Source organism: Leptosomus discolor, chromosome 16 (assembly GCF_034619465.1).
Source record: "Leptosomus discolor isolate bLepDis1 chromosome 16, bLepDis1.hap2, whole genome shotgun sequence".
Taxonomy (NCBI): Eukaryota; Metazoa; Chordata; class Aves; order Leptosomiformes; family Leptosomidae; genus Leptosomus; species Leptosomus discolor.
Window position 1 is genome coordinate 2,426,159 of NC_141406.1, and position 288,358 is coordinate 2,714,516.

General features: G+C 42.3%; 1 protein-coding gene across 1 annotated transcript; it reads left to right on the top strand.

Moving 5' to 3' along the window:
- The first annotated feature begins 12,723 nt into the window (after window positions 1-12,723).
- Window positions 12,724-210,633, top strand: MED13L (mediator complex subunit 13L). Its single transcript, XM_086474057.1, has 31 exons — window positions 12,724-12,795; window positions 32,526-32,763; window positions 106,127-106,211; window positions 109,517-109,600; window positions 155,411-155,556; window positions 156,934-157,131; window positions 157,517-157,708; window positions 162,596-162,758; window positions 163,597-163,701; window positions 166,724-167,452; window positions 168,698-168,920; window positions 169,091-169,196; window positions 169,618-169,742; window positions 171,205-171,304; window positions 174,845-175,065; window positions 178,225-178,430; window positions 180,815-181,761; window positions 182,431-182,610; window positions 184,276-184,499; window positions 185,115-185,307; window positions 187,226-187,670; window positions 190,935-191,154; window positions 193,974-194,162; window positions 196,960-197,183; window positions 197,624-197,766; window positions 199,529-199,687; window positions 200,658-200,834; window positions 203,077-203,231; window positions 206,438-206,599; window positions 208,716-208,828; window positions 210,033-210,633. Exons 1-31 carry the CDS (start codon window positions 12,724-12,726, stop codon window positions 210,163-210,165), a joined length of 6,657 nt encoding a protein of 2,218 aa, XP_086330183.1. The 3' UTR covers window positions 210,166-210,633.
- The last annotated feature ends 77,725 nt before the right edge of the window (window positions 210,634-288,358 follow it).

Genomic DNA, 288,358 nt, shown 5'->3' on the forward strand with positions numbered 1-288,358 from the left:
CCTTTCCATCCCCAAAGGGGGCATAAATACTTCATTTACGAGATTGTTTGCGCATGACTAATCTATTTCTACTTGCTAATTGTAATGACTAATGCGTGTTACAAGGCAAATATTAGCTTGTAATAATACCTGAACAAGTAGATTTATAAGTGTTAAGGAAAAATACAAATAATTAGCCGAAGCTGACTGGTATTATCTTCTAATTAACTGTAAAGACACTTTCTCTTCGGAAGAAAAAGTATGAAGATTTCTCAGGAAGCTGTAGAAATAACTAGGCCAAGCTACTGTTCTCTTGGAAAAAAAGCAGTAGTCAGGTAATACTTAATTTTCATGGGAGCTGAATTCAGTCATACTTCCCTCACTGACGTCAGTGCAAGAAAAGCACTTTTGGCCTGTTCCTACCTGCTGAGACCATATGTCCACTGGGAAGGATTTGGCAGACATCTCCAAGTAGAAGTAATTACAAGAGACAGGAGCAGTCCAGATAGCAAAGGTCAGGAGTTTTTTCTGCACTGCCCAACGAACTGACCACGGCTCACGGAAACCGATGTGGGGGAATGCTGTTGGCCGAGTGCTGGGTTTGGTGCGTACGATACTTCCAACTTGGGCTGCTGTGCTTTAAGTAGAACGTGAAAACTCTGCAGTGATGTTGCAGGTACTTCATGACAAGTGGGTTCTCTAGGTGAGGTGCAACATCAGAATAATTCTGGAACATATCTCCGATTTTTCGCAGTTGATAGACACACGTAATACCGAAGTGATTTGCCAACTGTGAGGTGTGAACTTTGTGCACAGGTTAAAGCGTCGCAGCTCATGCTACATGTGAAAACTGGATTTAAAGGAACTCTGTTGACTTTGGTACCTCCCGGAGGCCTGCTTGAGTGCTCACAGGCCGGCGCCTCCAGTGGATTGTACCCTTGTTCCCTCAGAGGCAGACTTTGAGTATTGATTCCCACCCTGTGCCAGAACGTCCTTGATAGAAAGATAGCTGGTGAATCCCGGGCTGGAGCCAGAGTACACACCAGCGTACAGGCAGGGTGTGTGATGAGAGAATTTGACCTCAAGTGTTAGCTTGTGACTGAAGCGAGTGTGACACTGTAGACACAGTCTCTGAAAACTGATGGAAGTTGGCTCCTGGTTCCAAAGATGCAAATCAGATTTTGGCTCATAAATGGTGTCATTACTTCAAAACCAGTATTCTAGAGTAACTTTTTATGATAATAATGTAATCCTTCGCTTAAAATCTGTGAGTGATACATAAAGTATTTGACCTGTATTACAGACAGCCATCCAGGAGCCAAATGGCTTGCCTGAAACCACCAAGTGAACTGAGGATAATGCTAGAAATCTTATCCAGCTCTCATGCTCCCAAGTCCTTTCTTCGGTTTTGCTATCTTCCAAGTTTTTAATATTCTGATAAGTGATCATAATATTGCACACAGAGAAATAGGATGGGGAGGCTCCCCTTTTGGCCGGCGTCACAGGTAATACACGAGTGGCGTGCCTCACTCTTCAGTTGCAAATAATTACAACGCCAGACTGCAGACTGGGGATGTGCTCAGCCTGCAACTCGGTGGTCTGCATCCTCTCGAATCTTGGTAAAGGTTTCGTGGATTTGCAGTGGTAAACACCAACAAAATAATGATTTACGTGCATTCGTACAGTCCATCCTACTGGCTTAATGTTAAGAGACCAAGTGAGAGATTCAGCAGAATTGTTACACCCAAGTTTGTCGTTTTACTCGAACTATGCAGCTATGAATTTAGTTTAGATTTTACACAAAATTATTTCTTCCAAATACAAATTTGGAACACCAACTGTGTTTTGTCAAATACTGTATTATCTTGGAGTTCTGGAATAGAATTTAGACACTGCAGTGTGCTGCAACTTGTAGCTTTGTCAATCTTAAAAAAAAATCTCTGTTAGCAGCACTCACTGTGCTTCTAACTAAAAGAAAAAAATCCCACATTTCAGAATAAGTTTGTATCCACAAAGCCCCAACAAATGTGAAATGATCAGCAAGTACAAACACTGCTTGTTTCCCAATATGAATAGAAGGGTTTGTTTAAATCAGCAGGGTTGATCTTTGCCCAAGTTAGGTCCATGTGCCAGAAAGCTGAAGGTCGTCCCTGATCAGACTAGAACAGGATCAGCCGTGGCTTCCGCAAATACAGTCGCTGATAGGAACGGCTGCCTCTCGGAGGGAGTGGGCAGCGGAAGGTAAGCCGTGAGAAGGCAAGGACAGCGGCCTGGCTGGCACCAGAAAACACGCTCCTCTTCTCACCAGGTCGTTGTTACTCTTTCCGTCTGGCTTTGCAAATCCATTCGAATTTTTAATTGATCTTCTGCATAAAATCTCAGTCGAAAGATTTTCAGGAAAAAGTATCTGCTGGGTTGATACGTAGGTGTTATGTTGTAGGTCTTGAATGAGGCCAAGAGGCTTCAGTCTCCACATAGGAAAACAACGAATATCACTTTGTAATTCCTTTCTTCATATGTCAAACGAAGACAACCGTTTCAGCTTCTTCCTGAAACGAGTGTCAGAAAAATCCAAAAAAGCAGTATTCGCTGGGCTGCAGAGAAACAGAAGGATGAACAGATATCTGTTAAGCTTCCCTAGCAGTCTGAAAGATAGGTTGCCTTTAAACAACCATTTCAAGCCATGGCTAGTTTGTCAAGTCATCAAGAAAACAGTTGATTAAATTAAAAGTAGTTGAAATGTTTTATTATGTATGAGTATAATTTCTTATAAGGTGAATATTTTAATTTTTGGTAGGAGGAGTGGTAGTAAAATAGGATTTGCTCTGTAATTCCTTTTTAAATTAGGGCTTGTGAAACCTTAAAATCCCAGCCAAATGAGTTGTTTCATTTAATAGGGCTTGGAAACAGGGATGTCAACACAGGGCATCTATGGAAGTCTTATGTCTCTAATTCTTTTATTCCTTCTCATAATTTCAGCAAAAGCTTTCAGCACGACATTTATCTGCAGTTGATGGATCACTGAATGCTTACAAGTGAAGAAAATGAACATCAAAGATATCCAGTAAATTATTTTAATGGTTGGATCTTTCACAGAGCAAACTTCACATTCCATGTATTTTGTTTCCTATAAAAATACAGTTTATGTATGTTTTAAAGGCAGAATTTAGCTATAGTTTCCTGTTTGCTCTGATTTACATTCCTTATAACTGAGCTGTAAGTGAACTTGACAGCTTTGTGGCCAAAGGGAAGTCCTGATACTAAGGTTCCAGAACAAAAGTGCCTTAATGAGGTCAGAGTGGTAACAGAATGTAAAACACAACGTTTCTTATTCAATCTCATTATTACTGATGAGCCTCCAGTGGGTCCTCACTAGTTGTTCAGACTCCCAGTTTGGAGTGGGGTGAGAGGAAGCGAAGGCAGAAGCGGGAAGAGGCGTAAACTGTGAATAATACAGAAATTATTATAAATATCTAAATGTGTGTGCCTGCTCAGAGTGAAAATGCACGTTTGTCAGTACACTGTGACTGACTAGCTTGTTTAGTTTGTAGAGGAGATATTGTCAGGGGTATGAGTCTGCACCTTAATCTCTCTTTAAATGGTGAAGTCCGTGACAATAGCACCTGCTTCAAACTGGTTTCTGTTCATCTCTCAAATGCTCACTGGCTGCTTGGTTTGTTTGGGGTACAGCAGGAGCAGCTGCATGCCCCTTTTCAGATCCAAAACTTGGTCAGTGTTTTGTTCTGCTATCAGTTTGCGACGTAACTTTTTAGCCTCAGAAATCTAGAAGTACAACACGTAGGAGTGCGACAATAAGATGCGCTGTTAATGATAAGAAAAATAAATGTAGAGAAATGAGGAGAGGAAAAACTGGCAATTCAAATTTAATAGTGTGGATAAGGACTTGAGTGTGAATGATGGTGTACGTACGATGAAATATGAAAAATTATCCCATACCTACAAAGAATCTGCGCAGTGGTTGCTAAAGGCCTGATGTTCTCGACTGTCGTCTAGAAAGAGTTCATCATCACTTTTCGGATTGTGGTAACTGTTCCCATATATCCGTATAGAAGTGCTCTAGCCAAACCTTTGCACACGTGGATACTCCATTCCTCTGTCTTCTGAAGGATCCTCGTTTTCTTTATTCCAGCAGCGTGTGAAAGTGTCTGGCCAGAGTGCAACCAAAACAGCCAAACAGTTATAAGGCTGTGTTAAAGTCAGCTCTCACGGGGCTTTTATTCACTTATAACTGCAGGATTAATCCCCACGTGTAATTCCATGTCATCAGTATAAAAGCAAAATAACCTGTAACTGAGAGTTACCAGCTCCTTTTTCTAGATCACAGTGATAACGGAACATTTTAAATTCGCATCTGTTTTCTTTTTTTTTTTTTAAACTTTCTTCATAGAGCTTCACTTTGCAGAATGATTGTGGAATCCATGAGATGAACTTAAAACTACAGCTTGGAAATTGCACAGTTTGCAACAGTAACTCTAGAGAAGGCAGAATGAGTATTTGAAGGGGGGAGAGTTGGAAGATAACTGTATAAAACAAAGAGAGAGCGAGCTACATTAGTCCAGGCTCTAGTGCGGTCGGTGATCACAGACCAGGAGCCGTAGTGCTTATTCATCTTTTTTCTAACAGAACTTGAGCAGGACTTAAAAAAAGGCAAAGATTTCTTAGGACTTGACTTATCTTTTCCTGCCATAGGAAAGCAAAGTGATTTTTAGAATTACAAAAAAAAAAAGGTCTGGAGTGACATACTTCCTTTGCCATTTGCCCGTACTTTTCCTGCTTGTTGTCTAGAAGGGCCGTGCTGTCCCTGGCAGCTCTCTTTTCTGTTTTAATTTTAATCTGCAAAGTAAACCTTGTATGCTTGGCAGGAGAAGTCCCTATATATTTCAGGGCAATATTTTGCAAGTCTTGTTTTTACAGCCATAAACACCTTCTAATGCCGAAGGGGAAGAGGACTTTAATCCAGATAAAATAAGATTCTTAAACGCTGAAAACGTACTCAGATTTATGGGCCAATTTTAATATTTGAGCTCCCATGCCGAAAGCTGCGCGTTCCCCATGTGCAGCAGGGGGTGTTGCCTGACTGGCTGCTTCCGAGGTCATAGCACATCAAGCTACATCACCCATCCAGTTACCCTGTAATCTATTCCAATAAATAAACTTGGAGTTTTGTTCTCAGAATGTGTTCGCCAAATGTTATTTCCATATTTACTTTGCCTTTTAGCCTTAAATCTTTTCTTTTTTTTTTTTCCTCTTGTAGTATTTTTATCCTGTATCTTATTTAACACCTTTTAATAAGCTGAATTCTTACCAAGCGAGCACAACAACATCTGAAAGATGAAATCTATCTCTTTGATGGTATGAAACCATGACCCAACAGGCCCATCCTCTGCCTGGAGGGCTAGTAGGAGCTTCATGTTAGATTATTAAATCCTTTAGAAACTCAGGTATGTTTATTCATAATGCAAGGTATCTAGCCAACATCACAATTCTTTCCTCTTTTGAGTGCAAAAATAATTTACAATTAAAAAGTATTTGCCATTTTGCTCTGCCTAAATCAGGCTCCCCTTTTATTCCTGAATAGTTTCAGCTGTCATTTGCTTCTTTCTGTTTTTCCAAATAGCTCATTTGCTTTGGTTCTACAGAATATTTAAATGAGATTTTACAGTCGTGTCTCACAGAAAGCAACAGGGCATGCTGGTGCGAAAAACTATTCCTTACCTCCAACTAAAAATAAACACGTCCTTTTGTCTTCCTTTGGTGGTTGCCTTTGCAAAATCTTGCTGGCCAGTTCACTCTATACTGAAACTTGCACCGTACGTTCTCGAAGGCCTCTGTGACACCCAGAGCACTCTCATTCTTTTTAAAAAAGAACAAGTGAAAACTTGCTACCACAGCAATAGCGTTTTGACTGTCAAATGGGCCATCATGTATGGGACTGCCTAAAGCTTTGGTTTTTAATCTTATCTAGTACTACTTTCAACAACTTTTCTTTTTAGCATTACATTTTCTTGAAAGTAACGGTTTGCATTTTGCTATTTGCTTCATCCTTACCTGTTATACCTGAAACGTCAGCTAAATATCACCGTGATGTAGGGAAGAAACCAGTCTGCTTCTCTGCTCCTCAACTGTTTTTATCCTTCCATCCAAAGGCACATTTCTAAAGACCTTCCCTGTCTTTTCTTGAATCGGTTGCTGACAATTTAAACCTCACACGGCCAAATTTAGCCATCCTTTTTTCCTGACTCCCTCGCACTTCCATCATGATACTAGTACGTCTCCTTATAGCGAGTCAGGCACCTTGGACGCCTTCCTTTCTCTCACTGTTCATGCCCCTGCTCGTACACTCTTCACCGCTCTCACTCAACTCCTGCTGCTACTTCATCCGTCACAGTGAGAGATGACCTTTTCTCTTTCTAGACAGTAAAAGACCTTGTCTAGGCTCCTCTTGCCTGACACCGCTTCCTTTCCTGCCTCTCCTCTATCTTTTCCCATCTAGGGAACAAGGATCTACTGAGATAACTTGGTTTTGATAAAAATAGAGGAGCGCTTTCTTTTAAGTCCATGTACGGCTTTACATCTGCTTGACCAGAGGAAGCTTAACTGTCTCATTCTTGTCGTTATGACTCACTTACTAACTTGGAACTTTTTCTCTTTTCGCTTTCCTAATGACATGATCTTCAGTTAATCTTAAGTCCTCTACAACAGTTTGCAGATTTCTTTCAACATTATCTTGTGGGTGGAAAAACTTCCCAAAATCAGCTTTCCAGGTCATTGATCTTTCCTCCGACTGCTCCTTAATGGGTACCGTTAGTATAGTATTCATATGAGCAAATAAAACAATTTTCTATGAGTTTCCGTGTGTGTGGCTCTCAAGAGGTGTGTTGAAACACTGACCTCTGCCATATGTGTGCTTTCTGAACCCCTGCACAATCCTGACCCCGAAACAGTTGTGCCCTGTGAGAAGCTTATTCATGTCGGTCCCAGTGACATCAACAGATTTAGTCAGCTGAAGCCATTTATTTGTGAAAGGCATTTGCAAAATCCCCGCAGTACAACTACTGTGGGGTCTAGCATCACATCTGGCAGTAGCCTACATTTGGTCTTTTCTTCATCCTGGAAAAGGAAAAGAAACTCAGTGAAGTCCCAGCAGACTGTCCCTGCCGCTCGTGATTGTCTGATGAACTGGGAGCGCTGTAAAAATCTCAGCCTCAGTTGAGAAGGTTTGGAGTCATATGGGCTGTGTCTGACTTGCTTTTGTGCACTGTGATATAGCCCGTGTTACCCGTTTCAGTTAAAAATGTACTCCCTATAGCTATTTCTATAGTTGGGGATGGTTGTAAACGGGCAAGGTGGCTCTGTCTTGCAGTATTTATTGGTAATGATGGTGAGCAAGGATGACTAATTCAGAGACTAGCAGGACTTAAACTATGGGCCTCATGAATAACGAATAAATCTTTTACTTAGGTATTTGTTTTCCTCTTAGAAGTACCCATCCCTTCAGAAAATCAACATCTTGTTTTTAAACTCAGGTAATTTTTTTATCTTTACTAGGAATAAACTTACTAATGTAGCCATTTCTGTATCTTAATAAAATTAAAATGTTAGTTTACAGGCAATCTGTGGATTATCAGTGTTTGAAAAAACCACCAGCTATTTAGTGTGGATTTAATGTGTAAAAATTTTTTCTTGGTTTTTTATGTTAAAATTAGATGCCGTTGATTTCTTTATGCCGGTGAACTAGTTTGGTTGTTTGGGGTTTTTTTTTCCCCTCTTAAGTCTTCAATTTGTGGAAGTAAGGGTTTTTGGTTTAAAAGCAAAATCATTATGAGTTCTTATTTATAAACACTTGGAAAAAAAAGGTAATTACTGGATGAATTAAAAAATGCTTAAGAAATTAATGCAACCTCATAAAAAGGAGACAATGAGACCACTGGAAACAGACCTGAAACGAGGCCGTTCATCCGCACTGTATTACAAGAAGGTGCAATAGCAAACTACATAAATCATGGACAAAGAACTTCTAAAATTTTTTGAGTTTTAGTATTTGTCAATGAAATTACTACCTTGAGTAGAATATATTTAAGAGCAAGTCGGGGGGGGGGGACACACGACACCACCAAAATTATTTTCTTTGTTGCTTTTTGATTTGTACAATGGTTAAAGACCATTTGCTTGTATTATGTTCAAAACTTGGCTCTCATATCATTCTCCCCCACCCTCTCCTTTCCATTACTGGGTATTGTAGGCAACTGGAGAGGAAAATTGAGAAAAGAGTGTAAATGACACGGGATTAAATTAGACAGAAGGCAGTCATTGCTTACACTGCAAGAGCTGGAGTTTGTGCTTGTGAGTGACCATAATGTCTAACGCAAACACATGGAAAAATATGTTTTGCCTAGAAATGAGTTGTCTTTGACATAAAATGCCAAACTCTGCTTCTTTTTGACACTGAGGAAACTTGGCTGAACTCCAGTTCTGCTACTGGTATAAGAAGAGCCAAAGTCTCCATAGCCAGGGGTGGGAGAGCCGTGCCTGAAGGGAGCGCTCAAGGCAGTCGCATCCCGCAGTCTCTTCGTAACTCGGGGGTACTTGGGAGCACAGCAAAGTGGCCGTGCTTTAAGACAAAATAAACCCAAGCAAGTGCCTGACGTTCTAGCTTTGCTGTGGCCTCCTGACATCTTTGTTTCTTCCTCCATGTTTAGTTTGAAGCATAAGCAACACCTGCTGGTGAAAACAAAGTCTACGAAACTGCTGAGCCATCCTCCTGGAAGAACAGGTTCAATCGTCACTGTGAGCTGTGGGGAAGTTGTTCTGGAATAAAATGAGCTTGCCTGTTGCTATTTGGACAGATTTTGTAAGGGCGGGTAGCTGGCTCCTTCCCAGAGTGCCTATCAGCTCTGTATGGTGAAGGCTAAGGGTGGCCCAGCTGATCTCCAGGAGCTTGGAAGCTCCTTTCTGCCTCCGAGTTTTGGAATTGCAGCTTGCGAGTTAATACATTGGCAGGATTAATGAAGAGCTGGAGAAAAGTGGTTGTTTTGTTAAAGTAGGAAACCAAATGTTACTGTTCATGTTCATTGATCAATTTTTAAAAAGAAGTAAAAGAAAACAGGGAATAAAACTTTAATACCCTGAGTTGGGAAACACGTTCCACCACATACCATCTAGGATAATTATGCATGAGCAAGTGTCAGTTGTATATGATATCTGTAAGTGGAACAATTCTGTTTTAATAAACACTAGTGTTGGAAGACAGCAAGGGAACTTTCCTAGTTTGGTACAGTGAAGTGAATGATTAGACTGTAATGATTTCTCTTCTCTGTGATCACTGAACATAATATAAAGTCAAGTAACTGGCAAACAACTTAAAGGGCTGCTCCCTTCTCTCGGTTCAGAAACAAAATGAACTTTGCAATGTAGGGACGTGGTCAAAATGTTTGACCGGTAGCCTTTCGCAAATGCGAGCAGCGACCCTTCAGCTTCAGAACATTGACCCGGCACAGGTAATTTAATTATACGAAAAGACTTTTAATTTAAAGAGTAGTTAACGTTCATAGGAATCCTGAAAAATGGCCACAGCAGCGCAGTGTGATTATATTAACATTTCTCCACATGAAAATGGCTCTGAGTCATGTGTTAGACGCCACAGTTTCATGAGAAAATCAAGCACAATAAGTCATCTCTGCTTGGAAGATCCAGAAGAGAAATGCTGACAACTGGAAATACCATTTGGAGGGTAAGCAGCATATGGGAGAAACACAAATTCTGCACAGTATTGTTTGCTTTCTCTGGGATAAGTGATAATGTGATTCTCAATTTCAAAATATTTCTATAATAAGAAAAACAGTTTTTCATGCTAAGGGATGTTCTTTTAGTCCAGAAGTAGAATGGACACTTCATGAAAGGGTTGGTTGTACCCTAGTGATAGGATGGGTGGCTGGTGCTGCCGTGTACTTGCAAAGAACTGTACTGCTTTAATGCGGAAGGACGTGGCGTTTGGTTGGTTTATACATATTGCTTGACGTACTTGCAGGTGTCAGATTGTGCTCTCTGCTGTAAGACTCGTTGCCAAAAGGAAGGGGAGTAATACAGTCCGAAGTACAGCTCTGATTCTGGATCGCCGGGCTGTAGCAAGCGATGTCCAGACTATGGCAGTCTGGCTGCTTTGTCAGCTCTGCTCCTTACCGGTTTGGGGCCTTTACAGCATCTTTGTGCCGCTTTTGCTTCTCCTAGATGAGCTGAGGGAGGGCAAAAGCCTCTCCCTGGGGGGAGTCTAGGCTTTGTTTGGCCGACTAATGGGTGTAAAAAAATAAATACACTGCAATTGTAACTGACTGTGGATCTTTAATTTTTGTTTGAAAACACTTTTCCTCTCGCTAATATAGGCCCAGTCCTTGCAGGAGAGAGTTCCTGCTCGGTGTGACAGGGAAGGGAACAGGGCACGGTGAGTTGGATTTGTTGGATGAAGAACACTGGTCTTGGTGGAAATTTTCTTTTGGCCTAAATTCTATCCATTGCTCTGTGTACGTAATCGGGCTAAATGGCTGTGATGCTGGTTTGTTATATGAGGTAAGTCCAAACAAACTCCATTCAGGCGTTAGAACAGAATAGATGCTAATCTTAATTTATTACAAAGCAAAGTAAATTGCAGAAAAGATGCCTAAATAAGATCAAAATCACGATAAGGAAAGCTGCCACTGAGCCCAGAGTGAGAACTTTTCCCACTGAATCAGATCGTTGAAAACATGCTGCGTTTCGGTATTGAAGCTTAAGCTTGCCAGTTGGCTCGATAATCTTCATCTTTTCAGCAGCAGTGTTTGCTGTCTGTCACCTGCGGAACCCTCCTGTCAGTGAGAGCTCAGGCAGGTGAGCTTGAACCTGCCCAGCAGATCAGGCTGCCGCTGGTTAGAACCAAGGGGCCATTGCAAAAAGTGAAAAAGACATTTGTTACGAATTGCAGATTTTAAACCAAGTACTTAATATTTGTTGTTTGTGTCTGTCCTTTCATCTTCTCCAGACCATGACCGTTACAGGAATGAATTTCATTCCTCTGTTCAACTCGGGTATTTTCGAGTTCCTGTTACAAAAAGCACCTACACGCGGTGCCTCGGGCGCCGTTTCTGCCGGGGCGGACGCGGGGCTGCGCCGGCCGTTACCGGAGCCCTGTTTCACCTGCGCTGCAGAACTTGGGGGTGACCCTGGCGTTTACGGAGGAGCTCTTGGGGGTGCCCTGGTGTAACCACCGGAACGGCGAGGTTTTGCAGCCGGCGGTGAGCCGCCGTGACAACTGGCAGGTGCCGCGGCGGAACCCGCCGGGTGGCGACTGGCGGTGGCGAACCGCAGCGCGGAGGTGAAGTGCAACAGGTGGGAGCGGGGTCGGGCACGGCCGACGGCTCCGCCGCCGCCGCTCCGCCCCGCACAACTTCTTTTAAGTAACGCTTTCTGGCGGCGAGTGCCCCTCGGCGAGGCGGGGACAGCAGGGGAGCGCCCGCGGCAGAGCCCCCGCGCCGCCGCTCCGGCAGTGCCGGCAGCGGGAAAGTTTGTCCCGTCCCAAGAGGCGGAGGCGGGCGGGACCCGCTCCCCGGCGGCAGCGCCGGCCCCGCCGCGGCCTCCCCCGGCCCCGGCGCCGCAGCAGCGCCCGCCCGCGCCCCGCTCCCGCGCGCCCCCAGCGGCCCGGCGGGCGCCGCCGCGGCGGAGGGAGGGGCCGGGGGGAGCCCCAGCGCCGGGCCCCCGCCCTCCGGCGCGCGTCACGTGGGGCGGCGGCGGCCAATGGCGAGGCGAGCTGCGGCTGGCGGCCGCCATTGCTGTCAGAGTGGAGAGAGGCAGAGGCGAGTGTGTGAGGAGGAGCGGGTGAGCGGGGCCGCTGGGCGGGCAGCGCCAGGCGGAGGGGGGCGAGGACGGGCAGGGACAGCGCTCCCTCTCTGGGCCGGGGCTGCCGCCCGCCGCCCGCAGCACCGGGAGCCCCGCACGGAGCGTAAACAAGGCGGCGGCGGCAGCGGCAGCGGCAACAGCAACAGCAGGAGGAGGAAAACACCATCCACCCACAGCCAGCGGCGGCAGCAGCGAGGGGCGGCCGGGCGGGGAGGGGAGGGGACACGGCCTCCGCCGGCACGCGAGACAGCGCCCCCCGCCCGCCGCCGCCGCCACTGCCCGGGGCCGGGACCCTCCACCGCCCCGCCCGGCCCGTGTCCCGCAGGGGCCGCCGCCGGGCCGCGGGAGGAGACCCTCCCCTCTCCTTCCCCTCCGCCCTTCGCCGCAACGTGCGCCCTGGCCGGGGGGGGGCCAGACCTGGACGCGGAAGGAGGGCCCCGGGCGCCCCCCCCCCTTCTTCTCTTCGCCCCGGCGGTGCTGAGGCGGCCTGGAGGACCGGAGGAGGCTTCCCCCGCCGCTACGTGCTGAGGGGCTTGGACCGAGACGCCCCCTGCGCACCGCCAGAGAGGGCCCCCGCCGGACCGGGCCGCGCGGCTTGAGGATTACCCGGCCGGGGGCCGGTAGAGACGATCGCGCCCGCCCGGCGGCCGGGCCGCCCCCCCCCGCCCGCGGCGCGCCCCCTGCCGGCCGCGCTCCCCCGCTCCGCGCCGGCCGCCCGCGGCGAGGGGCCGGACCGCGGCTGCCGCCCCGGGCCGCGGAGGCGCGGGCCGCCCGGCGGAGTGCCTGCAGCTCCTGCCCCCGCGCCGGGCCCGTCCCCTCAGACATGCCCCGCTCTGGCGGCCGGGCTCGCCGAGGATCATGACTGCAGCGGCGAACTGGGTGGCGAACGGGGCCAGCCTGGAGGACTGTCACTCGAACCTCTTCTCGCTGGTGAGTGCCCGGGGGGCTGGGGAACGGCGGCCGCGGCTTCACCGGGCGCTCCGCCGCCCGGCAACTTTGCCGGCTGGGTGCAGCTGCCAGGGGCTTTATAGTCAGGGCCCGCGGGGCTGCTCCTCCGCTGGCCCCTCCCCCGGCCCGGCTCCCCGCGTTTATTTTGCTCTTTAACGTGGTTTGCTGCCGGCGTGTGCCTCGCTCGCAGCCGCGCTGCTCCGGCTGGGAGAGGCTGGAGGCGAGGGATGGGGTGTCCCCTGCTCGCACGACCATGTTCTGTGGTAAACCCTCTTCTTTCTCCCCGCCTCCCTTGGCACTGCGTGCCCTGTGTGCTTTGTGCCTACCCAACTGGGGGGCTCTCCTCTCCTCTCACAATGACAAACGCCATTTCAGCAGCAGCAGTCATGGAGTGTGACTGCCTGTCGGACCTGCGCTCTGGGCTCTTGCGACTGCATGTCAGCTGCTGGTACAGCGTGGTCTGCTCTCGGCAGGGATCGTGCTTGGGGGCGAGAGGTTTGTTCTCTGGAGAAAAACAGTGGCCGAAGATGTAGCGTTGCTGGACAGCCTGTTTGCACAGAGGCTGTCCATCCATCCTGCTGGTAATGGGCAACTTCCCGCTCGTATCGCATGGTTTAATGTCGCAGAAATTGCGGTATCGGTTTTGGCTCGCTGCAGATTGGTGATTTAAACTTAAAACAGGAAAACGGTGTGTTTCTGGGTAAGGGCAAAGGCATTTAGAAATACCTTGCTTGATTTTACCTGACACATAGAGAAACGTTATCCCTTCTGGCTGGGCAACAGCTGGGTGAGCGAGAGGGCTGTTTGATCATCAAGAGCCTTGTAGCGCTGCCAGGGATAATGTCGGAGGGAAGGAGGGACTTTTTTAGTGCACGTTATGGTGTAGGTAAAACAAAACTTGTGATGCAAGTTTGGGGACAGGGTGTATGGCAGGTTTGTGGTAGATACCCCCTCTCCGTGTCAGAGCTCTGCCAGAGTTGGAGGCGGGTGCATATGTTGTTCTTTTTCTAACGGAAAGGGAGAGATTGTTTTTAACTCCCTTATAGGAATGAAGGGGAAAAAAAGAAAATTGATTAAAAATGCAAACGATCGAGCTCTTTGTTTTATGTCTTTTACCCTTTATTGCTGTGTGTTCATTATTTTGCCTTTTTTTTTTTTTTTTTTAATGTCTGTATGCTTGGTTTTTGTTTTGCTCGTACCTTTTAAGAATACGGAAAAAGAGCCATGGTCACTGGGTCTGTTGGGAAACTGGCCCAGAGATTCTTCATGAGAATAAATGCGATTCTCCCTCTGGCTTTTCACTGACTGTGACGTTCTGTAAGTTTGTGTCGATGTATCTGATAGCGTTTTCTGACGGTTATAAACGCGTGGCAGTACCGTATGTATCGAGATGCAGGAGTCGTTACGGTGACTTTGACCGCGCTGCGCTGGCCCAGTAAGAAGAATAAAGCCGTGAGTGTGAGGGGGACGGTGGTACCTGAGCGTAAGAGCGGGGCAGCGAGGGGGCTGTTCTTTACAGAGCGAGTGGTGAAGCCCTCGTTTGTTCAAGGACATGGTTTTGGAGGTGTGACTTTTCATGTAGTTGCAGTCTGCAAATCTGTCACTGGTAAAAATAATCGTTGGTGTGCAATTAACATAAATTAGAAAGTGAAGCTATTTCATAGTTATTGTGGTTAGGTTTTGGGGTTTTTCCCCCCTTACTAGACTAGGGAAATGTTAAATTTTAAATGGGTGTGTAATGTTGTTGAAATAAGTTCAGCAAAATTCTTTTGCAAGTCAGTTTAATAATAATAATAATAATAATAATAATAATGAGTTTAATGTGCAACCCTTCAATCTCCCATGTAATTTTGTGGGAGGTATCCATAGCTGTAATGTGGTGCTGTGTATGAAACTGTAAGGTTTTATTTGTTTTTTTTTCTGGCTCTGCTTGAAAAAATAATGCAATAAAGTAGTAGTATTTTGTTTTTAGTATAGCATATATGCAAACTATTAGGGTGAATTATTTTATATTATGTTAGTATTTGTTAGGATTTACATATCAGTGAAAGATGCTGAGAAAGGAAACACTGACTGGAAATATGTGGCCAACACCGTTGACCCTTTAACCTCAAATTGTCATATTCATTTCAAAATTTATGACGTGTTAAAGCTACAGTAGTCTGGATTACTAATCAGAGAAACTTTTGCTAATCATTTACTTCTTCAGTGTAACAGAACAAAATCATGCACAAACTAAATCAACTGTTGATGGGAATTTATTCATTCTTTAGGAGCGAGGTGGATTACGAATCTTTTTAAGTTTTAAACTGATTCTGCTATTAGAAGTTGACGATAGAATTTTTTTATCGCAGACTTTGTTTTGGGTGTGAGTCACGAAGAATTGTTCTTGACTGGAGAATTACAGTTCTGCAGTAGTTATAACCTGCTGTGATTCTGTTAGTTTATGTTTAAATAACATTTCTTCCCACAAACATTTGTTCTGTCCAAGAAGGAATGCAATCTCCCTGCCCCAGAAGCCAGAGCTCTGTGGTGAGTCTCTCTGGTTGCTGTAGTGGATTCGGGTTGGTTTAACAGTTCAAGATTTCTAGCTTATTTTTTTCTGTTGACTGTAGACAGTCTTTAGAGAGAGGTTAGGTACAGCTCTTTCTTCTGAATCTTTTTACCGAAGACATTTTTTAAAAGGTTTCTAGTAACTGATTCTCTTTTAGCAGCGATGTCCAGAAAGTGTAGAGGTCCTTTGTGTTCTTGGCTTAAAATATTTCATGTGAGGGGGAGGCACAGCCTTAAGTTAAGGTGTTAAAGTTCTCTTTGACTATCCAGATGCTGAGTGTGACCTCAGGCTTGCCTAGCTGGGTTTCATGAAGCGTCCCTCTGGACTTAGTGACGCAAAGGGCTGCTGTCTGTGTTGCGTACTGCTCTGTAGTGGAGCAGGAATCCTGAGCCGTCCTAGAAACTGGGTTAATGTCTGCACGCTCTGTCAGGCAAAAAGCCCCACAGACAAACTACACAAAGAAATCCAGAATTTTGCTCAAAATGTAAAGCGTTTCTTGTTAAGGTGATGTAAGGGCCAGTTTGCATATGTGTTGTCCGAATACACGGCAGATAGAGATTTGTTTATACTGGTGTACACAGCAGGTGAACAGGCTTGCTCACTAACGTTACACTTTCTGTCTGAAATGGCTACGTTTCTAGCACAGAAGAAGTTAATTTATCCTAACTCTGGTTTTGCCGTAGTCAGAATGTCTGCTGCTGCTTCTGAAAAAGAATGTCTGTTTATCAAAACAGCATTTACTAAGCAATTGTTAAGGGCCAGTTTATTTAAATACTAATTAAGAGTTGTCTAATAACTATTTAGAGACAAAATGTTCTGAGGTAATATGCTTTGTATTAAAACTTCAGACCCAGCTGGCAAAGAGTCATCCTATGAATAATCCTTAGTCATAAAAGTAGTCTTACTGAAATGAATTTGACTTTTCCTGTGAGTAAGGGTTAATCATATGGTGGTGAAGGCTTTCATGAAGTACAAAGATGTTTCCTCAACTGTCTGGCTTAGCTGCCGTGGTGGATCCAAAGGCACAAGTCAGTCTCTGAAAGTTGGGATGAAGTTACATAACGTTTCATATGCTGGAGCTGGAAAGAGAGTGCAGCAAAGGGTGTCAGGAATGACCTAAAGTTTGGAGTGGCTTTCATGGGGTGAAAGATTAGATACTGTAGGAGTCTTCAGCCTGGAAAAGAAATGATTGTGTTCTTGGAAAGTGAGACCTATTTATAGAGGCCTTTATAGAAGCCGGTATGGAAGATGTCGTGAGTAGTTGTTTAAGTGTGTCTTACAGAAATCTGCTGCCAGAAAGGTCGGGTGGGTAGGAATTGTCTCTGTTCTGGTTACTGTTCGGAGGCAAGTTCACAAACGGCAGCGGTCATTGCTGCTGTTACTCTTTTCAGTTCGCAAACAGGAACAGAAGTTGCTGCCTTCGATCACTGAGTTTTGTTGCCGTTTTCAGAACGAAACTGAGTCAAGGAAATGTGAGATGGCATTTGAATTACTTTCTTAAAGGTTTTTCATGGCATCAGAAAGCGAAGAGTGCGGAGGTTGCTGGTGAGGCACTCTTCGGTGTTGCATAATTGTCAGTAAAGGACTTCATAGTAAATGGTTGATGGCCCAACCAAATCCTTTAGTAGTAAATTAACCAGTAGTCGTTCTTGCTTACTGTATTATCATAAATGCAGTGCTCCAAGCAGTAGGCTGTTATTTCGGCATGCAGGATGTTACATCACTACCTAGTAGGTATCTCGCTTGCTTGAAGTTATACGTAGGTGTGGATTCACACGTGTATATATATAAGTGATGCAATTAACATCTCAAGTTTTCCAGAAGTATTTGATTCTTTAGTTATCTTTATCCCGAATTTTATTAGGTAACAAGATAGAAATAGGAAAATGATGTTGGAAAGCTTGCTCACTTCCTGCTAGTAAAAGATCGTTTCAGGTTTTAAATCACTTTGGTGATAGGCTTTTATTGTGTCCTGTCAGAGTATTCGACAGTTTAATGGTTATCTACTAGGGTGTGAGTTTGGAGAAAATAGACCCAGATTTGTGAAGAGATTGGGATGGCGCAACATTCCGTTCGCTTGCCCGGCTTTGGGAGTGGAATTAATGAATCTGCATTGGGTAACTAACCTTTTCTGAAAGAAAATTGGGTGCACAGGAGTGACATTTGCAGTTCAGGACAAAGCGTGCCGAAGAATCCCAAGCTAGCCATGAAGAAATATTTAAGTGAGGTTTGCTTGAAAACCTGATGATCTTCTGGGGCTGTGAATCCTTTTCCAATTACTGTGTTCTGGTTTTGATGACAAAACGAGTCCTTTGGTGAGATGGCTATTGCAAACATCAATGTGATTAAGAAAATACTCAGATATTAGGCTGATGTATTAAAAAAAGTGATCCTAGGAGCTACATCTTAAGGATCGTAGTTTTCACTTGCTGTAATGCTATTGGAAAATACATATTTCTGGATTTTTCAGCGCAAGTAGTGCTGGATTTGACATCGTAACCCCAGTTCTTAAAACCCCTCAGATTTATTTGATCTTGAATTTTTTTCACCTTCTGCTTCTGAGAGCACTTCCTCATGTGAAAGAGAGTAAAGAAGGAACTCTTTAATCCTATATGTAGACCTTTCTTCTATTATTTTCCTTCTTGACAATGTAGTTCTTTTGAAAAAAATGTAAAGAACCTGAAATTTTTGAGCTTCAGTGGAAAAACACCGTGGTGCTCATGAGATATGTCTGCTGAATGTTAACTTGATTAATTTTGGATTTTTTAGTAGGTTTTGTTTTCATTGTTTCATCTCTTTAAGTTTTCAAAAAATGTTATGCCTTGGTAAGGGGGGGGGGGGGTGTGTGTGTGCGGATGCACTGCTCTTTAAACACCGAAACCCCCTCAGTGTTACCGGAATGTTATACTTTGCAATTAGGGGAACATCTATGCTTGTTTGAGGCATGTAACCTGTTGTCTCTGCTTTTCCATGATCACCTTAGGATCACCTTATACTCACACACCCCTCCCAGTCTTCACTTTAACGTCCTTCATTGCGGCGGCATCCTTTTATTGGGGTTTGACTGAAACCTCCCTGCTCACATCGAGAATGCTGCTACACGTTTTCTCTCGCCTCCTGTGACTGGGACCGAGTTGCACCTTCCTGCATTCTTTCGTTGTCTTCCCCTGCTGTTACATCTCCTCCGAGTTGCCCTGGTTTCACTTCCAAAGCTGTGAGCCCTGTTCCTTTTCTGCATTTCACTTTTCATTCAATACTGACTGTCTCCTGTCTCCAGTGTACACCAGGATCATCAAATTATAAACTAGTCTCTTTTGGGTTTTTTCCTAGTCATTCCTTTGCCTTTGTGGGAGGTTACCAGTGGATGTCCCCAGGCTTACTGCACTGCTGTCCTACAAACCCTTTAACTAGACTTGTTTGTGGGAACCTACAGACAATCTGATAACACTGAATAGGTCGTTGGTCTTTTGAGACCTTTGTTGCCTTTAAAGCTCTAAGTATAGTGTTATGTTCTTTCGAGTCTGTGTGTATTCATTTACTCTTCTGTGGGCGAGTAGTGCACTTTTTTGTGTAGAGTCTAGGGGGATTTGCAACTTGTTGGTGCCATTGTAACACAAAGAATAAGAAGAAAGTACTGTTCTGGCTAGAAGTGTGCTTGGTTTGGTACTACCTTGCCAGTTTTAAATGTGCACAAGTGTTTTCAACAGATCCCAAGTCAAATCCAGAAGATTTGTTTATATGTATTTACACGGGGACATCCTTCTTCCTCAGAGCAAACTTGTGTACTGCTTTCATTTTAGGCTTTAAGTATGGCTTTAAAAATAACTCCTCTTTCCCCGAGTTCCCCAACATCAACATCTTTCAAACAGAAACCAGTTAATAAAAATATCGTGCTCTGACAGACCTCAAAACGTTACTAAAACACTGTGTTAGATTCCCTCTGCACCCAGTTGCGAAGGATGTACCGCAGGGATGACAGGCCCGTGGTGCTGAGCATGACAGCTTGCGTCGCTCCTGCTGTGGCTTCGGGTGGCTGTGCTGCGGCATGGTGGTGGCGCCTGGACATCAGCCACTCTGGTACCATGGAGTGAGTTTTCCTTTTCGGATCGAGAGGGTTGTAGGCGTCGTCTTACGAAGTAAAGTGCTGGCTTCTGGTGTGTCACAGATGTAAGAGGTTTAAGCAGTCTTTCCTTTTGGCTTGTGCTGGGAGTTCTGATTAATTTTGATAAATCCTGACTCTCCCTTCCTATCTCAGTCTGTTTAAAAAAAATGTTGTTTCTCATTGAGTCGTGTGTGGCTTCGTTCACTTCCCTGAGCAGAGCTGCAGTCGTGCATGTGGGAATGTGGCTGGAGCTTTTAGTGGCATTCTCTCTTTTGTTTCTTTGAGATGGGAAATTTTATTGTGTGTTGCTGTTGTATAATGTGCCCCTAGGCAGTATTTGCATTTATGTGACGAACACAGATGAGCTCAAACGTACACAAAGATCAGCTTATGAAAATGGAGACAAACCAACGGTGGTCTTAAATTAATTTTTAGTGTAAGCTATAACACACTTATTTCTGTGTCACTTCTCATTAGGCACTTGCCTCTGCTTTCTGTAGTCAGCCAGTGTTACGGTGTAGCGTACTATTCTTGTTTATGAAAAGAAAATAATATTAATTACAGAGTAAAAGGTTTGGGTTTTCCCCTCTCTCATTTTTCCTCCCCTCCCCCTTCACTCTTGTTCCATGCCTCAGTGACCCCAAAAGGATTCATAAGCTCACATTTAGGCCTGGGTTGGGGAACTGACCTAATCTTTTCCCCATTCTTGCTCCCTAGCTGGCTCTGTGTACCCCGTATTCCTCTCTCTCCCTGCCAAGTTCTGGCAGCGTCACGGATTGAAGTGAGATCAAAGTGGCTGTGTGACCACAATCCACGTCTTAGAGAAGGAAATTTAAAGCTTCTTCAGTAAAACTTTACGTAATTCATCTTTTAGCTTTGAAAGAGCTAAAAGTGTCTTGTCAGTACCTTGTTGCCTATTCTTATAGCTCCACATTTGCCCATAAAATACATTATTTTGTGGGAACAGAGGATTAAAAACAAAACTTAGAGCGAAAACTCTACTGTACCTACTGACCAGGCAGTGGCAACCAGCAGCTTCTTGGTAATGATGCATTCAAAGCTAGCAGCTATGAGAGAAAGGTTTCAAAATATCTTGGTTTGTTTCAGTGTAAAACCATGGCTTTTTTTCATATTGGAGTCTCTGGTTTACTAGGAAGTTTTCAAATCTAGCTAGTGTATCTGTAATCTTTTAGTGTCAGGGTTTTATGAATCTCAGTTCAGGTATGTCCACAGTATTACTGAATTTGTAGGCAGTTATAAAATCCATTCCAGGAACATCTTGTATTGACTGTGACAAGTATTTTTATTAAAAAAAAAAAAAAAAAAATTCTTTGCTGACAGAATAGGTTAATTGGTTACATTACTTTTTTCTGCATTTTTAGCCCCATGTTACTGGTCATTTAATTTTGCATGTGAAGTTTAATAAAATTTTGAGTGGAGTTCTCTGTGAATTTCCTTCTGGCAGGAGATGCTGGAGTCCTGTCTTTGCAGGAACGACAGTAAGAAAGCTGACAAGATGAATCTACATGACCAGTCATGCAGTGGATTTATTTACTTCTTTCTATATTAAGGAAGTTTCATAGGGAGGAATTCTTGAGGTGGTGGTTTTTTAAAAGGGCTAAGGGATTTTGGCAGACTGCCTAACAACGTGAGCTTGATTTGACATCGCTGGTCAAGGCGATGTTGATGCTAAGAACCAGGGCTGTCTGACTGTATTTCTGCACCGTTACTGCCTTCGTAGCCTGGAGCCAGCAAGCTGGGCCGGGGCCCGTTTGGGCAGGCAGCGTCGTTTGCTCTGCAGGTCAGTGATGGGCAGATGTGTGAAACGAGTATGTGAGCTGCTGTTGGTATTCACTGAGCAGTTCTGCGTAGATGTGGTGTACAAAAATGTTCTGGTACTGAGCTCCTAAAACCTTTTTTTTTTTTTTTTTTTAAATAGAAAAGGAACTGCATTCTTTAACTCAGTATGCCAAAGTTTACTCTACTCAGCTTGTTACTTCCTCCAGCCCGCCCCCTTCTTTTTTTTTTTCCTGCCCATATGTCAGATTACTTGGTTTGGGAAACATCTGATAGTCCATTGTATGACTCTGATGTTTGACATTTCCTTCCTCCTTCAGTTAAAAAAAAAAAAAAAAAAAATTACAGTTGAGGGAAGAGAGAAGATTCCTTCATTTACTTGCAGATTTGCTTGTAATTTGGCTTTCGCTGGTGACTTTTGTCATCTTTTTTCATGTGTTGGGCTATTTTTCTGCAAGAGGGGATTTTTTTGATTTGGAAAATGAGCAGTTACTTAGTTCTGATTCTGTTTTTTTTGAAGGGGACTTGCAAACCTGATCATTGTTAGAATGAGGGAGGGATTCTTTTGCTAGCAAGTGGCATATTTGTTTGCTTTCTTTTGTGTGCTAGCTGAAGTGTGCAGTGATAGTTTTCATTTTACTAGCTGTTCTCAACCATCTAGTCAGAAGTTAAAATGTAATTGATTCTGTTTTGTAAAGAAACTGGCTGAAGTGCTATGGAACTCAGAGATGCCTTTTAGGGTGCTCCATAAAATAAGTGTCCATAACGTGACCTGCAGGGTGGTTCACTACCTAAACCTCGGATTTGTTAAAATGAAAAGAATGTATTCAGTTCCTTCTGTCTGTTTGTCTTGAAGCTGCTATTTTACGTCCAGGCATTATACAGCCTACGCTGGTATATGTTCAGTTCTGACATGGGTAAACTTTGTTCCACTTCTTCCCCTCTTCCCCATAAAAACACCCCAAACAAATCAAAAGCCACCAAAGCTTTTGTCTGTCTTGGCTTTATTGGGTAGGCACATTCTCCAAGTACATGGATGGGTAGATCTTGGCTGAAGTGGCTCTGAAACCTTGATTCCTACCTATTCAGTGCCTGTTTGTTGTTCACATTGGCTTTTCCATTTGCCTTGTTCGTGCATGGGGTGAGGCTCCAGCAGGGCAACTTCTTGTTTCATGTGTCTGTATTGGTGCAAAAGCCTGTGGGTGCAAGTGCATGCCTGAGTGAGTTTGTCACGTGCTGACCTGAGATGTTGCTGCCGTCTTTCAGTTTCCTTGTATCTCTGTACCTTGAGTATTTCTGACTTGAAAGCATCTTCTCAAGTAATGGCTGAATCTCAGTCCTTTGGCTTCCAGCCATGCTTATCCCGTTGTCCTCCTGCATCTCTGTCTGCTGAACTTAGTTACAGCCTTCACAGTGGAAGAGAGCTGATGAGCCGGGTGCCAGTTTGGAACCGTGTGCTGAGATGGACTGAATCGGTTAAGGGGCTGGAGATGTGCTAATTGAAGCATTCACTGACGGTGAAGGGTATTGATGTAACTCCAAGGTCTTCTCTCAGAAATTCCTTCTTTTGTTCTTTCCTTGTTGTTGATTTATAATTAATTTTTTTAAGAGTTTCTGGACTTGGTCCTGAATGACTGATACTGTTTGATTGATGGACATTTGGTGCTGACTGCAGGAAGGTAGGTCCGAGAGCTGTTTGGAGGGTGATCACTGATGCTGCTCCTCGTGTGCTGATAAAGGTTGGTAAAGCCAGGATGGTGCCTGGCTAAACAACACGGCATGGGAACAGCTTCAGGGAATCAGCACTAGTCTGGCCAAGTGTCCTGTCTGAGTGGTGGCCAGTGGTGGTTTGGCCTGCTGGATTGAATGAGGCCTTGTGTTGGTGCTCACCAGTTTAACAGCTGCGATGTTGTCAGTGGCAGCAACCTGCGTTACATGGCTTTTTGTGTCTGGGAAGTCACCTAGAGGCTTGCTGTAGCCACTCATAGCAACGCTGCAGGTTTTCCTGGGAGAAGAACAGGGGACCCAAAAAATCTGCTGCAAAACTGTGCTCCCCCCTTTAAACATTAGCAGTTACCTGGAGGGAGATAGAAGAGTAGTCAAGGACATAGTAAAGCTTCCCTTGAGTAATCTCCCAGGCTCTAGGTATGTTTGGTTGAGACATTTTTTTGAACCAGGTAGATAGTTAATAGACTATTTTTTTAAGCTAGTACCTATTTTTTTTCCTCCAGACAGAAAAGGTTCAGCCATCTCATTTTCATTTGAGCCTGCATTCTGCTAATTTAATTTGATACCTGGAAGACTCAACCAGCAGCAGTTCTCTAGAGACCCTCATAGTTTCCCTCTTTTAGACCAGTCTTAATCCTTGAATGTTTTTTGTTGTATGGATTATATACTTTTTGACCATTCCTGCAATTTTTCTATTTTCTCTACTTTCTGAAGAGGTGAAGAACAAGAACTGCAGTTAGTGATGAAGGTGCAGAGCTACACATGAGTTGTGGTGGCTTAACAATTTCTGTGTCACCTTCTGTCTCTTTCGTAAGAGTTTGTTACGCTTGGTTTTGTTGTGCCAACCTGGTTTTGCAGTGGACTCTAGGAAGGTACTGTTCTTTCAGTGTGTCAGCACGTGCTCATTTTCCTTCCTGCTGCTGTGCTTTATTTTAGTCTTTTACTTTCGTATTTGATCTTGAGATTCTGTGGCCGTTGGGATACATGTCGGCAATTTGGGCTATTTTATCAGATTACTCTTTCTTTTATACTTGCCACTCAAAATGTCATTGTTGGTACCTTTTGCATCTGCCAGCACTGCTGAAATTCAAGCATTAATATTGGAGTCCTTTTATATTTTCCGCTGGGAAAGAGGGTACTTGGTTGCCACCTCAGATTCCTTTTGAGACTAGTCTGACTTTTGTCTCTCTGAAACAATCTATTAATCTTCCTGGCTGCCTCCTCTCCCACTTAGGCAGAATCTCACTGACATCTAGGAGAGAGGGGGGAAAAAAATGCCTCATTTCTGTCAGTACTGTTTACTTTTCAGGCGCAACAGCTCATGCTATTAGTTTGTGCCTGTTCATAATGGTATATGTGGACTCTACTATTTTAGAAGTGCTTGGCTCTCAGGTTCTCGATACTGTGATATAGTGTCTCAGATGACCCCAGGTACAGAAGTCCGTCAGGAAGATATCTGATAATAGGATTTGGGTTACAGCTAAATCCTTCGCTGAGACTTGGCAAAGATAAAAGATGACATACAAATGCCCTGACACTGTTGCTTGTCACAAACAGCTCTGAAGTAGTAGCATTTAGGTAATCTGTTCCAGGGGGTATGAAGGGAGAGGGCAGCATGGTATGGAGTGAGGAGGTTTACCCAGCAGAAAGCCGTTTCGGGCACACGTGCTGCTTGCAGTACTGCGCTCAGGTGCTTGCTGGTTTTAAGAGCAAACGAACAACAACAACAACAAAAATAATTTTATTTCATCCTTCACTTTTAAAAGGTTGTTAGAGGCTGTCCTTTATACTTTTTTTTTTTTCCCCAGCCACTCAACTGTGTGCTTGTACAGGGAAAGCATTAAAGTCAAACACGTTACTCTGCTGTTGATCAGTTGCATATAAAGAAGAATGATGCTCAACTCAGCTGATGGTTCAGCTCTTTGAAGCACTAAGCATGGCATGGGTTTTCTGTTGGCCATGTGAGGCCCATTTCTGAATTAGTTTGGGGTTTTTTTTAAGTGTTGGTTTTTTCCATTCGTGAATTCAGAGTATGAAAAAGTGTGAAGAACTTTGTTTATGCAGTTGTTGCAATGCTTGTCTGCCAGTAGCTTGGCCGAACAGAAACGGCGTGTTGAAGCTGAGCCACGTCTCCTTCGGCGCACGATGAGGACGAGGCCTCTCTTCGCTGCCATATGGTTCCTCCCTTTTTAAGGGGCAGAAGGGATGAGCCCTTAGGGAAGGGACACAAAGCATTCCCTGCTTTTTTTAAAATTAATAGGATAAAGAGGGAAATGTTAATACGTCGTTTAGTAAATGATCAGATTTCGGGAGACTGCACAGGGCTGAGATGGTTTGTTTTGGTTTTTAAATCAGGAGACCCAGGAGTAAAAGATAAGAGCGTGGCTGTGCACCGGTGCTTGCTGCCGTTTCAGTCGTGCTGTAGAAAGGTGTGCTGTCCAAACAGGAATCTTCCTCAGGGTGTAGAAATAATACACAGCTATGAAGAAAACGATTTTTTTTTTTTTAGTTAAGCGATCTCCTCTGTTCCTTGATGTGTTTCTTGCCTCTGTTCTTTCAATTCACTTGACAGAGACTTCAGCAGATGTTACTAAATATTTTCTTTCAGTGGGAGTAGGGGACAAGTGTTCTTGTCAGCGTCTGAGTTTGCCTCCCCCACAGCACGCGTTGTTACAGAGTATTTTTCGTCCTTCTGTCTTCGTCCTTTTGTCCTTCCTTCCCGGCGAGGTGTGTCAAGATGACATAAATTTTATCTGGTATTTAAATGGCTGGAGCGGAGTGTGAAATGATATTTTGTTGCTGTGTGGGGATGAGGTAGTGAAATGAGACACTGTAACCAAAACAGATGGTGCTAATCTTGAATCTGTCTGCAAGATCTTATAGCATTTAATTAAAATGGTGCTGTAATTCCCATGACACCTTTAACTACAGTTTAAATTCTTGGACTATGAACTAAGGGCTTTCTTATGCAGATTTTACTCATGTGAGTAGCCCTTAGTATGAGCCTCTAGTGGCTTCAGAATAGCTACTTCCTTGAATGAAGCTCTCAAGATGAGAGTCTAATAAAACTGGCAAATATATATATATATGGCATTTATGCATTTTATGTTCCAATTTGAAGCATAAGTTGTAGACTAAAGAGACTTAGCAACTACAGTAATCTACACAGAAGCAAACAAAAACCTAGATTAGAGAAGTTGTTTAGAGTGTGCCTAAGTTCAGAGGCTGGTAAAGACAGCATTTTGAGGTACCCTGGACAACTTAACATCTTCTCCTTGGTTGGAAGGGTGTATGATGAAAGCTTTTTCATTTTTATATTCCCCTTGGTTAACTGAAATTTGTTTGTAGAAATACCTGACTTAAGTGATGAGGTGTGGTTTGGTTTTGGTTTTTACCTTATTTGCTGCTTTTCTTAAGACAGTTAGAGAAACTTAGGTTTGAAGCGCTGTGCAGACCTGGGTTTGTCTGAGTAGCATCTTTTGCACAGGCAGTTGGGAAGTATTTTTATATTTGGTCTTTGATTTGGTTTGGTTTCAGGTAGGAGAACTGAGAAGGAGATAAAATTGCCTGAACCGTGCCATGTTGAAAATCTCTGAGAAAGTCAGGGTTGGAGCTGAAGGCCTGTGGGATGGGTATTTAGTTCTTTTGCTCGTAAGACCCTTCAAGCCTTTTCTGTAGATCTTTGCATCCTTTTCAAGTATATCCTTCCTGTTTTGGAAGTACTGGGATACTGGTTTTCTACCCTCTGGGGCATGAATCTGCCTTAGTTTTTCTCAGCTTTCTGTACTGTGTGAAGCATAAAAAATAACATGTGATTATATCATTTTAGCCATTGTTTTTAATGTAGAAAAGTACAATAATACAGTACAATAATGCTCTGCTTTACATTTGGTGTGGCCAAATACAAGAATTTCTTGAACTTTTGGTGCTCTGCCTTTTTCTGGTTTTGCTGTGTCTGTACTCGTGTATGATCTCTCCAAGGGAGCTTTGTGTATTGAAATGGATGGAATTACTCAAGTCTTCTGGAGGAGTTAATTTAGAATTGGTCTGTCCATTTCCCATACAACACGTAGAGTCCAAAAAGCATTTGGTAGAGATGGGGCGGGGGGCGGGAAGAGGAGGTGGAAGATGTGTTTTGTTTGTTCCATCTGTGAGGACTGCAGAAGAGGAAAGTAGTCACAGTGGCTACACAGCACTAATTATATCTTCAGGGTTGCTGGTAGCACGCCAGAATCAAGTTGTGCGGTGTGAAATGTTACTGGGGAATTGTGATTTTTAGCAGCCTAAACTCTGCCAATCTGAACGGAGCGCTCTGAGATCAGCAGAAGACCCTTCCTGCCTGTCTATTACTCTGATTTAAGCCTGAGGGGGGAAAAAGAATCGGAGGTTGGGTTTTGCCTCTACTGGGGATTTACAGTTCTGGATGCTGTCCTGGAGTTAAAATGGCTACAGCCCTCAGCTGTTGCAGACAGAGGCGAAAGCGTCTGTATTTAGGGCAGCAGAGTAATGGTGTAAGAGAAAGTGCTAATTTGCTTTCTCTGTCTCTTCTGCTTGCTCATGTGTATAGGGGATAGCAGAGGTTTGAATACTTGTAGTTAATTTTTTTCTGAAGCCGTTTCCCTCCGCAGAGCGTGAGGGTTAAGTCACTTAGGAGGAAGGAAACCTGTGTCTGCTCTCCTTTTCAGAGGGCTGCATGTGGCTTTCTGTGGCCGTATTTCTGAATGAAAGCGTTGGCGTGACTGTCTTCATTAATGCCTATTTCTTGAGTATGTTTTTGGTGTGTTTGGATGCCTGCATGGAATTTTGAGTTTGAACACACTCTTCTACCCAATAGCTACGTTTGGATAAGTCAGAAACAGTGTTTTTGTGTCTTGGGAATTTTACTGTAAAAAGTTGAATGTTAGTAAAGATTTGGGGTATTACTGTTAGACATAGGGATCTGATTTCTCTGTTTCCTTACAGGCCTGGCCCAGTGCATTTAGAACAGGTGTCTTACACTTTATTCTGTGTCCAACTGCAGTTAACTGGGTTTGGAAAAAAGTAACTTTAAAAAAGCCCCTCTTATCTGGGAAGTTGAGCCCTTCACAGCACAGTCCTCCAAAACATATGCTCCTTTATAAATCAAAGCAAAAAGTCTCTTGCATAATGCATGATTTACTAACAATGTTGGTTAGTAGTAAGTATTTGTAAGTTCCTTTTTTGTCAGGCTTTTTAGTGTTAAGAACATTGTAGCAACCATAATAAGCTAAGACTGCACATATGGGAAAAGAGGCAAGAAACACAATAGATTACATCACCTGGCAAGACTTTTGCTTTGTTCTGCATTCATTTCTAACCAGTTGTGAGTAAAACAGCATGTTCACAGTTTTGTCCTCAGGTTGGCGATGCTGGTTTCTGTCTCAGCGAGTCCTTCAGGCTGCTTTAATACCAGCAGCCTTGCTAAAAGGAGCAGCTCTGCCCTCCATGACCTGCTTTGCTGTCCTCTCTCGTACTGGTACTAACATCTCTGTGGCCATTTAATAAACCCAGGTAGGGGGACTGATCAGAGTAGAGGAAAAAAACCATTTAATATAATACTTCCAATTTCTAGTTGGTTCACCTCAGTATGAGTCTGTGCAAACGGCAGCACTACCATAAAGGGGAGCGGTGGTAAAGTCAGGAGCAGATGACTGGTGGAGGGAAGGCAGGCCAGTCCGGGACTGCTTTTGGCACCAGTGCTTGCTTGGGTTGGTTTAAGGTGTACACGAACAACGGTCTTTGTGTGCAGCTTCATGCTCTGGTTTATCTGATTGGAGCTGTCCCTGAAAGGGGAGATCCCACTCCACTGCTGCTCGCAGCGCTGCGTTCTCACTCCTGCTCTTCTGTCTGCTCTAGCGATGATGTGGCTGCAGGGTAAGCTGTCAGTGTGCTGATCGGATAAATATTTTTCTTTCTTTTTGTTTCTGATTTTCAAATTGGTGAACTGATTCAATTCACCCGATGACTGCACGATCACTGGGTCTGCTGTCAGGCTGGGAGATGGAAGTGCGTGGCTGGGGATGAGGAAGAGGCTGCCATTTTGGTAGCAGCCTGTGTTTGCTGTGGATTAAGCATAAATGAAACCACATTTAGTTCTTTAATACAGTCACCAGAACCACAGGCCATTGGCTCTTTTGTCTGTAAAAACCCTCCTACAGTTTGTGAACTTTTAAAGCTAGTGGTGTGTGTTTTGGTTAAATAAATTAGTTTTAAAAAAAAAAAACTTCATGTGGATGCAGATATTTTCCCTGCAGTGTGTTAAATACTTTGCACAAAACATCTGTAGAGTCAGAGGATATATGCAGAGTGTTCCTGGTGCAATCTTCTCATGTGTACTACTTCTGGATTCAGAGCTTCTTTGGAATTCAGTTTTAATTAACCTGAGGATGCAATCTGAGGCGTTAGTATTGATGCTTACCTATTACAGATTTCAACAGAAACAGACATATCCAAATAAATGCACTGAACTGCATTTCTGCAACTTTGACCAGGAAGCTATGCAAGATGTCAGTTTATGCTGCTGCTACGTCCCAGATCCCCAGTACTTGTCCCTTCCCTTTCTTGGGAGGCACGTTCTGTGCGGTGGTCGCCAGTGATCCTGGTTCGCTCTGGTAGTTAGTCATTCCTCACAGTCTGTAGAATTAGACACTCCAGGAGTTTGTTACTACAGAATTCAGTTGGGTGCAGCTCTGCTGGTTTCTGTATGCTTTTCTTGACCATATTTCATCTGTAATATGGTGGAATGTTATGGGTTGATACCTCTGAGCTACCAGAAAGCTGTAGGAGCTTGTCAGGTGTTTCAGTTATTGCTGTGTTGATCAAGTGAGCGGTGCTGTTGAGTAACCTTTTTTGTTCAGTTGGGGTTTTTTTGGGGTTTTGTTTTTGTATCCTCCTACTCCGTGTTTTTTGTGACTTACCATATGTTCCTGGTGGATGATGACATGCAAACATTTAACATTTGTCTCCTAGGTTGCCTATGCTGGCACTAATCTTCGATGTTTGTGATTCGTAGTCATATTCACTATAGTATTTCAGAAACCCTGCACGTTCCTTTTCCAAGCCATAGATAGAGATCCATGTAGAACAGATGTAGATGTTTTGGAGAAGCATGTGTAAGTACTTTATCTTGGAGTATTATGTAATGTGTCAGGCATTCCTGTGCTACCCAGCACCCTGCTGTGAAAAGATAATTTTTGTCCTTCCCTTTTGCTTCTTCTGCTTGTGCTCCCGTGCCTGCCTTTGTGCCAGGAACATGCCAGGATGTGCTGTGTATCTCAGTCGGGCTTGCTGTCTTTCCCTATCTGCTTTTCCATCGTTTCCCAGCACTTTGGGGATGATCAGCATTTCTGTCTGGGTGCAAAAGCAGTAGTGTTGGCTGTAGAAGTTCTTCAGCAGGGATAATCCAGTGCTGTCTGCGATTTCACCACCGCTGGTATCCTGCTGACGTGATGTGGGATGGTAGTGTCGCTTCTGCAGTGTGGAGCTGAAGATGACTGGTGGGCATGCAACAAATAAAAACAATTTCACTGCTGTTCAGTGCTTTGTCAGACTTTTTTTTTTTCCCCTTCCCAGAAGAGGTTAGCTACTGTATTCTTGTGTGTCCGGTGAGGCCACTTCAGAGGAAAATTAAACAGGCAGTCGGGATAATCAGTGTTGGGGGAAATAGTCCTTGAGGTGTAGTCACAGGAACTTCAGTCATGGGCCAGAACCTTGCTGCGCTAGGCAGTATAGAGGCAGAATAAGGTGAAACTGTTTTAGAGGATTTATTTATATGATGAAAGAAATACAAGTGGGTTTGGCTTGTGGTTGGTATGATGAATGTCACCTTTAGCTCCTCAGTAGTTACTCAACTAGCTCTTACCCAGCCTACTTGCAGTTATTGTGGTGAAGGACAGTACATTTTAGAGTTTAAACTTTTGAATGAACTAAGCTAGTGGACTTGAAAAGGGAGAGATGTAGTATGGGTTTTGGAGGAGCAGGAGGCCAGCAGTTGAATGTCCTTGTGCAGATGATGAAAATGGGAGGAATATGTGATTTGCAAGTATTTTGTTTTGTTTAGGAGTAAAAATTCACCCTTTTCCTTGATATTTTCTATATGTACTATCCAGAGACAGAAGGGAATGTTTACTGTTTAGATACAGCTTAATTTATTACTGGAGGGGGGCCTTCCTACAGCTGGTGTTTCCACTGCTGTGTCTTTCCCTGCCAATGATGTTTCTTGTCAAAGGTGTAGATGCAGTATTTTGAGGTTTTGCAGCTTGTTGCCATAGACCGGCTGGCTGTTCCTGTAGGGCCACTTCAGAGCTGAGCACACCAGCTATGCCTGAGCAGCAAAATGAAGGTGTGAGTCCTGTAAGTGAAGCAGAGGTAACAACAGCCGTGAGAACGGGTTAACGTGGGTTAGAAACTAGAATACAGGCCCACTGTGATCACAGAGTGTATACGTACCGCTTTTGTTTGGTAACGATACCCAGGCTAGCTGGGCTAAAAGTCATGCCAGCATTGCCCCTTGTCTCCTGGGCAGGCTCCCTGAGCCAGTGGAGGGTGGAGAGAAAGGATGCAGCGACAATCATAGGGACAAACTGGGAGGGGAGAGGGAGAGCGTGATGGGCAGGGTCATAGAAGTAGATAAAAACGTAGTAATCTGGGCACTTCAGAGATGGGAGGAATTGAATGTGGCAGCTGTGAGTATCTGCTATTGAAAGTGAAAAGAGAAAAAAAAATAGAACCATTGCTCTGCTGACCTGGTTCTGGCTGCCAGTGAGTACTTTGTGGGCCTCTTCCCTGGCAGTTGTTTATTCACACTGCTGTGCAGTGGACACTTACACTCCTTCAGATTTTTACCCTGTGTGGAGGGAAAATCCTTTCCACAAGTCTGGGTAGCCATTTTCCTGTTCTTTTTGTTCTTAAGAGATTTTGGTCTGGTTCAGAGATAGTAAATGGCAACTTGCCTTATTCTGCTTTTGTTCATTTGAGCAATATAAAAATAAAAAGCATATGTGGGAAACCTGGGACATCAGAATATGTATTTCACCGTTTTCAGTAAGTCATGTGTTTTCTTACGTCCTGTACTATTTTGTTTGTGACTTTCAAGTGGTCAAGTTTTGGGCTGACACTGAACTCGCTCGACCACCAAGCAGCAGGTAGGGAATGGGCCTTATTCCCTCTCCCTGGTTGTTAGGTTTTTTCCTTCTAATTTGTAAGATTGCAGTAAGATAACAACAAGGTTAAAAATGAATGAATCTGCTGGAAATGAGTCAGGTTGTGGTAAAAAGCGTAAATGCAGGGGGAAGCCAGGTTTATTCAGTACGGGTTTTAAAGTTGTTTTCCTTTTTCCTTGAGGGGGACAAGAGGAAAATATGGGAATAGGAGGAGTTTTTAACTTTGGCTGCTGAGAGCTAAATTCTAGGAATTAAGCAATGAAAATGAAACAAACCTGTACTATGAATGTAACTAAATTTTGAAATAGTGATTTAATGTGGTTTTTTTGTTTTTTTTTTTTTCTTCCCCTAGGCTGAACTCACAGGCATCAAATGGCGTAGGTACAATTTTGAAGGTCATGGGGACTGTGGCCCTATCATTTCAGCCCCAGCACAGGATGATCCAATTCTGCTCAGCTTCATCCGCTGCTTACAGGCCAATTTGCTTTGTGTGTGGCGGCGCGACGTCAAACCGGATTGTAAGGAGCTGTGGATATTCTGGTGGGGAGATGAACCAAATCTTGTAGATGTGATACATCGCGAACTGCACAGTAAGTTGTTCTCTGTTTCTTGATTTCCGGTGAAAAAAGAACTCTGTCATTAAAAGTTAAAAGCTTTAACTTGCTACCATACGCGATTTTGTCACAATTTATGTATTAAGACCTAAAGGAAAAAAAAAAAAAGCTTGTAAACTTGACTTTGCTGCTGCAAGCTGTCTGCAGATAAAATGCAAAATAAAACTTGAAAGAACTTAGGAGCCTACATCCAGCATCATGAGATTTTTGTGAAATCTCAGATGGGCTGTAATTTTAGAGTAAATGCTGGTTCAAAGGATGATAATAATAAAGAAAATAAACTCTGGCATGAGGTAGTAGTTGATGGAATGAAACACCTGTACTAGAGAGTCAGATAAACTCCATGGCACCGCAGGTAAATCTGCAAGGTCAGAACTTGCCACGTTGGTCATGCTGCAGAATTTGAGCGTCAGTGCAACAAGTGAATGTAATAAAAGGAAGGAAGGGGAAGGTAGGACGAAGGTGACAATGATAAGTTTATGTGATTGTAAGTTTTATGCAACTCGATTATCCTCAGTGTCTCCAGAATGCGTAGCCTTAAAATTATAAAACAAAACTGACTTTATCTGTTGTGATCCTTTTTGGCTATGACTATCCATGATTTATTAATTCCTTTTCAATGATGTATTGTTGCTATGAGTAGACCTAGTTTGCCTGCAAACTTGAACTTTTAAAAGGTATTTGATTAGACTGCAAGAATACTTGTCTCTTGTTTTACCTCTCATGTCTTGGATGAAAACAGTGAAAGTTCACTAATCCTGGAATAATAATAGTAATTAAAAAAACCCAAAACAACAACAAACGAAAGCAATAATAAGGATGAATTGCTTGGTTTTTGCAATAAATTTTCATCCTGGTAGTCTGTAGACCTTCTGGTTACTTAGCGATTGCCAGTTTGATGCCAGTTCAAATATACAGAATATTGTATCTGTCAAGTGTGCTTTAGTTGTCCTTTATTTCCCACCTCTAGCCCACACTGTTTCAGTCCTGGGTTAAGCTACGTTCGTTTCCTTATTTGTTTCCCTGTTCTAACCAGCTGTTTTCAGACTGCACAAACGTCATACTTTCATGAATACCAGATTGTTTATTTGGCAATATAGCCTGTGAAATCACAGATAGGAAACATGGTGTCTCTCCGGGCGTGTTACGTGCAGGTAGCTGTGTGACCATGTATAATTAAAGAGGTGGCTCCGAAGTGCTGCACCAAGCCACTCCACTGACGTTAATTTTTTATGAGGCACCTGTTTTGAATGAAGGCATGGGTAATATTTCTACTTACCCAGCAAAGCTTTAATAATATATGCTTTTCTTTTTGGGAAATATGGTTTATTTGATATTTCAAATGTAGTGTATGGGACTTAAGTGTCTTTTTATTTGAGGAGAGTTGCAGGTGATGGCTTCTGTTTCTGTTGTAAATCGATGTAGCTTGTTTATATCTAACATCTTGATTACAACAATATAATCCTACTTCCTGTGATAATGATACAGTGAAGCGTTTAAATGTATGAATAGCTGAACCTGCTCAAATGAAAGTATGGGACAGAGTATAGCAAATAGAGAATAGCATCACTTTTGACACGTTATTTTTGCCTGGTCCAAAATTTTATGAAGCATCGGGGCTGGAGCCTTCAGCAGAATAATTTTTAAGCGGAATTAAATCTGAAAATTGTCTGCGAGAGCGCTGGTTTAAGTGTGCACAGCAGCAGTGTCGCACTGACGATGAACAGTCTGAACATAGTGTGTTTCCCGCCGCGGCAGCCAGCTGTACTGAAAAGGGGCGTTTGCCCCGGTGCAATAGCACGATCCCTGCGTGACCCGTGTTTGCAGTGCTCTCTCACGCTGAAGGTTGTACAAAGGGCCGTGAAGGGGGGCGTAGTTGAGTTTGGAGATGGAGAAAGAGAGACTGTGCGTAACTCATTTAGGGGAATGAGGTATGTGGTGATTGAAAGAGGAAGAAATGCTCTCTTGATCACTGTCAGGACCCTACAAGAACTTGGGAAGTAATCTCCTTTTCTGCTCCCTTCGCTGCCGGTTTTGGAATTCTTTGTAATGTGTGTCAATCATATAATGGTAGGTTTACTGGTTCTGTATTAAAAGCACATTGAAATGCTTGTAGTGACTTATCAGACGGTAGTTTAAAGTGAGGTAATTGTAAAAGTATTATAATTTTTACTGCTGATAGAGCTGTCTTGCTCTCCTCAGTAGTGTTTTAGAGTCCAAACATCAGTATTAACAAAATATTGAACATCAGCTTCTGCCAGAATGAGGCATTTATGTAGATGGATTCCTTGAAATATGACAAAGGACGCTGTGTTCATGCAGCAGCCAGGTGGAAGAAACAAGGTTATTTGCTTTTTATTGATAAGCAGACCACAGTACTGAAATATTTGATAGTTGAAATTAGTTTCCTTGAGTTGACAAGCTCTTGAAAACATAAAGGACTTTGCAGGTGGGCATACAAACAGAAAATCAGTTACTGCAGCATAGTAATTTACTTGCCTGTCAGCTGAGCCGTGTAGCATGCTGTTTGTTTTGGTGTAAGCTAGTCACGAAATAAGCTGCATTGGCTTAAAATCTTGTTCACAGGGGTTGGATTGTCACTGTGAGCAGTAACTTCTAGTTCACTGACCAGAGCTTTGTTTTTGTGTTTGTACTCATATGCTTAGGAGCACAAGTCCCAGAAATCTGACACTGCAAATCCAAGTGGAAGGCTAGAGTCGATCTGAAACATGCTCAGCTTTACAAATGCTGTCATTTGAGATGTGTGAACTTCAGGAAATAATGGCTGCTAATAACATAATGAATTCTTGCCAAGTACGAAGCTGCTTATAGTGTTTTGGATTTCTCTTCTGCTGCCTAGGACTTGTGCTTTAAAAGCAAAATTTTCATTAGGGTAATAAAAATTTAGTGGCAACTTAAATTTAAGTCTTTAACTTTCATTCATTCAAGTCTAGACTAGAGTTATTGATTTTCCTGACTAACGGAGTCACTTAAATAATGTTGTATGGCATTTAGTACTTTGGTGAAATAAATGAGAAGTCCAAACTGGGACTTTCCTTTCAGAAACAATCTTTTAACGTTTTGCATATGAACTGTGTGGGTTGCTTTATCTTTCTAACGCTCGAGATTGTTGTTTCCAAAGTCATCTGTCTGCCTTTAATAAAAGAGTTTCAAATAGTTGTAGGGAAAACAACTTAGTAGTTCTGAACAGGAGGTACTAGGAACACTTGTTTATGTAGTAGCTTTCCAAAAACTGTGTAGATAATTAAATGCTGTCATGGGAGATTAAGTAAAAACAATTATTTGCAGAACAGCTATAGCTCAGTTGAGAAGTTAGATTAGCTAGGCAGCTGTGAATTCCGTAGGTGTGTCTCTTGCATAAACTCCTGCATTTCTTTTTTCCTGCCAGCCTCAGCTGTTGTGTTCTGGCTTTTATTTTGACTGGATTTGAAATTTGAAGAAAGATGGAAGATCTTTATTCTGTCTCAAGTGAAAAAAGCTAATTGGTGTGGGGTCACTGCGTGGGAGAGAAAAAAAAGAGTGACGTTCCCAAGTTTGAAAAAGTTTGGAGTGTTTTAGTTTGTGCAAGTTGTGTTTTCTTAAGGATAAATGATACTGCTGCCTGAAGAGGTTTGACAAGTATTACAGCTGCTGCACCTTTTCCCAATAAAATACTTTTTTGTAACTTCTACAGAAGCAGTGGAATGGAGAGGAGGTAGTATCTTGCTGTTGGCAGATTTTTTTGTCAGGGAAGTTGTAGATTTGCAAGTTGCAGTGATCTCATTTGCATTTGGTGACCAAATACCATCTGGAGCACCATAGAGAGTTTATACTTGACTCTTGGGGCTTTTTTTTCTTTTCTCCCAACTCCCCCCCGCCTTGTACCCGGTGCATTCCACATAGATGATAAGCAGGTGATATCTGTTCCTTAGTTGCCGCCTTTGCTTTTGCAAAGAATACGTACATCTGACGTTTCAAAGAACCTTTATATCTGACAGTTTTGCCTATAAACTTGTAATCTGCATATTGCATTTATGGATATATTCAGCTTTGTCTGCTGCATCTGTGGTACAGAATACCTGGATTATCAGGAATAATGCAGGGGTTATGACGTGCACTGCTACTGAAAATATAGTTTTGGTGACCCTGGAGGTGGACTCTGGAAGGCTGTCAGAATGTTGGACAGTATCTTGAAAACGAATGTGATTCTGGGCATTTGATAGAAGGATGCAGCTTTGTTTAAGTAATTATCAGCTTAATAGCCTGTGTGCCTGAAAGCACTGATTCAGGTAGGTATTTGGGGTTGCCATCATAGGTGTTCCTCTGTGAAGCTGGGAAGACAAGACAAACAAATATGAGGAACTTGGGGCGTCAGGGAGAACCCCCCGACACCCATCTGTACCCTCCAGCCGTTATCGCTGGCATCAGCATTGCACGGCACAGAAGTGGAAACCCTGTATTGTGACAGGGGCTTCGTGTGGTTTCAAAATAGAAGCTTAACAGGACAAAGCTCCTTGAGAGAAAATGCATAATACACTGAGCATTTTGCTGCTCTTGGGACCATCATCCTTGAAGTGTTGGTAAAGTCACGGTTAACCCTTCACTTGCTCTCACTTAAAATTCACTTAAAGACATTTTCCCCTCAAACAGATCAGATTGGCAGTTCTTTCTGTGCAGCTTTTTTGCTGCAGGAGGAAGGGCGTGTGAAGGGAAGGTGCTATATGTAACATTACTATTTTTCTGTGGGCTGAGTTCTTTTGAGCCAAACCCTTTGGTTTTTATGTATTGTCTGGTATGTTGTACTTGATCCATGAGTTGCTGGAGGTGCTTCCCCCCCAAAAAAAGGGTACTGATAACCTTTGTACTGTATTGGATGTAGAACAGTAGGATTTTGATGCAAACTCTTTTGAAGAATAGATTATCTTGAATTAACTAGGTAAATCTTTCCGGAAAGGTTACTGTTCATGATATTCACAGCTAGGTAAGTTTTAAAATGTGGTTAAAACTTGGTCTGTGACAGGAAAAACACGGAGCTTCAGTTCATTCCTGTTTGTGAATTCTTGGCATATCGGGGGTGATGCAGATGTAATCCCCATGGGCTGATAAATGTTGAGGGGAAAAAAAAAGTGAGCTGTAGGAAGAACTTTTGGTAAGGCAGCCGCGTTAGCCCGTGTGGTTGTGGCCCAGACTTAATTTCTGCGGTTGTTTCTCAACCTGCGAGTTGCTGATGGGCAGATTCTCACCTGCAGGAGGACAGCACATGCCAGCCATGTGGTCCAGGATGTTGCCTGAGAAGAATTAACTTGCCAGAGCTCACTGGAGCGATTTTTATTATAGCTAGGTAGGGTTCTTGATGCTCACTTATTAACTTCCAGATTTTGAAGTTTATTTTAGCAGTTAAGTCTTCTAAATTAAGTAAATGTTTAACCTGTAAGTGTTAAGTAGATGGTGTTTTTCAGTATTTATTAGAGATTTAAAGAAAAATAATGGGGAACTTGAAGTGGGGGGGGGGATATTTTTTTTTTTTGGTCCTGCTAGTGTAAAAAGAGGATCAAGGAGTGAAAAGTCTCCTTTACTTTCCATTTCAATGTAAAATAGGCTATTTTAAGTTCTTCCAAGGTACTGTGTTTGATTTACTGTAGTCGTAAGGAATTGGGAAGTCTTTTGGGAGATAGGAAATATGTTCTTAGCCGCTCTGCAGCAAGATACGTTAATTATTGAATGAGAAGATGTTCCTGTCTGTTGAAACATTTTAAGTGTGTGAAGCAATGCGTAAAATCAAGAATAAGCATCCCTTCCTGTGCAATGGGTGTACAAATCAGTAGTATTGCTTTTAATGACAGTGCTCTTAAATCTTGTGCTCTATTATAAGATTATGAAATTGGGAAAGAAAGGAGTGTTTTGCTGCTGAAATGGCATTGTGACGGGCTTTGGTACTTCTTGAATTACCAGAAGGTTATCTCCTTGTTTCCTGCTTTGATAGGCTTAGTTGAAGGGTGTACAGGCGTGGAACGAGTGTTACAACCGTTTGGTTTATGTACTCTAGATAACTCCATAAACCCCCAAACTGTTGTCGTGCTCAGTATTACTTAGAACGAGACCGTTTAATATACAGAAAAGCAGTTTACGAACAAGGAATAAAAGGAATCTTACAGGAGCTGAAATGGAACTATTTTTGAAGGCTTTCAATTTAAAAAGAAGCTATGAATATCAAGCAGCTGAGTACCACTTATTAATAATTTGAAGTGAAATCTGAAAATGGTTAATTGCCGGTTCTTGAGTTAAGAGTGGAATTAGCAAGTAGGTTTGTATGACAGAAGACTTTATTGGAATACTAAGTTACTGAAAAGTCTGTTTCTGGGATGATTACTTTCAATAAGATAAGTCATTTGCATTTTCTTAATTGCCTAGCATAGATTATTTCCAAAGACATGAAAACAAAGTTAAACTTTTACATTCTTTTGGAAAGAAGATAGGATTCAAAGGTGAATTCATACTTTCTCAGCTTGCAGAATTGTTCTGTGACCCTTATATTTGACACTGTTAATTGGTGTCTGGTGATTGCCAGTTGAAGTTTAGCTTAGACAAAATAAACTTTTTCTTTTAAGGAGGCATATTAAATGAGGTTATTATGCCATCATTTGGGATTAAGGAATTGCTTCATGGGAAAATGCCAACTCCTTTTATACACATGAAGTTGACAAGACCCTTATTGTGTCTGGGCAAGATGTCTTAATTTTATTTTGTTTTCTTTTTATAATAAATATACTTCCCACCACCCCAACTTCTTCCCCCTGTTTACTTCAAAATTGGTTTATGGTTACAAACAACAAGGGTATGAGTTGTGGGCGTTTTTTCGTGGATTTTTTTATTGTTATTTTTTTAAATCTAATCTGAGTCTCCCATTTGGAAGTCAGATTGCGTTTACCTTTTCCTTTATTCTTCTTTCCTTTGGTGTTTTTTTTCTGTCAACATTAACAGTGGATTTCCGTGTTCAGAGTAGTATCAAATGAATAGATATGACATTCATGAATTCGTTATCACATCTAGTCAATGCTGTACCATTCTAGCACACTGCATTTTTTCCCCTTTTGCAATATCTAAGTCTAAAAGGTAACAAAAAAATACAAAATTCACCTAAGAGTCATATGTGAGATAGCCTAATGCTTTCTAGTTTCTTTTTTTTTTCCTCTCAAGAATTAATATTTTAAAACTTTTCATATTTGGTAAATTGGAGGCTTTACTGATAATTCCAACAAATTACCTTCTGAAAATAGTTTGAAGGAAAGACACTGATGGAAGGTAAAGCCACAAAGTTATCTACTGAATGCTGTGCTTTTTCCTTTTAATCTTCCCACACTCAAAATATAAGTTTAGTTCACTGAAATAGTTGAAACGTGAGTAATTAATCTTTAAGTTTTATGGCCACACAATAGTTATTGTTTTTCTGTTGTGAATTTGTGGAAAAATGAATTGGCATTCATTGTGAAACGTTAATAGCTGCGCTCTGTGGTGATGGTTTAACCATTCTTTTGCAGAACTATTTCCGTAAGACTGGACTTGATAGCAGCCGTCTACACCTGACGGTGGAATAGGCTTGGTGCTGTGGAAGTGGTAGTGCACAGAAAGTGCTGGAAATCTGAAATGAGGTTATTGCTCAGAATCCTGTTCAAACAAAAGCTAGAGTGGGGTATTACTAATGAATGAGAGAGAACTGTTGTATAAAATGTGCTTGGAATTAACTGGAGTGTTGAGATGAAACCGAAGTCCAACTTTTGAATGTAAATAAAATTGATGTGTTACCACAGGCAACTCGGTGAACCACGTAATTAGGTTTTTTCCATGAAAAATGAGACATTATACTGCAGCTGCAGCAAAGCAGTATGTAAAGGATTTATATTCTAGTTATATGAAAATTAAACAATCATTAAAAGATTGTATTTTTGAAAGTGCTGCTTGAGGGGGGGGAAATGAAAAAATCCAATCAGTAGAATTTATTTTTCAGCAATGTGTTGGGCAATATCATCCACAGTAGTTGACGTTTTTTGCTTCAGGGAATCTTTTTTTTTCCAGTGAAATGAACTCACTTAACTGTGTGAAGTAAATCTAAGTTAGCTTGCAGTGAAATCTGCATTAATAGAGCTCATTACTGATGTTTGTATTTTCATGTACTGAGTAATTCTAAGAACACAGGGCAAGCTCTACTGGTAAATTTGATGTTTAAAAATAGATGAAATGCCACCTTCAAAAATAATAACAAAAATTTTGCATACAATTGCATTTTGTTAATGCCATATTTAGAATAATTAATGAACTTCTAGTGCCAAACACGTGCTACTGGATTGCAAGTAGAAAACACAGAAACATGACTCATCTGAAGTTAACCCGTAGTTTCTCTTTAGAGAGGTATGTTTTCCATTACGTAAAAGTTACTTTCTTTATTTTAATGTTCCTGTTAAAGGTTATAAATCTTGATACAGAGTTCTTCTACCCCAGTTCTGAGAGTAGTTTCATTTTAAGTGGACTGAATGATACATGTGCACTTGCTTATCCAAGGATTTGACAGTAATCTGTATTACAAGTGCCTTGGATACCTAGAAACGTGTACATGTGGCGATTTTAAAATTTGATATATGATTTGGTGTGTCAGTGATCAGCCATGAAATCTGAGCAGCGGTGTGGTACACTGAGAATGAAGGTTTGGAAACATGACGTCTGTTTCCTAATGTTTATTTGAAACTACAGGGAATGCTGAAGTTGTAATATGTCGTTTCCAAACCAGCATGCCATAAATATGCAAACAAAAGAATAGTCTTGCATAGAATTAAGAGGAGGAGCAAGTGCAAAACAACTGAGCTGTATAGTACATAGAATAGCTTAAGAATGAGGTTGAATTCTTAGCTTTGCTCTTTGCCCAGGGGAATTGTGGGTTTCGTTAGGAAAAGGGTGGAGTTTTGCTGTTAGTTAAGCGTTAGTTCCGTGTTTAAAGAAACCCAAACAACTGTGTGTTGCAGTCACTCATACAGTGACAACTAGAACTTGAACTTCCACTGAAACAGTGTTAAATTGATTTTTTCGGTACTTAAATGTTACGCAGTTTGAAGGAAAAGTATATGCTAGAGGAAAGGCACACTGCTGAAATGCCTTTGCGTTCTTGTTGATCTAAACCACACTAAATTTTTTCGCTCTCCGCTGAGCAGTGTCAGCAGAACTTGTAACGGAGCTGCCTGCGCTGGGTTTGTCAGGTGTCACAAAGTGGACCCTCGTGTTCCCTTTAGTCACAGGAGCGCGCTGCGGTTGCCTTTGTCTTCTCTGAGTTCAGGCGCAGGCTGGGGTGAGACAAGTCCCTGTTGCAGTTTCTGTTGTGGCTGATGACAAGGTTTGGAGCATCACAGCCCTCGGCTCGCTGCCGTGGCTTCTGCCTCTTACCCTCCACAATGTTGACTTGGAACGAGACCACTGCTACTTCGGTGATCTAGCACAGTTCAACTCAGGTGTTCCCCTTCGTGGCCCGTTGCCATGGTTTGAGGTACCTGCCTCTGCATGAAGAAGCTGTGGACTGAAAATAGCCATTCTTGCTAAAAGACCTTTACAGTCCTCATTTCTGTTTTCCTCTGGTACAGTATTTGCCAGTCCTTTCACAAAATCTTGGGGCATTTTTTTGCTTTGGAATAGACAGTCAGCCAAAAAGGTCAAACTGAAATGTGACAAATTTGTATAATAAGTTGATGGGTGGATAGTAACAAATAACCAGACAAAGTTTGCACCTCAAATTTCTGGAGAAATTTAAGTGTGAAGTTCCTGTATTAAGGAGTGTATCTTGATAAACTTGGTCTCGGGAGTAAGAATGGGAGGAGGCAGGTATGGCAGTTTCTAAGCAGAACTCCAAGAAATAAATGCCTCTTTTTCAAGAAAACGTTTCTTTTTTATACTTCAACTTGTTCCATGACATTCTAACTGCCCTGTCTTTTCTGAAACAAAAGTAATAACTTTTTTACAGCCAAGGGAAACTTGAAATTATAGGTGATGAAAGTATAATTGTACAGTGTTGGTTTTTTTCTACTTGAATGGCTTTAAGAATTTCATACGTATTCTTTAACACTCTCTAAAGGGATGGGAAGTATGAAATTTATTACTGTGTCTACAGGGGGAACAGGAGGGCTTATAGTCTTATGTGTTTATGGTTCTGGAGAGCTGATTAACCAATTGGGGCACGGAAGTTAAATCTCTTGGCCCCTTCTGATTTCAATAAAATTTATTCTGTGCAATGTTTTGCAACGTAAGTCAACAAAACTCATTGGATTCTGTTCTCCAAGGCAAATGAGGGGCAAGCCTGTGGGTTTTGCCTCCCCTATCACTTTTTTTGTCTCTCCTGAATGAACAGGATGCCATGTCTGATAGCGTGGGAATAAGCAGTGTGGTTATAAATCAGGTATGGCTTCTCTATTTGATAGATGTCCTCTGCTCTGGTTAAGCAGTGGCTATGATGTGGGACTGTGCTGGATTGGGATAGAATGATAAAAGGCTTAACTGAAAAATCCTGCTCTTTCCATCGATACGCCTGAATGTGCCTGGGAATTCTGCCACTTTAAAAGGCTGCTTATCAAAAGGAATATGTGTTTCTGATGGAAGTTTTATAGGTTTGCTTTAACGTGCAGTTGGCTTATTGAGAAATACCATTTTATTTTTATTTTGTGGTAGCGTTATATTTTTAATAACTTAAGGATTCTGTTGTGATCTTTAGCAGCCCTCAATTGGTAGTCCAATTCTGATTTCCTCTTAAAAACAAAGTAAGGTTTCCATTGATGCAACGTAATAAGAGCAATTATGAAAACAAGATTTTTTTCTATTGTTCCAAAAGGAATAAGTGCAGCTCATTCAACCCCTGGAAAGTAAAGGTGGCTCTTCTCTCCTTATTTGCTTCAGTAATAAGTGGAAAGAATATATATGCTGCAACTTTTTAACTGCTCATGTGGGCAGCTATCTCCCTTTCATGGTGAAAATCACTTCAGAACAAATTAAAAAATGGAAGAGAGTGATACACTTCTGCCTCCTAGGAGAAGGAAGTGTAGTTCAATTTTAAGGCTGACAAGCCACGTAAACCTTAGTGCCTTTTCACCTCCGTGCTGGGTATTGCGCTGAACAGCACCGTAAGCTTCGTGTGGGGAACTGTATCTCTGTGTAGATTGCAGTATATTGAAGCATTACGCTGTACATGCAGGAACTCTGTCTTTGGGGGTGAATCGTTACAATTCAGCAGTGTGAAAAAGGATTGAAGTCAGTGAAATGCTGGGCTGTTTAATAGGACACACTAAAAACGTGGTGTCCTGAAGTGATGTCAGTGTTGATGTGTCGCCTCTTCCTGCGGGCTTGTTGGTGCTTACAGCTTTAGTGAGGTGCTCTGATCCTCTGCTGAGACTCTGCACAAACTCAGAGCCAGTGTTTATATCCAGAAGAGTTTTACAGCCCAAACAGAGGAGTTCCCACTCCTCTGTTCCCTTTCCCACTTTGTTCAGGAGCTAATAAGCAGATGAGGTAAAGCTGAGAGTAATAAACAGCAGTGTATTTCAGAGATCTCTCTAGGGAGACTTGGTACCTGGAGAAGCTCTCTGTTGAAATGTGTGGCTTCTAGACAGATATCCACCGTCCCAAATGGATGTGGAGTTACTGCGCGGTCCTCTTCCCTCCCCCACGCCTTTTTCCTAAACTAAACCAGATTGTAGAAAGCATTATTTTTTCATTATTATTTCTTTTGCTGTAAATCACCGTTAAGGCGTGGAAAGTGGGAAGAAAAATGTTTTGCCTGCAAGAATTACTGCTTGGTTTCAAAAGAAACGTACTATGGTACTCAAATTCCTACAGCCTTCCTGTTTGGTGTATGGGTTCCTGCCTGGCCTTGGCCTGAGAGCTCCTCACTAAGCCCCCGAAATGGGTCCGCTTGGTGAGCAGACGTGAGCACTCTGCCTTCTCTACTTGCAGGTTCCATCCTAGACTGCTGTCTAAACTTTGTGCCGCAGAGAGATGCTCAGCTTTTAGTGTGGCTAATCCTGTGTTTTGGCCACTGCTCAAACTGAAGTGCTCAGGTTACTGTGTGTTAACAATCTAACCAAAAGATGATAATGCTTATGGATAATATATATAGCAAACCCGCCATTACTATCTTTGAAGAAGTAACTTTTGAATTGAATGGGATTCTTCGTGAGTTCAGTTTTCAGTTCTTTGTGTGGTTTTACAATTATTTTACATTTTTATTTATTTATTCTCCGTTAGTAAACTTAGCAGCAAACCTGTGTTATATATCCTCTAAGAAAGATGTTTGTTTGCTTTTTCTTTCCCTCCTCAGTAGCTGGGTACAGTTTACATTGTGTCTGTCAACACAGACACTGTCAACACAGCGCACTGAATAGGAGTCAAAAATAAGTTTCTGAACTCAAATCTGGCCAAGATGCAAAATCTGTAGGGAGGCCTGTGGTTGGTAGATTAAAAGGAAAAAACCCAAACCCAAATTACCACTTTCTCTCTTTGTAGGCCTCCTGCATCTGTTCCCCTGTCCTCCCCAAGTACTGGAAGAAGCAACTGACTTTTTAGTATTTTTCATCTGAATTTAATTGCTTAGTTTATTGACATGTAATCACTTCACTGAAAAAGTAGAGACCTTGGATTACTCATACATTGGGAAATCTATGGTAGCTATTCATTATTAATGATAACCATTTTATAGAGCTGAATGGTATATACAAGAAACATGATGCTGATCTAGCTGAAATAAGAGGGATGTGGAAGGAGCTGCACACTGATAAGGCTGCATGATTCATTATTATGTTAGCTCAGGATCTTTCATTGCTCAAACTGCTGAGCTCTGTAGTTTTGTACTGTCATTTGTCTTTGTTTTAATGGGATTAAGTAATTATGTGTGCATTTTCTTTCAACTAACTAGCCTGATAAAAGCATGCAAAACTGAATGGCCTATAAATTGTCAGCTTTTCTGTTCTAGAAAAAGTGCTTTGATTGCACTGCAGTTTTTAAATCTTGGTGCATATATTTAGATGACCTACTGAGGTGAGTAAGACTATAGAAGTGGTTTATGTAACTAATGGGTCTTCCCTCGGGAATGTGGCTGGGGGAAAGCAGATCTCAGCCTACAGGACGGAAATTTTAAGAGAGCCATCCAGAGCATTTTGAAGCAGGAATAGCAGACCTGTAACCTAAGGCAGTGTCATAAGTGACTCTTCAGCTGTTCTCTGAAACAGTGGAGTAACTCTTCGTTGGAATGAATTATATTTGATATTGACATTGATACATTGGCTGTATCAGTAGTCGTTACTAATACAAATTGTGCTGCTGCTTCGCAAAATCTCCATCTCTGTCCTGCTGCTGTTAAGACTTTCACTACTTTTTTATTAGCTTGATAGCTGTCTGGTTTTTCAGGTATTAACTGCTAGTCGTGTATCATGTGTCTGAAAAGGGGAGCATTTGTGCTTAATGAGATCATCAGGTGTTTGGTATGTGGTATCACCAACCTGCTTAATTCTTTTTGTAACTTTATACTTTCTGAATGGCATGTTTATACATTCAATTTTATCTTCTCTATTAATTCAAATTAAGCCTTGTTTTGGGAGTTTATGTAATCACTTTAATGAAGTGGTTGTTTGCTTCTTGTTTATTTTAAATATTGGTCTGGGGAAGTAAAGGTTTCAATGTCTTCAGAATTACAACTAGTAGTAACTATGCAATAGTCCTCTCAATTCATTTTTAAGTGATCTGCATATAAGAAGGTTTTTTGTGCTATTAGGCTGTCTTGTAATTTCATGCTAGAACAAACTTCTGTTAATCGGCGTTAGTGTTAGTCTGTACGTGGCAGAGCTATAGTTTTTCTTTCCTCTTCTGGCTTGTTGTCAGGAGATAATTTTTTTTTCTTTTCTGGAGTTTTACATATTACACTTGGCAGTACAGTTTCTGAATTTGTGGAATTGGGACTACTTAATCCCAGGTAGCCATTTAAATTAACCTGTTATAATGAATAGTGAATGAAAGTATCCTAAAAATTACAGTGGGGTGGTTTTTTTTATCTGTACAATTTGTCAAAAGGGTTTCAGTGATTTCTATGTCAGCATTGCACATGTTAAGCAGCCTCGGTTTAAGGACGGTGACTACGACCCGTGATAGAAGTGGACAACTTTCCCAACATGTCTTTTGAGATCTGTGGAGGATAATAAACCAGTTCAGGCCACCTGGTTTGCCTGTCTTGCAAATGGAATGGTTTGTATCCTGGGTTCCTAATGTAGTGGATAAGTTCTGCTTGAATATTGAATCTCTGGCACCCTTGTGCTAGCTCTCACCTGGTTTGTAAACAGTTTGTGGCAGTGGTTTGTGAGCTCCTCAGGAGGTTGCTGTGAGACTAGACGACACGAGTGGCTACGCTTGCTTTGGGGTTTTTAGCTGCTGAGCTGAGTGTAACCAGAACTCGAAGGCACCATAGCCGAGGCAAGGTGCCTGCTTTTGGATTTAGCATTACCCCCTGGCCACCCAATCTTGAGTTTCCTCAACACTTGAACTTGTGAAGTTACCCAGGACGTGAGGTGAAGAGGAGGGAGTTCTGGTCCGTGATTGCTTTGGTGTGCGTGCTGAACAAGTGGGCAATGCAAATGGTGAATGAAAGTCAAGGCTTGCTTGGTTATCTTTCTGTGTTCTGGTAGCAGGGGCAAACTGGGAAAAGGAGAGGTGTTGTGGAGTTGTTTAAAAATAGCAGATATCCAGTAGCTTTTTTGTTGTTGTTGCTCACAGTACTCCCAGCTAAGTCTTCGTGCTAATCCTCATGCGATTAAGAATGTTGAATGATGACACAAAGACCTATACAAAGTAATGCTTAAGGAAGATGCACACATCTGGGATAGGATTATAAATAAGAAAAAAGGAAAAGAAAAAAAAAATACAAACCTGAAATCCCATGAACCCTAACTTTTAAAAGCCTTTGAATGTATAGAGCTTGAAGAAAATTGAAGGAGTTAAGATATTTTGAATGAATAGATTAGAAAAGAAGATAGAGGGCATTCCAAGTACAAAGGCTCAAGTTTTACTTGCTGTGGTTGTTGTCAGTATGTAGCAAAGCACTCAGTAAGCACTGTCTCCGTCTGTCGCTGTAACGTGTTGAGCATTTGAAGTTGTAAATCCCTATCATATGTCAGGAATACAGAATTTTGCAACCAAATAAAAACGTACAGAAACTTTGGATTCACAAAACTTTATGCCATGTACCGTAACTTTGGTTATGGCTTCTGTTCGCTGTTGCAGCTGGTCAGTGTATAAAGGGAAGTTTTCAGAAAGGTATGTACTGTGAAGATGTAGCTATGTTTATGTAGTGATAGTTTATTTAATGGAAGTTTTGCAAAGAATTTGACTGCCCGGTGCAGAGTCCAAGTTCAGGGGGTGAGACACAGAAGTGCTAGGGCACAGTCACCTTAAGCAGAAATGACATTATCGGATTTTTGTGAAAGTAGATTTTTTTCGGAGATGGTATCTATATTAGTAAGTAATTCAGTGAAATAAAAGTGGTTCAGTAGATCAGAGCAGTTGGGTTGAAGATCCTGTAGTCCACACTGTATGAAATTTGGGGGTTTGTTTCAGCTGGACCAGAAGACCTCACCGTGCGTGGCTTTGAGTTTAAACAATGAACCTTCGGTTCAGTCCCTTTTGTCTCCTTTTGGGGTTGGGGTGTATTTCGGCATGTATGTGGAACAGAGATTCTGGCTTCCCTGCTGCCAAAAGAAATCTGTTTTGCATATACCAGAACTGATATCTGATAAGGTAATAGGTGATCAGAGTTGCCAGTATTTATACTTCTTAAATACTGCTGTGATACGTTGGTTTGTTACTTGTCTACCATGGGTGTATTGCATGGATCGCGTTGGTTCCTGGTGACTGTTTCCCTCAAGAGATACCGTTTGTCATGACAACATGTATTTGTGTTGCATACGTTGGTTTGAGCGTTCAAGAGATTTGCTGCATCTTGGACTTTGTGTGCAAGGGAAGAAAGTCTGTTCAACATGGGTACGATAAACCTGATGAGCCCAGGGTGTGTTGGACTGATGGTGTGGCTGTTACTCCACTGGCCTGCTGCAGGGCTGGCTTACGGTGGTCACTTACATAGATGGCCAGATGTCTGGAAATGGCACACAAATGTTGAAAGTCCTCGTATTTCAGGCTTCTAGGTATGGAGGGAGAATGCAGCCGCTGAAGGTGTGCGCCTTGTTACGTGGCTGATCGTTTCCTTCGTGGTGCCATGCGTGCCGCTCTGCTCCTCTTGCGCTTGTGAGTGGGGAGAGCCTGGCTGGCCCCTTAGTTAAACGGCAAGATCAACTACCCTTCTCTTGTAAAGTTACTAAATATTTTAACATTTCATCAATATTTATTAAATATTAAAAAAATTGCATCACTACTGAATTAATTTGTAAAGGGACTTTTGGATTGAAGTAGCATTGTGAAAAGACAAGAGGCCTTTACTACTGACTCCTGGATTTCTCTTGGATTTAGTCCTGTAAGTAATGTGGTAATGGTTGGTTTCGTGTTGTTTGTGCTCTAAAATGTCAGATTATATGATTTACATAGTTTATTTTGCTATTATTTTATTTACAGTGGTCTTCCCTTCTATTTTTGTTAGGCAAATTAATTTCTCGTTAAATATTTGTGAGGAGAATTTCGAAATACTGTGATTAGTTCCTTTATTTTGAAAGAAATAGTTAACAAATAGCAAAATGCTTTTGGAGTGCTGAATTTCTGGCAAGTACCGGCGGTACAGAGTGTACTGAACTGTAAATGTTGCAGAGTTAGCACAAACTGTCTGATATAAAAAGCACGTTTTTGTTATAAACACTGGCTGGTTAACAGAGTTTTTGGTCTTACAGAACAGCTTTAAACAGTGACTGTTGCTTCTGAGTAATATTAAATATTTGTCTTTTGGTTAATGTTGCCTTAGGAAAAATCACTATAGATAACAACTAAACCAATCCTTTTATTATGCAATATAAGCGCATCTGAACTTTTGTTTTTATCTAGAGTGTTTCAGTTTAATTTGTATGGTTTTGGGAGGTTATTCTTCACTTGAAAAAGTTTTGTTTTGTTTTTTCTTCAAAAAAAGTATTTGTACAGATGTCTTCTGATCTCAGAACTGGCTCTGTTCTTTCTAAGCTCTGTCTTGTTTTCTTTCTGGCTTTGTACTGATGCTTCAGTGTGTCTGTTATTGTAGTGTTTGAAGTGACAGGAGTCGCGACAGTAATGGAAAATACCAACTTAAGTAAACACTTTCAGGAAGTATAAAGCGATGTGAATGTGTGAACCTTTCCGAGCTTAAACTCTGTAGAAATGTTCTCTAGAGTTCTACCCTGTGAATGATGGGCTTGTAGATTTTCTTTTTAAATTTTTTTTTTCTCTGTGGCTCTTTTTAATGTTAAATGCTGTGAACATATGGCATGCCAAGTGTTTGTAGACACTGTGCTTTGTGAATGATCTGGGGTGTATTAACTTCTAACCTGGACCAACCTTTATTATACAGTGTGATTTGTATATTCTGAATTCTAGGCTTTATGTCACCATTCCTTACTTGATCCTGAGGTGTATATCTGTCTTTTTTCCAGCTGCCTCTGTGAACTCAGCTGGGGGAGGTGATGCATCTTTTGTTTTGTTTTGTTTCTTCCTTTTTTTTTTTTTTTTTTTTTTTTTGTGGTTGTAGTACACACTAAGAACGAAGAGGATGGAAAAGCTACTGTTTTGGAGATAAGCTGCATTTTGGTAATCACAATAGCCAGTTTAGTCAGGGTTGATCATTTCTGAGCTCTGTATGCAGAGTTGTAATTGTGTTGGAAGAGGAGGGGAAAAATGTTAATTTAACATATCACTTGAAAATAAAAATACTCATTGTTTAATTTGGTTTGTCACTTTATGTGCATCCTTGTTATTTAACCAACACTTTTTTGTAGGGCTGTAGATGGCCCAATTTAATCTTACTTGGGTTTTTGCTAGACCTAGTGTAATGGCTATCTTCTGGGATCTTTGGGAGAAAGAAAACAAAACCAAAAACTTCTTACCGTGCTGTATAAAGTGTTTATACACCTTTGATTTATAGTCATCGTTATTAGAAGCTAGATGTCTTGGACATTCTTCACAGGCCTGCTAGATGCTTGCCTAGACCTTAAAGTCTCAGTACCTTTTAAAACTGGCTTTTTATACAGCAACCAATCTTCTGAGTCCAATACAATACTAAAGGTTTGGCTTGAAAGTCATAAAGGTGTGCATTGAATGGCATTTTAAATCCCTGGAATGTTACATGTTCAAAACTCCCACCTGAGACTTGTTGATTCAACAATTAAAACAGGGCTCTGATGAGGAGCAAAACTGCTTACTCTCCTTTATCTGATGACTATTTTCCCCTTTTATTCTAGCAGCTATGTTTTTAATATTTTAGGAAGATAAATTATCATGGAATTATACGGTAGTTGAGGTTGGAAGGGGCCTCTGGGTGTCTAGGCCAAGCCTCCTGCTCAAAGCAGGGTCAGGTGGCTCAGAATGATGCGCAGTCAGGTTTTGAATATCTCTGAGGGTAGAAACTGCCCAACCTGCATGGGGAGCCTGTGTTCAGTCAACCTTATAGTAAAAAAGTCTTTTCTTTGATTTCCATTTGTGCCCATTACCTCTTGCCCCGACACTGGGTCATACTGGGAAGTCTGGCTTCATCTTCTTTACTCCTCCTTTCAGATACTTAAATGCAATGAAAGATGCCTCCCAGCCTTCTCAGGGCTGAGCAGTCCCAGCTCTCTCAGCCTCTCCTTGTATGACAGGTACTCCCATTGCTTAGTCATCACTGTGACCCTTTGCTGGACTTGTTCCAGTTTGTCCGTGTGTGTTTTGTACTGGGGAGTCCAGAACTGGACCCAGTACTCCCTGTGTCATCTCGCTAGTACTGAATAAAGGGGAATTATGAAGGAATCAACTGTAGTTCCTAAATAGGAGAGACATTTATGTCACAGGTAGATGGCTCAATTTAATCTTACTTGGGTTTTTGCTAGACCTAGTGTAATGGATCATCCATCCAACAGAGAACATCCACCATACACTTGTATCGCAAGTCTAAAAGTGCTCCTCGCACAGTATGTCATACTTACACCTTATAAATCAAGAGACTACAACCTGCAAAAACTGCAGTGTCACAAAAATCAGGCAAAGAAATGAAGAAGGGCACCAATGTCTTAGATTTTGATGATTGCTGAGAGTTTCCTAGGTGGAATGAGCTCACGGTCCTAGGAGGGGAGAGTTCAAGCGTTGTAGGAGGCCAAAGTAAAACCCAATTTTTCATTTTTAGGTACTATTTGCGTTTTGTAAACTTACTTTCTTAACTTGATTTCATCTTCCTTGTAGTAATCTTAACTTTTCTGTATTAACCAGAATCCCCTGTTGATTTGGGCACGCTGGAGTTAATAAGAAAGTGCATCATTGCTATCAGATTTTGAACTGATGGCCACATGATTGTAGCAGTCACTTTGTTTTCATACATGGTAGTTGTTTCTTCTAGTCTTGAAGAGGCTGATGAGAGGTGGGGGAGGCTGATGTTCTTGCTGCTGTTGGCATGCCGACTCTTTAGGTTTTATCCTTGCTGTCCATCTTCAATGAAATTTAGGTCTGTTGTGTAAGTTGTTAGGAATATAGCATGTTTTTACCTCATCGCCCCCCCCCCCCCTTTTTTTTTTTTGCCGTGTTTATCTAGGCTTGGAAGTTCTTGGGGGACAGTAGGTGCCTCTAGCCCTTTTTTGGTCTTCAAAGATGAGCCTGGTGCCAGTCGAAGCTGTGTAGGGAGCGAGTGATTGGACAGGCCCTCTTCAGTCAGCAGGAGAGAAGGAGCTTCTTGTGTTCACGCCATTGCTGAGCATGAAAGGAACTAGCAAGTAATCCGGTGTCCCGTTCCTGGTATCACCCATCTCCCAGCGGCTGCTCAGAAGAAACATTTTGGTGGGTAAAAGGTGGAGGGGAGGCAGATGTGGCTTTAGCTCGTAAATGAGCAACCTGTTTATCCCCTTTTTAACAAACAAGGAAAATCTAATTAATTCATGCTTAACAAACCAGCCAAAGCAAACCTTAATCCAGTCTGTTTCTTTTTAACAAATTAAGTGTGCATGTCATTATTTAAATATCTAATGAGATTCTGGAAAATTTGATTAAACCTACTAAGAAAACATTGTGAAATGCAGCAGAGATTAAGTACGGATTATACTGCAATTGAGCGTAAATAATTATTCTTATCAATTTGATGGTGTCTATAGCAGTGCTCACTAGTGGTGTTTGTGATTTTTGTGGTTTTCTTTTTTTTCTTCTTTGTTTGCTCGTTTTCATGGGTGTTTTTTTTTTTTCCTCTTCTGGAAGTGCCAGTCTCCTGCTGTCTGTTCTGGGAATTCTGTTGTGGTGGATGCTGTGCAGCCAGACGCTTTTAGAGTAAGGAAAGAAGGAACTTGTTTCTTGCTGATAATATGTCCAGACATCAAGGGAAGAAAGTATCAAAAGGAAACTTTTTTGAGGTGAACAAATTTTGATTGGAAACACAAGATTTGGAAATATAAGGCCACTTTGAAAGGAAGTTGGAAACTTGACAACCTTCCTGTAAAATATGGCCTTTTTCTCTTTGCATGCTGAATTTTGTGAGCCCGTGAATCTTGCTTGGTTTTCTTTGCACGCTTATCGTGCGTAGGTTCATATGCTTACCAAACAACTGAACTTGCTTTGTCCCTGGGTAAATGATTAGCAATGGGAGAATGTTAAACACGAAACACTTTGGAATGTTAATTGTAAATCTAATGACTTCCTTTTAAAACAAACCTGAAGCAAAATTCTAGTAACAGTTATTAGGAGGAAAGAAGTGTGGGAGTATGAACTAGATGAAGCTTGCAGTAGTTTAAAGGGGACTTTCCACTGGCATTTCTAACACATTTTGGGGATACTTCGCAGCTTATAATGCAACTGCTGCATGGGATCAGGTTTTGAAGCCACTGCGTTTCTCCTCAGAAACAGTTTTAATTTCAAGGCTTGAACTTTGCCCTAGTAGGTATTTTTATCCAATTGAAGGAAATTCAATTTTGGATTACTGAGTCTTAGAGAATGTGTTGGCAGCTCTAGCTCTTGTGTGTAGGTGGTTATGTAGGTGTTTCAGAACTTAGTTACTTCTTACGACAACTGGTTTAAAAAAACCAAAATACAAAAAGTCCACAAAACCAACAGCTCCCTCCCTGCCCCCCCAGGTCACACCTGGCTTTGTTTTCAGCTCCTGTCTTTTTTACTTTCAATATCTTCAAATTGAAGGCCGTCGTAATATAATTTCAACACTAACTGTGATTCTGTGTGTGTCTGTAAGAAATGACTCCCGAAAGACCTAAGGGAAACTATAAAGTTAATAACGGAGGTGAAAAATAAAAATTTCAAGCAACGTGTTCTGTGAAGAAGCAAAAATTTCCGTGTTTTTACTAGAAATTCTCTTGGTTTTCTGCTAATAATTGAGTGTTATTTGCTGTTTTCTAAAATGGTTTCATGCAAGTAGGGACTTTGCAACATAGATGTGCTGTTCTGCCAAAAGGTAAACAATTGAATATTTATATGCCTGTCATTGCATCTGCACAATTGGGAAGTGAGGATTTTTCTTCCTGTTTCAAGTAGGACATAAAATTTACAGTACTGGAAAAATTGCTGGATCTTTGCGCGGGTGACACAGCGCGGTGTGGGGCGCTGCAGTGGTCTTGAGCAGCTGCTGAGTTCTTACTTGAATATCTGGAGTTCTCTGTGTGCCGGTGAAGGCGTTTGGTAAGAAGTACTGATGGTAACGGGGAGGAATAAAGAGTTTCTTAATTCAGTTAGAAATTACTCCCTTTCAGCCCCTTTCAGTATTTGATATATAAAAAGAATGCGGTGGAAGATCTCTTCACTCATTCTGCCACTGCAAACCACAAGAAAAGAAGTTGTTTAAACTAGATGACACATTTAGTAGTTGCCTTGCCAAAAAAACTTCTTCCTTTCAAACTGTAAATAGTTTTTTCATTCTGAAATAATGATCTTTTTATCTGCATTGCATTTTTCTCTACAGCTAGTCCCTTATTTGTAGATTTGTATTTTTGTGAGGGATTTCCAGATTTAGGAACTGCATTTGATGACTCATAGAATTTTTTTTTTCCCCCCCTTGCTTTATGCCAGGTATGAGCAGCTGTGTACTTGATAATTAGCTTACTCTCTGCCTTTGCTTAAACACTGCATTCTTTTCAGTGTGTTCTGGCTAGGGGGGAAAAATGCTGAATTTTTCTGCTGGTTGCTTTTTGTGTTCAGCCTACAAAAGCCAGTTTTACTAGGCTGTTGAAGCAGCCAGAATATTTAAATAGAGTATCTAAGTAAAAGGAGGACCATAGAACTGCTGTAAATAATCCTTTTTTCCCCTCCATGTTCGCTTTCTCTGAACATCGTAATTCTGGGTAGTGCTGTAAAAGTACAGAGGCAACAAAAAGCAGATGGTTACTATAGTTTCAGTGAATGAAGGCACGGTTTTACTTGGCTGAAGGTATTTTCTAATTTCTGTCATCTTGCCTGACATTCATGAAAGGCTTTTGTAAGTGTATTGAAGTACTGACTATTTTTATACATCATTTGATCTTTTTTACCTATAAAAGCAGAAGTGCTATCTCTGATGTCTCTAAGTACATCCTTATGCTAACGGTTTTATGGCCACTACGGTTTACTCATAACTGCCTTGAGTTATTTTGAACAGCAGAACTAGTTTCCTTATGCTGTGTCAGTCACGGTCCTCTTAAAGTAAATACCTCCCCCACTGGATAAAAGACAGCTGTAACTTCAGGCAGAATTTTATCCACCTGAACTTCAGAAAACAAAGCAGCAGCCATAGCTTCCGCAGACCCCGCTGAGGTTGCGGTACGGGCAATAGCAGTAATTAGAGCTGCGGAGGGAGCGATTAGATGACGTTTTTATGAATCTGCCCTATCTGTGTGTGTGTCTGCAGTCATCTGATGGATGGGGGAGATGGAGAGATGTTGGCCACGGCCCTGTGTTAGGAGGGCATAGGCACTTCAAAACATGTTTGCTGCTGTTTTAGTAAACAGGCGTCTGCCCTATGGAAAGCCTTTTTATTGTAAAGCTGATGTTCCAGTGGTTACGTCTGAATTTTCTGTGTAAATTGCGTAAACCAAAGCTGCCCCCTTGTCCCTGTGCGGATTCCTCCGTTGTGAGATCGTAATGTCTTTAGTGTAAAACTTGCTCTCTGTTCCCCAGATACCTTGCCAGGTCTGTGGCAGCGGATTCAGTGGCTAAACATTAGCTGTCATCCCAGACAAAATTCCTGTCCCTTAATGAGTTCAGCAGCAAAAATTATTCAGGAATAGCCTGATGGCAACACCCCCCCCCCACCAAAATGAGAACTTTTACAAACTTCTGCCAAACAGAAATTGCAATATATGGAACACTTTTTTTTCTTGATATTTAGCACTGGAGATTGACATAGGTGGTTAAACTTTTTTTCAGAGGAGAATTTAAGAGTTAACAGAAGCATCCCAGGTGGGTCGGTGCATATTGTTGTTGTCAGATGCATGTGGCCATGCTTTGTTCTAATTTCTGTTGTTGTTGGGCAGAGTTTGACAGAAATTACCTATTTTAGTGTGTGCACACATGTACATTTACTAGTGTGGGGGAAGACTCTTAAAAATTGTAGCTTCCATTGTGGGGATGAAGCTTTCATGGAACTTTAAGATTTATGAAACGTGCGTGACTTTCTGAAAACGAAGTACAAGACAAGTTTTGTGGTTTAGGTTTGTTGAATTTTTCTTCCGTAAGTTGGACTTTGTAGATGTCATGCGGCTTCCGCACAGCCGCTGCCTTTTTCTAAACCTCTTGTCAGGAGTTTGGCATCAAGGGGTAAACAAAGAAGACATTTTACAAGGTTTCTGACTTCTCTGAAGATGTGGGTGGTAGTAGCTGATACGATGGTGGTGGTGGTTTGGGTTTTTTTTTAATTTGTTTTGGGTTTTTTTGTTGGGTGTTTTTTTTTTTCTTTTCCAAGACATCTTTTCGTTGCCCAGTAGCTACCCTCTTACTACAGAATTTGACAGAGCTTTTTGACCCCTGGCCTGCTAGCCCACAGCGTGTTCTGTGAGGTGAAATGTAGTGTAGCATTTTATACTCTGTATAGCTTTGTAGTAGCTGGTAGGCTCTCATGAAAGAGGACTTTTGTGCAGAAGCTGTACTCAGAATAAAAATATTTTTCAACTTTAAAAAAGCTTTCATTATAAATTCAGGTGTTTTAATTAGAAACGGTGTTTACTGTGGGATCGGTGAAATTTTTCCTGTCTGGAATTGCTGAGATTTTTAGCTCATGGCTTAAATACTTGTATTTGGAGAACCAGAAGCACTCTGGCTGATCTTTCTTAATTACTTTGGGTAACTGAAAAGTGTGTGCATGTATATACGCAAATATATATACAAAAAGTAGCGTTTGAATGGAATACTAAGCATCTCTTGTGCTTCAAATTCAATTAGCAACTCAACATCTTCTTAAAGACACACAGGACTGTTTACATTTAATGAGTATTTAATTTTATTAAGCTGCACACATGGGGGGAGGGGGCGAGGTGTGGGCATGGGGAATCCGGAACAGACGTGGAGTTTGCTAACTGCAGCCTATTCATATTCTGCTCTAAAGTGGTGATCTTAGTATTCCTTTGTATTGTGCATCGTGACTTCGGCATTTGTGAGGTGTTCGTTTTGGCAGCGTTATGGTTTTTATCATTATTTCAGTGTTTGAATTGGCGTGTAGAACTGACGAGTAAACAATCCCAACTATTTTAAACTGCGGTTAACATTTGTTTTTTAAGACTGGATGAAGTTCAGCTTAAACTTCCTTTGTGCCAGCATTGGAATAGCAAGTAAGAAAATAATAATACCATTTTTTTAAAAAGTGCATGTGAAGAATCTGCAAATGAATTTTTTTGATTTATTGATACCACTTTGAGCTCTGATGGGTTTTTATGCTTAATTCACCCTTCCTTTTAAGGAATAGATTTTTCCTTGATAGGTGCTACTGTGACCTAGTAGTGGTTTTGCTTTAGAGAATTGTCGGTTTTGTTGTTTCTCAGGCACTATGTAAGATGGCCGCATAATTTAGTGTTAATCCACCTTGATTTTTTTATTTTCTTACTCTATAAGGAAAGACTAAGCAACTAGAATAGCAATAAACGTAGGAAAGGTTGCTACTCTATTGGAAAATACAATAGGAGCAGAGAATTGCAGCAAGACAGGCCGAGGCGGTGGCCTCATCGACAGGGTCATAGTGTCACAGACCCGATGAAGAAGAACAGACGGTCCATGAGGAGGAACCCAGCCAACAGTCTAGACCACCAGACAAGTCCATGGGGATGAAGCAGGTCCGATGTCAAGCCAGAAAGCTGCATCGGTGGCTCAGGATCAGAGTCGGAGAGGTAGAATACCAGGCCGTGGGAGGCACAGACCTACCTGTAGCTTAAGCTTAGGCTCCCACCCTTAGGCTCTGCCTAAGCTACGAGCAGCAGAAGGGAGACAAGCCCCTGCTAGAGGCTTCTTAGAGCTCTTGGTGTCATGCTTGGATGGCTGACCATTGAAGTTGGCCTGAGCCCAATTATTTGAGCCCCCCAAGAGTGGGGGGGGTTGTTCAGGGATCTGGCAGAATTAGGTAGGATCAAAGATTGGTTTAGTACCCTGCAACCAGGGATGACCTAGGAGATGTCTAGGGAAGGGTTGCAAGAGGAGAGCAAGAGAACAGCAAAGTGTCCTCCAGTTCATCTCCAAAGATCCAGCAACCTCTAACTTAATAACATGTCTTAGACAGAGGCTTTCCTTTCCAGTCCTCACCTGTTCTGCACCCCCCTGCCCCCCAAATTTGTCAGAAACCCCTTCTTGAAACCCCATTAACTGCTGACATTAGCAGTATCCTGTTGTGAGGTGTTCCCCATTCGAACCCACCCATGTAACCAACTTCTCTTCGAGTGCACTGCCTCTAGGTTTTGCTGGGGTCCCCCTGCTCCATGGTGGTCTAAGTCACAGATAATTCTGTAGGGCAGAGAAGGTTCTGCCCCTAAGCTGCTTGTTGCTTTGTCCTAGCAAGAATATTTTATAGTGATCTGTTGAACTGGGCTGGGTTAAAATGGGAGAAGAGGAACCAAAAAAACTGGTTGAGGACCATTTTTGGGGAAGAGATGCTGAATTTTATCTTCTTGCTCAATGTATGGTTTGAGTGATGCAACTTGTAAGTTGTGGACTTGAAGTTTGTAAAGGCAGAACATAAAGAAGGCAAAATTGAGGAAGGCCTAGAGAGGTGACTTGATTCCATACAAGGCAGGAACTACCACTTCTAACTGAAAATTAAATAAACTAATAGGAAATCATGCTTTGAAATCTTTTTTAAGCTGGGTTTTCGCTTTTGTTTGTGGTTTGTTGTTTTTTTTCCTTGTTTGTTATTTTTTTTTTTTCTTCTCTCCTGCTAAATAAAGCTGAACCATGGACAGAGAGGCTGTTTACACCCAAATCCACCACCCTCTAACCAGGAGAACACACCATATTTTAGGTTTTTTTAATAGAGGTAGCTCCATCACCTAATGTTTCTTTACTTAGATTCCTTTTTCTTATGTTTTGGCTATCAGTAAAGATTGCAGTTATTTACTAGATCAATAATTCTCCCTTTGATTTGTATCTTGGCTAAAATTTAAGTTAAAGATGTGAAACAAAGTTTGTAATCCTACAAATAATTTTATTGTAAATATGTTAAGGACCTACCAAATAGATCAAGCTAATCTAAGCCTATTTTGCCTTGATACTTTACCAGTGGCATTTTTTAAATTTACCTGTTTCTGGCAGTCATGGCTTAGCACTACCAATCTACAAGTGGCTTTTGTTTTGTATCTAATAATTTATTTGGTGAGTAAGTATATATGAACACATGGATTGTTTACTGTCCTGTTGTGATGTGGTAGATAAATTGAAAGAAAGCGGGCATCTCGTCTGAGACACTGAAGGCATTATTGGAGAGATGGAAAGAGAGCCGTGAAAGTGGCAGCTATGAAAGCCAAGGGAGAACAACTTTTTTGATACAGAGGATCAAGTGTTCAAGTCAAAGGCTGGAGTGGAAAGAAGATGTGGGGAGAACAAATGACTTTTCTGAATTAGGGAACGGAGAAGACCCTGGTGCATTGTAGGTAAAAACTTACGCAGATTTTTGTTGTGGTCTTGAATTTTCCACCCACCCCTTCCCCTGCCTCTCAAAATTTGGTTTTGATAAATGCCTTTTACAGCTTTGGCTGGAAGCCAGATGGACACTTCCAAGAGAAACTAGGGCCAGGACAGGAAAATCTCAACAAGGATTACTATTTCTAGTTAGAAGGTTGGTTAGACTTAAACACCAAGAAGGCTTTACGCAATCTGTTGTGAGGAAAATGAATGATTCAACAGTGTTTCCATTTAAGAAAGTTATTAACTATTCCTGGCCTTGTCCCTTCATCTTCAAGGACCAGCTGTTCAAATCAGAACAGGCAAAACTTCAGCAGCTTATCTAAACCAGGTGGCATAAAAGTAACTTCAATCTGTAGAAGAAAGTAAGTTTTGTCTCTAGGCGAACAGATTGCTGACTTTATCTGTGACTGCGCGTTCCTGTAGACACTGATATCGGGCAGGTTCACGCATTACGATAGCTATCAAATAAAGTTGGAACAGAGTCAAGAAGCCTGTTAATAACACAAAATAACAACGTAATGCTTTATCCCAGATGAAATTTCATGATACAGCTTTTGAATAATAGACCTCAGTTCTGCTGTAGCAACAGCCCTTTCTTTTAAAGGGGACATAAGTCGTTGATATCCAGAATTTGTTCTGTTACTTTAGAGATGTTCTGACTTTATTCCTGGCAGACTGGGTAGGGTGGAGCAGGGAAGGCGAATGTGACTGTGGCTGTGTAATGCTGTGTGTGAACCACATAAAACCTTGCCAGGCTGGCTTAGATCTGTACATCCCAAATGGAAATGCATCAAATTTGTTTAGTCTGCTTGAGCAACTAGCATTCCTGGGGTCAAATAAAAATTCTCCACGAAGCAGATCTAGCAGTTCAACTACTAACAGGCCATCTTTCTTTTGATTTCTACTGTTAACTTTTTTGTGCAACATCACTCTGTTGGGGTTGGTTTTGTTTTTTTTTTTAAAAAGTAAAAGAAAGTAAAAAAGAGAAAAGGAAATCATGGATATTAACTAGATTCATAAAAACCAAAGACACTGAAATAACACCCTTTTGTTCAATATCGTGATACTCCTGAGACCCAGAAGGGAAAAGATTATTAAGGAAAAGTCTAAGATCTGCAGGAGCTTCAGCTGTTTCCCTACTTAGTTGTGCAGTGGGTATGTCCAAACCCTGAACATCTTAATCTCTTAAAGGTGACACAGGGTTTGTCCTGTTGTTAAAGCCTGGAGGACTTTGATGTTTATAAGGGGGAGTAATTGCAAGGCACTGTGCTCTGTGTATATTGGTCTTTTAATAAGTAATAAAAATATAGATGGACCATGATAGGAAAATAATTTGCTGCAGGAAAAATTCCCCAGGATACCTGATTATTCCCAGTATCCCCTGCTGTAATTTAGTAAGGAAAACTGTACAACATGCAACGTCTGATGTTAATGTGCTGTCTTCCTGAGTCTACTCTTGAAAGATCTGTGATTGGAAAAAAATGAAATCATTTTAAAAGCTATTTTGCTTACCATTTCAGAGGAAGTTTAAAATTGATAAGGGGTTGGGGTGATTAGGAGACTCTCATTACCTGTAATTTTCAGAGTGTCTATTTGAAAAAAGTATTTCATGGCATAATCTCTTTTAATGTTTAAATTTTATTCAGAACCGTTTTAGAAAATGAATAATACTTGCTGTGCTTTTCTGATGACTTTCTGAGTTTGTCTAATAAGTGCTAGAAAATCACTTCAGTATCAGAATGTAAATTAAAAAGCAAAATAGCTACGTGTCTCTTGTCTGTTTACGGTCTGGCTGAAATTCTGAAGTATGACTTCTTGAACACTTACTACAAAAATGAAAGGTTTGGGTTTATGTGTTAACCTAAGAATTTTCAAAAGTTCAGGTTTTAACATGGAAGAATACTTTTCGTAGAAAACACTGTTTAATGTACACTTCTGGAACTAGGTTGGTCTTTGTATTTCTGCTTTAAAATAGAACAGCAGCGCTTCTTTCTTCTCGTTAACACACGGCAGGAGGCACAGCTAGATTTAAGATAAACATCTCCACTTACCGTATTTCTGAACCCTTGGCTTTACCTCATTAGTGCTTCCTGCATTTTGCGTTGAATTTAATGTACACTGGCTTTTGTAATAATAATGAAAAACTACCTTTTGGTTTTCTGTTGTTTAGATTTCTGTGAATCCATCATCTCTGAATTTGTTTTACATCTTAATCTAACTGTCTTTACTGTTGCTTGCTGAATTCATTTGGAAAAAAGAGCTGAACAATTTATGAAAATTATCAAAAACTAGTTCATTTATGATTTTTTTGACCTTATTATTTTTCCTAAGCTTATACTTGCTTTAATGAAAATCTGTATGAAGCATTCATAAATAAATTTAAAATATAGATTGAGCTGCTTAAAATTCTGAATTGCCAAAATAGCATTAGACTTTCAAATTATACTTTGCAGTCAGAAGAGCCCTATCTCCTAGTGAGCTTATTATTTAAGATCTTCTCGCTGCCTAGGGCAGTGCAAGTAATTTTCTCTTCAGAGGAAGAGCAAAAAAAAAAAAAAATTTATTTAAGGAAAAAACCTCTTGTTGAAGCCCAAATGTTATCTTTTAAAGAAGTGGATTTTTCAAAAAGCTATAATAGTGAAAAGCAATTTCCTTTACCTCTGGTTCCATTAGATGAAAGTCTTGGGTTCAGCCCAGGTTTTCCTGCTGTGTTATTCTGTGTTCTCTGTTATTCAAAGTATTGTAGGTAAGTTGTGTTCTGTGCTCACATGTGAGGATTAAGCTGACAGAGAAGGTGTTTGGGACTTCTGTGTTCATAGTGGAACTTCTTTTTCCATAACAAAATTATTGGCCACCCCTGAATGCCTCTTTCAAAGCTCACTAGAAACTTGTTTCAGTCAGCAGCCAGAATGTGAGCACTGAAATATTTCCACTTGTATGGAGCGGACTACTGGATGTTTCCTCATCCCACACCAAAGGAGAGATGGTGGTTGGATATTGTTCAAGAAGTTGCTTTCAAGTATTGAGGCTGGCAGGAGGTTATTTACAGGGAGAAGCTGGTAGCAATAAATACCCCAATGCATTCCCACTGGTCTTTTTTTATTTGTGTTTGTGTGTTTCAGCATTGTTCAGCTTTCTTGACACTTCTGAAATGAAAAGAAATTCCTAGGGCAGCATAAATACTGACCTCTCTCAGGATAAAATGCTGTTACGTAAATTGGTTTTCCAGCTGATCCATGCGACGCTTATGGTGGATGTCCCAGCCTGTGAGGAACTCCTCATCCTGTTGTTCAGCCGCTGTGCCGTTGGGCTTCAGCAAATCTGCGGCTGTAGAGGGGCCAGTCCGAGGCCGTTTGGATCTGGGTGGCTCATAAATACTGCAGCAGTTCTGTCTGCCGGTACTGTGTCTCAAAGAATGTGTTGGCAGCGTTCCCCATCTTGAGGAGCGTTTCTTCCCTTCAATAAACCCTCGAAACCTCTATAGAAAGAGTCTTTTCAGTTGTTTTATTGCTTTGAATTTCTTTTTCTTAACTCTGTATTTTGTCAGGCCATTGTTCCCTATTTGTGCTTCTTTTGAGGGCAGCGTGCTGTACAGTGTACAGGGTATATCTTCAGAGCTCTAGCCTGGCTGTTAGGTTGGTCCTTATTGTCATGGCTTGGTTACAGAATTAGAAAACCAGCTCTGGTGACTTTTTTTTCCTTTTGCTTAACCAGAGTTTACAGGTTTTCCCATCAGTAAGAGGAGATGCACTCCAAAGCTAAATTTATATTTGTTATTTCAGGAATTTGAGCATATTATGCTTAAACACCGATTGCTTTTGTAGTTTTGTTTGTGTAGGTTAAGTTTACCCTGTGTTGGGATTCTGTTGGCTCTGGGTGTTCCTTACCTAATTCAAGTAACAGTTGATGCTTTTTTCTGTCTATTTTTTAATTGCTTGCTTATTTGTTTTCCCTGTTCAGTTCTCGTGTTGAATGAGGGAAGAACTGTCAGCTGTAAAAATATTTGACTATACTTTGAGACTATGTTTATTTGTTTAAACTAAGAAATACTGTCACTAGAAAAAAGCTGAGTGGAAGATGATGAACATGAGTGATATATTGTGGTGTTTACTCACATTAGGGGGCTTTATTTGTGTTAAGTGAGACCAGAATTTAAAATTATTTCGCTTATGAAGTTTGGAGATTCTATTAAAAGACCCCCTTTATTTCAGTGCTTTGGTTTGGGACCATATTAGCCTGTTAGTGTTATAATAGATGTATTTAACTGTCTAGTCTGAATTGGGTAAGTTACAGGGTAGCGTTTATTGCAAGGAGGCTGGGTTTGTTTCTTTGTTTTGAGCAGGAAAATAGAAGAGGTCTGTGGGTTTTCTTGGGGTCCCCTCTTGCCTGTGAAATTGCTTAATTTTTATTTTGAAGCCCCTTGCTACAGAGCTGTGAGGAACAGATTTCATTTCTGACAGCAATTCTGGCCCTCGGTGTGATGGAGCTGAAGTGAATCCGCTGCCGAGCAGCGAAGCTGCTGCGCGGCACTCGGGGGGTGTGCCTGGGCGTGCGGACGTGGTTGGGCCTTTGCAGATGTGAATTCTGCGGTGGGGGCCCTGGGGCTTTTGAGGGCACGATTGGTCTTGGCTTCATCCAGGCTCGCTGAACTGCTGCCGTCCTCCGTGGCAGTTGAGCAGGGTGGGTCCCAGGCTGCGGAGGGGGGTCCCACACCCTCGGGGATGTTTGCCAGGGAGGAGCTGGCACCCCTCTTGAAGGGGGCCAGAACTGAAATGAATAGTAGTGTCTTTATTTTAATTTTCCATAATTTGTAGTAATCTCTGGATTATGTAATGGCTGTATTTGCCTCAAGTGCACTCAGCTTTCAATATTTCTGTATTACTTGGTAACTCTGGCAAGTAATTAAACCCCTGAATCCCTTGGGTGTTAGGGATTCCTGCGTTCCCTCTCCCAGTTTAAAGGGTAGGAGAACTGAATCTATATGTGACGTCGGTCTTGATGGGTTTCCTACTGCTGTTGGCACCTGCTAGTCTCTCAGGGCTCCTGGGTTCATCTGTTAATTTTCGGTTAACCAGTACTGTCCGTACACAAATATATGGCTGTCCTCCATTGCGTAATGAAGGCTGAAGTGCATGGGCAAGACGTCTGATGTGCTTGAAATGCCAACAGGCAGAGATCTGTGCAAATCTGTGTTAAAAAGTAATAAAAAGAGTGGTAAAGAATAAACCCATTAGATTCTTGGAGCAGACGTTCTTAAGTCATAGTCATTGTTCGAGTTTACTCCTTGTTACAGCTCACATGTGTGAATCCAGAGATACTATGTAAGGGAAAACTGTGTGAGAACTTGCTGCTTAAAATGGGAAAAATATGTTGTTACTTATATTCCAATAACACTCGTGAGTTTTTCTTCTGAAGTAAAGCCTCATGGATGGTGTAAGGCACTCTAGTAAAAAAGAATTAAAACAAACTTTGTACTGAATAATACTGTCTAGAATTGCATTAAAGGGTTACTTTTGTAATCTGTGTAATTCTTGTGTTAAATCTGACAATTTTTTTGAAATAATTAACAAAAGTGATGTAAAGGGATTCACTTAACATGATATATACCTGGTAACAGTGATAATAGGGAAGCGTTAATTGTGATTTGCAAGTATCCTCACCACTGGCAGAAATAGATGACTGTGCATTTAAGGACATGTAAGGAAGAAGGAGTAAGCAGAGGGGAAATATTTTTAAGCCACATCCTTTTTCATGACTTCTTTTTCATTTGTCACATAAAAATGCAGTTCAGAGCTTTATTAACTTGCCTGACTTCAGCTGAACACTTTCAGATGTCCTCTGTGATGGTAGAGCAGCCCCTGTGAGGAAGGAGAACAGTTGTCTGTCTCCCCTCTAGGAAAACACAGATCTGGTGTCGCTGATGCTGTAAACTCTAAGTTCTGAGATGTGTCTTGTCCGAAAGACACGGCTAGGTAAACACCAAGGCAAGACCACTGAAGTAAATAGCTGTTTCTGGACAGAAACGTGCTCATTTGAAATTCGGTTCAAAGGATGCCCTGGATGTAAGGGGTACTACTGAAAGGGTCAGGGAAGTATTATGTATCTTTTTAATGAGACTGTATCTTTATTGAACAAGTATTTGTTACCTGCTTTTCACTGGGAATTCTCAGTGTTACTGCGTTCAGACTACTACAAAAATAAGATGGAGAAAAAATTGCAGCTTAAGTGCCTCCGAGGAATCCTATAATTAGCTCAGTCCAACTAATGTCGTCATACACGGGGTGAATTTGGCTCACAATTGTAAATGAAATTAGTGACATCTGAAGGGTTTTGTCCAAGGGCAATAAAGGTGAAAACAAGATTGGATCACCCCACCTGTTCAAGGCCTTATCTTGCAGACAGTAAGAAATTGTTCCATTTAATGGGATCTCTTTAGTAGCGAGAACAGTAAGTGCAAACATATGGAACTTACTCCCTTGGCAGGCCGCGCCGGGTTTGTTTGTATACAGAAGGAGCTGTGCCGAGGTCTGAATCGCTTGCGTTGTAACGAGCGCCGGCATTTCGCTTTTGCTTCTTTTTTTCTTCTTTTTCTTTTCTTATTGGGGGCCAGCTGTGGGCTTAGATACACGTTTTCCTGAGGTATCAAAGTTGTGTGGAATATGTTCAGATTACTCAAAGTCCAAAAAGCTGACTCCTCGTTATCTCCTGAAACGTGGTAACGTGTCTTATGGTTAAATGGTGTTGCCTGTACGCAGGCCTAAAGCTCAGTATTACATGTAATATACTAGTTTATAAACATGTAGGAAGAGACACTAAAAAAGAAGGATTGTTTATTTATAAATTAATTACAGAATTGTTCTTTTCTTCTTAGGGGATGGTGTAGTCTTACATTTTTCATTCGCAATGAAGCATTCCTAGAGGCCATCATGAGTCAAATACTTTTGATGCAAAAAAATTTTACGACCTTTCTCAAAAATCAGTCTTTGTGGCAACAGAGTAGGCGTGGTGAAAGAGGCATTTATTTTGGTTTTTGTTTTGACTTTTTTAGTAGGACAGGTTAACAATCAAGAAACCAGACTACTATAAGGAATGATAGATTTCTTCATTCTGAGTATCTGAGATCAAAATAACCTCAGAGATAGTCTTCATACTTTTTATTTCCTCAACTAAAAATCTGATTTGCTTGTGAAAACGAAAGACAGTTGTGTGTTTTCCCGCTAGTCCCCTTTCCACTTGCATTTCTCAAAAATTTAAAAAAACCTTAAAGAATTTACAGATAGGCAGTGATGTTTAGGGGTGATCAATCCCGTACTAAATCAAAGCTCCTGCCAGTTTTCTCTTCCTAAAATCATTTTGGGCTTTGCAGCATCTTCGGCGTGGACATCATGTCCTCTGTCTGTCTCGGTTTGAAGACTGCTGTGCTAGTAAGTTTGTCGCTCTTGTAGAGACAATTTCAACTGAAATAATTCTTAATGAAGCTTTTTATATATTGACGTTGGCAGTAGTACTAATGCTGAGCTGTGTATTAACCTGTGTTTGGGCTGGCATTAGAGGGAACGATCTGCCTTTGGCCTCCGTGCCAGAAAGACTTGTCCTTACAAGGCTGGAGGATGCCAGCAGGCTTTCTGGGCAGGTTCGGATGTCCAGGCAGCTGCACCCTTTTCTTAAAAGTGGTCATTTGACATGAAAACCTTCACGTACAGGCCCGTTCCAGAATAACGCAAGGGTGCAGCGAACGTGTCGGGGTTAAGGAGGGGTGAATCCCATCGTTGGCGAAACCGCTTCGGAAGGTTTAAGTGACTCAGTAAAGACCCTCTTTGTCTTCTGTTCTGAAGGTGTTTGAAAGATAAAGGTAATTACTTTGGGTTTTGTTTTTAATGTACTAATTCTTTTTGCCCTCCCTCACAGTGCTCTTTAATTTCGTGTTGAACACACCATTTTCGTTTCAGCCTTCAGCTGGTCTGAAATGCCCTCTAGAATTCCCGCAACTTCCAGTAACAGAAATCTTGCATCAATCAGGCTCTCCTCTGCCAGGCTGTCCTTCCACAGCGTGCTTCCTGCCTTTTTAGTTTGGTACTGCCACAAACCTGCATTTTAGGGACAAAAAGGGGGCTTTCCCTGTAGAGCAAATTCAATTTTGCAGTACTGGAATGTCAATGCAGGGCTTCAGTGGAAGAATTTGACAAAATTAAACACTCTGGCTAAGGTGCAAATTCATTAGGTAAACTACCCGTAGCGTCACAGAGAAGAACCTTTTTCACGCAGCCTTGGCAATGCTATTCTGTGGGAGCTGTTGCGTTATTTTTATTGCATTGAACTAATGTTGTCTGGTAAGCATTTCTTAAGGATTTTGAGCATGGTAAATTGCTTTCCTGGCCCTGAAAGTAGTATCTGTAGCTACTGTTACTGAGATCCCTGTCACAATTTCTTGAAACTCAGTAATTCCGCTGCCATTATTTAGCTGCAAAAAAAAAAAAAAAAAAAAATATCCTGGAGACAAAGATGAGTACAGCATTACTTTTACCACAGGTTTCAGGAGAGGCCACATAGTAAACTATTGTATTATTTCAGTTCTATGCTGCTTGCAATTTGTGAAACAAGTGCAGAAGTGGTAGTATCACTGTTGGATTTGACCCTCGCCTTGGCTTCTGTGCATGGAATACGTCATGGCCCTGGAGCAAAATCCCTGATCACTTTTCAATATGATGTTCTTATGGAAGTTAAAATTCTGGTAGGTAATGTTTGTATAAAATAATGGTTGAAAAATAAAGCACACATCACGTTTGAGACAGCATTAATTAAATTAGTGTCCAGCAGTCATCGTTACGCTGTTGGGTCACCTGCTTCAGCGGGTCAGAAGTAGCTCTGCATGACCTGGGCCTCGAGGGTGGTTTTGGCATGGCTGGTTAGTGCCGATTTTATCACTAGGACAAAGATGGTAGTAGAACGCTTCCTAATCTTCTTGGAAGCTGTTCAACATTTAAGTTTGGAGATAGGAGTGTAAATCAGTTCTAGATTGGGTAATTGATGGAAAAGCACACAGAAGTGGAAATTTCTTCGTAAACAGCTGGTCTAGAGAAAGTTTTCTGACAGTTATGTGTTTACGTGGAGGATATTGGTTAGAAGTGTAAAAACTAATATGTAATAAAATAAAGAGCGCATAAAAAGTGCAAAGTGAGTATTTGCTGTACATCAAACAGTGGAAATGCATCAATAACGTTTTTTTTTCCCCATCGACTGGGGTGTCACAGATTAAACTTGTGTGGGTTTAGGGGTAACAAGAGGAAAGTCTTTGTAGAAACATCATTTGTCTGAAAGGTGCCTGTGTATTCCTGAGCTGTTGATTAAATAATGTTTGTGGAAAAAATTGGAGTGGCTTACCTCTAATAAATACAGTGATGTAATTTGCTAGGAATTTTTTAAGTGTTTCTCAGTGTTAAAATTGAAAATATGAGTTTGGACAGGCATGGGCTTGATTAAAACAGTTGGATCATCTTTCAGAGTTAGCAGATCTTGGTCATGTGTAGGTGGACTCTTTAAAATGTAAATGAGGATAAAATGAGCTGTTAAAAGCATACTGTGAGTAGGTTTTGTTGGATTTGTTTGTGATCAAATAATGCAGGCAGGGATTTGTGAAACATAAGACGAAAAAATTCCTCTTTATGGATAGTTTTTGATAAGCAACAAAAAAGTACCATCTACTCGCTTCTAAACCTCCCCCTCCTGTAGCTTTTAATATTGCACACCTGTAGTTCAGCTGTAGTTGTAATCCAGCCCCGGTATCCGTATGGATTGCAAATCTTTTTATAGAGGCCGAGAGGGAACAAAAACAGTTTTCCGTTGCGTTTATCCTTACAAAAAGTCAAGTATTGTGCTTGATGGCCCAGCAGTTAGGAAAATGAACTGCAGCCAGATGGGCCTTGCATTTTATAGTAAAGCTGTTCAGTTATCTGACTTTCTGCTGCCTTCATGGGCTCAAAATGTGAGAGTTTTAAGGCATTAAGTATTTTATTAGACTGACTGCCATTATTCATGGCATTATATGTCAGTTGGTGCTTTTAAACCAAATTTGCTGGTTTCACAGTAGTTGTGCTTAGTGCTTTAGAAGAGGGGAATGAGATGAAACTAAGGATAAAACCTACTGCTTTTAGTAGTTCTAGAAACAGTGTGATTTCCAGACAGTATCCACCTTGAGACTGGATGCAGCTGCTATGTATTGTGGGCTGGATGAGTGGGAATGGGTAGGCAATTGGCTCATCTGCCATTTCCATGGGAGTACCCTCATTTTGGAGGCTATTTCACTTCTGCTTTAGCTCATACTTTTGTGTTTCAAAGTTTCAGAACTGTGTTTGTCTCCCTGACAAAATAATCAAGAAGTGAGTATTTGCATTTTCCATTTAAAAAAAAAAAAAAAAGGAGTAAGAACTGCCACTATGTTGGAAATACTGATGGAAAATATTAAATGCCTCTCCTGTGCGCAGGAAAGACTATGTGGGAGTATTTGAAACTCTGCGTTTCCTACCAGGGGTGGTTTGTGTACAATTTCTATCCATGACATAGAAAATGGAAGGTGAAGTAGTTCACGAATTGTACAAAATGTCGTCATTCTTCTGGCTTTGTGCTTCTGTGCACGAAATGCTTCCTTCTCCCATGTCTGCAGCAGAGCCTTTTGAGGAGTTGGTAGTTGCCAGGTCAGCTTTCCTGTTTGATTCTACCTGTTCTGGGGTCCAGGGTCTGAACTCCTGGAAAAAGGAGCTTGTATGCCTTGACAGAGACCATAGCGGAGATGTAAGCTTCGCAGTGCTTGATGATTGAAGTTCATCTACCTCTCCTAGGCAGTGGCTGGCAGTTTTAGGGGAGATATATTTGGATCAGTCAAGGTTGAGTTTCTTCTCCAGTGAGCCCCGGAATTTAAGTAATTCATTTCTCAAGTAGCAGAGACTCTACGGTATAGCATACTTTGCAGTCCTTGTTCTGTATGTAATTATTGGTTTAAATATTTCTTCCTTGAAAGCTTAAAACTTCATGTTAAGTAATGTGACATCTGTGAAATTCAGTCGGTTAATAGCACAGTACTAATGAAACTTCTGAAGCTGTGGGCTTTGCTGTTTCGAGATGTCCTTTGTCAGTTCCATCGACTTCTACAGATTCTGAGCTTAACTGATGAGGTTTTAATATGTACATCAAACTAATTTGCCTCGACTGTCATGTAGAGCTGATGAACATTATTTCTACTGTTTTAGCGATCACCCTGCGCTGTTCTTCAGGGTAAAGCTGTAGCCGGCAGTTTTTCGGTACGAGAGTGATTCCTTCCAGTAAACTGGTCTTCTGTAGCTGCCCTTCCACCTTAGTTGTTTGTGTCCCCATAGAGAATGACAAAGGAGATGCTTGGAGTGCCACACCAACAGTGTAAGACCCTCAAGGCATTCATTTATTCGTTCATGATTTATGGGCCTGGAAACAAAGGTCTTATCTTTCTCCAGAAGTAAAAGAAAACAAAATGAACAGAAGTGCCAGAAAATAAACAGTAGCATATTTCTGGTTTAAAATCACGTTACAAATCAAGAAGACAAAACATTTAACACTAATGTATGAAATGGAGTTTCAGCCATTCTTAGATTCCTCATTTATTTTGCTTCTGTTGTTATTATCATTATGCTTTTATTATTCCTCATTTATTATGCGCCATAAAACAGCTGAAAGACTTATTTTTCTCTATGTGGATTTTTTGATTAAGCTCTTTTAACTTACTTTTTGCTTTTGCTTCCAAAACTTTACGACGACTTTTTATAAGAAAGAGACTTTCTTAACTGTTGTTGGTTTGGTTGTGATTTAGTTTATTTTGTGATATAAATATGCCAGCCTTTCCAGTCCTCTTTGTACTTATTTTTCTTTAGGCAGTGCTTAAAAAAGTAAAAATGTTATTGTTTGAAGTGTTTCAGCTAGGAAGGGTTATTTCTGGCAGAGACTGTGCCTTCTCTCAGCCAGCCTGCATCTGCTGCTCTGTAACCGTTTCCTGTCGGGGGGCCTGATCCACGAGCTCTTTCCTCCCTGGGTGGTTGGGGAATGAGGGGGAATGAGAATTATTGCCAGAATCCACATGACAGGTAACGTGGAGTGAATGAATTGGACCGTGGGTTGGTTTGTACGTAGTACTTCCACCTCACATCAAGAGCCACCGTCGTTCGTGCAAAATTGAGCTTGAGCTAATGGACAGGTGGACGACCTCATCGCCGGGAAGAGGGGCAAGCTGTGCTTCCCCGGGTCTGTTAGCTCCTCACCTCTGGAGAGCTTGGTTGCAGCACTAGGTGTAGTTCACCTCAGGTATTGAATTTGTGGTATTTAGGTCTTAAAAAGTTTGACTGGGCTTTGGGGATCGGGCGCAGCGCGTAGGCAGTGCGTGCGTGGGAGCTCCGCCGGCAGGTCCGAACCAGCCTCTGTTCTCAGGCTGGTAAGTGTGAGAAGCGGCTGAGGACAGTGACCTCCGGCACATGCTGCGTGGATGAGTATCTGTAGCGACAGCGAGAAACAGGAGCGGGGTGTTTTTAAAGCAGCTAGAACAGAAAAACAACTTTTGTATGAAAGTACCTTTTTAGCAAAGTACTTGGAGAGTGTTCACGTTGCTTTGCACAGCTGTTACCTTCGGTATTGAACACAGCGCTCAGACCTACGGGTTTTTAATGGATCTTGCAGATTTTTTTTTCTCTTCCAAGTTAGGCTTTCCTTTCTTCTGCAGTAACATGTGTTTTTAATATAATGAAGAATAAAGTTGAACACTTCTTCAGAGCTATACTCTAATACAAATATCTTAAGAAATTTTCTACTGCTCTATAAGCAAAAATTAGTTGCATTTTATAGAAAAATTCCTCTACAAGTTTCACTTAATCAAATCCTGAGAGCTTTATCTGACAGTCATGATATTCAGTCATTTTCTGTTTGAGTTACTTTTATTGGTTATTCTTTCAGGAATTAGGCAATGGTTATTACTTGTTATGGGAGACTTTTTCCATAACCTACAAAAATTATAGTATGTACTTTTGCTACAATTCAGAGGATGTAAATCTCTTGGCAGACATTGTGGGTTTTTGTTGTTTGGTTGGGTTGGTTTGGTTAAATACAGATTAATTGGCTGTGGTGGGAGTTGCTCTTTTAATGATTTCCAACAAGGTCATATATTGAACAATAACATCCATAAAAGGTTGCAGTAGCCTTCTGAGGTGGTGTGCTTCTGTAAGGTAAGCACTTTGTGTGAGAGGTAATACACTGGAGACAGCAGTGTTGTACATCATTCTAGGCATGAAAAAGCTATTAAATACATGGAATGAATGAGAAATGTGGCGCTGTTGTTGGCACTCTCCTGTTCCGCAGACTTACATGTAGGCAGGGCAGACTCTCTCCTTGCTGTTTTCAAGGGGCCATTTGCTGGTTTTTGTCAAAAAGAAAAGCCTCCCTCCCTCCCTCCTTCCTTTTTTTTTTTTCCTTTTTTTTTTTTTTAAAGCAAAAGCTCTCCAGGCCCTGTGAATTATTAAGATCTGTTAGCACAGTTGCTCTTTCTTTGGGAAATTGGCTGTCAGAAGAAGCAAGGGAGCTCTTTGGAGTCTCTTTGCTTTTGATTAAGTGGAACAGTTGGATCGGTAACAGATTCCAGATTTTATATGACAGTTACTCATTTCTGTGCAACCTGTGCGATTAGAACAAACTCTCTGAAATATGCGTGCGTAGCTACATGCATATGCATACGTAAATGCAAGAATTTGCCCTAATCGTAGGCATTGTGTGTATAAACACACACAAGCACAAAATGTGACATACCTTAGATTACCATAGCGTTCTCTTTGCTTTTCTTTGAGCACAAAATGTGCAAAAATGTATATAGAGATGGATTTCATACTGGCTGTTTTCTTACTAAGTAGCATCTATGGTGATATGATTGTGTCACTCACAGTGTAACATCATTTGTATTTGTCACCTATTAAAGAAGTTATAGTACAAATTCTTTAAAATTCTGAAGTGTTGGTTTTGAAAATAATCCTTGGAAGAATCAAAATACACAGCTTTCCTTCTTTGTAGAACCAGGAGGACTGGCAGTGTATAATATTTTTGGTACAGTCTGTCTGTTATCTCCGTTAAGGAGGAGAGGATTTCTCCTTACAAGTCCATCTTGTCCATCAGTTGTGGACAAATGAGTGCACTCGATTAGGTTTTCTGTTGAGCCCATTTGCAACGTACTGTGCTGTGGTACATTCATGTCTGGGAAGCTAATGAATATGTATTTCAATGGAAAGCTTCTTTTGATAAATGTTTTGAAGTTTACCTCTTCTTGAAACAGGTTTTCAGCTCTGAGGATTAGCTTACTGAACTGTTGGCATATATTAGCATATATAACGTTCTGTATGGTGGAAGGACGTTTGTTGCGGTAGCATCATATGAAATATGTTTACGTCTTTCAGAAGGAATATTTTGTTCTTACTGGACAATTCTGGCCTGGGCCTGTTTAAGAAAGTGGAAGGACCATGGAGTGAGCCTTCTAAAGGGGCAACAGGATTTGGAGAACTGTGAATTTTCTGATTTCAGTGCCATGTTCTGGACTCTACTTGGACAGACTTAACTTTGCTAATTGAATAGTTTTGATCTCTGTAGCGGGGAACTGGCTGAGCTGCTAGGCTCAGAGAGAAATGGTCGGTGATTCAAGGTCCAGTTGGCATTCTAGGTTAGCAATGCTGTTTCTCAAGAGTTAATGCTGCATTTGGTGCCAAATGTTGCGCCTGAGATGGAATAGCCATGCACTTGCCACGACAGCCTGCAGCCAGCAAAGGAGCTTTGTAGAAAACGATTTGGGGTCCTGGTGGGCAACAAGTTGACTATGAATCGGTAGTAATGCCCTCATGGGTAACTGCCTGCTGCTCTGGGGATTGATTATTCCTTCCTGTTAGGCGCTGGTGAGACTGCGTCTGGAGTTGTGTGCTCGACTTTGAGCTCCTCAGGTGGGCGGATGGGCAAGTCCAGCAGAAGGCAGCCAGAGCCATAGTGGGAGGCTGCGGGGGCTGTGTCCCCTACAGTCTGAGGAAGAGAAGGGGAAAGGAGGACCTGATCGCTGTTCCTGGCTAGCTGTTGGGTGGCCCTGCAGGAGGAGGAAGGAGGCGCTTTCTCTGTATGTGCCCAAGAAAAATGAAAGACAACGGAAACAAGTCACCACAAATGGGTGGAAATTTCAATTAGGTATCAGGAATTTTTTTTCCAACAAGGATGTTCAAACACTGTTAGAAGTTGTCCAGAGAGGTGATGGAATCTTCATCGTTGGAGATACTCCAAACTTGTCTGGGGGTAGTGTTACCTGACTTATGATTTGGTTCTGTTACGACCGGGGGCGTTACAGGGGTTGGCCTCAAGAAGTCTGCAGTCTGAATTACTCTGTGATTCCTTTGCTTAAAGTATTTTTTGAAGCCAACATCTCACTTGAGCATTTACATGGCCCAGACCAGATGTAGGTGCAGGCCTTGTCTACGGGAAGAAGCTGCCTGTTTTCTGGCTTAGTACAAGGTTGATCTTGAGATTGGACATGAGCGAATGAATATTATGAATAGAATTTCTCTGCATAGTGCTCACTGTGCTACATGGCTTCTGCTTTGTGAAAATTTCCCCTTTTATTTCAGCTTATTTTCTGAGGTAGAATATTTTCTCTATAGTATTTCATTCTTAAAGAAATTAAAGTTCTCTGAACTGAAACATAGAGTTTGCTATTTCGAGCAGGTCACACATTCGTCGGTGGTGATGCATTGTACTCTGACCCCTCTTTATGTCCTGAAAAGGATTTAGTTACCGTTCTATAATACAGCCTTGAAAGAAGAATACAGCATTTGCCACCCCTCTCTCCTTTCACACTTGTTTTCCTTCTTTTTAATGGGCCAGAGTTGCTTTCTGTTGGAATTTAGAATCATAATTTCCTGAAATATAGCAGTCAAGACTCAAGATGATTTAAATTGAACAAAAAGAGTATTTCATGCCGAGTTGTACAAAAGACATAAAAATTAAAAGACTCTGGGCATGACAAACCTCTAACTCAATACATGAGCCAATCCTAGTCTGTCTCACAGATTTTATTTGGTCATCTGCCTGACAGGGATGTGTGTGCTTTGTTAGAGCTTCGTTCTCTCTGAGAATGTATGCTGTGCTGCTTCTACCTACCTGCCACCTTCCTCTTCTGTATTGTAATTTGAACATCAGAATATTCTGCGACTTCCTCAATGGAGCTCTTGTAATGAGAAAGGTATTTTGAGGGGACCTTATTCTTAATGAAGGTGTGCTGTTTTGGCAGTGGTGAGGAGTTTGCACTTGTGAGATCCTGGGTGAGTAATCCATTTTCCACCTAGAAATTATGTTTTAGAAAATTAGAGGAAGTTGATAAGAGGGAGTGAATAATTTGTGAGATCTAATCAAGCTATTTTTTTTTTAGCATGTTATCTGCTTCCTCTTTTAGGAAAATATTTCCTCCAAACTATCATCATATAAAGGTCCATCGTGCAGTTCTGTGCTGAAACCAAATCCTGCTGTTGAGGAAATTGCTAATTAGGCAGAAATGGGAATTAACCTGTCTTATCTCAAAAGGCCAGTTCATCCTGTGATATCTACATTCAGTCATGAAAGCATGAGCATAGTATCTTTTCAATACAAAAATGTCAAGTCCTGGCTTTGTTGTGTCGAACAACATTTTCACCAATTTCTATGGGCCAGAACTTGTGGTTCCTTGTTTTCAGACAGATTATTGAGTATCTGAGGAAAAATGGTTTGCTAGCTATAGTATGGTTACTTGGCACACATCTTCGTGTTGAAAAGTTACTGAAATTGGTAAGGAGGGGGGCTGGGTCTATGTCATAGCAGCCCCATAGTTCAAGTGAAGGCAAGATTAAGTAAAACCATATTTATGTATTAATAAAACTGGATCTGCAGCTACCCAAAACATAAAGATTTTGGAAAGGCTGCACAAAAGCTGCACCAGGCAAGGTGACAGTTTTCCCGTGAAGTAACATTGCGATTGCAGAAGCAAGAGCACTGATTAGGGAATTGTGTGTTTATTTTAGAGAAGTAGGAGAAATTAAGAGAGAAGCCGGGATCAGGAGAACTGGAGCCGTGATCAGAATAAACTTTGGAATGGAGCCGTAAGAAAACCTCAGAAATTCTTTGGATCATTTGTTGCGTGGAGGGAAACTTGGAGCTGTGACCAGAATTGCTATTTCTTGTTGTATGATTTCAGCTCTGTTCAAGGAACTGGAAAGAATCTAAGGATGTAACCTGAATCTTCTGTGATTAAAATCTTCTGAAGGTGCGATGCCTAGGACTGATGCTGGTAGGCAGTGTGCATCCTAGGGGCAAAACGTGCCAGTAAAGCTGGATTCCAGTTTGAATCCATGTTGCTATGGTAAATAGATAAAATAGCTTAGGAAAGCTTTTGTTAAAATCTGTGGTTACTTGTATATCCTTTTGTGCCTTGGAGGAAGTTGGAATGCTTTGTTGGGTAAAGCACAAGATTTACAACTGGAGAAGTGTTGGATTTCATTGTTAGCCAGCTTCCAGCAGGAGCTATGGCGTGTCTCGTTCTTCCTTTCATGTTCTTCTTCCCAATTAAAAAAGACAAGAAGCCCCCTCCCTCACAGGAGGGCTGTGTTTCAAACCTTTCCATCCTTCTCAAGATATTTGAAGGACTGTGTATTTGAAAATACTATTAATAATAACTTGCATATAAACTATTTTAAAAAAAAGTTAAAATATCATTACACTTTATATATAGTCATAGTGCATTTGACTTCAAATTACATTACTTTATAATTAGGTAAGGGTAGCAAAATTAAAAAAAAAAGATACTGTACTTTGTTGCTGTGACCTACAGAACAGCTCCAGACAGTTCTGAAACCTTCAGAAATATTATATGCTGAGGTTTGTTTTTTTTTAAAAAAAAAAAAGTCCCTTTACTCTTACTACTGTGTTGATTGTCTTCCAAGAAACAGTTGCAGGCGGTACTGTGAATGGTGTTTAAAGTGGAGCTTCCATTCTGAAAGCAGAGAACACAGTAGGCAGATACAGTATTTGTGTGAGGGCTCAGGCCACTTCTCTTTCCCACTCCGTTTCAGTTTCTTTACCAGTTTTGTTCCCTGGAACCAGTTTTTCATTATAGCTGTAATGTAACATTGTGAAACTCCAGTGAAATGTAGCAGAATGTGAGCGGTGTGCTTGGTTTTTCGGACCCTAAGGTAGGGCGGAGCTGAAAGTTTAGGTTTGGGAAATAACGCCTGTCAGTCTCACACTTGTAAGAATTTTGTACGCAGCAGCATGAGAGAGCAGAGGTGATTTATTGTTTGTTTATCTCTTTTCTATAGGTGAGCTTTAGATGAGATATGTAGGGAATATTTCTGCTAGGGGTTGAGACACTTGTTGCCCTTGTTTTGTGGCCCATGGGCAGCATCTACAGCATGTCGGCTCTTGATTACCGAAAAGGCTGTCAAGAGTTTCATGAGTTAAGATACGGAGTAGAAAACACAAAGTAAATACTATGGCAGAGCCTCAAAATAACACATGAATAACCTAGAAATTCTAACTAATTTGAATGGTATGTGCCTACGTAAATGATTGGTTTGAGTTGTGGCAGTAGTGAAAGGGTAAAGCTACAAACACTGGAGCTGTTATGGTTTTGCTGATTTAACATCGCCCAAAACATGCTTTTTAAAACGCTTGGGTTAACGGCACCTGGTTGGATAGCTGGCTGCAGGAGTTAAGCAGTCTTTTGGTGGCATTGTAGGTGGAATTGTTGCATGTTTGCCTAACAACCACCAGAATTAATTTAATAACCAAAAATAATTCAATAATTAAATTTATTGTTTACCTGGAAGGCTAAGACACTTCTGAGTCATTATGGAGTTCAAGAGTTAAGTTTATCTGGAATTTCTGAGTTGCTTCGGGGCTCATAGGTATTCCACTGCTTTAGTGGTCCAGATGTAGATTAAATGGCAACTTCAGACATGTTTCTGGTCTTAGGAATAATATAATTATTCCTATAGCAAAATGCAAGGAAGCCACAATTAAATAAAAAAAAATAACTTTTTGCTCTCCAGGAAAGAGAGTATACACGGGCTAATGGCTGTCAGCTCTTTTAAGCCTTTGCCTGTGTGTGAAGTAGTTCTGAATGATCTTTAATATCAAAGTCAGGGTAGCCCTTGGGATGGAAGACTGTTAAAGAAGGAGAATAAATAATTAGAAATTATCTTTTGTTTTTCAGCAAGTAAGACATTCTTAAGAAACAATACAAAGGCTAACCTCATAAAACATTGAAGATCTTTTTCCTCATTAGATGAAATAAATTTGAACAGCTGCAAAAAAATAAGTACTACCTACCAAGTTCATAGTGTACTCCATTAAAAAATTAAAAAGACACATCTGTAATATTCACAAATTGTCATGTTTGAATGCTCGTTGGAAGAGGTACTTTGTGCTCCTTTGTTTTGAGCCATTGGTATTCTCCTAAGGTTCAGAAAACAAAAAGCACGGTTAAAGAGGTGAAACAGATGTGGAATGTGGTCACATTTTAAAAACATCACTGGCAGTAACTGGAATGCTAACACTTCTCAGGCGGAGTATGAGAATGATAAAACCACAAAGTCGTAGTCTTTGTAAATTTAGCTTTTGATTTGCACACAGTTGCGAAGCAAGATCTCTTGCTCTCTGCCTTCTATGTGTGTTTTTCCATTTTCCTATTTTTAGTGGTGAGAGAAACATTATTTTATCAGTGTCGTCTTTCTTTAAAGTACAGATTAATGTAAATTAATCACAGTGGATGCTTCTGAAGGAAGCGCTGCTAGGATGGATGGCTTTTGTGTGTGTTTAATATGTTGATACTTCCTATCGAATAGACTTTCTCACGCTGAGTGTTCTCTGAGTAATGGAAGATGAGAGGGTAAGGGAATTAAATCCCTATTTATTCCGTGGCTTATTGTTTCTCTATTTCATTCCTGAAAACCCCTAAAGATTAATTAATGGATGACAAGCATCTCAGCTTCAGATATCCATCTGAAATACATGAGGTGTCTGACATAGCTCCTAATAAATTTATTTTATGTTAGCAGTAAAAAAGATACGAAATAATGTAAAATTGACAGAAACCCCAAAATCTCCAGGCTGATGTTGATAAAGGGACAAAGAATTGTTCCAAAGTTGTTTGTATTCCTTTAGCAATCCAGAGTGTTTGGCACTTAATCGCTGTCATAGAAGCAACCTCTGTGCCATGTGCCATATTTTCCAGGAGGAAAGCAGAGCGAGCAAACAAGCAAGGGGGGGGTGGGGTGTGCTGGCTTGTTACTTAATTTTATTCTTAGAAATATGAAAATTGTTCTTACAAAGCGCTGTAAAATGTCATAACATAAAATGTCCTTTTTAGGCCTCTGTGCACCATATGAAGAAAAGTTATTTATTCATTGCAGCTTTTTGCCACTGAAACAGGATTACGGCATTTTAGATATTCACGCAGTTGGTTTCAAGCCCTTTAGGCTGTACAGAAACACGACATTGTATTTGTAGTTCCTGTGTTACGTGTGTAGCAGGCACATGTTGTTTACGGCATGAGAACCCTAATGTACAATGGTGTATGTTGCAGAAATTCTGTTTAACCAATAATTAATCATGCAATTTATTTTCTGTTTCCAGAAGATTATTTCCCCTTTAGCCTATGTTCAGAGTGGTATTGGAAACGTTAAGTGCTCTTGCCTCTACAAGGAGGGATCATCTTAACTTGAATCTGATCTGCTTCCAAAAGAAACACCTAATTCCTTACCCCATATCTCCAGATGTGCTTATTTGCCCCCATCTTTGTCACTGTTAGTGACTGCAAGTTACGAGAGGTCTGTGTGCTTGCAAATGCTGATAGAAGCTGAAAAATGGTTTAAGGAAAAAGTGGGGATGGAAGATAAATAGCGGGAGGAAAAAGTGATAGAGAAGAAGGGTCGGGCTGTAAAAGCCAGGGAGCAAATGTCACACGCAATGGCAGAATGTGTATTCAGCCTGGGTTGTGACAGGGATGTTCAGCTGTAAAGCTGTAGACCCTGAAACACCCTGAAGGCCTTCAGGGGAGCAGCCTCTAAGCTAAGAAGGGTGGAGACTAGTGCTGATACAAAGTTCAGGCAAGACCTCTTCACCTTCTTGTCCCTAATGCTGTGCCCAAACTGGGTTTCGGTACCTTCGTTGCTGTCAAATCAAAGGTTCCTGTGCGCTCGGGGCGTCTTGGGCATCTCTGATCTTAGGCGTGAATGGTTAAAAACAGGTACGGTTAAATTCTGGGAGGTCCTGAAAAAATACCCGGGTTTAAGCGTAAGGGGGTCTGATGTGCCACGTGTGACGCGTGGGATAAATCTCTGTGGCCTTCTTTGGGTACAGCAGAAGCTGCGTTCCCGCGGGACGGGGTGCTGTGTGGCTGCCCTGAGCACAGCAGCGAGCCCGGGCTGGGCGGGTGGCTGAGCTCGTGCCGTAGGTGTTGAGCCAGCGGGACTCGGTCACGATTCCTTCTGGGCGAAGCTTAGGCAAGTCTCTGAAACTTTTGGTCGTCATTTTGGCAGACTTTCATGCAGGTAAAATCAACGGCAAGTTCCAGTTTACACCTCGCAGGAGGTATGTAATTCCACCAGTGCTTGCAGGGTGGCGTGCATAGCAGCTGTTACCGCGTTGTGTGTGAGCACATCGGTGTGTAGATGACTTCTGCTCACTAGGAATTTCATTATTGCTCCTGATCCAGAAGCTGTCTATAGTTGCTTATTTCTTTTTACTGCCTCTGGAAGAGAGCCAGAACAGGAATGGCTGACATCAGAGTCTGTAGTTGTAATGTTGAACATTGGCTTTCTGTCTCGTTTGTCACATAGTACAGCTAGATTTAGGGTGTGGCTGAAATTCATGTAAGGAATTTAGTACAGTAAATGTAAATCGCTTTGCCTGATAGGACATGGTTTAGGTTATTTTTATGAGAGAGTAACTATTTTCCTTTCTCTGACATAAGCAGGTTTTAAAAAAAAAAAAAAATTAGAGAAGGAGACTTAATTTTAAAAAAAAATTTCTAATTTTTTCTAAGGTTTCTTTCAAATTTTCATGCCATCCAAAGTTTAAAATAATTGGTGGTGCTTTGTGCAGAAATCTCACTTACATCAGGTCTCCTGAATTGCTCTAAACTGAGTTCTGGACACAGCTGAACAGAAAATCCCTCTGCTCTAGCAGTAACTACACACGTCCCCTTGGGTTTGAGTTGGCTGCAAACTGTTGCAGGAATCCGAAGTGTGAGGCCAGAAAGCCGTCCAGCCCAGCAGCTCCGGGGTGGGCGCCCTTTGGGCGCTGCTCTGTGCGACACGTGGAGCGGAGGGAAAGGGGCCGTCGGTGGAGAGCGTGGGCGTTTGCAGTGCTTCGGCCTCCTCGCACTTCTTCAAGTCAAATTTAACAGCACAAACCCTTTAGCTGGTTTCTAATTTTCTTTTTAATGATCCCATCACTTTTTTAATGCCCACAGTCTCTCACACCCATGTGTTAGTCATAGATGTGAAAGGCTGAGGGAATATATTTTTCTTGTTTTAAGAGGAGAGAATTCATACTGTTTGGTCTTTATGGATTGTGGTGCTGAAGCACAAATTCTGAGTTACTTGATTAAATTCATCACTTTGCGAACAAGAGGAAAAGGAAAAAAAAAAAGCCAGGATTTCTCATTTTTATTTATTTTTAGAGCCTTGTTCATTTTTTTTTGCATAATTTTTTTTATCTGTTAAAGGAATAAGTCTTAAGTCTTGTACACCAAGCTTTGTTTTCTGCGTTTTGATTATTTCCTTTAACAAATACCCTAAGTGGTAAGTATTCCATTGCTTTATTTAAAAAACAAAACAAGAAGAACAACAAAAACCAAACAGAGACCCCACCTAAAGAAAAAAAAAACAAAACCAAAACCAAACCGCCACAAAAAACTGCAAATGCAAAGCAAACCCAAGAAAAACTGTTTTTATTTGAAGCATTAGTTTCTATTTCCTTGTGGCTGTAGTTTAACGGTGTAGATAGATCAGGATAGCCAGTGTGGTTTGGGGGAACTGACAGAATAAAATTTCCCAGTATATTTTCTTTGAAACCGTATTTTCTGTTCATAAATGTTACAATATTTAAAAACCAGTTTAATTTACTCTCCCTCTTTTCAGATGTGGCTATTTTGCCGCATAGAAAATGTGGCTATGTATAAAAACTCCCTGGTTTTGAATTCCAAAAAGTTATAAAGGTCTTGGTTCTCAAAAATCAAACCATTCCAGATCAGTTTTAACCTAGATATTTCAAATGTGATTTGGTTTGAGAGAAACAGTTCTGTGAATGCTAACTAGAAAATACATCATCCCTCTGGGCAGATGCCATTAAATAAACATGTGTTCACTACTACATAAGAATATTATTTTTTCTAATGTGGCATATGCATGACAAGCACAGAAGGCTTAACTGTCAAACTTGAAAAAATATCTGTACAGCTAATTCTGTGCTTGCTCTTAAACTAGCTTTTGCATATGCTCTAAGTGTTGTTTTTCTGCATAAAATTCTTTGCATTTGCTTTTAAATATCCATTATATTGCTGGGACTATAATAAGCCATGAAGTAATAGAGCATCACTGAACCCCTTTTAGGGAAATTATTTAAGGGAGAATACGTGCGGATATAAATTAGATAGTATTAAACCACCTGACGTATGTCAATATAATTCATGATTAATCTGATTGTGTTGAATAATTTTGGAGAACTTTCTTATCTTTAGACATTTTGAACAGGCTGAAGAGAGTGAAATAAAAAGATCCCACCTGCTTCTCTGAAAATGAGATGGGTCGAACTGCATTTTGGGAAATGTGAATGATGTTCTTTGTAACCCATCTTTAAAGGGAAGTTCTGCAGGTAGTTAGGACAAAATCCATTTTACTGGACATCATACTCATTTAATTAAAACAAAACAAAACACCAGCCAAACCAAAACAAATCTGGCTTTTAAAATGAAACCTTCAGATTTCTGGTTTCTATAGATGTTCTGGCCTGAATGAACAGGAAATGCGAGGTTTGCTGAATAGAAAGACATCATGTTCTAATAGGCGATAAAAACATCTTTAAACTCAAGATTTTTGATTTTCCTCTATAAATATTATCAAAAACATGCTAGAGAGAATAGGGCAGAAATCCTCCATGGTTAAGTAATCAGATTCTCTTGGTTTAACTTTGGGAAACGGGCTGTTCCTAAATCAGGATTACTGGATTATGATGTTGTGATGTACACGCTGATTAAAGTATGAGGTAGTACCTGTGGGATGCTGAGGCTGGGGGCTTATCCTACGAGGGAGAAGGGGAGGGGATGAACGAGCCCTGTGAAAATGGCATTCTGCATTTGTGTCTCGTTCCTCAGCTTCTCTTTCCATCACCTTAAAACTTACTTTCTCTTGTGCAGCCAAATGTAACATTTACTTTGGGCCACTGGGAATAAGAGCCCTTACTATGAGCATAAATGTGAAGAATGTTCTAGACTTGAGCGTTTGATCTTAAAGGACAGGGCACAGGTTGACGGGAGTTTTCTGTAAACCACTAGAGGCTGGTAGGTGTGCCAGTACTTGAGACAAGCCAAGGGGAGAGAAGTGGTTCTAGAAGAAAAGAAGAAATTCTGGATAAGAAGTAAAAATTTTGGTGAAGGTAGTCTCTGCCGCTTCCAGGCCTTTTATCCATTCATTTTTTTGTTGTCTTAGACTGTAGTTTGCTTTATATCCTTGGACTAGCAAACACTTGACTATGAAGTTCAGCAGCAAATAGTAGTTGTATCTGGTGGGTTTTTTTGGAAGGAGAGAAGATGAGTGGTTTCAGTGTGTCCTGAGAAATGATCAGGATTAATTTATGAAATTAGCCAGTCTTGAGACCTCAAAAAGATTAGCTTGGTTCAGCACATCCTCCTTTATTGACAACTGCCGATAAAAGTCATCAGCTCTCTCTAGGCAGAGGTCTGTGCGAGTGGGGTGTGCAGCACGGAAAGCTGCTCCTCCGGGGCGGCTTTCTGTGAAGAGCTGCTCCTGCGACTGGATGGCATAAGCAAAACGGAGTGATTGCTTTCGAAGGTGCGCTGGAACCTGCAATGTAATTGGCAACAGAGATTGCGTTGTTAACAGTGTCGTCTTTTCCCAGGTGCTGTGGAAACATTCTGTAATTGCTCAAAATATCTGGGCAGTCAATATAAACACTCTTGCAGTGATGCGTGTCAGCAGAGAGCAGGATGATGTTACTGCCTGCGGACCGGGTAGTCGCACTGGTGATCTGGCGCTGGGACGGACGCGGGGGTTCTTCACGGCTGCAGGAATAGACCTGGTCATTTCTTGTAAGGCTCCAGATGAAATGTTTTTGGCCATGAATTCATCTGTGACTTAACGTTTGTCCGTGGTACAGAGCGCAGAAGTGATCCAGTGAAACAGAATTGTTTGAAAGTTTCAGGCACAAGACTGACAACAAAAGTAACCAAGTTACAGCAGCTCCTGGTTAAGGTGACCTATCAGCCATGTGTTTTGGCTCTATAAAAGATTGCTAGACTTTGAAGTAGTGCATTACCCCAAACCTACTAAAAATTATGTGCAAAAATAAGTACTGCACATGGCATCTCAGTTCAGTTACTTGTTGTGTGTCCTACTTAGACAATCAGTTGCGTCTTTTAATAATTTTTGAAAAACCAGGGCTTGCTGACATCCAATGATATGTTCAATTACTTACTGAGGTTTAAAAAAAATGGAAGTTTAATAATCATAGTACTGAGAATTGTCTGACAATTGGTATATTGTAGAATTTTCTTAGTAGTAATCACAGGTCCTACTTAACTAATTCCATGTGGCCAAAAAAAGCATGTAGTCAGCCTTTAAGTGGGACAAAGAGTGTTGGAGTCTTAATGAAATATGCAGTAACTGTCAGGGCTGTGTTAGTTCTTTACATTATTTCACACTGCTGCTTTGAAACAAAGGACAGGATGTGGCACACTTAATGCTTTCCCCTTGAGAATTAGTTGGAGTAAAGTTCAATTTTTAATTCAAAAGGCAAGGGAAGCTGTTACAGAATTAAAGATGTGGATGCTGCCCAGATGAGCTATAAATAACTGACCCACGAACAGCAAAACCTCTCTAATAACCATGAAAAGATAAATGTAGACCCCCTACAGCGGCATGCTCATCCTAAACTTTCTCTCAGATTTGGGTTGGGTTTTTTCTGCTGAGTAATTCAGGTGCAAAAACCAGCAACCAGTTAAACTGAATTAAACTGGACGATGGAAATAAGAATTGTTCCTCACAAATATAATTGCAAGTGCCTTTCGTTTCATTGTTAGGTGAATCTCTTCTCCCCGTGTAGTTTGCTGTTCACACTTTGCGTGATCTTGTGTGACAAAACACATAATGCTCGTGCCCGTTGGGGTGTGCATACAAGCTGCACTGCTTGGACTTCTGAGGCCTGAAGAATAGAATGGCAGCAATCTTGATTCTCTTGGCTCCCGTCATTATTTTTTCGATTGACTGTCTCTGTCCAATTTACTGTTTAGCTTCTGGTGCCAAGTTTGTGTAGCCAGCGGTTTGGGGAGGTTTTAAGGAATGTGAAAGAGGTGCTGAAATTTCTCCTGCCTGTAGCTGACTAGCACACCAAACCATTGCACACAGACACTTCACAGCTTGGTGTCAAAATTTACTCAGCTTTTTTCAGGAATCTAAAAGTCTGAAATAGATGAGTGAGCAAGTAGGGCTGTATTCTTTGACAGTAATTCTTGGGTCCTGTGCCAAGGTCAAGGCAAGATTTTGACTGGGGAATCTGTAGTTCTTTCATCAGTAGCATCACGGAAGGATGCGTCTCATCAGCAAGCTGCAGTGGGGTCCTTCTGACATACGTCTGTGGGTCTTGCAGACGTTTGAATACTGCCTGGTATTTCCAGCTGTTGAAAAGACAGCCAGCATGGCGAAGGTTGGGTACCCCTGCAGGGGCTTCTTGGTTAAAAATACCAAAGAGCAATAGTTACTGTAGGGTAACTATTCTGTTTTGGCAGAACACCCAAAGTGAAAATGCTGTTATTGTGTGGAGGTAATATTTCAATCTTGATAGATTTCAAATTGCTTTTGAGCTTCCTCCCTCCCATTCTGTTGTTTGGATGAAAATGTGTTCTGGTATCCACTGGGCAGCCAGCCAGTACAAAATTAACAGCTTCCACTGAAAAGCCTTCATGTGTTCCAAGGTTTTAGTGTGCACTTGTTTCACATGAATATCTCAGAGTTTGGAAGGTATCATTCCTAAGCATTGTGAGTACATAATATATTATGTACTTTTTTCTTTCCTTTTTTTTTTTTTTTTTAAATTGTTTGTGGAGCTTTATGTAATATTTTCTTGAATAATGAATTTATTTGAAAATTGATCTAATGTTTTTAAAGGGCAGTGAAGAGTATAAGACTTTATTTTATGTGTATACACATGCACATCTTCCTTTGATACACAAAAGTAAGAGTTTATTAAACAGCTACAGGATGATGCCTGTCACTTCCCCTTCTCTTTCATAACTTGTAGTTTAAAAATGAGCCAAATGAAAAGTTAATTCATTTTTTTCCTCTTAGTTAAGCTTGTGTGTATATGATTCTGTAACTTTTACCAAAATTATCGTATTTACAAATACTTGTTTGCACACTATAGTGTCTCCTGTATTTCTGTAACCTCTGCTTTCAAAGTGTTCTCCTAGTACATTCGCCAAAGCACATAAGGAATCCTGTTCTTCAGCGTGTCACCTAAGCGTGTACTTAAACCCTTTTCTCACTCGCTATAGAATTCAGTGGGGGCTCGTAGGGGATGAGCCATCTCAACAGTGCTGCTGTTGCCCTGTAGACGGGATTGGGCTGTGGCTGTTACAGGAAGACTGTCATGAAATACAAACAGAAGACGTCGCCACTTGGGTCTTTCAAGACAGACGCCCCCCTCCACACCACTTCGGTGTGTCAGGAGCCCCCGTTCGTGCATTGCAGCTGAAGTGTCATTCAGGACAGCACCTGGTGTCACCCTGTCGGTTAGGAGGAGACACTGCTCTCTGACACCAAAGCAGGTAATCAGTAAGATGATAAAATTAAAGTGCTGGCAATATTAACGATCAGATCTCTTTGAACTTGCTGCTTCCTTAATTCTCAGTGACTCTTATTTACAAGAAGTGGTCAGCTCAAACCCTCAGTGAAAGACCCAAGTGGTGATGTATTCTATTTGTATTTCATGAACATTTGCCTCTAGTAGAATATTTTTAATATTAATGTTCATGTGTCGTATGATTATTTTTTTCTGAACCTCTCTGATGTAAATGAATATCTGTTCATTAATGTTGATTTAAGGTGTCCTTGGCTGAGGATACAGGACAGGGAGAGGGCGTAGTCGTCTCGATAGCTCTGTGCTTCTCTAGTGGTTGGAGTAAGGAGAAGCTGTCGGTTAATACTGTGATTAGGATCTTAGCGTTTCCAGCGTGATAAAGTCTTGAGGACAGCTTACGAGGTTGCTGTGTTTGTGTAAGTGCTAAACATTGTCCTTCACCTTGCCTTGGAAGCTGCTGTTGGCCCCAGTGGACGCAGCAGTGCTGAGTCTGTGACGGACACGTGGTGCTAATGCTGGCGGTACGCAGTGAGCAAGAGGAAGGGATGCGGTAACTTTTGTCATCTGTGTCTGATGTCATGTTAAAAGGCACTTTAAAATATAGAGAGACCAAGAGGAAGGTGAGTGGTGTGGATTTTATTTTATTTTTTCACATGCAGAAAAAAATGTAGCATTCCAATGGTGACATCTTGTCAAAAGAAAAGACATTCAAAACATTTTTTGTGAAATGCAAAAAATGACAGTAGTGAGAACAAGTATATATTGCCTTACAGATTTGCTGACAATTCATTGGGAATTTGTTGGGAGTGAGAAGAATTTTAGGTTATCAAACACTACTTATCAAAGTTGTTTTCCCGTTGTGGTATGAATCTCTTGCTTTGTGCTGAAAGATACCCTAGTGGAAATGAACTACTTGTTAAATAATTCGTCTGTCTCTTACTGTTCTGTCTTGAAATAATTGTAATTTGCGGTGAAATTATTTCTCATGCTTAAAGGTAGGGACTTTATGCATTTTCTACCAAGGTTCTGGTAGTTTTTCATAACTTGATTGATTTAAAATCTTGCATAAATGAAAAATATCAATAATTTTCCAGAATTTCCCCCACTGATCTAACTCTTACGCCTGTCTGTAGTCACGGGTAAAACCCACCACTTCCGTTGCAGAAAGGAACTTGGGTTTTTTTAAAACTAAAACAGAGGTGGTGCAATTACTTCAGATATTAAATCCTCTCTGATAATTGTTACTAGAAAGAAGCTGCATATTGACAATTTGAATGTGCTAATGCTTCCATGAAAGAAATAAGGAAGAGAAAAAAAAAGGCCCCACAGAACATAGATATTGGCTATTACTTGTGAAATCAAGATGTATTTTGCTTCTCGTGTGGTACTTCCTGCAAAATACTAGGACAATCTTCCTGTGTCCATAAAGTTAGTTTTATTGGGAACAGTCGCTGCCATGATGATGCTGAAAGTTGACTGAGGTGCACAGCCAGTGTAGGACTGATGGTGGTGCACCCAGTAGTCAAGTAGTTGGGTCAGGAGATCCAGCTGTAGAGGAAGCTGTGATCAGAAGGTGAGGAGCATGAAGATTGATACAGGGCATGATTTTTTAACGTAAACCAGCTTAAGATAGTAGCTCAGAGCAGTTACATCTAGCGTTATTAAACTGGGATTATCTCCGTATTTGCTACCCTCTTTAAACAACCTGGGTATGTTTGGTAGAAATTTAAATGTGTTATATCTGGACTTTTATGCCAGCAAAATATTTGGAGTAATTGTAATGTTTTGTGCTTAAAGGCAAAGGCAAATTAACAAGGAGGAAAGAATAAAAGAAAATAAATTAAGTTGTCAGTAGCGTCAGTCACTGATCTGTCTGTTATGTATAATAATTGCTTTTTAACAGGGTAAAGAATATATAATTTAGTAAATTCACAACAGTTTCCAGTTGTCTTGTATTCTCCTTGCGGGGGGGGGCGAAAGTAAGCGACACCCAGCCTTTTAGTAATTTTCGGTTGGAAGCCTCATTTGCTGTCAGATTATGTTTAAATGTTACAAGCTAGTGAAATGCTGTGGCCAGAAGAGATCAAGCTGAGCAGGGCTGCCAACTTGACGTGCTATTTCAGATGGGGATTTTTCGTTGTTAATTTGCAGTTTAAGCTCAAGCGCTGTGATTTTTATTTAGCGATGTAGGAGTGTGTATGTGGTTTGCAGTAGTTAAGAGTTGCTTTTTACATCCATAGTGTGACAAAGTCAATTAAGCGTGGCTTTTCTGCTTCTGTGGTAAGTAGGTGAGAATTTGTGTATGGTTGTAGGCGTTCTGAAGTGAAAGATTTATCATAGATGTAAAATCAGCTTATTTTTGCTTACATGAAGGACAGCCACAGTCCTTGCAGGCGGTCTTTTGAGTATAGAGCTCTATGTGTGCTTACTTTTTGTCACTAAAATTGTTGTCAGAAAGGGAAAATTATGATGTCCATTAGTATCTAAATGTCAGTTAAAGCAGCCTGACAACAGATTTTTTTCTTCTTTCCTGCCCCGCCCCCCCTTATTTGATAGCGATCCCACAGACTCCCTGTCATATTCAGTCAGTATCCGGAATTTGCTTGGGAAATTTCGGGGGTGTCCACGGGAGTTGGTTTGATGTATGTGAGAGGAGGCTGTGGCCTCAGGCAAGCACAAAAGGACGAAACACTTCACTGCTGCGCAAGTGTTATGTGAAGCTAATGCGTGGTGACGTGGGCTGCATGGTCAGCCAGAACAGAGTTTCGGCTTGGGGCGTGCGGAGATTGCTGGGATCACAGTGTCAGCTCTGATTTCAATTAAGTCTTTGCAAGAGTTCTGTGCGTAGGTCCTTCTGCTTGACAGCTAAGGTCTCTCTTCTCGGATGCACAAATATGCCGTCGTTATTTACTGAAATATTAGGAAAAAATTAAGGAGACCAAACTATAATCTTCTTACAGCTGCGTTTTTAAACAGAGTTACATTTTTATAAATTTAAAAAAGCTTCATTTTTTAACTTTTAATGTGTTTTTGTATTTTTTTGGTGGGGTTTTTTTGGGTTTTTTTTAGAAATAACATTTTGTGTTCTCATGTACAGCGAACCCCTGGGCTAGATGCACAGAAGTGTTTTGAGTCTAGAAAGAGACTGCACGGCTGTGTGTGCAGCGTGCGTAGCGCTGTCCTTGAGCGAACGTGCCCGAAGATCGGCCAGGTGCCAGCTCGTGAGCGTGCAGCGCTGCTGCGGACCGACGAGAGCGCGTTTCGGGCAGTGTGGGGATCTCCGCGCTGCCTATTGCGTCCTGCAGGCTTTCCTCCGACGCCCGTGCTGCTCGTGCGCGTGTTGGTTCCACATCAAGAAACGTTTGATGGGTTTGATATTTCAGCATGGTGCTGTCGGGTGTGTTCAAGGTGTCCTGTAGCCTTGTCTGCTTTTTAGTGCCCTTTGACCCGGGACTTCCTCAAGTACGTAGAGTTATAGGAGGAATATCCTTCAAGGAAGATAAATTCTTAATGTTATTCCTCGTACAGTAGCTATTGCTTTGCAGTTCAGAGCTTGTCTACGTGGCTGGGTTTCTGCTGGTGTGCCTCTGGTGGTGGCCCCCCGACCCCCGCAGTGGGGATGTATTATTTCTAGAATAGGGACCTGCAGGGCCTGGGGATTGAATTAAATGGCCTCAATCAAGAAATGTTTCCAAAGTGAGCAATTAATGTGATCGACAACCTTGGTTTTCTCTAAATGCAACTGGTAGCAGGTGGAATACCAGTACAGAGAAAAGAACATCACGGCAGGTAATGGGTGGCGCTCCTCCTTGGTCCCTTTGGGTTACACGTCAGAAACTAATCCACGTGTGTGCCAAACTTCTCCGTCCTTTGAGTTGCCTGAGCTCTTAAACTAACCCTTGCCTCATACCTGAAGCTGAGGGCTGCCAGGTCCGCGGCCTGCCCGCTTTTCCCCAGTTACGTTCTTGCATATGACACTTTCTTCCTGTGGCTTGTTTGCAGGATCCTGAAGACCAGGGTGGTGTCGGGTTGTGGCTGGTTTGCCCGTTAAGCTACTGAATTAAAATAGGAGCAGAAACAGGGTGTGGAGGTGACCTTCTGTTAACAGAGTGGTTTAGATTGTTCCAAAACATCGATGTAGAATTGATGCTAATGGTAACGTGGCAGAGAAGTAACGCTTGCTGTGAGGGACTCTGCTTTCTGTTTGATCGGGAGGGTTGCTGTTCATTGCGGATTTTTGTAGTAGTAGCAGATTTCATAAGCAAGTGCGTTAAACAGGTTAGAGCAAGGATTTAGAACATCTTCCAAAGACCAGTGAAGCTGCAGTTACAGAATACCTCTTTTAAAAGGCTGTCGAGAAGCTGTTTTTGTTTTCTATTTGTTCAGCTATTCAGTAAACATTTGAATTTTGGAGAGACTGGAATGGCAAGCACGTCTTTTTATACGTATTTCTCCTCTTTCTGTATGTGCCCTCCCCCCAAATTGGTGGGGGCACGGGAACAAAAAGGTATTTAATGAATTACGATGGAGAGCTAAGTAGGGAGAGACTTTGAGGAAAAGACTCATTTGATTGAATGGGGAAGCAGCAGCCACAGATAAGACCAGGGAAAATAATCTTAAATTGTGAAAGATGAGATCTGTTCTTTGTCTGAACTTGTGTAAATGTTGGGTGGCCGATTTCAATGGAAAGGCTTGGATTTTTTTCCATTTCATATGTAATTCAAGTAGGTTTGAAAAGGGAGGAACGCTTTACATACCGTTGTGAGTAGGTGAGTTACTCACATTGAACATCAGAGATTTGGATAAAAGTGCCACATGACCTCAGAAATGTAGGTTGGTTTTGAGGCTCTTTTTTGCTATTTGAGCTGACAAAGGAAACACTCAGAAGTTGAGGAGTGGCTCCGTTTCCTCGCAGGCTGGGGAGCATCACAGTAGTAGGGTGGGTTAGACGGCGCAGAAATTCTCTGTACAAAAGTGCTGCCTCCACCTTTGGGTGGATCTTTGATGTCTTGGTGACTGTGGTGGCAGAGATGGGTCTGTGGTGGTCCCTGCATCACCTGAACGGTCCAATTCATGCGTAGCGTGTTGCTTGGCAGATCAGCAGGTCTGAGCAGGCAGAAATGCCCATTCATTCCCCAGTTGCTGTGTGTCATTCGACTTAATTAAATCCACTTTCAGAAAAGCTAAACTGTTTGGGAAAAAGATTAAACAAGACAGTTTGACTAATTGAAAATGAGAGAAATCCTGGATTCTCTTCATTCTAAAAGATGTAAATGGACTGTGAACATTGGATGTGCTTTATACTGTATTATACTTTTCTCTGAGCTAAATTCCTCCGTTCCTTCTCTGTGTGTATCTACAGATAAAGTAGATTAACTTACCATAATCTTAACTACTGTTTTAATAAGGCAAAGGCAAATTCTGTTACTGTTTATTCCTGGAGTCCTTGGAGAGCAAAACTTTAGAAATATGTGTAGGTGGTAATTTTTAAGGGCAATCCGCAACCCTGATTTTTCAGAAATTAAATGCTTGCAATTGTCATGCTTCTGACGTGTCCCATCTGCAATAAATGTAATGGATTGGTCAAAAAATAGTGGGAATAAAAAGAAGAGGAGGAGAGAGTCACATAGGCGTTGCTGGGCTGGTTAGCCGCTGCCTGCTATTTAAGGTAAGAGTTCAGAAACAGCGAAGATGTTTTCAGCCGTGGTAAAGAGCTAAATTACAGAAATGTGGTTATAGTTGTTGCTGAGGAGGTCCCCGCTGTGTAGGTAACTGTCCAATAAAATTAGAGTAAAATGAAATAGGTAATTTATAATATTTTAGGTAGTTCTTCTGTAGAGAAACGTTCCACAATACTAAATTAAAATACAAATTTATAGGTCTTTTTTTCTGTTTGTGATTTGTACAATAGTTGCTTATTCTTAAATATGCTTCCTAAGATGAGTTCTCATTCTCACGCTTACAAGCCCTTTCATTTTGTTTCTGCAATGAAGATGTAAGAATTTATGACATCACATTAATATCCATGGCAACAGACTGTAAAGTGAACAACATATTACATTTGCATTGCAGAATCAGCAGTGAGGGAGATGGCTCCTGTTGAAACATGGATGTGTGAACTAACTCCAGCAGTGAATACAGGAGATGCCTGGGAAGGGGAGTATTTTGTAGATGTGTTTTCTCAAATTTTATGAAACTGATCTTTAAAAGGAGTCCCAAGTACAGAAGAGTCAGAAGTTGCATCACTTTTTTGGTCTAATAGAAGGTCGTTGTTTCGCCCCGGGCCGTTCCCCTCAGTGCCTGCTTCTCACCAGGGGAATCGTTCTCAGTTGTGTCTGCTGTTGGCAGTAACTGGTAGAAGAGATCTTTACAGAACAGGACTGGCTTTAAATTAATAGTTGCTATATATCTTCAGCCTTAATGATGATGAGAAAAGGTGCCGATTTGATGGGCTCAGGTAGTCTGTAAAATCTTGATGTTTAGTTCGTTACTGTGCACAATTCCAAGGATTCACGTATTTCCAGAATGGCTCTCCAGTACTTTGTTTTTTCTGTCTCCAATGCTGTCTATCATGTTGTGTCATCTGAATTCATTTTTTTTTTCTGTAATACCTTCTGTTTATAAATAAGAATAAATAAATGTGTTCCTATAAATAAGAATATGCTGATTAAGAAGTTGTTTTTTGTCCCCATCTGAAAGAGCATTTGTTGTATGCCCTGCTTGGAAAGGCAGACTGGAATAGATGGGGATGGGGAGGGAGAGGGGTTCTTCTCCAGTAGGGAGTTTTTAGCAGTTGTGGTTTGGGCAGTGCTGTGTTTGTCCCTCTCGCTTTGGCTGGCCAGCCGTACGGACAGCCCTGTGTTGTGCTTGTCTGATTGCCATTTCCATGTTTCTGTGAAGTGGGAGGGAGAATCTGAGCACATCTACGTTGATCAGTTCTGTGTTGAAAGGTGCTGCCAACAAAGCTGTTGTAGGAATAGGTAGCGTTAGTGAAGCTCAGCATCATCAACCAGCTCCCTCTGTCTCACAGTCCCTCGTCATTGCAGCAGCCTCGTTAAGAGTGAACTTAAAAACTCAAGTTTTGAAACGTTCCAGGACAGACCAAATGTGTGAAACAGTGTTAAAAATCAAAGATGCTTGAAAATATGTAAGTATCTGTACAACCAATGGAAGTAATGGACATAGGGATTTTCAAAGATCTTATTTAGCCATTCTCAAGGGATCATTACACCGATCTGATACTGGGCACTTTGACTCAATTATTTTTCAAGGAAGTTATTCTGCTTTTAAAGCTGTTTCATATGCAGGGGTTTATTTTAAAAGTAGCAATTAAACTGTTCCTACTCAAAATCTGCCCTCTTCTAATACGTTTATTATTGAATGCGGTCATTTTTTTCAGGCGTTTTATTTTTAGCCTGTGTGATCTCGTATCCTTTTCTTAATCTGCAAAACAGATCCTACGTGGAGTCCAGGAACTGATTACATGCAGCTCCCTCTGCCGGCTCTCTGTCAAAGATGACAAAAATACGTTTAAGAACCTGCTTGACATTCTGCTGCCTGAATATCAGACCACTTCGCTGGCAGAACTCAATACGTGGTGGTGTTGCGCAAAAGCTGTTATTTCAGTTTTACTGCAGTTTCAGTAATGGCCAACTACAGTAAACACTGGCTCACAGAAGAGCACAAAGTATTTTGGCGTGCTTCTTGGGGAGCACTAAAATCCAGGGAAGAGCAAACAAAATGACAAAAATATGGTTGTCTTGTCTCTGAAGTCTTTTTTAGCCTTTTATTCTGTGCCTGTGGTTTTGAACGTCTGTGTGTATGAGGGAAACGGCTTGAACTCACATTTTTAACAAGAGACTTCACTTCAGCCGCTAATGCTGTTGTTAATACAGCAGAAAGTGCATTTTAATTTTTTTTTTAAAGAAATAGTAGTAAAACTGAGAGTCTGGAAACTTCCCTTTTCTTTTGGAAATCCGGTACTTGGTCTACAAGCATCAAGCCTGACTGTAAACATTTTTGCAGTGACATGAGGCTATTGCTGAAGCCTGACCCTCTGCTTCTAAAGTGTGTATGAACGTTATAAACTGAAACTTACTGCTTAGCTTTGCTACTCAAAAAACTCTGCCAGCAATATTAAATTTGGGGTTGCCTATTGCTAATTATCGCTTTCTATTTGTGTATTTGGTGATCGATGAGTGATCCCTAAAATGGATTAGGGTTTTGAAATTGCTTCAACTTTTGCTTCAGCAAGTTTTTAAGTAAACAAATTGCAGAGGCAATTTTCTAGTTCTCTCCTGTGTGAAATATTGTAATGAATTCCAGTAGGGAAGTAGGAAAACAAGTAGTAAAATAAGCTTTAAAAGTTATTTTCAATCGATGTATATACTGGAAGCAAATGTGTTTGCTCAACTCTTTCTAGTTTCCAAAAAGTAATATGAAGAGGACTTATCTAATATGTTCTACATATAATGGAATTACTGTTGTAGTTCACACTTCTAACCTTTAGCTGTTAGGTGTTTGTGTTACATGATGTATGTTTAAAGTGGGAGGCTGCTATAAAAATATTTCCTATATTCCTTAGTTATATCAAAATCTTGTTTTCTCACTATATAGCATTACAAGGAAGTTAAGGAAAAGGAGACTTTCTAATGAAAATTGTTATTTCTATAACCGTTAGTTTGGAAAAAAAAATAAATAAAGCAGCAGAAGAAAATATTAGTCTGGGGGCTTTAAGTAATGAGGCAGTACCAAAAGGAAGTGTGAACTGAGGAAAAAAAAATAGAATTCTTCATTTTTACACAGAAGAATAAACTTGAATTTTAGTTAATGGAAAACCAAGTATTTACTTGATTAAATAAGCATTTAATAACTGAAATAGAACTATTACAGTTTTTTGTTCCACGAAGTACAGCCTAGCTGGGTGGAAGGAAGAGAGCCATGAATGTGGAGAGACTGGGCACATTACACCCTTGAAATTCTCTGTAGATGTGTCTTGGGTAGGTTGGAGATCTTGTCTGTCTTACATTTGTAATCCTAACATACCAATTCAAAACTGGCAGCCTGCGAGCGTATTGTAAAGCAGCAAATAATAGTGAAAAAAGCTGACTTTCTTAAAGGTGATTCTATTTTTTTCCTGTCTGAGAACGTGCTCGTTGTGCAACGCGACTGCATTATCCTCCCCGCGATGTAAGCAGTGAAAGGCAGCAAGAAGCGGTTCCATTGTTACCACTCCAGGCATGTCTAATGAATCGTGTTTCCATGTTCTCTTGGTCACGCTGCGGAGTGCCCTTAGCCAGGGCTAAGCCTCCTGGAAAATGCTCTTTAGGGTGATTGTAGGGAGCGCAGAGATGCCGGCTGCGGGGGCGGGGAGGGACCGCTGCCCTGCTGTCCCCTGCAGCTCCGGGATTACTGCCAGGGCTGGCGCGGGAGTGGCGGCCAGCTGGTGGAGGGGCTAGTGGACGGCTTCGCCGGGACTTGGCTCGTCAGAGTCGCGGTTTAAAATGGGATCGTCTGTCTCGAGCTGCGCGATTGTTTTTAAGGCAAACCTCCGTTCGAGAAGAGGGGGAAGCGTGCTGGTACCGCTTTCCCGAGTGATCTGTCGGCATGTCAAGAATGACGTCTTGCATACTTTGCAAATGAGGGAAGACTTTTGGTTCCTTTCGCTTTCCAAGTATGGGTTCATGCAAACTGTATTTTTCCAAAGAACAAGCCTTGTGTTACTCCGGTGATGGCTGAACTTGCTCTAATTTCTCTTTAGAGACTCGCTGCCCCCGTACATTCTGTTACCTCCAACAGAGCTCCTTGACTGGAGGGGATGGGGAAATACACACGATGTGTTATGGATGAAAACCAACATTTGTGTTTAGAGGAGGAAAATAAAAGTCCACGTTCTCATTGCATCATCAGTGCAGAGAGGAAGATCTTACTGAGGCAGATATAATTCAGTAGTTTTATTTTCTTTGAACCTAGAAAGATCAAAGGCAGTGAGGGGTTTGCAGGTGATGTGTGGAGTGAGGATTGCACTGGATGCAAGTCCTAGGTGGTCAGTGAAAATGAGAGGATATGAAGAAAGCTTGGACACTTGGAAGGGGAAAGAAGAGAGCAAATCAAGTTTGGAGAGTAGAGATTGTTTCCTGGGATTGAGAAAGCACAGTAATACTAAAAAAAAACCCCAAAACCTTTTCTTCAGATGTTTTGGGTTACTTTTATGTTTTTCTCATGAACTATTTTTTAATACCCTTATACCAAAGAGTTCTGGAGGGAAATGAGATGCAATGGAAAGTGAAAAGTTCACAAATGTGGGAGGAAATGCTAGAAACTCCCAGGAGTAAACTTAAAGCACTTCATTCTTAGTGGCATCCTTCGCCTGAACACTTCAGAGGAAGATACAGAGAATCTCTCCAAACTTTTAGTTCGTTTTCGCTACGGTCAGGTTAATGCTTTTCATCTATAGGAAGTACCTCTGCAAAGAAATGTAAAGTATCTTGAAAATAAAACTACTTCACACAAACACATGGTGGGACAAATGAAAATCGGTGATTTGGGGGGAATTTTCTGGTGTGCAAGAGTGGTTTCATGATGCAAACAACTCCCCCCCTTTACTTTAGGAAGCAGCGTAAACCGCATAAAAATGGTGCCATATTTATGTTTGTTTTACTCTTTCTTGGGACAGAGCTGGTGATTGTAAAAAGCATTCAAAGCAAAAACCACTCGGCAAACTTAACTGTTTTATTTGGAGTCTTGTACACCTCTGAAGTGAGCTGCTCAGCGCTCTGGCGTAGCTAATTTTGCGTTCCTACATAGAAAGCAGACTGGAGCTGTAATTACACAGAAATGTTTATACTGATTTCGTAGATAATAATTTTGGTTTTTGAGAAGTTAGGTATTACCCCTGGATTTTTGACATATTTTGAAGTGAACTTCTAAAGAACCAGAAGTGTTTACATATTTTGCATGACCAGTTTGTTCCTAGTGCCCTCTGGAACGTTGCGTAGTTAACTGGGACACTGAGAATATTTGACTAGAAAGATCTGCGTTGTGGGTGTTACAACGGAAAGGCAAAAGAGACTGTGCAGGAACGGAGGAATATTGGGTATGGGACAAGGAGAGAGAGAGAGAATGTAACGTTTAATGTGTATTTTATAAAAAAAAACCAATTTTGTACCTACTGGGAGTGGGGAAGCGATAAAAGTAATACTTTAAGTAGCGCTAACATAATCCAAGTGCCGATAGTTACCTACCATCTGTTTTTCAATAAATAGCTACTATGCTAATTTCTTTTCCAATGCACAACAATTAAAGCGTCATAGTATTCCTGTGATACTCAACAGCTGTTGCCGTTGAAGGTTTTATTTATCTTTCTGAAGTGCAACAATTTTTAGTTTCATGGTCAACTCTGCTTGAAAGTGTTCGATTTTCTACAGAAAATTGTGGTCCATCGAAACGCAAACTTGGGTCGTGTCTGAGCGGCAACCTTCAGCAGCAGTCTTCGTTAATATTCCGGTTTCCCTGGAAGCGTGGTGCAGAACTCGTGCTGTTAAGGATGCCTTGGCAGGACACTGATTGTAGACGCTTCTGTGCACATACAGCGCGTGTTCTCGGCGCTTCCCGGCAGCCCCGTTTGCAGATCGAGTAGCGCAAACCGATCCTTCTGGTCAGCATCTCTTCTGTACTGGTTCTTGTTTGGCTGATGGCTTGACTTGGGACACCGAGAGCCAAGATGAATTCTCAGTACTCCAAGACTAAGCAGTACAATTTCCCTACAATCATAACCAGTGCAAGGAGATTAGATCTCTAAGTGGGTTGAATCTGATTCAGTAATGTCAATTCAATCACTAATGACTTCAAACACAGATTTTTACAAGGTGATCAATGGCAGTATAACAATGATCAATCAATAGCATTGCATTTAATTGGATTTTTATGGATATAATATAGTTTTTCAGAATTAATGTACCATTGCATTGCTTTGTTACTCTTTTAACTCATTTTTTTAGAAGAAGTGATGCTTCAAAATGTTAGTTGGTCTTTGAAATATTGTTTTAAGGGCCCGTTAATAAAAACTAAAATGAAAAATTAAATGCTTGCTTTTAGTAATTGAATTTCTGATTTTGTTTGAGTTATTTGGCCGTGCGATTTTAAAACCCATATCTACACGGGGAAAAAACCCCTAGATTCCTCGTATTTTGTGGTAATGAGGAGAGGAAATATCAAAGAGTAAGAAGGAACATATACTGCTCTGAATACGAATCCTGAGAGCTGAGTAACTCCCCTTCCTCAGCAGTTTGACATAGTAATCTTCCCTCCAAGTAATCTCCTTGTCCCATGTGTCCTGCTTTAATCTATCAGTATTTCTGCAGTGTGCAGCAAGAAATTGATTTTCAGTAATTTTAATGGCTGAATAACTGGTCCTGTCCCAGAGTGTTTTTTCATATTTGCAGTGGCCAATGTGGTAACTGAAGTCAGTGTTCTGGATAATAGGTTTCATTAGTTTTGATGCCTGAGGTAAAAAAGCAGTAGGTGGGAATAAAGACTGTTTTTGATGTCTAGACGTTCATTTCAGCTGTTGCTGCAATATGATACATTAAAAGGAAATATGTAACATAGCTCTGAGGAAATATGTATTCTTTGAAACTAATTCTACTTTTAAACTGCGTAAGGCAGTGTGACCTGAATTATTAAAATGTGGGTGGCTGAATTTCTTAAAGGTGTAACTATCTCTGCAATGCTGCCACAGCCTCAACTTGCTTTCTCCCCTTCCTTCCTATATTTCTTTTAAGTAAAATATGTCAGTTTGGTCACTGAAGCAGAACAGAGATCTTATTATCTTTCCATATCTCTGCTGGGAGACCTAAAATTATTGAAGTATTTGCTTTGATATTTTGCTGTGACTTCTCTCCTTGAAATTTTTATAATGGTCCTTTTCTTTTTGAGAACATGGCTGGCTTCATAAAAATCACTGGATACTTTGAAGACCTTAATATCTCTGACTTGAAAATAAAAAAAGACCCCAAGCCAACTAAGCTGCTCATTAATGTATGTTTAAATTATAAATTTCCAGTATAAGTAAATTATTGTAGCTGCCTTTAATTCTTTTAACATCTGATCTGCAAGGATAAACTTAAAAATCAGCACAAATGCTCTATTCATTGTTTGAACCTATGAAAACAAAATTATAGCAAACATGTAAAAACTTTATATGTGAAGGCTATCGATTAATCCCTGTTCTGTATGGAGACTAGCAGTGAGACTTAGCACCTCAGTCATATGTTAAGTGTCAAATACACTTTTTTTCTCTTTGGATTTTCTGCTAACATCATCTTTGCAGTGAGAAAATAAAAAGCATTTTCTCTGTGGAAGATTTGTTTGCAACTGAAAAACACGGCGTTGTGTTCTTTTTTTCCAGGTGTTAGAACCGAAAGGTTTTTTCCCTTATTCCTCTACATGCCTGTGTGTTGGGTAATGGTAATAGGGAGGTACTTGGCTGTAGCAGTAACTTTTATTTTGACTACACAGTGCCCTGTCAGCTTACACAGAATTATTTTTTGCTGTTGTATCTGTTAAAACATTGCTTTGGTGTTTTATTAACTTTCCATGAAAATTCTAATGACTATTCTATATTCACTTTCTTAACTCTTCTAGATTGAAACAATGATGCCTCTTCAGATAAATGAAGAGAATATCTTAAGTCTTCTTTTTTCTTTCTCTGTCGTCCCCCATTCCCCCCCCCCCCCCCCCCCCCCCCCCGAAAGATACTGAAAACTTCACACTTTTTTTGGATCCGTGTGCTGCTTTAGTGCTCTGTCTCCACTGGGTTTAAAGAGTGTATACCGAGTGATGCAGTCAGGCCATTAGACTGACTGTCTCAACTAAGAGATTTACTTAATGGCAGAGGTGATGTGACCGTATTTCATGATTATTTTTTTTCTTTTTGAAAATCCAGATTTTTAGAGATAGGGTATTAATAGACTTAGTTGTTTATTTTGAGAGGTGATTTCATTTTTAAAAAGCCTACAAAACACACATAGTTGCTTATTTTGGTAAGAAATGTAGTGGTGGGAACGTTATCCCCCTATTGCAGGACAAACGGTGAGAAGGGGATGAACTGTCTCTTTTACAAGAAAGTAAATGCTGCCCCCGGTTGTCATCCTTGACTACTCTGGCACGTGTGTTACACATGCTGTGGTAGCATATACAGGCAAATATACACACACAGAGGTAGTGAGAGATAAAGATATCTCTCTAAATAAATCTATCACAGTAGAGGGTCAGTAGACCTGACAGATCACACAGGTGAGGAGGAGCTTGGACACCTGGAGGTCACCCCACTGACATCCTACTCAAAGGGATTGCTGCAAACAACGGATCAGATTAGTGATGGCTTTGTCTACCCGGGTCCTGGGAAGTGGTGACCTACAGTATTGTCCCATCTGCTTTGCTGCCTCTCCGAATCTCTTGTCTCCTCTCTGGCTTCCGTGGAGGAAGAAGTAGTGATGTGCTCTGTCGTACTCTTTCTCTTGCTAAAAGTCAGTCTTTACTTGTTTCTTCATCTAGAAGTTTTGGGTTTTTTTGAAGATGGCTTTCACAGCTGTTGTATGGTGTCGGATTTGTTGCTTCTGAAAGGAATATTTCAACTAGAGTAACAGAAAATACCTTCAGGACAGGATATAGGTGCTTGGCCTAAGTGTGTTTCTGAACCTGTGCAGCACCTGCTTTCCGTTAGCTGTGTGCCTGAGAATGCTGTCAGGCAGATGGTAAGGCTGAGGAGGGCTTGAGTTGAAAGTGTCGAGTGTTAAAAGCATTATGGATCATTGTGTAGGCAGACAGAGGCCAACAGTTATTTCCTAGTCTTCAATCTTCTATAAGGAATTTAAAATATTCTTCAAAATCTAAAACCTAGTTATGCTGTTACAGCGTGTGGAACTTCACCGTTTTCAGGGGTAGGCTAAGCCCTAGTGTTTTGCCAAGTTTTGTCACTAGTCACCATTTGGAGTTGTAACTTGCTCCGGTTCCTTGAGCTCTTTTCTTTGGGAGGCTGGATCAGGAAGACAAAGAGCAGAGGAAGAGGAATGCTGCAGTTCAATTTTTTTTTTTTTTTTTTTTTTCTCTCCCCATTTTTGTTGCAACAGACATAGGTACGTGCTCTCAATTGTGAGATGAACATTTTTAGTATCATAAAGTAGTATTAGAGGTAATTACAGTAAGTATAGTGCATTAATATCTGTAAGAATCAATGGCATTATTTATTGTAGAAAAATGGTTATGAAGCTGTCTTATGATATACTTAGAGTTAAATTTAATAGGGAAATCATTTTATTTCCATTTCATATATAATTTGAGTGAATGCTGAGTAATAACAAAGCCCATTTGGAAAATGAGAATATTGAGGGACGATACCACTTTGGACGTTCCCCTTTTCCCTGTCCCATTCAGCTGCTGCTCCTCAGCCAGGCTGATCTCACTGGCACACCTCACCCTGGGGACCAGGAGCTCCACCGCAGGTTAACGTGACTTCTTTCTGCTTTTCTGAGGCTTTGGGACACGCTGCCTTGCTCAGCCGTTCCTTCTGAGTGCAGGATAACCGTGAATGCAGCCGTGGAGCGTGGAGAGAGGCAGAGCGCTGCCGGTTTCTGTTCCTTCCTTTTCAGCCCCTTCTGCTGGGACACGTAGGCTTGTCGTGTCGCACCAGTCCTGGGGAGAGGGGGCTCGGTTTGTAGAAGAGTAGTGGGATGGTACAGCCCAAAGAGGAGCTGTGCCAGTCACAGCTAAGCAGGGCAACAGAATACAGGTAATGTCCAGTACCTAAAGAGCTTGGTATTAAAATTATTCCGACTCTACAGAGTATTAACTTGCAAACAGTGTAAAGCAGTGTCTGAGCTTACTTCTTCTGGAGTCAGTGGCAAAATGATACTTGCAGAAAATAGTTTTGAGAGACGATAGAAGCTGTTCTGTACTTGGGTCCCATTAGTTTGTTGTGCGTGCTTGGGAGAAGGTCACGAGTTGTGATTGAGGCCATCAGCACTGGCTGGGAGGGGTTTCCTTTAAAATCAGGGAGCAGAGTCTTGTCTCTCCCATTTTGCATGAAGTTTTTAATGCAGGGACAATACTGGCTTCTGGCACGGATGCTCTGATAGGATTAGGGTGAAACTCAAGACGAGCTAAATGCTGTGTAATAGTGAATTTCTTTTGACTTTTACAGGTTCTACCATTTTCATGGCACTGTCTAAAAATGTGAATTTTTATTTAAACACGGAGTTTTCCTGGAGGTTAACTCAGGTGTGATCTCCCTTAGTGTGATATATAACATACTTGAGAATTGTGTCGTTTTTAAATGCGAGACTGTCTTCAGTAGTTCTGAACTCTGTAGAATTTATATATCAGGGGTGCTGAAAAATGCATGGAAATTCTGAAGTTTCTTAAGAATACTGTTTTAAAAGTGAAATTGGGGACGTGTGAAGTTCTGTCCAGTAAACAGCAATGGTGCATTTCATCCTCAGTGTCAGTAAGGCTTTGCAAGCATCAAAAGGGCCTTTCATGGTTTTACAGGGGAAGATATTTGGCTCACACTTCTGCCCAACAGTACAAGTCTGCCTTTTCTTGCTTCTGAGGAAGTAACTGTGCTACTTGATAAGGTGATTTAGGTACTAAAGCCCTGACTTTTTCATTCTGTAAAAGGACAGAGACTCTGTTACCGGTATTAGCTTATCACAACATTACAGGTTCAAAAAAATGTGCCGCCTCTTGTTGGAGGTTGTACGAGTTACTGTTACCGGGAGAAGCAGCAAATGAGGAACAGTGCCGGGTTTTGAGGCTTTGAAGCTGTAGCTGACGACTGCTGGCAATATTAGTACTTCTCATACAGCAGAAACTCTTTAGAAGCTTTACTTTAAACATGCTTGTAGAGTAAACTATACTTAGATAATAATCTCTGCATGATAGACGTGCTGTTGGAAGGTTTCATCCTTCAAATGGGCCAAGGAGGGGTGTTAAGTATTCAGTTCTTAACATGCTGTGGAATGTTATGTTTGCATTGCTAAAGATCTGCAGAGTATTCCTGAAAAATTGAAGTGACAGAACTCAGACAATTAACAAATTCTTACTCCTTGTCAATGATGTTTAATCGTCTGTTTTTACTCTGCAGCTGAGATTGCATCTTCTGGCTGAATAAGATTTAGAATCTGCTACAGGCATACCCAAAATAGTTTTACTCTTGGTAGTTTTAGCACCCAAAAGCAATGGAGTGAAGACAGCAAATATTTTTGAGGCTCGTATAGCCTTCAGGTCCTCATTCAGGTGACTAGTTCATGCTGCATTCCACTGAGAGATTAATAGTTTTTTGGGTTTTTTTTAAGCTCTCTTAAAATCTCTGCGGCTTGGTACCGAGTTTACAGTTTTTATTTTGGAGTAAAAACACCCCAACCTGCTGCGTATTTCATGTATTTGCTGTGTAGTGATTGAACTGCAATAGTTTAAGTCAGTACAGTGGAGGAATTCCACTTGTGTGACAGTGAGAGGTTCAGGATAGTTGTTTAATGTTGTTGAAGTTATGTAAATTGTTTTTACACCTTTAAGGATTCACTTTGTTTCTTGATTGTTTGCATCTGCAGTTAAGTTTTAAAGGCTCTCTGAGCAGTCGTGGCAATCACGAATTCTTCACCCCCCTGCTTTCATGTTGAATGCTACGAACAAATGTGTTTGCTTTTATGCTTTTGTGTTTCCTTGTTTTTTAAATTCAAAGTCGCGTCTTCAGTAAGTAAAGATTAAAGCTACTTTGGCAATGTGGGTAATAGTTGAAACAGTTTCATGAACTTGCTGCTGTTGAAAATGGAAGCTGTTGGAGTTACGATTTGTATAAATGCCTGTGTTTCCCTATTCTGAGCATGTTGATGTTTTATGTTTTTTGTAGTGGTGGAAGAAGGATTGTGGGAGAATGGACTTTCCTATGAGTGTAGGACCCTGCTCTTCAAAGCAATTCATAACCTTCTGGAAAGGTAAGAAAAACTCTATTGCACTCAAGTATTCCATTTTGGTATTTAAAAAAATGCAGGATACCCACAGACCATTTATATTATTATTGAGCTTAAACCACAGGTTTTTAGAGGTAGAACTTCAGTGCAAGAGATGCAGGATAGAGATGGATCTCTGAAGTTGTTGACTCTGGTAGTGTATCATAAAAAGCTGTGGGGACTAAATAAATGCTCATACAAAGAATAACGTCAATATGTATTTCTGCTTGCATTCTTGATGGGGAGCTGTTTCAAAAGCAAAAAAAAAAAAAGAGTTTTCACCTTCTTGAGGTGCTTACAGAGAATAATTGTATCTGACCTCCAGCCCCTTTGATGAGGTTAAGTAGTACATATCTTAACAGGTAACGTTAAAAGATCTTAATTCTGTTCTTCAGTCACCTTAGTTACGTGCATGTTACAGTTTGATTAAATTTGTGCACAATATTCAGGGTGAAGTTTAACAGTGCCTGGCTCTGACAGGCCTCATGTACCCTAGCATCGCTTTCTTTTGTCTCGATCATGTATCTATGACTTGACTACAAAGTTATTCTGTGATTAGTTAATACACTTAGGGCTTTTTCTTCTTAATCCAGCTACCTCTTAATCTTACTGAAGATTATCTTGTTATTAGGCCTTCAGTGTATGACATTGCATCTTGCACTATTGTGTTTTATTCCTCCTCACTTACTGCAGCTCTTCAGGTCATCGTCACCTTCCCGTGTTGCACTTCAGTTCTTTTTATGCATTTGGAGATCATCTCAGAATTAACTGTCATTAGGCTGTTCCCACTTTTTCTGAATTTATAATAATGGTAACAACAAGAAGAAAATACAGTGTACCTCTCCTGTGTCTTTGCGCTTCAGTAATTTTGCAGAATGTAGCGTTGAGTGTTTTTTCTTTCAGAAAATAAGCTAATTGAAAATACTTTTATCTTGTTTCATTTAGTATCTTGTTTGCTGTGATGTAGGCTTACTAGTGATCAGGTTTGCATTATGTTCCTGTGGTTCCGTTGCCAGGGGTTGCAAAAACACGTATTTATGCAACTGTTTATGTTCTTTATTTTTTTCTCAGTACCCAAATTAGTGATCAGAAGTTTACGTTAACTGACAACTTAGAAAACGTTAGAAGATCTGAGGAAATAATATGCGAAACATTATGGTATTATTTCATAATCATTAGCGTGCCCTTGTCAGGTCATTTTTTCCCTAGAAAAAGAAGAAATATGAGAGGTGAAGTGACAGTGAAATGCTCCAAGAGCTGTTCTGCTTGGGAAGAAAGTCTGGAGAAATGAGCCGAGGAGTTCAGAGTAGTTTATGTCCTTATTTCGTATGATGAAATAGCTGCTTTTAAGTGTACACTCATTTGGGACTTTATGACGAGGTTTTTTTAACACAAGTTCGTTGGTACACTTTACTGGTAAAGACTGGTTACCATCGAGTGCTTATACAGCAAAACCAGGGCTGTGCTGTCATTAATTGTTCACTCAGCCGAATCTTTGAGATCCATGCTTCTGCACTCATGTTTCCCATTTCATACGGCATTATGCCTCAAATAACCTGTGATTTAGTTTAGCATGTGAGGGTTGGCTGATTTTTAAGGCCGAGTCTACCCAGGAAGACTTCTTTTCTAGGAAAGTAGCATTAGTTTGAGGCAGTTAAACCTGCCGTTGTGACACATGATGACGTTAAAGTGTGTGTGCGCGATGGGGGTTTATTAAACTTTATGCTAGTACAGATTATTTTCTTTAGGGATCTATTGTAAACTTCATAGGCTTCCTTTTGTTTGTATAAAGTGTGCTGGCACTAACAGACTTTCTCTGACAGCAAATATTTCCTAGGGAAACAGTTGCTGAAGCATGTTTTCTTTTTCCACCAGCACAAGAGCAGTGTCTTTAGCTTTCATATTCAGTTGAAGATAATGGTATATTCAATTGAGCTGGATTCTTTTTGCTTTAATTGAGAAAGTGCTCTTAGAATTTTCTTCTGCCTAGCTTTAACTTTGGAAAACCCTGCCGAGTTTATACAGAATAATTAGGAGCATATTAGTATCTACATTGTTTGTCATCCATTTCCTATCTATGTCTTCTAAGTATGCTTCTGAAGTATAGATCACATGGTTTTCCTAAACCTTGCAGAATATACTTTGCCAGAAGGCTTCATGTGATTTTTATTATTATTATTTTTTTTTTTAATGGTTTTGTTTTGGCTAATCTCCAGCAACTGCTATAGAAATAAACTATTGGAAAACTTTGAAGAATGGAGAAGTTAGTTCTTCTGCCTAAATCAAGAAATAGTGATTAGACGTGGCATGCATAGGGAAAGCCTGTATATTGCTCATAATCATCGATAAACCAATAGCAAGAAACGACCAGTTTTTCAGAATTTTTGAGACATAATATTTACCTTACTGAAAAATATGCCTTCATAACAAATTTCTGTATGGGATCCCTTGGGCAGTGTGTTCAACTGCATGTTTAATGTGTGAAACATACTTAAGTAGTGTTGTCATGTTGCGAGTGCCATTCATCCGTACAGGTGGACTTAGAAAGGCATCACGCATTCCTTGTCAGCCTGAATTGGTTATTGATCACTTTGCATCCTCATCATTAGGGTTTTTTTCTCAAAGCCATCAAATATATAGTTTCTAGAAAGAAATTCTAAAGAGACCACAGAAAATGGATAACTTAACTGCCGTAAATTTAGTGGCGTGGGAGTATGTTTGTTGGAGTGAGGTTTTCTGAGCGAGGAAACAGTAATTATGGAAGTTTCAACACCTAAAATCACGCTGTGGATCATGTGAAGGAAAAATAGTTCATTGTTAATATTTGCTTAATACAATTTCCTGTCATTCATATACTATAACTATGCCATTTACATGTGGAAGAAAACAGGAATGCGTATTCTTTATCAAGAAGTCTGACAGAAACATTGTATAGGCAAGAATCAATGCTATGAATTGTCTTTGTTCAAGAAGAGGATTTTGAAAAATAGGGTGATGGTTCATTCAGCAAAGAGAGTAGCCTGGAACGGACAAGATTCTATCAGAGATGAGGGGAAAATGCATGTGTGAAGATCAGCATCAGTGACAGCATCGTGAGGCTGGACAGTGATTCTCTGACTAGTGTGGGAAAACAGAAAGTGGTGAAGTTACATGGAACCCAAAAGCTGCAAAGTTGATTTCAATATGATGGAAATTCAGCTGCTTAATCCCTGAGATCTACTGTCTTCAAAGACTGCTTTTAATTACATCTGAAGAGGTAACTAGTAATTACTGTTGTAATTATTTTCTAGGTGCTTGATGGATAAAAACTTTGTAAGAATTGGAAAATGGTTCATAAGACCCTATGACAAGGACGAGAAGCCTGTTAATAAAAGGTAAGGTGATCTATGTATCACGTATGGTTCCTGTCAGTGTTGGATATTACATGATGGCAATCTGATGGTGCGTTTTGGTGGTAGTTTTTCCGTGTAACAAGTGAAAATACAGACAGTATTTATTCATGTCAGTAATACATAGAAAGCAATTAAGTAATTTTTCATGTCTTGTTATGATAATTTAAGGTAAGAAGGTTGAGGTTGGTATTTATCCCTGAACTGCACACAAATACCACGTATTTTTATATCTTTTGAATTAGCGTCTGCCTGTTTCTTTTGTTATACCACAGAATTCCAGGTAGTTATAACAAATGTTTTGAAATTCTGGACACTTAACTCCAAGGTTTTAAGCAGTAAAGTAGTATATGGATTTACTTACTTGCTTTAAAGATGCCAGCCTTGATACACAGCTTTCACTGATGAGGCAGGCTGACAAATCAGACCTATATGTCTGATTAATGTGCCTCTTGCAGCAACACAACCATGGAAAAGGGCTGGCTGTCTCCACTTGCTCGTTGCTATTTCCTCTCCTAGCTCCAAAGGTTGCAATGTTCTCAGATCTTCTGGTACTTGCATTTATAGTCATCCGCTAAACAAGTTCTGTCAAAAATAATCTGAGTTAAGCTGAAACACAGATTTTCTAACGGGAATCATTTTGACAGAACTGGGTTAGGAAGTGACTAAACATGCAGTTATGCTGGAAGATTTGAAGGTAATGAGCAAGTGGAGATGAAGCGGGGTGGCAACTTCTTCATCCAGCGTAGCTGAAGTTGCAGCAGCGTGTCTGATGGCAGCTGTAGGTACAGGTGGAAATCGTTCCCTAGGTCATGCAATACCTTCTCCCTCTCAGCTCTTCATCGCGCTGCGTTGTCTTACAACAGAAATGTCTCACCTCTGTTACAGCGTAATGCTATAAACGGCTGGCTTTGTTCCATAACAGACTGTGTGTTAACCAGGTACTTCCAAACAGCAGTTGTTTTTAAGATAGAATGCAGTAATTAAACATGGATTTGTCCCTGTTCTAAACCAGAAAGCATTAACTTAGCATGGGGGTATGTCTTATTTTTGCCATTTATTCTTTGTGGCTAAGTAGACTTACACTGTGTGTGTAACCTTTGATTTCACATCGATCTCATGCCAAGAAGCCATTGAAAGGTCCAGGTTTTTCCATACCTTTCTCTGTCCTGGCTGTACGTAACCACCTTCCTCCCTTGTGGTTTCTCTGCTGCTTTTCTAATCGCAGCAAGATCTAGTTTGATTTTCTGGAAGATTAATTTCCTAGAATGCCTTCAGTGGTGTCTTTTCCAGCTTCTGGAAAGGGGAGACAGCTGCTTTCAGCAAAAGCTATTTGTTTTATCAACTTTACTGCAGCCTTAGTGCTCAGATTAAATGTATTTGTGAGACTCATGCCTGTTCCTGGTGTGTATCAATTTAAGAACTGAAGCATCTGATACTGTAGACAGTGTCTGTCAAACACAGCAGCGGCGCTGGCGTGGCAGGTATCGGTGCTTTAGAATTCTGGCAGATTAGTAGGTCCTAGGTCTTATTTACAGGTGTGTGACACCAGATGACTTGTACAGTGAGGTGATCTGTGGAGGACACTTGCATTTGTAAATATATGTGCAGTATGCACGTAAATAACTGGTCTGGAACATGTTACAAAAAATGAATTTATGTTGAACTTAAATTGTACTTGACTTATTCCTGTGTGTGAAACAGACATTTTTATAGAGAATTTTAGTGTTGGAGGATAGACTCTTGATTGAAGAAGATAATATTGGTTTGTGTGTGGTGTTGTTTTGGTTTTGTTTTTTATAAACTACTTGTCGCTCCAGATCCTGTGGTTATACACCATTTTAAAAGCATTTATTTAGCAATAATAACTATGGGCTAATTTGAGATAGGTTTTGTGTTGTTTCAGGCTGTTAATTTTTCTGCTATAAATATAACATTAGAGTTAACTAATCCTACTGAAAGGTGGTAGTAATGACTGCAAAAGTCGACAATAGTCAACTGTGGACAGTAGCAGCAAAGAGTAGGAGGCTTTGGGGATGAATTTGTCCTAATATGACAGTTTTTATTTAAGCTTTTAAGCTTTCTTTTTCAGTACCACACAAAAAGTTATCTTTAAACAAATTAAGGGATTCACTTTTAATTCCATATAAATTCTTTGTAAAACTCTTGCTCTAAGCAGCCGCTTGCTGTACATGAAGCAGTACAGAGCAGTTGCAGGAAGAAGAGGCCGACGGAGAGTGTTTGGGTATCTTAGCACTGTGGGTAATACCTTTGTAACCAAAAAAAAGTGGTATTTCAAAAAACATCAGCTATGCCCTTGTTAATATATCAAATGCTGGAAATAAGTTGCAGGTATGTACAGTGATTAGGTTGAAGTCTGGGAACAGGTGATTCCTGTTGAAAGTACATGCGCTATTTCCCTTGAATGGGGAAAGAGAGAGAGAGACACAGAGAGAGAGATATACCGAGATCGAAATCGATTGATCTGTAGGGATATATACCCCCTTGGATGGAGAAAACCTGAGTAGGTGTCATTCTGGTAAAGAAATAAAATGGTTCTCAAGTCTGCTTTTATACTTGTGGCAAAGATAGTCATCTCAAATTTCTGGCATCCTGAGTTACTAACTTCATGTCAGGAATAAACTGGAAAGTCCTGGACTGGGTGTAAACAAACAGGGAAGGAGTTAGAACTCATGCGGCTGGCTTTCAAGGAGTAAATTCCTTCAGGGCCTGTGACTTCTGTGAATGGCATGAAAGGAGAAGGGCGGGGAGGGCTGTGATTTTTAGAATGAAGTCAGAGATGAAGTGGAGCATGGCAGTGGCCGTGACCTAGTTAGTCCTGAGACGTGAAAAGGAGGTCTAAGAACAATGGATGACCTCCCGAGGCAGCATTAGAAACAATACCCAAGATGAGCTTTTCTGGCCTCTTCAGGAGGAGTGAGGGAGCAGCAGAGGGAGTTACCGACAGATCTGTGTACCGCTTGGCTTTGCGCAGTGTGAACCAGATGCCTTTGACAGGAAACTTAGTGCAGAACTTGAGGGCTTTCTTTCCTGAGCGTCTTTAATACTGTGTGTCACTTAGTAAACAATTCTTCATGTTTTATTGTCTGTTCTACAGCACTGCATGTCTAAAACACATTTCCACGCTGCTGCTGGAAAATGGCAAACTTGTTTTAGCTACACAACTTGCTAAAGGAGATCTGTGTGTTTGGAGCTCACAGAATTTGTCTCATGCAAGGCATCGATAGTGCCTTCCACTGAGTGCTCAGAATTCATCCCCACAGTCTGTTCAGAATGACTTCCCAAGTTTTGTACGGGGTTTTTGGTTTCAGAAAGCACCACCATAGGATGCTAAACCTCTTACTGACACAAAAAACTTATGACTATGTTATGCAAGAATATTTGCTAATTATTTTTAGTGGCTGTTTTCTTGGTGTGTAGTAGGAAATTGGGGGAGAAAAACAATTTGGTTTGAACTGTATGAGCAACTTAAAAACATCTTAACAACTTACCCTAACTGGCTTAAATGTAAAGAACATGTGAAAAAAATTGTTGCTTTTTGTAGCCTGAATAACTGATGGGTCATCACCTCTTCCAAAAATCCGTTAGGTTTTTTAGCCTTGAGGAGAAAAAAAGTTCCATCAGTGAAATACTTTTGAAGTAGAGTTTGTTTCTTTTTTTTGTTACTAGGCAAGGAGACTGAAAGCTAGGACTGGTACCTAGACAGCCACGTTACCCACTGTGCGCTTGAAACAGCGCTGATGGAAGTGGTATTACAGTTAGGCTGCGATGAAATACAGTTCTTCAATTCCCGTTTCCAAACAGATTTCTGTTTGTTACTGTCCCATATACCCATATACACTTGATTATGATAACCTCATGGGATGCTGAGAGAATATAGAAATCTCTGAGTTACAAGTGCATGGACTGTATCTCGAGAAATACAGCGTCCTAAGCATTCACATGCCAACTCTGCCACCTCAGATCTGATCCGTGAACTTCTACCGCTGTAGCAGAGTTCGGTCAGTACATCCCTATTCAGTTTTGCTCAATAGCTGTGTTCATTTCTTTGCAAGCAGCAAAATCCAGCAGTAATCGGTGCTATCAGAACCTGAAGGCTGCAGACACTTGGAGCACTGCTTCCTCTTTGAGAACCTAGAAGTTATCATTGCCTTTGGTTTCCTGGGAGAAGCCATAGGGCTCTCCCAAGGAATATCTAGCTCAGTGGTGCCCAGACCGGCGTTCAGCGTTGTGGCGAGCAACGTTGCAAGCTGCCTGCGCTCTTCTGCCATGCTAGGAGCTCCTGTCAGTCAGTATCTTCATCTGAAAACAGCAGATTGAGTGAGCCCCACAGAAGAACTGCGGTGCTGGGCCAGGAGGACTTGGAAACGGGTGGAACTAGTGCCTACCTGAGGCTGGAGCACCTTGTCTGAGCCTGATGTGGAGCTTTGGGCCTGGCACACAACATCACACAGATAATGTCTTTTGGCAGATGGTGTAAGGTGTTTCATTAAATGATGACATAATTCAGTAAAAGCATGGTAAAACAAGTTGAAGTGATCTATTTAAATTTTTAATGAGATGTGAATTCCTCAGCTGAGAAGTGGCAACTGGTTGATTGTGCATGTACAGTTCGCTGCAATGCAGCCAGAATGTCTCAGCTTAAAACTGGACGTTTTTCTTGAATTTGAGAAAAATAAGCCATATAAATAGTTTTAATTCTGCAGGTTTGTCTACTTGTATTTTGACCATGTTTTAAAAACTGCAGCAATATGACCATATGTGTTTCTTGAAAATGGTGTATAGTGACACTGTAGTAACGTATATGTACGGTGTTGCAGACACCATCATAAATGAGGAAAGACTAGGATAGAAAATAATAATCAATCTGATTTTAAATAACGTGTGCTTATCCCTGACTTGTCGAAATAAATGTGATAGAAATACTGAATAATAAGAAATGCTGTGTATTTTTCAATAATTCTTCCTACCCCTGTAAAAATAAACTTTTCTATTTCAGTTTGAGGCTTAGTTCCCAGATAAATATTTTCATATTTTTGAGGTTTAAATTCTGAAATGTTATGTTCATCTTTGCTGAGTTTCTTCTCAGTCTTAGGGTTTCAGTAAAATCATGAACCAAGCTAGTGTGTTAAATCTGGGGTGGGTTGGTTGGTTGTTGGTTTTTTTGTTTGTTTGTTTTTTAAATTGGTAATCTTGTGTGCACTAAAGTTGACTTAATTCTTAGCTACTGTGAAATATTGGGTAATGTACCCAGTGGAATACAGTCTGCGTTCATATTTTAGCAAAAGGAATAGAAATAAAATACAGATTATAAAATAAATGTTTTCACATGCATTTTTCAGCAGAAGCTGGTGTCATTGCTATCAGCATGCTTATATTTATAAGTATGTTTTAAAGTAATTTGATATAATTCTATTCAAGTATATTAATCTAATACTATTAATAAATAGAATGTATTTTTGTGTTTTATAGACGGAAGACAATAAAACATTATTAACAACTTAGGGTTACTTAAGGATATTATTAAGGTGGTTTGGGAAAATGCTATTCAAGCACTACTGTGTTAATTACAATTATCTATTGTGGGTATATACTACTGGTAGTCTTGGGTTATTTTGTTTGTGTCATATTCCAAGAATCTTGCATGTAAAATTCTTGATTGAAAATGTTATCACACTGTGCAGGGAAAAAAGCATTTTGGACTGAAGGTCTTAATGTTCACGTGCTTTGTTACCAAAGTAACTTCCTAGATAAGCTATAAATTAGGAGTGTTCTGTAGTCAGTTCTCTGATGATTTTCATTTAATAATGAAAAGAACAAAACCGTATTTTCTAAAAGATGGTAAGAACTTTCACAGAATGTATTAAATTCGTGACCCGGCTCACGTTACCTCTGCACGGCCCTACGCTGTGGTGTGTAGCTCCAGCCGTTACGTTTTATGAACGTCCTTCAATAAATGAGACAGGAGGAAGTGCCCAAGTGTTCCGGTCACAGCCACCACTGAGGACTGCTTTCTTCATGGTAGTGACCCAACCTTCTCATCTTCCTTTCCTGGGGTCAGAACGTTAAAAAGACGGCGGCAAAGCAACCCCAGGCACCGATTCTTCAGATTCCTTGACCATTGCCAGTCAAGATAAAGTCCTGGGAACAGCAGAAGGACTCCCTACCTGGGGTCACGGGTAAGATGTCCCTCGAGCAGCACTTCTGGTGTGCGGCACCTACCCACTGCGGCTGTTGAAGTGATGCTGTAGAGCATTGTACTCAGCTGTGCGCTGAGCGCGCGGAACTGCGCCGTGAGCTGGGCTAGAGCCCAAGGGGTGTTGGTAGGTGTGCCCTCAGCTGGGCAGTGCTGTGAGACTTTGGGTTTTGTTGAGACCTGAGGTTGAAATTCCTGTGCAAATACACCCTTGTCTTGACAGCAGGGGTTGTATTAGTGCAGTGAGCTCTTGTATGGGTGCGGCATTCTCTCAAAAGGGGACTGCTGCTGCTGCAGTTTAGTTTGATATTTGCCATGGATGTTTTGGAGTGCTTGTGTGTCTCTGGCAGCCACAGTGTAGACTGTGGGTCCCTCATTTCCTGCAGAAATTCCAAAACGTGGGCAGGTTGGTATGAGGCAGGAGGGTATGCAGCAGAATTGGCCAGAGTCGGTAATCTGGTGTGGCAGAACCTTGTAAAAGGATATTTCCAAGCTCCAGTTGTTTGGCTTCTAGTGAGCTTCTAACACAGAAGCAAGGTAGTACTGACCAACATCTGCCAGTTTGAAGTGAAGTGTTAGCAGAATTCTTATCTCTTTCTGTCTTGAGAAGCAAAATAGTGCCTGGCCCCCTGCCGTTAAAGGTAGCCTGTTCTCCTGTGCTGTACTTGAGCCAGTAGAGATATTCAAGTGCTGTCACAGAGTACCATGGAGCTTTCCTAAGTCTGATTTTGTTGAGGTGCCTGAGACTTTGGATTGCCTTTTTCCTTCTGAAATACTCTGAATCCATCTATTTTCAGCATATGTTTATAACTACCATTTCCCTGTAGGATTTTGAGGAAGACAGAACATACAGGATGTGTGTTGGGATATATGGTTTTCCCTGTGCAGTCAGTTACACAGTTCAGGTCACCTCTTTCACCATTTTGAGGAATATGGTGGCATATACTTTTGTGGTTTCCAGTTTATTATGCAAATCAGTTGTCTCTAGAATGTTGAAGTTAAGGATCTTTTTACCAATTTAATGAAAGTAAATGAACAAATATATGAAGCTGCTCTTTTCATCTTTAACTTTTGGATTTTGTAAAACCTTCTAGGTAGTATTTGCAGTCAACATTTTATTGTATATACAAATATTTATATATATAAGATTACTGGAGTGCCTACATATATTCCAAATGTTTGCATTATTTAATGTAATAGAGACACTACATTATTTTTCACACTTTTGTAGCTTGTTTAAAAGATAGTTATTTAAACTGTTGAAGTATTTTGGGCTAGGGTTATACAAATGGCAAATAGTGCAAGCAAATCAGAGTTGCGCATTTCTGTTGTCCGTTTCTCTTCTTTTTTTATGCCTTAATTTTATTTATGTAGTTTAGAAGTGACTTAGTATCTTCATTAAGTGTTTTTGGATACACTTGTGTCAGACACTTGAAGTTCAATAATTATATATGAAGCCTGGCTTAATCAGGACTTGGTGACCAATTAGTGAAGTCCCACTAATGTTTAAGCTCCTTTTCTCATTATACACTCACTATTGGCACTGTGTATAAGGGATAAACTAAGTGCCCCTGATGTGCTGTTAATTAGATTTGTCAGGACTCCCAGTTGCACTGTCTGCCAAACACAAGTGTTGTCACTTACTGTATCAGTAATGAATTGACTTAAGGGCTTTTGTAGATATTTAGAGAGCCTTAGTTTTGAATACTTAAATCTGTTGCAACTATAATTGTAGTTTCAGCTATAGCTCTGCTTACTCTACTGCAGGAACCTCTACAAACGAGAGATCGCGGCTTGCTTGAGTTTCTGAAAAGCAAGCTGGGGTTTGTGCTTGAACTGATTTAAAATCCTTTTAGGCGGTACGTGGTCTTTTGAGTTCTGCAAGAGCGGTGGCCCTGTAGGATTTGTTTTCAATCCAATTCAGAAGTAAATACACTTCCTCATAGTCCCAAATAAAATGGGTGCTGAAAGCTAAAAAATTCTTCAATCTCTCTGCAAAAATAGGAAAGAAAACTTAAATTGAAAGCACTTCCATTGGGTTATTTCAGTCACAATAATACCTTTTTCATTTATTTTTCTGACGCTTTTATACCTCTTTAAAATAACTTAATCTTGAAATAGCTGTTCTGAAGCAAAGTTGTATCTAGGTTATTTATTCTGAAAGTCTGTTTTCTGAGACTTATGTTCACTTAAAAATTTTTTGCAAACCCTTATTTTCTAAGGACTCTGAGTGAAATGGAATTGTGCTGCGGTATGTTTGATCGATTGGGGTTTTTTTCCCTTTTAGCCAGTATGGAACTATTTCATTCTTGGTTAACCTGTCTGCCAGCACACCTTCAAGCATTAATGCCATTTTTGCAGTGCTGTTCATTTTAACTGGTTGAATTTCAGGCTTTTCTCCTTTTCTCCCAAATCTTTCTTTCCCAGTCTTTGTCTTCCTCTTAATCAGGTTTGGCTGCATAAACCTTTAGTGAGTTCCCCTGACCGTGAGCTGGAGGAGGCAGTATGCCAGCACAATGTTCTGTGCATCTCAGTAGGCTGTAGAACAAGTATTTTACAATATTGCAAAATAATCCCATCTTTGTGCAATAGCACGCTATCTGTCAGGCATTGTGCAATCAGCGTCCTTATTTAAGAAATCATCAGATGATGTGATATAAATGGACTGTTCCGTGACTCAAAAAAGTTATGGAAATGCTTATTTTTAAAAGATAATTAGCTGGAACCATTTATAAAGTTGAAGAGAAAGCTGAATTAGTCTTCTGAGTGCTTTTAGTGTTTTGGTTTATCAAATTTTCAGATTCAGGATAATAATACAGTTTTCAAGTAGCTTGTCTTCGGTATTAATTTACTGCTGGTTTAGAAGATAGCGAGGTTGAATGAACACTTGATATATCATATATAATCTAAATAAGGCTATGTAAACCAATTCTGTGTAGGACTAGTAATATAAACAAACCTCTGTTCTTCCATTTAATAATGAACCAGTGAGCTGGAGGCCATCCTTTTCATGACTCAAGTGAACGTCGCAGAGGACCAGTCTGCTGATGACAGTAATTAGAGTGGATATATCTTAAAATATATCATCATTAATGAACTCTGTTAGCTTCAGTTTACTTGGCAACTGAGTAAAGCAAAATAAGTTCTAAGGTATGGTAATGGCTCCAGTCCGTTGTTGAAAGCACAGAAGTAATGCTCGCTGAGGTTTTAGAGCTACTTCTTCCCACCTTTCTCCCTTCTGTTTGCTTCTGAGAGTTCGTTCTTTTTTCCTCCATAATCACTCTGACTGCACTCTTCTGAGCTCAGTAATACTTGGTTTTGAACCTGTCTAGAGTGGGAGGAGCTGCAGTTAAGTTTGGGGTACAAACTGGATGGGGTTGGATTAGTGAAGTGTATTAAGAAGCCACTGGTGGTTGTTCTTAGGTGCTTTCTGTGAGTGCACTGTAGCAAGAAGTACTGCCTGGTGTCTAGGCTTTTACTTTTTGTCTTTGAAAGATCTCACTTTGGAAGAAGTCTAGCTTTTTCATTGAAAAGTGTGTGGCTGGATGGGTAGGGAGGAAGAGGTTCTGGCAACAGATGTGTGATCAGTTGCCTGCGTAGCTCCCTCAGACTGAGATTTTGGGGTGAATTGTTGAGGAACTTTTGCCCTTTGAGGGCAAAAACTCAGGAAAAAGCCTCTTGTCCTCCTGCTCAGAGTTGCAAGGTACACCTTGTTCCTTCAGCCTGACCTTCAGACAAGTTCTATGTGGTCTAAGCCTGAGGCAGGGTGAAGAGCATGTGTGGAGCAGGTCATTTCTCAATCACGGATGCTGGGCAACTTTCAAGTGCTCTTAGTTTGACAGAGAAGTGACTTCATATGTTCTGAGTGTATGCACTTGGGAAGTTGAGAAATCCTGGATGAGTGAGCAAACACTGGATAAAATTTTGAAAAAGAAAATTGGAGCCACTTGCTGTGTTTGGGTCTGAGCTGACTACATTCATTTTAGGTTGGATATATTCACTTGTATGGCCCTCTTGCTTCTGGCGTCCAGGGTAGGCAGTCTTCTTTTTCACACTGTCAGTGGTAGCAGACATTATATAGAAAGTTTTCTGTATGAAAAATCAGTAAACATAAAAAATACTTCTAATAAATCAGACTGCATTTAGCCTCTCTAGACTTTACCCTGATAATAAAGCTAAGACTGAGTAGTTACTAAGGAGCAGACCTCTTTTTCCAGGTGCGCAGCGAAGAGCTGATCTCTTCAAGTATTGACAAACTAACCTTCATTACCCATCCTGTGCGTCATACTGCCATCTACTGCCATCACCTTTTGTCACTGCAGCAGGGGATCAAACCAAGGCTTGCCTCTGTGGTAAAACATGTAGGCCAGACTGCTTTGTTATGATTATACCTCCGTAGATTTGCTGTTATACTGCTCGGATGTGGATACTGTTCTTCAGGATTTAAAGTACTGCTTTTGAATTAGCTTGTGTCCGTCACAAAGAGTTTACACTGCATAGGAAAAGGCTCTCTGCGTCCTGGAGCTGTGTTTGTGTAGAATTGCTTCAGTCAGTGTTTTGGTCAGGGTTCATCTCTCCAGGGAGCTGCAGATGAGGTGTGCTCCGATCTCAAATCACTCGTGTGGCAATGCCTTTTGATCCTTGGTGGTCTATAGGAAAAAACCTCCCGTCATTCCTCATGCGTCAGTGGCTTTAGCCATGTCTACATGAACCTCTTCTGTGTGGGACTTTCAAGATAATTTCTTCTTACGTGAGTAGACTTCCCCCTTTTCTTTCCACCCTTTTTCTTGGCCTGTCGTTCAAGTTTTCTATGGATTTCTGAGAACCAGTTTAGATTGGGGCTGAAAAGCAGTTTTCTTAAGGTATATTGTGTAATGATTGACATCTTTAAGTCCAGCAGTGCGTTGCTAGATACCGGAATATTTGGGAAAACTGAAACTTGCATGGGGAACAGTTGCCCTCCCCTTCTTTTCTTTTTTTATCAATCTGAATGTCCTGGTGACAGTTCTTCTTTTGGAATTCCCTCCGGGCGGGGAAGGCAGTCTGTGAGAAGTGGGAGTCGCCACCTTGTAGGTAGCTCTGCAAATCATTCAAGGGCTTCCAAAACATGGTCTCATGATTCGTGACATGACGTGGGAGGGTGAGAGACTTTTGACTGGCCACTCTGACTGCAGTCGTGACAGCACTGTAAGGAGAAGAATCTTAGAAAGACAAGATGGTAATTCAGGAGTAGGTTGAATTTCCCACCAGAGAAGGGAATTTTCTATCTTCTTTCAGGAAGACAAGCTGCAAAAATTACTTTGAGGGATCTCTTTTTAATCTCTTCATGTTACCAGCTGTTAAAGACATGGGGAACTGCAAGTGTTTTCTGGATGATGATATCAGTACATTTAATTATATAATTTCCATCTGTTGACTAGAAAGCTGATGCAGAAGATCTGAAGGAAGAACATTAAAATATCCTTTTTTTTTTCCTTGTTGAAGGATCCAACAGTCTTAATTTATGGAATTGGATGTCTAATGTATGGAATTATCTTTTTACTAGTCTTCAGATTATGTAGAAACATGTCTGTGTGCACACACAATATTGCTTAAACCACATTTATGATCTGATGTTTTGAAGAACAGTTCCCTAGCACAGGGACATATAGTGAAATTATTTACTGTCCCACCCAATTCCTAGAAAAAGATTTAATTTAGGAAGGAACAGAAATGTTGTCTCAAGTGTTTCAGATCCTGTCTCCTTTGGACACAGCCATGAGGCAGATGTGGCATTAACTAAGTGAGATAAAAAGCAGTGTAACGTAGTCGCTCTGGATGTTTCAGGAAGCTCTCTGCTATATGCGCTTCTAGTTTCATTAAAAGAAATATACCCAGATACTCTTCTTAAATAATCCCTTAACATAAAAATGTCTCCAGCAGTGGTCAAAAGTGGAACAGAATAGGGAGGACTCTAAGGTCATGCCAAGAATACAGTTATTTTTCTGTACACTCGGTCAGCTTCCTGCTGGTTTTGGCAATACAACTTGACATATTTTTGTGTTTAACAACTGTTGATGAATTTTTCTTTTGTGAGTTTAATTGAGTTTGAACCCACACAGAATTTCAGCATGCACAAATACTTGTGGGTAATTAATACCATAGCTCATCTATGCAACGGGTGGAAAAAAGTCTGGAGTTTTTGTTTTAATTTTTTCATTCATTAGTGGAGTGTCAGGTCTTCTGCTTCCCGTATGAGGCAGAGAATGTAACTATGTTCTTTTTTTGTCTGAACCCTTTTGATTTGCGTACATGTCTCCTCTCTCCCTCTTCAGTTATCTCCTTCACAGTGAAGACTCCTTACGTATCTAGCTGTCCTTTGTATGGGAACCATTCCGTATTTCTTACCTTTCTTGTTACCTCCTTGTGCATCTCATTTCTGCTGTCATTCCTTTAGACGGAGGAGATTCAGAATGGCACCTGGTTTGATATGAACACTTGATGGTGTTCTGGGCTGTTGCAGTCGTATCTTCCGTGCGTTCTGCATCCCTTTCCAACTTCTGAACAGTGTTGTGGGGGTTTTTTGCGATTTTTGTTTTACTATTTCTGAACTGATATATCTCTGTAGAAATACTTACTATAGATTCAAGAACTTCTTTCCTGGCCAGTAATATCTTGTTCCAAGCCAGAATGCCTAAGAAAGATACTACACTCCCACACCCCCACACCCCCCGCTGCACCTTTTCTGTGCATTTATCTATACTGAATTTAATTTGTGTTTTGTTTTTTCCTTATCCAGTCACTAACTCTTGAGAAGTTGTACTGCAGATCTTTGCCTTGAGTTCTCCTGAGTTTTCCTATTTTTTCAGTATCACAGTAGTAGCAGAAATTGTTACCGTTGCTCTCTTCTTCTAATTCTCATTATTTAGCCTTAATTGTGACTTTTCTTTTCAATGCAAAGTTAAGTCAAGAACTGTGTCTCAGTACTGTGAAGAAATCAAAGGAGGCTAAGTGATCTCAGGAGAGGTACTTGAGTAGCTGTAGTGTTTGTATAAACGAGAGAACTAAAAGAACTAATTAAAGTAAGCTGGAGCAATGTATAAACTACCCACACAGACCTGTTTAATACAGTTTAATCCAAACCTGCAGGACCTTTATTGTATCAACCATAAAAGTCAGTAGAGAAATAAATAGCGTACTGATGGAAGTTCCCATAGACAAAGCATTTCTAAATGAAGGAATTAAGTATTGTAAAAAGGTTGACTGAGAAATTCTAGTAGCTAGTGGGTTGGTTTATCCATTCCCCCGTAGCATGCATCACGTTTTAGTGTTATCACAGGAGATAACACTAATACTGTTAATGGGACTAAATCACTCTTCTTCTATTGTAGTGAATGTTTTCTTAATATGTAATAAAGCGTGCAGTATAGCAGGATTTTTGTTGTACTTCATTTTTCTTAGAACCACTATTGCTGCAAAAACATGAATGTTCACAGTCATGTCACACATACACTGGTAATTTCAGCTGTGTTCTCATTTTCCCTTTGTGTTGCATTTATGATCTTTGAAGATTCATTTTGGATGTAAATGACTAGTTCAAGAGTATAAAAAGAAAAATCTCTTTAATGTTCCAAATTTGAATGACTGTTTTATGTGAGTGGAGATGATTTACTTTGAGTTGAAAAATAAACTAGTCGATCCTTTTACAGCATACTGTCATAACAGAGGCATGGGAATCAGGATTTTAGTTTGGGGATTTTTGTTCTGTTCAGGTTGAAGACTGTAAACCACTGTTCTGAGGGTGGACTGACTTTGTTTTATGGCATATTTTTTGTGAAAGTTCTTTTGATTATATATTTATTTTTAAAAGCAGTTTCATATACTGCAGCTTTGTCGTTTGTGTGGTATTACAGAAAAATCCGACTTTCCTGGAGAACAGATGGACCAATAAACTCTTCACCAAACCTCCGTACTTATTTTAAACTCTATTTCTGGTACAGTGCAATCAACAGCAACAGACAATTAAAAATAGTACTGCTTTATTTTAGACTGTCACAGTGCCTTTCTGCTTCCTGACAGCAGGCTTTATATTCCTTACGCGCTCATGTGACCTGTCTACTACTTGGAGGTGTGCCTTTTTCCCCCCTGCTCCCTGTTTTGTTCTGGGCTGCTTTAAGAAAGCTGAGCATACAATTTCCTTGATGCAAAACTCAAGAGATTAAACTAAGAATACTTGGCTTCCACCGCTTCTGGAGCCAGGGGATATTGTTCTTTCTTCACTGTGTCGTGTTACAAGAGGTTTGGAGATACAGTTGTTTCACGCTTTAGAAATGTCAGAGTTCTTTTAAGAGGGTTAAGCGTTACTCTTTACATGACAAAGTTTATAAATTGAAGAAATAATCTGGACCAAAATATTTTTGAAATAACAATGTTTTCTGTAAATGTTAATAAACAATTAGTGCTCACGCAGTTGGCAATGTTACAGTAATTGCACCTGTCTTTACACTTTGCAGATGCATACTGTACTGGAATTCCACTACTTTGTTTTGAAAGGTGCTAAACTGACTTTATTGAGGTGATTTTATTGTTAAGCTTTAAATATTACTACTTTTCATAAAGGTCTCTATAAAAGCCAGTCAAATTATTTTTTACATACTGCATTGGTAGCATAGTAAAGCAAATAAATAGATTAAAGCCATTTATAGCAAAAGGTACACTGGAAATGTAGACATATTTTAAGGAACAAAAAGATGCGGTTAGTAACGCACACAAAACAAGTAGAAGATCAGAGAGAGTCAGCCTTATTTATTACACAGTCAGATGGCACTGCAGAATAATAAGATCAATGTCATCCTGCCAAAAGCAAGCAGATCGCCAGCTGAACTGTGTCAAAGGCTCATCTCTCTTCTACTGTTCCTAAATCTGCAAGATAATTTTTTCACTGTAGTTAAAAATCTTGAGAAACTTGTTTTTAGTTAATAGTTACCTGCATATTAAATCACGTAGGTGCTACCTGTAGCATTTTCAGACGTGTTTAGGCACCTCCTTCATGTTTATTTCGGTTGGAGTGGGGCATTATTTGTTTCTTTAAGATCCTGCTTGGTGTCTTTCTGTCTTACGGCAACCAATTGCTTTTAAAATCTGGCTCCAAAGTTAGCTGGTGACGTAAATACTGGGTTTAGAAGTGAATAAAGAATATTAAATCAAACTGAGGGTTTTCGAGATTTAATATTTTAAACGCTTGAGTGTTTTTTGGAAAACGACTTAAAATTTTAGACAGTCTTATATGAAAGCTTTAATTTTGTCCCGTGTTCCTGTTAGCTTTCTTTCACAGTCAGCTGCTCAAGCAATTTCTGTTAAACGAGGAAGGCTTTTCCAGCTGTTTTTGAGAATGGCAATAGAAACACGTATTTGTTAAAATTTTTAGTCATGGATAGGGTTATTTAACTTTGCATTCTTATGGCTGTGTGTGCGCATATGCGCACATAATCTCAAAATACAATTGTTATGCATGCAGTTTCTGTCAGCATGCTAGTGAATATAGTTCATGAGCAAAAACCCCTCAGCTGACACTCGGCTCTTCCTGGCTTTCTTTGTTTTGAGACAATTCTGGAGCATCTGTCATTGTTTCACACAATTTCCTGTAAAGCTGCCTGTGGCAGTTGCACTCATTCTTTATTACCCAAGGGCTTTGCTAGCTATAAAATAATGTATCTGACTACCTAATAGCCTAATATTCAGCCTTCCCTGGAGAAGTGGGAGTGGAAAGCTGTTTTTACTTTCTTTTTTGCTGACCATGCGAACCTGACCCTATCTGAGAAGCTTTTATCTGTATTGTCAACGAAGTCGAAGGGATTTCCGATGGTAATGGCTTTCCTAGCTACTAGATGGCCCCTTCTATGTACTGAAGAACGGCACTGATCAAATTGTATTAAAGTTCTGCCTTAATACAGATGGCACATCTGTATGTGATTATCTTTTTTAACAACCCCTTGGCTTTTTTTGCTTTGTTTGTTTATTAGTTTTGAGGCCCCTTATACTGAAATCAACTGTAAAAACAGTGCAAAAATATGATGCCTGCAAGATGCCCAGGCTCTGCTTGTTGGGCCGTTATGGCATACGCACACACATCGCATCATCTGTACCTATCTATAGGTAGGTGTCTGTTGTCACTGTTCTTTTCAACTAGATTTCTTTGGTAAGGACAATAATTTTCAGGTATTTTTAGTGAAAAGCTGAAATGCACAAGCCGAGCTGCTCTTCTATTTTGTAGTTGAATAAATGTGTTTTTTCTATAGAAATTTTTCTGTGAAAACCTAAATAACATCAGTTAGAATTAATTAAAATTTCCTAAGCCAAATGATATTGCTTAAAGATCAAGATGTGGTAAACACTTCACTATTAGTTCCCTTGGGATTACTTATAAAACCTTATAAAGGTATGTTTGAAGAAATTACGCTTATGTGTCGGTCCTAGAAGAACCCCAACCAAGGACATACTTTATAACTTGATGTTATTAAAAACAAACAAACAAAGCCCAAACTCAGCAAAAAAGCTGTCCTAAAAATTAAAAATCATAGAGCAAAGGAATCCTTAACCACTGTTTAGTTATTTTTCTTTCAAAAGAGTGACTTGCAAAGAAAAAATGTTAATACAGGTTTGATTTACCATGAGGTAGGCCTCGTGAGTAATGGGAAGTGAAATAAACTGATGAGAGCGATGGTCAGGAAACCCGGGTTTGTGGGTGAATTTCTCACAGAGAGTATAAAATCGATATATATCTGTGTTGTAGAAGGTGAAAGCGCAGTGTGTTCTGAGCTTGGGTGAATCATGAGGTGGGAAATGCATTTTGAATGTTTGTTACAGCATCATGTAACAAGTACTGTATATAATGCATGCTGGTTTTAATAGTACTCTGAGTCCTTAATCTGCTGTTTGATTACTTCAAGCTCTTATTTAAAAAACACTTGAGGCACACATAATTTCAGAACATCACATTCCATTGAAGCCATTGTGACCACATGATTATTTAAAGTTTTGTCCTTACTTCCTTGTCTGGCTGAATTAGGATACAGTCTTCAATTGTACATTCCAAACTCATGAGCAGCTTCAAAGAGATTCTTTTCTCAGCCCCATAGCCTGCCAGTGATACTTCAGCTTTCTGATCTGAATGGGGAATCACGACCTCCATTTTAAATTGAGCAAATTTTTTGGACTGTTTCCTAGAGTAGGTATTAGCTATGTTTGGAATATAATATTGTGCGATACACGGTAAAGGCTTAACCGGGATATAAGCTGCCTATTTCACTTCTGGACTTTCCACTTGCAAAGCCGTTCAGCAATCCTGAACGTGTGTTAATAAAACCCCGCTGTATGTACCAACACATATGAAAACAGGAATTGTGTATTTATGCTACATATTCATGATATTATCTTATGCTAGATACATATTATTCGCGGTTTTTGTGATTAATTCATTAATTGTATACCAGTCATGTACCTATACAATCTTAAAACTTTCCCAGCGTGACATTAGGTTCCGAAGTACACCGTATGAATGGCTGCATTTACTCACAGGATGAAGGGAGTTAGCTCCTTCCTCACTTCTCCCTATATGACCTTTAGATTTCGTACAGGTGATTGAGTTTGGTAATAGGTGGGTGTATAGATATCTCTCTGTGTGTTTAGAAATACCATGATCTCCTCAGGACTGTTGTGTTATTTCTTTTTTCTAATTAAAATTTGATTTTGTGGGATTGTTTTGTTGACAGAATGCACACGATATAGCTTGCATTTCAAGAGGCACTTCAAAAACATACTCATCTTTAGGAGCTTGATTTTAGCTGTGAATTTTGTGATCAAGTAACTTATAATTTAGGTCAATATCTAGATTTTTCTTTTTTGTCGCTTGCTCTGACCTAGTCTTCATAGAAGATAGTAGCATTTTAAGAATCTTGACAAAATGTTTTTCATTAAATTTTTGCCTTTCAACAGTAGCATTATGAAAACATTTGCTAATGGTTGAAAAATGTTAGCTGAGCTGTTTCAACCAGGTCATTTTAATATTGGGAGAGTGAGTGTTGCTGAAAGTAAGAAAGGAATGCAGGTAGTTGATCCTTTTCCAAGGAAATGAGTTATTCTAGTGCAGGATTCGTATTTTATACCTGCATCTTCAAAAGCAGGTCTACTGTAGTATTGTCTTTTCATTTGTCGAAATGCCTGTGTGCTGCGCTAGACAGTTAGAACACGGCAACCACCTTACTGTCGAAGTCTGAAATGACCCAGGAGGAAGCAGCTGAAGATGACACAGTTGCAAGACGGCTGTGATACGGGATCAACCTCCATCATAGGTGACAATGTGACCCCCTCCAAGCAGCCACATGACGCTTGCCAGGATCGCCTGTGTAATAATTTGCCTGGAGGTGTGAAGCTGCGAACTGCAAGACTAATACAGGCAGGCAGAATTCACAAGGAAAGGCAGAATTTACATGGACTTTATTCTGTTCTCGTGCGTTCACTAGCTCGCTTGTGATGGGTTTAACAGCTCGCCCTGCGTAGAAGCCAGCATGGTGAAATGCTGCCATACTCAATAGCTGGGCTTGGTTGGTGCTGTTAGTGATTCAAAGATCCAGTGCTGGATTCTGGCAAGGTGTATTTGAGTTCTTTACCCGCTCTGTCAAGAGGAGCTGGCTATCGAAAACTCACCTGAAAGAAAATAGTCGCGATTCTGTTCCGCTGCAGGGAGTGGAGGAGGGGCAGGCTTCGCAACCCACCCAAGTGCCTGGAGTTAGCAATGGTATGGCCCGCGGGAAGTTCTGGTATAGTCACCTTGGACTGCAGGAATCGGTGAAGTTTATATTCTCTTGTCAAGTGTTGTCAACGGAGCCAGCCAAATCCCAGGAAGTGGTTGAATTCAACTTTTTTTAACGTATGTCTGTTTTTACTTAAATTTTTCCCTTCTTCTGTTGAGAATCTACGTAAAATATTGAGATTCAAGGTGGACACGAGCAAAAGCATTAGTCATTCCTCAGGTTTATACCGTTTTTTACTGTTGGTTTAAAACAGAAAATGAATGACCCTGCCCTGAGGTATACGGTACGAATGCATGAAGGGTGACCCTAAATCTTTTCCTGACTGCTCCTGACCCTTTTCTGTTGTTACCCTTTTGTTAACCCAGGCCACTGAATGCCATATGGGAAGGGTTGGCTCTTGTTTGTGTGTTTACAGGTAGAGAACACGAAGGTGTAGTACGCAGTCATCTTCACTAGGCAAACAGAACTGAATGTAAGCCTTTTTTCATCCTGCCCTCTGGAGGAAAAGGGTCAAATCATGTTAGTGTTTAAACCAAGCTAACACTACCGCAGGGTAGTAACTCTTTCTAGGAGTCTAGAACTCACATGCAGGCTTATGGCTTATATGTGCCTCCGTGGTGTCAAATTTGGTTTCTTCAGCTCAGTGGTTGCAGTCTGTGCTTCCAGAAGGGAGGAAGTCATAGCGAAATCTGTTTCTTCAAGTGACCTAAATAATTCTCCTTATTCCTAAACTCAGCTATGTGTTACTTTCTGCGCATGCAACATTAATAGGATCAGATAATATCGTAGACTTGCGGGGTTTTTTCATAATTATCTGTTTAACCTTGTGATTGAGGGTAATGTATCTTCTCCATCTGTTACTAATTCCGCTGAAGTAAAACTAGTTTGTCTGTTGGAGGCTGTTGGCTTAAATGCTGATGAATAACCGTGAGAAGTCATGAATAGTGTAATTAACTGATTTTTGTATCACTTTTAAAGGTAAAAGTGATCGTTGATGCAGGCCACCAGTATGAATTCTAGGTAAAAAAATTTCAGAGCTATGTTAATTCTCATAGACCCTTTGCAGTCATTGTGTGAAAGAGTTTTGTAGATGCTGTTTCAACTTCCCATGTTCTGAAACTCATCACTGCGCTTCACACTAATGAACAGACTGGGGGAAGAAGCCAAGAAATTAATGGACCATAGAAACTAAATTACCCTTTCAACCCTGAAGGAAGTCTTCCTTGGTACTCAACTCGGGAACTGATCCGAACACAAGGAAAACAGAACCTGCTAAAGCCATCTGATGGCCGTGTCTTGCCTTGGTATTAAATCTGGAGAGTTTTTACAAAACCAGACTGTGTCTTGTTTCTGAATACTTTTCCTAGATTTAGATCTCTTTTGAACTTCCACATGTAATAAAATTTGGCATCGGTATGAAGTGATTTTTTTTTTCTTCTGCTCATTTGAATTCTTGTGGCTGCTGGAAAATTGAAATCCTTTCTGGTTTATGAAGAGAGGTTTAGAAATGGAAATTCTAGGGCTAGCTTGGATCGGTATTGCACTACTTACGATCGGCCTTTGTTGTGTTATAGAAGAACAAATTGTGAGGAAAAACAGTTTAACTACAAAGTTCTAGTGAGACACATGTTTTTAGGTACTTTAAGAATCTTGGTATTGTTTGCTTAAGAAAAAATAAAGCCAGACGGAATCCAGTCTGTAATTAATTTCATATGGTTTAGTTCTTTGGCAACAACTGCAGCGTGTATACCATACCCACGCAGGGCATCAGTAGGTACCTACAGTACTGGCTGTTGCTTGCAGCGAAGCACTGTTGTTTTAGTCGTTGCCAACTTTTCCAGTACTGGTCGTGTCTTTAGAACATGATACATCTTACTCCGGTAATTTTGTACTGTGAGAAGATGTTGCCCTCCTCCTGAAACCCAGACAGACACAGGATTTTGCAGCCACTTACGTGTCTGTTTTTTCACTTAAGATGACCTTATTTGTAGAGTTCGTGTGTACTCTGTATGATCATTGTAGGTATACTTTTACAGACAAGTTTTTTACAAGGTTAATGTGGATGTCTTGGGTTTTAGCAGTCACTATGAATGTGTAATGAAAAAGGTGGATTTCCAGTACATGTATCTCACCGTTCCCACCTCTAAACGTTGACTGTAGTGACTCAACAACTAGGACTACTGAAAAATCTTCCTCTGCTTCCAAGTTTGTGAAGAAATGAACCACCAAACCTGTCCACTGCCGGTATAGCTTAAATTTGCAAGAATTACTGGATTCAAATGGTTTTAAGCGGTTCTCAAGAAATTGTACTAGCAAAAGGTAACTCTTTGGTCATACAGCTTCGTCTCCAGTAGGGCTTTTGCCAGCGTAGTTGCATCGGTGAGGGTGGAGGGGAGAGGAGCTTTCCTCTTTAGGCCATCAAATATTTTGAAGAGTTGACTATGTTTCATTAGGATTTTTACACCTGAAAATCATCTCTAAGTGTTCCATGCTCTTTTCAGCTTGAGATAGGTAATCGTATTTGTTCTGTTGGTGGTGGTTGGTTGGTTTGTTTTCCCCAAGAAGAAATCAGTGAATGGGTCAGGAGAACTACCTAGATGTCTTGAATGAGATGAGCAGTTTCTAATTTTCTTAACAGTTTCTGAAGTATTCTTAGGGGTACCAGAAAGAACAGCTTCCCTTTGAGCTTAGTGGAGGACTCGTTGAGTGACTGAAATGAGGAGAATATCCCGTTCCGTCACTATGTACTAAAGCCTCCTTGTAGAAGTGCATGTGCAGCGTTTAGTTGGCAGTTGCTCACCGTTACACAGCTGCCAGCCTCTCCGACTTACACAGTACTTCTGCTGGGACAAAATAGCAGTCGATCCATGCAGGATTTTTGAGAAAGGTCTCGCTTGGAAATAGACTACTTGTGCGACAAAAATCATTTTTACATATGAATATGTAAATACATTTTTACAAACGTATAATTTCATTTTTATAATTGAAAAGTTCCTTTTTCTAAGCAGACAGTTGTTGAAAGTTGTATTTATGTAAAATGTGAATGTGTAGCTTTTCCATAATGATAGAAATTTCTGTATAATGCGTACACACTGACAGAAACAAATTGTTTCATTGCTTATGCCCGTTTCATGTTGCTGGCTGTCTGAACATAAAATGTTCACAGCTTCTGCCACGTACATATTACTGGTCAGTGTAACAAAAACCCCAATGCTTTGGGCATTATAAAATTCTGTATTCTGGGGAGGCTTTTATTTTTTCTCTGAAACCTTGTCTTAGCAAACAGTGTCTTAAAGAGGTGGAAAAAATAGTCTACAGAATGTGTAAGAGATGTGGGGGCTTTGATCCTTATAGACCATTGAAGTATTAAGAAAGTATGAAGTCACTCATGCCACTTGTTAATTTAGCTGGGGGGGTTTGTGTTGGGGATGGAGGGGAGGGTTTGGGGTTTTTTAAATTTTGAAGTTTGAGTGATTCCTATTGAATTGTGTTGCTGATAGTTGGAGCGCAATAACATTTAATAAGAAAACTGCTTCTGGTGGTTTGGGCTTCGATCAGGAGGTAAGACATGGTGTATAATCTCTTGTTTCCTCAAGATCATGAATGTTCTGCTCCTTGGTTTTGTTTTGTTTTTTTTTTTCTTCATTTGAGTTCTCAACAGGCTTTATGAAGTTGCTTACTAAACTTCATTTCATTGAGAAATGTAGATGTGGTCGGGTTAAGTTACGTACTTAAGGCTAAGGGGTTGGGTTTGACCAAAAGTTACAATGAGATGAAAATATAAATCAATTCCCTTTCCCTGCTCCAGCCTCTGAATTGCATTGTTGTCCGGCATGCCCTTCAAGGCCCTCTCACTTCTCTCATTAAAGTGCCAATCCTCTGGTTTTTGCAGAAATTCTTTGCATTCATTCATTCATATAGTCAGTATTTTCTCTTTCATGGGTAGAAACTTGATTCCCGTGGAATCCTGCTGTAAGTGGGAGAGACTGCAACGCGCCGTTCCGAGCCGTGGCCGCGGTGGCCGGTGCACGCCGCAGGGGCGGTTTGCCTTCCTGCGCTCAGGGGCCTGTCGCGGTGTTTGTCAGCCGTCCGGCTGCGCCTTGGGCCCTGCCGCGGGCTGGGGCTGGTGGTTCCGTTCCTGTTTATTCCAGGAACTGGAACAGAGTATGAAATCGGATAAAACATTTTTGAGTTGATTAGCAGGATAGTACTAGCAAATATGGAAATATAGTTTTATTATGAATAGCAGTAAACACTGACCTTACATTAAACCTGAACTGAATAAAATTCCAGAGATTTGCTTGATTTTGACAAATGCTGATGAGGAAATGGGTTTTCTTTTGGGGGATGGTGGGGCAAAACTTAAGTCTTCCTTAAGTACTAGGAGCACAGGCACCTGATAGGAGATGTACTTGTCTTGTCAGCACGTCAGTACTGGCAGCTGGTGCTGCAGTGGGAATGAAGTTGAAGCAAAATCTTGTGTGAGGTTGTTTATTGCTTGTCTGCATTCCTGTCTGCAGTGGTTGCCATATCTTAAAGAAATGCCTGCACTGATGTAATTATTTTTGCCATTGTGCACTTACATTCGTTTAATCTATCTTTATGGAGGTATCTGGAGAATTATTTTCTAAATCTGATTTTGGGTTTTGTTGTTGAAACAGAACGAATATAAGAAGGAACTAGAAAACATTTCTTTCAGTTTGGGTATTTTGCTTAATCACTTACTGTAGTGTCTTAGCTTAGTGAGCAGTATTAGAGCCTTGTGTTTGTTTTACCTTTTTCTGTCCTAAGTTGTAGTAATAGTGTTGAACTGTAGAATAATGGCATAGGTTTCATTTTTTCTTCACTGAAACATGATATGTTGTTTATTAGAAAACATTTCTTTAACCAGTTGTTCCAGTGCTTTCTTTAAACTGATTGGCCTCTAGCTTCTCTTAATCTGTAGTAGTATTTTTTCTTATGTTCCCATTCTGTTGATTTATTACAGTGTATAGGAAGTTGAGAAGTTTTAACTTCCAACTAATAGTGTGAAGTGTCAGTTCTCTCCTCTGTGTAGGTATGTGAAGGGTATTTTACTGCTAAATACTGCTTTAGGGTATTCAAAGACTTTTATTTAAACTAGTGATGAGCTTACTGGGGGTGGGTACAGTGTTATTTTAAGAGCAGTTTTAATTTCTTTTATTCCAGTGTTGTTTAAAGTACAGAAAGGCAATTTCTCAGTGACATGAGAGGTACTACAGGGGGATAGTTTCTTTTGTCTCTTCTGTCAAAGAGGAAGGTACTGTTACTGGGGATGTGCTTACTTTAGTCTGCTCTTGTTAGAGAGCAACAAAATAAGACATAATGTACGAGTGCTGTGTCTAACAAGCAGAGTTCTCAGCAGGAATGCAGCAAAGTCTTTTATAGCTTCTGACATGTTTTCTGCTCTTGGACATAAAGTACCCATGTGATTTTCTTTGCAAATACATTACCCATAAACTGTAGACGTACTTTGAATCTACATTCATAGTGTGCATACCTAAAGTTGTTGTCCAAAAACATGCCCACCAGTATTAGCCTGTGCTGAAAGACAGTGGATTTTTTAATCATAAAATGCCGTAGAAATCCATGAAGCTATAAAAGCGCTAGTTTAATTGCAGAGGGCTTACAGCCCGTTCCTGAAATGCCGGTATACGCTTGCTCATCTGTCTGCGCCCACTTTGCAGCTGCCTGTCACACTGTGCGTACTTGATCGACGTACATACACCCGAGACACGCGCTCCCCGCTCGGTATCCACAGTGTCCCTGCCCTCACCTGGCATCAGTTGTTTGGCGTAACTTCGCTGTTGTGTGCTCCTATCGCTGCTTTACCGGCCCAGCAGAGACCTGGGGAAGATGGAGGTGGGGGTTTGCCTCATCTGCCAGACAGGGGTTACACCCCACAAGCAATCACTTTTGCCACCCTCGTTTTGGTAAGATGGAGGAGCTTGGAGTCGTGGGGGAAGTGAGGGAGACCAGAAAAGCCCACTTGTTTTCCATGAAGAGCGGAGAAGGTCCAGTCAGATGAAGCAGCATTCAAAGTTTGTCTTCCCTATTTGGTACCCAGTGTTATTGAGGTGGGAAGTAGGGGAAGAACATAGGAAGGTGATCTTCGCGAAGAGTAATTATACGTGATTCTGACAGTGGGAAGAGTCTACTATGTTATGGAATTAAAACGTAATATTGATATTTTACATTTTAATCCAGAGATTAAAAGTATTTAAAGATATTTAAGCCTGATAGTGTCTATGCTTTGCTTTATATTTAAAAAAAAAAGAAAAAAGAAAAGGATTATTTCAAGAAATTTAAGATTGTGGGACCTCTGCACAATGTAAGCCCAACTTGTGCTCCATGCTTGACCGTGCAACTGAATGATTACATCTCTTTCTGGTCTTTTTTTCTGTACAAGGGAATTCTGTATTTCTTGCATGCACGGAGAAATGTTAAGAAACGTAGAATCTGTTGGATTTGTTCTGACAAGGTTAACAGTAAAGATGACAAGTGGGAAGAGAGGTTTGGGGCTTCAAGCAATAACACTCTACTAAGGTCTGCCAGGCTAGGCTGAGAGTCAAGGTCTCAAAAAAAAAAAAACCAAACCAAACAACCGCCCAACCCATCTCCCTCTCAAAAAAACCCCAAGAAAACCCCCCTAAAACCAAACACAACCCCACAGACAGAACTACCCGCTATCCACTATACTGCACTCTCCAAAATAAGTAGCTTGATTTTTCCCTCACTAAAAAGAAGGAAGAAATATATTTTACAAGCTTAATATTTTCCTTTCTTCTGTATCATCTTAACTTGATAGCCTGTTTTACAGTTCATACTTTCTGCCTGCCCAAAAAAGTCAAATCCATTCAGAATTTTCTTCTCAGCTGGACTGCTAAGAAAATCTTCTCTTTCTGATTAATTCCTTAAAAAAAAAAAGAAAAATCAGTGGTAAGAAGATAAATACTCTGTCCTTTGAAAGTGACGTTTGTAGTGCTTTTAAGCATTCTTGTTGTGTTTTGACCATTTTGATGTTTGCTGTTCTATTAAATCTGCTGTTTATTCCCAACAATTATTTTTCGAAAGAAAATAAAGCTACATCTTTATGAAGTAAATACTATTATTATTATTATTAATATATTGGTAAAACTAAAGCATCAAAAAAGAGGAGTTTTTTAATTGTCTTTTAATTGTGCACAGAAGGCAAATGCCTATAATCTGATTCTCAAAAACACCTAGCATTAACATTTTAGCCTCGGTAAGAACGCCCACTGTCCTCATACAAGTAGTTTGTAAATCTGAAAGTAATTCCTTGAATCTGACTCAGAATCACTTGCAGAAGACAGTGACACTCAAGAAACATTTTTCAGGTCATCCGTAATGCATTTCCTTTATGTATCAGTTGTGAAATGACGTGCTTTAAAATTAAAGCACGTGTGCAGATTTCTTATTTAGTGAGTCACTTCATGAGAAAACAAAAGACTGTAGACAGCTAGAGTTTGCTGAATATTTTGTACTCGCTGGTTACATCTCTGGACTAAATGTTGCTCCGAGTTAAGTACCTGTGTACTCAATATATTCCTGCGTGCTTTTCATCTGTCATGAAAAAAATGGAAAAAATAAAAGAATTTATCAAGAAATACTGACTCAAAGCCTTTTCTACCCAAGGAGCATTGTACATTTTCCCAAATTGCACAGCATTTCACCACAGCGAGGTCTTCTCAGTAGTGCTGCTTTCCAAGCTTTGGGTTGTCTCAGAGGAACAGTAGACACCCAGCCTAAAAACAAAGCCGTGTCCGTCTGCACCCGCTCAGCTCTTCACCTGGCGCGGGGTGTGATCACAAACCGTAGCACCTTCTCTGAACTTCAGTGGTGCTTACAGGAGGCACGGGTAAGGCCTTGGTAACGAAACAAAAGCACTCAGAGGGAATAAAGGGCCTTTGTTTTAACCCTTGTGGAATAAGACGACTTCTCATTCTCTCTCTGTCGTATGCAGTTGTTTGGGTTGTGATACACTCCATTTCCAGTTAGTGATTGTGTAGAGTGACACCGAGCCCATAGCAGTTGCTATGGTAACAGGTTTAAGTAGTAAAGATGCAGGTGTGATGTCACTAGGGCAGCATTGCCTCTTTTCCCCCTCAAGTGGAGAACAGAGTGAATTTACAGATATTTTAAAATGACATTGTTTGACTCCATTCTGTACCGATTTTGTGCAAACAATTGCCTCGTGCATTTTAGACTGAAATTCTGGAATAAAATGCAAGTGTGGACTTAACCTTTTTGCTGTTCTGTTGACAAGGACGTTTCCATAGGCCGGTTGTGCCATTTCATGGCAGTAAGGTCAGAAAAGTTTTTAAGACTGAATAAAGGAGCTCAGTAGTACCTTTCTGTGTGATGTATCTATTGCCATCTGTAAATGATGGTATCTCTGATTCTCAAGACCTTCTGTAACACCTGAAAACAGTCTCGTTTTACAGTGGAATTTTTTAATAGGTCACTAAGCATCAACAAAGGAGGCTTGTGTTTTTCTGGTAGCTAAACTGTGGGGGTAGCCTGCATATTGAGGAAATCATATGCCCTAAAGGAAAAAGTGAAATAATTCACATGTTCTTTACTCCTTTCATTCATTTTCAATCTTAGTATTACCAATCTATTCCACACAATAGACCACGTATTATAGCCTTTACTCGGACTTCCCTCTTTGCTCTTGCTCTTCTGCTCATGTGTATTTATATGTCCTTTTTTTCTACAGCAGTTGAGTGTATCTCATGCAGTAGTTGATTGTGCTGAAACAAAGGAGCTTGATAAAGGTCTATGTGCAGACAGCTATTTAAGTGCGTGATGGAAGCCTGAGATTCTGTGGGAACAGCGTTAGGATTATGCCGCCTATTGTGCTTGCATCTTCAAAAAACTTCTCATGTTTCCTGATAGAAATCAGACTGGTGAACAATCCCACCATTTACCAGAATATTTTCAAAAGGAAGCGACTCTCCCCTTCATAGGGCATGTAAACACAGTGTTGTGAAGACTCTGCCTGTCTTCAGATGTCAGGGGTGAAAAAAGAGCAGGTCAGTGTTACTGAGAAATTTCTATTTTCTGCTGTCAGCTCTCTTCCCTTTGGGGCAGAGGGACACCAGTATAGAACATGTGCTGTAACTACTGGGTTGTGGATCCAGACGGCTCGGGGTTGAGAGATAGCTCGAGAGAGCAGACTGAGTACTGGGTGAGACTGCACGTTGCATAAAGGAATTGTTCACACCACAGAGGGAAAGAAAGATGTGCCAATACAGAGACCAAAGTCTGAAGAGGCAACAGAGACTCTTGCTGATGCCGTGGGGGAGTTTCCTGGTAGGGATGATCTTTGACCATTCCTTTCACTGTCTTGGGTTATTTCCAACTGTCTGCTCTTTACCACAGCACTTGTCCTTTTCCGTGGTGATAAAGCTGCTGGAAAGACTCGCAGGACTGATTCCTGAACCATTCCAGGAATTCTGAACTACCAACGAAGGAAAATATTCTCGGCTTGCCGTGCTCATTCGGAGCTCCGGTGGAATAGCAAGTCACAGTGGTATAAAACATTACGTGTCAGCCACTGATTGAGGATGTACAGCTACACAACCAACCTGCCGTTAGACAAAGATACAATCGGTTCTTTCAGAGGGGCGGTGTGGATCAGTGCAAGTTGATTTCCTTGGGAATTAAGATTTTTTTTTTTTTTTAGCTGTCAAAATAGCTTCTAAATAAACTGTGTACTTTATAGCTGATGAGGTGGTGGTTAACATGACTTGCAAAAGAGAGAAACTTAAAGAAATGAGAGTAGAGAAAATGGAAGTACAACTCCCTTTTCTTTTGGTTCTGTTTTATTAATGATGGCATTTCTGTAGGCTAGACTGAAAAAACTTGGAACCTGAAGGTGCAGACTATACTGGGGGATGTCAATGTGATTTCAGTCTAACTCATTTCCCTTCTCCCACGTTTACTGGGAACACCTGTGTTTTCTCTGTTGCTGGATTCTTCAGGAGTGGGATGGTAATAGTAAGAGCTGTAGCATGGACTTGAGCTTAAATGTTCACAAATTTTGGCAGGCTGTCAAGTTACTGGGCAGGGGCAGGAGGAACCAAAATTGGGAAGTGGTTATTTATTTTTTCTTCACCCTATAATTCAGTCAAAATTTAACAGTATGTAATTGAAAGCATGAAGAGAATGTTTCTGGCCTTGAAGAAAATCCTGCCAAGTCTCAGTGACCTGTTAGAAATAATGAAGTCTTAGGGCTTTTCAGAAAAGTTTCATGAACCTCGCACAATCCAAGCACTTCCGAGGAATGTCTAAGCATGGCTGCTTTGCCTCACAATACCTTGCGCTTACAGGTTATGCAGTTCAGCTGGTCCTTTCATTGAGATTCCCTTTCAGTGCTTTATCTGGTGAAGCTTGTTTGAAGATCAGAGCAGGCTGCATTGTTTTTCCCCACATGCTACTTATAAGTGAGTTTGCGTTGTCCCCTGAAGCTCAGAATTACGTGTATGTGGATCTCTGCACACAGCCCCTGTACTTCAAGAGCAGTGTGCTTTCTGCAGGGTGATTATTAGGCTAAGCCAGCTCTTAAGAGTAATTTCTTTAGTTTTGTTTCCATTTTTGGATCGTAGTCAGTTTGAACAGCTTTGTTTCTCACTGGCAAACAAACGTGCCATCGTAATAGCCAGCATCACAAACGTAGCCTGAAGTTTCAACCGTTTCATTTCTCTACACGGGTGAGAATTCAGTGCAAAATTGATGGTTGCAGCACATTCCTGCCTAAGGAATGGTTTGAACTGGCAGAGATCCTGAGTCAGCGGTATGGGTGGCAATAGAGGCCAAGACACAGGCTTAAAGAGACTCTTAAAGAGACTAAGCCTACGTAGGGTTTGCACGAAGTTCTCGTGTGTGTCAGAATGGAGAAATCAGTAACTGCGTGATTGCAACTAGAGATTGAGGATGAATGAGTGAGAGGAGTTTTCCTTTCTCTGGTGGTCGTTTTGTGTCAGTGTCCCGGTGGGAATGGGTGCTGTACACGAGAGCTTTCAGCTTGGTTAAGCATCCTCTGCAGCACTGTTTGCAGCTTTGTTCTTGTGAAGGCACGTAGTTGGTATGCCAGGCATTTACGTGAAATACTTCTCACCGCAGAAATGTTTGTGCGTGTGGTGGTGGGTTGGTTTTGGTTTTGGTTTGGGTTGGGTTTTTTGTTTGTTTTTTCTCATTTCAGCAGCAGTCTCAGACAGAAACTTGTGCTTAATTCGAGGAGTAACCTAAGGAGGAAATAATTTATGTTGTAAGATTACTTGGTGGAACCTAAAACAGGAAATCTTGCATTTAGTATGGTAGAATAATTATTTTTCCTTCTCATGAGATTTTCTTGAATTGTGTTCTTGGAACATGCTTTCTTTAGTTTTCAGATAATTTGTTTATCATATGTCTATGTAAATGTTTAAAGTACAACAAATCTTGGACTGATATACAGAAATAATACTTCCTTTAACTTCTATTGATTTGAGCTTCGTGTGGTTTCAGGAGGTGTTTTTAACTACGTTAAATAGTAGTTAACTGGAAATAAGTTTTCTTTTCAAACTTTTTGCTTGGTCGGGCAGCTTATAGAAAAGGTGAACTCCTTGACTCGTTTTCGAATTTACCTTTTTGTTTAAATAGAGAAATCCCACGTTCATTTTGATACCCTACAATGTGTTATTTTGTGAGAAAGTAAAATATCCTATCCAGTTTTAATACTGGTGAGATTGTGAGTGGTTTTAATAGGCCAAAAGCTCAATTTTTATTTTTTTTTTTTCACCTCTTAAGATGGTGGTGCGGGGCTTTACTGGTTTGGGATGATGGTCAATACCTCTGTTACCCATCTGAGTAATGATTTCCTTGGCAGACAGATCCATCTCTCCCTGTCTTTGATACCAGTTATTCTCCTGTACCTCATAAGGAAATGAAGTTTCGGTCTTCGTAAAGTGATAGGAAGCAATGCGGTGTGACTCGATTTGTTGAACTAGGTACGTGTGCTTGGCAAGAAGAAATGAAATCCTGATTACAGAAGAGTAATCCTAGAAGGAAGGTGGTTATTACGGAACCTGAAATGTTGGGCTTTCAAGTGAAGAAATGAGAGGGAAACAAGACATTCTCTTCCAGAATTCAGGCCAATTCACCATTGACTTACATGTACACAAGACAGAAGAGCAGAAGACTAAGGTGACATGGACAAAAGCCTGTAGAACTGTGTTGATAAAGGAGAGAAGCAGTAAGGAGATGAGGACTAGAAACTAACAAAAATTAAAATAATTATCTGGGACTTGCAGTTGTCATTGTAAAAAAAGAAAACATTTAGGATATGATTGGGAGCTTGAGCGCTAGAGAATAGAACGGGAGTATGGTTGACTGAATTGTGAGACTTCATTGTTAATGCTTCATATCCCTGCCAATGCAGTTCTCTCTCCACTGCTGAATGCGGTTTGTGTGCCACCTGTTTCAACTGCATGCACTCTCTGGGGACATCAAATGGGAGTCAGCATGTAGAAGCTAAATTATTTGGAGAGGATTCAGTGATTGACTTAAATGTAAAGGGATTAATTGGTCTCTAAACTAGTCAATTAAACCGTACTCTGAAAGTGGAAAGATCATAAATGCATGGCGATGAATAAATTAATACATTTTTCATGGTTTTAGTATTTTCTACATGTTGCTTAATATTGTTTTGAATCATAAAATTTATTCCATTAATGGTGATCATACTGCATAATGGACGCATGTGAAATAATTCTGTGCAGCCGTCCTCCTAGCGGACAGCTGGCAGCAGGCTTACAGCGTGAATTTAAATGTATATTAGTAGGTATTTACGTCTTCTGCAGTCTCTTTTACAGGCAACACAGCAAAGGATAACAGATTTTCTCTGAAACCGGGCTGTAAAACGAATGGGGTTCAAGGTCTCTTAAAAATATGGGTCCATTCTGTGTAACACATTAAATCTTGAGCTCTTTAGTAGGAGTGTGAAGGACATCGTGTACTTAGTCCTTGCTACTCGAGCCAGAAATGTAGAGAGATTTAGATACTTTGTTCTGTGGGGGTTTTGTGACGGTTTGTTTATTATTATTGTTATTGTTCAGTCAAGGTATAGTTGAGGGTTTTTTTCTTTTAGGGGACAAAAAAAGGCATTCACTTTACAGTAGTGCTGTCCTGACAAATTTAAGAATCTAGCTGCAAGTCCTGGGAACGTTAAAGCTCTCCATCAAGATTCATATCTCTTCATGTTCTGTAATTTAAATACTGCATTGTTGTCCTAGGTTTATAGTTGTGTAAAGGTATCAGAAGGTTTGGATTGGGGGAGGAAGGAACGTAGAGGGGAATCAAGTCTTCCAGCACTTGCAAATCCTGTTTCCAGTTGTCATTTTTAAATTGGTCTAAGATGGTCAGAACTAGCTTACATGTTCTAAGAGTGTGGCCACTTCTTCACTGGAGAGCTCCCAATGCTGAAGTTTACTCGCCAGAAACGCTAAAAATTGGCTCATACTGGAAAATGGGTACATGGGTTTAATCCTGACGACTTTGGATTTTTTTAAGGTGGTGTGTGAATCCAGGACGTAAAACTCATGATGTTTTTACTTCTGCTTTTCCCTTGAGGTGCCCATGGTAAGCAGCTGTTTGAAAGCACAAATCAAAACAGCATTAATAGTTTTTAGCTTTTGAGAATAGTGTTCTTCCTCTTACTTCTGTGCTGAAGAAACTCAGTAACCACAGTTCCCCCTGTTGATGTACTTGCTTTGTGAATGAAACTGATAAGTGTAATTTCATCTTCGGTGAACTTAATGACAACAAAGTATGGGCTGATGTCCCTTCCTTCCTTCCCAGTTTGCCATATTTTTTCAAGAATATCCTTTCCGAATGGCCTTAATCTAATATAATGCTACTTTGGATAATAGCATTCAGCTTTCATGGGGGTGAAGGGAAGAAGGGTGCATTAACCTACATTAGCAGACAGCAAAAATAAGCGTGTGTTCAGAGGCCTTGCTAAGAAGAGAGTGGCATTTGATACGCTGTGTTCTTATTTTTGTAACGTATATGTCCAAAGTATGCTGCATATTTGTGGTCTGGTATCTTAACTGTGGTGACAGAGCCTGTGTGCATGTCTGGAGAGCATCTCTGTGACTGAGCGAAAAAGTAATGTAAATCCAGATACAGCAAATTAATTGTAGTGTCTATTACCTTGTGAATTACTGTGGATTGATATTACCATGCCAGTGCTTCTTAAATTAGTCAAAAAGGAATGAAAAAGAAGACTGCATGCTTTTTAGAAAATTAGATTCTATTATTATAAGAAACATTTGTCTTTTCTGTTACGAGATCTGTTTACATCATTTTTGAGCCCCATTCTTAGGATTTATGTCCAATAATCTTAAAATGTTTGAAGATTTTGGATAAAATCATTTTAAAGCTGCACACAACCTCTCCCTGTATTTAACCACATGCTGCAAGCAGAGTGTTTAAGTGGCAGTATCTTCCTGGCTGCTTCACTTTCTTTCCTCATGCTGTTGGCAATTTGAGAATCGTCTTATGTTTGTGTATGATTTCCCCTTACGCTTTATTCCTTCTAGTTAGGGTTGTTGTAGAGCTGTTGACAGATGGTTTTGTTCTCATATTTTTTAATTTTGTCGGTCCCTCTAACCTTGTTTCAACAGTGCTGTGGTAGTTGTTTCAACTAGGTGTTCCCACACCGAGAAGATGTTTTGTTGCTTAGTGAAAAACAGAGCTATGTTACTTGTCCAAAGAGGGCCACATGTATTATACAACCAAATGATGTGGTATTTCAGACTTTGCATACGGAATTACACACGTAGCCCTATGAAGATACGTACAGCAATGCTGTCTGCTTCACAGCATTCACGGTGACCAGGGGTAGTGAGAGTAATCACTTCTAACAAATTGCTATTGAGATCAAAGCCATTTTAAGGCAAAACAGATTATCAGACATCTCAGATGTTTAGCTTTCAGAGCTAATTGTGATATAACCATCAAGATAGAATTTAGGAAATTTTTTACGTTTTGCTATAAAAGAAAGTCGGTATTATCCCATGTAAAAAGGCTTTTTATTTAGTAGATACAGAGCAAAGATGTGGAGACAAACTTTGTTGTGCCTTTGAGTGACTCTGTGCAACAACGACATGCAAAAGAAATTAGTTGTCTAATGTGTTTACTTAAGGGACTGACAATGATTTGTGGCTTTACTCCTAGAGTAGTATTAGTTTCTGAAAACAAAGCTCCTAATGTAAATTGGTTTGATAATCTTACTTACCTGTATGTGTTAAGTATTCTTTTTGTTTATAAGCTGGACATGGTTACAGCACTCACTTGACTTAATGTACAACTAGTTCAATTAGGGTGTGATATCGAAAACTATTCTAACTTGAAAAAAGTCACAGAATCACAGAACGGTCGGGGTTGGAAGGCACCTCTGGAGATCATCTAGTCCAACCCCCTCTGCTAAAGCTGGTTCACCCAGAGCAGGTTGCCCAAGATCACATCCAGGCAGGTTCTGAATATCTCCAGGGAAGGAGACTCCACAGCCTCCCTGGGCAGCCTGTTCCAGCGCTCTGCCACCCTCAGAGTAAAGAAGTTTTTCCTCACATTGAGGCGGAACTTCCCGTGCTCCAGTTTGTGCCCGTTGCCCCTTGTCCTGTCACTGGGCACCACTGAGAAGAGCCTGGCCCCGTCCTCTCGACACCCACCCTTTAGACATTTATAAGCGTTGATAAGGTCCCCTCTCAGTCTTCTCCAGGCTAAAGAGCCCCAGGTCTCTCAGCCTTTCCTCGTAGGGGAGATGCTCCAGCCCCCTCATCATCTTCATAGCCCTCCGCTGGACTCCTGCAGTAGCTCTCTGTCCCTCTTGAACTGGGGGGCCCAGAACCAGGCACGGTATTGCAGATGTGGCCTCACCAGCGCAGAGCAGGGCAGGAGGATAACCTCCCTCGACTTGCTGGCCACGCTCTTCTTGATACACCCCAAGATACTATTGGCCTTCTTGGCTACAAGGTCACACTGCTGGCTCACGGTCAACTTGTTGTCTACCACAACTCCCAGGTCCTTCTCCGCAGAGCTGCTCATGTTCATCATCCAGACGCTACAGACTGATTTCTTCAATAGGTAACAGTGCCTGTCATGTATCAAATGTTGAACCTCTCAACATTTCCCTTGCCCTTTCCCCTTTCTCCAGAGGGGCAGGAGGACTCTGCTGTCATGGATAAGGTGTCTGGCAGAGTGTAGATGGCACAGCTGACTGGCGGAATAGATGCCTTGTGTTGGACATTTCAGTAGCCCACCAGTTGCCAGCATGCAACAGCTGCTAATTCTAGAGAGCATGGCACAAATATTAATGAAAAGGATGATATTTTTACCCACTTTATGACAGCTGAAAGCATCTTTAGGGGTGGTAAGAGCAACCTTCAGCTATATGTGGGTCTGTGACCCGCAAATGAATCATTGTGCAAGTGTGCCAGTTAATGACTCTGATACAGCTCACTTTGTGAGATGAAGTAATTGATAGCTGTATCGTCTGTGATAAAATGACCAAGGAAAGCTTAAATATAAGGAGACCCAGGGTTTAAACTTTGCAGTACTGAGCTGTTAAGAAAAGGTCAGTTTATGCCTTAGGCTGAAGAAATGGAATTGGTTGGCGAACCTCCATCAGTGCTAGTCAGGCTTGTTCTTGAGTTTTAGGTTATTAATATTCAAAAGGATTTTTTTCAGTCCTGATCTCTAGAGCACAACTGCTTATGACAGTTCTGAGGTGATTTTATGCCTGTATGGTATTTAATAAAATGCTAAGACTAACAGCACAAAAAGAGGGCTTTTTTGGAGATACCTCGTGTAACTTAACGTGTAACTTATTCATGTGCGATGAACAAGGTATGTGTCACTTTTAATATATGTGCTCATCTGGCTGCATTCCTGTTTTAAAGAGTATTAGATCTTCTATGGAAATGAATTTTCCAAAGAGTCCATTTCAAACACTGTGTGGAAATGCAGTGATTCAGACAAGGAGAGAGATATGTCAGAAGGGTGATAGCAGCAGTGATTTTAGAAGTTTGAAGTGTGGTTTTTCCTGATGTTGGTATTTTGAGTATGCTAAAGAAAGAAAGATCGCATCCATTCTGACAACTTTCTAGTTAATTATAATTCATTTTGTAGTTATTAACAGCTGGTGCTATTATTTTTAAAATAACTGGTAATGCTGGAACAGATATGAGCAAGTTCCTGATTTTTGTTAAGGACATATATCTGAAGAAACTCAGAATTTCCAGTGAAAAATGTGTGTTTATTTCAGCATTAACCTGAATATACCTTTAACCTTCATGTTTATCTTTTCGGTATGCTTTTACATTTTGCATAAAGCCTATAGCCTGTATTACAATTGAATTATGGTCACAACAACCTCTGTGTTTCCTAAGTAGGGCAGGATCCAGTGTCCTATCACAATGAATTTATATTCATAATGAATATGGCAAACTTGCAGAATCACTTTTTGGTACTGACATTTTAAATAATTCAAAATAGTTGTAGTTCTAAGTCAGCACTACTCTGAAGTGTAACACAAATGTTAAAAAAAAAAAAAAGGCATTCAATAATCATTAGTGCCTCGAGGTATACCTTGTGGTATAGTGCTGACTACATCACTTAACTGCTGCGAAGGGAAGAATGCTGGTTGTGATTTCATTGCAGAAATTTGATTTCATAGATCCATGAGACTTTTTTTTTTGGTCAATTTTGTCTGGTATTGATTAGATTTATTAAAAATGCGTAATCAAGCACATAAAATTTGTAAGTAATCTGCATTATTGTTAGAGGGAGACTATATCTCAGTTTGTCTGATCTTTTCTGCAGACAGTGTATTTTCTAACCTGAAGTGTATTGAATGTTCAGAAGTTCTAAGTATTAGTAGGAAGATGCACCTAATCTTCACCCCCTCAGTAGTACTGTTGGGATTCCTGTAGTGGGATCTGCAGGTGGCATCTGTTACAGAGCTGGATCACGTCCCGTTTGCAGAGCAGGAATCATGTGAAGTTGTTTAGAATGGGTTGTGCTTCTGGTCGTGAAGTGCTGACTACAAAACCCTGCATTGCCATACTCCGTTTTTAACTGGTTACTTTTTATATTAGCTGAATATAGAAAAATAAGGGGTTTGTTGTGAATTTTTATGGGTGATTTTCACCTATGACGGTGGTGTATCTCACTGAGGATCACAGAAGTAAAACTGCTACTTCAGTTGTACGTGGAAGAAAATCTCATAATGCCAGTACACTGGAAGAGCTACTTCTACATTTTAAATAATCCATTAATAAAAAAGAAACTAAATACTAAACAGTTTTAATGTATTGTAAAAATATCCTTATTTCTTTATAGATGTAGATTTCAGGGAAAGGATGAGGTGACTATTACTGTGGATCGTGTTCCTCCCTGCAGAAGTCCTGTGGCAAAAGCTCAGTGATCTTCTTTCCTAAAATGAAGACTTGTCTCCTCCTAAGCTTGAGCACTGCCACAGTATAATTTACTTACAGCATGTAAGCCCTGTCATGTTGTTCTTTATATAGTCCAGCCCATCTTTATTAAGGTCATTTGAAAACCAAACATGGAAATATCTTATCTAAGACATCGTAAACAGCCAGTGCAGAAAATGCAGAGCAGTTTGTTCTGCGTTCGTATTAAAGGTTACGTACGTTGTACATGACCTTTCCTCCAGCAAAGACTTGAAGTAGGTCTTGTACGTAGAGAGTACAATATAATTACTCCTCAAAATGTTAGCTAATGTGACGTGCAGCAGTTTCCCCTTGACTCTTGGAGGTGTTCATACTGCTGTTAGCCCTGTCATGCTGCAGATTGATGTATCCATTTGAAGTATAAACTCCAGTATCCCTCCAGGCTAGCGGGTCATCTTGTGCATACATTTATACAGAGAAAAGAATAGAAGGTTGTTAGAGATGGGATCGGGAAGAGAATCTCGATAGTGACGCATACATTAGGCTTGGCAAGAGGTTTTGTTGGTGACAACTGAGGAACTGTTGAGATAATAAGTCTGTAACACAGAAAGTGTTCAGATAATGTTATCTAAATGCTTGCTGCATTGTGAAACTGTTATCTTAGTACTTCACTCCACCACTGGAAAAACACAAAAGGTAATTAATATTTATACCAAGTTTCTGTGCGTGCCTCTCATACATTAAAAAAAAAAAAAAAAATCCAGCCGAATACGTGAGACAACGTCCTGACTTATAAAATACAGGCATTAAAAGACCTGGGTAGTTCTGGGAACTGATGGTCTCTTTCCCCCCTCTTTTTCTTATTTTGGGGGGGGGGAGCAGGGGCAGAAGGGAAAAAGAAACAACAAAAGGAAGATAAAAGAGAGAAAAGGAGCAATTGCCAAAGCAATATGATTTAATGTGCAACTTGGTCTCCTGTGTTCTTACTCTCTGCCATATAAAAATCTGTGACTTTGGGCAGAAAGGGCTACAGAAACACAGATTGTTTTCCCTGTGTAACCAGGTTTCTCCCAGTATCAGTTTTCCTTGTTTATGGGGCAACAGTGTGTGTCACGTGAAGGAAAGATGTCTCAAGTCCTGTGATGCAGTGCAATGGCTGCAACCCCTGGTTGCAGCTGGGACTTCCTTAGCCTTCAGAGAAGCTCCTGCTGAGGGGACTGCTGCAGTTCAGTGCCACGGCCCTCTCCAGCTCTAACACACGTTGGGCAGCACGTCTTCGATTACCAGTGGTTAATATGTGGAGTTACAGAGCATGAAATGGGCTCTAGGTTGCTGTGTCACCTATTTGAGTATGAGCCTGCGTCTGAGGCCATCGCATAGAGAAACCAACTGTGTGAGTTCATGCCTAGCGCAGCAGCGTGGTCAGCGTTGTGCTGCCTGCCCTGTGTCGGAAGGCTGTTGTATCCAGAAAACTCTGGAACCTGTCACATGTCTGGAAATGCTTTCCTTTTTGGTTTAGTTGTGGTTTCTGCAAAAACTGTTACTAATTATGCCATGTTTCTTGAAGGTATATTGCAAACTACTGAAGTTCTACTTCTGAATAACTCACTTTGTCTTATTTCAGCTTGGGCAACGTTCGGATTCCATCTGGTAGGCAGAGGGGACGTTATGGGTTGCTTACAAGCATGAGAAATGCTACACAAATATTTTGCCTCTCAGACTGTATCTACGCTACTTATTAGACCAGACGGGTCATGATCTCAAGAACTGGCGTGCTGTCATCCAGGCTGCTTTACTGTTGCACGCTCCCTACTTGGCTTTGAGCAGTGGCAGCTAGCGCTCTTCCAAGGCGATGCCCAGGAGAGGTTCTGGGGATAGCACAGCCAAGGACCATTTCCAGTAAACCAGTGTGGACAATGCCTCCCTTGTGGGCACAAAGGGGTTTTACCATGTGAACGTGCTGTTTCCCCCTAGGAGCCAGAAAATGTGCCCTGGCCTTTTTCGTTTGCTGCCGTTGATGAAGTCTCAGTTCCAGGTCCTCATCCACTCTCTTGGTGTATGTGAAGAAGCTTTCTGTGCTGACACAGCTGCCTGGCAGGTCCCTGTAGTTACTAAATAGGACTGTTGTATGTCCTAGAGAAATGGGCTGGAGATCTGGGCACTATGAGAGTGCATCATTTCGCACATTTAAGGAGAATGCATAGGCCACTGCGTGTTGGAACAGAAGGTCTGACTTCTCCAAGATCAAAGCAGAAGGCCTTTCTTCTCTCTTGCCATTACATTCAGCTTGTTCGAATTCAAACTTCACTGAGGATATTTATTTCCAGATCATTTAGAGAGAGGCAATTTTCGTACTGGGCTATTAGTTTACTCTCATCTGTTCAAGAGTTATTGACTGGAGGTGTGTCCAGGTGCTGCCATCTCCTGTCCAGACCACCACCATGACCTGCTAAGAACTGTCCCCCTGTTGTTTTAGAGACGTTTAAAGGAAGTTATTTTAGTATGCTCTCACTTACTTTTATATTCCAAATCTGTGCAGAGCCTTTTCATGCCCTCTTTTCTGTAGTCCACATCGAGCAAGTGATTAGTCTCACTGGTATGACTGTGTTTTCCTAATGTGTGGTTCTTACTGCTGCCTCTTCTCGGAGATCAGGCTTGGTAAGGCTATTTTGGGGTAACTGTGAGTTGAGGGCTTTCAGATCCCAGCCCTAATTTTAAGCGGAATTAGAACAGCAGTATAATTTATTGGTCATAAAATAGAATTAATTGTACACAGTTCGTGGCTTTATGGACAACTGCTTATAAACTAGAGAAGAGAAGCAAGAGATCACCAGCCGCCTGGTGGCAGGGAAAGCGAGCTCAAGCTCGTCTGTAGAGAAATAAGTATTTCAAAAATTCTCATCCTTGAAATTGTTCTAAAAACAGGATGACTGTTTACAAATACGGGATTCTCAAATTTTCACCGCGTTCTTCTAAGTAACCATTAGTGTCAGTGTTGTCATCTGTTTCTCATTTTGTTTTCTGGGTGGGTAAGTAGGTTGCAGTGTTTGGGATGAAACCTGGCTTAGAAACTGTCCGCTGCACAGCAGCAACTGTGTTTCAAAGTATTTTGAAATAGTCATTCACTTTTCAGTGAATGATTTCAGGTAATTAATAATCATAAAATTCGTATCATAAAACTTTCTGGAATATTCCTCTAATAAGGAAAAAATGGTGATTTTTTGTGTGTGTGTTTGTGTAGATTCTTCTTGGTGTCCCCCCAAATCCCAAGGTAATTGTTATTGACGTGTTTTAATTTTTATTTTCTTGAAGCAATTGGTTCCCACGTTTGTCGTCCAAGATGAGGTGTATTGAAATCTCTTACGAGATACAGTTTGACTTTATACACGGATGTACATTTAGTAATACATTCAAAAACTCAGTCATGAATTGCAATACCTTGGCATTTTTTTCATTGAGATTATTTGTGTGGAAATAACCTCTTTAAAGTTTGAGTGCAGACTAGTGCAGTTTCCGTTGGGTATTTATATAAACCTACTAACAAATGCAAAAATACGTGAATCCATCAGATGTTCTCCCTTCTCTGCCAATGTTGTGTAGTTTAAACATAGTCGTGTTTTCATAGTCCTCATCTGATTTTTATATGTGAGTAAATTTAACATGATGTTATTTCCTTTAAGTCACTTACAGTAACTGAGGGGTTGGAATGCATAAAAATTGTGGGAGGTCTTAAATATTACATTGACAGGGTATTCACCTACATATTTAGGCATCTCAAAGGTGATTTAAGGTAATGAAGATCCCAAAGGAAGCATCTGAAAGACAGTTGTTGTCAGTTGCAGGTGAATAGGTGCCAAATTGATGGTTTGGTTAATGTAAATACTCCTTATTAGAAGATTCTTCTATGTATGGGGAAAAAAAACAACCTGCAATACTTAGAAGGACATAGACGTACTTTTTTTTGTTAGAAAAAGATTATATGATATTGCTGTTTCTTTTTTTCAATTTCCTTGCTCGTAAAAGGTAGGGGTCTAAACACCCAAACCAGGTTCAAAATAAAATTAAGGGAAATGGCACAGAATATTTGTCGCTGTGCAAGCAGGGAGTGATTATTTCTTTATTTTCTTTGTATTTCTATTAATAGAAGCCTTTTATTTAAACGATTATTTTAATTTTGGCACGTAAGTCTTTCAGTGAATATAGTGGAAATACTCTTGAAAGTATATGCTCAAGTGTTCTGCTGGCTCAAGACCACAGTGCTCAGCATTTTTCAGGCCTCAGCCTTAATGCAGCTGTAGTTGGAAATAACATATATTCTATATATGTTCTATGTATGCTATTTGGGAAGAAGACATCCTAACTGAGGCAGCCATCAGTCACCTGTAAAGGAAAGAGAGGTTTCTGAAAAGGTACCTGTACAAAGAGACAACAATTCCTGCATGCCGTGACGAGAGTACCGTTACGGATTTGTATTCTTTTTAAATGCTTCTAATTTTTATAAAATAGAATGAAAAGACTAGGTCTTACTGAAGTTTGTATTGAAATTTTCTGAAGGAAAACTTCTGCAGCTACCACTGTCTCTGGTGGCACTGTCTATACGCCCCAAAAAAAACCCAAGGAAAGGAGGAAACTAAAAACCTCAAACCCTAAGTGGTAGGCAGCTGAATTAATCCATCTGCAGTATGTTTCGTAGTAAGTTCATGGGTACATAGCTGAGCATTTTCACTTTATACTACACCCAAAGAATAAATCATTTTATATGTCCCCAGCTTTTTTTTTTAATGCTTTAGATGGCCTCCATCTGATTCAGGTTTCTGATTTGGGGACGTCTTCTATGGAACATGCAGCACATCATACTCCCTGATAAGGATCAGGAATGCCTGGTGGCTTGCGCAGGATGGTCACCTTGCTTTCACACTTTCACCTAAAGGGACTTTGTCCCGTCTTACTTTCCTCTGAGTAGCAGTATAGGCTCAAAAACGTGACACTGAAGCTGGTTTTGTTCCATGTGTGATTCATTAATACATGCAAAGTAAATGTATAATGCAGCTTTTCAAATCTGGTAGTATTTTTATGATTGTACTTGTTCTGAACAGCTATAAATTGACAGCTCAAGGCATTCCCACCGACTTTGTAGAGTAGGGGAAGTAGTTTGGAAGCCATTTCACGTGCCTCTCTGGTGGTTTCTGGTATTTTGAATGTCAGGGAGATAAGAAAGAGTGCAGAAATGAGTAAGTTTAAAAACCTGGAGAGATAGAAGAGTGGATTCTCAAAAGCCTGTCAGCTCCAGTTTTTGAACTAGGTTGAAATAAATTTAAATAAAATAAAAAAATCAATCTGAACATGGTGTTGAACATTTTTAGAAACTCTAGTATGATCTACATTTTGCGTTTAGCTTCTTTGTGGTGCCTTTGTTAGCACAAAGAGTAGTAGGGATGTAAGAAAACTGGATGTTGATAAAACGCTGTTGGAAGACTCTAGTGAAGACCTGTGTATCAGAGCTTTGGTTTGAAGTATGTAGGTCTCGATGTAAGCTGTAGAGCTATAGCTAAATGATTATTAAAAGCAAAGCCTCAGTGCTAAGTCTGCTTCTGAAGGCTTTAGCTTGGGAAGTTTTCTTCTACTTGAATTTTATTGGGAGATCTGTCTCACATTTGTAGCGAGGGTGATTTCTGCAGCTTGGTATTTATGGAATTGTGTGAAATGTACTAAAGAGAGGAATGTCAGGAGGCTGGGATGTACATGCCTGAGTGGAATACATCAGCGCGCTGACGCTATTTTCTTGAAATAAAATTCGTGTTTGTTACTGAAGTAAACATTTTACTCGGAATCTGCCAGAAGCTTATTAGGAACGTAGGAAGTCCCCAGACCTTGATCTTTATTATTTTTGGTCTTGAAAGCTGAGCTTGTAGCAATGAATCTGGCAGCAGAGGGAGCATAAAATGTGTGTGACTGTTTCTTTTCTTGCAACGCGCCGTTGGGCGGCCGCCGGGAGGAAGGCCTGGGGAAGGGAGCAGGGAGTCTTGCTTGCTGGGCAGGGAGTCCTTCAGGCCGTAAGGACTGGTTAGCTGTGGTCTGAAGGAAAGGGATGCTTGAGGGACTGAGATGGGTCGGTTCTCTTTCTATAGCTGAGCGTGATTTACTTTGGATCCAGTGCTAGCGATGATCCAGCTTTCATTAACGAGGTATTTATTGCTGGTCATGAGTAGTAATATTCGTTACTATTATTCTTTAATTTGTCATATTTGCGGGAAAGTAAAATGGGTGGATACTGTATTTGTATATCTTTTACCCTGTAATTAGTTGTACACGCTTTCAGGCTGAGGCTATTTACTTTTCTGAACTTAATGATTATTTTTGGTGTTAGCTGATTCTCCGTTGAAATAGTCAGTGGCATGCATTCCCTTCCCTGCAAAAACAAATGAATCTTTTGTCTTTTAAACTCAGATTTTTGTTTATTTCTTATTCTCACAGTGTTTATGGATAGTTGTGAATGTTGCATAAGATTGCACGTGGTTTGTTCATGCCAGACCACTTTGCAAGAGACTTGAAAGAGTCCCTGTGTGTTCCCAGAAGGCTATTTTTTTTTTTAAATTCAGTTCAATAGAAGACAAGCAAGACTTTCACAGTCAAACAGTGTAGGAAGCTTGCGGAGTGAGGAGGATTTCTGTGTAATATCCTAAAGACAGGAGTTGAAAACGACTGCTTTACAAATAGCTTTGCTCTCTGCTTTTGAAAGGCTGACCTGCTGCACACTGAACTCTTTGCAGAGATTATCCCTGCTTGATCTTAGACCAGAGTTCTCCTGACTTTTTATTTATTAAGACCTTTTTTATTTTAAGAGCTGTCATCGTATGTAAGGAAGCTAATGGGTTTTGATTAAATAATTGAGCTTTGCCTTTATTTTTGTATTTCTTGTATGTGCAGAAATCTGTTGTTCGGGATTATTTTTTTTTTACCTGAAGTGATTTGTTTTTCTTCTTGGGGCCAGGTAGCTACATAGAAATACCTGGAATCTATGACCCATTTTGTCCTGTGTCCTGTTCTCCCCCACACTATGTAAATTAATGATCAATTTACTTCTGCAACACTGAAGGTAGTGAAATTTCTTTCCCTTGTGAAAATGGAGATATAATGAAACCTTTTATTTCATGGAATTAAATTATTGCTACCGAGTGCTTCTGAATACAGGATGATAACCAAGGAAGTTTAGTTGTTATCTGTCACTTAAGCAACCTCTTCTCTCCGCATTTTTCTCAGCTGATCATTTTCTTCAGGTTTTTTGTGGGAGTATTTGAGGCTCACAGAAGAGTAACTTGTAGTACGGGATGAGAAGTTGTTTGACGTGATGCATAGAATCATTCAGAGATTTAGTGAGATTAAAACAGCTTCCTATTCTAGACTATCAGTGCCTTTGTTTAAAAATAGCTGACAGTAGTAGAGCAGTTGGTTGACTTCAATACTGAAGCGAATTTGTTGTAGTTGCCTGTGTTATTTCTTTTTGGTGAAGGTAGTTAAGAGCTGGATTTAAAATACTGGTTATATTATGGCTGGCCCAGCACCAAAACCAACAGCTATAAAACTATGTGCAGCTATTGTATTGGACAGAAAAATTACTGCATAATTACCACTTTAGCTCTGTAAATTTATAGTTGATTAAAATGATGATAAAAAGCATGGAATGTATTTTGTTTCCTTTTTTTCTTGTGGCGTTGTGGCAAGGAATGTTTAAGCAAATAGTTAGCTATGATGGAACGTGATTCTATGGGTAGAATAAAGTGGGAACATTTTAAATACCATTCGTTTCAAATTAAGTTCAACGTCAGTGGCAAATCCGTGGCTCGTCTTAGACCATTGCCAACTTTTTCTAATGTTCATGTGCTTTTATTTTCTTTAATGGAGATTCTCATGAGGTATTAGGCAAACATCTTTCCTATTCCTTTTTTATTTGTTTGCAGTTAGAACCTGTTACAGAGTGAATTTCTGAAGGCCCCTATTTTTGCTACTTGAATCCTGGTTAAAATCCCATTTGTTTATAATGAATTTCAATTAATGGAAACAAGTAGGAAAACAAATCTTTGCAATAGCTGCCGACGTTGTCAAATAGTTGTCTAGCGACAGGTCATTCTGTCCTGTGTGGTTATCAATCAGTCGATGAACCTGTATTCCGTAGCCACAAGTGACAAGGAGTGTGTATTTGGCCTCTAAGGCTATGGAATCGCTGCCTCCGATGAGTTCATTAACATGCTAATAAATCTGGTTCTCATTTGTCTCCCCCTTCCTCCAGTGAACATTTGTCATGTGCCTTCACATTCTTTCTCCATGGGGAAAGCAATGTGTGCACGAGTGTGGAGATTGCTCAACACCAGCCTATCTACCTGATCAACGAAGAGCATATCCATATGGCCCAGTCCTCACCGTCACCGTTCCAGGGTAAGTGAGCCGGATTTGGAGCTTTCTGTGCTGAACCTCACTTCTGTGCAGCAGGGACTTCCCTCCTGGTGATGTTCTCTCCAGGGGTGAATAAAGTCAGATTAAGTAACTCTTCAAATGGGTTAAATTTCTATTCAGGAAGTTGTGGACATAAAGGGGGAATGTTGTTAGGACTTTGATGCCATAGCCAGCCGTAAATGGCATGGGAATTTGCCAGAGCTTTCTATTAATTAACATTGATTTTAAAGGTACATGCATGTAATAAATAAACAAATTCATCATTTTTGTTTAAAAATACTTACTATTTAAGAAAGCGAGGGCACTGATCTGATTTTCTTACACTGTGTCTGGGTCAGCGGGCTCAAATCTGTAACTTCAGTGCTACGTGAATACAAATACCGAGCTTAACTAGTTCAGGAGTACTTTTCATTCATAGATTGTCAACTTTTTTTTTTTTTTAAAAAAAAAAAAAGGAGGTGTGTGTGAAAATGTATCAGAAACAATGAAAAACTTGAAGTATCTGTGCCTATTTATTTGCCAGTGTAAGAAATTAAGGTTTTACAGAATTAAGGTAATGGCTTATTAAATTCATGATGCAATTGTGATGCAATGCGCTACATGAAAAAAACTTAAGCCTACTTGAGTCATTGAATTATACTGTCTTTACTACAGTCTGAAATCATCATTTCAAATCAATTAAAGCAAGAAATCTTTATAAAATTAGACATTTAAAGAAACACCCAGAGGCTTACAAAATGAGCATTAATGTATAGAAGCTTTATTGAAGAACGTTTTGTTTCTAAATGTAAAGTTTTGACAGAGACTCAGGCACTGAAATCATAGAAGGGTTTATTTCAGTGAGCTAAATTTGTTACTCTCTCAAATCAAGTATGACTAAAAGCAAAATTGTGTCTGAATGGAAATACCTGTTGTTGAGCAACTAGCTGTTACTTGTCATGACTGTAGTCTTCTGCATGTTTTGTTCTCTGTATCCTTTTTAATGCTGAGAAGTCTTTAGTACCATATGTTCTTGGTAAAAACCCTATTGTTGAATGTCTGTCCTCTATTGCTTCCATGTATGGTCATCCCTTTGCCATAGCGAGTGCTGCTGCAGTGGGCTTAGACTAGTTCATTGTGGAAATTATTAAACTGAGCTGCAAAGGTCCGTTGCAGCTCAATAAGGATGGCTGTACAAGAAGCTAGTGCAGTGTAACGTAGCTTTAACTTCACACCCCCACCTCATTTTGAAGTCGCTTTCCCCTGAAGACAGATGCTTAAATCAGCGTGCGAATGGGACAGCAACTCAAGCTAGAGAGGCAGGGTCTGGCTGATACGTGGTTGAAGTATACGCAGGGGCTGTTGTTTCTTACTTTGCAGTGTTGGTGAGTCCCTATGGTTTAAATGGCACACTCACGGGCCAGTCGTATAAGATGTCAGACCCAGCAACTCGTAAATTGATGGAGGAATGGCAGTATTTTTACCCCATGGTGCTGAAGAAAAAAGAAGGCATGAAAGAGGAAGAAGAGCTGGGCTATGACAACTGTGATTTCCCTGTGGCAGTTGAAGTCATTGTTGGTAAGTTGCCGTATTCTGCCTGAGGGATTATTTTTCTCCACGTGATTTAAAAAAAAAAAAAATCTAATTAATGAGAAACAGCCCTTATAATTTTCCTATCTTCTCTTGTAGCTCTCTTGACGCTGGAACATCTGACTAGTTATCTTGCCTCAAGCTTCTGTACTCCCTGTATCCCACATGCTATTATTCACAGTATCAAGCTACTTGTTTCAGCTCTGCAGTGGTTATAGAGGGCTAGGTGTATATTAGTATGTGAAATTCCTTGGCTCTTTATATTTTGGATAATAAGTTTTATCTAATTGACATTGAAAACAAGTTTAGGTAGCTAGGGCTGCCAAGCATTATCAGGTATGTTTAAGACTTTTGGTTTTGCATTTCTTTGTAGGTGGTGTAAGGATGGTGTATCCTTCAGCCTTTGTTCTCATCTCCCAGAGTGACATCCCCATGTCACAGAATGCTGCCAATACTGGAGGCCATATAAATGTGGGACAGCAGGGCCTTGGAAGCGTGAAAGATCCTGCTAGTACCTGTGGGATGCCACTCACTCCACCCACTTCTCCAGAGCAGGCTGTTACGGGTAAGCAATAAACTTCGGAGGCTGGAGTCAGTCTTTCATTTTTGCATGGCTCGTAGTAAGTGAGGATGAGTATGTGAACAATAGCAGATTAAAGACAGGCAATAGACTGAAAGTTAGGAGAGGACTTTCTCTGTAGGTCTGTGGTAAGGAAAGCCCGTGCTTTAAACACCCCTGAAGGCAACACATCTTAAAAAAAAAAAACCCTTCATGAATTCTGTTTAGCTCCATTTTCTGTAACTGCGTTATCTTTGTGCAGTAGTGCAAATCCTGAGAGACTAGATCCTGACAGTGGTTTAGGCAGATTTTGCCGGTGTTTACGAAGTGTTGGTTTTCTTGTGTTGAGATGGGAGGAGGGTGTCGGTTCACTGTGGTACAAGAGAACAGTGAATGTACAACGGTATGTAGCTCTTCTTGTAAAGAGCTAGAAACACAGCACTTAAGTAAGCATTCATGTTGGTGTAATAAAAATCTGCAAATGCTAGCTATTCTTTTTGCCCAGCACAGTTGGATTTTAATTAAGGGCCATTCAAAAGAAATGCACAAGTCTCTGGAACTGGTAAGAAGGAGCTGGGCTTCCCAAATGAGGTCTGACGTAGCCCTGCGTCGTATGCAGACAGCAAATGGATTACTGAGTAATGTTTGCAAGTGAGTTACGTGTTTTGTCTGGACAGAATGTGCCCCTTTCAGGTATTTGGATCCCTAGGAGTTCTAATCTCAGAAGCCATCCAAATGCTTGCTGTGTAGTGTACTAGATCCTTAATATCTTGCTTCGTTGAAATGAATATGTATAACCTGTTGCTCCTCAGAAATGAAAATAAATATCTATATCCTGTCATCATCTGGAATACAGACAAGACTTTAAGATTAGTTGCTGTCAGTGTGGTTATGCTGTAGCAAATTCAAGAACTAAGGAACAGAGGAGTCAAACATCTGTTTGAGTGGAAACTTCTGAGATAATAAAAAAAAAAAAAAAGGAAAATATCTGATACAGAAAAAAGACATTCCACCCCATCCCCCCGACACTGTTTTGCAGGCATGTTTACAACTGCCCCCCGCCATGTAGATTGTCTTCTGAACTGGCTCTTTACAGACTTGCCAGTTACTGAGAGAATTACAAGATAGTTGGGGTTGGAAGGACCTCCGGAGATTGTTACCCAGCCCTTCTGCCCAAAGCGGGGTCACGTAGAGCAGGTTGTACAGGACATTGTCCAGTCAGATTTGAACGTCTCCAAGGACAGACTCCACAATGTTTCTGGGCAACCCATCTCCATGGCTGACCACCTTCACAGTAAAAAGTTCTTTCTTATGCTTAAATGGAGTTTCCTGTATTTCAGTTTGTGCCCATCACTTCTCCTTTCGCTGGATACCTCTGGTTATATCCTCTCTATTCTCCCTGTCAAGTGTTTGTGTACATTGATGAGATTCCTCCTCCAGCTTTCTCAGCCTCTCTTTGTAATCTTCATTAATAATAATTTCACAAGTACTGGCATGTTTTAGGCTTTGTAAATGACTGTTACTTGGAATTAAGTTTTCAGTTCACAGAAGTTTCTCTGACTCGAGTCACATTAGCAAAATCATTAGAGACCACTCACCGCTGGGCAACCTTCTTCTGCTTGGACTTGTGCTTTTTTTGAACTCACCAAATTTCAGAGAGCAGTAGAAGTGTTGAAGACAGGAAGTTCCTACAAGTTCTTGTGCAGCCAGATGGGGATAAAGAATCCTTGTTATACCCTCACTGGGGTCTAAGGAGCTACCAAACTAGCTTAGCCTTTGTTAGATGGTTCTGTCGCATCAAGAGGCTCGATGCAAAGCCGAAGAAAACCAATTGTCATTGGCTCCGTTGCCGTGGAAGTACTGGTCTGGATTTACTTGTCCACGAACAGTGCCTGTAGATGAAGACAATCAAAGTATTTAGTATTTACCGCTAATAATACAGAATGGGAGATGTAAATGCACTTCAAATAGTAGTTTTCAAGGCAACTGATAGTTAAAATGAGCAAAAAGCTTATTAGTAATTAACTGAAGCGAGACAATCAACTTATAAATAACAATCTCTGTTGTATTGATGCATATCTTAATGTGCTATTGTATTTCTAGATTTTTCCGATCACTGTTAAACTTGTACAACATCATAAGGACATTCTGTTTTAGGAAATTTATAAACTATTAATGTCTAAAAGGTGTTCATACTGTCCAATCTGGCAGTCACAGTTTCTGTTTATCTCTGCTATTGTTTGAGGGCAACATAAAATTCTGTCAGAGGGGTGCCTCTCCAGTGAGCCATGAAAGGATTCCTTTATATTATATCATACAGCATTTTAAAAGACCTTGAAAAATTGGAGAAATTGATTGGAAAAACATGTCATGCAGTTCAGAATCAGTAAATGGGATAATAAACTGGATTAGTCTGAGGCACATGAATAATACTTCAGTTCTGCCCCATACCAGTAAAAATGCGGTTGTGGTACGATGTCCAGTTTTGAACGCTTAAAGATGTGGACAAATTGGATGGAGTCCAGAAGAGTGCAGTGAGAATGATTATAGATTTTGCAAACAGGACTTACAGGAAATTATGGAAAGAATTGAGGTTGTTTAGTCTAGAGAAGAGAAATTTGAAGGCGAGATGGTGTAACAGTCTTCAGAGACATAAAAGGACAAAAAGAATGATCTTCTCTCTGCAACCAATATGTAATGACCCTAAACTGGAGCAAAGCAGAACTAGGTTAAACATGAGGAAAAAATTTCTCGGAGGAGGGATAATGTAGTGTTACAATAAATTGGCTGGTGGGAAGCTACAGGATTTCCATTAGCAGAGAGGTGGGTGGGTTGTTGGGGTTTTGTTGAGGGCAGGGGCATGTTTGTTTTTAAAGAACATGTTAGTCAAATATGTTGATCCAGCTTTGAAGTAGGGGATGGACTAAGATGATCTCTTCAGGTCTCATTTCAGCCATGTTTTCCATGATTCTGTCTAAAATATGTGATGAAACAAATTGCTACCAGAACTAGGGAATAGCATGTTTCACGTGTAGAAACAGACTGCACCGCAGGGGTCGTGAAGTGACCCCTGGCGAGTGGCAGGCTCTGTCCTCCAGTACTTATACTGTTATATGGCATAGTTATTTGTGTGCGGTCCAGTATTTTGTCTGTGATTTTCATGGATATAAATTAGTGTCAGTGTATGAGAACAAAATGGTTTTGCCTGCTGCAAAGTTCTGTCATGTATTGCTGTGCTGTATAGTACAAAAACATTACAGAATTTTGGAAAACAATAATTAATCGCTCAAATGTAATTTGAAAGCTCTGGTAGCTACTCGATTCTCCTCTCATACCTCCTATCCTTCCCTTTCCATCATACTTTTTTTTTTCCTGGCAGTTGTAACTGTCTTGCTATTGACACATGTGACGTTTATGTACACCCATTCCTCCCACCCCACCCCAAGGAGGAGATGTGCTGATTCTGAAGTTTCAGCCTGGTTTTTTTGGTCATCTGTCAAGTTCACAATGTTGTATAACGTTTGAAAGCCAGTGAAATAAATTCTTTGAGCCACAAGCCTCAGTATGTCTAGGGATTTATGGTTTTGACTGCCTCTATTTTTCTTTTTTCTTTTTTTTTCTTTTTTCTCTTTTAATTTAATTAGAATCCCTTACAAAAAGAGACTCAGGGAAGGTCTAACTGGAGGAAAAAATGGATAAACATGAAGAATCAAAGAAGATATGGGGTTAGGCAGCTTGTGCACAATTTTAAAAGTTATATTTTGAAAGTCACCTAATAGAAATCAGCAGAATTACCTTGTTAGATGCAGTGATGTATAGCAGTGAATCCTTGCAGCGTTTCGTTCTTAAGGCTTCTTAAATTGCGTCAGGCAGAAGGACAAAGTGTTCCGTACACTGATTTGACCTTGTTAAAATGCGGCAAATCCTTACTTACTTTTCCATCCAGAGCACAGAGTAGTGTTACTCAGTTGCGAGGCCAAGTGAGCCTAAAGCTCCCTCTACTGTTGTAGCTTGTGTTTGTAAAGATGACGGTGGTAGCTTTCAGTTGATCTAAAACAAAACCAGATTTCGTAGTAGAAGAAGAAACGTCTGCTTACACGATAGCTGGTAAGGTTTCGGCATCGCAGACAGAAAGAAATGAAGTGCAGAACGTAAATCAGAGTTTTCAGGCTATTAACATGTCAGAGTAATCTCTTCATTTGTCGTCAAAGAGATAATCGAGACCCTCACATACTGTGTTAATAGCATACACTAATGATGACCAGTGGAACAATTTCTGCAGTGGTCTACATACCAACGGGAAGATTTTATCAAAGCAAGTTTTGATTCCACTGCTTAAATTCAAGCATGTTATAATGAAATAGCATCACACTAATCCATTCACTTCTTCAATGGGGTTTTATCTAGAGTATAAAGAGCTGATTCTTGCTTTGAAATAGTCTACATAAATTAACGGTTTTCTTGATAAATGCTTTTAGAGCCATCAGCATTCTAATAAATTTAGTCTTTAAAGCAACTTACCAAAGATTCTGTAAATTCAAGTTCAACATCCAGGATAACTGTGAAAAAAACTCTATCTGCACTATTTCTTAGTGATCTGATACAAAGCTGCAGGGTCTATCTAAGCTGCTGCCATTTAAGCAGCAGAGTGTGTTACCTCACGTGAGGTACTCGCATGACTGTATTGCACCTGTACCTGGTATGACCTGGTGCCAACTGTTTTACCCCAAAGGCAAGTGTTGCTTTGAAATGTGGTTTAGTCAGTCTTCCATAATGTCGCTTTGAACATCTGTGTAGTCAGCAGCCTTATAAGAGGGAAAGCCTCTTCAGGAAAAAGTGTCAAATGTGAATATTAAGAACTGCCATAACATCACTGCTTGATTTATGTTACAGGAGAAAGTGGATGCTCTCAGAGCAATGTCAGCCATTCAGCTGTACAGGAGGGGACAGTCAGTGTCCACAGTCCAAAGAAATCTGGCAAGATTACTCCAAAATTTCACAATCATATGGTTCACCGTGTCTGGAAGGAATGCATTCTCAACAGGTCACAGTCCAAGTAAGGCAGCAGCCCTGGTGGTTTTGTTTATTAGTAACGTGTAATATATAGTTAAAATTGTAATAGTTTTGCCTTAGATAATGTTCTTCCTCACAGAATTCTTTTACCACTAATCAAAGCTAATGATGCTGAACAGCATTATCAAAGAAAATTTGTTACTGTGTTCAGCTGAATACTCCTAACACTTAACAATGTATTTGCAGTCGTGTATCTTAATTGTGACAGTCTTAGAGGTTGCAAATCTATAATATGTGCCTTCAGCTAGATGCTTTCAGATTTATTGATTGCAGTTTCTGGCTCCAGTTGTGGTTACTAGACTGAAAGTTGGATGACTGAAGAACAAATAGTGTATATTTGATATTTAGAACTCTAAGGGTAAGATTAGTAAAGCATTACGCTATGTGTATTGACTAAAATTCCAATTGTCAAGAATATGGTAAATTCATGTTGTTAGTATCACAGGCCTTTATTACTGGAGATTTAAAGTATGTTCATGGCATGGTGTGCCCTGAAATCTTTATTTTTCACTATTTCCATGCAATTTCCTCATTGGCTATGTCAGAAGAATTTCCAGATTCAGTTTAAATTGCTTGCTCCTTGCTCAAACCCCAGGCAGAGCTAGCTGATACAGAGCTGGTACCATCCTGCCACGTAACACGAACTATAGGTTTTAAGGAGAGGTAGAGGGAACTACTGTTAAATACAGAATTCTATTTCAAAGGTGAAGTAGAAGGAAGTAATTTATTTGAGGAGAACGTATGTAAATTTATGCACATGCGTTTTTCAAATTTTGTTTTACGGAAGGTGATAACTACTAAAATAATTTTCTCTTCTTCAGGAGGAATCAAATTACAGCTGCAAATTTGGAAGAGGAAGTTCCTAACAATACTGTTTCTTGGGATTTTGTGGATCCAGTCCAAAGAGTCAGTTGTTCTTGTTCCAGGTGAGCTTTGAAGAGTGTAAGCATTTGTCATTGGAAGAGCCCTGTTTAATTCAGACAGAGGTACCCTTACGAAAGGGAGTTATGTTTTAGCTGAGAGAAGAGGCAACTTGAATATCAAAACTGTGGTCATCAGTCATATTCAGGTGATTAATATGTATCTCGTATTTGTCACTTGCAGTAGTCAACTTGAGTGGAAAAATGATCCTAGATGAGAGAAGGGGGCTAGAATCACTCACATTTCTCATTCATAATGAACTCATCCTTCAGGCTTTTCAGAGATGTGTATGGAGTGGTAAGACTGATGATGAAGAGGGGCAGAAGCTGCCTAAGTTTCAGAGCATCCTGAATGAGGGATAGTGCTACCGTGTCTGTTCAGAGGAAAAGCAAAAATATCCCTAAGAATCACTTTACTCCGTCTGCCCCTAGTCAACCTGCCGTGACTCATCGGACACCGGAAAACACCCAAGGGATTATAAAACCTTTGCAGCGTGGTCACACACTGTCAGCTGATCAAAAAGAGATCACAGCTTGCTCACACGAACACTTCAAGAGTTTATTAAATTATCTTTGTTGAATGCTTAAACTTCCAGTACTACTCGCTCAGGAAAGGCAAACCAGCACCACCAATTCTGCTTGATCATTCTTAAAATCATCAGAGAGATGTTACAGGGCTAGAAAACACCCCACAGTTTCCAGTGAAATAGTCCTGTGAAACTGCTTCTACTGAAATTTTTAATTCCTAAGGTCACGCCTAATGAAAAGATTGATAAAGATGTTTTTATGACCTGAAGAAGTTACTCCTTAAGTATGCACAGATGTAAATGGCATTTGTGTGGTCAAACAAAAACGCTGATTGTGCTATGCTAACCCCTTTGGTATTCCCCCCCCCCCCCCCCCCCCCAGCCTGCCCCCGCCCCTCCCCAGCTGCAATATAGGTCTTTGCCAAAATAATAGTCAACACAACAGCCAGTGGTGTGGCTGAAGTGATGCTCTGCTTTTCGTCTGTTCGAGGCATAGCTGGTTTTTCTTCCTTATTTTTCTTTTAACAGTGAGGCAAACTGAAGAATAATGCTGCTGTTGATAGTCAGATGAATATATTGTCTAACCAAACCCTTAAATGTATTACCTGCCACAGCAGCCTCTGCAGAGCTTTCTGTATAGACTCGGCTGCAGAGAGAAATTTAGGAATGTGGTGTTCTCACAATCTCCAAAGGGTCGTTGAGTAGAAATTTCCATTGTCCAAAATTGAACGAAGCAAGATTGTGTCCTTGTACCTTTTGTGTCTGACTTCTCCTGTAGCCAGTTCTTCTTTGTGCATTTAGAAGATAAAGGGATGTGGAGGAATTCTGCATCATACGGAGGACAGGGTGTTCAACCTGGAGACTCTGGGCTGTATCCGAAGTGAAAGTGTTGCTCCTCTGCAGCCTTGCTCTTTACCCCCAATTACATGTTGCTTGTATGTGTGTACTCGAGAATGCAGAACAGAAAAATGTTTTTTCAGGATGGCAAGTGTTTCCTGTGGAAAACTGAGGTCCAGCTTTGCCTGGAAAGCATGGGGAATCAGGAGAGGACAAGGGAAAGCTGGTTCTATGGATAGGTCCCGCTGTATTTGCAATTTCGTGCTGTCTCTTAACACCTCCAATGGTAACTACATCGTGCTGGAGTTAGTAAACACAGCAACTGGGAAATTAAAACACTACCCTTAAAATGAAGGCAGTTTCAAACAGCAATAAAAATGTTCTGTGTGCCTGCAGAAACTGGACAGCTACTGTTATATAGCTGCTGTTTTAGTCATTACTGTGCCCATTCGATGTAGTGTATAAATGCCAAGATATGGTCTTAAATACGGAGTCTGAAAGGGTTGTCTGGTCCTCGGCATCAAACTCAATCTTCTGTAGACCCGGCTTTGTGTGCTGAGGAACGGGATGTCTAAAATAATTTTCTGCGGTCAGTTAAAATACGGTGAATGATGGAGAATTAAGTCAATGAAATGTTACAAGAACATGCTTAAGGCAAATCTTCAGTTACTAGGGCATTAGCTCCACATTATGGGTGATTGCAGCTAAAGACCATCTGCTGCGGCAGAGAATTTGCAACATGTCCTGATAACGGCAAAGCCCACAAAGAAAGCCAGGACAATACCACCCAGCATGGGTGGTTACAGGAAAAAGATGTGGCAAATACAAGGAGTTGTGTTTGCACCATTTGGCAGCCGCTGTGTGTTATAAAACTTGGATGTTTTCATAGCTAAGTCATAAAAACAGAACCGTTTTTCTTCAATCTAGTAGTCCACTTCACTTGCGATTATGTAGTTTAGCTTTTTACTCACAAAGCGTATTATGTGTTTTGAAATGTTGTGTTGCTGCCCTGGATACTGTTGTTTATAAACAAAAATAGAGATGGAGTGATGTATTTTGGAATGGTACTTAACTTTAAGCAGGTATAAATATTGAGCACAATACGTCTTTCATTTTCTGCTTAGCTTAAAAAAACCCAAACAAACAACTAAACAAAAAACCCGAAACAACAAAAAAGGCCGATAAAAATATGGACAGAGCTAGAGGTCCCTGTTGTAACATCCTTGGGGACCATCAGCTGTATGATGAAAATACTGTTCAGCAGTACCCGGAATGCTGAAATTCAGTGCTGTTCTTCCCAGCCTCAAAGATACTGGACACAAATTGATTTTTTTTTTTTTTTATTATTTTTTTCCTTCTTATATTACCCTCCATCTGAGCAGTACTAAGCTTTTATAAACATTAGATCTTTCCTTTGAATGCTGTTTTCTGGAGACTGTCATTTTCCATTTTATAGGGCAGAGAAACTGCAGCCGAGCTGGCTGGAACGACCTGATCCAGATCATGTGACCATTCCAGAATTGGTTAAAAGATCAGGAACAGACCAAATTTCTCAGCGCTGCTCTTTGGGGTTTTGTTTTGGGTTGGGTTTGTTTTTTTTTTTCCCCATTAGATCAGATAACTCTGTAAAACATGCTGTGACTTGTTTCTGCCTCTGTTTACAGGCACAAGGTTTTCAAACAGCGTTGTGCTGCTGGCTCCAGCCGTCCCCCAACGATAAATCAGCCAGGATTCAGCGTGGGAACGTCGTCGTCTTCATCATTGCCACCTCCCGCCTCTTCAAAGCACAAAACGACAGAGAGACAGGAAAAAGGAGACAAACTCCAAAAAAGGCCTATGATGCCATTTCACCATCGGCCCTCTGTGACTGAAGAGCTATGCATGGAGCAGGACACGTCAGGGCAGAAACTGGGATTAGCAGGAATGGAGCCCTCTTTAGAAGTCCCTAACTCCAGAAAATACGAGAAGCCGCTATCTATACCTGCTAGAAACCCAAGCAAGCAAATTAATCTGAATCCTATGGATTCACCCCATTCCCCTACTTCCCCTCTGCCTCCCACACTCAGCCCCCAGCCGAGAGGTCAGGAAGCGGAGAATCTGGACCCACCTTCTGTACCTGTGAACCCAGCACTCTATGGCAGCGGGCTGGAGCTTCAGCCGTTGCCCAGCTTAGATGATAGGACAGTCCTTGTTGGACAGAGGTTACCTCTGATGGCAGAGGTCAGCGAGACAGCATTATACTGTGGGATAATTCAGAACAGTGAGTCACTAGATATGTGGAGGACCTATAGTGTCCCATCGAGTGATGATCCAGAGTTCAGGCCGCCAGATCTTCCCTGTGAGAGATACGATGCCAAGATGGAGATAAACTCGGACAGCACTGCACTGAAAAGGTGGGGGTGCCAACTGATCCGAGTGGTGCTTTTACTAAGTTATAAGCATGACCAAACTCTGTTTTCAGCTGAAACTAAAACAAGTAGAAGGCTTCACTGTAACATCAAAGATGATATATGCTGGAGATAACATTGAATACTTAAATAGAAACATGTTCTTGTAGTATGCCTTACTTTTTCATATCTGGCTTTCTGTTGGACATTATAAAACCTGATAAATCTTGTTGTAACCTATATCACCGTAATTTGAGCAAATGTCAGAGTTGTATTAAGCTTAAGTCTTTTGATCATTTAAAAAAAGAAAATCTGTGTTTAGTTACGCAGCCTTTCAGCTACAGAAATGCTTGGTTTTGAGTGAAATTCTGTTTATGGCACTGTAGAGGCTCTTCAGTGTGGTTTGTCCAGTTGCATGGGTTTAAAATTGCACTGTAACACACTTCCTGTAAGTAGTAGCTGATACTTTATTGTGGAATAACACTCCTCTTTTGTAAAACCACTGTCGGATCTTCGAAATGGGTAGAAGCTTTCCTATTAACTTTGGTCTCCCAAGGATTGCAACTGAAAACCCTAACGGGCTCTCTGGTCTGTAGACAGAAAAAAGCAAATGTTAATCTCTTGTAAATGTTACTTGAGAAAAACTACAGTTAGCATACAGTGCCTTCCTCAGTGAAGAACGTGAACTACCTACATTTTAAGGAATTTTTAGTTGTCCCTTTGTTTTTTTAGATCTGGATATTTAGTGAGTTAATTATTTTTAACTTTAGCATGAGAATTCGAATTGATTTTGTGCTGGACTAAAAATTACTTCTGCGTTCTGACAATGCGTAGAAAAAACGTACCGAAGAGAGTAGTTAATGAAATTGTATAAGCTAAAATTAATTGAGGAAGAATTTCTGAGTTATGACAACATTGATTTTGGTGATGACAATGGAGGTCGCTGGGCTGAAAAGGTTACGTGTACTTCAAAGTGTTTTGATTTACACAGTGACAAGATTAATTCTTTTTTCATTGCCCCAAAGTAGTTCTTAGTACAGTGAGGTGTTTAATAATAAATGTAGGCAAATGCATCCTTTATGTGAGGGAAGAAACGTATTTCTGCTAGACCAAGGAGGAGGGGGTGAGACACGGGCTGTATTTGTGTGTGACAGCTGTGGATCTTAAGAGCTGTTATTTTTCTTTTGCTGAAAAAGGTGTGTTTGTCTTGTTTCATGATGGCTTCATTTGCCTGTTTCTTTTTACTTTCAGGCTCTTAGCACAACCTAATAAACGGTTCAAAATTTTGGAAGAGCAGAAACCAGTGCAGACCCTGAACTATCTTGACCCCTTGCCGCTAATACAACAACCTGGAGAAGGCTTGGGAGACACTAGTGATCCTTACACTTTCGAAGATGGTGACATAAAGTACAGCTTCACTGGCAATAAAAAATGCAAACTTGGGGCTGAGAAAGATGCTTTGAAAAAGAACAAGGTAACGTGTAAATCCACAGCTCAGCTGTGTTCTTTTGCCTTCTTAGACTTTTTTTTTTTCTCCTCAGAGCATTTAATCTAGAGCCCTGAGTTGGGCTTGACATAGGAAAGTAGTTGTTCTCCCATAGCTTAAATTAATGTCCATTCAACACTTTTGGATTTTCTGTATAGTCAGAAGATGGAATTGGTACCAAGGAGATCCCTGCAACAGGTCACTCTACGCCAGTTCCTGATGGAAAAGATGCCATGTCTATTTTCAGTTCCGCTCCTAAGACTGGTGAGTAAAAGCTCTTGAATTAGCTCTGTAAAGCAAAAATACTCAAAGCTGTGAAATAAAATCTGAAAGGAAAAATTAAATACTAGGTGTTTTACTGTAGCATGAGAGCTATAGACAGCTCCTGAGATGGAAAATCTTGATTCTGCTTGTCCTTTTTATGATAACGTAATTATTTGATTATTATTTTTTTTTAGAATATTAAAGTTGAGCAGTAGCTACTTTCATTCTTTCCCGATTGACCTTCGGTGCTCGCTTAAAACTTGGCTGCAAAGCCATTTCTAGGCTACATCACAGAAAAGGGCCCTCAGTGATCCTTGCTTGTCCCTTGTTTAGAGCGAGAAGTAAAATTGAAAAAAGGCGATTTTGTGTTTCCTAACTTTGCTCTCACTTTCCCTGTGGTTTTCCCCCTTCTTTTTGATAGATACCCGGCAAGACAATGCTGCAAGCCGAGTAGGCTCTGGTAGCCTCACACAGGTGACGGATCTGGCTCCATCGCTTCATGATCTAGATAATATCTTTGATAATTCAGATGAAGATGAGCTTGGTGTAAGTCTTTGTAGGACTGAGTGCTCTGTAGACTTAAACTTTGGCCAAAAAAAAGGAGGATGAAATCCTAGTGGGGAGCCATTATCCCTAACAGATAGGAGAGAGAGGTTCCAGGTAGGCAGGCTTGGATTTTAATAGGAAGAATTGCTGGCAAAGAGAGCTGTCCTTTCAGGAGATCCATCAAAGAGAGAAATCATCACTGTGTGTAATTCAGGAATACAAGGAGATCACTTAGGTAACATCAAAGCTTTTGCTGTCTGACGGTTTTTCTGTCACGAGGGGAACCTGTGTACAGGACCTGGCTGACGTAGGCATTGCACAGACAGGCTGTAAGAATGCTTCCACAGGTAGAGCAATATAGCTGCTTTATAAATGCATTACATCTAGTTTCTTGTCCTTAGCTTTTGTCACTATTTTGTGTTTGCTTGAGAGTTAGGGAGAAGATCCTAGTTTCATTGACTGGTGATTTGTTCTTTTACCTTGTCTGAGAAGCTGCCCAAAGAAAAATGAATTCACTAATTCTCTGAAGTGTGTTTCTTGCTATTCCTACAAGCAGTTTATTTCAGTGCAAAGAGGAACAGTTGCTGAATATTAGGAAATACAAAAGGAAACGCAGATTTCCATAAATTAGCAAGAAAAAAAATCAAGACATGTGGGAAGGCAAAGATATAAGTAATTACTATTTTTAAGTTTAATCTAGTATAGCCATAATGGTACAGGTGATCCTAAACTGACTGATAGTAGATAAGAGCATTTAAAAGTCTGGTGTCTGGGTCTTGGCGGTACTTTTCAAGTACACCAGTTTATTTACCACTTCTCCCTGTTCTGTGGTTCCACACAACCTGCGCTGAGGATGTTGCAGGTAATATGCAAAGCCGCTAGACAGCTGTTCCGTCAAAATGCAAAAAAAAAAACAACCCACCTTTTTCTTTGAAGTCAGCCTGGACAGAATCACGGAGTGGCAGGGGTTGGAAGGCACCTCTGGAGATCATCTAGTCGAGCCCTGCTGCTAAAGCAGGTTCCTGGCTTAAAACTTGCATGTGTTGAGCTGTCCCCTGTGGCGGTCTGTTTATGGCATTCTTACTCTGTGTCATGTTCTCGTTATCATCTCAGAGTAATCCAAACACAGAAGCAAGTGGAGCAGTCACTTTAGCTTCAAGCTCTGTATTTGTGATAACGTTTTCAGTATATTCTGTGTGTGTGTAGATGCGTATCCTTATAGGTGTCGATACGTGGGGGGGCTCGTACAGACAGGGAGGCATTTCAGAGGTTTGTTTTGTTTTAGTGTTGAAGGAGAGGAAAAAGCAAGCCAGACTCCTTGGGGGGAAGTGGATGAGAGAGTAGAAAATACACTTTGCTTGCTTGTGAAATCTCATTCAGAGAGTTTTCAGAATTTTGAATAGCTTATGACTTCTAATGTTTTGTATATTTTTTAATATGGTATTGATTATTCTGCTTTTAGGCTGCATCACCAGCTCTTCGGTCATCAAAAATGCCCGCAGTAGGGTCTGAGGAACGCCCTGTGGGGAAGGATGGTAGAACAGCAGTACCTTACCCACCAAGTAAGTAGCAACAACTGATTCCCACTTTGTTGGCAGTTAAAATCTCCATATAGCTGCCACACTCCCTTTTTGTAGGAGGCTTACAATGTCACTTTTTCAGGACTGAGTTGTAGTGTGCTTATCTTGTTCTGCAATTACCAGATGCCAATATTAAAAGAGGGTAAGCAGATTTTAATGAAAACAGTGGATGGTAATGCAGACATACATTTTTGATGTGCCTACTGAGATTTGAGATGCTCTTCTTTTGAGGTTATTGTCTTAGATTGGAAGTATGGGAGGGATTTGTTACAAATCTTCATTTAGAAGCTATCCCCTCTGTTCTCAAGTATTTAATCTCAGTCACTTGCACCATTATCATATCCCTCTTTAAGTATAAATCATTCTTCTTTTTAAAGAATTCGAAGAATTTAAAGCTGTGACTTATCAGTTGCCCGTTGTGGTGCAACCTGTCTTGAAAGAAAATTGCATTCAGCATTTGACAAATTCAGCCTAAAATCGAGGTGTGGAAGCGCTTGCTTAAAGTAAAGAGCGACGTTCCAACTGAAGACACGTTGTAGACCTTTAACAACTGGTTACAGCAGCAGCGATGCTTGTGCAGGCAGTACACAGGTACAAGGAAGGCTGTAGGAGTGCGGGAAGCTTAGAAATCAAATTTAGCATGCTGAAAATACATGAAACGCAATTAAAACAATAGGGCTTTTTTGTAGGAACTGTGACAACTACTATTGGGAATGATAACTTTGGCTCTCGGAGAGATATGGACTTTCTTGCATTCCTTGCATCCGAAGGAGGCTGTAGCGAGGTGGGGTTGGTCTCTTCTCCCAAGTAACAGTGACAGGACAAGAGGAAATGGCCTCAAGTTGTGCCAGGGGAGGGTTAGATTGGATATAGGAAAGATGTCTTCACCAAAAGGGACGTGAAGCATTGGAACAGGCTGCCCAGGGAAGCGGTGGAGTCACCATCCCTGGGGGTGTTTCGAAGAGCTGGCACGTGGTGACGTGGATTAGTGGTGGACTTGGCAGTGCTGGGTTAACGGTTGGACTCCGTGATCTTAAAGGTCTTTTCCAACCTAAATGATTCTGTGATTCTGTTTACGTAGGTGGCATTTCTCTTGAGATGGAGGAGAAATGTGTGTATGTATGTGTGAGAGGAGGAAGGTGAGAATTTTTGGTATAATACTAACCAACCAAATTACAAATTACAGATTACTTGGTGGTGAGGAGGAAGAGTGTTTGATTTTTGTGGCTGCTATAAGCAGAAATCAAATCTCTCTGCAAATCATTCTTTAATGCCTCCTCATTAACTTCAGCTGGTAATGAGAACAAATTGAGGAGAAGAAAAAAAAAAGTCTGAAGGAGATGAGTCAGAGTTTTATGGACCTATAAAAGCTGTGCTGATTTACTGAAATGTAGAAGTCTGAAGTATACAGCGATTGGATTTTGACAGGTTTAGTTGATCCATAGCTTTTTAAAATATGCAAAGCTTTTTCAAGCATGACACACATGAAAATGAATAATGATAGTCAGCTTGTTGCTGTAGGGTTGGGGGATTTTTTGTAATTAAACTTTCTTTATGAATCTGCACTGCAGAATTTTGCTAACTGGAGTGAGCTTGAGCGTGAGGAAGTGATACACTATAGAGCTGTATGAAGTAAGTTAAACAGACACACTCCACTTCTGTTTTGTAACTGTCCCCTTGAAATCAGCTGTCGGGGCATAGCGGTTTCTGCAGGGAACTGAAATGCCTTGTACATCACAGTGAAGTCCTACTGACCACGTTTCATTTTAACCTTCCTTCTGTCCACCTTTCTCCAATTTCTAAAGCATCCTTCTCGCTGTTGAAAAACAGAGGCAGTAGCTAATCCAGCTGGCATCCTGAAGATTATATTTCATACCAGCATTGGGTGGAAAATAGTTTTTTCCATTCTGCTGAACCTGTCTTCAACATTAATTTAGCCTACATCAGGACAGGACTGAGGTCTTTTAAATTCAAAGACTGAGAAAAGAATAGGAAAAAAAAAGAACCGAGTGGGAATAATTCATAGCCCATTATTTACTCTGCTACTCCAGGTTGTGAAAGACTGGGTTCAGCTTTGACTGTTACAGCTGAGAGGACTTCACCTATCTGAGATGTTTTTCTTTGTCTAAAGAGTTAAATAGACGGGCTCTCTCATATCTGTGCATGAAAGGACGAAGTTCAGGTTTGGGCTCTGCTCTGGCAGAGTGGAGACACATCTTGAGGTTGCAGCATCCTACAAAAATGTACTGCTAGAGCATGTGTTTATATACTGTATATAATTTTAATTCCACCACTGATTTCTGTCTTTTTCAATTAGTTTTTGAGAGTAGTACTATGTTTCACCAGTTTGAGTTTCCACAACGCAACATTTACCAGTCAGAAATCCGTCTGTATGTACTCATGAATTTTCCATAATCTTTAGGCTGCCAAAGTTAGCAAATACAAGTATATCCTTGTGTCCTGTCAACTTGAGTTGGGTGTATGATAGGAACAGAAATGGCACTGGGCATTTAGTCTGTCAGAAAAAAATAGGTGGGGGACGCCTATGGGAATGTACCCTTCTCTAATTTGGGTATTTTTACAGTGAATTCACCAGTGGTGGTTACGTCCAGGGAATATCTGTCCTAATTCAAGTCGGGAAAAGATAGCATGTATTCCGGATTTTAAGCAAAATAAATACGGAAGCTGGTGGCTGGGGGGAAAGAGAATGGAGCTGGGGATAAAATGCAAAACTTTATTCTGATTTTTGTCTGATTGCATTACACTTTATAAAGCCCTTTTGTTGTGGGGTTTTTGTTCGTTTGCTTTGCTTAAAGAAGAAAAATGTAACCTATACCATGGATTGTTGCATTATGTTCATCTACTGAGAAGTGATTCAGGGATTTTCCTGGCTTGATGTCTTGTGATGCAAAATTCGAATTTTGTGGCTTCCTCTGACACTTGTCCCTTTTGGATGCCTGGCCGTCTGATTCTTAGGCAAAACTGCCTGTGTTTGTGTTAGCAACAGCAGCCTGTCTTCTCTTCGGGAGTGACGTCGCTGTGGACCGAATGAGACTACAATGACTGTATGTCAGTGGAAAAATGCAGCTAACTGCACGCTAATTCCAAAAGCTGCCTGGTTTAGGGCTTGGTATCAGCTCTAAAAAGGGGAGGAAACTACTCTGTATCTCCTCAGTAACAGCCCCTGGGGTGAATTTTGCTTTAATGTCAATTAATCTCTTCAATTACGAAAAATGTTTTGTTGCTGTTAATACTGTACGTAGAATTTGTGTATCTACCAGTTTGTTTCTGCTGAACAATAAGCTTGCAAAGTATCCCTAGGAATTTTTGGAATTTAGCCCTAGGAGTTGACTTTTTGTCTAGATTTATACTGGTGTTAGAAATCTAGTAAGTCCATCGAATCTTTCTAGGTTTTAACTGATGAAATAAGAGCTAATACTGAGTCAGTCTCTTCTGTTCTATTGGACTCCCTTGAGAAATTGTATTTTAATGATTAACAGCGCGTTATTTCATCACGTTTAGCTGTGGCAGATCTCCAAAGGATGTTCCCAACACCACCTTCTTTAGAACAGCACCCTGCCTTCTCCCCAGTAATGAGTTATAAAGATGGCATAAGTTCAGAGACTGTGACTACCTTGGGAATGATGGAAAGTCCTATGGTCAACATGGTTCCAACACAGCTTGCTGAGTTTAAAATGGAGGTGGAAGATGGATTGGGTAGCCCTAAACCTGAAGAAATTAAGGTAACGTACCAAAGAGGTGGTATTTTTATCTCATCTGTGTATGTTTTGGGTTTTATAAACAAGTCACACGTATTGGACTGTGTGTAGCAGACTGACAAATGTGAACTAGATCCATATAAAGTACATTTCAGTCTTTAGTTGGAAAAAATACTCTTCCCTAGTAAAAAAGCTTTTTAATTGTTTCTCTGATTTTAACTATGGGTATTTTTCTTCTTGTAATTTTATGTTTGTAATGTTTTTGGGTGTTCCCAGGAAACAAACAATATAGTATGTGAAATGAGCCCTATGCCTAACAGAAAGAATGTACATGTATGAAAAAAATCATCGTGCTTGTGACTAAGTAGCTGTTAAATGATTTATTTCTTCAGATAATTTTTCTGTAGCACCTTTTATGTGTAGCCACTCCTTGCTGCCAGTCTCTGGGGATGCAGCTGGGATAAAATCATGCATGTAGAAAGGCTGCCTTTTTCTCTCTGAAATGTTGCCTTTTTTGGTTAGGGTTGAAAATCTCTGAGAAAGCCCAGGGGTTGAACTTGCTCTGTTTCTTCTTCAGCTGATGTTACTTCACAAGTTTTAAGGCCAGATGGGACCATTCTTATCTGACTTTCTGTAAAACACAGGTCAGGTAATGTCACATAGTTACTCCTATATTGAGTCCTATAGTGTATCTGAGTAAAGAACTATTTTTAAATGGGGACTCTGCTGCTGGGCACCAGTACTCACCTCCCCGACTCCACATACCAAGATGTATCCATTTTTCCATAGCATCACATAAAGGACTTAACATAAGCACGTAGTGTACATCGATTTGTATTTCATCGTTCCATCGTTAGCACAGGTTAAGAGGTAGGATAAAATTATTCTGCATTACTTAACTTTCGGGGCCGTTTTTTGTCACTTTTGTCACAAGTTACCGTTGTCATATTTCCATGCCTATAGCCTGAGGGTTTGGGGTTTTGTTTATTTAAAAATGCACATTTCTGTGCAGAAATACACATCACCTCGTTCTGCAGCAAGCTCATTTGTACGCAGGTAATAAAAAGGGAGATATGTGCTATAACTCTGTCTTCCTGGTAGTCCCCAACCCTTGATTTTATAGCCTAATTCCTCTCCTTCAGGCCCACCCTCTCCCTAATCTGCCACAGCCTGTTCCTCCTATTTCAGCAGCCATTTCTCTCCCCAACACCCCCTCCTTCCCTCTCATTTTGTTCTCCTGTCAATGTTAGAATTTACGGAAGACTGATTTTTAAGCATCTGCGTTGCTGAGAGCGCTGTACAGGGAAAGATACAGCAGTTGCAGTTGCATGGACAAGAAGTGGCTATATATCAATATGGGAGTACTGATAGATAAATTTATCTTAGTATAAACGATTTAGTCAGCTGTGAATTAGTAAATTTTCCTGCGTGGCAGTAATAGTACACCTCAGGGAGGCTGAAAGTAAAGCACAGGCAAGGCACAGGGTGACCTTCTCCCTAAGAGCATTCGCTTTGTCCCTGGGACAGGAGGAAGTCCCTGTCCCTGGGAGGAAGTGAAGCAGCTCGTTGCATTCAGGAATTCACGTCTCCATAGTTGGATGGAGTGTGTCTGGTCGGACCCAGGAGTTTCCAGCTCCCAGGGCTGCAAACTGAGCTGCCACCTGTGAAGGGGCTGAGCTGGTAGAGACTTTTACAGACAGTTCTGTTGAGGAAGAGGGACTTCGCAGAAGTGTACGGGAGTTGGTTACCAGTGTGCTCCTCGTGAAGACAGGTAACCTCCTGGAAGGCTGGGCATACGTAGCAAGTCTGCTTTGTTATTGCAAGATCTCTTCTTCCTCCTGTCCTGACTTCGTGACTTGAAGGCAGGATGAGGAAAGGCGTCTTCTTAGAGGCTTTGCTGAAGTACAGCTGTCCCTTTGCCTTCTCTAGTTTGTGTATCTACCGATTCTTACGCCATTACAGAAGTTTGAAATAAGTTTTTTATAGGGTTTGTAAGACTTTGCCTTGTCACGGACCTTGTTGGTTGTTTCTTTCTGTTTGTGCAGTAAATTATTTGCTTAAGACTAGGATAATTTGGGCCTGGCAAGCAAATCTGTATTGGAATTTGTTGAGCTGAAAGTTCTTGAGTGGGAACAGATTTTAGGGCATCATTGATACTGAAGATATTTTAATCTCCCTCGCAACCATTTTAGGAGTATTAAAATACTTATTTTAATTCTGCTTGATAACATTTCCAACAGCACAGTTTACTTGCTTTTAAGTCTGTCACACCTGCTCATATACACCAGTGGGGGAAACAAGCACCTAAACCCATTGCTAATCATTTTGAGAACATGTAAGTAGATTTCTTGTGCTGAGTATTCAGCAGCTGAAGATAGTAATCCACACATTTCTCATCTCTCAGTGCTTTACAAGGCGCAAGGGAAAAAAAAATGCAATGATCGAATGAGATGTTAAATACTGAAATTCTGAGAGAGACTATTGTTGCTGTTTTAATAATGATTTTTACTTTGCAGTAGTGCCTCAAAAGGACTAGCTCTTTTCTTCTGAAAGAGACTTGGAATAGCTCTAGAAACTGGCTGAAGTTCTTATTCTCTGCCATGAACAGGGCAGTCAATGAAAGTCCAGTTTGACTGGACTTCATTTATAGTTAATACTATGTTTACTAGATTGTTTATACATTTATATTTAATATTTGGCATGTGTAAAGTGTCCACTGTTATTACTTGGGTGATATTAATCCCCAACGTGGGAGTTATTCAGAGAGGCTGCCTTAAGGTTTCCTCACCCTGTGACTCGGCCTCTCTCCCTATTGTCAGTAGAGAATTCTTGCAAAGACCCATCTTTTTAAGTGCCTACATTAGGTGCTTAAAGTTAGGAGTATGAAAATTTCATAGCACACTACTCACTTTTCAGACACAGCTTGTTTTGTCTAATCTGATTGTGAAAGCTACTGACGTTAAAGTGGCACAGCATCTCAGTATGACAAGGAGCCTCAGCTGAGTTTCCCTGAAGGAGCTGCTTTTGAATGTTTTGTAGAAAGAATAAATATACTTAAGTTTGAAAAAAAACGCAGTTGTAGAGGGTTCAAACAGTGCAATAGGTTTTGATTAAAAATAAGTATCTAAATAGAAAAAGCAGCCTTGCCGTATTGTTGTAAACCACGTCGCTTGGATGTTACAGGATTTTTCGTACGTGTACAAAGTTCCATCATTTCAACCTTTTGTGGGCTCCTCTGTGTTTGCTCCACTGAAGATACTGCCAAGTCAGTGCCTCCTACCTCTGAAGATACCAGATGCCTGCATTTTCAGGCCTTCTTGGGCTGTTCCACCTAAAATTGAACAACTTCCTTTGCCGCCTGCAGCCACTTTCATTAGAGATGGCTACAAGTAAGTACAGTCTTGTAGGAAACTAGTTTGTCATGCCCATACCTAAAGTGGCTCGTTAATTGAAATGTTTGCATGTATTAACAGTGCTTTACTATGCACCAGAAGCATAAAATAACCTGCAAATGTGTTTCAAACCTTTTAAATTTGTCACTGACTGAGGTCAAAAGGTTCTGATAGTAACAACATTTGAATTGAGAACAGCTTTTGGAAATCGGTGTGTTGCAGGATGTGTCCACTACACTCTTAGTGCTTATAAAAGAACAGGAGCGTGTGATACTTGAACTAATTGCAATTTCTGATACAGGAAAATATTGTAATTTGACGTAAAACCCAAGTGATAGAGAATGAAATTAATGCACTTAGCCTCTCCCGTCTGTGTCCTCCCGTTTCAGTGCCCAGTTCTCTCCCCTCGTGTTTGTACCTGTGTGTTCAGTTTGAGCTTCAGTCTGATGATACCTGGTCCTGAAGATACCAGCTGGCCTTCTGAGGGCTCTTAACATTTTTGTGACCGCTCTCCGTGTCCTCGTGTTAGCTCTTCCGAGTTCTTCTGAGTTACCCTGACTGGGTCGCGTACGGAGCTGCTGGTCACACCGGTGCTGATGGGCTGTGTGCTGCCCTGCCCTTCCTAAATACTGAGAGAGAAGATGCCAAGTGTGAGAGCGCTGTGACCACTAAGCAAACACTGCTATTAAATTTAAAAGCTTGTATTCCTTAGTTCTCAGAAATTGGCAGTGTTTATGGAAGAGATTCATTGCTGGGGGTTTTGAAAGCTATCAAGAATTTGCACCATTAAATTAATAAAACCTCTTACAAGGCATAATAATAGTACAAAGGTCTCCTGCTGCACTGCATTCATTTCTAGAGGAAGTAGCCTGTGTCTTTAAATCAGTCTGTAAACCCTTTAAATCAGTACTTTTCCAGCTCCAAAGGATCCTTCAGTGTTCTCAAAAGAATTGCAAAAAATAAATTGTAAACCCTTGATAGTGCCTAGGGAGCAATTTTTAATTCTCAGGTTTTTTCATAGTAGTAACTGATTCACCAGGTCTGAGCTGGTTATTAATTTCAGGTATTTGTTGGGGAAAAAACTCCTTTCATTTTCAATATAATCCAATTAGAGTGAAGATTATTACTGCAGGCTTCCGACAGAGTGGTGATTGCCAATCAAGTTTTCTAGGTCACCTTTTCTTATTAGTCTGAGGCATTTGGTATGCTTCGGACTGAGAACTCCTTCAAACCTTTCTTCATATTTTTTTTCCTCTCTTGCTTTGAGTTGGTCATACGTCAAGTCGGACGTATGTCAGTTCAGGGTAGTAAAATGATTCTAAGGAATTCTTATTCTAAGGAATAAGGTCTTCACTAGTTTTCTTTTCCAGTTGCTAATGATACATGAGCATTAAAATAATACTCCTTCTAAATAACACACAAAATACAAAGTAAGAACAGACAAGCATGAAAAAAAAAAACGGTTCCCCACCTTTATCAAGAGACTCATTGAGTTCTTACGCTTTTTCCTTGCCCTAGTATGTCACATTTCAAGAAAAGTGAGCCGGTTATTAGCAACTTGGAAAGAGAAAAGCAAAGATCCTGGTTTTTGATTGGCCCCATACTACCTGTTTATTGGTGTGAGCCATTCCAAAGCAAAGATCAATCTCACGGGAATGTTCTTTGGTCACTTGAATTTGGCAGAAAATGACAAAAACAGAGTAATAAAACCCAGTCATGACACTAGATGACCCAAAAATGTGATTCTTAGCTTTACTGGTCTAAGAGTTTGTAATGGAGTGTGTCAAGCTGTGCTGCAGACTGTGTAATCCTAAATGAGCATGTGCGTTTATAGTATCTGAAATGCAGTTATCACTTGCACACCACCATGAGGCAATATCATATATAAGTGCCACAGGTGTGACTTCTGACAGCTATTCAAAGTGCGGATTTCTAAAATAAAGTAAGGTTTCTATGCCTCTGAAGTATTTATTTTGTTTACATAATTGTGTTTAAGACAGCAACTGCAATTCTTTCTCTTTTCCCTGAAAGACTTACAAATACCCTAAAATCTTAACTTGATAATTTACCTAGAGATTCTTCTCAAGAGCATTTGAGTTTTAGGCCATGGGAATAACCTTTAAGAGGGCTGAGTGCCTGAGATGGTACCTTTTTATTGTACTGGTAAGAAACACGGGTGTTCATGGTAAGAATTGCAGTTTTAGTTGAGAGACATGAGTAAAAGGTTATGAGCAGAACGTGTGTTCTGTACTACAGTCGCAATGATTCCTTCCAGTTTTCACCATCCCCTTGTATTTAAAAATAAGGTTTGACAAAATCAGTCTTCACAACCGACCGGTTTGTGATGGCGTTTGACTCTGCTTTTCATTTATTTCTTGCAGCAATGTGCCTAGTGTTGGGAGTTTGGCCGACCAAGACTATCTTCAGATGAACACTCCTCAGATGAGTACACCAGTGACGCTAAATAGTACTGCTCCGGCCAGCAACAGCGGAGCAGGGGTTCTGCCGTCACCAGCAACTCCCCGCTTCTCTGTCCCTACCCCACGCACTCCCAGGACCCCAAGGACTCCTAGAGGTGGGGGTACTGCGAGCGGTCAAGGATCTGTAAAATACGACAGCACAGATCAAGGTTCACCTGCTTCTACCCCTTCGACAACGCGACCGCTTAATTCCGTGGAGCCGGCCACTGTCCAGCCAATCCCAGAAGCCCACAGCCTGTACGTCACCTTGATTCTTTCGGACTCTGTGTTGAACATCTTCAAAGACCGTAACTTTGATAGTTGTTGCATATGCGCCTGTAACATGAATATTAAAGGCGCAGATGTCGGGTTGTACATCCCAGATTCATCCAATGAGGATCAGTACCGTTGCACCTGTGGCTTCAGCGCTATTATGAACCGCAAGTTAGGTTACAACTCCGGGCTCTTCATTGAGGATGAGCTGGATATTTTCGGCAAGACCTCAGACATTGGCCAAGCTGCAGAAAGACGACTGATGATATGTCAAAGCAACTTGATCTCTCAGATGGGAGAAGGAGCTAGAAGGACCCAGGAACCTCCAATGAGCCTCCTCCTCCTCCTCCAGAATCAGCACACGCAGCCTTTCACTTCTCTGAGCTGCTTGGATTACATGTCCTCCAATAACCGTCAGACGCTCCCGTGCATGAACTGGAGTTACGACAGACTGCAAGCAGACAGCAACGACTCCTGGGTAGAATGCTTCAATGCCCTTGAGCAAGGCAGGCAGTACGTGGACAACCCCACTGGTGGGAAAGTGGATGAAGCCCTAGTAAGAAGTGCCACCGTCCATTCTTGGCCTCACAGCAACGGTATGGGTCAGAACAGACTTAGATTGTCTTGGAATTGTTTTGGTGACCTCTATGAATTTGTTTGAAACTTGCCAATTGTGAGCCACTTCATCTTTATGAGGGAAATGATATGCATAAAAATATTCTGGAAATAAAGTAGATTTCTGAAAGCTTTATAAATTACATCGAAAGTGCTAATAATCCAGTTGTCCTTAGACTTTGGGGTCTAAATTGTGACAGTCTGGGGAAGCTCGCAGATCTGAAGCAGAGATGCAAAACAAATTCAAGTATTGGGGGGAAGGCAGAATTGTGGCCCCTTTTTTTGGAGAAGGGTATGAACAGTCAGTGATAAATAAACGCTCTGCATGCGAGTGTCACCAAGAAAAAAATAATTTTTTGATTTTATAATCAAATATTACCTGTTTATATGCTGAAGGTGCTCTGACTTCTTATGAACTGAGCCAGACAGCGTTGAAAGGCATGTGAAAAGGGCTATGCTGACAGCTTTATTTCAGCAATGTTTTCAGAAAGTACCTCATTAAATGCCATTAAGCTAAGTAGAGCTGTGCAAATGTTTGGGGCATTGTGAAGAGCAATACGAAGGAACAATAAACCAAAAAATGGTGCCACCTCAGCATAATTCTTCCTGTTCTCCACTGAAAATGATTGACGCTCCTTTGTCGTTTGCAGTATTGGATATCAGCATGCTCTCCTCCCAGGACGTGGTGCGCATGCTGCTGTCGCTGCAGCCCTTTCTCCAGGACGCGATCCAGAAGAAGCGAACGGGAAGGACCTGGGAGAACATCCAGCACGTGCAGGGACCACTCACCTGGCAGCAGTTCCATAAGATGGCAGGACGGGGAACCTACGGTACGTACGTTATGCGTACATGCCAAGGGGGAAAATCCTTTTCTAGAAGTGTGTGCTTTCTTCTGGAAATACGTTGGGACGAATGGCTCTTCATAGAGCTGGGGGAGGGCTCTTCACCCAGCTTTAAAATGCCGTGAAAGGCGTCTGTGGCACGTGCTTGAATACCGTAGGGGAGGTTTTACCCTTCCAGACTGATGAATATTTATGGAGTGCAGAAATGCTGGGTGAGGATGAAACTCCCTGTCTGAATCCGTATTTTGGCTTGTGCTGAAGCTAGCTGGTATGTAACTGCCACGAAGAGAGGAAGCTGTTACAGTCGTACCAGATCCTAGTGGCAAGGGGGGCTTTCTGAGCTGTACAAATACACACAGTGGGTATGCTTTCTCCACAAAGAGCTTTGCTTGTTCTAAGGCTTCCCATAGTCTTAATAAGAAGTTTCGGTTCAAATATCTCCTGGCTGCAAGGGACACTTCTGGAAAATACAAATTACAGAATAGATTTTGTATGTGCACATCTGCAAAATAATGTCTGACCTTTAAATAGGTATTTCTCACCTGCAATTTATTTCAGTCTTAACCGATGCAGACTTGCTTAGGTTTCTTCCCGCAGTTCCACTGTGCTTTGCTTTATTTTCTCGCTGTTGGTATTTGATATATTGCTGCTTTCCTGTGGGACTGGGACAACTTGTGGTAACTACAGTTCCTGTCTCAAGCCATTGTGCTTCACCAGGAGTACTTCTAATCTAATAATTTTTCCAGCGTTTGTAACTTTAGGAGTAAGGATTTGCCAATTGTTACCAGAGAATAGAACCAAAATTACCATATAGTAAGTAGCAGAGCCTTTCATATAGATTCAGTAATTTTTACTGAATGTTGACTTTTTGATAGAGGTGGATTATATTCTGCAGAAACTACTGGGTATATTTTCGCTTGAAATTTTCAACAGTATTTCTTCTGATGGGCACAGTGTCTGGGAGATACCGTGTTAAACTGGATGGTAATCCTCTCAGCTGGGGCAGCAAGGAGCACTTCCTATGGAGAGGAGTAGGAGGCAGTTTGTAGAATTATGATAACTTTGCTTAGTATTGTATACCTGGGAATAAGTTTGCCTAACCGTTTTACTTAGTAATTTTGCACAACCAGGTGGAGGTAGATGAAAAACTGTAAAATCAGATTTTATATATTTGTGTTGTTGCTTTTGATTGAATAGGAGCTCGTGAGATGTGGTTACAGTTATGACAAAGTAAAACCACGAGATTAAGCCTCGGGAAGGGCAATACATGTACTTACAGTAGACTGAAAGACGTTTTATTGCAACTTTCTAGGAAAGTTTAAATGCTGTTTGGATCGGCTCCCTCTACTTTGGCTGGCTGAACTTTGATTTTATGACATTTCTTAAGTACAATATAAATCTTTCTTCTCCTTTATTAAATGGGTTTTTTTTTCCCGTGGAAAAAGGCTGTGGAAGAACATGGTTTATCAGGTCTGATACAGCCCCAATACCTGTTTCTACTCCGTGGTCAAACTTCTAGGAGCCTCAGCATGGCAAGGCATTAGTGACTTCCACTGTTCCTGTAAAAGAACCCGCTTCCTGGCCCATCAGAGAACCCCCTGCAGTTAAACCTGTAATTTTAACATTCGTTCTTTCTTTTTTTTCTCTTTGAAGGCTCTGAGGAATCTCCTGAGCCTCTGCCGATCCCGACTTTACTAGTGGGTTACGACAAGGACTTCCTGACAATCTCTCCGTTCTCCCTGCCGTTCTGGGAGAGGCTGTTGCTAGACCCATACGGGGGCCATCGGGATGTCGCCTATATCGTGGTGTGTCCAGAAAATGAGGCCTTGCTCGATGGAGCCAAAACTTTCTTCAGGGACTTGAGTGCCGTATACGAGGTTGGAAAGAGGAACCACACTGCATTATTTCTCCTTAAGTGTCATTTCTGCTCTACTGCATGTTCGTTGGGAGAAATCCATGGGGTTTAAAGTAACAATTATTCGAATAAGGGTTTCTGTCATTTTTAGGACTTTCTGCACTTTCAGAGTCCAAGAATACTATCTAATTGAGTTCTACTGTGATTCGCTGTGCCTTTTTGGAGTGTTTGTTGCCACCTGCTCTTTCCAGTATGCGTCCTCTTTATTTTACAGAGGGTGTAACACTGGCATTAATACACTTCAAACCTAACTCGTGAAGGCCCAACCACACCTAAAGAGCAAGGAGCAGATTAAAGACGCTGTTGCTTTCTTGTAATCGCTAGGCTGGAGAGGAAACCTTTCTTCAGCATATTGTGTACTAGTAGTATTTAGTAAATATGTAAGATTACTGTAAGAACCTTAGTTGGGCTGTAAGTGTAATTCAAGTGGACAGATAAATGTAGGCTTTTGTTTTTACATTTGTGAAGAAGCCACCAGATGTGTGCTGGTAATAAAGGGTTTACGTTACAAACCAGTCTGCATAACGTACTCAGGTGCTTGGCATCCAGTTACATACCTTTCTGCTTTCCTCACCAGATGTGTAGACTTGGCCAGCACAAACCAATCTGCAAAGTGTTACGTGATGGGATTATGCGGGTGGGAAAGACCGTGGCACAAAAGCTAACGGATGAGCTCGTGAGCGAATGGTTTAACCAGCCCTGGGGCACTGAGGAGTGCGACAATCATTCCAGACTCAAACTTTACGCGCAAGTTTGCCGGCATCACCTAGGTAAGTCTGCCGTGGCGCGAGCAAGGCTGTTTCGTTTTCTGTAGGTGTTTTAGAGGGTATTCGCAGTAGGTGGAAAGAGGGGGCTTTTTCTTAAGGTACGGATTATGGTCTGTTTGAAAATAAAATGGGTGGTTTTAGGCTTTATCTGAATTTCTTAATCCTCCCATGTTAAATTTGCCTTTCACAAAGTTTTGCTGTTGTTTATCAGTCTGGTGATCGTGTCGGAGATCCAAAAGCCAGTTCTTACCTTTTTAGAAAAGTCAGTTTGGTGTAAGACATTCCACACAAGACAAGGTGTAAATTGGTCTGGTTTATATGCTGCTGCTATGTGTCGTCACGCCAGGGTGACAGAGTGATGTGCACGGTTCCCTTCAAGCATAACATTTCTTTATATAAGAGGCAAATTCACTAAAACTCTGCAAAGGAGGAATGAGTTAACCCAGGTGAAAAAGAGAACTTAACAGTATCCTTGATGACTGGGGCCTCTGTCTGCTGGGGGTGGATACTTGGAACCACGTTACCCTGAAGGCATCATCTCCTCTGGACCTCATGTAGGCTTATTTCCACCCTGAAACAGCGACGCATTTGAAAAGATTAGCCTTTCTTTTTTTGTTGTTTTTCTACCGTAACGTCAGCGGTGCTTGTTTCATGAAGGAGGGTGGAATCTGAGAGTATGGAAGGGTATAAAATTTGCTGGGGTAATATCTGAAGACTGTCCTGGGTGAGTCGCATCTAACGTTGCTCCCAGATTTCGTCTGGGGAGAGACGTGGTTGTTCCATTCCAGAATGGATCCAGAGGCAACGTAACAGGTATTTCGTATGTGACTGAGAAATGGGGTCTTAGCACAAGACACAGACCCATCCCAAATGTCACTGGCTGAGGCAGTGCTGGTCAGCAAGATCGGCAGCGATCACCGAACACCAGCCACGTAAATCTTTCATGCTTGAGGTGAAATACGCCAAGTATTGTTTTGTTTAAAAACAGCCAGGAACTTTTAAGTGGTTCCTGGAAAAGCGCTTACTCCCTTTGCTCTGACAAAGGTGTGACAATTCTTAAGTCTGCCGACTTTGAGGACTGGTGATCTGGTCTTGGAAAAAAAGTTTAAGCAAACACGTCAGAGTCAGCTGGACAGTTCTACAGACTGCTGAATGGTTGCTCCGTCCTTTGAGGGAAGTTTGGCAGCACAGGCTGGGACTCATCTGTCTCAAATGACCCTCTTGCCTCGTTCAGTCTGCTTTTAGCTTTAATTTACCTTGTAACTGGGAGGGAGGAATATTACAACACTATTTATACCCCAGGCTTACATGCAAAAATACATAGCATGTGCACAGCCAGCTGAGGAACTGGTCTGTTCAACTCACACCTGAGGCATCCGGCAGGGGTGGTGTTGGAAACTTCCCCTGCTGATGACTGAGAGTAAATAAATAATAGATGCTCATTTACTTGTTTTTTATTTGTTTATTACTTAAAAGTAATCTCTGTGATGTCTCTTTTTCTGATACGGAGGAGCAGAAATTAAAGTTTGCTGATACTGTAGCTCAGGTAAAAAGGTCTGTTAGATTTTCAGCCTGACAGAGATAACCTGTAGTAGACTGCAAAGCTGAACGCTGTGTAAAGCGGTTATCACACCACAATCTAACCAGAGATAATGACATGTCAGTACCAACCTCGATTTACAAAGCTCCACGAAGTCAGTCTCCTGTTTTTAAAGACATTTGATTCGTATCAGTAAAACTGAAACCCTGAAGAATGGATTCCAAAGTAAATATTTATAATGGAGGTTATATTCACTTAGCATTTATATACTGTTAGAATATTCTAAAAATGCAGAACATACTGTGTGACTTTATGGTTAATGCAGTTCTTTGATCTGACAGACTGTCATTAATCTCCTTTTCTCTTTATCTGCTCTTTCAGCACCTTACTTAGCCACTCTGCAGCTTGACAGCAGCCTATTGCTACCACCTAAGTACCAAACCCCAGCGCCAGCAAGCCAGACACAGGCAGTACCTGGGAACACTGGACCCGTACCCTCAAATTCGACGTGTCTTTCAGCTGCTGGGGCACCACCAACAGGCAGTTCATTCAACTCCACACCCAGTGGTGGGACCACTAGCCTTCCAGCAGGGAGTAGTTCATCCTCTGGATCCTCTGTGCCCCAGCTGTCAGCATCTTCTGCAACACCCGGCGTTAACCAGATGGCCACTACCTCTACTCCAGGGTTTAGTGGGAACATTGGTTCAGGGCAAAACACCAGCACTGCAGGAAACACAGCAGACCGCTCGCAAGGAAGCACCGGTCCTGGAGGAGACACAGAATCAGGTCAAAACTTACCACAACAGCAACAAGAAGGACAGGAAGGGTAAGTTACTTAAGTGCTCAAATGACTCGGGGTTCTTCTAATTAAATCCACTGTTCTCCTGCTTTCGTACGACTCATCACCTTTAGGCCTTATGTAACTCCTTGAAAGGAGGGGACCCTCGGAGATGTGCGGTACTGCTGAGCAGCTGTAAACGCAGCAGGGCCCCTTTTCGTTTGTGTGATAAAGGGGAGTTGGAAGAAACAAACCTCCCCTTTTTCGTTACAAGAAACAAAGCTCGATTCAACTGCATGAACGTGGGTGTTGTGGTTCCAGTTGAGATGCCGTAGGATACCCCACCGGGCCTGCATTTGCAGTACAAGAAAAACACAAGGTGTCTGATCGGTTCTGAGCCGTATCTGCTAGTTTGGTCTCACCGTATCAGGTACTGCAGGCTGTCTCCTCTGGCACTGCATGCCTCTTACGTGGGCAACTCCACCATGCCTGTAGTGTTAACAGGCACAAAATGCAAACTGTGGGTTTTGGTTTTGTTTTTTTTTTTCTAATTTTCTTGCATTGCAAGCGTGGTTTTGCAGGCAGGTAGACCGTGAGGTCAGGAAACAGGATTATATTGCAGTTACTTTAAAATAAATTTTAGCAGCACAGCTTTTTTAAAGACTTCATTATGAATAGTCATCCATCAAACACAGAAATTAGGAAGAGGTTCTTTAACATCTTATGTAAGTAACTTCCTGAGTGAACCTGTTTTTCATTACTCTCCTAATAATGCATATTACTAATAGTCATGATATATGTTATGGACTTCCTGTATCTTAACTGAAAAGCCCACATCCTGTTGTAGTTCGGGTTATCCTTCAGACATCTGCTCACTGGATCTATGCAAAATACCATTTTATCAGCTGCAGCGTGGTTTCTGACAAAGTAAGTCTGAGGTGCTTTTTATCACTTACAGATGTTGAGCCTCCTATTCATGGCTGAGGCACAGAGGAGTGTTTTACCAAGTCAAAAATGTTCAGTTGCTCCTTCCATCACCAATGGAACCTTTTCTGTAACTAAACAGAGGATTTCAGTCTCCATGAGTATTACATTGGTGCTTTTCCTCAGTTCTCAATTCCTTCTCTTCCCCTTCCACCTCTCCCAAAAGAAAACCCTAAACAGCATCAAAACCCAGGCATGCACGTACATAAAAAGAAAACTCACAGAGCTAATACTAGTCAACTTTTCCATATTCATAGAACCACAGAACAGTTTGGGTTGGAAGGGACTTTAAAGACCATCTAGTTCCACCCCCCTGCCATGGGCAGGGACACCTTCCACCAGACCAGGTTGCTCCCAGCCCCATCCAGCCTGGCCTTGAGCACTGCCAGGGAGGGGGCAGCCACAGATTCTCTGGGCAACCTGTGCCAGGGCCTCACCGCCCTCACAATGAAGAACTTCTTCCTAACATCTAATCTAAATCTTCCTTCTTTCAGTGTGAAACCATTACCCCTCATCCTATCACTACCCTTCCTGATAGAGTTCCCTCCCCACCTTTCCTGTAGCCCCCTTTACGTCCTGGAAGGCTGTATAGTGTTGTGTGGGACAGTGTCAAACGCTTTGCACAAGTCCAGGTAGATGACAGCAGTTGCTCTTCCCTTATCCACCAACACCGTAACCCCATCATAGAAGGCCACCAAATGTGTCAGGCACAATTTGCCCTTAGTGAAGCCGTGTTGGCTGTCACCAGTCACCTCCTGATTTCCCACATGCCCTAGCATAGTTTCCAAGAGAATCCGCTCCGTGACCTTGCCCAGCACAGAGGAGAGACTGACTGGCCTGTAGTTCCCCAGGTCTTCCTTTTTTCCCTTTTTGGAAATGGGGGTTATGTTTTCCCTTTTCCAGTCCGTGGGAACTTCACCAGACTGCCACGACTTCTCAAATATGATGGATAGTGGCTTAGCCAATTCACCCGCCAGTTCCCTCGGGACCCGCGGATGCATCTCACCAGGTCTCATGGACTTGGGCCCCTTCAGGTTCCCTAGATGGTCTCGAACCTGATCTTCTGCAGTGGGTGGTTCTTCATTCTGCCAGTCCCTGCCTTTGCCTTCTGTAACTTGGGCGATGTGGCTGGAGCACTGGCTGGTGAAGGCTGAGGCAGAAAAGTCATTGAGTACCTCAGCCTTCTCCATGTCCTGAGTAGCCAGGTCTCCCATTTCCTTCTGGAGAGGGCCCACATTTTCCCTAGTCTTCTTCTTGTCACTGACGTACCTATAGAAGTTTTTTCATGTTGCCCTTGGAGTCCCTGGCCACATGTAATTCTATCGGGCCTTGGCTTTCCTAACCTGATCCCTGGCAGCTCGGACAATTTCTCTGTGTTCCTCCCAGGTTACCTGTCCTTGCTTCTACCCTCTGGAGGCTTCCTTTTTGTGCTTGAGTTTGTCCAGGAGCTCCTTGTTCATCCACGCAGGCCTCCTGGTATTTTTGCCTGACTTCCTCTCTGTCAGGATGCATCACTCCAGCACTTTCTTGGGCCCCTCTTCCCTTTAGGGCTGTATCCCATGGCACTCTACCAAGCAGATTCCTGAAGAGGCCAAAGTCTGCTCTCCTGAAGTCAAGGCTAGTGAGCTTGCTTTGCGCCCTCCTCACTGCCTGAAGGATCTTGAATCCCACCATCTCGTGGTCACTGCAGCCAAGGCTGCCCTTGAGCTTCACGTTCCCCACCAGCCCCTCCTGGTCCAGTATAGCACCTCTCCTTGTTGGCTGCTCTGCCACTTGGAGAAGGAAGTTATCATCAACACATTCCAGGAACCTCCTGGATTGCTTGTGCCCTGCTGTGTTGTCCCTCCAACAGATACTGGCGTGGTTGAAGTCCCCCATGAGGACCAAGGCTTGCGAACGTGAGGCTGCTCCTGTGTGTCTGCAGAGGGCCTCATCTGCTCGGTCCTCCTGGTCGGGCAGCCTGTAGCGGACCCCCGCTATAATGTCACCTGTCCCTGCCTTCCCTTTAATCCTGACCCATAAACTCTCAGTTGACTCCTCGTTCTTCAGACATAATTTATTCTGATTGCACTGAATGAGATTATGTTAGACTTTATGGTAAGTATCCGTGATACGTAATTAATAACAGGTCTTTTGGATTAAGAACTGCTGTGAGTAAAAGTCGTCTCTCCTCACTGTTGTCATATTTTTTAGTTTTGCTTCTTAAAATAAGAATAAAATTAGTGCTCCCCTTTTTCCGCCTCTGCTTGAGCCTTGCACACCTTTACAGAAAAATAGTGATTAATGATTGTAACTTGCCTCTGAATTGAACGACACGTATGTCTCCAGTGTTACAGAGAGGGAGAGAATAGGGATTCCCACTGAACCAGAGTCTGCGGACAGCAATGCCTATCCTCCAGCAGTTGTCATCTACATGGTGGATCCTTTCACCTACACTGCAGACGAAGAATCTGCCTCAACCAACTTCTGGCTGTTAAGTTTGATGCGATGCTACACAGAAATGTTGGATAACTTGCCTGAGAATATGAGGAATTCTTTCATTCTCCAGGTAAGTCTGCCTTCCTCTCTGTCCTCACACTGGAGAGTCATTCTGTCACAGCGTACGTTTGATACGTACACCGTATACTAAAAGATACAAAATGGAATATGTACAATTTAGGTGACGCTTACAAATGACTTTGTTGACGGTACAAGCCCATATATTAAGAACCCACTTGCTTTTGTTTTGATGAGGAAACTGATTTAAGGCAGCTGCACTATCCTTGCACTAAATCTGTGGCGTGGTTCTAGCAATCATGTCAGCTAGACCCGTCCTGAAGAGGGATTTCAGTTCTTTCAGTTGCACCTTGGGTTGCCGTTGCCAAAAATGTCCAGTTGCTCCTTTGATTACTTCCCATGTTGAGTTGTTTGCTTTTTATATTCTCTTGATTTATACTGTTTAATCCAAAAGAAGTATGTGAAACCAGACATTTAATGCATAATTTAACTATTGTATTGTTATTACCTGCTTCTTAAAAATAATTTACCATGTAACTTGGTATATAGTAATAGTTACTTACTACGGAATTACTTCAGAATTGAATTTGTGTAGGCAGAAGCAGAGCTTGGCCTGTTGCCCAGACTGCCTGCATTTTGCCTTGCCTCTTCTTTCACAGGGGCTCAGTCTAAATAAATGGGGGAGAGTGGGAGGCCAGAGATTACAAGCTGTGCATGTACATGTGCAACACCTGCAAGAAGCAGCACGTGAATGATTTCTGCATACCTTATCCGTTTATGCTCAACTTGGCTTAAAAGTATTTTAATTCAAATTATTAAAAAAAAAAGAATCGGAGGTTAGTATAGTGCCTCAAATTGGGCATGGAAAACATTTGTCATTTTTGGTAATCTCAACCTCATTGTTCCTTGAAAGGATGGGGGAAACTGTCATCAAAATATTTCAGGCTTGGGGATGAACTGAAAATCGGTTTCCCGGCTTCATATTGTGGTAGACTGCAGGCAATTTAATTGATTCAGACCTGAAGGTACTAAAAATAAAATAGCCCCTGATCCTGCTCTGTCTGAAATACAAGAATATGTAAACTGGAAATTGAAATCGTATCTTAAGTCTGTATAAGACAACGAGTGGGCTTACCAACTCGTTCTGGGTACTGTTTATTTTCTGGGCACTTACCGTTTGTTTCTCAAAACATGTGGCATTTTGCCAGTTTAAGTCAAAATAGTCAACAATTTTCTCTCAGTAAGGGTAACATGATATAATTACCAGCGCAATATTCTCACAACTGTACCATACTATACACAAATGTACAGTTATTTCAAAGTAAATCAAATCCAAGTGTTTACAGATTTATTACAATTCATATATAGAGAAGAAAAGCCCAGCTTCTGACATTCTTGGATAAAGAAGTTGGCTTTTGAAAACAGGCAGTGCATTTAGTAAGTAGAATATGCTACCGAGATTCCAGTGGTTCAAGCAAGAACCATAGAGTAGTAAAAAGTTTTGTGATACTGAAGTTTTATTACTACTGAAAATATTAGTTAAAAGAATCCGCTTAGGCCTTATGGTGTTAGACACAACAAATACTTTGGCAGTTTCTGCTCAAAGATGACTGTTCGAAAGAAAAGACGTTTCCACAGCCATGAGTAGGACATTGTATTTCTCCACAGTACATTAAAAAATGAGTTTACAGGGGTTTAATTCTGATTTTAAAAAGGATTTGAACCAAAACCATTATTTTTGGAATGCTTTGTTTACTTCTGAAGGAATGTTGCACCATTCCTCCTTCCGTTCTTGTTGTGCAGATGGGTTTTACCACCCGACTCAAATCTCAGAGGCAGATCTTACTGTGGCTGTGGTTCTGTTTCTTGCTGGTTGAACACGTAAATTGAAGCATCATGCTTGACTTTACTTTCTGAAAGAAGTGAAGCTGAACAGCAGTGTAAGATTGCTGAGCTTCCACTGTTTACTAAATGGAAACGGAGGCGGAACAACATAAATCATTATAATAGAATCTGAATCCTGCTCTCTACAGTCTTCTTTACGAATGACACCATAGTGCTGGTTCCTACATGACCAGCAAAGAAATACTAATTCCACAAACTATGGAACCAAACCTGCCTAAACACAACGTTCAGAATACCGAGATGAGATAGCCAAGGCCACCAGCAAATGAAGGTGTTGATCAGAAAAGCAATTTTAAAAAAATAAAAGGTGTTTGAAGATGGGTGTTTGTTTTGGGACTGAGGATTAAGAAAAATAAAATTAAAGCTGCCCCCAAGTTTTAGGGTATTGCTTTGAAAAGCCACTAGTAGTTACTTCTTGTGGTGTGCTTTGGTAAGTGTTACACACGTAATTAATGGTGTGCCCTTCCCAAATCGCAGTCTGGATGAGAGTGGACGTCGGAAAAAGAAGACTGAACTGGAGGAGATAACCTGTTATTTCTGTGTAGTCGACTGGGGCTCTCACTCTGTGACGCTCGTGTCGCAGAGAGCAGAATTCCGTCAGGGTTTCTGGCCAGCTGTGATTGTCAGCCGGGGCGGGGGTTCTCCAGCGCTGCTCGGGTGTTGTGGCCCTGCAAGGCGGCTCTGCCGTTACACGGGCCGGCAGGAGTCTCGGCCGTGTGAGAGACCGGCGGCCGCAAATGCCTCGCTGCGGTGGAAGCAGCGGCGTGGTATCGGGGAGCGTGGTGGCTGGCGGTGCCGGCCCTCGTGCTCCAGGGCAGCAGCCCTCCTCGGGAGCGCACGTGATTGAATAACAACGCGGTGTCGCGGTTGTTAAATGACGAACGAATGTGCGAGCCTGGTTTGATATTAATGAACAGCTCTTTGACGACTTTCAATCGTGTTTTGTTGTTTGTGTGAATTACATAGATTGTGCCTTGCCAGTACATGCTGCAGACAATGAAGGATGAACAGGTTTTCTACATTCAGCACTTGAAGTCGCTGGCATTTTCGGTGTACTGCCAATGCAGGAGGCCGTTGCCCACCCAGATTCACATCAAGTCTCTCACAGGCTTTGGGCCAGCTGCCAGCATCGAGATGACCCTCAAAAATCCTGAGGTTAGTACTGGTGTCAAGAAAATGAAAGCCTGATAATAAACGGTAACCGCTTTTCTCAAATACCAAAAAAGAGTAGAGAAAATACTTGTAGGAGGTTTTTTTCCAAGGTATAGAAGACAATGGTAATATAAAGGGAAAAGGTAAGCGAATACTAAATAGAAAATATTGAGAAAAATGTTAGATTACTTGCTTTCAAAACATGTTAAGCTTCTGGTTTTGAGTCATGAAGTAAAAGGTTAAAGATCAGTATGAAAGAAGAGAAAATGTATGCGGTTACTTGGGATTCTGAGACTCGTTGGTAGTTTCAGTCTATAGTACTGCTACAGGAAAGTGTTTACGTCCAACCCTTATTTAGATACACATATATATGCATATATATGAAATAAGTTCCTGAGCCTAATTACAGATATTATATTAATTCCCTGAGGTATGGAGAAATCTCCCTATTTCAGTGGGCTTATCTTTCATCTGTTTTTGAAACTGTAAATATTCAAGCCCTGTTTCTGGAATTTCAGGGATTTCAAAAGAAGAATAATCCATCCTACTTTCGATGAATGTTTTTCATTCTTTGAAAAAGAACGGTGACTGTTTTTATTTAGATTTAATGGACCAACTAAACACTTAAACACTTACCTTGGGATAAAGACATGCTTGTTAGGGCTTAAAAAAACCTAGTTTCAAAATCATCATAAACCCAGCCTATCAACACGTTTCATTACTCACATAAAACCATAAGCTCTCATGGAAAATTTCTAAAAGCAGTATCACCCCAGGCGTCTCCTCTTCACATTCTCTCCTCATGCTTCCCTCAAAAAGGTGTCTGTTCAGCAGGATGGGTTTTGCAGCAAGTTACAACAGTCATACTTCAAGCTATTTAGGTGTAAGGGGAAGAGCAATAAACTTGCAAGACCCCTGCAAGCATCTCCCTCCCTTTAATTAACGTTCCTGCACTGCTGCCAGGGTGCTACTTCTAGAAAGCGACATGAGCCGAAATGCGACTCCCCCAAATGTCTCTTAAGAAAACACCATAACTTACTTTTCCTCTAAGCTGATTAACTTGCACTTTGCATTTCATGTTTAATTTCCTGAAGTTACAACGGACACCAAAAAAAGGGGCAAATGTTTTCCTGAGCAGCTTGCATTTAGCTTAATCAATCAGATCTCTACTTTTGCCATTTTACATGTGTTTGTGGTCAGTCTGCGCTGCAGACTTCCAAACTTTGCCTGAAAAATTAAGAAAATACCCTGACAACTTCTAAATTATTGAGCATGGCTGGTCAGGCCCATCATGGTTTTTCTTTAGAGGGGAGTTGTAAAGCAAAGATGGGTTTGGGGCCGACCGTCTGGAAAGCAGCTTTGCAGCCAAAGAGCCAGCAGTCCTGTTGGACGAGAGGAACGTGAGCCGGCCACGCGCCCTTGCAGCCAGGAAAGCCAAGCGCAGGCAGGGCTGCGTTAGGAAGGGTGCTGACAGGAGAGCGCGGGAGGTGATCGTTCTCCTCTCCTCAGCACTGGTGAGGCCTCACCGGCGCCATACCCTGTCTGGTTCTGGGCTCCTCGGGCACACCGGAGCACGTCCAGCAAAGGGCTCGAAGATGGCGAAGGGGCGGGAGCGTCTGACAGCTGAGGAGGCACGAGGGCGCTGCAGTTGTCCAGCCCGGAGGGCTCCGATAAGCGTGTATCGATACCTGCTGGGAGCGGGGAGAGAAGATGGACCCAGGCGCTTCCAGTGACGGGACGAGAGACAGCGGGCACGAATTGAATACGAGAGCTGTTTGAAGGAGAAAACACAAGAGAACATTTTTACTGCAGGGGTGATTGAACACTGGACCTAGTCGCCCAGGCAGGCTGGGCATCGTCGGTGGGGACGACATCCAGCATCTCTGTGTCTGGTGATGCAGATACCTGGGCAACCTGCTGTAGCTGACCGTGTGAGCAGGAGGGCTGGCCTTAGGGGATCAGAGATCCTTCCAGTCTCAGCCTCCTGGGATTGTACCGCCTTTTTTTTTAAAAAAAAAAAAAAAAAGACATTTAATAACTTATCACTGTCAGGCTGTGCAGGAGGACTGCACATGTATTAATTACAATCCTAATTTGCTTCTGCTTATCGTTAAATGGTGTTGAATGGCCTTGAGTTCTTATAGCCATTTACAGGTTGGTTATCTGAGGGATGAGGGGCAGTTTGTTTCCTAAAGAGAAGCACTATCACGTGTACAGCAGCTCTGATGAATTAGTTCAGTTTGATTTGAAGATGAACGTATTTCTGACGTTAAACCGTGAGCTGTAAGACTTAAAGTTAATTTCTGACATCGTGCCCGATGTTCATGCCAGTGTGTTATGCCTGGTGCCTGGATAGAAAACCGTGCATCAAGTCTGAGCTCTACCGGAGCGGTTCCTCAGTTGGAGTCCTCGGTACCTCACGTGAGATCCTGCTGCCCATTGTTCTGTAGGTGGTATGTGAACGGACAAGGGAGAGCAGACAGCGTCAATGTTAGCAAAGGGATATACAGAATAACAGGTTTAAACTCCCGACTGTTTCAGAGACTGGTACCCTGCTGTCCAAAGGCTGTTTTCATACCTTAGTTGCCCTGTATATCAAAAAAAAAAAATTAAAAAAAGGTTGGAAGTGCATCAGATTTAACTAGCAGGAATGAATTCCCCCCCCCTCGACTATGAATGCCTTGAACTTACTGTTTCAAACTTGCGTTTTTCTGTACTCGCTGCCAATCCGTGTTTGTGTGTTTCTTGCATTAAGTAGTTTGAGATACACGTGCTGATGATTGTGTTGACTTTCTTGCAGAGGCCCAGCCCAATCCAACTGTACTCGCCTCCTTTCATACTGGCACCCATCAAAGACAAACAGACAGAGCTGGGAGAAACATTTGGAGAGGCCAGTCAGAAATACAACGTGCTTTTTGTTGGATATTGTTTGTCTCACGATCAGCGTTGGCTTCTGGCATCCTGCACTGACCTTCATGGTGAATTGCTGGAAACCTGCATAGTTAATATTGATTTACCAAACAGGTAGAAACCTTTACATTTTCTGCTATGTCTAGGTCTATAGTTGTCGTCCCTCGCTCTCAGCAGCTCCTTTCAGATCCCTGCTAATCATGTTTCCTGCTGATGTGCCCACGGTCGTGTTACAGTGGTAACATCTGGGTTGGCACTTTTATAACTCTTAAACTGCAGAGGACAAAAGTCACTGCGTTACACTTGTTCTGCAAACGCGGCCTACGAGTCTTACCTTCAAGAACAGCTGCTGTGCTGCTCAGCGTATTGACACCTCCTGCCTGTCGCTGCAGTAACAGTACTGAAAGCAGACACGTGCTTTTTCTGCTTCTTGTTAGTAAAGGGTGGGTTAGGCACTCCCCAGAACTGCAGCAACTCCTGTAGGCCGGTAAGCGTTTGTCCTCGGTTGGGTTCTTACTTTTTTTTTTTTTTTCTTTTTCTTCCTTAACCTCCAGGTCAAGGAGGAGCAAGTTGTCTGCACGTAAGATCGGTCTGCAGAAGCTGTGGGAATGGTGCATTGGCATTGTCCAGATGACATCGCTGCCTTGGAGAGTTGTGATCGGGCGGCTCGGCCGCCTGGGCCACGGGGAGTTAAAAGGTAGGGGCTGTCAGTGCTGGCGCTGCCTGTGGGTTTGGGACGAAGTCACGGCCTTCGTGTGCAAGGCAGAGGGATGTGCAGAGCGGGTCACACGTGGGCCTTTAACACCAGAAAACTGAGAGCAATCATCCTACCCTGGCACTGGATTTTTGGGTTGGTTTGCATAAACAGTTTGCTTGTTTGTGCCCTGGGTTCGACGTTCCTCCCTCCTGTCTTGCAGACGTTGTGTAGATGAACTGCTCTCTGCCCAGCGTACTTCCAAGCAGAAGCCATGGGTTTCGTCACATTGGAAAAAGATCTGAACAGTAGTTTTCCTGTCACGGAAATAGAAACAGATTTCAATGCTGATTCCTAAACTTAAACATCAACTAAACATACAAAAAACTCGGGCAAAAAAGTTACCGAACAAAAAAAAAAATCATTTTTTTTTTTTTTCTGTGATTTACAAACTGTGAGTCGGCGTGAACCAGCGATAAGGCACTCTGCAGCCTGCAAAGAGTTCCCAAGATTTATCATTCTAACAGCCGTGTGAGCACTCAAAGGGCACTCTGGAGTGTTCTAGGTATAGGTGTCTTAATCCAACAAGGGCAGGGACTGCACTTCGGCAGTGATTCCCCTCACGAATTTAAATACACGCAGTGGGCAACTTTGCTTCCCCTTCTGACGGCTGTGGCCACGCTTCAGGGTTTGTTTGGTGACTGGCTGGAAGACAATGGGGTTCTGAGAGGGTGCTCTCAGTCTTCGCCCATCTCCTGAGTTGGAACATGCAGATAAATCAGAGAATCAAGATATTTCATGAGTTTGTCCTTTTACTTTAATAACTGAAGGAACCATGAATTCCTCTGGCTAGCTTATTTTAAGAGATTCTGTATTTCACAAGATGGGGAAAAAACGTAAAAACAGCGCACAATAAATAACAATTCAGTCTGAAAGCAGAAAGAAATACTCTCGGGGGGGGAAAGCAGTAATGAAATGCCTTGTCCATGCAGTACGTGCAGGGAAGAAGAGGTGTTGCCTGCCCTGTCAGGGGAATTTGGTGTCCATCACACCCAGGAGTTAAATGGAACGAAGGCAGGAAAACAGATTAGGAATTTAATCAGCAACTCCCTTCCTCTGTTTGGCCACGTAATGTCATTTAAATGGCTAAATGGGGTTTCTTGAACTTGTGTATCTGCACCTCTGCTGAAATCTGCTTTATTTAGTGTATTTTATTCATAACAAAGTTTAACAAAATTTCTCTGATGGTTGAGTGTGTGAATTCATATCTCTGCTTACATTCCAAGTATTCCAGTTATGCAGCATGTTAGATGGAAACAGGTGTTCTTTTTGGAAAAAAAAAAGAATCTGTGTGTTTCAGGAAAAGATTCATATGTAAATAAACAATAAAAAAATAATTAAAGAATCTTAAAAAAAGAATGCTTATATGTTGCCCCATGTCACGTCAGGTAAGTACCGCCTCTACCTCACAGGCAGAACGCAAGCCTCGTTCTTAAACACATCATCTTCAGTGATTTGTCAGTGTCAGAGGAATGCAGGTAGCTCAGGGGAAAACCAACGAGCCGCACAGAGCGAAGCGCTCCGCAGGAGCCGCTCGCACACCCGCTTTGCAGAGCCATACCCCGTGTTTGCACAGGGAGGCAGTCCAGAACAGAGCAGTGTTACAGAAGTGCACCGCGCGGTTAATGTTCTGCTGTTCTCAAGTAACTGCTGGCTGTTTCAGAACTCTGTTCTTCTCTTCTATCGTAATGTTCATTCGTTTCAGACTGGAGTATCCTCCTTGGGGAATGTTCCCTGCAGACAATCAGCAAACAGCTAAAGGAGGTGTGCCGCATGTGTGGCATCTCATCAGCAGACTCCCCTTCTATCCTCAGTGCCTGCTTAGTTGCCATGGAGCCACAGGGGTCGTTTGTTGTGATGCCAGGTAAATTTTATCCAGCTATTTAAATGCCAGTGACACTTTTCTTTTATCACGCTTGCCACATCAGCACATTCAGTTTGAGTCCCAGACCACCTTGACTAGCATGGCTAAGTGTGGTGGAAAACAGGCTGAGCCAGCAGAATTCCCAGAGATACCATCAAGAGATGCTACACTGGGAGAGGAGGCTCCTGGGGGGAAAGATGACTGTATGCACTCAAACTGGTGACCTTTTCCTCGGGGAGGCCACAGTGCTCAGCAGCTGAAATGGGATGGTGTAGACGCCCTCCTGCAAGAGGACTGCAGGCGCTGAAAGAGTCTACAGTGTGAAAGAGTCAGAGTCTGTGTAAATGGGAGAAAGGATAAACCCACTTGCCTTTTCATATGCTGAAGTTACTTAGAGTTCTATTAAAAGCAGCAGTCCAGGGAGTTAAGTTGAAATAAAACCAAATTTTGAAGTTCCCTTCACTTGTTTCTTGTGTTAATGTAAGCACCTGCTTTTACTGCACATGGTGACAAATGACTCTTTTATTAAGTTTAGAAATAAAAGATTACTACATGGAATTAAATGAGCTGAAAAATGGCTCATCAAGTTGAATAATTTTCAAAACAGAGATTTTGTGACGTGAGAAAATAGATGGCAAGTTATGCTTTTTTCACGTCAATGGAAGTTCATAACTCTACAGACCTGGGTGTCAAAAGTAAATTTAACTTGCTCATTTAGCAAGTAAATCTTCAATTAAGGGGGAGCAGAATGAAAGGTGGGGCATCGTAGGGGAGTTCACATAGCTACACGTTATCTATACAACTTGTGACCTTCGTTTCAAGCTCTTCTAGTAGTTTAGTCTTTTTAAAATAAGAACCTTCAAACACGTCTATTAGCTTGCAAACGCAGATTAGGTGCGCAGAACTGTAATGGAGTGTATTTTGAAGATGCTGCAAATTAATGTCTCTGCCATTGCTTCTGTTCTGGAAGATGCTGTCACGATGGGGTCAGTGTTTGGCCGGAGCACTGCGCTGAATCTGCAGTCATCGCAGCTGAATACCCCTCAGGATGCCTCCTGTACGCACATCCTGGTTTTCCCAACCTCTGCTACGATCCAGGTAGCACCAGCAAATTACCCCAACGAGGATGGATTCAGCCCTACTAATGGTGAGTGGGCACGGGTCTGGTGCAGGAGGAGAGGCCAGCGCTCAGTGGCTGTTCAGAACCTCGGCAGAGCTGGACCAGTCACGAATAAAAAACCTGAGCAGAGCAGTGGTCTCCCACGGTCCCCATACCACCCAAATTTCATTTAAAGAGAACATCCCTGTACTTTATAGTCACTAGGTAATATACTATGTGTTTTCTGAAGTCTATTTTCAGATAATCGTGCTGATTTATTCCAAAACTGGTATGGACCAGTCGATAGGTGAAATGGCACAGACTGTAAAATGCTTTTTCTTGTTGTCGGGACTTGATCAGGCCAGCTTGTTCGTTAGAGTAGTGGTTTGCTTCATGCCCCGTTGTGTACAGAGCTTGGGAGGAAGGAGGTACTTGGTTTAGAATTTTAATCTTCCTTTCAAGTAGGCAAAATAGACCAACCTGAGAATTCTCAACGGTTGCAGCGTGCTTTTTCGAGTGTATTTAACCCCATAGTTTGTGTCAGGAAGACTCTGGTCAATGCTTTATATCAAATAAGTATTTTCCTAACTGTTTTGCCATAAATCCTGAAAAATTATTGTAAAATAATTTAAGCCAAGAGTAACTACAAACATTTACAACAGAAGTATTTTATGAAGAGGGGAGTTAGTGTACGGAGAGGAAGAAAGGCCCGCTATTTTTAATGAAAGAGTCTGCTTTGATCTGTCCCTCCTGGAATTTGTGGGCCTCACAGAAGGGAAGTTACCCCTCTTAATACCTGAGCAGCTGTCCTCTCGAGGCCCCAGAATCCTGACTGAATGCTGTGCTGACAAATATTTAACCTGCATTAACCTGCCCTTTAGCGCTTCAGATGCTAATTAGAATCAGGTACAAGAACTGGCGTTTTCCAAAATGGTGTTAAATTTAATTTTCTTAACTCTATTCTACTTAATGATTAAACTGCTTCCTATGCTATTAGCCATCTCATTTATGCTTTGGGGGCTAAGCAGAGCATGACATTAGTTCTGTTTTGTTTACTGAGGTTGTAGGACAGAAGTTAATAAACTTCAGTTAATTCATTGCTCTTGCAATCCAGTGTTTCTCTTCAGAAGATGAAGAAAAACAACCACCTGCCTATTTCAGCTCAGACTTCAGGTGAAGTTAGTTCAAGGCACACACCCCCTTTTCCATTTTCAGGCGGAGTGAATTCTTCTTTTTCAAGAGAAATTATTTATTATAATATGTGGAAACACATGACTCTTATTTAGGGGTCCGTATGTCTTAGTGTAAGTTTGGCTGCAGTTCTAATTAATCCAGTTAATTCAGACAGCCCCCACTGTCCCTTTCTGTGCCCTAAAATGTACTTTAAATGACCTCATCCTGTCTAAATGCTTTTGCCTGCTGAGAAATCTGGATAAGGAAAAAACCCTATGAGCCGTATTGTGACACGGGTAATTTTTTGCTCTGCGTTTTGTAATGCCTTCGCTTCCCATCACGTAAAGTCCTCGTGGTATCGTAACCTGCGTGGCAAATCACTGAGTAATGGACAGTAGGAACACAAAACACATTTTCACTGTATCTTTACACCCTTCCCATGTATTAACATAACCCAAACTACCGCAGCAAGTGCCGATAATACAACTGCACGTGGTTTCTGAGATGAAGGTAAAACGTTACCAGCTGCATTGTAGGGAGTCCTGGGGCGGTGTTTGACATCATCGTGGAAGTGCCCTCCTGAGTGTGGAGCAGGCCTTGCTCCCCTGCTGGTCCGGTGAGCGCTTCCCTTGACGCGCCCAGGGCTGCTCCTGGCGTGTTCTGAGCCAACGCGCCGAAGCGCTGGTGCGCGGCCCGAGCCGCCTGCAGAGCAGCACCTGCCGCGGGTAACGCGCGTAGGTTCGTTTCAGCTATTTCAAGTATTTTGTTAATGGATTCTGTGACCGGCTGCAGAGCGGTGCCATTTTTTCTGTTCCAATGTTCAGTGTGGATTTTCATTAAGCTGGTATGACGGGATTTTTTGTTCACTCTATGACCATTGTTAAAATTCATGGTTCTAATCGATGTCTGCCAACTTCGCCTTTCAAGTCTGCGGTCGCGGTCAAAGGTACTAAGAAGGATTAAACAGTAGAGTGTTTATCTCTGCTTTCATCTCTCAAGAGTATGTAAAAAAAAAAAGTGATAATAAATTAAAGGGGATGGTAATAAATTACAAAAACTTCTTGACAAAAATGAGTACAGCACATTGGAAATTATTTTCCTGTCTTTTCCTTTTCAGATGACATGTTTGACCTCCCATTCCCAGATGACATGGACAATGACATTAGGATCTTAATAACAGGGAATCTTCACTCTTCACCAAATTCCTCCCCAGTTCCTTCCCCTGGATCGCCTTCTGGCATTGGAGTGGGATCTCACTTCCAGCATAGCAGGGTAAGGCTGCAGCACTTCAGGACATACATTACTTAAAACACAAAAAAGACCCAGATCCTCCAACAAAACATTTTTTTCCCTGTAGAGTCTCAAGCATAATTGGCAAGCAGAAAATAATGTTAAAATTGAAGGTGCTGGTTAAACGACTTTGTAGACGATGCCTCTGCCTTGACTATTTACATCTCTGAAGTTAATTGTTAGTGTACAAGATAATTGAGAGGAAGAGAGAAGGAGGAGAGAGAAGCTTTAATTTCGTGTGGCAGAGCCATATCTAGTGACCCTGTACTCGTCCATTTATGTCTGGAAAATCGTATTGGAATGTCCCTGGCACAGAGTGACAAGTCTTTGAGAGACAGGGAGATACGACAGCGCTGTTCACCTGAATTTCTAGGGGAGGCAGAAGGGAGATAATTCTCCTAATAAAAAAAACCTGCCCTTGGAAACTCCGCAGGTGCTGGATGTTTATGCAAATGCTGTAAAATTAGCCCAGAGCACATAGTGTTTGGAAGTTACTGTTGTTTGAAGTGGCTTTTATAAAGTTGGTTCCAACACCGGTGATTACTTAAAATGCAAATTATTTTGGTAATTCGAGGTATTTTTTGAATTGGCTCTAGCATAATTTGGATCATGTTTGGTGGAACTCTTTTACCTGTACATTTGATTGTGTAAGAGACTTAGCTGTACTCCTAAAATGGTTTCCATCACAAGTATGTAGAAGTTTGATGCTTCATAATTTCCTGTGGAGAAGTTTTATTCTAGAAATAGTACGTTTAAAGCAGTAGCGTATTACTTTACTGAATAATACAGTATTTTATTAAAGAAACAGGCTAACTTTTATACAAGAAACAGATAACCCCATGCATTTGAAAGTGCTGGTTTAGTGATCTGTAGTAATTCAAGTAACTAAATCTGGGTCTGTGACTATCACTGGTGGTTTTAAACAGTCTCCAGAGAAGCCGTAAATCTAGACTGAAAGGAAGTACAGAACAGGAGGTTAGAGGAGGTACATGTACAGCCTCTGTAACAAAGCTCTGCGTTTTTCTAAATGTAAATCAGGTATCTTAAGAAAAGACTTCTCGCTCCCTGAAAATGACTGACTAAGTGCTGTTGGCTTTGCCAGCTGGAAGGAAAGAGTCCTGCCTGTATTTTCCTTGCAGCCTCTGCCAAAATGCTGCAGTGGTCAGCTTCGTACAGTCTGTGAGTGAAAAATGTCTTCTGGGTCGGCCACAACACTGCTGATGCTGTCTGCTGTGATCTCAGTTCACAGCCCCCCTACCTTCTGTCAACACGCCAACCCCCTTTTCAAAGGCTAAATAATTGTGCGGTCCTGTCGCTTGGTTGTAGCAAACTGGTTTGTGGGCAAATGACAGTTTTTAATTCTGTTACTAAACCCTCCAGCCATAAATCACAATTCATCGCTCGTTACAATGCCCCTCTCTTATTTAGTCCGTTGAACAACCTCTGTTCTGCACCACTTTTAGAAACGCGTTCACAAAACTCGTTCTCACTGGAACTCCATCCAAGTGGCTTAAGAACAGCACTAAAAGGTTAATGACCAAAGCGCTTGGAGACCTGGACAAGCCATTGCTCGGTGAACCTGTCATAGTAATTCAGTTTAACCATTAACAAGGGCCTAGTAATTGATGTGTAATTTTTGGTTTTAAAAAAGCAACAGCGTGTGATCATTACCTTGTGGGTCAGGGAAGGTCAAGCCTTCGTCCATGTAACCCGTAATTGATTGCTGCAGCTCAGCAGTGTAAGTCCTGATTGCTCAACAGCCAGTTTCAAGGTTTTCTGAGTGCCCACGGCCAGGTGAGCTGCAGCCTTCTCCAAGCTTTATGGAGTGTTTAACTTCCTTTGATTCCTGATCAAGATATTACTGTTGGAGAAAGACCTGCTTGAAGGACTAGCAGCGAAGGCTTTGTGATTAAGCTGATTTCTGTGCAGTGGAATCTTTTCTCTTTTTTTTAACCTATGGATTGAAAAGATGTTTATGGATTTAATGAACTGCTATCCCAGCTCTTCTGGGATGCGTTACAAGCTAAAATACTGCGCAGGCATCTTTTGTGTTTTTCCTCTATGAAAGAAAAGTAAAAGCAAAACAGGACAGGGTGTTTCCAACAACAACAACAAAAAAGAAGGCACTTAAAATGGGAATGCACTCTAGAATGGAATGGCAGTCACCCTTTCTGATACCTAGGGAGCCCCTTCTAGGTTTGGTAATGCGGTTCGCGACCGATGAGGGCATGTGTGCGTACACACACTTGGGATGGGGTAAGCAAGCTCACACCAAGCGTTCCTGTCCACCCAGCCTCGGGTGTGGAAGGTTCATCTAGGTCTTACTCTACCGAAATAAAATCACAAAGGTACACGCTGACAGGCAGCCACCCAAAGTCTCATGAAATCAGTTTTACAGATGGTTTCTTATTTAACTCTCTCCTCTCCAAATAACTCTTTGGTCCACATATAAAAATATGAATAACTAATACTGCAAAAACACAGTATACAAATAAATAAGTGATATAAATTGAAAAGCAGGACAGCTGTTTCCTTTCCTCACACTTCTCCCACGCGGCAGTACAGCTAGAAACAAAGCACAGCATCTTCTGTCCAGGTGCCCATAGCAAGGAATAGCGAGCGTGCCACTTTCTGCCGAAGCTGTCAGTGTGACTAACTGAAAAAGCAAAGGGAACCAAACTTGGGAAGATGCAAAAACTCTCTGTTCTTCTGTATTTGAGTGTGTAACGCGTCCTTCCACCGGCTGAGGTCAGCAAGATCTGCAGTTGCAGCCTGCTGGGTTTGGCACGTGTAGGAAGAGGCTGTGGGGCTTTAGGAAGTTGAATTCCAGGCTGGTCTGCACTCTGCACGCACACAGGAGGCTGTTCAGATCCGCAGCCACAGCCCTGCACCGCTAAGTTACTCTGTAGCTCCAAATTCCAGGTGTACTCGGGTCACTTTAGGAGGCTGATGTGGCTGGTTGGGAACTTCCCGTGATTCTGGAATGTAAGCCTGGAGAACCGAACTACAGGGGAAAAAGGAGGGGATTAGACAACTTTGCTGAAGATTCATGCATGACTACAGGATAGCTCATTGTAGCAAGACAGAACTGGATGAAATACTGAGTATTTAGTAAACAAAATTAATGCTATTGGAGTGGGATGTAATGACATAGAACCATGAACGTGCCTTCTCCATTCTTCTTTCAGAGCCAAGGGGAACGTCTCCTGTCCAGAGAAGCCCCTGAAGAACTGAAGCAGCAACCTCTTGCTCTTGGATACTTCGTGTCGACTGCCAAAGCTGAGAATCTCCCGCAGTGGTTCTGGTCGTCCTGTCCTCAGGCACAAAACCAGTGTCCCCTCTTCCTGAAGGTCTGTCTTGGTATCCTTTCACAGGGGAAGGAGGAGAAGACAAATTCTATTTGTATCCTGTGAATTTTCTTTGAAAATGTGGCTTTGCATGTTACCACAACTGTGACAGTACTGGGAACAGAAATGCAATTTTAGGTTTAAGTTTGCTTCAGATAGCTGGCTGGTAAAGCTTAATTCTCCGTTCCTAAGGCCCTTACCTGAAAACGGAATAGTTCAGCAGCTTCTGAATACAGAATCATCAAAGCTGTATCTGGCATTAGAGACGTGTCCCCGTTCTCATTTTTAGTCAGCCTAAGACAGGAGGGACATACCTTCTGTTCTGCCATAATCCAGTTGTGACACGTAGATTGAAAGTTAGAGAGAGGCGTAGCACCTCCAGCTGGAGCATTCACTGCCCACTCTGTTCCCTGCTTGTAAAAGTGGAGCAGCGGAGGCTGTAGCGGCAGAGTGAACCCGGTACCTTCCATTCCAGAATGGCAAGAATTGCCTGACGTACGCAGCAGAATGGGTTCAACTGCTAGAGACTCGCTGATCCCTGTAGCGTCGTGCAGCTTCTTATTTGAATAAATCGAAAAAACGGGAACTAGCGAGCATGGAAAGGTGAAAAATCTGCCTTGAATAGCGTCACATAACTACTCGAGCAAACAACATATAGACTAATCAAGATAGTACCACTTACTTTATTCATTCTGAGCTTAATTAACGAATACTAAATGTTTTTGCAAGTGTCTCAAATAAGTTCCCTAATCCATGTCTGTCAGGCAGTTACCAGAGTAAAGGTGTTCAGTATTTCTCAATTCTCTCATGCAAAATAAGCACTTTTAGGACTGATGTTAACAGTGACTTGCAGTCAGCATGGCAGGCTCTGTATTCAGTGTAGCTCCTCCACCAGCAAAGTACTGAACCTTGTCCCTTACACTCTGCACTCCTCAGGGACAGGTTTCCCTGAAGTATGTGCTTGTCTTTGAGCTGACAGAATGGAGATCTCAAAATTATATGAAAAATGAACCACCATGGTTTTGGAGCTCCAGATGAAGTTTTATGCTAAACTTAAAACTACCTTTTTTTTTTTTTTTTTTTTTTGTGAATGAGTAATCCAAAGACTATGTTTCATTTCCAGCAGCAAAAACATAGTCAGCAGAGCTCCAGGCAACTTGATGAATTCCTTCCGTAAGCTTATACTAGATTTGTACTAGAGAGAAGGAGCCACCACCCTTCCCTACCCCACCCCCCCAGCCCAACACAATTGCTCTCTCAGATCTAGGCTGAATTAAATGTTTAATTGGACTTGGAACATACTGTTTTGGTTTGGACAACGTTTAATAAAAGCAAGGGGCTGAATTCATGCAGTAACTTGCACACCATTCAGTGAGCAGGGGGTGCTGTCTCCTTTTTGCTGCACAGCGCTGCAATTAGGAAGCTTGTATGGCATGTGAGGCATACGGATTCAAGTCATCTTTGTCTGATTTGGATTAAGGATTTTTTGAGCTAAAGTATTTCACCTCTAATGTGCGTGCCGTAATTGGAGGAGTATAAATGAGAGGTTTTGCCTCGGCAGGCTCTGCGGCGTATTAGGCTACCCACTTGAAAGGCTTACGTGGTTGCTCTGCCCCCAGCACATGATCAGTATGAAACCCCTTTCCTACTCCTGTATAAACTAATGCACAAGCCTTGCTCCAGAAGAAGGATGAGACAGACAGAGGGAGCAGGCCAAAGGCTGCACCAGCTGCTCTGGTTGGACACCCCGCTGCGATGTGGTGCTCTGTGATGGTCTCCTCCTGGGAGAGTTTGAAGACTCAGGATGGTTTGTTACCAAAATACCAACAGAACCACTGGCACATCCAAGTCTTTCCCCTCATCTCCTCTTCCCTGGCTAACATTAACAGAGTGCAGCATTCTTTTGTTAAAGATCCTGGATTCCAGAGAGAGAACGGTCAGTTGATTCAAAAATGTGATCGTTATGGAGCTTGGAAATACGCATGGTCATGGTGGGTTCAACACAGGAGTACCAGCTTTCCGTGCTGTCCTGTGATAATTCAGAGTGTGTTTGTTCCCTGTGTATCTTCAGAGGTACCTGCTGTATGAGGGTTAATTTGTGCTTTTTTCCTTTACACAGGCCTCTTTACATCACCATATCTCTGTAGCGCAGACTGATGAGCTTCTACCTGCCAGAAATTCTCAGCGAGTTCCTCACCCCCTTGACTCTAAAACTACATCAGATGTCTTGAGGTAACGCCTTTTGTCTTTGCATTTCCTCTCTAAGGCTCTGGGGACTAAGCTCTGAAATTTCAGAGGGATCTTTTCTCTTCAACCTGGCAAAATTATTTCCTGTCTTTACCAACAGCTTATAACTCTCCTGTGCCCTCGGGGCAGTGGGCAACTCTTACTAGAGCTGCCACCTCCACCACCAAAGAGCAGGACTTTGAGGGTTACTTCATCAGTTTTCCATATAACTACACATAACTATGTAAAGGAAAGTTAGAAACAGCTTTGCCTTACCACCTCGACACCTTGTTTGCCTCCCAAAGATTGTTCTGTTTAGCTGCTGGTCTAATCTGCAGCGTGTCAGTAGTTATTTTTACCTGCCAAACCGAAGCGATTTATCAAAGGAGATAAAATTACTCTTCTGATGCCAGTCTCTTAGAAAGTGGGATATAAAGGAGACATTCCTCCTGAATTAATACAGGGTTCTGTATCATATCACTTAAGATAACTAGAGAACTGTTTGCCTCCATCCCACCTGTTGGGGACTGAAAAAAGATCTGGTTTATGCGGCAGCCTACAGGGGGGAACACACCAGTGAACAAACACGTGCATTTCACCAAGTAGAGAGTATCAGCAGAGAGAATAATCTAATCTAAGGAACTTGGTGGTGTATGTGTTATTCTAGAAGATCTGACTTTGCGTCCTCCGAGAGGACTGAGCTGTCACAGCTGTCCGGGGGTGCTCTGTCTTTGTTCTGTGTAAAAGGACGCTGCGTGCACAGGGGGAAGGACGAGGCACAACAGGTGCAAGTTACAACAGGAGAAATTCTCATCGGCTACAGCGTCACACAAAAGGTGTGATCAAATACTGGCACAGGTTGCCCAGAGAGGCTGTGGAACCTCTGTCCTTAGACATGAGGCTTCGCGTGCAGTGGTGTTTGAACCCCTGCGATTCCACAGTCTCTGCTGGGTACTGGGGAGGGCCTACATTCGGATCGCTTGGTTCGAGTTCAAATGTACTAAAACTAAGAATTCGTGCTTCCCTCCCCGCCTTTTCAGTGAGTTTCCTACCTTGCCACCACCAGCAGTGTTTACACCACCAGGCAGTCCTCGTGACTTCGTGTCTCCAGGAGAAACCAGAGATAAGCTTAAGTAAATCTTCTAGAAAAGACAGGAAGGGAGAGGAGTAAACACTTCCAGTTTCATTGCTCTGCCTTTCTCTTCGGCAGGTTCGTTTTGGAGCAGTACAATGCACTGTCCTGGCTTACGTGTAACCCTGCCACTCAGGATCGCAGCTCCTGCCTTCCTGTCCACTTCGTGGTGCTCACTCAGTTGTACAATGCCATCATGAATATACTTTAATAGATAGAAAAGCACTTGTTCTTCTGGCTTATTCTCCCCTCGACTTGAGAAACGTGCCACAGTCTGCAAAGATCGCAATTCTGCTTCTCTTCAGACCAGTCCTGTGCTGTGCTTCTGTTCCTCCAAAAGCACATGTGAATTCTGCAGTGTTCAAAACTAAACTACCCATTAACATCTCTGGCAGCTTCAGTCCAAAATCTGGGAACATCCAAGAACAGTGAACACAGAGTAACCTCAAGCCAGTGTTAGTTTGGTGGCCCAGTAACTACTGGTCAGTGTGATTATTATTTTTTTTTAATATTTTATTTTTTTAAGGAAGACTACAGGATCTTTTTGCTTTAGGAACTCTGGTAAACAACCAAGAGCAGTTTCTGCCCTGCAAGTAAAAATACCTTGTAGTGACCAGTTTGGGTTGTCCAAAACTTGCTTTGTTGTTTGTTCATCATAAACGGGGACTTTGCAGGAGAAAAAAAAAAAAAACAAACCCACAACAAACAAAACAACAAACCAACGCAGTTGTAGTCTCGTATAAATATTGGAGTTTTCTGTCTGCCTGGAGTTCCTGTCAGAGTGGATTGGGATGAATGCATGCATTTGTTACCTGTCCATGTAGATATGAATGGTCTGGAGATACTTTATTTATTTTTAGGTTTGGGGAGGGGAGGGATTAAATTATAAAGGACCAGGAACAGTAGAATATCTTAAAAATCCAGCTCCGTTCCACTGTAGGGTTATTTATCTACATACCTCTCACTCTTCTGACCTAGAAATCAAACGTGAAGCTATTAACAATCAAAGTCCCAGCTGGGAAGGGAAGCGTGTTCTGGTAAGGATATCCTTGTGTTTTACGGAATTCTCACCTGCGTTTAGCCTGGTTAAAGCAAGACATGGCCAGTGTTTAATGAAGGATAACACTACCTAAGGGAGGGAGAGTTGGGTGAGAGGTAAGGAGGAAAAATACTTTAAAGCCCAATGTAAGGGCAAATGGAAAGTGGTAAATTAATCTATTGTAGAGCTATGATTGAAATATATTTCCAGTAAATTTAGCGATGCTAGAAAAGTATTTACTGAAACCCAAGTCGCCCTTTGATTCTGGGCAGACTCGTCCATGTACATATCCAAAAATATGGTTTTTGTTTACACTAAATCAGTTACAAATCTGGTGTATTTTTTCTGACTATAGGAATATTATTTCAAAGAAATAATTTTTAAAAATTATATCATTAAATTAGTACTTGAAGTTATACCACTGTGGTGGAAAAGTTACTTTGTTTAGTAAAATGATTGCCATTTTAAAGGTTAATGGCTAATTGAAGTATTTTTATGACTCCTTCATTCCAGGCTTCAAGGGGTTTATATTTAAACTCCATTTTCTAATGTTTGTTGTTGCACTGTGCAGCAGGCATGGACTGCCTTACGTGAGGGGTCGGGCACTTTGATCAGGCTGTGTGACCTAGTTATCTATCTGTGGAGAAAAAACTACAAATTTTGAAGTTCTTCCAAAAGACTTTCATGTTCTGGTTAAAAAAAATGAAATTCTATGATTTTAAAAAGTATTTTTCTTGAGATAATGTAACATTTAAAACAAATTATATAAAATAATAAAAAAAAAATTGCTTGTGTAATGAGAAGGTGAAGTCAGAGAAGTAACCTGTAAATGGCTTATTTCATTCTCTGCACCAAACCTCCCATGTGGGTATCCTCTTTGCAATGTATAGGTTAAAAAAAAATCTGATATCAAACCATTTGTATCTAACGTGTACAGTGTAAAATTGACTTTAAAAATATTGCAGTACTATTTTTTCTTAATCAGAAAAGAAAATTCTCAAGGCCTTTTGAAGAGCATAAAAAGATGAAGATTGTAAACTTGTATAAAAAAATTTAACTTGGGGAGGAAAAAATGTAAAGTAGACATTTGTAATCTTTTACCATTTGGGGGTTATTTGTTCCCAGAATTCATCTGAACTTTGGATTATTATTTTGTTTATTCTTTTTAAATGGGCCGTTTTTATCCAGGGGCGTTTCTTCCCCAGAAACCTGGTTCTAAGCAAAAATTAAAAATAAAAAAAGGGCAGCAAGGAGTAGTTTTCATCTGGTGTCTTTTATTTAATTTTTTTAAGTTAAGAGAAGCTGGTGACATATTTATACGTTTTTGTGCAAAATAAATGAATGGCAATAGATTTTAAAGAAAAATCTTATGTACTTCAGTGTGAAAAGTTCTGTATAATATTTCCCTTAAATATGCATTATTTTACTTGTGAGTTTTTTACTGAATTGATCTGAAATGTACAAGCCCTGGCTTTCCTACAGAGTGAAGAAAGTTATTTTATTTTTTTTTTTATTTCTAACTTTGGAAATTCATGCCTAAATCAGAATTATTATTACAGTTGTTTGAGCTAAAGGGAGAGGGAGGGGGTGGGGAATGTCCAGCATGCTTGTATGTATATTTCAGAACCTTTTTTAAATGTAAAAGCTGTACATTTCTGGGGAGTTCTGAATTTCTTTTTGGTTTGTTTTTTTTTTTCCTCTGAGCATTTTGCAGTGAGCTTCTTTTATATATAGCCAACAATTTGAAAGAAAACAAAAAAAAAATGTGAAGTTCATTTTAAATCTACAGTATATCGCTGGTACAATACACTAAAAAAAGACTTTGATAAAAAGAAACAATAATAATAAAGACCTCCATTTTAAATGTCATTCATATATACCTTGTGGATGAGAGCTATATACTTTTACACACTTTTTTAGATGAATAAATTATTGAATTACTGAAACTGTTGGTGGAGTTTTATTCTTATGAGTATTTAACTCTAAGTTTTAGCATTCCTAGTGAGGGAGGGCTGGCATTACAAGGTATATATTCCATGTGATGTGAATGGAACCGAAATTTAAAGTTAAAGGCTCTCTAATATTTATTTACTTCAGAGATGCCCTGCTGCCTCCCCTGAACTAACCCAGAGCCTGCCTGCCGTTTCCCTTTGCTGTGCGTTGTTTAAGCTAGAGCTTACTGCTCCCTTCCAGAGTTCTAAGGCTCGTGAAAATGTATAAAGGTTCACACCACAACAGTACTTTTCTTTAAAACTGGAATGGAAGCGAAGTAGAAGAGTCACTCTATTTCAGATCACGTCTGTTATGAGAGGAAGTTGGTGCCACTGATGTAAATGCAGAGATGAAGAGATTTAAAGTTCTGCCAGACGGTGTGGCTGGAAGCTACCTGAGATAATCTAGTGACATGGGAGCACTTGTCACTTCACATGAGCAGCTCTAATCACAGGAGCTTCATCAATCGCAGGTGCAATCCCTCCGTATGCAGCAGCTGAGTCTCTAATGGGAGATTTCAGTGGCCTTACCAGCCTCGTCACCTCCTGCCCTGCGTCAGGATCACAGATGGGAGAACTGAAGTGCAGTCAGCCCCAGGTGAAAGAGGAACACGAACCCAGGTCCGCCGCTGCGGGTCGCTCGGAGAAGCTGCAAAATCCTTATCCTGGACGAGTTGAAGACTCAACTGGACACCTCTTTGAGCAGCCAAATTGAGTTCTACTACCTTTGACCAGGGGCTTATTTGGACTGTGAGACTTCTGGAGGTCCCTTCCAACCAAGACATTCTGTATTCAGCAGGCTTGTTTCCACTAACGTCCTCTAACTTTCCAGGTGGTGAGGATCACTCCAGCTGGGACATTTCAAAAGACACAACCAAGCCAGCAGAAAACTAGCTCAGCCCCGGTGGCAGCCGCAGCAGGCCTAGGTCCTTCACAAATGGGATTTCTTTTCCTTACAGTCCATCAGACCGTCTGTTTAAAACTAGTCCCACCAGCCTGACCCTCTCTTTGGTTTTATTTACGTATTGTGCCATTGAGAAACGGGTGTCAAAGGGGTGTAAACGTGGGAACAAACGACCTTGCTGCTACCTTGGGGTTTTGGAGACCTGCCTGCCACCACCTCCCAACACCTAGAATCCCAGTTCCAACAGGAACAAACACACACACCCCCTCCGAGGGGAAAATGAGCTGGTCTATTTTGAACTGTGCAGGGGGGTGAATACTTTAAAAAGCCTCCTGAAGTGCTCCTGAGCTCCGGCCGTCGGTGGGGGCTGCGAGGCGGTGCCCCGTCCCTCTCCGCAGCGGTCAGCCGGCGTCTCGGCGCGGCCGCCCAGCAGGGGCCGCGCTCCGACGGCGGAGGAAGCCTCGGGCCGGGCCCTGGGCCCAAGGCCTCGGCAGGGCGCCCCTGCGGCCGGGGGTCCCAGCCCCTCCGCGCCTCGCCGGCGGTCTCGGTGGTGGCTTGGGCCGGGGCCGGGGCCAGGGGAGCAGCAGGCGGGGGCGAGGTGCCGCGGAGAGGCTCCGGGAGCAGCTCTCACCGCTACCGCCAGCGGCGGCGCCCGGGCTGCCGGTAGGGCGCCGGCCGGGCGCCCCGAGGGCGCTGGCGCTGAGGAGGGGAGCCCTGGCACGATAGGGTGGTGCGAGAGGAGCCCTCCTGCAGGTGGATCCACCTCCATCGGCTCCTCCGTGGATCCACCTCCATCGGCTCCACACCATCAGCCACAGGGACGATGGTCGGCGCTGCCGTGTGGCTGAAGGTGGCTCCCCTCAGGTGCTGCCGCTTCCGCCGCACCTCCTGCTCTTGCTCCTCTCCTGGCAGGCACGAAGCTGGGCCACCGCTGGCGTCGCTCCAGTGGCTCCTCCACCTGCTAGCCATGATGGCCTTCGTTGGAGTGCCAGCAAGCTCAGCACACTGAGCAAACTGAGTGGGTCCGGGAAGGAACAGGCAGTGAAAATCACAAGGCTACGTACATGTTCTGGCTCTGCGAATGACCAGGCATGGCCACTCCGGCCATTGCGGGGCCAGTGGCCTTAAAGGTACCCTCCTGTGGGAGGAAGAGGAGAGTCGGGGGCGCTGAGGGCCCCTTCCCTGATGATCGCTCCCCCGTGTCCACTCCTAATGGAGGGACGTTTCGGGGATCGGGTTGGAAACGCGGGCAAAGGTTTTTCTGAGGAGGCCTCGAGGGGTTTGGACTCCACCCACCCAACCTTTTTGGCATTTTAATGGCCGGGTCCTGGCTGGAGAGGGAACAGCAGGACCCTGTTGCTATTTTGGTAGTCCTAGCAACGGATCACGTCCACACTGCTCCAGGCCTAGAATGCCTCATCTCCATCCCAGACCTAAAACTGCCCGCCCCAGCGCTCTTCCTGGATGCATCTTTCTGCTGGGGGAAACTTCAGCTGGAGAAGATGGCCCTTCTAACCTCTGTATCCGAAAGGAGGCCATTACCCCTTGGTTTCTTGCTGTTACACAGGACAAAGGCAGCACGTCACGAGGCAGGGCCGCTCTGGCTTTCAAAGCGAGATTTAAATCAGCTTGGTGTGCCGTGATCTTGTAGAGAGGGTTGGGATGTGTTTGCAGACTAGGTGGCCTCTGAACTGGGCAGCTAGTCCAAAATAGCCCTCTTTTGGCTGCTCGGAACTGCCAGTGGATGGGTGCCTCTCGTCCAAATGGTGCTTTCCAGCCCTGCATTCCCGACTTTGGGCCAGAGCCCTTCGCAGTTGGCTTCTCAAGCCCCACAACTGCCTTCTAAGCTACACTGGATCCTATGAATTTGAATCCAGGTCATCCCCTTCTCGCATTCATCACTCCTTGCAGGGGGCGCTGGTTGCATGTGTGTCAGCATCAGGACACCGAGTCCAAGGCTCCTGCCTTAACGTTGGCTGAACTCTGCTGCCTCTGCAGATGGGGACTGGCCTGGCATTTTTCAGGCAGGAGAAAGGCAGTTGTGCTACTCTGGCACTACCAAAAAATATCAGCATCCGTGGTAGTCCTAGCAATGGATCACGCCCACACTGCTCCAGGCCTAGAATGCCTCATCTCCATCCAAGACCTAAAACTGCCCGCCCCAGCGCTCTTCCTGGATGCGTCTTTCCGCTAGAGGAAAATTCAGCTGGAGAAGATGGCCCTTCTAACCTACTAACATCACCTAAGTGTCCTGCCGGGTTTAAACCCCCAGCATGAGCAACTGTGAAGAACGCACAAGCTCCTGCTCCCAAGGAAGCCTTCTGCCTAGCAGAGTCCTTTGTATCGACTTCCCAAAGCAGCCTGAGGCAGCAATCAGTTCTTCACGCCTGCTGCAAGCACGGCAGCCCCATCCCCAGCAATGCACAGCAATCCAAGGTGAAAGAGGTGCCAAGACACAAGTGAAACGTGACCCTTGCAGTTATGCTCACAGCATCCACGCAGGCTGGTGGCTGTGTTGAGCTGTTGGTGCCGAAAGGAGATGCCAAGGCGCTCCCTCACCCGCCTGCACTGCTGCCGCTGCATTTATCTCCCAGTCAGTGTGCGCCGTGAAGCAGTGGAAGGCGTAAAAGCAAAGTCAAGTCATCTCCCAGCCTGACCTTGGGCTCACAGGACCCTGTGGGCTCGCTCCCTTTTCTTCTGCAGCGAAAGCTGGCATGCACGCTTCCCGATAACAGCTTTTTACCAAGAAAATCCAGCATCTTTAGGAGGGTCTGAGAGTTATAAAAAGCAGGTGCTGTGCAAAGAAGACAGCAGAGCCCGCAAATGGAGAGTTCCCTCGCAGGCGGATGGGAAACGCGTCCAGCTAGAAGGAAGGAGGGCTGGGGGAGGTTTGCTCACACGAAGGTGGTGTTGGTTACAGAGCTCGTGGACTGGCACAGTTTGTGCCTTAGTGCACATCTCCGTAACGTTAGCTCACCCGCTTCCTTCCCCAGCCTCTGAGGAATGGCTTGAGAAATTTTAACTTGTTGAAATAGCGATGGGTTAATTTCTTTAATTTGGATTAAGGAAGGATGGGAGATGGCGTTGCAGAGATAGGCCTGGATTTAGATCTTTCCACCTCTTCTTTTTTTTTTTTTTTTCCTCCCCGCCCCTTGTCAGAATAGGAAAAGCAAGGTATTCGATGGGTTGAGCTTGATGGATTCGAGGGACAGGAGTGCAGACACTTGCTAAAGTGCCCAATAAGAGAGCGGGAAGGCATTTTGACTGTTACTTTCTACTTTTAATGTGGTGGGTTTTTATTTTTAATTAATTCTTGTCCAATCTTGACGAGAACTAGCGAAGCAGCTAGAAGGGGCCTTAATGCTGAAGGTCAGCCCTTCTTCCTGGCAGGCCTGCGGCCATCAGCTTCTCCAGAGGAAAGTCTGCCTCTCCGATGTCTCTTCTTGACCTGTTGCTGTCATTCAGGCGCTGCCACGGAGCTTCTAGCTTCACCTCCAGCCTGCTGTCGAGCAGCCTTCTCATCCTCAGGCCGAAGAAACCCCACCTCCAGGCTCCAGGGACCTCTGTGAGGGACTTCTCGTGGTGCAGCAGCCCGGCAGAAGCCATGTTGTCTCATCCCCTGTTCTTGGGGCTTGAAGCAGAGGAGATGGCACCCCTTCAGAAGGGATGGGGGTAGGGGAGGGGCTGGGGGATGGGAAGGAAAGGCTCACAGGACCCGTGGCCATCAACAAAACCATTGCTGATGCCGTGGAGATGGAACATGGGAGCCTGCAGGCTGGCCAGGTGCAGAGGGTTGGCCTCCCAGCTACTGCCAGCTGCGGCGTCCAGGCTGCTGGTAGGGTGCTGGCCAGGCACCCCAATGGCACTGCTGCGCTGGTGCTGAGGGGGGGAGCCCTGGCACGAAGTAGTGGTGCCAGGGGAGCCCTCCTGCAGGTGGATCGACCTCCATCCGCTCCTCCTCATCCTCCTGCAGGTGGATCCACCTCCATCCGTTCCTCCTCATCTTCCTGCAGGTGGATCCACCTCCAATCCGCTCCTCCTCATCCTCAGGTGGATCCACCTCCATCGGTTCCACCTCCTCCTTCTCAGGTGGATCCACCTCCATCGGCTCCACACCATCAGCCACAGGGACGATGGTTGGCGCTGCCGTGTGGCTGAAGGTGGCTCCCCTCAGGTGCTGCCGCTTCCGCCGCACCTCCGGCTCTTGCTCCTCTCCTTGCCCAGGCAGAGCTGCCACTGCTTGCTGTGCTGCTTTGGCTCCTCTTCTTGCCAGCCATCGCCATCGTGGCAAGCATTCAAGTGCCAGCAAGCTCAGCAACCATGGGTCAAGGGACTAACACATTGTGACATCACAAATGCTCTGGCTATGCAAATGACTGGATGTGGCTACTCTGGCCATTGGCCAGTGGCCTTAAAGGTACCCTCCTGTGGGAGGAAGAGGAGAGTCGGGGGCGCTGAGGGCCCCTTCCCTGATGATCGCTCCCCCGTGTCCACTCCTAATGGAGGGACGTTTCGGGGATCGGGTTGGAAACGCGGGCAAAGGTTTTTCTGAGGAGGCCCCGAGGGGTTTGGACTCCACCCACCCAACCTTTTTGGCATTTTAATGGCCGGGTCCTGGCTGGAGAGGGAACAGCAGGACCCTGTTGCTATTTTGGTAGTCCTAGCAACGGATCACGTCCACACTGCTCCAGGCCTAGAATGCCTCATCTCCATCCCAGACCTAAAACTGCCCGCCCCAGCGCTCTTCCTGGATGCATCTTTCTGCTGGGGGAAACTTCAGCTGGAGAAGATGGCCCTTCTAACCTCTGTATCCGAAAGGAGGCCATTACCCCTTGGTTTCTTGCTGTTACACAGGACAAAGGCAGCACGTCACGAGGCAGGGCCGCTCTGGCTTTCAAAGCGAGATTTAAATCAGCTTGGTGTGCCGTGATCTTGTAGAGAGGGTTGGGATGTGTTTGCAGACTAGGTGGCCTCTGAACTGGGCAGCTAGTCCAAAATAGCCCTCTTTTGGCTGCTCGGAACTGCCAGTGGATGGGTGCCTCTCGTCCAAATGGTGCTTTCCAGCCCTGCATTCCCGACTTTGGGCCAGAGCCCTTCGCAGTTGGCTTCTCAAGCCCCACAACTGCCTTCTAAGCTACACTGGATCCTATGAATTTGAATCCAGGTCATCCCCTTCTCGCATTCATCACTCCTTGCAGGGGGCGCTGGTTGCATGTGTGTCAGCATCAGGACACCGAGTCCAAGGCTCCTGCCTTAACGTTGGCTGAACTCTGCTGCCTCTGCAGATGGGGACTGGCCTGGCATTTTTCAGGCAGGAGAAAGGCAGTTGTGCTACTCTGGCACTACCAAAAAATATCAGCATCCGTGGTAGTCCTAGCAATGGATCACACCCACACTGCTCCAGGCCTAGAATGCCTCATCTCCATCCAAGACCTAAAACTGCCCGCCCCAGCGCTCTTCCTGGATGCGTCTTTCCGCTAGAGGAAAATTCAGCTGGAGAAGATGGCCCTTCTAACCTACTAACATCACCTAAGAGTCCTGCCGGGTTTAAACCCCCAGCATGAGCAACTGTGAAGAACGCACAAGCTCCTGCTCCCAAGGAAGCCTTCTGCCTAGCAGAGTCCTTTGTATCGACTTCCCAAAGCAGCCTGAGGCAGCAATCAGTTCTTCACGCCTGCTGCAAGCACGGCAGCCCCATCCCCAGCAATGCACAGCAATCCAAGGTGAAAGAGGTGCCAAGACACAAGTGAAACGTGACCCTTGCAGTTATGCTCACAGCATCCACGCAGGCTGGTGGCTGTGTTGAGCTGTTGGTGCCGAAAGGAGATGCCAAGGCGCTCCCTCACCCGCCTGCACTGCTGCCGCTGCATTTATCTCCCAGTCAGTGTGCGCCGTGAAGCAGTGGAAGGCGTAAAAGCAAAGTCAAGTCATCTCCCAGCCTGACCTTGGGCTCACAGGACCCTGTGGGCTCGCTCCCTTTTCTTCTGCAGCGAAAGCTGGCATGCACGCTTCCCGATAACAGCTTTTTACCAAGAAAATCCAGCATCTTTAGGAGGGTCTGAGAGTTATAAAAAGCAGGTGCTGTGCAAAGAAGACAGCAGAGCCCGCAAATGGAGAGTTCCCTCGCAGGCAGATGGGAAACGCGTCCAGCTAGAAGGAAGGAGGGCTGGGGGAGGTTTGCTCACACGAAGGTGGTGTTGGTTACAGAGCTCGTTGACTGGCACAGTTTGTGCCTTAGTGCACATCTCCGTAACGTTAGCTCACCCGCTTCCTTCCCCAGCCTCTGAGGAATGGCTTGAGAAATTTTAACTTGTTGAAATAGTGATGGGTTAATTTCTTTAATTTGGATTAAGGAAGGATGGGAGATGGCGTTGCAGAGATAGGCCTGGATTTAGATCTTTCCACCTCTTCTTTTTTTTTTTTTTTTCCTCCCCGCCCCTTGTCAGAATAGGAAAAGCAAGGTATTCGATGGGTTGAGCTTGATGGATTCGAGGGACAGGAGTGCAGACACTTGCTAAAGTGCCCAATAAGAGAGCGGGAAGGCATTTTGACTGTTACTTTCTACTTTTAATGTGGTGGGTTTTTATTTTTAATTAATTCTTGTCCAATCTTGACGAGAACTAGCGAAGCAGCTAGAAGGGGCCTTAATGCTGAAGGTCAGCCCTTCTTCCTGGCAGGCCTGCGGCCATCAGCTTCTCCAGAGGAAAGTCTGCCTCTCCGATGTCTCTTCTTGACCTGTTGCTGTCATTCAGGCGCTGCCACGGAGCTTCTAGCTTCACCTCCAGCCTGCTGTCGAGCAGCCTTCTCATCCTCAGGCCGAAGAAACCCCACCTCCAGGCTCCAGGGACCTCTGTGAGGGACTTCTCGTGGTGCAGCAGCCCGGCAGAAGCCATGTTGTCTCATCCCCTGTTCTTGGGGCTTGAAGCAGAGGAGATGGCACCCCTTCAGAAGGGATGGGGGTAGGGGAGGGGCTGGGGGATGGGAAGGAAAGGCTCACAGGACCCGTGGCCATCAACAAAACCATTGCTGATGCCGTGGAGATGGAACATGGGAGCCTGCAGGCTGGCCAGGTGCAGAGGGTTGGCCTCCCAGCTACTGCCAGCTGCGGCGTCCAGGCTGCTGGTAGGGTGCTGGCCAGGCACCCCAATGGCACTGCTGCGCTGGTGCTGAGGGGGGGAGCCCTGGCACGAAGTAGTGGTGCCAGGGGAGCCCTCCTGCAGGTGGATCGACCTCCATCCGCTCCTCCTCATCCTCCTGCAGGTGGATCCACCTCCATCCGTTCCTCCTCATCTTCCTGCAGGTGGATCCACCTCCAATCCGCTCCTCCTCATCCTCAGGTGGATCCACCTCCATCGGTTCCACCTCCTCCTTCTCAGGTGGATCCACCTCCATCGGCTCCACACCATCAGCCACAGGGACGATGGTTGGCGCTGCCGTGTGGCTGAAGGTGGCTCCCCTCAGGTGCTGCCGCTTCCGCCGCACCTCCGGCTCTTGCTCCTCTCCTTGCCCAGGCAGAGCTGCCACTGCTTGCTGTGCTGCTTTGGCTCCTCTTCTTGCCAGCCATCGCCATCGTGGCAAGCATTCAAGTGCCAGCAAGCTCAGCAACCATGGGTCAAGGGACTAACACATTGTGACATCACAAATGCTCTGGCTATGCAAATGACTGGATGTGGCTACTCTGGCCATTGGCCAGTGGCCTTAAAGGTACCCTCCTGTGGGAGGAAGAGGAGAGTCGGGGGCGCTGAGGGCCCCTTCCCTGATGATCGCTCCCCCGTGTCCACTCCTAATGGAGGGACGTTTCGGGGATCGGGTTGGAAACGCGGGCAAAGGTTTTTCTGAGGAGGCCTCGAGGGGTTTGGACTCCACCCACCCAACCTTTTTGGCATTTTAATGGCCGGGTCCTGGCTGGAGAGGGAACAGCAGGACCCTGTTGCTATTTTGGTAGTCCTAGCAACGGATCACGTCCACACTGCTCCAGGCCTAGAATGCCTCATCTCCATCCCAGACCTAAAACTGCCCGCCCCAGCGCTCTTCCTGGATGCATCTTTCTGCTGGGGGAAACTTCAGCTGGAGAAGATGGCCCTTCTAACCTCTGTATCCGAAAGGAGGCCATTACCCCTTGGTTTCTTGCTGTTACACAGGACAAAGGCAGCACGTCACGAGGCAGGGCCGCTCTGGCTTTCAAAGCGAGATTTAAATCAGCTTGGTGTGCCGTGATCTTGTAGAGAGGGTTGGGATGTGTTTGCAGACTAGGTGGCCTCTGAACTGGGCAGCTAGTCCAAAATAGCCCTCTTTTGGCTGCTCGGAACTGCCAGTGGATGGGTGCCTCTCGTCCAAATGGTGCTTTCCAGCCCTGCATTCCCGACTTTGGGCCAGAGCCCTTCGCAGTTGGCTTCTCAAGCCCCACAACTGCCTTCTAAGCTACACTGGATCCTATGAATTTGAATCCAGGTCATCCCCTTCTCGCATTCATCACTCCTTGCAGGGGGCGCTGGTTGCATGTGTGTCAGCATCAGGACACCGAGTCCAAGGCTCCTGCCTTAACGTTGGCTGAACTCTGCTGCCTCTGCAGATGGGGACTGGCCTGGCATTTTTCAGGCAGGAGAAAGGCAGTTGTGCTACTCTGGCACTACCAAAAAATATCAGCATCCGTGGTAGTCCTAGCAATGGATCACACCCACACTGCTCCAGGCCTAGAATGCCTCATCTCCATCCAAGACCTAAAACTGCCCGCCCCAGCGCTCTTCCTGGATGCGTCTTTCCGCTAGAGGAAAATTCAGCTGGAGAAGATGGCCCTTCTAACCTACTAACATCACCTAAGAGTCCTGCCGGGTTTAAACCCCCAGCATGAGCAACTGTGAAGAACGCACAAGCTCCTGCTCCCAAGGAAGCCTTCTGCCTAGCAGAGTCCTTTGTATCGACTTCCCAAAGCAGCCTGAGGCAGCAATCAGTTCTTCACGCCTGCTGCAAGCACGGCAGCCCCATCCCCAGCAATGCACAGCAATCCAAGGTGAAAGAGGTGCCAAGACACAAGTGAAACGTGACCCTTGCAGTTATGCTCACAGCATCCACGCAGGCTGGTGGCTGTGTTGAGCTGTTGGTGCCGAAAGGAGATGCCAAGGCGCTCCCTCACCCGCCTGCACTGCTGCCGCTGCATTTATCTCCCAGTCAGTGTGCGCCGTGAAGCAGTGGAAGGCGTAAAAGCAAAGTCAAGTCATCTCCCAGCCTGACCTTGGGCTCACAGGACCCTGTGGGCTCGCTCCCTTTTCTTCTGCAGCGAAAGCTGGCATGCACGCTTCCCGATAACAGCTTTTTACCAAGAAAATCCAGCATCTTTAGGAGGGTCTGAGAGTTATAAAAAGCAGGTGCTGTGCAAAGAAGACAGCAGAGCCCGCAAATGGAGAGTTCCCTCGCAGGCAGATGGGAAACGCGTCCAGCTAGAAGGAAGGAGGGCTGGGGGAGGTTTGCTCACACGAAGGTGGTGTTGGTTACAGAGCTCGTTGACTGGCACAGTTTGTGCCTTAGTGCACATCTCCGTAACGTTAGCTCACCCGCTTCCTTCCCCAGCCTCTGAGGAATGGCTTGAGAAATTTTAACTTGTTGAAATAGTGATGGGTTAATTTCTTTAATTTGGATTAAGGAAGGATGGGAGATGGCGTTGCAGAGATAGGCCTGGATTTAGATCTTTCCACCTCTTCTTTTTTTTTTTTTTTTCCTCCCCGCCCCTTGTCAGAATAGGAAAAGCAAGGTATTCGATGGGTTGAGCTTGATGGATTCGAGGGACAGGAGTGCAGACACTTGCTAAAGTGCCCAATAAGAGAGCGGGAAGGCATTTTGACTGTTACTTTCTACTTTTAATGTGGTGGGTTTTTATTTTTAATTAATTCTTGTCCAATCTTGACGAGAACTAGCGAAGCAGCTAGAAGGGGCCTTAATGCTGAAGGTCAGCCCTTCTTCCTGGCAGGCCTGCGGCCATCAGCTTCTCCAGAGGAAAGTCTGCCTCTCCGATGTCTCTTCTTGACCTGTTGCTGTCATTCAGGCGCTGCCACGGAGCTTCTAGCTTCACCTCCAGCCTGCTGTCGAGCAGCCTTCTCATCCTCAGGCCGAAGAAACCCCACCTCCAGGCTCCAGGGACCTCTGTGAGGGACTTCTCGTGGTGCAGCAGCCCGGCAGAAGCCATGTTGTCTCATCCCCTGTTCTTGGGGCTTGAAGCAGAGGAGATGGCACCCCTTCAGAAGGGATGGGGGTAGGGGAGGGGCTGGGGGATGGGAAGGAAAGGCTCACAGGACCCGTGGCCATCAACAAAACCATTGCTGATGCCGTGGAGATGGAACATGGGAGCCTGCAGGCTGGCCAGGTGCAGAGGGTTGGCCTCCCAGCTACTGCCAGCTGCGGTGTCCAGGCTGCTGGTAGGGTGCTGGCCAGGCACCCCAATGGCACTGCTGCGCTGGTGCTGAGGGGGGGAGCCCTGGCACGAAGTAGTGGTGCCAGGGGAGCCCTCCTGCAGGTGGATCGACCTCCATCCGCTCCTCCTCATCCTCCTGCAGGTGGATCCACCTCCATCCGTTCCTCCTCATCCTCAGGTGGATCCACCTCCATCGGTTCCACCTCCTCCTTCTCAGGTGGATCCACCTCCATCGGCTCCACACCATCAGCCACAGGGACGATGGTTGGCGCTGCCGTGTGGCTGAAGGTGGCTCCCCTCAGGTGCTGCCGCTTCCGCCGCACCTCCGGCTCTTGCTCCTCTCCTTGCCCAGGCAGAGCTGCCACTGCTTGCTGTGCTGCTTTGGCTCCTCTTCTTGCCAGCCATCGCCATCGTGGCAAGCATTCAAGTGCCAGCAAGCTCAGCAACCATGGGTCAAGGGACTAACACATTGTGACATCACAAATGCTCTGGCTATGCAAATGACTGGATGTGGCTACTCTGGCCATTGGCCAGTGGCCTTAAAGGTACCCTCCTGTGGGAGGAAGAGGAGAGTCGGGGGCGCTGAGGGCCCCTTCCCTGATGATCGCTCCCCCGTGTCCACTCCTAATGGAGGGACGTTTCGGGGATCGGGTTGGAAACGCGGGCAAAGGTTTTTCTGAGGAGGCCCCGAGGGGTTTGGACTCCACCCACCCAACCTTTTTGGCATTTTAATGGCCGGGTCCTGGCTGGAGAGGGAACAGCAGGACCCTGTTGCTATTTTGGTAGTCCTAGCAACGGATCACGTCCACACTGCTCCAGGCCTAGAATGCCTCATCTCCATCCCAGACCTAAAACTGCCCGCCCCAGCGCTCTTCCTGGATGCATCTTTCTGCTGGGGGAAACTTCAGCTGGAGAAGATGGCCCTTCTAACCTCTGTATCCGAAAGGAGGCCATTACCCCTTGGTTTCTTGCTGTTACACAGGACAAAGGCAGCACGTCACGAGGCAGGGCCGCTCTGGCTTTCAAAGCGAGATTTAAATCAGCTTGGTGTGCCGTGATCTTGTAGAGAGGGTTGGGATGTGTTTGCAGACTAGGTGGCCTCTGAACTGGGCAGCTAGTCCAAAATAGCCCTCTTTTGGCTGCTCGGAACTGCCAGTGGATGGGTGCCTCTCGTCCAAATGGTGCTTTCCAGCCCTGCATTCCCGACTTTGGGCCAGAGCCCTTCGCAGTTGGCTTCTCAAGCCCCACAACTGCCTTCTAAGCTACACTGGATCCTATGAATTTGAATCCAGGTCATCCCCTTCTCGCATTCATCACTCCTTGCAGGGGGCGCTGGTTGCATGTGTGTCAGCATCAGGACACCGAGTCCAAGGCTCCTGCCTTAACGTTGGCTGAACTCTGCTGCCTCTGCAGATGGGGACTGGCCTGGCATTTTTCAGGCAGGAGAAAGGCAGTTGTGCTACTCTGGCACTACCAAAAAATATCAGCATCCGTGGTAGTCCTAGCAATGGATCACGCCCACACTGCTCCAGGCCTAGAATGCCTCATCTCCATCCAAGACCTAAAACTGCCCGCCCCAGCGCTCTTCCTGGATGCGTCTTTCCGCTAGAGGAAAATTCAGCTGGAGAAGATGGCCCTTCTAACCTACTAACATCACCTAAGAGTCCTGCCGGGTTTAAACCCCCAGCATGAGCAACTGTGAAGAACGCACAAGCTCCTGCTCCCAAGGAAGCCTTCTGCCTAGCAGAGTCCTTTGTATCGACTTCCCAAAGCAGCCTGAGGCAGCAATCAGTTCTTCACGCCTGCTGCAAGCACGGCAGCCCCATCCCCAGCAATGCACAGCAATCCAAGGTGAAAGAGGTGCCAAGACACAAGTGAAACGTGACCCTTGCAGTTATGCTCACAGCATCCACGCAGGCTGGTGGCTGTGTTGAGCTGTTGGTGCCGAAAGGAGATGCCAAGGCGCTCCCTCACCCGCCTGCACTGCTGCCGCTGCATTTATCTCCCAGTCAGTGTGCGCCGTGAAGCAGTGGAAGGCGTAAAAGCAAAGTCAAGTCATCTCCCAGCCTGACCTTGGGCTCACAGGACCCTGTGGGCTCGCTCCCTTTTCTTCTGCAGCGAAAGCTGGCATGCACGCTTCCCGATAACAGCTTTTTACCAAGAAAATCCAGCATCTTTAGGAGGGTCTGAGAGTTATAAAAAGCAGGTGCTGTGCAAAGAAGACAGCAGAGCCCGCAAATGGAGAGTTCCCTCGCAGGCGGATGGGAAACGCGTCCAGCTAGAAGGAAGGAGGGCTGGGGGAGGTTTGCTCACACGAAGGTGGTGTTGGTTACAGAGCTCGTGGACTGGCACAGTTTGTGCCTTAGTGCACATCTCCGTAACGTTAGCTCACCCGCTTCCTTCCCCAGCCTCTGAGGAATGGCTTGAGAAATTTTAACTTGTTGAAATAGCGATGGGTTAATTTCTTTAATTTGGATTAAGGAAGGATGGGAGATGGCGTTGCAGAGATAGGCCTGGATTTAGATCTTTCCACCTCTTCTTTTTTTTTTTTTTTTCCTCCCCGCCCCTTGTCAGAATAGGAAAAGCAAGGTATTCGATGGGTTGAGCTTGATGGATTCGAGGGACAGGAGTGCAGACACTTGCTAAAGTGCCCAATAAGAGAGCGGGAAGGCATTTTGACTGTTACTTTCTACTTTTAATGTGGTGGGTTTTTATTTTTAATTAATTCTTGTCCAATCTTGACGAGAACTAGCGAAGCAGCTAGAAGGGGCCTTAATGCTGAAGGTCAGCCCTTCTTCCTGGCAGGCCTGCGGCCATCAGCTTCTCCAGAGGAAAGTCTGCCTCTCCGATGTCTCTTCTTGACCTGTTGCTGTCATTCAGGCGCTGCCACGGAGCTTCTAGCTTCACCTCCAGCCTGCTGTCGAGCAGCCTTCTCATCCTCAGGCCGAAGAAACCCCACCTCCAGGCTCCAGGGACCTCTGTGAGGGACTTCTCGTGGTGCAGCAGCCCGGCAGAAGCCATGTTGTCTCATCCCCTGTTCTTGGGGCTTGAAGCAGAGGAGATGGCACCCCTTCAGAAGGGATGGGGGTAGGGGAGGGGCTGGGGGATGGGAAGGAAAGGCTCACAGGACCCGTGGCCATCAACAAAACCATTGCTGATGCCGTGGAGATGGAACATGGGAGCCTGCAGGCTGGCCAGGTGCAGAGGGTTGGCCTCCCAGCTACTGCCAGCTGCGGTGTCCAGGCTGCTGGTAGGGTGCTGGCCAGGCACCCCAATGGCACTGCTGCGCTGGTGCTGAGGGGGGGAGCCCTGGCACGAAGTAGTGGTGCCAGGGGAGCCCTCCTGCAGGTGGATCGACCTCCATCCGCTCCTCCTCATCCTCCTGCAGGTGGATCCACCTCCATCCGTTCCTCCTCATCTTCCTGCAGGTGGATCCACCTCCAATCCGCTCCTCCTCATCCTCAGGTGGATCCACCTCCATCGGTTCCACCTCCTCCTTCTCAGGTGGATCCACCTCCATCGGCTCCACACCATCAGCCACAGGGACGATGGTTGGCCCTGCCGTGTGGCTGAAGGTGGCTCCCCTCAGGTGCTGCCGCTTCCGCCGCATCTCCGGCTCTTGCTCCTCTCCTTGCCCAGGCAGAGCTGCCACTGCTTGCTGTGCTGCTTTGGCTCCTCTTCTTGCCAGCCATCGCCATCGTGGCAAGCATTCAAGTTCCAGCAAGCTCAGCAACCATGGGTCAAGGGACTAACACATTGTGACATCACAAATGCTCTGGCTATGCAAATGACTGGATGTGGCTACTCTGGCCATTGGCCAGTGGCCTTAAAGGTACCCTCCTGTGGGAGGAAGAGGAGAGTCGGGGGCGCTGAGGGCCCCTTCCCTGATGATCGCTCCCCCGTGTCCACTCCTAATGGAGGGACGTTTCGGGGATCGGGTTGGAAACGCGGGCAAAGGTTTTTCTGAGGAGGCCCCGAGGGGTTTGGACTCCACCCACCCAACCTTTTTGGCATTTTAATGGCCGGGTCCTGGCTGGAGAGGGAACAGCAGGACCCTGTTGCTATTTTGGTAGTCCTAGCAACGGATCACGTCCACACTGCTCCAGGCCTAGAATGCCTCATCTCCATCCCAGACCTAAAACTGCCCGCCCCAGCGCTCTTCCTGGATGCATCTTTCTGCTGGGGGAAACTTCAGCTGGAGAAGATGGCCCTTCTAACCTCTGTATCCGAAAGGAGGCCATTACCCCTTGGTTTCTTGCTGTTACACAGGACAAAGGCAGCACGTCACGAGGCAGGGCCGCTCTGGCTTTCAAAGCGAGATTTAAATCAGCTTGGTGTGCCGTGATCTTGTAGAGAGGGTTGGGATGTGTTTGCAGACTAGGTGGCCTCTGAACTGGGCAGCTAGTCCAAAATAGCCCTCTTTTGGCTGCTCGGAACTGCCAGTGGATGGGTGCCTCTCGTCCAAATGGTGCTTTCCAGCCCTGCATTCCCGACTTTGGGCCAGAGCCCTTCGCAGTTGGCTTCTCAAGCCCCACAACTGCCTTCTAAGCTACACTGGATCCTATGAATTTGAATCCAGGTCATCCCCTTCTCGCATTCATCACTCCTTGCAGGGGGCGCTGGTTGCATGTGTGTCAGCATCAGGACACCGAGTCCAAGGCTCCTGCCTTAACGTTGGCTGAACTCTGCTGCCTCTGCAGATGGGGACTGGCCTGGCATTTTTCAGGCAGGAGAAAGGCAGTTGTGCTACTCTGGCACTACCAAAAAATATCAGCATCCGTGGTAGTCCTAGCAATGGATCACGCCCACACTGCTCCAGGCCTAGAATGCCTCATCTCCATACAAGACCTAAAACTGCCCGCCCCAGCGCTCTTCCTGGATGCGTCTTTCCGCTAGAGGAAAATTCAGCTGGAGAAGATGGCCCTTCTAACCTACTAACATCACCTAAGAGTCCTGCCGGGTTTAAACCCCCAGCATGAGCAACTGTGAAGAACGCACAAGCTCCTGCTCCCAAGGAAGCCTTCTGCCTAGCAGAGTCCTTTGTATCGACTTCCCAAAGCAGCCTGAGGCAGCAATCAGTTCTTCACGCCTGCTGCAAGCACGGCAGCCCCATCCCCAGCAATGCACAGCAATCCAAGGTGAAAGAGGTGCCAAGACACAAGTGAAACGTGACCCTTGCAGTTATGCTCACAGCATCCACGCAGGCTGGTGGCTGTGTTGAGCTGTTGGTGCCGAAAGGAGATGCCAAGGCGCTCCCTCACCCGCCTGCACTGCTGCCGCTGCATTTATCTCCCAGTCAGTGTGCGCCGTGAAGCAGTGGAAGGCGTAAAAGCAAAGTCAAGTCATCTCCCAGCCTGACCTTGGGCTCACAGGACCCTGTGGGCTCGCTCCCTTTTCTTCTGCAGCGAAAGCTGGCATGCACGCTTCCCGATAACAGCTTTTTACCAAGAAAATCCAGCATCTTTAGGAGGGTCTGAGAGTTATAAAAAGCAGGTGCTGTGCAAAGAAGACAGCAGAGCCCGCAAATGGAGAGTTCCCTCGCAGGCGGATGGGAAACGCGTCCAGCTAGAAGGAAGGAGGGCTGGGGGAGGTTTGCTCACACGAAGGTGGTGTTGGTTACAGAGCTCGTTGACTGGCACAGTTTGTGCCTTAGTGCACATCTCCGTAACGTTAGCTCACCCGCTTCCTTCCCCAGCCTCTGAGGAATGGCTTGAGAAATTTTAACTTGTTGAAATAGTGATGGGTTAATTTCTTTAATTTGGATTAAGGAAGGATGGGAGATGGCGTTGCAGAGATAGGCCTGGATTTAGATCTTTCCACCTCTTCTTTTTTTTTTTTTTTTCCTCCCCGCCCCTTGTCAGAATAGGAAAAGCAAGGTATTCGATGGGTTGAGCTTGATGGATTCGAGGGACAGGAGTGCAGACACTTGCTAAAGTGCCCAATAAGAGAGCGGGAAGGCATTTTGACTGTTACTTTCTACTTTTAATGTGGTGGGTTTTTATTTTTAATTAATTCTTGTCCAATCTTGACGAGAACTAGCGAAGCAGCTAGAAGGGGCCTTAATGCTGAAGGTCAGCCCTTCTTCCTGGCAGGCCTGCGGCCATCAGCTTCTCCAGAGGAAAGTCTGCCTCTCCGATGTCTCTTCTTGACCTGTTGCTGTCATTCAGGCGCTGCCACGGAGCTTCTAGCTTCACCTCCAGCCTGCTGTCGAGCAGCCTTCTCATCCTCAGGCCGAAGAAACCCCACCTCCAGGCTCCAGGGACCTCTGTGAGGGACTTCTCGTGGTGCAGCAGCCCGGCAGAAGCCATGTTGTCTCATCCCCTGTTCTTGGGGCTTGAAGCAGAGGAGATGGCACCCCTTCAGAAGGGATGGGGGTAGGGGAGGGGCTGGGGGATGGGAAGGAAAGGCTCACAGGACCCGTGGCCATCAACAAAACCATTGCTGATGCCGTGGAGATGGAACATGGGAGCCTGCAGGCTGGCCAGGTGCAGAGGGTTGGCCTCCCAGCTACTGCCAGCTGCGGCGTCCAGGCTGCTGGTAGGGTGCTGGCCAGGCACCCCAATGGCACTGCTGCGCTGGTGCTGAGGGGGGGAGCCCTGGCACGAAGTAGTGGTGCCAGGGGAGCCCTCCTGCAGGTGGATCGACCTCCATCCGCTCCTCCTCATCCTCCTGCAGGTGGATCCACCTCCATCCGTTCCTCCTCATCTTCCTGCAGGTGGATCCACCTCCAATCCGCTCCTCCTCATCCTCAGGTGGATCCACCTCCATCGGTTCCACCTCCTCCTTCTCAGGTGGATCCACCTCCATCGGCTCCACACCATCAGCCACAGGGACGATGGTTGGCGCTGCCGTGTGGCTGAAGGTGGCTCCCCTCAGGTGCTGCCGCTTCCGCCGCACCTCCGGCTCTTGCTCCTCTCCTTGCCCAGGCAGAGCTGCCACTGCTTGCTGTGCTGCTTTGGCTCCTCTTCTTGCCAGCCATCGCCATCGTGGCAAGCATTCAAGTGCCAGCAAGCTCAGCAACCATGGGTCAAGGGACTAACACATTGTGACATCACAAATGCTCTGGCTATGCAAATGACTGGATGTGGCTACTCTGGCCATTGGCCAGTGGCCTTAAAGGTACCCTCCTGTGGGAGGAAGAGGAGAGTCGGGGGCGCTGAGGGCCCCTTCCCTGATGATCGCTCCCCCGTGTCCACTCCTAATGGAGGGACGTTTCGGGGATCGGGTTGGAAACGCGGGCAAAGGTTTTTCTGAGGAGGCCCCGAGGGGTTTGGACTCCACCCACCCAACCTTTTTGGCATTTTAATGGCCGGGTCCTGGCTGGAGAGGGAACAGCAGGACCCTGTTGCTATTTTGGTAGTCCTAGCAACGGATCACGTCCACACTGCTCCAGGCCTAGAATGCCTCATCTCCATCCCAGACCTAAAACTGCCCGCCCCAGCGCTCTTCCTGGATGCATCTTTCTGCTGGGGGAAACTTCAGCTGGAGAAGATGGCCCTTCTAACCTCTGTATCCGAAAGGAGGCCATTACCCCTTGGTTTCTTGCTGTTACACAGGACAAAGGCAGCACGTCACGAGGCAGGGCCGCTCTGGCTTTCAAAGCGAGATTTAAATCAGCTTGGTGTGCCGTGATCTTGTAGAGAGGGTTGGGATGTGTTTGCAGACTAGGTGGCCTCTGAACTGGGCAGCTAGTCCAAAATAGCCCTCTTTTGGCTGCTCGGAACTGCCAGTGGATGGGTGCCTCTCGTCCAAATGGTGCTTTCCAGCCCTGCATTCCCGACTTTGGGCCAGAGCCCTTCGCAGTTGGCTTCTCAAGCCCCACAACTGCCTTCTAAGCTACACTGGATCCTATGAATTTGAATCCAGGTCATCCCCTTCTCGCATTCATCACTCCTTGCAGGGGGCGCTGGTTGCATGTGTGTCAGCATCAGGACACCGAGTCCAAGGCTCCTGCCTTAACGTTGGCTGAACTCTGCTGCCTCTGCAGATGGGGACTGGCCTGGCATTTTTCAGGCAGGAGAAAGGCAGTTGTGCTACTCTGGCACTACCAAAAAATATCAGCATCCGTGGTAGTCCTAGCAATGGATCACACCCACACTGCTCCAGGCCTAGAATGCCTCATCTCCATACAAGACCTAAAACTGCCCGCCCCAGCGCTCTTCCTGGATGCGTCTTTCCGCTAGAGGAAAATTCAGCTGGAGAAGATGGCCCTTCTAACCTACTAACATCACCTAAGAGTCCTGCCGGGTTTAAACCCCCAGCATGAGCAACTGTGAAGAACGCACAAGCTCCTGCTCCCAAGGAAGCCTTCTGCCTAGCAGAGTCCTTTGTATCGACTTCCCAAAGCAGCCTGAGGCAGCAATCAGTTCTTCACGCCTGCTGCAAGCACGGCAGCCCCATCCCCAGCAATGCACAGCAATCCAAGGTGAAAGAGGTGCCAAGACACAAGTGAAACGTGACCCTTGCAGTTATGCTCACAGCATCCACGCAGGCTGGTGGCTGTGTTGAGCTGTTGGTGCCGAAAGGAGATGCCAAGGCGCTCCCTCACCCGCCTGCACTGCTGCCGCTGCATTTATCTCCCAGTCAGTGTGCGCCGTGAAGCAGTGGAAGGCGTAAAAGCAAAGTCAAGTCATCTCCCAGCCTGACCTTGGGCTCACAGGACCCTGTGGGCTCGCTCCCTTTTCTTCTGCAGCGAAAGCTGGCATGCACGCTTCCCGATAACAGCTTTTTACCAAGAAAATCCAGCATCTTTAGGAGGGTCTGAGAGTTATAAAAAGCAGGTGCTGTGCAAAGAAGACAGCAGAGCCCGCAAATGGAGAGTTCCCTCGCAGGCGGATGGGAAACGCGTCCAGCTAGAAGGAAGGAGGGCTGGGGGAGGTTTGCTCACACGAAGGTGGTGTTGGTTACAGAGCTCGTGGACTGGCACAGTTTGTGCCTTAGTGCACATCTCCGTAACGTTAGCTCACCCGCTTCCTTCCCCAGCCTCTGAGGAATGGCTTGAGAAATTTTAACTTGTTGAAATAGCGATGGGTTAATTTCTTTAATTTGGATTAAGGAAGGATGGGAGATGGCGTTGCAGAGATAGGCCTGGATTTAGATCTTTCCACCTCTTCTTTTTTTTTTTTTTTTCCTCCCCGCCCCTTGTCAGAATAGGAAAAGCAAGGTATTCGATGGGTTGAGCTTGATGGATTCGAGGGACAGGAGTGCAGACACTTGCTAAAGTGCCCAATAAGAGAGCGGGAAGGCATTTTGACTGTTACTTTCTACTTTTAATGTGGTGGGTTTTTATTTTTAATTAATTCTTGTCCAATCTTGACGAGAACTAGCGAAGCAGCTAGAAGGGGCCTTAATGCTGAAGGTCAGCCCTTCTTCCTGGCAGGCCTGCGGCCATCAGCTTCTCCAGAGGAAAGTCTGCCTCTCCGATGTCTCTTCTTGACCTGTTGCTGTCATTCAGGCGCTGCCACGGAGCTTCTAGCTTCACCTCCAGCCTGCTGTCGAGCAGCCTTCTCATCCTCAGGCCGAAGAAACCCCACCTCCAGGCTCCAGGGACCTCTGTGAGGGACTTCTCGTGGTGCAGCAGCCCGGCAGAAGCCATGTTGTCTCATCCCCTGTTCTTGGGGCTTGAAGCAGAGGAGATGGCACCCCTTCAGAAGGGATGGGGGTAGGGGAGGGGCTGGGGGATGGGAAGGAAAGGCTCACAGGACCCGTGGCCATCAACAAAACCATTGCTGATGCCGTGGAGATGGAACATGGGAGCCTGCAGGCTGGCCAGGTGCAGAGGGTTGGCCTCCCAGCTACTGCCAGCTGCGGCGTCCAGGCTGCTGGTAGGGTGCTGGCCAGGCACCCCAATGGCACTGCTGCGCTGGTGCTGAGGGGGGGAGCCCTGGCACGAAGTAGTGGTGCCAGGGGAGCCCTCCTGCAGGTGGATCGACCTCCATCCGCTCCTCCTCATCCTCCTGCAGGTGGATCCACCTCCATCCGTTCCTCCTCATCTTCCTGCAGGTGGATCCACCTCCAATCCGCTCCTCCTCATCCTCAGGTGGATCCACCTCCATCGGTTCCACCTCCTCCTTCTCAGGTGGATCCACCTCCATCGGCTCCACACCATCAGCCACAGGGACGATGGTTGGCGCTGCCGTGTGGCTGAAGGTGGCTCCCCTCAGGTGCTGCCGCTTCCGCCGCACCTCCGGCTCTTGCTCCTCTCCTTGCCCAGGCAGAGCTGCCACTGCTTGCTGTGCTGCTTTGGCTCCTCTTCTTGCCAGCCATCGCCATCGTGGCAAGCATTCAAGTGCCAGCAAGCTCAGCAACCATGGGTCAAGGGACTAACACATTGTGACATCACAAATGCTCTGGCTATGCAAATGACTGGATGTGGCTACTCTGGCCATTGGCCAGTGGCCTTAAAGGTACCCTCCTGTGGGAGGAAGAGGAGAGTCGGGGGCGCTGAGGGCCCCTTCCCTGATGATCGCTCCCCCGTGTCCACTCCTAATGGAGGGACGTTTCGGGGATCGGGTTGGAAACGCGGGCAAAGGTTTTTCTGAGGAGGCCCCGAGGGGTTTGGACTCCACCCACCCAACCTTTTTGGCATTTTAATGGCCGGGTCCTGGCTGGAGAGGGAACAGCAGGACCCTGTTGCTATTTTGGTAGTCCTAGCAACGGATCACGTCCACACTGCTCCAGGCCTAGAATGCCTCATCTCCATCCCAGACCTAAAACTGCCCGCCCCAGCGCTCTTCCTGGATGCATCTTTCTGCTGGGGGAAACTTCAGCTGGAGAAGATGGCCCTTCTAACCTCTGTATCCGAAAGGAGGCCATTACCCCTTGGTTTCTTGCTGTTACACAGGACAAAGGCAGCACGTCACGAGGCAGGGCCGCTCTGGCTTTCAAAGCGAGATTTAAATCAGCTTGGTGTGCCGTGATCTTGTAGAGAGGGTTGGGATGTGTTTGCAGACTAGGTGGCTTCTGAACTGGGCAGCTAGTCCAAAATAGCCCTCTTTTGGCTGCTCGGAACTGCCAGTGGATGGGTGCCTCTCGTCCAAATGGTGCTTTCCAGCCCTGCATTCCCGACTTTGGGCCAGAGCCCTTCGCAGTTGGCTTCTCAAGCCCCACAACTGCCTTCTAAGCTACACTGGATCCTATGAATTTGAATCCAGGCCATCCCTTTCTCGCATTCATCACTCCTTGCAGGGGGCTTTGGTTGCATGTGTGTCAGCATCAGGGCGCTGTGAGTCCAAGGCTCCTGCCTTCCGTTGGCTGAACTCTGCTGCCTCTGCAGATGGGGACTGGCCTGGCATTTTTCAGGCAGGAGAAAGGCAGTTCTGCTACTCTGGCACTATCGAAAATCATCAGCATTTGCCTTCTCGCAACACCTAAGAGTCCTGCACCAATGGTCTGAACTTCAGTCCTGAACAACTGCAGGATCCTGATGAAGTGATAGAACGTTTGAACAAAAAAATGCTGTGGCTGCTCCAAGGAGGCCGAACCACGTACGGCTATTCTGGCAGTGTGGCCTTAAAGGTACCCTACTGTGGAAGGAGGAGGAGGTTCAGGGGGTTCTGTGAGCCCCTTCGCTGGGGATCGCTCCCTTGTGTCCATTCCTGGCCCAGCCCAGGCCAAGGAGTGCCACGTCGCTGCACCCTGGAGAGTAGGATCACTCCCCTGAGGGGATAAGGTGTGGTTGGCTGGAGCATCACACAAGGTGCTGCCCGATTCAGCAATTTTCGTCCACTGCGCAGGGCAGCGTGCCGAATGGGAACCTTGGCTGTTTGAGATGGTGAGTGCTTTCCTGCCAAAAATGGCTTCATCCTGGGCCCTGATTCAAGCTAAAGTCTACTGAAATACGGAAATCCACTGTTGCTTCAGTAGGTTGGTAACAGGCATGTGCTGCACCTTCTTTCAGGTGTACCAATAGCTCCTCTGGCTGCACCACAGGTAAAAGTACCTGTTTTACACTGTGTTTTTATTAAAGGACTAAAAGGACTACTCTTCCCTACTCCCAACCCCGCAGGTCTAAGAAGCTTGGCTGAAATTTGCGCATCATTAACACTCTGTCAGTACTATGTGAAACACGCCTGTAGGCCAACACTGGGGAATGTCCATCTGGAATCCATCCCTGGCATGGATCCAAGTCACACTAGAGCCTGTCCCTGGACCTTCAGGAGACTCTGCTGTGGGGAGAGAAGGTCTGTGGTAGTCCTAAGTATTCAAGACTTCTGATCAGGTCCAGCTGTCAGTAGCACAAACTCTCTGTCCATGAATTATGCTCTGGCTGGTGGGACGCAGAGGAGAATTATCTGTGGCAGAGGGAGCTTGCTCATCTTTGACCAGAATGAGCCAGGTGAACCCTCACTGCTTTGCAAGATGAAAGCAAGCTGAAGCTTCCAGCAAGGAGCAAGTACCAGCTGAAGAGGGAAAAATCTGAACTCTTGCAATTAATCTGAGCAGGAAACAGAAAAGAGCAGGCATTCAGAAGCTGGATGCACTAAGGACCAAATCAGTAGAGAGATGAGACAGGGAAAGAAGATCTTCATATACAAAAGGTCTGCTTTGTTCCTCTCATACTTTGCATCAAAGAATCAGAGGAGGAACTGTAAAATCTAGGTCAACTTTTTTCAGAGCCACATGCCCTGCTTGACTGATAGAAAAAAAATGCAGGCCATAAATGTCTTACCTCCCTAATGCACATCTGTAGCGCATTCAGGACTGGGACAGGCACACACCCAGCTGGGAACATAGCCGCTGCGCAGTTTTCCTTATTGGCCTGGACCAAATTCCGAACATCTCCAAAGAGGGATGTGGGGTTTCCACTGAACAGAGCAGCACAGAGGAAGGGAGTTTCTTTCGAGACAGTGCCTGATAGGCTCCTACACAGCAAGCTGGCTGAAGCTTAAGTTATCTACTTTAGAGCAGTGACAGACTGATATGCTTGAACTCTGTAAGGTTTGAATTGCTCAAATGCCTCCTCTGACTTCAAGACTTTGGAAATAAATCAGGAGGCTGATTAACGCCAAGCTCAAGCCCTGATTCCCCTAAAGGCTCAAGGATGAAGGCACGGCATCTTTGGTCCAAAAGAAGACCTTGCAGTTGTCTCTGTTGTGCCTGTCTCTCGACAAATGGCCTCCTTTTCCCAGGGATTTTCATTCTGGCAGCACTTGGACCTCAACACATATCAGTTGATATACAGCGCTTGTCTGGACACATTTGGACCGGCTCTGATTTTCTGCCCCTTTCTTCTCTCCCCTGCTTTCCAAATAGCCATCCATGACTGTTTACTTTGGCAATGCCTGCAAAAAAAAAAAAAGTCTCAATGAAAAGGAAAAATCCATTAGGAAAAGCCAGCTGAGTGCTAAAAGGCCCCTAATCAGTGGAAAGTTTAAAGAGCACCGCTCTGAGCGAGGCTGCGGTGCTTTTCCAACACCTTCACAGCAATGTGTGAGGCTATGACATGTCAAACTGAAGCCCCAAACACAGGCACTGTGCCAAAAGAACTGGTTTCGTTAGGGCTGAGGACAGCATGTATGTCTGGGTGAGTGGTGGGGAGGCAGTTGCTTATGTAGAATCAACTGCATCAGAGCAAATAACTGCAGTAAAATTCATAAGCTTTCCCCTAGCTGGTTACAGCACACAGTCTTGGCTATTCTTCTCAGTCAAAAGTGAAATGAGACAGGTTTATCTACAGCTCAGAATTACACCTCGACCAAAGCAGGAACTTAAATTTTAAGGGCCAATGCAGGTCAAAGTAAGGGATCTCAGCAAAGCCATCTGGGACAGAAAGGGCAGTGCCAGAAGAGGATCTGGTGCTGTGGGGAAAGAGATGCCCTCAAAACTGTTGTGTTGTCTTGATGCCTGAAACAATAAATTCAGCCAACAGCTGGAGAAAGCAGGGAATTGCATTCAAGCTAAAATGCAGTTGCACAAGGAACACCTCTCAGCTGCTGATCCCAAGGTGAGAGATGACTGTTCGCTTAAGCTATATGAGATATCTAATGCTCCAGTCTCTGGGTAGACTTAACTTGCTTTGGGTTGCAGAACCCTCTATATTTCAGACCACCATCATGGAACATTTCACAAGTCCACCAAACCACAGATTTCAAAGCATCATACAGAAGTCAATGAACTGCCCCTCTCAGTTCCCCTATGAAGAAGATGCATGGTTTTCTTTCAGGGAGCAATCAAAATATTTGTAATTAATCTCGTGCTCTATGAACTGTTTTTGTAAAGCTTGATAGAAACAGTCAGGGTTAGGTTTAGTCCCTCTCCTTCATCTTCTATAGCATTTTAATCCAGCATGTAAGGAAACTCAGACACAATTTAGCCTCTAGAAAGTCTATGCCATTGAAGTACGTGTACATCGCAGTCCAAAGGTGAGCTTACAGACCAGGAAAACCTACTCAAGCTAACTGTACAATGTCAGCTCAGCCTTCTGTGTGCACTGTACAAGCTTGTCTTCGACTCCAGGTAATCACACTGTATCTACAGCCTAAATCACTGCCATGACATCTTTCAGAATCTGTGCTATCTAGCTGAAGACAGCTCAGGCTATGTACATCACATCCCAATATGGCCAATAATCCAGACCAGCCCTTATTTGCATGCTATAGCAAGCACAGCAGTTTCAAATTGCCACAAGCAGACTGTACTCTTGGAAGGTGCTTTGATTATTGAAACCAAAACCTTTAATTTTCCACAGAAGAGAAGAATGATTGGGTGAAGGGCTTGGACTTATGGTACAGTGTACTGATACAGTAAACGTGATCTCTTCTCCTGCTCAAGATGCAGAATAGGTAGTCAAATGTGACTACTTGAGGCAGAGGCAAAATGGAGACACGAAAGAGAAGGGCCTTTTGATACAACACTTTGAGCTATTCTTTATCTTGCACATAAACTATGTAGACCTCCCCCACTTTATATAAAATTCTAAGACATGCTTAAAAAAAGTCAGTAATTTAAATTATGTTGGGCTACATGTAAGGCCATACCAGAGGTAGGATTCCCATTACGTAAGAGCCTTTCAAAGTCTGGGGTTGTTCTGAATGGGAACAAAGTTGCGTCCTCCGATCTGTTTGGAAATTTTCAATGAAGGGAACTTAGAAGTCCCATATTGTTTTGGGATATTCAAAATGTCTTAGTGTCAACTTTTAAGAATTTTGCATTTATACAGAAAAAGCAAAAAAGTATTTTTGGTGCTTTTAGAAGTCCTCCCGTAACTCCAATTTTATTACAGAATAAAATTATAGTGAAACATCCTAAACTGGGAAAGCCAAGGAATTTCAGAGAAGTATCTCTCACACTGTGAAAATTTGATCACCAAACCCTAGATGAGATTCATACAGCCAGAAATGATTCAAGTACGAAGACTGCAGCATAAGCTGAGTTTCCCTTCTAGCAATTAAAAAATAAACTGATATGGAAGAACAAAACCAGCTGTGTCCTGAACCTTTTATCATCTGTAACAGACAGGTGTAGAAAGATCCATTACCCTCAAATGGACAGAAGCAGCAGGTAGAGATGAAATGCCTTTGAATTAAGTGATTATACTTTTCAGAACAGCTTCCATCCCAGCAACAAAATCTGGAAATATCCAGCAGGCCTGCTGGAGCAGAAACAGCGTACAGTCTGGGCTTTCCCAAGAAATACTGTACTCTTGGCAATGTGTAGATATGTTGCTATAATAAACCACCCCTATCTGGGCAAGGCTCAACCCACTTTAATTATCTTCTTCTTAGAAGACTTGATTCATTCAGTATTTTCACCTGTCTCTGCTGTCGGCCAACCCTAAATGACCATCTGTCTCTCTTGCTGACCAATCCCACTCAGCCTTTCAGGTATACATAGATGTATATGCACACAGCTGCCCCCCCTCCTCAACTATATAAGCCTTATATGAGGCCTTCATGTTTAGGCTGTGGGGGCTTTTTTGTTGTGGGTTAGTTTTGGGGGGGTTTGTTTGTGGGTTGTTTTGTGTTGCCTTTTTTTAAAAAAAAACCCCAAACTGTTTGGGGATTTCTAAGCAGTCCATGTTTAAGGAGCTATTACTCATCTCTGGAATTAGTTTCCAGCTACAGTAGCCTGCAAGGTAAGAGGAATTATTTTCTGCTGATAAACTTTCCATGTATGTGTTGGTATATGTTGGTATTTTTTTCTGCTGTTCTACGTGGTGATTTGGTTTAGTTTGTGGTTGTGGTTTTTTCTTAATTTAGAAGGATGTGTGCTGGCCAAAGATGTAGCAGGCTTGCTTTCTCACAGGGAGCTGTAGAAGGATTGTAAAATTAAGCTGGTTGCTAACAGCTTGTTGTTTCCTGGTTAGGAGACTGGTTTGCTTTGGAGCACTACTGTCTACTTCTCAGCCTAAGACTCTCTTTTCTGATGTAAACCCACGTGTCTGAAGGGTAAGCCTTAAGCTCATGTGGGCTTACAGAAACAGCCTTTGCTTGTGAATATGTGGTTCTTGTGCCCTCCATGTTGTTTTGCCTACAAAGGTGGTATTAAAAGTACTTGAGAATCTGATGGGTTGATAAACAGAATAGTCTTGGAAATATCTCCCTGAGTTCAGATGAAGGCGTTAAGAATGAAACCTAAGGTGGAGCACTGTGCTACCCTATGCTAAGTAATCTGATTTGCTGGCTGGTCTGTTTGTCTAGATCCCTGCCTAAGAGACATCTTGCATATCCTTGACGCACTCTTCTCTTTCCCTGTATTCTCTCTCTGTTAGCAGTGAATCTTCATATCTTCTGTTTAGGTGCTACAAATGTACTGCTTCTCCTTTCCCCAAACTGACAGCCACCCTTCTGTGTACCCACCTGTGTACCGGGTGCCTAACCTTGTGCTTCAGTGCTACTAAAGTTTTTTCAGGCTTTCTGTCTGAGACTGTGACTGTTGCTCCTACATGTCTGTACAAAGCACAGAAGTACAGAGCATGCCACAGCTCACGGTCAGTGGTCCTGACACCTTACGTTTGCAAGCTCTTTCTTCTTTTCTACATTAGGTGGAAAACAAGGGCTGGTGGAGGCTGGCCACTAGGGCTACCCAAAGAAGAGTGTTGGGGGCTGTTTCATGGCAAGATAATCATATTTTTGCCTTATGTTGTCTTGTTTCTAGGACACACGGTTGTTCTAGCTGGGTTGCAATTCTTTGACTATGTAGGTTAGGTTTGAATTTGACTGGAAATGTGGTCATGTTTCAAGCTGTGTTGGGATATTTTTTTTATAACAGGCTGTAGTAGCTAGATATATTCCTCCAGAAGGAGCTTGAAAAATATTTTACATTGTCTATACTCTACTCTTACAACTAACAGCAGATATTGTTCTAATTTCCATATGGAAAAATAAGCAGGTCCCATGATTGGACCCCTTAAGAATGGAAAATATCTTTGCTCACACAGCGGGCATCTACTGTCTAAATGACAAGCATTTCAGTCCTTTATAGCTCTTTCTAGTCAGTGTCCTGAAGGCAATCTAAGATCAGAAGTGCACGGTCATCTTTGTACAAGACACTGTCCAATACTCCTAACCTCTCTCTAAAAGAGAAACTGAGGTGCAGAAAATGCAACTGATTTGTCAAGACTTGCTCAGCAAGTCTGCAAAGCCTAATCAGCAGTGATGACCTAAACTTTGATGCACTGGCCTATACTTTTGGGTACCCTTCCCTGCCCTTTCTTTCTCTCTTCACCTGTAAGAATATCAGCTCTGTGGTTAAATACTTGTTCATCTTCCACAGATTGAAATTTCAGTCCAGGAAAAAACTAGCTGCCAAGAAGTACTTGCGGAAGAACTGGTGATGCTCTTAAATGACAGTAGTGCTACCTGGATGGCAGGGAGATATAAGTGAGAGGGGCCAACCATAAGTTCTATGACAAGATGTCTTCTGTCCTACTTGACATCTTTTCTGTAGTCTTACCTTGCTTTAAAGTGTCAAGTCCCTCCACTCTAATAACCAGAAATCTGTGAAGCGCTTGACATTCTCAAATGCTTCACAGATGCATTAAAAATCATATGAAGGGATGTATAAAAGGAGACATAAATAGTTCTTATGCAGAATTGATGGGGGTGGAGTTTAGGGCAGAGGGGAAAGCCAGAGAAGTGTGTACTTTCATTTTCTTTTCTTTCTTTTTTCCCCCCTAATTTTTCCATCTTGAAGTTTCAGTGCTGTTAGACTCAGGACTTGTCTCTGACCAGGACCAAGGTTTTGCTTTTCCTCACCAGCTGGGAGTGGATAGTCATAGTGTTGCAACCACCATCCCTGCAGCAAGCAGCTCTCCCAGTCAAGTTCAGATGAGAACCTGTCACTTCGCAGAAGGCCTCTCCTGTCTCTTGGGCAGCAAGAGTCTGGGAGACTGAACAATTTGTGGCTTGTGTATGTCTTTGGAAGACCGAGGGTCATAAAAGCCATTCTGAATGGGCACTTTACTGACAGCGCTCACCTTTAATGGCCTTTTTGTGAAGTTACAGCTTGGCTTTTAGGCCCTTTTTGCAATTCATCACTTAATCCATACACGCTACCTTGTCCAGGAGTCGGACAATGGGGCCCACTGTGTCTGGTTTTGTTACGGAGCAGCCAGAGTGGCTTTTAACTAAAACAATGTATCTGAAGGAGAAAAATGTAATCACCTTGAATTCCCAACTGATTCAACTTACTTAAAGCAGCTTTGCAGACACTGATGTGTGCAATCAATGAAATCAAAACTGAAGCCATGTAAGTATGGCAGAAAGGAGTAAGAATGTGCCTTTGCATGTATAAAATATGGGGGGAGAAAATGTGCAGTGAAAGAATCAACTATACTTGCAGCTAGGTCTGGAAAAAGACCATTTCTATGATATGAAATGTTTTGTGACTAAATACTAGGGTATATTAGATTGGCAAGAAGTACTGTTACACTGCCCTGAAATCAGCTGGAGGTCCTTCCAAAGGGCCTCTCAAAAATCATGTGTCTTCTGGGACATCAATCCTGTATTCCATTTGTCAGCTCCTTTTAGGAACTGGACGTGAAAAGAGGGTAAAGCTAATTTCCCCCTGCCAGTCTTCTAATGGTGCTGCACAAAAGGAATGTGGTTTACCCTGGAACATGTAAGCCCAGGGTGCCCTGGTGGCAAAAGAAAGAACAGCCCAAACCCTGCTGAGACCTGGAATACATCAAACTAACTTGCCTAACTCTCCTACTAAAACACTCTCAGATATGAGTTCTGTGTATGTACACCCTTATTTGGGGGGAAAGAGTAAGGACTCCTCCTCCAGGCGCCAAGGAAGTATGTAACTTGCCTTCTGGCAGCACTGTCAGTCTTGACAGAACCCCCTACCTACAGGAGAGAGCACCTCACTGAAATCTACTTGTGATCCCACACATGCTTCCTCTTTCCAGGGTGTTGACTACTGCAAATCCAGTGGGCACAGGGATACCTGGTATGGGAAAGGATTTGGCTTCAGTTGTTTGTGGGCTTCAGTGTGGTGGAGGAGTATCTGTATTATCACCTTTGGGCTCAGGAAGCCTAGTAACTTGCCCCTTCAAGGCAGGGCACTCCAGTGAGACTACCTGGTAAGGAGTAATCTTTATTTGCCCAAAACTCGAGTTGTTGAATTAAGATTATTTTTTTTTTATGCAACAATTGTGGCTTAGGTTCCAGCTAAGCTAATGTGGAAAGCTACACATCTCTGGAGGCTTCCAGAAGCAACTCAAAGGATGAAAGTAAAGCTTCTAGAAAGCCAGTAAGGAACACTATTCCCTTCTGTGGAATTTATCCCACTTTAATTTGGCTCTAGGTACCTAAAGTAAAGCCATGCATTTGGCAACCAAGTGGGTGGCCAGTCCAATACTTTATGGAGCAGCAACCCCTGACCTCAGTTAACTTCCTTTCAACAATTGATCCCTTTTGAAACATAGTCATTCCGTCCATGTCCTGATTTTATCAGGCCTTCAGCCTTCCAAAGATCTTCCCCAAAAAGGCAAGTAGGACACAATCCCTGCCCCAGCTTCCATGTGTAACAGAAACCAAAGCAAGCAACAAGAATCTGGCAACAGTGGCGTTAGCCTCTTGAGACCGAAGCTTGAACGGCTGCGTGCAGTAGGCCTGTTGAAGCATTAGCTCCATTTGCTTTTTGTCTCTTAGACCCCCACACCTGCCTGCCATTTAGCTGCCTCTGAAGGCTGGCCAAGGGACATCAGATCAAATAATAAAAGACATATTGAAGCAGTGTTTCAGCTGAAACAGTATGAGTGGAGGCGAGATGGGGATTGGAAAAGGCTCCCTATAAAAAAAGCCCACACATACATGCGAGAAGGTCATTAACTCGTGCCTTGTGCTATCTTTGCAGTCTCTGCTCCCTCTCTCTCAATTATTACATCAGAAGGAAATGAGAGAGCACTTTGCCAAATACTAATGGACTTGATGTTTTCATAATCTCAAGTGCACAACAATCAGAGCTGTTTATTTTCCAAAGAAGATGGGAACCAGGGGAGGAGACTGAAGACTGCGGAGAGGTTCCAGAAAGCTCGAGCCAGTTCTATATTCATCTCTTGCTCCATCTTTAGCTGCCAGGCTGATATTTATCTGAATCATTCACTAGATGAGGCCTTGTCCTTCCTCAGGAATGTGTCAAAAGCCTGTAGAATTGCAAAGAGGCCTCAAACTGCAATAATGTTCTTCTGTTAAGTCATCTGTGCCATTCTGTTAAGGAGGGGGGGAAAAAAGCCCTAAAAGAAGGGCTGAGACTGAAAAACAAGCATCTAGGAACACTCTTGCAGTTATAACGCTAACACTCATTTCTGGGGAAAAGGTAACGAGTAGCTAGATACTGCCCTGAAGCCAGTGTTCCTGTGCTGTTCATTACATAGCAACTGACAGCATATGTCCAAGTTTATGAAACACTTTAGAATCCCATTTCAGCTTGAATTAAGAAGCTTTAGTTTGCTTTTTGTATGTCTGAATGTAATGATACTGCTACATGTTTGTTCCACGTGGTGGACTTGTATACAGAATTTGAGTTCCCTTGGTGCTGTGTGACTCAGGGGAGCTATGGAAGGCATTTGCTCTTACTAAGTGAAGCCCAAGTCATCACTAGGAAGATAAGGACACTTTGTGCTCTTCCTTGCTGCTCAGACTTTGGAAGGTTCTGCTTTGACAGGGGTCTTGCATTCAGTCCCCATTAGAGTGTAACAGACACCAGTAATGGGAACGTGTACACAGAGGCTGATATGGAAATGACTTACCCAGTCACACCAAATGAGAATTTTCAAAGGATCCCCCAAGAGCATATTGCATTGTCGTATACCACCTTTCAAAGGTCATAACCAGAACAAAGGCTTTGTATAATTCGGGGGACTCTTTGGGCTGAACTGGGACTTAACAACGTTCCTAGTGTGTGCATGTACTTATTTTTACCTATGATCAACTCACAGGAACTGCCTGTGTTCATCTCTACAGGCCTATGTTCTGGGCCTTTGACAATTCTGCATTGAGTCAAGAAGCAATAGGGCTGCTCTTTACCACTGTTCAAGTGCTTTCCCCCACTATCTTAGCAGCTGGATTCCAGCTGTCTTGTACAGAAAAGAGCTTACAATCTTGGCTTCTATAAGCGTAGTATCGGTGTTGCATGCAAGATCATAAAGTTTTCCTGATAGTAAAACAAAGGATTGCCTTGTCTCAGTCTCTGAAGACTGAATACAACGAATGTCAAGTAGGAACGAAGTTCCTGGACCCCAGGCTAACACCTAAAATCAAAAGGACATGTATAAATGGCGAGTTTGAGTACCGGAGAGAAGACAGTCGCAGCAGAGGAAAGGAAGCTTGTGCCCTTCCTGGGGCACTGCAGCTCTGCGGCAGCCGCCTGCTCCGGGGTCACTCCCGGCACCTCCCGGGAGGTGTCGCCGCAGCCCAAGGCTGGCGAGCGCCGGCCCCGCCGCCGCCGCCCGCGCTGTACCCGGGGCCGCGGCACCCAGCTCGGCGGGTGTCTCTTGCCCGCCCTGGGGAAACTGGCTTCTAAAACAGGGGCCTACGGGACAACTGCCTTTCCAACGCTAGAACTAGGCTACCTGGGTTGCCGCCTCTCCGAGGCGCTGCGGCAGCGGCAGGTTGAAGGTCCCCGCGCAAATCTCCCGGTTGCCCGTTCGGAGCGTCTGCGCTGCCCAAGCGCACGCAGGACTTTGCCCGCACGGCAGGGCTGAAGGTGCGGGTCTCTACCAGGCTGCTGAACCCGCTGCCAGATGGTGCGGCATCCTTTGTATTAAAGCCTAATAAACGATCAGATACAGGGGGATTTTGGGACTCAGTCTGACAAAAGATCAAAATTTTGCGTATGGAAGAGATCTGATAAAAGATCTGGTTTACTCGTATTAAAACAGAGACCAATTTAAAAAAGGCTTTCACTGGAGACATAGCTGTCTTGGAATCATGGGACTGTCTCAGAGTGAAAGGCAGTATGGGGCATCTTGTGGGCTATGTCAGTAACTCCATGATTTTGGGGTGTCATGAGTGCCATTGGACTTTAATAAGAAATTTATGTAGCACTTGTGGTTGCCATTGATGCTATCATTTTGTTGTACTCCAAAGTACAGCACCCAGTAAACAGACTCTCGGGACCGGCTGATGGTGTGGCATTTTCAAGGTATAACCTGGGCAACAGAGGATAATCTTGGGCAGTGACTTATAACCATGCACATCAGATCAAGAGGTTTTCCATATGCCTCTGACGAAGGCATCGCAATGGTGGAGCAGACAATGAATATTTTAGCATCAAGCTTCAAACGTGTTTTACATTCCAAACAGTAATTATAAGCTGCTGGTATACAGGAAGAGACAAATGTAGCTGAGATAGGAAGTGATGATTATCCCTCGCATAAAGTTAAACTGCATACAGGAATACTGAATGCGGATGAAGTGCCTGTGTCGCTTTCAGAAAAAAGGAAACATCCCGACTGCAGCGACTGTACTTGGAGGGAGAGTTTAAAAAAAAAAAAAAAAAAACACCAAAAAACCAACCCCATAAACAAACAAAACCCCCCAAAAACCAACAACAAACAAAGAAAAACACAAACACCAACCCACCAAAAAACTAAAACATGGGGCAATCGTTCTAATCCTTTGGAGCTGATAGCTGGAAAGGTACCAAAACCACATCATGAGCAGAAAGCCCATCCTCCAAGAGAAAACAGCTGAGGATGCTTTGTGGCCCATATGGACCCTCCCTGTGTATCCACTTATGCACAACTCATTAGAATCTCATGGAAATCTCTAAGTCAATTAAAGCAACCTTCTCCCACTCCAGGGTGGAGTGTTCCTTCAATCAGAACCAAAGGTTTCTTAATTCCCACCAAAAAATGTGTGTTAATAAAGAGGAAGGGCAGATGGCATCGTCAAGGGCTGGGGAACATGGGCAGCAGCTATACAAGCAGGTATGCTCACATGCACTGTGGTAGCTGGTCCTGCACCACACCCATTCCTGATCTGCAGCACTGTCATACTATTCTCTCCCTTGTTTTTCTCTCAAGCAACCCAGCACGGTTATATGGGGCTTTTCCCATCAATCTTCTGCAATGCATTTTTGTCGTTGACACACAGCGGTGGCCCCACTGAGACATCAAAACACCTTGTTTACTGTTTTCAGATTCCTTCTAGGTATTGCTGGATGGGACATTCAGTTCTCCTCCTAGAAGTCTTGCTTGTGTTGTAGCTCGCTGAGATTTCTGTTAACTTTGTCCCCCTTGTTTCCTCCCTTAAGAATTTAAGTATGTAGCTCAGGCAGGTACTTGCCTCACTTTAAGCAGTGGCCAAGGGCTATTTAATGATTTGGGTTTATACAAATCACACTGCCTGCCTGCCTGCTGAACTAAGTACCTGTGATACACGGTAAAAGCACAAATTTTTCTGTCAAACAGGTTTGTGTTTAAAACAAACTAATGTACTTTCCTCAATGATGGCCAGATAAAAGCTGTCCAGCTCAACTAGCCAGCTCCCAACTGTCAAAACCTCCTTCTCCGTTGGACAATTGTCTGGACAAAGTGGGGGTGGGGGGTGCTAAACTTCTGGTTTAACATCTTTTTCAGAATTAACAGTAAGTGACAGGAATAATATTGTGGTTCCAAGCTCTTTTGTCTTCAGCTACTTTAGATCATAGTGGGGTTTTTTGTAGGAAAATTCTAATGCATAAAGCTTCTCATGGCTGGAGTACTTGAATTCCTGAAGTAGTACCGAGTGATTACTGCCCCTTGCTCAAGGCAGTTATGTAGCCCTTAAAACCTTGCTTTTGCTTTTTTTTTATATTGCATCCTCTCCATTGCAAGTGTGTGTGTGGGAAGATACCCTAGAAATTGATTGAGCACATAGGTTTCAGTGGTGGTGACAGAAGTAGGTTAATATTTGCAAGCAACCAATGTAATTTCTCTTGGCATTAAATGATTCTCTCGCCACTCAGATGGTCACGTATCTGTACTGATAAAAGCCTCTGGTTTTACCACGTTGTCAGGCATTGCAGGATTCTTCTGTTTAGAATGTACGTATCTCAGAGTTAAAAGTGCCCAATCTGCTTGCTGGGGCTCACCATGCTGACTTCTGTAGTTCCACTTGTGGTCCTTCTGCATCACAGGACTAGATGCAAGCCTGTGTCCGTGAGGAATCCTTGGGAAAGCAGGCAAGGGTTGATCCAGTTGTGAGATGTTGAAGTTGTTCTTGTAAACTGCTCCTGACTGGAAAGCTTGTGGCCAGCAGGTCGAGGGAGGTGATTCTGCCCTCGTGAGACCCCACCTGGCATACTGCGTCCAGCTCTGGAGCCCCCAGCACAAGACGGACACGGAGCTGCTGGAGCAAGTCCAGAGGAGGGCTACCAAGATGGTCAGGGGGTTGGAACACCTTTCCTATGAGGACAGGCTGTGAGAGTTGGGCTTGTTCAGCCTGGAAAAGAGAAGGCTCTGGGAAGACCTTAGAGTGGCCTTCCAGTACCTGGAGGGGGCCTACAAGCAGGCTGGGGAGGGACTGTTTACAAGGGCCTGCAGTGACAGGACGAGGGGTGATGGTTGGAAGCTGGAAGAGGGCAGGTTTATTTATGAGGAAGAAGTTCTTCACCCTGAGGGTGGTGAGACACTGGCACAGGTTGCCTAAGGAAGTTGTGGATGCTCCATCCCTGGAAGTGTTCAAGACCAGGCTGGATGGAGACTTGAGCAACCTGGTCTGGTGGGAGGTGTCCCTGCCATTCTGTGATGCTATGAAACTGAAGGTATGGTGCCTTAGAATAGGAACGGCCTGTTAGCAAATCTTACTCCCATGGCGGGGGAGCGGGAAATATTTTTCAAAGTCATCCCTCCCCTGGGAACTTTTGAGCTTGATGGGTTTTAATTCAGTTATTTTTAATGAAGCTATAATTCTGGGTTAAGACATACAGAAAGACTGTGGCTCCCTTTAAAAAGTGCAAGTCCAAGAGTGGAGATCTGGTAGAGAGGCACTGATAGCTAAACACTGAAAAGAAAAATGTGGAATGGAAGACATGTAGTTATATATTCTGCAGCCTTTTGACAGCTTTTGGAACAGAGTTGTCCAGCTGCAGCATCACCCAACAGAAAAAAATATCTGAAGGTCACATTTTCAGCTTCCCAGAGCACTTGAATCTAGGGCAAGTGTTATGGGGACAGATCCAGGTCTGCTACTCTGCGTGGCATTCTTCCTTTTGTGCATCACCATGGTAAACAGTTAGGGTTGCCAGGAGCTTGGATGCATTGTTTGTCTCACTCCCTCACCCGCTCTCCCCCTCCTTCAGCAAATGCTTTCTCGGTGATTAGTTACTGAGTAGAAGGGGCTCCAGTTACCATGCAGCCTGCCATCTCTCCTCATTTTATTGGAAGTAATATCCCACCTGCGATGATAAGGTTTAAACTTGTTTAATCTCCCAGCTTAGCTGTGGTGTTTTAATATTTTTAAATGGTTGTTTCAGAAAAAGGGGGATTTAAACAGGTTTTGAATAAATAATAAAAGCCCTTCTCACAGGTTGCAATGCAGGCTGGGAGGCATGAACCATTTTCATCAGGTCAGATTTCATGTTGGGTTATCCCAAGGTGGCCTGACTTTGTGGCTATGGATTTACAATGAAATAGTCAGATGCAAAGCAGTTTATAGAGGAGAAACTGCTTTAATAATGTATTTCCTGCTCAGCAAACAGCAGATACAATGACATTCATAGGGAATGGGAAAGGGAACAAAATCTCTTAGAAAAGGAACCAGTTTCTCCCTGGAGTTTAGTAACTTTTTTTTTTTGCTTCTACAACATATTTGGGGAGATAAAGGCTGACCTGAGAGATACCAGAATGCACAGCTTTCAGGTGAGAAAAGAGACAGGTTTGTAACATCTTGGGCCTGATAAGCTGAAGGCCCTCTGCATTGTTTCAAATTTAAGGGAAGGGAATCAGGTTCTCATTTCATGGTGAAATTTCACTGGCATGAACATAACTGTCCCTCTGGAGCACGCTGGATAAAGTGCATTACGCTGACGTACAGAACACCTTAGCTTGTCTCACTCCTTGCTCCCTGGACTGGGAATGCTGTGCTCAGCCTCAAGAGGAGGACTGCTCCTGACTTCTCTGAGCCAAATCAAAGCTGTAATACCAAATACAGATGTTCAGAAGAGTCTTGTCCTCTTAGTCCAAGCCATCAGTATGCACTTCAGGCTTACAGAAGCATGTGTGCGTGACTGGGGTTGTAAAGCCTGTAAAACCAGGCAAGACTTTTATAGCTTTGTTCAAGACAGTTCTCACTTCTCCTGCGTACTTAGGCACCGTTTGTGTTGAGATTTGAGTAAAGCCTAATGAATAAAGGAGAGGTGGCCTAGATGTTTTTTAAAGGGAAAAGCCTGCCAGAAAGCAGTCAACTGATCTGTGGTTCAGTTTCAGAAGAGCCCAAGCAGCACCAACTGGATGACCTTGGTGCTGTGCAATTCTTTTCTTAGGGTCGCAGAAAAGCTAAGGTGGGCATAGAGCTGTTACACAAATGCTGTTTACATTATTTGTGTTCTGGGAAAAAGCCCTGTCAGTAATTCTGTCCTGTCTCTAAGTCATACCAGAAGGGAACTTGGCTGCACTCAGCTTCAAGTGAAGGGAGAGCCATCACGTCTCAAAGATGGGTCTTGCCAAGCTCTGAGCTTATGTTTACACAGATGAATTTGGAAGTGCAACTGATATAAACAAAACTAGATGAGTTAGCCATGTCACCTCAGATGGCCTCCTCACTAACCTGCTGGGAAGAAGAAGTGGACACACAAGTCACTTTGGGGTAGCGATGACGACAGCAAAATTTTCATTGGTGTGTAAAAACCCTCTCTTACATAGGTGAAATTACCTTTGAGCTCCTCCAGGAAGCTTTTATGGACAAACCAGCAAATAAGAGCAATATACTTCACGGCATATAATCATATTTCCAGTACTCCTACCTATTCAACATATACAACCACAGGGCAAAACCATGTAAAATCCAGATGAGATTGGGTAAATAGATAACACTAACAAACCACTACCTTCATTGCACCTTCTATTTGGGGGAAAAGAGGCCGTTTCAGCATGATTTCAAAAGCACTACTCTACGTTTGCATCACCTTGAAATAGTGAAGTATTATCTGTATCTTTTTTAGCAATGCCACAGAAGTCAAGTAGTGACTTGCTACATATACTGCTAACTTCATGAAAAGCCCTGTGGGCAGAACCTAAATACCCTGAACTGCAGTTGTCTGCCTCAACATAAAAGCATCCTTCCTCACCAAAACCAAACAAAACCCACACCTAAATTCTTTCTGGAAAAGATGTGGTATTGCAGGCTGAAGGGGATGTATAAAATAGGAAAGTTTTTCTTTTAAAAGGAAGAGTGAAATAACAATTAAACTGGGACCCATTCCTCTACTAAAACGAAGGTAGGGAAATGAAGAGCTGAACAGAATGTCAATGAAAAGATATGCAGTTTACTCTGAGGATCCTAAAAGAGGAGGGCTTAAAACATCATTATTAAAGTGGAACTTGAACTGCACGACAATCAAATGTTCCTCTACAGGTTCAGAATATTACATAAGAGAACCATCCATATCTTTGGTCATCTCACATGTATATTTCACATGTATGGAAGAAGCAATTTCCACAAGGGCCCTCATACTAACCAAAGAACTCATTTTTCAGTTCCTTGAATGTCAGTTTGCATTTGGGGGGTACAGAAGGACAAACAAAGGTACAGCTAGTTGAAACTTATGAGTTTAAGAATGAGCTGAAGTCTAATTTTAGTAGAAGAAATGTCTGGCCAAGCGATATACAGAGTTTAGCTGGAATTTCACTAAATCAGACAACAACGCAGGAAAGCTCTGTAGTTAGTCTGACACTAATCAGCTCCACTAATCACCAATAAAGCAAAGATTTGTATCCTATTTATTACATGTAACACTTCAAGACTATTCTAAGGCAAGACTTCTGACAACAGTCGCAGGCTGTTACAGTGCTTCAAGTTTTCTACCAAGTGTGATTTTTTTCAACTAGCATCTGTTCCTCCAAAACCCTTTATGTTCCATTTTTCAGAGTATACTAATTGCAGTTGTTTGGTTTCAAGCTATACAAACAAAGACAGATAGCTGGATAATGAGTTCAAAAATAGCTATACCTCTTTGTGCTTTGTACTGGCCTGTGCATCTGCTTAAGTGAGCCATAGTCTGATCTGTTTCATAACCTTTTGCCCCTTTCAACACTGTAGTGTCAAGAAAGATTTTTCTCTGGTCTTAGCTCTTCTCAGTATGCTTTGTCCAGAAGAAAACTTTACTACAGCATCAAGGAGGAACCTTTATGCTGAAGAAAGAACAGTAATCTTAACAGCATAGGGAAGACCTTTTAGAAGCAGCAGAAAGTCCCCCGTTTCTCTGCAAAGAGGTGCAGTGAAGTGCACAGAGAAGGGCGATACCAAAGGCCCTGGGAGAGAGGTTGACTATCCTGTACAAACTGAGGTTTCCTGAGGGCTATTTAAAAATAAAGATTGATCATTTTTAGAGAAAACACGAAACCTGTCCATTACATCTAGGTGGGATAAAAGTTGCAGATAACAAAACCATTATTTTTGTTGGATTAATTATTTGTCAAATACCATGCCACAGATGTTGGCACAGGGGCGAAACACCTGAAATAAGTGCGCACAATGCAGGGTTGTGTGCTGTATCATAATTGGATTCTTTCACTCTTGCTGTAACTCGGCGGACTGAAAAACCACCAGGAAAGCTTCATGCAGTGGCAGAAAGACTGACACTATCCCTTAACAAAACAGGGAAAGTAACTTTCAGGATCTTGAATGCATATCAAACTCTCACCGTCCTTGAAGATTCTAATACATTCTCAAGTTCAGTTAAAATAATACTAATGTCCATTCTTCAGGTGACAGGCAAGAACGCTTCATGAGATGCCATGAGCAAACTTTCTGGCCATATATGATGGCAGGATGTATTGGTCTCAAAATACCATCACTGGAGAATGTTCAGATCTTTATTTAAATCAATCCCTGCTATGGCTGCTGCTGAATTATGCGACACAAATGGCATCACTGTAGGACAATCATAGGTGAATCTCATCTCTGATGCCTGTGATGCTCAGGTGTGCCATTTCATGGGGATAATTGTGTCTTGATTTTAACAGGCAGGGGCCGTACACCAAGAAAATGGGTTGTGCGAGAAGGACCTGTGTGCAAAATACAGTTGGCTAGCGACAAGGGAAATCACATGGCAATTCCACTTTCTCGAAATGTAAAATAAAAGGACTTCTCTATACAGGCCAAATCCCTAAATATGGCAGCATTCTTGTGGGGCTGGTGGGAGGTTACCTGTGCACATGACCCTTCCCCCAGTAAAGTCACTCTTTAGACACCACCACCACCCCTGAGTAAGCAAGAGATGGGCAGAGAAATGGATGGACAATTGATTTGTCCAGTGTATCACACATCAGCGCCAGGGCGAGAAACACAATTCCACTCTGACTCTCCCTCCCTTTGGTGCTGCTGAGTACAATGTCCTTCATAGTAGGCTGTGGGGGTGATGCTCAGTCCTGTGTAGGGGAAGTAAGCAGTAAGTACCACTGAATAACCTGTGTGTTGCATCAGGAGGAGCTGAAATCTGTTTGGGTGGTGGTTTCTTTCTTGCTGAGAGTGGAAAATCTGATGGATGCAGGTCTAGCCACAGAAAATGGGGGGGGGGGGGGGGGGGATGGGATGTGTCTTTAAACTTGTAGAAATTGGAAGCTGCACAAGTGGGTCTAGAATGCTACCAGTCTGGTTTGCAAACAATTCAGCAAAGGAGCCAGCAACTGAATATGACTCAAAACAGGAAAGAAGCAAACCCAATGGAAACAGCCATTTGTGAAGCAGTTATTATTCCTTGTTTAAGTGGAAGGTCACTGGAGGAAAGCAGTATCTAGAATAGAAAAGCGACAAGTTCTGCTCAGTGAAGTACTATGGCAGGAGGTTTTTTTGGCAGTGAATCTGACTTAGGGGCACCTAGTCATGGCCTTGGGTGCTGCTTTCAGTTATGCTGGCTAACTGTCTGTGGGGCAGCAGTATAGACTGAATCACTGAAACAGCTGCCTGTAAAGGTTACTCTGAACCAGAAAAAATTCTCTGCTTCAGCTGATCATCCAGCCCTGTGAATCACTGTACTGCTGTAGCAGCCCATATAAGTAGCTAGGAGTAAGCAGATGGGGGAAGCTAGGGCAAGAAATATTTCAGAGGAGTTTGCTGCTGATGGAAGGATATTGGACATACCCTTTTAATTTTTAGGGATTTCATCTGCAAATCTTATACTTCATGAGCAAATCCTACTCACAAAAAGATCTTGACTTCAAACAATCCCCCAAGAATGTAATTTGTAACAAAACCAGCAAAAGCTTCTGCATTAGAAGAGCACTTTGTCCTCAGACTTCATATTTAAAAACACATTACAAACTAAACTACATCTTTCCCAGACAAAACTAGCCCATTGCCCTACCTGTCATAGGTTCTGCATTACAGTTGTGAAGAAAGCAGATAGCTTTTCCCTGCCAGCCCCCACTGTCCTCAGGTGCAGGACATGCATATAATTTGCTCTTGTACCTCAATCAGTGAGCCAGCAGAAAAATAGAGGAAATTAATTTCTCTCGTTCCTTTCTCTCCGTCCTATTTTTTACAAGAGCCTTTTAAAAATGTTGCTTACTATATGATTATGCACAGCAGGGTTTTGTAACAACCTCATCTTAACTCAACTACCTCTGCCCTTGCTGTGGAATGATTGGTTACCTTGGCAATCTTCTACATGCGGTGCTCAGGAGCTACAATTATAGTGCTCTTCTCAGTAGTGATCCTCTTAGTTCCTTTTCTTAGAAGTTCATGACAAGGAGATATAAATATATATATATATATATAATGGATTTTATTGCTCCAGCCTTCTGTCTCCTGCATCACTGAAGGAAGCAAATCTGCCCTATCTAAACCTGTTCGCTCTGCAGCAAGGAGAAAAACCTTCTGTTAGCATAGGATGAAGCACTGTGTTAGCTGAATGTCACAACCAGATAAATTAATCCACTAGAGGTGGTAACTCTGAGTCCCATATAAACCCCAAGGACTAGAGCAAGGGCCTCTTGGGCCATTCTACAGCAAAAGCAACTGTGAAGAAAGCATTGTTTTGTATTGCATTACGCAGACTTCAGATCAAACGTTCTTACTTTGTAAGTAAAATGATTGAAACTTTAACTGCCAGCTCCGCAAACTCACGAGAAATGCGTATGAGCAGTAGTTTACACTGAAATGGAAGGGCCAGTTGCCTCAACCCCTTACCAGTTTAGAGTTTATAGGCCAAGCCTTGTGCTAAACTACATCAGTTGCATATTATCTGTGTACAATAGTGATGGAGAAAAGTAAGTCCTAAGTCAGCTCTGTGACACTAGCAAGAGACACTAGGATCTGGTGCACTATTTTTCTTGACTGTACTTGCTCTGCAGGGTGAACATGGTTTTTAAAGAGATTAAAAAAAATTCTGTCCCTGAAGTTGAATATGACTGGTAAGAGGGAGACCAAAGCTGTCAAACTCTCACATAGCAGACAATTATTTTAGAGAGAAATCTGAGGACAGAAATTAGGTTAGTTCTATCTCTGCTCTCTGTAAGCAGTGGATGGATGCACAAAAGTGTCATATATTGTTTAAATCTACACGCTGAAACTCTGTATTGCTTGCCTCCGTTTGTTGATAGTGTGTACCTGAGGAAAGACACCTCGTTTTCTTACTGCTGAGATCGGCAGGCTCACACAGTAAGGGACGCCGTTCTCACCACGCGCAAACTCTGGGACTTCATAACAGAAACGCCTAATTGCAGCTGGCATTTTGGACACTTTCAGTGCCTGTGCCAGTGGGCACTTGGCTGATGAGTGACATCCTTTCTGACATGAGCAACGTGAAAACTGCAGGGACTAAAATGCTGAACTGCTGGTCCAACAATTAAGAGCCTAAAAAAATTAAGCAGTCTCAAAGCCTAAACAGTTCAGTTCAAACTGCTAAAACACCATTTTAAAAAAGGAACGTGGGTTTGCTGTTTTGTACACATGGGTCTCCTTCTCTTTCTCTTTTTCTCTTTCCCCTCTGCTGTCAAGTGTGCCTAGAGATGCTGCTTTGAACCAAGATGGCAGCCACCAGCAGCTGGCTGAGATGCCATTGTTAATTAAAGTCTTCATTATCAAATGCTGCTCAGATTCAGGAAAGGGTGAGAAATGTCACATATAAGGGCCATGAAAACAGTGCTATCTCACAACCAAAATCACTAATGCTGAATACTTCAGGCAGATCACACAAATATTTGGCATACACAGAACAAATTCGAATCTGACTTGGAGGAACAAACAACCACTGACAATAAAAGTTCTTGCTTCAATTAAGAAGCTACATGAAGAATATAAGAACCAGCTCTTCAGATATGAAATACTCTTTCAGTACCCTTTTGAAGGGTCCTTGCTCTCAAATGGGTGTGCAGTGTTGGAGAAGGAAAGTGGCAGGCTGTTCCTACAGAACTAAAATGCACTAATTCTCAAAAAAAAGTTTGGGAAATATCACAAGTATTATCCTCTCACGGATAGCCCAGAGGCCTGACAGTGAGTCTGCCAACGTAAGTTCTGAAACTGTCACCCCTCACGCAGGTGTAGATATACGGAATGAATCAAGGCTGAAAAGACTTCCACACATCAGAGCCATCTCTTTCCAAGACACTGTAGCAAAGTGACTTTCCGCTAGAGGAGGAAAGGACTGCAAGCCTTCGGTGCGGTATTCAACACAATAGCTTTTTCTCAGTGCGATGTTCCACCCAATACTCAAATGCTATCCCGGAGAAGCCCTTTGCTAGGTTCACTCCAGCAGATGCACATGGCTGCTCTAAGGCTTGGCTAGTTGATGTTTTTAAGAAAGAAAATCTTTAAAAGTAGGACTCGGCAATAACAGTTGTCACCAATTAAAAGGCGGCAATTCCTACAGTGAAGTAGTTTTTTATTCAGCCATCTTATCGTTATCAAGAAAAAATGTGTTGCCTCTATCTCCCTATGCAGTTTTCAATACAGAGGGACAACTTCAGAAGCTCAATCCCATCCTGCTATGAGAACCCAAATATTTACTTGTCACTGAGCACCTTCAGACTCTACAGTTTTAGCAGCTGGAGTTGAGTACTTGACTAACTGTTGCTCTTCTGCATGTTTTTAAGGGTTATTTTTTAGGGCTTTTTCCTCTGGAATATTCATTAACTACCTGACAATATATTTCCTTGTTTCTCATGTGGCTGAGGCAGCTGGCTGCATGTGAAGTCCAATTCTTGTAGGAATTTTTTTTTTTTTTTAAAATATTTGTCTTTGTATTACTGGTGGGGTTTGTTATACCATTAAACTCCAATGGCAAAATGTAATCCAAAAAATGTCATGCTTACATTGTTCTGAGCAGTTCTGTGCAGGAATTAATCACAAAGCAAGAACTCAAAGCAACTTGCTTTCAAGTCTACTTTTATAAATTTTATGTAATAAGCACATGTAGAGGGTAGTCAGGTTGCTAGACACAGGACAGAACGCCTCTGCTCAGACTCGCCGGGTGCAGTTTCCTTTGCTGATATGCACTTTTTTATTCCTAGACTAGCCATCTCTTTTCCAGTGTTCATTTCCTCAAGAGATGGCAAGTGGTGCCTGGAGGAGTCTATCAGTACAATGAACGCAAGACAGCTGTTCTTTATGGTCACGGCATTGTGCTCCATGTAGTCCTCCTCCATTCAGTGACACTGTTGCTATATCAGGCAGGGTTAATCCTCCTTCATGGTACTTCAGGATTTATCAAATTTCCCTTGCTGCATATACCAAATCAAGAACTGTATTTTTCTGAGTGACCTATAGTGTAAAATGAGCAAGTTCTTCATAATGAGCATAGGCATCTTACCCAGCACATTCTGTAGTCAGTTGTGAAGTCCATGTTTGTTTCTCCTTCCAAGAGCCAAGCAACGCCACAGAGTAGTTGGAGCAGGTTTCTGCTCCAGCAAGAACCCGAGCTTGGTTTTGGTCAAAGAAGGCGTAGCATCAATCCACCACTTAATTGCAGCCACCTTCAGGGCAGAAATGGGCAGCCATTTGACATGATGGAATAATATTACACGATAGCTCGGGACAGAAGGCAACTGAAAATTCAGTAAGACATTAATGGAGGGAATGTAATTACAGCTGGAATTTGGATGGGATGTCAGGATCAGCACCTCTATACTTGCAAAGACTGCTGCATGATGTTTAGTAACCATGAATTACATGATCTACGTCACTAACTACAATGCTGCATTTACTTGGCAGCTCTTATCATTGATTGCTCTGTAATTGTTTGAAATGTATGGAATTTTACAAGATTACATCTTGAGATGGCATGCAAGCTACAACTGCACTTAACTAAATCTCAAAGAATCTATGCATCTTTACCTTTTTGCCCTTTTTGCCCTTTTCTTGTGTTTGTTGCATAGTCAAAGGAAACAGCTTTTTATGTGAATGATGATTAATAAGCAGGCCTGTTGAAGGGTGATGTAGATGGTGTTAAGAACAGGCTCTTTTAATAGACACTTTAAAATGTGTTCTAACATGTGAAAATGATAGGCTGTCAAATCACCATTCAGGTGTACACCAAGATAATAACATGCATTTGAGACAAATAGTAAGGTAAAATACATATTTTTACAGTATGAAGATAAATAGTGAAATACACACTTGCATGCCTCAATGTAAAAGAGGGGGGAAAAGAAAAAATCAATTATGAGTAGTCTAGACATCTCCATTGTCTTGTGCTTGAAATATCATCAACGGAATGTGTCGGATCTGCTGTATTTGTGCTCGAATTAAGGATAAACCCCTTGCAGTGCCCATTTATCAGCTGTTATAAAAATCTTTCCACAAGGATGAAGGCATCTAAAGACAGGACTTCGTTTAAAGGTTAAGGCTGCAGTTTCAGTACGGAAACTTTTAGGCAGAAACAGGATTTGAAAACGGCACAACTAATGTTAATGAAAATGAAGCAGTAGGATGTTTGGTTTGCTTGAGATCGATGCCAAAATATCACCTTTCTTATTTGTGTAGAACCTTGACAGGTAGTAATTCAAGTTGTGAGCTAGTGAAAGGATAGTTGACTTTTTTCTATTTTTTTTGAAAATATATCACAGTCCAGAATCCCCTTCCCTGATTGCTACGTTGACCTCTTAAGAACAATGTGCCCAAGCATTTGAAGTTTAACATTAGATACATGTAGTGAATAATAGGCATTTTCTCATTCCTGTTAATGTTGCTATTTTCAAGCATCTGATGTCCTCTCCCTTTAGAAAATGTTTTGATGTTCAGTTCTTATTTCATTCTTTAATCTTTGTTATGTGCCCAACAAAGGCATTCAGAACATTTCCCCAAATAGCATGGGAGACCAAATATAAGAGTGCCAGCCCTTCAAAGAACTAGATAAATGAACTCTGAGACTGTTGCAGATGTATTGAAAAATCTACGGAAACTTCCTGTACTGAGTCTTTGTTTTTCAGGATTTCTTAGTTAACAAGACAACCTGAGCAGTTTGTGGCAGGATCTTCCAGTGAGCTGAGCTTCAGCAAGAAGGATATAGGGCCCGATGACGTGCACGCTGCAGAGAGCTACTGAGTCCATCAGAAAAGTTAAATAAGAGACACATCTGGTTATGGATTTGCATGTACTGATGGTACTCAACTTGAACAAGAGCCAAAATGAAACAAGCCTTTGGAAATGTACTTCAGGTGTATATTACTTTCATATAAAGGCTTGAACTCATGATCTAGCAGCTACAGACTTAATGTTTAAGGTTACTCTAATTCTCCAGCTTGCTAAACTTTGAATAAAATAGATGTTTAGAAATGGATCCCAATAGCATCTAGATGGGCTAATAGGGCTAAACCCCAGGGCTAGATTAACATACTCCCAGCTCTTTGTAGGCACTGCAATCCAAATCTGAACCCAGATCCTGCATTTGCAGCTCAGGAAAATCCTGGAAGTTATTTTAAAAGTGAATGGGAATTCTGTTTGCATTATTTCAGCTACCATTTCTAATTTAAAAACAGAGTCGCAAGAACTGACAAGGAGACTTGAGTACTCTCTTTTTAGAGACATCTTCTTTGATTTTAAAAGATCCTGCAGATTCTCAACTGCATTTGTTTGGATTCAAAAAATCAGGATTGTGTCTCTGCTTTCCGGGAAAAGTGACTTCATTTGAGTAGGTCTTGAACATTCTTATGTAAGGCTCATGTCCTGGTTCAAATGGATAAAAGTTGTTCCTCCTTTTGTCTCAAGGAAATAACAAAACAAAAAAGCAATGCCCAGAATGCCAGTTTCAACCATGCAGGAAACTTTCCTCACCTGAGTGGATTGCCCTGGGGAGACAGGGTAGATACCCTATGTGGAGTTGTTCCAAGCTCTTCAAACCAAGCATCAAAGAATCAACCCTCTGGCTTAGAGGTGAGAAAATGATGCCCTGAGGTGCAGCTTCTGTGTCAGGCAGATAGCAAGCAATGGGCTCGTAAAACAGTATTTGAAGAAAGGTAAAAAAGAACATGAGGGAAAGGGAAGAGATTCTTATTAGCTGCAAAGTGAGGCTTTTCGATCACATCTCTGACAAAGAACAGCACTATTCAGACAGTAAATCACTGTGGCCCACTGAGAAACCTGTGCTGATAAAGGAGAGCCTGACAGGCCAGGGAAGAGGTTCAGGGTGGCTTGCAGGGAAAATCTTTCATTCCAAACACACACAGCAGACCAGCAGAGGCAGGAGGAGCAGGTACAGGCAGGCAGTCCCGAACAGGAGGGTGAAATGGGATTTCAGTTTGTTCTTTCTATAAAGGAACAGGAAAGCCCCTCTCTGATGCTTTTATTTGTAGAAAAACAGGGCTGCCTTAATCTTCAGATTCTTCCATGTACGTTTTCTCTCCGTCGGCTCCTCGTTCTAGTGGCAGAACCCTAAATGACAGGGCAGCAGGGCAGATCTATCGGTTTTGTGGAACAAACGTGAGCAAGCACCACTTGTTTGATGGCAGCTAAGTAGGGCTGTGGAAGGTATTTGCAAATCTCACAGCTGGGTGCTTGTTTAAAAGCCTTCGAGAAAGGAAATAAAGTACATAGAGGCTGGTAAGACTTCAGCAAGGTAAGTGAGCTCAGTCACAATACAGTGATATTGAGTGTGTTCAGAGATCGCCCTTCATGCAGCTGGCACACAGCGAGCAGGATGAGTGACCTATAACATTGCGCATTTCTTGCAAAACTTGCACTTCTTTGAACCTGCTTACTTTATAGTGGCATGAATATCACATTATTTCCCTTCCTTTTTCCTTCTCACTCTTGCCCTTATGCACTTTAGTTTTGTTCCCATAGCAAATGGGAGTTTAATGTGGTCTAATTTACATCTCCTAGAGGAAAGAAAGAGGGAGATCTGAGGAAAAGAGCTAACTGAAGAGTTTAAGCACTTTTCTCTCACTTCCTCAATCACTGTGGGTATATTTCACTGTTTGCAGAATTTGTGGGAGATACCTGAAGGACCTGAATTAGAGGCAATTAGAAAGGAAAATAATAAGGAAAAGTTTAAGAAAAACAGGCAGATTTTTTGTTCCTTTGCAATGGGACAGATATGAAAGACTGCTTTGCCCTTGATAGTAGATACTAACCTTGATACTGAGCTTCACTTCACATCATTCCATTTTAACTATACCTGCTTTCCAGGGGCTGCTCTATAGCATTAGAGTAGAACCAACCCAATGCTTTCCTCTTCCTCTTATGTTCCAGTGTTCCTCTTATGTTCCACCCCTGTTAAGTTTCAGTGAGCTAGATAAAAGGACTAGGTCATGAGAAAAAGCCCTCGCATGCAGTAGTTTGCCCCGGGCCACTTCTGCCAGTCCTGCAAGGGTCTATTGTGCCAACAGAGCCACAGAGAGGCTCAAAATGCATTGAAAAGTCTATTTCTGAAATTTTAAGCAGTTATGAGTGAGGTTATTCTGTGATATCTAAAGGTATGAAACAGCAATGCTGAGGTGGTCTCCCCTCTATATTTGAGGTTTGCCTTCCACTGGTCATAGCAGATTCTCTCTGTGATCAACGCTTGCCCAGAACCTCTTGCTGTGTCCTGTTTTTCACATTTTACTACTGGTACAGCTAACTTGTCATTCATGTGCTAAGTTGCAATTTGCTTTTGAACTTCCTTGGTACACTTGAGGGAACGGGGAGGGAGAAAACATAGGTGTTGAAGCACTAGACGGTGCTATCAATGAGCAAAAATATATTTAGAAAGCATTAAACAGAGTATTTTTTAAAAAAAAAAGGAAACAAAAAAAATCCCCAAAAGCAACCAAGAAACAGCTAGGGTCTACTGTCTTCCTTGTCTACTATGGAAAGCATGAAAGGGGAATTCCAGCTTCTGCCATTGTAAATAAATCACAACAGCAAGGAGGTACTAACTAGTTAGACACGGTACTTTCCCCAGCAGAAGAGTATGCTGTTATATCTTTGAGAAACATTCTAACCCGAGGCAACTGATCTTAACAGTTCAGTGTCTTAAATTTAGGGAGAGAGCAAAGAACAACGATAGCACTTGCTCTTCACTGAGGCACTTGCCTCGAGAGGCCTCTCAATTCCACTTCACATGAACAAAGTCACTGTCCTGTCAAGCGCTTACATGCAACTGTTCCATAACTTCACTGATCCGAGACTATTTAAATGGGGTAAACTTTGTAAAGCTTCTCACTGGAGGGACAGCATCTTGGAGCCACTACCAAATCACACAAGTGGAGTCAAATTAGATTAGACCATGGCTAAACCTATCCCAGCATCCTGTTTGTTACAATGGTCACTAGTGGATGCAAATGGAAAGCTTGTAAGAAACAAGGCAAGTATAAAGTAATCCTGTACTAACTCAGTCCCCCCAGGAATTAGGGATGTTACAAGTAGATGACTAATGTTCTTAGAACAGGCTTTCACCTGACTGAAAGCCACCTCTCCTACCTCCTCCATCTCTACTTCAGAACTGCAACCTTACAGTCAAGATGTATGCAGATGTATGCAGACCAATGTGTCCATAATGGATTAAGATAGGAAAATTTCCCAGCAGAGTTCCCACATGTTAACAAAAATTAATGTTGAGATGACAAAAGAGCTTCAACTGAAGGGAGGGGCTAAAACAAAGCTGAGGGCTTGACAAAGTCTTCATCCTTGTAACAACAACCTGGCTTAAAAGCACTCATTCACTTCTTGATGTAACCCTGTATCTTGCATCTTTCTTAAGAAAGCACCGACAAAAGGCTGTTGGGTATTTGGGGACAGAGAGGTGAGCTCTTAATCACTCAGGTTTAGTTCTATTTTATTTTTTAAAATAAAATATTAAGCCTAGGCACAAGAAAGACTAACTGTAGTACGTTGTTCAGGCCACTCAGCAAGGTTAGATGTGGCCTCAGTTTATTTACGCTAGAAAGGGGTAAGGAAACTGGGCCTTCTAAATCCTTTGGTGGATGCTTTCAATAAGAGTTACAAGTTAAGGAGCAATAGCAAGTACTTTTATGAACATAACCTCTGTTTTTTTGTTTTTCTTAAATGTCCATTTTCTTCTTTCTTCTTCCTCCAAGAAATGACTAGGTCTGTTTCGTGTTGAGTTGGAATGTTTATTTTTTTAATACTAGATAGAACTTTCTGCCTCAATTTAGTAGCAAAATGAACAATTGAGTGTAATCTGAACCTGTCTTTTTATGTCTTGATTTGGCTGTCAGACATATCCCCCCGCCCCGTTAAATTGAGAGGTTTAGTTGTGGGAGATGCTGTATTTTCTAAAGGGGCTGAAGGGCCTGAACATCTCTCAGCTGGTAGTTTAGCTGTTTCCAATCAAGAGTGGTGAGTGGTTAATGTGTTTGTGTTTCTCTAATATGCAGCAATGAGCTATTTAGTGGACTGTTCCACTAGCCACAAGCATGCAGAAAACCCAACCCAGAACGCATTGTCATGAGTAGATAGTGAAACATCCAGATAAGATCCTTCTCTTTTCAAAGATCAGATCCAGGGAAGCTGGAAGAAGATATGTTGAAAAATGCCTGAAGTGTTCACATGATGCTCTCATGTATATGGTGTCACACAGAACAGTATTTGAGAGTTCATATTCCAGAGACCTTCACTCTTAGAGGTAGCTTGCTTAAGGGTAACGTGATCATCCTGAATGGCTGCATTCACTAAAGCTAATTTCTTCCTTCTGTTTTGACTGAAAGAATTTTTCACCAATGAGTTTAAGTTTTTTCCTTCTTTACAAGGTACTGAGTAAATAGTTGGAGCCATGTATAATAAAAACAGTTCTAGAATGTTAATTCTTGACCTCTGATAATCAAGGGAACAGTACTTAATACATGTACATAATTCCAGCAGGCTACAGCCATGACCTTTGTTTTGCAAGCTGTACAACCATGCTACAAAGGAATGAAGGCTTAAAACATTGGAAATTATGCCCTTTTGGTTGAAGGCACTCAGAAAAAGCCAACTCCAGATTGATTTTTAGACAGAGGCCTAGTAAGATTTTCAGAAGCACCTGCCATCTGCAGGTTGAAGCATCTAGATATATTTAAAAAAATAATCTGAGTACTAGGCACCTTCTACATTTCTAAACCTGGTCTAGGAATTTCTTATCTACCATCAGCTTTTAAATATTAAGAATTTACTCTAAACTAGAATATGTTTCTGCTTAATAGAAGAATGTAGCTAAATAAGGACTATGACCTTCCCACACACACCCCCCAAGTCTGGACAGAGCTAAAGGACCAAAGGAAGTGTTACTACAATAATGAAAACGTAATGCAATCAAAAACTAAATGCTGCAATGATCCAATGACAGAACAAAATGTCATGCTCCTACTCTGCCCTCTAACAGTGCTGTCATAGTCTTCTTCCTCTATCTCCTGCTTGCCCCAAATAACGGTTAAAGGTCAACAAGTTGCAGTCTGGAACTGAGCCCATGGCCCTCCACGTCACTGCACTGAGGACAAGTGCAAAGGAAAGGAGATAGACGACATTATTTGAAAGAAAAAGTCAAGAACTTTCTTTTACTTCCCCTCATCCTGGGTCAGTACCTAAAGGAGATTTTTGTTCTAATAACATTGTATTCCACCTAGGAAAGTGGAATTTCTGCATGACTACCAGGCTGCAGAACATAAGCTGCTACTGTTGATCCTTTTTAAAACACACAGAAATACATGTGGATCAAATCGTGCTTTATAACAACTGTGGGTAATTAATGCCATGCTCTAGGCTTCATACTCAGGTAATCAAAAGAAAAGACTAAATTTTACATGTAATTACCTCACTATCAGTCTCTAGAACCTACTTGACAATTAATCATTCAGTGTGGGAGGCCCCCATTTCAGAAATGGAGTATGACTGTAGACAGTGGGGGATCCCAATCTCCCTCAAATTCTCTGACCTATGTGTGCACTCAGGGATGTACCTCTTTCGTTTATCAATACGCGCGTGTCTCTTACAAGAACACATACACTTACTCTCCTGTAGTCCCTGAGAGTTAAGAACAGGTACAGCTGAAAGTCCTCTTCAAACCTTTCCAAGGTCAGAATGCAGACCCCCTGCGGCAGCTCTGACCTGTCTCGCCACAGCACAGATACTCCACTGTTCTGACAGGCTGGCAGTTCATCACCCAGATGAAAGCTCTGATCTCCCCTGTTTGTCAACAGAGCTGTCACAGGTGAAATTTTGCAGATTTCCAAAGGTAGGTGAATTACGGTGTCAAACATGACTTGGGGGCAGAGGCAGAGAGGAGGGCAGGGAGTACGCAGTTATAATTTCTTTAAGTCTTCAAGACGTCTCAGGCATGGTACTTGGTGCTTCTGTTGGGCTTTTGCCCGTGACTGTACTGGAAGAGGCCTAAGGGACAGTTCTTGGAATTCTTCAGATTGTCAAGGACCTGCTGCTCAGCCAATGGGCTACATATGGATTTCTCAGCTCTAGGAGGTAAAGATTTAAGCCCTGTATTGAGCCATTTTCCAAGACTTTCAGATTTCCAATATCGATATTAAGTAGTGCCTTCTGAGCCCAAAACCTTTACTTTCTTATACATGTCACTTTGCTTACGTTTACATAAAGTCTTATATTTTGAAGTAGCAAGGAGTCTTATGAGCATGGAAACATGAATCTGGTATATCCTGTACAAAGTCCTGATACAGGGCTCTGAATCTGGTGGTAATTCCAGTGCTGCAGTTCAGAGCTCTCTTAAGCTGTCAGAACACAGAATGAGACTTAATTTTTGGTGTTGACTTGTGAATAACAATAACAAACACTGTGTTCCTTTTTATAGTGGAAACTTGGAAACAGCCACAGACCAACAATCATTTGAAGGACTCCTCAAAAAACAGCAGCAGCAATCTCAGGAAAACTCTAACCATAACTGATAGTAAAGGAAAGAGAAAGGTTTATCAAGGAGGAAAACTAGTTACACTAAAAGCAAACAGAGTAGTAAGCAGAACTGATCAATCTATACACCTCTTATGTATTCGCCAGCTAATCTTGCTGGTATTCCAGTAATAATTTGACAGTGTTCTACTTCCTCTATAATTGGTCAAGCATTTAGCAAATAAACTATACAGCAAATACTAGTGAGCTTCATTAAAGAAGACATTTTCGTCCCCTTTCCACTGGTATTCAAGTAGCTCAGTGGCATGTTGTTTGGGAGCAGAAGTAAAAATAAAAAAGGATTTATTAAATACAAAATTAACTGACAAGGTGAAAGCTAAGTCTAAGTCCAGTTCATTCTAAACAGATCATTTTGTGATAGCATGAGTGATGAAAGGAGGTCAATACTCTTTGCAGGGAAAGTCAAGGGTCAAAATGCACTTCTCGCACACTCTGAGTATTTCCATCTTCCCTGGCATAATATACACTGCACATACTTGTGTGACTCCAGTTGTCCTACCCTTAGTCTCCTCTTCCTGCTCTCTTCAATGTTAAAACATACTTTCCTTGCGAGGAAAGAAGTGGCGAAAGTGATCAAAACAGATTCATTCAGAAACCTACACCAAGAATCAGCAGAGAAACTGTCTCTTAAGTAATTGAGCCACAGTTTTAACTCTACAAACAGTTTTGTTCTAACAGTGCTATTGCCAAAGCGTTTCCTAGGTATACCTGTGTTGTGTATGTATTGATCTCATTGCCTTGGCCAGTCAAGTATCGAAGACAGAGGCCTCCTTCCCTTGCAGTTCTGGGCTCTGACACTTATCCCAATCACCACCTACCTGAGAGGAAAGCAGGATATTCTCAAAGGTAACTCCAGTACACTAGTCATAACATTTATGTGGACATGATCTCTACCTTAGTAATGCCATTAAGGTATCTCAAAAGTAAATAAAGTAGAACAGAAGCAGCTCAGGTTCACATCATGTGCTGCTACGAATAGTGAGGAAAAGATGATGTTAAATGTGCAACCACTTCCTTAGATTTATCTATACTATACTGGGAATGAACTGCCCAACTGAAATATCTCTAAATATCCGCTAAAATGTCTGTGGATTACGAACGTTGTGTGAAATATCATCTTCAGAGATGCAATTTCCCCAGTCTCCCCCATATGGGCATGGGATGAAACCCCATCACAAAAATAAACACAGCATTCTATTAAAAGTTGTTTAAAAGAATCGGCATACATAAACTACAAGTTTGTTTGTCTAAGCCAAGACTCTGTCTCTTACAGGGACCAGTACCAAATGCTACAGATGAAGGTGAAACAAAATAAAACCTGATAGGACAACATGCCCCAAGGAGGATTCTTCCTAATTGTGAAAAGTCAGAGAACGGCTGAAAGATGAGTTCAGACAGTACAAAAGGAAATAGGTATCAGAAAAGGGACACATGCAGTGAGAGTTTTGCTAGTTATACAACTATGCAGAAGCTAATTTTTTTTCACACAGAGTAAGTTTCTTTAGAGTTTATATGACTTCTTTTTACATGCACAGGAGCAAACAATGTGCTTGGTTCTGACAGGACACCATAGAGGGCTGCATTTTCACCAACATCCATGTAAGCCTCTAAAGAGCTGCACAGGGTGAAAACTTTCTGAAGCGCTCCCCGGATTTCATAGCACAGCCCATTGGGAGGGTCACAACGAAGCCTCATGATGAGTGGCTACGGTGCATCTGGAAGGGGTGTCTGGTTTCTGAGCCAAGAGGCAGAAGCGGGACCCCAAGGGAAGGCTCTGTCCCTGACCCCCTTTGCCCTCCCTTGTTCTGATCTTTATTGGGCCGTCTGCCTTGTAGCATCAAAGGCAAAAGCAGGCCCGTGATTTGTCCTACAACAGCTCTATAAAAAACATAATTGCCCAATAACCCTCTGTCTGCAAACCAAGCCATCTTCCTGTTTCTTCTCTCATAAAGGCTATTTGACAAGCCTGTTCCATCAGCTTATAAAAACCTAGAAATAGTTGCCTTCCCTGGAAAGAAACTTTGGAGAAAAACAGAAAAGAAACTCATTTCTCTTACATATATATGTGCAGAGTGCCTGTGTGTGTATACACACATACATACACCCTAAGATTTCCACAATAAGGAAAATACGTAAACCACTTAAGACAGCCAAACTACCTACTAGCATGACAAGCAAAAGAATTATTGCTTCTTAAAGTAAGGATGTAAGCACTACATATTGAATTTATAAGGTCAGAAATGTTCTATAGTTTAAATTGAACAAAGTGAGGTGGAGTATATGCTGCTAAAGTAGAAAGGGAATGATCTAACAGTGGTGCAGTAAGAATTATTCTGAATATCCTGGCATTATTCGGAAGCTCCATATGATCAGAGGCAACTTAGGATTGTTCTTTTTTATACTTCTCTTTCTCTCTTCTAAGCTTGTTTTCCCTTGTAATAACATTGCTGCAAGACTCACCAAAAACGATTCTTCAGCTTTCGCTTCAATAAGGATGCTGATGTAAATTGTCCAGTCACCTTCTGGTTAGTGTAGAGAGTAGCACATTCGGGCGACATTCTGTCCTCAAGCATCCTTGAGAAAATACAGAGAAACTCCAAATTAAAATTGGTATACCTAAGCTTTAAATCTAGATCACTTTGTGCTTCAGCTACTAAGAAGTATTTTTAAGTAATCCTTTGACTGAATAATGTGGCTTCTGACAAAAAGTTTTAAAAAGATCAGTTACCCAACAACTTGTCTGATTGTCACAGGTTTCATTTGAAATATTTAACAAAGATACACAATTAAGATTTGATTTGTGGTGCTGACATTTACACTCCTGGCAAATGTAAGAATATTGCATTTTAATTTACTCTCAATACAAAATAGTTGCTTTGATATGCCTGAGAACAACCGCCTTGGGATCTGTTCCTCCCAAATGACGTCAAATAAGAATTCCTCTATTAACATTAGTGGATGAAGGATCAGGCTTTTCAAAAACAAACAAAGAAATAATTTATGACTACTGCTATAGGCCAAATCTTGAAGGGTTTACTTTATTACACTGGCAAGACTGTCCTTGAAGTCAATGAGAAAGAAAGGTGTTGTTGAAGCTAAGGGAAGATGCTGATTTCAGATTCCACTGTTCTAAATCCAGGGATGTTTCAGGATACTCTGATTTCACACTGCTGTAACTGTGACCCAGGACTTGATTTTACAGTTCTATGTAAGCAAAAAAACCCTATCTGGGATGATGATAAAATCAGAAACGTTAAGGTGCTCTTGTAGGTAAGGCCATTCTGAGAGGATGCTGGAAGTTATTTTGCTCTTCATTTTACAGCCAAGGTCTGTGCCTGAGCTCAGGGCAGTGGGCGCCTCACCCATTTTCTCTTGACTTCTAACTTCTACGACAAACAACTGTCTGAAGTGGAGGGAATAACTTGTCATCTGCTGTAACTCGTAATTTCTCCTCAGCTCCAGTGGTAAACTGTATGTTTATTATTTATCGAGCACGTTGTCTAGATTTCCAAGTCACAGCAATGCAGCGCTATTTACTATCTGAACCAACAGTAAATACTGTTAGTAAAACTAACAGCACCTTAGCTACAGGGAAACCATGACAGGAATTAATTCAGCTGCTTTGAATATGCCAGTTCCAACTTCATCCCATCATTAGTCTCGAGACAATTGCTGCAGTATCTCTTAAATTCAGCCTTGGCATAACTTCAACATTTCTGTCAAAATGAATACAGTTCATTAGGTAGATTTTTTGAGAAATATGGTAAATGAGTAAGAACTAACAGTTTCTTGGACTACTGTTGAAAGTTCTCCTGCATCAGCTAGTCCGAGATCAGTTCTGCACGTGCGATTCAACTTTTTTTAAAGCAGACTGACAAAACTGGGATAGTCTGTTGGTCTTACTATAATGTTGAATAATGTCAGCAGCTGTAATTTGAAATTTCAAGTAATATAAATTATTTCATTCACAGTACACAGGATGTCTCTTCATATATTTTCCTGGCTTTTTTCAGTCTTACATAGAAATGAAATAATTTTATTTATTTCCCATTCAGTTATTTGTTCTCTGATTTGTATTCACATAACTAATTGTCTGTGTGGGACTGAATCTTGATTACAGATTTTTATCGGCTGCCAGTTGCTGCTGGCTAACAATCTGGTTCCAACATACACTTTCTTTATTTCTTATCACACACTGATTCACCTCTGTTCAGTGGCCTCCTGTGATTAGGCAATTGTCAGAAAAGAACCATTTCCCAAGCCTTCTCTATTTCCTCCCCATTTTTTCAGCTCATCACAAGGCAAATGCATCTTCATGTGGGACTATGCTCTGCAACTCCTCAGAAGATACCACTGCAACTTTTCAGTAGTTACACTTCTGAAGTATCTCACACCCCCTCTCCAGGCTCTCTCCTTCCCTTTGTATCTAGTGGAGAAGCAACACCTCTCCATCTTCTGAGATTCTATAATCTTTTCACTAATCAGAAAGAATAAATCTCCCAAGCAGCTACATTCAGAGCGACCTGCCTGGTGTGGGCATGAGTGCCTGTGGCCCAAGGCAATCCAGTTGGCTTGTCTTACAGTGTGGGATGATATAGGAGTCCTGCTTGTTGTCTCAAACACTGGAAAGCCGGCCTTAAAGAACTAAACCAACTTTAAAAATGCAAAAGAAGAAAAGGGTCAATCACCTAAAGTGAGCGTCTGCCTCTTTCTCCTGATGTTTCAGCTCTTCTCAACAATCCTTTTAGTGCTTCCCTCCACCTCGTCCCTGGCTAGCTTGTTCCCTTTTACTTAAACTAAGTGGTAAACACAAATATTCTTAAAACACTTTCAGAAGTAGTGTATATATGTTGAGTGAATACTGAGCTCAGCCTATGACGAGAAGATGGTATTTTTGGTCAATGAAGACTTCAAACAGAGTCTCAAGTACAGCTCATCCAGAATAGCAGACAGGCAGTGGTCAGTCACATACCTTGGCCATCCCAATCTTATTCTATGTTCTGCCCAGCCCAGGAATTCCTTCTTCCTTGTGTCTACCACTAGTCTTGCCTTCTGTTCAGGAGCCTACTCCTCCCACCCAATTGGTCTCAGGGACTCTCTAGGGATTTATTCTCCTCTTTGCTGAGGAAACCTCTCAGCAGCACAGCCAACGCTGTTGCTGTAAAACTGCCCCTTCCCACCAGAGCCGTACTCCAGCCCTATGTGCCCTCTGCAAATGGCATGCCAGTCTTGGGAGCCAATTGCTAGCACAGATACCTCCACCTGGGGGAAGCAGAGAACCAAAAAGAGCTCCTTTTGAAGGTTCCTGAGCATTCTTCTGCTTCGGGCACGAAGTTAGCTCCTAAATATGCATAATCAGACTCCAGGCTTGAGAGTTGCGCCAGGTCCAACACCAGCACTGAATAAGCAGAACTTGGCCTTTAGGCTATGGGCAGGAGTCTCACCTAAAAGAGGCAAGATGTTGGTTTGTGCTGTACCGAGAACTGGACTGGCGTTGCCTTTGGGGAGACAGATGAACTTATGAGTTTATGTACACTTCCTCCATAAACAATTTTTCCACATAAACACCAAATTCTGAATCTGTTTAAACCTCATACCTGCAATCCATCAATCTTGATCATTTCTCCCAAGGAAGAATTGGACCCAAAGGTGGGGTTTCACCTGTAGCTGTATACGGTTTTGTGACTGATGCAATACAGTGAGGTTATTAAAAAATAATAATAATCAAAAAAAAAGGTATAATGCTGGGCAGATAAATTGCTCTTGAGGTTGGAATGTTAAGCTTGTTTGGGCCACCAGGCTGTAATGCATGTATCCTGTTAATGAAGGTTGTGTTACATACATGAAATGATTACTAATACTATAGTATCGGAGAAGGAAAAAAAGTAAACCATTTGTAATGATATATACTATTAGTGCACAGTACTAATGCAGTAAACTATTTTACGAGGAAAGCAGAAAGGTGCTGGATACAGCACTTAGCATGGCAGACTGAATTTTGAGCAAAAAATGGAAATAAATGCCTGTTCTTAAAAAAAAAAAAAAAAAAAGAATCAATGTGTCAGTGGTGAAAAAAGCCCATGCTGAGCAGCAGGAACCTGTTTTATTTACAGTCTCCTCCAAAGATGCTAGTGTAGTAAAAAAAAATGGTAACTTGCCTTGAAACATTAAAAACCCGAGTTGCCCCTTCTGATATTTAGATCTGTGGCCCTCAAGCCCAGTGCTGACCTTTAAGACTCCCTGCTCAGCAACTGTTCCACAAAGTTGTTTAAAATGAAGGTCTTGATCCTGCTTAGCAAATCTGCATGATATAAAGTTGAGCTAAACCAGAGCCTTGTTAAACAAAATAAGGCTCAGTGCTGGCTTGGAAGTTCGCTCATGCTGTACAGAACTGAGACTCAAAGTAGAAGCAGGTAAAAAAAAAAAATTGTGGATGAACAAACCTTTCCTCTAGCTCCATCACTCAGGCTCTTACACACATTGAAAAACAGCCACCAACTTTTACAGCAACAGGGCTTGGGGTGTGCTATCGGGGAAACCCACTAAACCTTTGAAGGAGGTACCTTTGGAAATACTTTATAGACATGCATCTCCCCAGCAGGAAAGGTAGTGCTGGAAAGAGACATCTTTAACAAATAAATAATAGTTTATTAAGTCACTTGTCTCCACAGCAGGAAATAAACTAGGAGTTGGGGAAGGAGGTGGTGGGTTGACAAAGGAAGGGAAACAAAAAATGTTACCCTCACAACCCCTCTGCTCCAACAGAGCTGTATTTATTTAAAACACTCTTCTCCTAAGACAGATGGAAAAAATAATTAAACCAGCCACCCACCCCTTTTATTAAACTCCTTTGTGACCACCAGGGATACGATTAACGTGGCCACCATAAAAACCCAGTCCCCTACCCTCAAAATGAAGAGAAAAACACAAGCAAGAGTGAGACACCGTGCAGGGCAGGAAGTAAATTAAGAACCTGCCTCTAGGGCAGTCAGAATATTTTTTAGAGTGCCTGCTGGAAAACTTGACAAGAGAATCCATAGTAAAGGAGTAAGCATTCAGCTTATCTCAGTTAGGCCTTGAGGGCTCATGGAGAGAATCTTCCTCTAAGGCAATCAACTCGGTGTGGAGACGCTGTGTGGAACTGCCATAGTTCAACAGCAGAGTAAGCACGGAGGATACAGAGCCACTTGTGAGGACAGGATGGCAAGATACAAGTTGCCCCAAATTCTCCAAGTTTTGAAGCTTGCCCAAATCCTCTGATGTCCCCTGTGCAATCACAGACAATTCACGTGGTGCTCGGCATCTCATCCATTCTCTTTATTTCATTCACTGGACTCTTCTATTCTCCTCCTACTGCTGCTTCAAGGCATTACATGCCTACAGAAGGCCAGGCCAGATTTCTCCAGAGAAATCTGTCTTCCTGTATACAGTGCAACAGAAGTCTGGATTTCTCTGGCTGATTGATTACAAAGCACTATGGCAAATCTAGGTACACGGATACCGTGCTGCACACTTCTCCCCCATGCCCTTTTATAGTCACTGGCACCTTAAGTTTCAGTCCAAACCAATCTCCCTTCCACAAGATCAAAGATACTCAGGACAAACAACCTTCATCCCTTTGTGATGAGTCTTCGGTGATCTCTTGAACTCCGCTACCCTGCCTGTCACCAGAATCATGGGAAAAACAAGAAATCTTAAACATATCTGGGCATATTCACACGCATTCTCATTGGCACAGCGGCTACAAAACCTGATGGAGGTGAAACAGCTAATTAATACAAGGTTAGAGCAGGCTTTGTGTACATGACTCTTTGTAGTTACAGAAGGAGTCCGTACTGGAGGCATCCCTGTGCTTAGATACTGACTTTATTATTTCCATGTTATCTTTAGCAATAAACTTACCCCTTCTCAATGTGTGTACGCTGACACTTGCTCCTGACTGCAGAATTCAGTTGTTAGCATTACCCCCGGGCAGAAAGAGATCAGCCAGACTCAGTATCTAGAAGGCTTTTCATCATAGCAGCCTGACTAAAAATTGTTATGCATAGTGTCTATCAATGCATGACGGTGATCGGAAGCTATGCCAAATGTGGCAGCCTAGAACAAGAAGCTGCCAGGATGAAATGATAGTCATCTCTACGGTGTAAGACCTGTCAGCTTCCCAAATCAAAGATTTCCTTTCCATCATTGCCAAGGAAGCTCCTTGCACACTGTCATCCTTATAGAATATATAAGAAAGCATTGAAAGCATTTGTAGTATCTTGTGAGAGCACATTCATAGAAAACATTCCTCGATTACGTTTGCTGGCCTGGGAAGCATTTTGCTTGCCTTCTCCTAACCACAGACCTGAATGTTCTATTCTCCTTCCCTTAGGAAAAACAGGCCTAATGGCTTAGTCATAAGTTGTTAATATAGAGCAAGCCTGTGATTTGTATCCCCTGTGCTGGGGTAGATGTTGACTGTCGGAGGATAAGTGATACCAGCTCAAGTATAGAACGGACAAAACCACTACTTGTATGGATAAAAGGTCTCCACTGAGTTGTCACAGTGACAACTGCTTATAGTTTCTGTAAATACAGAAAAGAGACACACATGAGGTGCGTGCAAGAGGAACATAGAGCCCAAACTGGCAATTTGCTGTAGAGAAAAGGGCTGACATAAAGATGCTCCCACTTTAATAGGGGACCTTTCTGAAGAAAAAATGGAAGAATATTATTAGCACTGCATAGGTCATAATCTCCCCTGCCCCCTTAGTAAAATGAAGGTTTTCTTCAATAAAATGGTTTAATAACTTATGATTAGTAGGAGCAGAGGGATGGGGAGATGGTAACTGCAATGCTATCCAGTTAGATAAACAGTAGGCAAAGTAAGAAAAGTAGGTATTAATTATATCTAATACTCGCCTGCGTACCTTTTCTTAGAAGAGCTGAACACACTTTATAAGCTCTACATTACTGGTATGCAGCATGGATAACTAGGCTTTTAATAACTAGACTATGTGATTGCAGATGCTAGGGAGAATTAGACTAGTGGAGCATGGTTCAGCAAAAGGACACTGAGTCAGGAAGCTGACTGCATTTATTGCTGGCTCTGCCACTGAAGTGCTTTGAGGTCCTGAGTAAATCACTTTGTCCCTATCTATGAAATGATAAGGACAAATGGGCTTCCTTTATAAGACATATATTGACATAAATGGATAAAAAGTGTTAAAATGAAAAATGAATGTTATTGGATAGCTGAGATTGGACTTATAGCATTACTGGAACATACAGTCTAGATGGAAGTGGGAATATCTGCTAACTGAGCTGGATGTGGAAGTCTCATAAAAGCATCTTTCATGACTATGCAGAGATGACAGCATCATAATTTTAATGTCCTGTCTGGATGGCTTTTAAACAGCAACATGCATACTGTTCAGTACAGTTTAGGGTATCTTTACATAGCTATTTTAATGTCTAGCTCCTAACTTAACTACTTTAAAAATAGTTTTAATTTATATGCATGTATCACGTTCTCAGCAGGGATCACAAGTCAACATCCGAGCCTTAGGATCTGAGGGAGGAACTGACCTTGCCAGAATTTCAACTTAAGGTTATTGGCAAACAAAGTATTTCTGTCCTGCTGCTCTGACAACCAATCTGCTCATCTGGCAAGCAGTTATTAAACAGTTGATGGGGGCTGGCTCTGCTCACTGGCATTTTATCATCACTTGTAGCATTCACCCACTGCTTGTGGGGATGGATCTCGAAAGAGATTTTGAGGGTTTTAATCAATTTCCTGAGTTCTGCCTATCAACAGTGTCTTCATTTCCTGCCACTTTATAAAACCGGGTTAAGTTACAGTCACAGACTTGTTTTGGGTTATTCTAAATAATCCCGCTGAGCTGCTTCAAGTTTACACTCATCTGGGATCCTGCTGCAAAGACTATGCAGATTGATGGGAATCTTCGGCAAACTCTGTATCAGGTCTTCTAGCCTTGATCCTACATTGTTTAAAGCGATCAAAATTTTACCATCCACTTGAATATAAGCAGGAATAAAAGCCTAATGAAGTGCAGTTCAGCCCTCACAGTGTAATTTCTTCATGGCCTGAAAAGAAACCAGAGCAGCTGGAAAACTGCTGTCTTCATAATCCTCAACTGAAGGAATATCATCATTTTTTCATTTAAGTAATTTCATACAATATTTAACTAAGAACTACTGGCTGCTGCTTTCATGTTTTATTCTGGAAGAGATCAATTTCTGAGTTCTATGGTAGTATTGTACGAAAAAAGACTAATGTGTGCATAAAGATTTTCAATAGACGTTTCTGATAACCTGGAGTTTAGCTTCTATGGGACAAAATTCTGCCTAATTAAAATGTTAAAGTCTCAGGACTGTGAAGTAAACTTAAGCTAGCTGTAGTTTGGGGAGTTATCAGGGACTTGACTAGGGATGTTATGAAGAGTCCAAGTGCATTAGGTACGTTGATTGCTCCAATTTTTGTGATTTAAAATGGGTTTCTTAAACAAGTTTCCATGTTTGTTTATTGACTTGATTTCCCTTGACAACTTTGTCTCACTGATACCCAGATCTGATCCATTCACGCACAGGATATTGTGTTTAAAGGTATCGTCTGATATGACAACTATGGCTTTTTTTTTAAAAAAAGAAAGTTTTTTTTTTCTTTTTTTGTGTTATTTGGCAAGGGAATAATGAACCAATGAAAGCAGATTGTCTAAACAAGCACACAGTACAAGCAATGACAGAATCACAGGTGATACTGGGGGATCAGGGTGGGAAAACTGCTCAGCATGATTACTGAAATGGCCCTCTTCAGTAAGGTAAGGTAGAGGAGCTGTGCTGCCATGGACAGTCTGTCATTTGAACTGGTCTCTAGTTACTGCCAGGTAACAGTCCACGTTAAGAGAAAAATCACCTAACAAGATTTTCCTGACGTGAAATTTAGGTTAACCTCTCAAAAGCAAGTGATCACAAAACTGCAAATTCATCTACCTTATTTCCAATTTCATCTTAAATAAAATAATATTCTCGTGAGTGCTTTAACTTACGTATCACAGTAAAGTGGGTTTGCTCATGCTCAGGCAAGCTTAATACATTTTGATGCTGTCACAGTCTCTCCCTCAACTAATACATATAATGTTGTTCTTAAGTTTAACCTATTTTTGACAGACAATTCAAGGAGATGGCTCAATTGTGTCAGGAATTTCCCGTTCTAGGAGCTGACGTTTAACCAAAATTTTCTGCTCACATCAAGCAAGCATTTGTCTATGAATAATTGATAGCTTTTCACAAATCTAATTTGAATTTAACACTCTTTCCTCCTCATTTTTTGTACACCCTCTTGGAATTATACCATAGCTGAGAAATCTCGGAACCTAGTTTGCTTAAGAGAAAATGTGACAAACACAAACGTCTGTTTTGGCATGAAGATTCCTGCTCTTAAACAAAGCAAAACTGTTAGTAAGCAGGAATCCCTGATCCTGAAAAAACCCCAACTTTATTTATGTACTTCTGAAAACTTGGGACAAATTTAATTAGCTGTCAGGCATGAGGGGACAAAAAATACGTGCTTATGCTTTCAAAATACTGTGCATGGTCAGTGTGTAACACTGTAAAGCATTTATCTGATTAATCAATACTGTTGTACCATTTGAGTGAAAAATGCATTCTCCGGCAAATGAACAAGGATTTCATGCAGACCTGCCTGATTAGACAGAATATTTATTTATGTATCCATCTACTTTATACTGTAATAACAAACTGTAATAATAAGCAATAAGTGAAAATAGTTTTTAGAAACCTGACCAAATATGCATTTAGTTCAGCATACTCTTTCCATTGGCTTCAGTATTCACCACTGTTCACGCTGTAATGCTAAAGAGTCTTGAAATTAAGAGATTTAGTAAAAAAGACAGAGGAATTTGTCACTGGAGAGGATGTTGATATTTATTCAGCATGCAGAAATCCTAAAACTCTGCAAGGTGCTAAGTATAGTTAATATATCCCTTCTTTCATTATGGGTATAGTTTAAATTACTGTGACTCTGACTCCCTGAAGCACTTAACCCTGTATTTGACTCCAAGTAAGACCCTAAAGCACACGACAGTCAAATTAGGTGTATGCTTAAATGCTTTTGCTGTATAGGGGCAGATTTAAATTAATAAGCACCAAAATCTTACATAAACAGATGTCTAAATGCAAACTGACACCATAAAATTAGTTATTTTTCTGTATCTTTTTTTTAAAAAAATCATGGACAAAGAACATCAAAACTACAAAGTCAAGTACTCAGACTTTGGGAAATAAATCAAGGTTGCCTACGTACAACTGCACCTATAACACTGTCCTCAGCCACAGGCGTATTTATGACAAAAGAGATGCCAGACACGGGCTGGTTTTGCCACTCCTTGTTCAAGCAAATCTCTTTAAAAATTAATAAAAAACCAAGGAAAGTTTAGTCTGTATTAAGAACTCGGGGCGGGGGGGGGGGGGGGTTACAGGCAAGGAAATGGGAATCTGAAGAAAATTAAGCTCATAACCTAACTGAAGATAGTTTATACAAAATATTTTTGTCACTGAGTAATTGTGATAACGCAGCAGTCTGATTCTCTTTGATAGCATGATCGTTACTCTTTCCTCAATCACTGTCTATAAAATAATAAATACTACTATCTCCTGGTTTAGAAATTATACTGTGTCTAGGCATATCACCAGGAAAACCTTCAGGCAAAATGAGTCTAGCAACAGTTCAAGAGCAAACTACATACCCAGATCTGGTTTGATTTTTGAAGCAGTATGGAGAAAGAAAGGTTGATGATTTTGATTTGGTTCATCATAAAGATAGGCAGGTCTTCACAAAACTTTTATTCAGGCTCACCTTGAGAGAAACCCTAACATCCATAAAATTGGTAGCTCCTAATCCTGCTTTTGTCAAGTGTCTGAAACTGCAGCTCCTACTGCCAAAAGTTATTTAATCACTATGTGAGATGGACATAAGAATCGGTGGAATATGCAATTTATTTCTCCACAGAATTCCTAAAAAGGACTTGTAATTTAGTTGCACTGAAAACCTGGGGATGGACAAGGTTAACAGAAGGAAGAAATGGAAGAGAATTTTACATCTATAAGGAAAAAAAAGGAAAGAAAAGGCTGTAGCTGAAACATTTTGTTAAAAGATCTTGCTTCGGTTACTAGAACTTGAAGAGGCACGATGTGATAGAAGGTTTATTCATTTCTAAGTACGGACATGGCTTTATCTGCAAGTCTTCCTCCCCCTCCTCTGCTAACTGCCCCCCCCGCTTCTTCCTCCTGTCCCCTGGGGCAGCACTGTGGTGGGGCTCAATCACTCTTTTATTAGTTGTGATATACTGTGGCTAATTCCCTTAATCTGGACCTTGCTTTCCTATAAAGCCCAGACCTCAGGTATTGAATTTCCCTGATCAAAGTGCAACCAGTGTGGGACACAGCAATCTCCACTAAACAGGGGAGCTTGGGAAAGCTCGTAAATGGAGTAAAAGAAATACACATACACACACGCACTCACAAGATGGTGCAATCAATTGGTAGAACAATCACGTGTGAAATATTACTGGCTCCTTAAAGTGCTGGTTCTGGGATTTACTGCAGTGTATTAATCTGCTATGCTTAATGCATTGACCTTTCACCCCCAGCAATTCAGTAGACGGTGCCTGAATTGCCAGAAGCTAATACAATGGATTAGGTGGAGAAAGAGCCCACCATATTGAAGTGCCACGGCAGCCCTAAGCCTCATGACCAGTAACTTCTCCATCTTTCTTAATAGATAGCACCAGACAACGCGGCTACCACAGAAAGGCCTGTATTGACACCAGAATTTCTGGAAAGGGAGATAGCGGAATAAAGGCTTGTTATAAAACAATAGAGAAGGGCAGTCTTGTGACTGAGTCACAAGACAGGGATTTAGAAGAATTTGTTTCATTCCATGCAGTCATTCTCTCCTTGTGCGTGACCTTAGGCAAGACAATTCACTTCTTAGGATCGTGTCTTTCCTATCTGCAAAATTGGGGTGATGGCACTTAGCTAATTTTCTCAGGGACAGTGGGGAGGTTTTGTTCATTGACGTTTAAAAGGCACTTTAGGATCACAGGACTGAAAATGTTATATATTCATGCAGAATAGTAGATATTAAGTATCTGTAAAGGTGGAGAAGAGAATGGAAGAGAACCTCCCTTCATACGTGTACCAGGAAACTCAATCATTAATCTAAAAGCTTTCTCTTGAAAGTGGTGTGTTCACTTGAACCAAAAAGTTACCTCAGGTCTTGAAGTGTTACACAGACCTGCAGAAATGTGTCAAAATAAATTATATGGAGAGCAATGCTTATCTATAATGGCGAGATAATCGGATGTCCTTTTCCTGCTTCCTTGGTCATTCAAAATCTCTAGGTTACACGTACAGAAAACCCTTTGGAATTCAATTTCCAATGTTAACTCTTCAACGTCATCTTTAACTATTCCATATAATTTAACAAACGGTTATACAGTACTACTGAATTTGAGAGGAGTGTCCAAAAACCTCATAAAGGAGATTATTCCAAGTAATTGCTATCAAATACTATTAAATTCTGAATAGCGTTAAGCCCCCTCCACCCGCCTGCACAGGCACTCTCATTTAGGATTAAAGGGACCTTTATTTGATTTGTTTTACTACAATACAAAATAAATTAGGTTGACCTGAATTAAGGCCTCTTTGATATTCAGGAAGAGTGTCTACGCAGGGATTTACTATGCTTTAATTTGTCCATTTCAAAAGTTAATTTGGATATTTTTTCCTGACATGCCCAGAAACTACCACAGACTGCATGTGTCATGTTTATAAAATGGCACAGAACTTGGAGCACTGGGCTCTGTGAATGTACGTTCCGAATTTACCACTTCAGTGAGCTTACCGGTACTGCTGCGTACCCCTCAGAACTGGAATATACTTATGATGAATAATGGTGAGATTCACTTCACTGAACTTTGGTTATCCGAAGTTAGGTCTCTAGTCTGGTGGTTGCTTATACTAATTCAACAGAAAGACGTGCAACCCTAGAAGATGACAAAGCCATCCTGGTACACACTTCTGAGGCTGCTGTTCCATGATTGCTTTAAGCCAACATAAGAGGAGGCTGTCTCCAAAAAAGTTCACCTCATATTCCCTTGTCCCTAGCTGCATGTTCCGCCATCTCTCTTGTGCCAGCAAGCATTCATACAGCTGCGTAACAAATTGAGTCGGGGAAATTGATCCAACTAAACTCAACTCTGAACAATAACAACAACAACAAGAGAGAGAAAAAGATTAGTTACAGAAAAGTGACTGCATGATGACTTAGGCAGGCTTAATTTTGGTTGTGCAACCATATCCTAAAAAAAGCAGGATGAATTGTTTTCCAGAGATACTTCTTTCACTCTATCAATTATATGAGCCTTGCAAGTTAGTTTATAACAAACGCCTAACTTAAGACAATTGAAGAGAAAGAAACCTAGCCCCAAGAAATCATGCTTGTGCAAGCTCCTATGAATGGAAGCAGGTCTGAGTTTCTGAGCAATATTTATACCTCATTCCTTGTGGTTAAGTGTCTGTCTTCAATTTTTCACAGCAAGCATTGGCAAAGACAGTTGGAAACTGCCTTTTAAGTGCCCACTTTATACTACCTTAAAGGGACCTGGTTTTCCGAAAGTGCTGGAAACCCATCCTGTGAAAACCATCACTCATGTAGGGCACTCAAAACTGCCAATCAGTTCTGAAAATCTTGGCCCTATCTAAAAGGAGTTACATTCACATTAATTAATTTTTTTAATAATAAGCCAATAGATACATATTTTAATCCAGCTACACGAGTATTAAGAAACCTTTACCTCTGTGGCACTGCTGATCATGTAATACGTGGATCAGACAACACACTGTGCATTTCAAGGACATCTTGACTCAAAATTGTGGCCAAAAGTCCCGAGTGCTCAACTTGAATGGCTTTGAAACTAGAGCCCTTCAAATTATATTCAAAGACTTGGGAGTAGCAAAGGGCAGAAGAGATGAATGGCGTAACAGCCGGGAAGGGATCTGAACAGAAAGGATGTCCCAGGGCTGCGAGGGACAGTCGGGAAATGTCTTTGCCCTGGTGGATTGTGGGCCCTACAGCTCACTGCCTGACATCAGCCACTTGGAATGCCAGTAATATAACACCCCTGCGACACTCGGTGCTCCTGCCGTACAGTTTTATTGCCCTGCTTCCACTCTCTCTGGTTTATATCGGATTGTGTTTTCCAAAGACAGGCAATAAAGCGGGGAGGAGGGGAAGGGGGATTTATAGCCTGCTAAACTAAACTTCCCTGGGCTTGCTGTCCTCTGTCCCAGCCCTCCTCTTGCTGCCCTGACTGGTCTGGAGGAATACTGCTTATAGCAAGGTCTCAGGGTGTGAAGGACGAGGCTTGTCAGAGACTACTTGGTTCTCTTCTTGGGAGGTCAGAGAGCACGCGTCGGTCATCCACCAGCTCAGTTGCTTCAACGTACCAGGCACTGTGCCACACTGTTACAGAAAAGCATTCAGGTTTTTTTCACACACTAATAATCTTGAGACCAATCTTGAATGGCACACTTTGAATTTGCCACACAAGGCTTTCCCTGTTTGTGGAAGGATTGTGGAACAAGTTAAGGCTTACAACAATCTGGCTTAATGCAGGCATCTTTAATACTTCTGCTTCTATAAAATGATTGTCAAGGTCTCTGCCTCAACAGATTTAATGGGAAGGTTTCGCTTGCTGCATGCGTGATTTCAAGCATGGTAGGATAGTATGATGTGGCTTGGGATCTTTATAATACAGATCTAACTAACCTGAGAGCTTTTAGAATGAGAAAATGAAACATCTGGCTGGTCCAGATGAGGACCTTCAAAACACCACTGTGCCACTGGTTCTCCCACTCCATAGTCCTTAAGGTATCTGAGGTGAATATATGTCGCTAGAAACAATGGCACCTGTAGTTTTCTCAGGGAAAGCTGTTTCTGCAAGAGGTAGCTAGGATCCAGAAAGGCTCCTGTTCAGGTGTATCTGCTCTGTGACAGGCATAACAACAGCACACTGTGATTTTGACATGCTTCATAACTATGGGCGGTGAGGCAGGGGGTAGGGGAGAGAGGAGATGGGGAAAAGGATTTGGGACAGGAGAACAATTTCCACACAGCCAATACTTGGTGAAATGCTCATCAAAAGTGTAAGTCTCTAAAAGAAAGATTATCTGAGATGACTAGTCAGTGGAACATTCCTCAAACTCGCGTGCTCTTCACAGTTTTTAAAACATGCAGTCTCTGCCAGTACTTTCTGAGAGATAGGATAAATAAATTGAATTCTTCCCTGCTGGATTTGCAGCGTAATGTGGTACAGGGCTGAGAGAGAAGGAGGAGTCCAAAGCAATTTTGTGAACCAAGCCATTGCATTTAGAGAAGCGTGGCCAGTAAAATGCAAGCACATGCCACCACATAAACAGTGCGATTACAGTGTGCTCCGCTATCCTGTGATAAAACTGTCAAGTGTCTCTCAACTGCCCATCATTGACAGAAATTTTAAACCAGCTCTTACCAGCGTGATCTCACAGTGCCAGGTGCTCCCCTCTGGTCTCTCATTCATTGCTTTCCGATCACCTCCACCTTCGGCAGCTGCCCGGGCTCTGGGGGGTAAGGCGAACGCACCAGCATACAGACACCAGGCGGTGGAAGGTATTGCCTCAGCGCTGCCGGGGGGTGTAACGAGTAGCGATGGGACGAAACGCGAGGTGATGAATGGACTCTGCCAGGCATTTGTGAAACCAGGACGTTTGAACTGTTTAGGCGCTGAACAAAGGGCGAGAGAAGATAACTGTACTGGGAGGGAACACTCAGCAATGGGAGAGATGAGTGGTGTAACGGGACTTTTGAATCTCACATTTCTCTGAGAGGCTGCATGTCATAGCTTCTAAGTCCAGTTCAGCTGCACACCACAACATGACAAATGATACCAAAGAACCACCCAACATTTAGGTTAGCAAGTTTGGGGATTTTTTTTCCTTTTTAATCTTCTATCATGATCTAAACCAACACTGTGCTCTTTAGCTAAAAGCCAGACAAAGGACTTGGAACTTCACTCTCCAGTGGATTTTGGGGTTTCCGGTATTACTTGTATTAATTTTAGGGAGAACTTGGTTTCAGCTCAGTATGAAGGACTGCTGTGTGCAACATATAAAAAAGTGGGAATCTGTATCTGGACATCAGTCACTTCTCCCATTGCATTTGCAAGCCGAGCCTGTTTTTTCTCGCAGAAAGCTGATAAGATTGTTCTGACTTCAGCTTTTCTTTTTGTTTTGGACAGAGTTAGCAATTCCTTGTGAATGGTCTCCCTCCGGATCTGAAAAGAAAACAGTACTGAGGCCAGGTTCTTGTGTTTCATACTTTGTTATTATCCATTACAAAGAGAAAAATCAGAGTGGGGCGGGGGGAGAAGGAAAACCTGGTATTTGGAAAGCATCACCACTTTTTCCCAGCTCAAATTCCCAGCCCCTTCCCATCACACACAGAAATCCATCATCTCTTCCCTAGCTATAGGGACAAGAGCCTTTGTATACTGCATACTTAGAATTTATCAACACTGTGTAGTTACATTAGCCCCTTCTCTTCTTGCTTGTTGGCCAAGCAGTTTGTGAATCTTTGCTTCTGCCCAGTTATCACCTGTCTGACAGGCCAAAGGCATTATGATGGCATTTCACTGTATGGATTCAGAGATAGTGAGGGAAGGGCAAGATTGTCTTTATGCAAAGACACTTTTTTTTGCAGACGACGGGGTGGCATTCAGAAAGCTTACGATACTGAATCAAGTGGAATGTCTGTGTAAGGTCAACTCAGAGAGGGAAATCATCATCTGTTAGAAAGGCAGCAGAGAGATACATGAAACACATGAATGTTCTGCAGAACCCTCAACTCTTCTGGAGAGTCCTGCCTGACTTCAACCCCTATGGGATGTCATGGGAGCAAACGACTGAAATACCTATTCAGCTATGTATCCACCCAACAGTTTTTATTTCATGCCCTTCATTGCAGTAGTATGTGATCACATTTAAAATACAGCAAGGATATACATATCTGGATGTAAAAAAAATCTTTTCCATCCCTCCTTATACAGCAAGACGATTTCAACTCATTCAACTCCGTAATTCAAAAGCTACACCTTAAGTCCACATGAAACTGAACAGGAAGTTGCTGGAGTTCCTGGGGAACAGCAAGCTTCTGGAGACTCCACCAAACACAGTTTTTCACTAAGGCAATTTAATTGTCCAGAGGTTCTGGGTTTAAATGGGGAGGGATCTATTTTGTGCTGCTATGAAGAGTAGTAAGAGACTTCAGATGCCTTTAGAGACTGTAACCTAATTAGTATTCATATTAAAATTCAAGCTTCACAAGATTTCAGGGAATTCAACCCTGGTATTCTCTGTGGTGCATCACACGGGCGTGCAAGGCTTGAAGCTGCATCCAAACCTCTCAAACATTCAGTGAAACACAAGCTGAGTACCTAGGATAGGGTCTACCTTTTGTTGCAATGATAGGTCATGCTAAATACAAACGTGCCTCTTACAAGTTAATCTCTTTAGATAATTTCCTCTGTCTTACACACTGGTAAGCAAAGGCAACACTAGAATAATTACTTCCAACTTCTTTTAGAAGACATCCAGCGTAAGTTGGCTAAGGACTTATTTTCACTTGCTAGTTCCTGGAAGAACAAGTAACTACTCTGGACACTTCTAATTAAACCAGCATTTCTCTATTATTGAGCCATAACACATCTATTCAGGTCGTCTTAAATTTCAGAGGGCCAGCAAGGCATAAAGGCACCATTTATATTCCAGAATTACAGATGAGGTCTAAATGGGAGTTATATTTGCATGCCCTGCACTGATTATCTACACTGGAATTCATTTCACTGTTTGTGAGTGAGAATGCAAGCACTGCCATGTCTTTCAAACGTTACTATGGTGCCTTTTTCTCAGGGAAGTTTCACATTCAATGTCCTCTCGATTCTGAAAATTTTTTCTTAACACGGACCTCTGCAGAGACGCCTGACAAACACGCTGCTCTTTGAACAGTTACGGAATCTCAACTGATCTTGAATGCTGCCATGATTTCAAGTATAGCCTGGTAATACACCAGTTAGAGCACTATGTCCTGCCAGTTTTTCAGTATGTAAATCTGATATAAACATCTCTCCCACCTTCATGTTTTTATTTCCTGATTGCCCTGCATGGTATCTAATGCATTCAACAATTACTTCATCTGAAATATTTCTGGTGGAATAATAAACATAAATCATAGATCACCCTCCTCCTCTATTTCTGCTGCTTATTTAACCTAAGGTGATTTAGGACGTCCTTGAGCCTTACAGCAATTGAAATTCATTTCAGGAGCTGTGTGCTTAGGGACATGTGGAAGAGGTTATTTATTCCAAAGAGCCATCCAGCAATGATGATGTCATAGGAGCTAGCAAAATACTGTATCAACTCAGTTTGCTACCAAATCACTGCCTGCAGTTTCCTGTATGTGGTGGCACCTGCTGATATACAGGGTGTCTGAATATAATTGGCATATATATTGCTTAATTTTTATAAATACTTAAAATTAGCTTTTGTCCTCTTATTTTTGGCCGCCTTTAAACCTGTCGGTAAACTTTTGCAGTTTTATTTGCAATAGGCAAAGATCTACCGTAAACAAGCTCCGTCTCAATCTAAAGCGAAATGCAGCTCAGTGGTGGCAAGCTGAACCCCCAGGCAGCCCTTTGTCTGCCGCCTTTGCATATGCAACAACACATGACAGGTTTGGGAATAAAGAAGGTGATCTGTAATGAGGATAGTTTTCTATAGACTCCTATTCAGACGTAGCTGAAGAAATCCTGCTTCAGGTAGCTAGCATTATTGAAGGCTTTTTCAGAGCTGTTTCTAAAATTCACGGCTTTCTCCTGAGACTAGTATTCAAACTTTGCTCTTGGATCTCAGGCAACATATACTGTAGAGTCTCAGACTTATTTCATGGAGCACAGCACAGAATCATAGCAAACAGGGCAGAAAGGCATCCTAACAGGTCATCTAA

Bases quoted from the DNA above. Each gene is read 5' to 3' on its own strand.
- MED13L (XM_086474057.1), top strand. From the start codon at position 12,724: ATGACTGCAGCGGCGAACTGGGTGGCGAACGGGGCCAGCCTGGAGGAC. The intron at 106,212-109,516 runs GTAAGAAAAACT...ATTATTTTCTAG, and splicing joins ATTCATAACCTTCTGGAAAG to GTGCTTGATGGATAAAAACT. The intron at 178,431-180,814 runs GTAAGTACAGTC...TATTTCTTGCAG, and splicing joins TTCATTAGAGATGGCTACAA to CAATGTGCCTAGTGTTGGGA.